General features: G+C 42.6%; 5 protein-coding genes and 2 long non-coding RNA genes across 15 annotated transcripts in view; 1 reads left to right on the top strand and 6 right to left on the bottom strand.

Moving 5' to 3' along the window:
* LOC144005795 (uncharacterized) overlaps positions 1 to 6,565 on the bottom strand; it is a 10,484-nt gene extending 3,919 nt beyond the window's left edge. Inside the window, exons 1-13 of one of the 2 annotated variants that reach the window (XM_077504136.1) lie at positions 6,090 to 6,565; positions 4,652 to 5,576; positions 4,359 to 4,550; positions 3,647 to 4,175; positions 3,474 to 3,571; positions 2,629 to 2,657; positions 2,471 to 2,511; positions 2,323 to 2,367; positions 2,011 to 2,140; positions 1,619 to 1,778; positions 1,397 to 1,520; positions 1,291 to 1,322; positions 551 to 614 (exon numbers count right to left, since the gene is read on the bottom strand). In XM_077504136.1, coding sequence (XP_077360262.1) covers positions 551 to 614; positions 1,291 to 1,322; positions 1,397 to 1,520; positions 1,619 to 1,778; positions 2,011 to 2,140; positions 2,323 to 2,367; positions 2,471 to 2,511; positions 2,629 to 2,657; positions 3,474 to 3,571; positions 3,647 to 4,175; positions 4,359 to 4,550; positions 4,652 to 5,576; positions 6,090 to 6,098 — 2,378 coding nt within the window. In that variant the 5' untranslated portion in view covers positions 6,099 to 6,565. Of the gene's footprint in view, positions 1 to 550; positions 615 to 1,290; positions 1,323 to 1,396; positions 1,521 to 1,618; positions 1,779 to 2,010; positions 2,144 to 2,322; positions 2,368 to 2,470; positions 2,512 to 2,628; positions 2,658 to 3,473; positions 3,572 to 3,646; positions 4,176 to 4,358; positions 4,551 to 4,651; positions 5,577 to 6,089 lie in introns of both variants that reach the window. The other variant, XM_077504126.1, reaches the window with a different exon arrangement.
* A 1,214-nt stretch (positions 6,566 to 7,779) lies between these two features.
* c8a (complement component 8, alpha polypeptide) lies at positions 7,780 to 17,643 on the top strand. Of its 5 annotated transcripts, none has more exons than XM_077504148.1 (11): positions 7,780 to 7,982; positions 8,083 to 8,197; positions 8,501 to 8,648; positions 8,962 to 9,109; positions 9,560 to 9,749; positions 9,828 to 10,010; positions 14,411 to 14,651; positions 14,739 to 14,870; positions 14,997 to 15,154; positions 15,372 to 15,597; positions 15,743 to 17,643. In XM_077504148.1, exons 1-11 carry the CDS (start codon positions 7,873 to 7,875, stop codon positions 15,892 to 15,894), a joined length of 1,803 nt encoding a protein of 600 aa, XP_077360274.1. In that variant the 5' UTR covers positions 7,780 to 7,872; the 3' UTR covers positions 15,895 to 17,643. The 5 variants fall into 5 exon arrangements, with proteins under 5 accessions (XP_077360274.1, XP_077360284.1, XP_077360302.1 ...); XM_077504158.1 differs by having other exon boundaries at positions 15,726 to 17,643; XM_077504176.1 differs by having other exon boundaries at positions 15,503 to 15,597; positions 15,743 to 15,971.
* An 11,039-nt stretch (positions 17,644 to 28,682) lies between these two features.
* On the bottom strand, positions 28,683 to 58,445 carry c8b (complement component 8, beta polypeptide). 2 transcript variants are annotated; one of them, XM_077504044.1, is made up of 12 exons: positions 58,317 to 58,445; positions 57,996 to 58,143; positions 57,367 to 57,514; positions 32,609 to 32,750; positions 32,389 to 32,521; positions 31,068 to 31,265; positions 30,757 to 30,997; positions 30,464 to 30,592; positions 30,225 to 30,388; positions 29,270 to 29,423; positions 28,956 to 29,027; positions 28,683 to 28,874 (listed from the first exon to the last, which is right to left on the bottom strand). In XM_077504044.1, exons 1-12 carry the CDS (start codon positions 58,385 to 58,387, stop codon positions 28,720 to 28,722), a joined length of 1,755 nt encoding a protein of 584 aa, XP_077360170.1. In that variant the 5' UTR covers positions 58,388 to 58,445; the 3' UTR covers positions 28,683 to 28,719. The 2 variants fall into 2 exon arrangements, with proteins under 2 accessions (XP_077360170.1, XP_077360179.1); XM_077504053.1 differs by lacking the exons at positions 57,367 to 57,514; positions 57,996 to 58,143 and having other exon boundaries at positions 58,317 to 58,412.
* LOC144005777 (uncharacterized) lies at positions 51,889 to 54,487 on the bottom strand. Its single transcript, XM_077504093.1, has 3 exons — positions 53,551 to 54,487; positions 53,404 to 53,491; positions 51,889 to 52,806 (listed from the first exon to the last, which is right to left on the bottom strand). Exons 1-3 carry the CDS (start codon positions 54,229 to 54,231, stop codon positions 52,646 to 52,648), a joined length of 930 nt encoding a protein of 309 aa, XP_077360219.1. The 5' UTR covers positions 54,232 to 54,487; the 3' UTR covers positions 51,889 to 52,645.
* Positions 58,446 to 60,528: 2,083 nt separating the features above from the next.
* dab1b (DAB adaptor protein 1b) lies at positions 60,529 to 138,914 on the bottom strand. 3 transcript variants are annotated; one of them, XM_077504066.1, is made up of 15 exons: positions 138,470 to 138,912; positions 106,723 to 107,315; positions 94,158 to 94,297; positions 90,974 to 91,072; positions 85,785 to 85,916; positions 83,794 to 83,913; positions 82,419 to 82,457; positions 80,961 to 81,026; positions 79,932 to 79,991; positions 77,073 to 77,120; positions 76,648 to 76,768; positions 67,898 to 68,518; positions 66,931 to 67,058; positions 62,082 to 62,186; positions 60,529 to 61,805 (listed from the first exon to the last, which is right to left on the bottom strand). In XM_077504066.1, exons 2-14 carry the CDS (start codon positions 106,790 to 106,792, stop codon positions 62,097 to 62,099), a joined length of 1,734 nt encoding a protein of 577 aa, XP_077360192.1. In that variant the 5' UTR covers positions 106,793 to 107,315; positions 138,470 to 138,912; the 3' UTR covers positions 60,529 to 61,805; positions 62,082 to 62,096. The 3 variants fall into 3 exon arrangements, with proteins under 3 accessions (XP_077360192.1, XP_077360201.1, XP_077360210.1); XM_077504075.1 differs by lacking the exon at positions 80,961 to 81,026 and having other exon boundaries at positions 138,470 to 138,914; XM_077504084.1 differs by lacking the exons at positions 79,932 to 79,991; positions 80,961 to 81,026 and having other exon boundaries at positions 138,470 to 138,913.
* On the bottom strand, positions 62,441 to 64,733 carry LOC144005782 (uncharacterized). The gene is made up of 2 exons (XR_013279652.1): positions 63,512 to 64,733; positions 62,441 to 63,416 (listed from the first exon to the last, which is right to left on the bottom strand). It is a non-coding gene; the product is annotated as an uncharacterized LOC144005782 (long non-coding RNA).
* A 46,589-nt stretch (positions 138,915 to 185,503) lies between the features above and the next one.
* On the bottom strand, positions 185,504 to 187,588 carry LOC144007640 (uncharacterized). The gene is made up of 3 exons (XR_013280302.1): positions 187,036 to 187,588; positions 186,804 to 186,887; positions 185,504 to 186,075 (listed from the first exon to the last, which is right to left on the bottom strand). It is a non-coding gene; the product is annotated as an uncharacterized LOC144007640 (long non-coding RNA).
* Positions 187,589 to 225,143: the final 37,555 nt, after the last annotated feature.

Genomic DNA, 225,143 nt, shown 5'->3' with positions numbered 1-225,143 from the left:
CGACGGAGCTGCCGGACCGCAGCTGTGCGGAGCCGGTGTGGATTGGCCAAAAAATTGACGCGTCCGGAGCACGCAGTCAAGACGCACCGCACCGCAGCCGCACCGCACACGCAACCGGTGTAAACCCGGGGTTAGCATGTCAATCCAGCTGTTACAATTTGTACAACAGAAAGTCATGTCTTCCTGCGACTACATATATCAGCTTTGAGTTCTATTAAACAGACCCTGAGCAAGTGGATTATTTTGTAAAAGTTGAGATCATCATTTCAGTCTTCATATTTTGGAGAAGTTCTTGTTCAAATGCTGTGTTGTGCTTTTCTAATGCATAATGGGTGCCTTGGCCCAATAATGGTTGGGAAACAAATTTTCATCCAATTTACCTACAGTCAAGGGGGAAGCGGAAAAATGAAGATCTTCTTGTCTGTCGTATAAATAAAAAGCTAGCATGCTCAAGACTATGTACTGTATGATGGATACTGTATGTGCAAGTGGTTAGTAGGGGTCAGTTTGTCCTGAAAGAAATAAGAGAAATGTGAGATTATCCCCTTACTGGTGATCATAGCAGGTCGAGAGTGTCTCATCTTCACAGGCCCACTCCTCACTGTCGTCGGTGACTGAGGGAAAACAAATGGCTTTGATTAATAAGCAGTCCGCTTGTTGACAGCTGAGGTTTGACTGGGTACCAATCAAAATCCCCCAGTCCAATGCTTATTAAATTCCTTCAGAATAATAAAATCCGGTTCTCGGTTATAGGACAATTTCTTTGGAGTAGTACGGTATTTAGGTCAAGTCACTTGGGCCGTTTAAGGTAACCTCTTCCAAGTGCAACTGCCTTTTGTCACTTAAGTCCATTATACACTCACAAGACACTTCTAATGCAGAAACATGAAAAAATTATGTTTGTATGGAATGAAAAACTGGAAACATGCTGCAAGGTCTGCAAAAAAAAAATTCTGAATTTGAAAAAAAATGGCCAGTTTTGATTGGCACTCTCAGAAGTATCAAGATAAGAATGTTCATTATTTTATTTTGCGGCTGTAGACAATTGCACTGCAGAAAAAAGGGCCAATACTGAAACACTATCATTTCATAAGTGCTGCTGAAAGCACAGATTAAGTTGAATTTCAAACATTTTTCTGTTCTACGATGTGATGAGTGGGAGTCGACCAATCTGAGTTCGGCAATGTAGCCACTTCATACGTTAGTAATGACCTTCACACTCTTTTAGGCTAGATATGGCATAAACCTTAAACACATTTGTTGCGGCCAGCATATATTTGTGATACTCACAACTGCTTGTGACTACAAGGTGGCTTGAGGATCTGGGAAACAAAACAAAACAAAAATATTCCAAATGTCGGCTCACGATGTGCACTGATGCTTGAGTGTTGTGCACCTGCTGCCGATGCTGATGGTGTCCCCATCCAGGTTGCCACTCCGTCCAGCTGCTTGGGCCTTTTTGCCGAGTTCCAGCATCTCCTTGATATTAAGCTCCACGTTCATCACTGAGATGTAGCCATCTGTGAAAGCCAGAACAGAGAACAGCCACTGAAAAGCTCAACAGAACAAAACTTGTTCACCACCAACCCACTGACATTTTGTGTATGTTCCAACTCACATTTGTGATTTGCATCCCGTGCCAACCATTTGCCTTTAGGGCAGTTGGTGGTACGAATTATGCTGACAGTGTCCCCACTTTGAACAGGCAGGTCATTCTTGCGGACTTTACTCGCCACCATCACCTTGGCATGGTACATGGGCTCCTCGTCGCCCGTCACCTATAGAGACAAACCGCAGCCTCCTCAGCCTTTAGTTTCAGCTAGCAACACATATTTTTCTTAATCAACAAATAATTTGATTGCAATTTTAGTGACCTGCACTCAGAAGCCAGGTCCCAACTAATTGCAGGGTACACTTTAATAAATACGTAGCAAAGCTATGAGGGAACTATGCGGACCAAAAGTATTTAAAGTGTTTCAAAATACTACAAAAAGCACTGGCCAGACCTACTTTAAACTTCTTTTTCATTTCATTTTCTTTCTTTTCTCTCTCTTTTTGCTCCTTTTTCTCCTTCTCCAGTCGCTGCTTCTCTCTCTTCTTCATTTCCTTATACTCAGCTGTGTTGGGGCTCTGGCGTTCCCTACTGGGGGAGGAGGAGACTGTTGAGCAGCAACAAAGGCTTGTTTTCCATTAAGAGTGACAAGCACGATTGGTTGAGCATGAAGAGAACCATATGCCAGTAAGACTGACATGAACTCAAATGGAAGTGGTTTGCAGTACAAAGTCTCATTTCAACGAAAGCATGAGTGATATGCATCATACCTGTGGACTTGATTATGGGATGTATGTTCTCCTGATATGCTGCCCCTGTTTGATCACCACAATGAGAAGAGATGGGAAAAACAACAACATCAAAGGCGATCCTCCATCTGGCAAAAATCAATGTCAATTATAAGAAAACGGCTCATACCACGGATTCCGCGGCCAAACGTTAAGAGACACCTCCTCTTTCTTGAAGTAAAAGGTAAATAAATATTAATATGTTATTGATTACCACAGATAGCGTAAGTAAAGTGAATAAACGTTAATTTCAGTTACATACAATAAATCAGATGTAAAATTATTTACCGCAGCAAGGTTGTTGTCAGCATATGGATCTAAAAGAAAAAAAGTTAAATTTAGTTGTGCGAGGGCTTTTTAGGGGGGGGGGGAAATATTAAAGAGTAAGTGTGTTATATGCAGCTCCACTAGTCCAAACACGATACTCTGCGTTTGTGGAATTCCCAGTTAGAGTATGAACAATTTAGTGCCATCTAGTGGTGAACTAATGCCATGCACCAACCTAAGTTTGAAGTGTGCACATTTTCAAGTATGCACACTACCTTGCCTTACCACTTTGCAAGCCTACCACCAATTACTACATTGACCAAGTTCTTCAGATATCCATAGCAGAAAGATGGCAGTGAAACATGTCAGCCTCCCGTAAGGCGTTTTGTGACCTATGATATCTAATTAACCATTATTTGACCTATGATTATTTAAAGAAAAATACAGTAAAATAAAATACATTGATGTGATAGAACATATTTTTTGCATATTATTGACATTAATAGTGGGTTATTCAAATGAATTAACATTGAAAACTCAAAAAATTCTAAATACTGTCTCTTTAAGCAGGAAAACCCCCCGCTTTTATTTCAATACTGTCGATTTAAAATGACATTGTAGTTGCTCAGGGCTCAGGTAATAATAACCAATCACAGCTCACCTTTTTTTCTGAAGCTGAGCTGTCGATTTGTTGTTAACTAAGCTCCGAGCAACTATGATGTCACTTTTCATCAACAGCAAGTGGGAAACAGGTCGCTGAATGAGATGGATGAAAATAGGTAGTTTGCTACTTAACTTATATTCCACAAGAAAGACTAGTGGCGGTGCATTCAACATAGTATTGTAAAGAAAGGAAACGTCCTTACTCTTCAGATTGCCTTTCTGCTTGTGCGAGTTCTGGCATAGGAAAAACTTGATGGTTTCCACATCTTCATATACATTGTCACACTCATAGTTTTGGTCACTGAAGCAAACAATTCAATTACATAGCCATAAAAAAAATAAAATAAAAAAAAGTTGGATTCTTTTTGACTCTCACCTTGTTCGTGTGTGAGTCTCATTAGTTGGAGCTGCTTGGAGACCGAGCTCGCTTTCATCTCGGGAAGAGTGGGACTCAGCAGCTGACAGTTCAGTATCAGCATGAGAGTTTGGAGGAGGAGCAAAGATCACATCCTCATTCTGGCTCTTTTGATCATATGTGATGGACTCTGTCCAATTTGACGATTCAGGCAAGCCGGCTGCATGAGGAGGTATTCCACTCAGACTGTCAAGTTTCAGCTGCTGGGCAACAAAGCTTTCATTGGGCCCTGCGGAAGTACACGTGTCAGATTGTGAAGTCTTGGAATCAGGGACTCCGCAGTCTGTTGGCACAGAAGGTGGAGAGCTAAGGCCTCCCAAATCTAGAACTTCTAGGTCTAAAGCAGCAATATCGACAGCTTGACTCTCTGTGGGCTCAATCTCTGGATTCTCAAAGTCTGGAAAAACAGGAGCATCCAGGACAGCACTGGAGATTGGCTTTTCTGACTCTGGACCTTTAGGTGACTCCTGTCTGAGATCTGAGAACACCTCTGCAAAGAGAAACATCAGCACTTAAAGAGATGTCCACTCTCACCACAAATATGCAAAATCCAAATAGCAGTACAAAAAAAAATTTAAAATAAAAAAATAAAAAAAATAAAATAAAAACTCATACAGGGGATGTCCAGACAAAATAAAGGATGGAGAAAAAAAAGAAGAAAAAGTTAACACACCACTAACTGAACGTTTTTGTGGCTGTCTGAGAGCTACTAATGGTGGCCTGGGAGGCTTAAATGGCTTTGGCCCCAGTGACCTCAAGTCAGGCAGAGGATTCTTCTGGGGAGCCGAATGGGAAGGGCGGTCAGCAGCAGTGACAGAAGGACGTTCAGCTTTATCTGGGTAACACTGCTTCACCAATGCAGATTCTTTGGGTGTAAAAACAAACAAACAAACAAACAAACAAAAAACATTAAAAATTACAAACATTTTTAAGTCGATTAATGTATAGTTACAGTTTGCAACACACTTCGAGCAGAGTTCACTTTGGAGAAAGGTCGGGCAGAGATGCAAGCAAGATGTGGGAGACCAACAGGTGGAGGTGGAAGTGGAGGTAGGTCAGGCTCCATATTTTCCATGTTAGGCGGCGAAAGGAATGATCTCTCGCCCGTTGCATAGTCAGGCGAACGCAGACTCTTGAATTTGCTGGAAATCAATATGTGTCGGCGGGAGAACTTTCTCTTGGCCCTCTCCAAGGTGCTCATGATGTGATTGTCAGAGTCAACACTCATCTCTCCTAATGGAGGAGTGACTGAGACATCCGGACTGGAAAGGCGGCACTCTGTGGTTAATTGGTCACTATCTTCTGAGGTCTGCTTTTCCACAGAGGGCAGCTCACCAGGAGCACTAGAAGGTCTGGTGGTCAGCTCAGCATATGTGGGTTCCTCTTCACTGTCTGTGCTCAACTTTGGCACTCTAGAAGACTTCAAAGCAAGCAGCAAATTTGTCTTCTTCGGTTTTATTTGTGGGACTTCTTTTGCCGCCTCTTGTTGTTGTTGTGACTCTTTTTTGGTGAGTGGGTCAATCTTCTGCTCTTTAGAACAAAGGACCGGAAGCACCCGAGGCATGCATCGTTCTTTGAAAGACTGCCTTTTTGTGCTGTCTCCACTAGATGGCTGAGAAGAGGGGGAAATTTGCGGAGATTTTGCTGGGAAAGAAGTTGACCGCTTTCCCCCAGAAGCTCGTAGTTCATCTCTGAAGATGACTCTAGGAACCACTGTTGTCTTGTTTTCTGTGGCAATATTAATACTGCTAACTACTGCACTACAGTGGCCTCCAGCAGGAGGAAGGTGTTTGGGTTTTTCTGCGACAGCTGGCCGAGTGGTTTTGGACTGAGCCAGAAGAGCTTCCTCTTGAAATTTAGCTCTCAAAGCTTTGAAGCTTATTTGACTTTCCTGGGGGGGAAAAAACAAACAAACAAAAAAAAACAGAATAATTATTTCATTTGCAATACAATAAATTGAATACGATAATGCTTGCTCTACTAGAACAGATCGAGTCCACCCCCAAACCTCAACACCCAAATAAGAACTTTCTACCGAGAATATTTAGGTTTTATTTTGATTTAGCATGTAATTGATTAAGATAACCTCAATTTTAGTAACATAAAAGGCGAAGAAAACTGCAGTCAAGTTACATTTACACGAACAACACTCGACTGTTTCGAATTAATAGATAATTTTGAGTGACGTGTCTAATCTACCGCAGGTGCCGCCATAGATTTGGGCATAGTTGTCATGCTAAGGTAGTAGTGGCTAGTGGGGCATATTGGTACAAAAACAAACAAACAAACAAAAAAAAGACCACTATACTGCAATTTGAATGAAGCAAGATGAAGGACGCCACCTGGGCTAGTGCAGGTAATGAAATAACGGCACAATAAGCCGACGAGACATGTATTTGCTTACCTCCTCCATTGTATCTCGTTTTGCACATCACTATTCGGGTTTGCGCATCTGAATGCTGCCTGAATGATGATGGCTGTCGTGGGTTTTCGTGTCCGTGGACTACTTTCAGGTTAAAGTATGAATGCTAACCATCGACAATAATACAAACAATTTGAAAGTGCCGGAGCTGTGTTGCGCATGCGTAATTTGTGTCACGGTGTGCGTGCGCGTTCACGATAGTGAGCGAAAAGAAACGTTCAGTAATAAAAGTAGTTTGATGACAAAAGTTGATCTCAGGCAAAGTTTTCAGCATACACCTCTTAGGCCCGTGTATTGTTTTTCCAATTTAGTTGAGTAAAAAAAAGCCATTAAAACAATCGAGTGTCTCAAAACGTAGATAGGTCAACACAAACAAACAATAATAGCCTAAATAATTTCTGTGGGAGAAGGTAAACGTCCAAAACCAAATTGTTGGCCTCTAGTTTCTTCTACTTTTTTTTTTTTTTTTTGAAGCGCTGTAATAATGTTGAACCGGAAACCTCAACACCCAAATAAGAACTTTCTACCGAGAATATTTAGGTTTTATTTTGATTTAGCATGTAATTGATTAAGATAACCTCAATTTTAGTAACATAAAAGGGGAAGAAAACTGCAGTCAAGTTACATTTACACGAACAACACTCGACTGTTTAGAATTAATAGATAATTTTGAGTGACGTGTCTAATCTACCGCAGGTGCTGCCATAGATTTGGGCATAGTTGTCACGCTAAGGTAGTAGTGGCTAGTGGGGCATATTGGTACAAAAACAAACAAACAAACAAACAAAGACCACTATACTGCAATTCGAATGAAGCAAGATGAAGGACGCCACCTGGGCTAGTGCAGGTGATGAAATAACGCCACAATAAGCCGACGAGACATGTATTTGCTTACCTCCTCCATTGTATCTCGTTTTGCACATCACTATTCGGGTTTGCGCATCTGAATGCTGCCTGAATGATGATGGCTGTCGTGGGTTTTCGTGTCCGTGGACTACATTCAGGTTAAAGTATGAATGCTAACCATCGACAATAATACAAACAATTTGAAAGTGCCGGAGCTGTGTTGCGCATGCGTAATTTGTGTCACGGTGTGCGTGCGCGTTCACGATAGTGAGCGGAAAGAAACGTTCAGTAATAAAAGTAGTTTGATGACCAAAGCTGATCTTAGGAAAAGTGTTCAGCATACACCTCTTAGGCTCGTGTATTGTTTTTCCAATTTAGTTGAGTAAAAAAAAAAAAAAAAAAAAAAGCCATTAAAACAGTCGAGTGTCTCAAAACGTAGATAGGTCAACACAAACAAACAATAATAGCCTAAATAATTTCTGTGGGAGAAGGTAAACGTCCAAAACCAAATTGTTGGCCTATAGTTTCTTCTACTTTTTTTTTTTTTTTTTTTTTTTGGGAAGCGCTGTAATAATGTTGAACCGGTTTGTAAAATGGATGGATGGATGGATGGATGGATGGATGGACGGATGGATGGACGGACGGACGGGCGGACAATCACATGATGCAAATGTCAAATGTGCCAAATGTTTAATTGCTTTAAACCCTATATTATTTTGGAACTCCATGTTCCTGTTGGGTATTGCTGATAATAAGAGATGATTAAACTTTCCCAACTGTTGTCAGAGTTTTTGTTTACTCTTTATCAATGATTCACCATGGTTGGTCTTGATTGCATTGGCAAGAAGACCCCCAGGATGACAACAGCTGTTCCGTGATGTTCCATTTTCATCTTCAGGATTAGCCTAATGCTGTAAGCATGGGGAGAGTAATTAATTTACTCATATGTTTTTGCATGCTACATCTTTCAACCAGTTTCCACATTAATGTGAACGCATACAGGAGGCAATGGATAACGGCGCATAACAGGTACTGCGTACATTCACATGATAATTTAATGAATTCTGCGCATAAGTGGTAATGGAAACGGAATTGATGTGATTATTTTTGTTTTGTTTTTTTCTTCCAGGACCAGTGATGCTACTGCTAGGAGGGTTAGAGCTGTAAACAGACCAATACCTGTTAACTGCAAACTGGGGCTCTGGTCAACATGGACACCATGTAACTCTTGCACAGACCAAAAGGTACAGAACAATATTTATTCTGAATAGATGGTGTAATACAGTCATTTACAAGTGTCATATATTTTTATTGTGGTTGTGCCGCTGTTAAGAATCATTTGTAACTTTTTTGTCTGTTTTCTTGGAAGTTATTAGCCGATTGTCTGTCTGGGTGTGGTATAAGTCAAAATGGACGAATCAGTCATGCTCTAAAAATCTCCTAGATAGAGACTTTTTTTTTCATCATTTTAAAAGTGAACACAATGAAGATTTCACATTGATCCCTGAGATGAATCGGTTTCCTTCCTCCTTGACTATTTGTGTCAGTTCCGTTTCCGCTATCTGGAGAAAGCATCACAATTTGGTGGGACGCCGTGCTTCGAGACACTGTGGGAGACGCTGGCATGTCCAGCAGCAACTGTGCAGTGTTTGGTGCCAGATTACTGTGGTGAGAGTTTCACCTGCAAAGAAACAGGCAAGTTCTAACAACAGCAAGGGCTCACATTGATGCATAAGCAATATTTGCTGCCGTAAATACAAATGTACAGTGTTAATGCACATTTGTTTACAGAAAAAAACAGGTTGAGTACTAAAGAAGTAGTAGTAGAAGATGTACAGTAATCCAACAAGATGATTTGTGGTTGCTATGGCAATTACTGACACCCTATTCTTCTCCAGCATACTGTATCTAATAATTATGAGGGTGTTATTTTAAGGTCCAATCACGACACATTTGTTCTTTATTGCAAGATAAAAGAGACATAATGGCCTTTGCTTGTATGCTGCAGGCCGCTGTATCAGCCCGTCCCTTCGCTGTAATGGAGAGGCAGACTGTGATGATTTTTCAGATGAAGAGGGTTGTGATGTGTTCAACCGGAGGAATGACAAGTGCTCCACCCTCCTCACCATCCCTGGTGCTGAGCGTGGCACTCAGGGGTAAACATGCTTACTATAACGTAAATGAAACAAAGCACTTAAAATGCTCATCAAACCATGATTTTTTACTGCCAACAAAAAAGAAAAGAAACAAAACCCCAATTGATGCCGGTCTTTCTGTCTGTTTTCTACAATTTTTTTTACAGCTCTAGGACGATAGCCAAGTTATTCCAAATTAAGATGGTAATCTTTTGAAAAACGCTGAAGTGTACACAACTTAATGATTTTTTTAAAATGTGCAGTCATTTCCCTAAACAGTTGTGTTCCACAGATCTTGGCAAGCATGACTCAGAGACTTGTATTGGCTGAGGAGGTTTCGAGACATGTACATAGATGATAGATCATTGCTTGACATACCGTCAACTGTTCGTTTTGGCCATAATGACAGAGAAATGAACAAAAACATGTTATTTTTACAAGGAACACATTTGTGTCTCTCTATTGTTTCAGCTACAATGCCTTGACTGGAGGATTTGTGGATCACGTACTGGACCCAAAGTATTTTGGAGGAAAATGTGAATATGTGTATAACGGTGAATGGAGAAAGTTCACCTATGACTCATTCTGTGAAAACCTGCATTACAATGAAGATGAGAAAAACTACAGGAAACCTTACAACTACCATGCCTACCGCTTTGTGGTACCGTGATTTATTGTTGTAAGCAGCTTACCAGATAGACTGAGCTGATACCTGGTAATGCAAGTTTATCTTTTGCAGGCAGAAGCTACATCAGAGGGCACTGAGGAATATTACAATAACGTTGTGAGCCTGTTAAACGCAAGGAAAACTATGAGTTCCTTCAATCTGGGCGTCACAGTCGGCATTTCCTATGCACGAGTGGGACTGAGTGGAAGTGAAGAGTCCGAGTTTCTAAGGAATATATCACAACATAAAAGCCAGGTACTGTAATATCATGCACAACATCAAGTACAAACAATCATAATTATTATATATCACAGGCGTCGGGTGGAAACCTTGCATCTCCAAAATCACTTTTCAGGAAACAAAAAGCCAGAAGAAAGCCAAATTCAACACGTAACAGGTCAATAATTTGCAATAAATAAATAAATACTACTACTACTACTACTACTACTACTACTACTACTAATAATAATAATATAACATACCCATGTGGGCACTGACCAATATGTATTTGTGGTAAATAAATAAATGGGGTGGCACGGTGGTCTAGTGGTTAGCACGTCTGCCTCCCAGTTCTGAGGACTTGGGTTCGAGTCCGGGCTCCGGCCTTCCTGGGTGGAGTTTGCATGTTCTCCCCGTGCCTGCGTGGGTCTTCTCCGGGTACTCCGGTCTCCTCCCACATTCCAAAGACATGCATGGCAGGTTAATTGGGTTCTCCGAATTGTCCCTAGGTGTGCTTGTGAGTGTGGATGGATGTTCGTCTCTGTGTGCCCTGTGATTGGCTGGCAACCAGTCCAGGGTGTCCCCCGCCTACTGCCCAGAGCCAGCTGAGATAGGCGCCAGCACCCCCCGTGACCCTAGATAAATAAATAAATATTGAATGAAAAAAAAAGAGAAAAAAAAAAAGAGGTTTTGGTCCCATGCCAGGATATGTACAGTTGAATCTCCAAAGTCAATGCCCAAAAATGGTCAAATTTGTAGTTCACATGAACATTTCTAGAAAAAATATGCCTCAAAAGTCAATCAAAACTTAATGTTCAAATCCCATGATCATTTTCATGTGTCCGTCAGGCATTTTCAAACACTCTGTAGTTGTATTTATTTAGCAGTGAACAACATAATTTGTATGATAATTAAGAATGTAGAAGTATTGTTCCAAAATGCTTGTACAGTTAATCAGAGTTTTAAGGTGCTGACTGGAATGTATTGTTGGAGCGTCAGCCCGGCGAGAGGTAGACGGCCGGACCGAGATTTACGGTCGCCTTCGCCCTCCCCTCGGGCCGACGCTCAGTGAAGATATCTGGGGGGGTCCAACTGTCCTCTTCAAGAGTGATCGTATATTATGCATCCCAGGTGTTGGAGGAAAAATCTTCGCTTGTATTCGCCTTAAAGTAGAAGTTTACCAACTCAGAATCTAAAAACACTAACAGTCGGGCCAGGATTCAAGCTGTAGACAAAAAGATTTATTTGACACAGAAATACAAACAAGACATATATTCTGGCCAGAAGGGATCAGAAATCCGTCGAACAAACGGATGCACTGGTTTTTATAGCCTTACTAGATCCACGCCCAAACCTTTTCTTTGGCCGTGACATCTTAAGGTAAGTAACGTTATTGGGCCACTATAAAATTTGCCCACTCCTACATATTAGCCTAATTATTCAAATGAATGTCTTTGGCCACTAGAGTGCACTGCAAGATAGGAGTTTAACTTGGTGCAGTACTATTTTGTGACCCTTGGGGGCACTGTTACTCCACGCAAATTTAGGCCCGCAACCTTTGGCCTATTTTAGAGTTGCCCTCTGTATGAACTTCATGTTTACGCAAGCTCACGTGTAACTTCCTACTCATAAATCTTGCGGACAAGACATTTTTATAGCTTGCACCTGGTCTTGGCGAGCTTACTCAGGTGGAGCACGTGGGCGAGCCCACGTGATCGGAAAACCCCTATCTCACAGAATGCCTCCAAGGTCAGCCAGACCCAGGAAGACCACGTTTATGTTTTTTTTTTTTTTTTTTTACCACAATATGGCCAACAGAATAATTCTCAACTGACAAGTATCGTGTCACAAAAACCCACATATGTCTGCTTGTGTCAGAAGAAAGGATAATGTGTCAGAGCCGGTTTGGTTCAAACCAGGGGGCCTTTTACAGGGATGGGGGCATGAATCTACATAGATAACTAAAATTAGATACATCAGCATTAATACGATTTTTATCCATTATAGAAAGTAATTTAATTTGACCATAAAAACAACTTCATCATCATGTGCTGAGGCTGGAAATTTCAATCCTGGCCCTGTCTCTTCTGTGCTAATTTTTGTATTCCCGCTTCCTCCCACATTAAAAAAAAAAACATGCACATTCATTGAAGGCTAAATTATCCTTAGGTGTGAATGTGTTTTCATAATGTGTGTTTAGCTGTAGCTTATGCTTTAATCGTGAATGTACATATAGCCTTGTGGCCAGTGGCGCTCCTGCCATTAGGCGGATTAGGCAAATGCTAGGGGCGCTCGTGAGCAAAAGGGGCGACAGGGAGAGGAGATGTTTTTTTTTTTTTTCTTTTCTTTTTTCATCCTTTGTCAGTCAAGCTAACGGCAGTATGCATGACAGTACATGGGGCTGTGAGAAACCAAATTTCAAAATAAACCTTACTTTACCAAGTAGTATATGTAGATCAATGCATGTAACACTTTTATTTTGAAGTGTTACCGGAAGCGCGTCATCGGTGCTGTAGATGTGCGCCTCTATTCAGAGTTTTTGAACAATGGCAATATCCATGTGCACCAAACTGCTGGGCCAGACGTCAGTAACACAACATAGTCCTGAAGTTACGTTCAAGCCCCAGGTAAGAGGCTAATAAGACATAATTATGCTGATGTTGTATTGTACGTCGCCTGTTGCCAGCGTTTAGCCGTGACTGCCAGCTAACAGCGAGCTAACAGCAATGTTAGCAGTCATGCGCAACCCTAAACCGGGCACTGGTTTTGCCGCCTTTTCAGCCGCGTTGGAGTTTATTAATGATGAACGAATTGAGTCATTTGAATGGCTCGTCAATGTGAAAGATGGGAACCGAGTCTTTATTGACAGCGGACAACGACCCCCTGCCCCTTTCCCACTATAGCATTCGCTTTCGGAGGGAGAATCGTCTTCGCACATTAACGTCAATCAATTTACAACAATTTAGTGGCTCGTTAAGGTCTGAAACAAGCAAAAAAAACAAAAAAAACAAAAAAAAAAAACTGCTCGCTGCGCGTCATACATGGCAGAAGTGAAGAACACAACAGGATCGGCCGGCGTACAAAAACAACTCCAGTGTGATGAGCAGGGGGATAGGAAAAGCTTGCCACCAAGTAGAAGTGAGTAAACTACAGAGTAGATTTGATAAATGACAGCTAGACAATCAAAACACGCTCGCTGGTGCAGTGTAAACACGTGCTGGACAAAGTATGTAGTGTTGTACATACACATTTATATTTTCCTGTGTTCTATAAAATTATGAAACCTTACTGAATGTTATTTTTTAAGACTATTCAATATGTCAAAATGAAACAATGATCTGCCCACTCCTACAGAAGTGTAGACTGTGGTGTGAAAGTGGACAGAGAGAGCAAAACTTTATTGTTGACGAAAATGCACCTTGACTCTCATGTACAGTGTTCCCTCGTTTTCTGCTGGGGTTAGGTTGCAGAAAATACAAAAACATCAGATTTAGGTTGATGAAGTGCCCCCCCCTGCACTTTCTTTCTGGTGACAGGTCTGGCTCTTTAGTTAAGAAAATGAAATGACAACACTAGTATGCTGTCCTGGATCAAGGCTTAAAAAATAAAATAAAATAAAATAAATAAATAAATAAATAAAGATCACGGTCAGACTCTCAGGTGGATGCGCAGGCTGATACAGCATGGACGTACTGAATAAACTAAACTGGGCTGCTCATGCTGTAGCAAAAAGTGAAGCCGGCGGCGGCCATCTTGCGTTGCCAGACTTAAAGTAAGTTGACTTTTCCGCAGCATACATTATCTTCCTCTGCAGCGAAAATATCACTGTGTGACGTATGGTTGTACCAATAAGTATAAAATAAGTGTGGGAGATGCTCTAAATGCAGTTTTCATCAGTAAGAAATTAATGTCGATATAAATTTTCGCTCATAAGGTACTGAATGCTACTCATGTTGTTCTGCATCATCAGAACCAGTTATAAGAACCATCAACAATGAAATGAAAGCAAAGCACACCAGAAAAAAAACAAGTCTTGTGAAATGTAAACCTAACTTCTGCAAGTCCCGATTCATGATACTGAGATAATACTCTGAATGGTTGATGCAAATAATTAATTTCGTTCTTTGCTAGGCTCTCATTATCCCATACAAGTGATTTATTGTTGTACAAGTACTACATTATTAATTTTGAACTGCAACTGCGGTTTTAAAATTCCAGAGACGTGAAGATACCGTGTGCCCTGTGTGAGTTTATGATAAATTATTTTGTGGTTGGTCTAAGAAGTTGTGTAGGGTCGTGTTTATGTTTGGTCTAATAAGACCCCCTCTTGGCGGTTGGGGGGGCACTACCAGAAATCCTGCCTAGGGTGCCAAGTTGCTTAGGAACGCCACTGCTTGTGGCTCCTAAAATGTCACATGATGAATTTGTGCTGTCAGGACCTTGGGTTCATCAGGCTTTGGTCGAAAGTGGAAACGGCTCACTTCAAGATAAGAAGTAATAGGCTGATGCTGCATGAGGATTTCTACCTGTCACTGATGGATCTCCCAGAGCAATATGACTTTGGCATCTATTCCCGCATCTTCAATTCGTTTGGCACCCACTATGTCACTGAGGGAGCAATGGGAGGAACACTGGAATATGTGGTGGTGGTCAACAAAACATCCATGGCTGAATCAAGTAGGGTTGGCCTTCTTGTTTATACATGTTAAGTCAACTACATCTCTGTCGATGTGAACCTTCTTATCATTATATATCCCTTTGCAGAACTTGAATGGACAGAGGCTGGTTCGTGCATAGGTGCATCTATTGGTTTGAACTTTAAATTGGGCCCCTTTGGAGGAGCAGATGTCAACGTGGGGGGCCAATTATGTGGAAAAGGTAGACCCGTATTACATGGTGAGTGAGGCATTGAACCATAGGCATACATGCAACTTTGTCATTTAATTAAACAAAAACTACCAGATGATTACATAAAAAAAAAAAAAAAAAGACCAGACTTTTCTATTTTACTTTTACCTAAAGTCACAGACAGTGGCTCCGCTATGATAATGGATGTTATCACGCTGGTGAAGGGGGGTAACACGGACACCAGTGGTGGGTTGTTGGTAATCAAGGATCCTGACACCTATCGCAAGTGGGGGGCAAGCCTTAAATACAACCCGACAGTCATTGAATATGAGGTAAGAGCCCCCAAATATGTGTGTGTTGAAAAATGCTATCGCTAAGCCATCTTGCACCACTGGATGCATAGACGTTTTTGCATCTAGGTTTACTTTTGTCCATGATATGGATCTTGTGCAAAAACAACAACAAAATAAGAATACAACTACATTTAATGTAATTGACCATCTCTGTCTCGCTGTGCATCCCCCCAACCCCCCCTCCCCACTGAGCCAGATCATGCCAATTTATGAACTTGTGCGCCTCAGCACAGCATCAGATCAAGTTGGAGCCAGACTGGCCAACCTCCAAAGGGGACTGGATGAGTATCTGCAGCAGTTCAGTTCTTGTCGTTGCGCCCCCTGCAGGCACAATGGGATCCCTGTGCTCACTGGTACATCCTGCAGCTGCATCTGTAAGCCTGGTTACCAAGGAGAGGCCTGTGAGGACACTCAACGACCTGGTGAGACAATAATAAAGCAGTGGTTTGCGTGATTTTATTACATTATTATAATGTTGTTTTTCTTGTAAAATACGATAGTTCCTTAACTGTGATCTATCAAAGTGTTGACATTTTGACTGGATGGACAGTTGCTTTCTGCCAACAGGAACTGGAATGGATGGGTCATGGTCCTGCTGGGGAGTTTGGTCTGCTTGTACATCTGGGAGGAAACAGCGTACGAGGGCCTGTAATAATCCGCCGCCTGATGGAGGCGGAGCTACGTGCCTAGGCTCCTCCTCTCAGTCTCAGCGCTGTTGAAGTTTATATGTTCAATAATTCAATAGTCTGTAAGTCATCGCTGTAAACGTTTCAAATAAAATGAATAATTCTACAGATCACAGGATATATACTTTTATTGTGAAAGAAGTTGTGCTCTCTGAACTGTGACTGACCTAGAAATGGAATGTAAATGTTGGGAAATGCAAAACTGACAGAAGAGAAAAAAAAAAACAATTGGATGTTGAATCCTGTTTGGGGTGTCAGATGATTATCTGTAAAGACTTCAGCATGTTTTGTTGAATGTTTTTGAAATTCATGAAAAATTAATATACACTTTAAATATGCAAGTATCTTACGTGGGAGATACATTTCAGTTTCAATTGAATTCTAAGTTTTTATTTCATTTTTTTTTTTTAAATAAATGAAAGTGAACACAGAGCAAGAGGTAAAACTCTGCCACTAATCAACACAAAAAGTGATTAACAGTAAATGACAGCAAACAGTTAAGGACGCTTTCAAAGAAACAATTAAGCAAAATAATTCAATAATTCATGACCTTGTGCTAAATATATTTTTACATTAATTGTGCTTTTATATATATATATTTTTTTATAAATACAAATAGACTGAGATGATTTGGTTTTATAATCCAGATTGTTCAACAAACTCACACCTTAAGTTGAAATACATCATTCTTTTTGTTTTGTTTTGTTTTGTATTTAGGTTTGGAAAAAACATCAGTTCCTCTTAATTTGTACTCACTTTCCCTTTTTTTTTTTTTTTTTTTTTAAATTGATTTGCATATGTTAATTGGTAAAATTTCATGATGGGCTTTATATATTATAAATGTTAAAGTTTTTCATTGTATGAATATTGGATTAGTGTGGTCTCTGTATCCACAACTGAAAACAACACGAATAGCAAGTTCTGTAAAAGAATAATGGGTTCAGGGGTTTGCAGCAATGAGTGATGATGAGACCAGGATGCCCGAATCTGACATTGGAATGGCCCCGCCACCTAAGAAAGCAAGGCAATCTATGTCCAGAGTCCAAAGTTATGTTGATAGCATCCTTTGAAGTGATGGCACTGTGAGTTCTTGCCACATAGTGGGTGAGAAGAGGCTCCTTCACTATGACAATGTACCTGATCACATTGCCTTGAACATCTGACAGTTCATTTTCAAAAATAATATTGCTCTGCTGAAGCTAGCTCTCAACTCACTCAGCTAGGCTCAGAGTTATTTTTTTAAACTTTCCCAAGACGTAGACAGCATCAAGACAGCCGTAATGACAGTTTGTGGATGATGCCTGAAGAATACTTTCAGGAATGCATGAAGGCGCACCAGAGAAGACTTGGAAAGTACGTTAGACTCCAGTGTGACTAATCAGACTGTTAGAGTTATTGTGTATATATTATTCTATATTTTCTCTTATTACATAGTTAATTGGCAACTATGTATTCAGTATTTCACTATGAGTTTGGAGCTGCTGCATGTGTATTCAACCTGAGGACGGACACCTGGAATGCGGGAATGAAGAATGACAGCCTTCAAGGAATAGTGGTTGTAAAAGTTTATGGTTAAAGGATGTCCTCTGTATTTTACGACTGCTGGAGTTGCTTATCACATTGCTGTTATTTCCTATTTCCCTTAGAGGCAAGTGTATGGCCTATTGTGTCTGTTAGGGAATCCCAAATAAAAGAGGAGAAGTAGGGAGTTGTGTCAGAAGGGGCTGGGAGCTTGTGATCTGCGCACAACTCTCTGTCAGCTTCTCCTCGCGAGTAATCAAATCCTTGTGTCTTCTCATTCTTTCTTCTGTGTATTTTAAATGTTGCAGGTCTTGACTTGACATTAACTTGGTCCTTTCGAGCCGGATCCCAAGACGCCTAAAGGATTCCAGTTGCAGAGTCGACCTCCAGCAAGACCGTGGCCACGGCAAATACTACCCTTTTCCGGGACTGGATTTCGTCTCTGTGACTGGGATCTGGAAGGCTGACGGGAATCCAAAGGACGAGAAGACATCTGGGTGAGAAAAAATGTACTTTCCGGGGGAAAGTGTGAGTGAAAAAGATTGCGCGAAGGTACTGACGCAATAGTGTAAAACCTTGCGAATACTAGTCAATGGCAAGTAAAGGGAACGGAGCCCAGTAATGTCCGTGTAAAGAGACGATGCCGGAGTCGTGTACGTACTTAAATTCCGTGAAACGCAGAAAATAAAAGGGCCTTGTGTGAGTGTGTGAAGTGAATGGAAGTGTAGTGTCACTTGATACTTACTTCATTTTAAACAAACAGGATTGTAAGTGACAACTCATTGTGGAAGCAAAGGCAAGAATTCTCCGCCCTGTTGGGTAGAAGCTTGAGGATTACCACAGTGAGAAATTTATTGTCACCCTGTTATTTTGAACATATCAGTCCCTAGGGAACTCTAGGTTCACGGACTGAACCAAATTCATATAAAAATGGGGAAAATAAACAGTAAAATCGAGCCAAAAGATGAACTATCCAGTAAGGATTGGATGTTCATAGAAAAATTAGATCCATCTAAAATATAGCATTTAAATACGTGGATTACAAGATATACTTTTGCTGGCCAGCTTAATTTACAATAGTAAAAATAATAACAATAATAATGGTAATCCACTATAATATGAAATAAGGAATAAAATGAAAAGGAAAGTTGGAGCTTTAACAGCCTAATATCGAGGCATACGTGTATTGTCTGTAAAAGTATATGTGTGTGGCTTCTCATTGTGTTTGTCTCTGTGAGCTCTTGTATGTGTCTGTGTGTCATATTGTCTAAAGATGACGGCTAAAAGGGTTTAAATTGTGTATAAGGGGTTGTTAGATCGTGTCTAACATAACTATGTCAAAACGGTGAAATTGAGAAATTTTGGTCTGTATCAAATATGAGGTGCATGGACCAAAAAGTGGTCCCAGAAGAGGTCATCACCCGGTCCTCAGGTGAAAATTGTGTATTTTTGTTTTTGGATGGTAAAGCTAATTGTTTGAGAGTGAGTTAAGTAGGTGATTGATGACAAGTTGTTGAACTTCTGACAGGAAAAAAATCCTTTTTGTTGGATTGATTTGAGCATGGGAAATGATAAAAGTAAGAGAGAAACACGAAAGTAGAATTGATTATGGTAGAATTAGAACAACTGGACAAAGAGAAGATGAATTAGTGGATGATTGTAAGTGGGATTTGTGAAGTGTTTAGAACAAGTTGTGGTGGTGTAGATGATGATGATAAGACAGGAAGGAAGTGTAATGTTAGAGGACACTGAGTTAAGAAATTACCCTCAAAAGTATAAAATAGATAGTTTAAAATGATTAGAGGAGTTAGAAAAGAAAAAACGGTAAAGGACTGCTGTGTTAGTCATATATATGAAATAATATGATTTTCTATGGAAAATTGACAGTGATAGGAAGCAACGTAAGTAATTGATTACACAATTATACAATTTCTATTCTAGGTTTGAATGGTGATTAAAAATTGTGATCAGATGACAGGCAAAATGTGTAGTTGTGATGATTATTTAGGTGAATGATTCTTTAAAAAAAAAATAAAAATCAATAACTTTCGGAAGAAGAAGGTGTTATAACTGAATTTAATAACTGAGAAGATTTTTGGTTATTATTGGGAAAATAACTAAGTGGTACAGATATTGAGTCGGATTTCAAATATCACTATTTTTGAAATGTAGTGGAGGAATGATTTAATGTTAAGCAATAAACACATTTTTATACCTAATATTATGCTACCTCACTACATTAGGTGGCTGTGGATCTCTGATAGTTGGTTGTACGTTTGAATGTTGATAAAATTAAATAAAATGGATAGATTTCCAGATAAGTTAAAGATTGACAGGGAGTGGTAAAATTAGGACTCAGAGATAAGAATTGACCTCTAAGGTATTTATGGACATAAAACACCTCATTTTGAGGGAGAAGCAAGGGCTATAAAAGGAAATAAAATAAAAGCTCTCCAAAAGAGAGGATAGCTAACAGGCCACAGAAAAGTCACTTTTAAACTGAAACTATACTGTGCCTATGAAAATTTACAAATAAAGGTTTACACAGAAGACAAATGACAATAAGGCTGAGTAATTAAATTAGAAACATTTGGCACAAGACATGAAGTGGGGTGGTGCAGTCTGACCCTACAGAGAGTGTGACTCTCCTCCACTTTTTGTGAACAAGGATTTAACAAGTCTCTCCTTGCTGTGAAAGATTTATGATTGAAGTGGAACATTCCTATCTGTAAAGAGGCAGAACAATTCTTGATTACAGACTTTGGTTAGAAGAGTATGTTTAAATTATGGTAATGAACCCTCTAATGAGTGTATAAAGTTAAGGCAAATGATATAGATTATTTGATAAATAATGAAAATCTAGTCTACTAAATACTAGTTTAAAGAAATTTGAAACTTTGAATTAAGTAAGTAATGATGGTTTTCAGCTATGACTATATTGTAAAGTGTGTAATGGCACCATTTGTCAAATTGCCAAATGGGGAAGGCCTTGATATCACACTGATAATAGAAGCTTCTATAGTGAAATGCAATGACTTCATGACCTTCTAACAGAGTAAGACAGGAAATAATTTAAACCTTATTGACTGAATTTGAAAATACTTACTAGGAGTTAAATGTTCTAAAAATTCATTACTGTGGTGTTTACATTTACTAATAGATTTGGTGTGACTCATGCAGATCCAGATTAGAGAACAACATAAAATTGTAAGAAAGAGCCTTTACAATGTTGTTTTGAATATAGTCCTAAAGTTTGTATAAAAGATTGGTTACACGGAGGAATGTTTTCCTAATTGAATTCTGTTTTCGCTCCTGCTGTGATTGAGTGTGAAATCTAACAAATTCTCCCTCACCAGAACCTGATACGTAAAATAGGCATTGAAGGGAAAAGATTATTAAAATGGTTTAGAAGGCAAACCTTTTATTAGTGGTGAGTTATTTAAAATAAATAAATAGCTGAGATATGTATTTGATTAAGAAGAAAAAAATGGCATTTATAATTGAATTTGAATGTTCTTAAAGGAGCACAATTATTAATAGTTGCTTTTCCACCAACAAGCCCAGGATCTTTGAGTTCTGGGTAAAGTGAGTTTTTGGTTGTAAAAGTTCAGCAGGGAATTTAGAATTGTGTTTTTACAGTGTCTTAGAGTTCTCTGTAATTAATTTAAATGAGTTTGATTGAGACGAGCTGCTGTAAAAATACTGACCCCTCAAAGTAACCACCCTAGGTTAGCGAGACCCTGCTGCCGAGATAGTACTTGGATGCCCCATGAGGAATTTTTATTACCCTGGTAATTGTTGTTGGTGCAAAAACGGCCATTTATTTGAACAAGGTGAACATAAGAAACAAAGATGAAACGAAACCAGTAAGCAGAATTATATTAAATTGGATTAGACCTAGTCTTGGTGTCTACATTAGATGGCAACATGGTAATAAAAAGATAAGTTGAGTAGAAAAAGGGATATCGCTATGTGAAAGGTGTAGGATCTTTGCATTTTTACGACGTAGTCTATATCCTAAATAAATTCTTAAATGGTAGCTGACGCCTTACTACAAAAAGCGAGGGAACTGATTGTAAAGAAGGGAGATGATAAGCTATGTCACTCTGAGCATAAATGTGAGAACGAAAACAATGCCACACCTACGAGTGTCACAGTTGACTGACTACCTGTAAACTGATGATGAGTTTGATACAGTGACACTGCATATAACAATTATGGCAGAACAAATAGAGATGACAGAACTTTTGTTTTTCTTTAAAACTAAATAGGAAGAACTGTTTAACCTGCTTCCTTATGAATTCATTCATTCATTCATTCTGATGTTGGGTTTCTTGACAACATGTAAGTAAGTGGAAATCAGAGCAAACAGATCAGATATCATCTATGCTAAAGATGATTTATTTGAGTAAAATGCTGAATTGGAGATAAATTAGACTAGTGATTAAGGACTCGCAAAGGGCAGGAGTGCTGATTGAAAATACTAAACTTACTAACTGGAAATATATTATTAGATAATTTGGATTCTTGATGAAAATTTGAGGAATGAATAAGTACTATAACAGTACACCCAAATTGTATATTCTGGTCTAAATTTGCACTGGAAGGGAAATATACATACATATATATATATATATATATGACACATATATATATATATTATTACTACAAGGATATTGTGAATGTCCCACAATACCCTCTCAAGCAATTCGAAATTGTTTGGGTACATTTGGGAAGTCAGATTTTGACTTGCATGGACAAAATTATTTTATGGCATGATAGAAAATTGAGCTGTGAAATGAAAACCAGCAACAGCTAAAAAGAAATTGGAGATTGATGTAAATAAAGGTATATTACACTTTTGTGCAACAAGGGTGTAATATTTAGATGTTGTTTAGATGTTTTGATTGTAAAGTGGTTATGATGGAGACCCAATGATAAACAAAGTTATTTTGTCGGTCCTAAGATTTGAAACAAATTACAAAAATGATATCTTAAATTCCTGAGTGAAATTGTGACCTGTTATGAACTTTTGATGTTTGTGGTTATGCTGTTTTAAAACGAAAACACCCACAGGTTGATTTGGCTGTGCAATTATACATGAATTGGGTGGATGCTTAGGCTAGCAATGTTACTACTGAAATTGAATTGAGAAACTGATAACAATGACAATGTCTGACAAATTTTAATAGATAGATGAATGTGAAAAATGCAGTTTGTGATTTAAATTGAACAATGATAGTAGTGGCTTCACGAAGATATTGGAAGGCCATTTGAACAGACAATTGATTGCTGACATGGTTATGAGTTTTGTTTAGAATGCATGAAGTAGAATTTAAGCCAGTATTTTATATTAATTGTTTACAAGATGATTGATATTCATGGTGGCTTTATTATTAACTACATATGGCTTTGGGAAAGATGTGTTACATTTAAACTTGATTATATGGTTGTAAACAATACAAGATGTAGTATGATACAATTAGTTTTGAAGAAATGCCAGACTACGACTATGCTATGGGCGGATTATAACGTTCTACCCCTCCAAGACATGTAAACTACAGTGTTCTTTCGCAAATTAGGGCCAGAGCGATGAAGGCTACAGGGTCCCAATTGTTTTTAAATTCCATAGTTGTTAAAAAAGAAAAAAAAGGTGCTGATTTTGTGGATTTTTGTACAACTGTGTAATTTTTTGGAAGAGGAAAATGACTGTATGAAGGTTAACCCACTGATATACGAGGGAACACTGTAGTGGAAAAGAAAAAAAAAAGGGAAAAATGAAAACCTTTTGTAAATATTGTGAAATTATTTTAAATTGCATGCAGCATAAGATTATATGAAGTGGCTTGGACAATGATTTTGAGTTGTGAGCCATAAAGATGTCTCAAAAGGGGGGAGTTGGTAACAATGCTGCAATACCGCATACAAATTTTATGTTTTTAATTTTTCATGTTTTTACGTTTTTGGAATTTTGTTTTAGAATTTTGTTATACATGGAATTGGTGTTTCTAATATTCTGGGATTTCTGTTAGTGGCTATGGATTTTATGGAATTGAACAAAAAGTAAGACAATGTCAATATTAACAAGTACTGATTGATGGTCTTAAAAAATTTAACAATGAGTTTAAATTGTTCCAGTAAAACAACTGGATGTTGTTATTATGGCAGAAGCATTGTGTGAACAGATCATGTCTCTATATGACGTACTAGTTATTTGGAGTAATGAATGAAAGTTACTTCATATGTTACATTGTTAAGGGAAAAGAGAAAAGAGAGAAAAATACATGATCAAAGCATGGAGATAAGATAATTGATGATTAAGTAATTTGGGAAATTGTAAAAGGAATAAGACAGTTAAGCTCGTTTGAAATTTCGTGTGGTAGACCATTTAAATTCGCCTATTGTAAGCCGTACATCCATCCATCCATTTTCTTGACCGCTTATTCCTCACAAGGGTCGCGGGGGCTGCTGGCGCCTATCTCAGCTGGCTCTGGGCAGTAGGCGGGGGACACCCTGGACTGGTTGCCAACCAATCGCAGGGCACACAGAGACGAACAACCATCCACACTCACAAGCACACCTAGGGACAATTCGGAGCGCCCAATTAACCTGCCATGCATGTCTTTGGAATGTGGGAGGAGACCGGAGTACCCGGAGAAGACCCACGCGGGCACGGGGAGAACATGCAAACTCCACCCAGGAAGGTCCGAGCCTGGACTCGAACCGGAGACCTCAGAACTGGGAAGCGGACGTGCTAACCACTCGACTACCGTGCCGCCCTGTAAGCCGTACAGATGAAAGAAATTTATTTAAGTGACTATATGAGGAGATTGTTTAAATGATAAGGAAGTGAAAATGTTTAATCAAATGCCAGATGACTCTCTATCTCAGCAGGAAGGCAAGCCTCCCATCAAGGGTAGTGACTGACTTTGATTAAAGGTCCAGCCTAAGGTGGGAAGGCCCTTGTAAGTGTTGTTGGCCCCGAAGGTTGTGAAGATCGCTGAACGACTCTCCTAGATTCACCTATCGCATGGCACAAAACAGGTACCATTGACTAACAGCTTGCCAGGTTGCGGAGCAAAGCCTGACTGAAGTGAGGTCAGAGGAGAAACAAGCAGCTTGACTCGCTGTGAAAAAGTCTGACCAAGTAAGTCAGTGAAGACTTTGGGAGCACATTGTTGGCTACCCTCAAAATTCCCCCAACCGCTGCGAAGTCCAGGACCTGTCTACTGTGCATGATGTGTCAGAAGGGACAATTCAAGGAGACGAGTCCCTTTCCTGAATCGAATGGAGAGTAAGATGCGATCAGACAGTTGGGGCTGTCTTTTTGATTTTGATGTTTGTTGTTGTGGCCATCTTGAAGAGGGAGAGAGACAGCTGGTTGAATTATTAATGCTGAGAATTACATACAGAAACATTGGACATTGCGCACACTGGATTTTAAACATTGGATAATATACATTATGATATGCTTGAGTTATTTTCAAATCCAGCCGACTATGACTAAAGATTAACATTACCTCTGAGTGTAAATGTATTTGTTTTCATAAATATGATCCTGCAGTTGAAAATCTAATTAAAGTAACTCATAGGTGATATGAGACTTTGAGCAAATATATAATAAACAGGGGGGAATGTTAGAGTTATTGTGTATATATTATTCTATATTTTCTCTTATTACATAGTTAATTGGCAACTATGTATTCAGTATTTCACTATGAGTTTGGAGCTGCTGCATGTGTATTCAACCTGAGGACGGACACCTGGAATGCGGGAATGAAGAATGACAGCCTTCAAGGAATAGTGGTTGTAAAAGTTTATGGTTAAAGGATGTCCTCTGTATTTTACGACTGCTGGAGTTGCTTATCACATTGCTGTTATTTCCTATTTCCCTTAGAGGCAAGTGTATGGCCTATTGTGTCTGTTAGGGAATCCCAAATAAAAGAGAAGTAGGGAGTTGTGTCAGAAGGGGCTGGGAGCTTGTGATCTGCGCACAACTCTCTGTCAGCTTCTCCTCGCGAGTAATCAAATCCTTGTGTCTTCTCATTCTTTCTTCTGTGTATTTTAAATGTTGCAGGTCTTGACTTGACACAGACTGTCTAATCTGCCCCCCCCCCTCCCCAAAAAAAAACCAAACAAAAAAAACAACAACATAACAACATAACGTATTTTTTTCCCCTCTTATCATTAGCCAATTTTGCATTTTTTTGCTTTTTTTTGGTTTTGTTTTGATACCATAAAAGCCTGACAACTGTTGGTTTAAAAAAAAAAAAAAAAAAGTGGCCAAAGCAAAGTGACAAGTTCTCAAAACAGCCGTGGTGAATAATTGACAGCGAAAATCGATATTTACCTTTGTACTTCAGTACATTTCAGAGGTTCTACTTACTTTTATGTAGCGCGTAGGCAGTATTGTGACCCGTTTTGGACTTTTGATGGTTCTGACCAAGCCATTTCAAAATAAGATACTGCCTACGGCTTTTAAATTAATACTAGTCAAACATGTACTTTTATTTTTACTAGTCATATTTTTTTAACACAAGTATCTGTACATCTACATCTTGCAACTGTTAGAAATCACATGGCAGAGAAACCAAAAGCCAGCTCGCTATATGAATCACTACACTACCAATGGAGAATGTGAGGGATGTTCAAGTCCACTTTTTTATTTAGACCCATACAATACTTAAATCTTCAGTACTCATTGATATCAATGTCAAGTGCTGAAACCATTAGAACTTATGATACATAAAATTTCTAAAAAAAACAAAACAATGACAGATATATGTATATATATATACATATATATATGTGTTAGTGCTGTCTCCGGTTCGATTCCAGGCTCGGACCTTCCTGGGTGGAGTTTGCATGTTCTCCCCGTGCCCGCGTGGGTCTTCTCCGGGTACTCCGGTCTCCTCCCACATTCCAAAGACATGCATGGCAGGTTAATTGGGCGCTCCGAATTGTCCCTAGGTGTGCGTGTGAGTGTGGATGGTTGTTCGTCTCTGTGTGCCCTGCGATTGGCTGGCAACCAGTCCAGGGTGTCCCCCGCCTACTGCCCAGAGCCAGCTGAGATAGGCGCCAGCAGCCCCCGCGACCCTTGTGAGGAATAAGCGGTCAAGAAAATGGATGGATGGATGTTAGTGCTGTCAAACGATTTTTAATCTGATTAATCACACTTTTTAATTTTGATTAATCACGATTAATCAGCTAAATACTTGCGTATTCGCGTAATATAAAATAAATACAAAATACCGTAATATTTTGACAACACATTTTATGATATGAATGTCATTTGCAAACAATGATTAAATGCATGTACGCAATTGTAGGTATGCGTGTATTGCTCAAAACGTAACAGCATCATATCAATTGGGTGCAATTCAGTAATTATTAATTAAACACAAATTACTTTTGTTTTATCTAAAGTCCCGTCGGGGTGTTTTTTTAAAGCGAAATTTACCACCGAGCACACCAACTGGAGTCACCCCGCTCATCTTGGAACAACAGGCGTAGGAAATTCCGTGCATTGACCTAATCACTGACCTGCGCAGCCTTCAATGTAACCATCCGCAGTTACGTTCAAGGCTCAAGTGCGGTCATAAAAAATAGTGCGATTATTCTGCCTTAATACGTGATTAATGCGACAATTTTCTGTGATTAATTAATCTATTAACGCTTTAACTTTGACAGCCCTAATGTATATATATATATATATATATATATATATATATATATATATATATATATATATATATATATATATATATATATATATATGTATATATATATATATATATATATATATATATATATATATATATATATATATATATATATATATATATATATATGTTAGTGCTGTCAAGCGATTACAATTTTTAATCTGATTAATCACACTTTTTAATTTTGATTAATCACGATTAATCAGCTAAATTACTTGTGTGTTCGCGTAATATAAAAAAAAAATACAAAATACTGTAATATTTGACATTAACACATTTTATTATCTGAATGTCATTTGCAAACATAGTAAATGCATGTACGCAATTGCATGCATGCGTGTATTGCTCAAAATGTAACAGCATCATATCAATTGGGTGCAATTCGGCAATTATTAATTAATTAAACGCAAATTACTTTTGTTTTATCTCAAGTCCCGTTTTGGAACAACAGGCGTAGGAAATGCCGTGCATTGACCTAATCACTGACCTGCGCAGCCTTCAATGTAACCATCCGCGGTTACGTTCAAGGCTCAAGTGCGGTCGAAAAAAATAGTGCGATTAATATGCGTTAATACGTGATTAATGCGACAATTTTCTGCGATTAATTAATCTATTAATGCTTTAACACTTTGACAGCCCTAATGTGTGTGTGTGTGTGTGTATATATATATATATATATATATATATATATATATATATATATATATATATATATATATATATATATATATATATTTTTTTTTTTTAAAGACCTATATATCCCAATTATAGCAAATTTACTTAAAATTGTTTGAAATTAATGGCAATTATATTTTTCAATTTGCTCATAAAAGTCATTTTGCATAGAGCACACAATAAAATGTATTAAAAAATATAGATAAATACAATGAAACCATAATTCCAGTGGCCAGGAAAAAAAAAGCGCCAATCAAAATATGTAGTTTTACAACTTCCTTTTAAGGAATACAGTGAAGTGCAAATAATTCAATTCAATACAATAGTGTTTCAAGTAATTTAGTAATATCTGCCATGTTAAGAATTCCTCAAGCTGTTTAGTATGTAATGTTTAATTGCATCTTGTTTTGAAATCCATGCTTTTAATTTGGAAGGCTGCTCTGTATTTCCGTTTCCTATTTCACATTCTCCATTCATCATTCATCTCATAGCAATGCAGTAGTCAATGACGATATAATGTGTAATATACAAAGATCTGTCTGCACTTCAGAGCTAATTAAATTGTTGAGTACAACTGAAGACTTATGTGCTCTCTTACCGGAGCCCCTTGTGGTGGTCAATAAATGCAAAAGTAAGCATTTCAGCCATTAGTTCCTGACCGAAAAACGGTCACAAATGCGGGGGCCGATACCAGTATCAATATCAGTCGTGAATAGCGATACCACGAAATGTGTCCTGGTATCGGCCCGATACGATACCTGGTATCGGTACTCACCCATCCCTAGAGGATTTACACATCAAATGATAACATTATTAAAGTCATTATTACAGTAGCCTATATTATTTTAAAATGCTAAATGTAGGGACATAAATTGTGGAAAAAGACACTCAACAACATTCTCAGATGGACATTTAATAGACCTGTTCAAAATGGGCGATTTTAAAAGCATTCAGTAGACTCCTGCTGCAAGCCTCTGCATGGCAGGCCTTCATTGCTGGGCGCCGGATTGTTACACTGGCGACTCCTCGTCTTTGTTCTACCGTTGCAGGAGGACCACGAACCCCAGCAGCTCCAGCTGCCGTCGATGGCAATATCTGTCAGATGACATCATCACATCACGTCTCACTGTGTCAACATGTCCAAGAGAAACATTACTTGTGTTGTATGAGTTTCACCTTTTTGTCTGTCCGTGACCTCACAGCCGCTGCCACTGTAGCCAAAAGGACACACACAGTCACATCTGGTGCCTGGTGAGAATTAGAAGATGTATTTTTAGCATTCTTTCCAAAATCACAGCAAAAAACTACTATGGGAATTTTGCTGTTTGTGTAGATTTGTTAGGATATGACTGAGTTGATTTGACAAAGATAACGCTTTGATTATCTTAAACTACACATTAGGATACAAATTGTCACCTGTGCCATGCCAAATGCAGCATCAATTGTTAGCTACAGCTCAGTAGATGATGACCAGTGGAAGGTACAGGTACCTATCAGTACGGCCACTCCATTATTCCGGCAGGGCGCACATCGACATGAGCTGGCCTGTTCCAAGTACTCGAACAGGGCCCGTTTCAGATTTCTCTTCAAGATGACGTCATGGCTAAAGTCTCTGGAGGTGATCAGCTCATACAGAGGTCGGGTCTAATGAGGGAACGCAGACTCTTGGAATTAGAGACAACTGGAACGACTCATTAACTGAACCTTGACTGTGTTTTCATTTGGAACACTTTCCATTTGGCGCCTTTTGCTGTTTACTCCCAAACTTGGCACTGATCAAACTTCCCTTGAGTGTCTATGCCAATTCTGTTCACAACATGAGCCACTTTTTGTCTAAATATGTCAAGTTTATTTAGTGTCTACAATCTACAGATGCTTCCTTTAACAAAATTGGAAATGAAAATTCAAAATTATAGGCTATATAATAATAAATCAACTAACAAAGTAAAAATTCGATTCACAGTCAATGTAATGCAGGAATTCAAATTAAAATCTATGTATTCCTGTTATTTCTGACAAGAAAGTAGAATAGCTACAAGTTAAGCTGCATTCCAGAAGTACTCAATTTAGCAGATTCAATGGATGAAAAATTGTGTCCAGTCCGCTCAATAACGTACCTTCGAAAATAGCTGTAAACCGAAAAATTCGCTTTACATTAATAGGTTCTAAGAAGCCCCAGCAGTCTTAACACGGTATTCTGATTAATATTGTGTTTGTGGAATTCAGCAACAAAATCCGTCTGTTTTTATCCATCTCAGGGGCAGCCATTTCACCACCTGTTGTCGACTGAAAATGACAGTTGCTCAGTGACTGACCAATCACAACTCAGCAAACACGTGAGCCACATGCATGTTATGCATTATCACCCGTATTAAGTTATTCAAAGAAGAAGAGGCAGCGTACGCAAGAGAGTTGTAAATAAATTGTGAGTAAATAGCGCTATACCGTTGTGCGAAGGAAGTCTGGGTTGAAGCGCACTCCCTCGCCCCATAATTTCATCAGTTGCGGGGAAGGCAGCTTCTGGGACACCAAAGCGGTGATGGATTCACTGGTACCCCCCCTTACCACCGCCACAATATCCTCCACCATACTACCATTTGAAGTGTCCTCTGTAAGAATACAGTTTCATAGAATGTACTGTATCTTTCTAAAAACATCTTGGATGTGTTTTCATTCAATTTTACCTCCCATCTCATTGAGGAGCCCATCACAGGATCCACCTTGAAAGCCCACAGACACGTAAACACCTTTTATTCTGGCGCCAACCTTAAGTCCTGACTGCGTGCATGATTTGTAGTCTGTCAAAGAATAATCTAGAGCAACAAAGAGTATATCAGGCAGTTTGACTTTTCTTGCCCTCGCCATATTTTGAGCAATGAATGGAGCATTCTAGTGCAATGACATAAAAGCTGGTGCTTTGGTCCAAGTTATGAAGCGTCACATGAATTCATTTATGGTGACCGTTAGCCTCCGATACCTGTCTTCTTAAGTTTTTCTTTGTCCAGGATGATGGTGAGCTCGTAGTCCCCACCGAGGGCGGCTTCTGTGATGTAATGTGTACCGTAGTCTCTGTAGATCTGCCTGTATTCGCCGTAAACATAGGACTGAGGCAGAGAGCGAAGTCGCTGCAGGAACTCCGTGCTCAGCATCAAGTTGTCTGACTTGAGCATGTACTGGGCCAACTCCAGCACAGCTTTGGCCCTGATGAAGCTGTAAGACTGATGATTGGGACTTTTATTATTTACTTGTGAGAATAATGAAGTGTTTTTGTAATGAAAGATCTCTCACTTTGCCAGAGGCCCGACGGATCTTCTGGACCGACTTGGAGTATTTGGCTTTGTTGTGGTTGAAGCCAAATTCAAAAATACCTGGAATGGCAAAGCCAAAGGAAACCGTGGTTTGGGTCATCCGCTCCTTCAGGGTGTAATCCATATAGTCAGAGTATGAATCAAAAGCCTCCAGACTGAAATCGTACGAGCCTTTTGTCTGTGAAGAAATGTTCATGTTATTGTGCTGTATTGATATTATTGGTCAGAATTGGTCAGATTTGGAAGTTGGACAAAAATGTTTACCAGTCAAACGTTTGCTTATAAGATTACAAACAAGTTTCACTAACTACTTAGATTTTCATTAAGAATGGGTGAGTACCGAGACCAGGTATCAGTATCGGCCCAATACCCAGCCTTATTTCAAGGTATCGATATTTGCGACAGCAGCCGATAGTGGTATCGGCTCCCATCTTGTGGCTGTTTTATAATCAGGAATTAGAAATGAGATATTATAAGAATATAAAATTGCTATTAATTTAATTAAATTTTAATAGTAAATGCTATATTGGAATATATAGTGCTTTCTTTAAAATTGTCTGTCATTGGTGTTTTTTTGTTTGTTTGTTTTTTTACTTTTTTTTTGTATCAAAAGTACTAGTGGTATCTGGCGACTTGTTCAGTACTCGTAATGGTATGATCTGGAAAAAGTGGCATCTAACATCCCTAATATTAAGAAAGCCTTTAATGAAGAATGACAATTGATTCTTGTGGTTAGAGTTTGCATAGAAATAGTTCATAAATTAATTCATGTTTTTTCATTATTTGGCATGTTAAATCTATGACACTCAACTGGTCTATTTTGTCAAATCTCGGATCATGCAGGCACCATTAGGCACTACCGTTTGCAACAGTCAAGCATGTATGCAAATAAGCCATTAGCTACAAGTGACAAGAAATTAACTGTGAATAGAAACACAAAATGTTTTGAAAGTTGAACAGCCTAATGAGATGTAATCCGAAAATTTGTCAAATTGCAGATCAGTCTATGCATAATTTTCTTTATTCAGCGTAAGAAACCAAACACCGTGCAAATTCAGGTACACTTACCAGTTAAATTTCTTACATGTCATCGTTCATTATTATTGCAAGGCTGCAGGTCACACCCCTTGCACTGTGTTTATTCCATTCAACATTCATATTATTGTTGTTTAATCAAGTAATTAGTTGATGAAAGAACAGGTATGATTCAAATGAATGCAAACGCTTTGGCAGCCTAGAAATGTGTTAACAAGCTAATTGATAACTAGCGTAAAGACCCTTGATTTGAATGTTTGATGTACCTGCATAGTGTACTGCTGCAAGTTGTAAGGCTTCCTGAATCGAACATCTTGGATGTAGTGAGGCAAACAACTGCCAGCATAGTATCTGTTATCAAGAATAACTCCCTCCAGGTTGCTATTCAAGATGTTGATTCTAAAGAGAAAAAAGAAAACCAAAAAAAAAACATTGACCTAGATTTTTTATGTCTGCCAAATACGATACTTGGAAATGAGTACTGACCCTTTGGCAAGGTTCTCAATGCCCCAGTACTCCTCAGCCTCAAATCTGCAGGGCTTCTGACTCATCGCACATCCTGCTTCGTCTGACATGTCATCACAGTCATCCTCCCCGTTACACTGCAGCGTTCTTGGAATACAGCGGCCTGCAGGGAGAGCATGCTGCGGCATTGAGTAAGGGTTTCGGTATTACTACAACATACCATTTCTTTTTATCTGATTGTCCAGAAACAACCCCTTGCGGCATACCGTACATACCATCAGACCATGTAGGTCTACACTAGTACTGTACGTAGTCTACTTTATATTACAACAGGACATGAACACGGACTTTCAACTTTTTAGCTGAGGAGACACTGCATGTCATGATATGTTTTTTGTTGATTTTGTTTTGATTAGATTTGGTTGTGTCATGTTTTCCCAGCGTCCCTTTTTTCATACTACGTCTCCTTGTTTGGGCCTATTCTAGCTGACTTTGTATGGAAGGCAGTGTACACCCTGGACTGGTCGCCTGCTCATTTCAGGGCACATGACAACACACACACACAAAACATAAATTTTCATCAATCTCACAATCACACCTATGGACACTTTTAGATCTTCATTGAAACTAACAATCTTTTTTTGCAGATAATACAAACTCGATCCAGGATGGCCAACCCAATATTCAAATGTTGGACATCCACTGTGAGGCAGACTTAATAACCTGTAGCCCAGTGGTTCTCAAATGGGGGTACCAATACCCCTGGGGGTATGTGAAGGCACTCCAGGGGGTATGAAATTTTAAAATATATTTAAAAAGTATATGTAAATATTTCTTAAATTAATTTAATATTCAGTAGGCAATTGAATTTCAGTGACCTAAAAACCCAGCATCCCCCCCATACCAGAATGGTTTCACCCAACCTTTCATATTCCACCTAGTACTGTCAGGGTTCCGGCTCCATGAACCCTGTTCCCCTCCTCCCTCTGTGTGTGTGTGTATGTGTGATAAGGCAGCTAATTAGGTGGACGAGAAGCAGCTGGAGCAGCAGCCAGGTGGGGATGATTACCTTGCCAGCCTACTTAAACCAGCCCCGGACCACATCTCGGCGCCAGAACGTCTTGAGTAGTACACCAGTCAGTAGTGTCCAGTTGACTTACTCACTTGTTTGGCTTGCTCCTTTAATTTGTGTCCCACCTGTCCAGGTCATCTCCACCGGCTCCCGTCTTGCTTGCTCGCCTGCCATCTCGTCTGCCATCCTGCCTGCCATCCTGCCTGCCTGCCTACCGGCCTGTTCACCCGCTCACCACCTGTCTCTCTGCTCCTGGCCGTTCTCCACCCTGCGGGCACTCTCCTGATCAAATTGGCCCGCTTGCCTGCTCCACTCACCTCTGCTCATTAAAGCTACTTGCACCAGCCCTACTTGTCTTGTCGTACCTGCATTTGGGTCCTCTCTGCGTCCCCCCATCCTAACATTACGTTCTGGCCAAAACATGGACCCCGCAGGTACTGACCCCGCCCAACGCAACCAAGCCGCTCAGGGACTACTCCTCGAACAACACGACCAAGCCCTTCATGTTCTCCTCGGAAAGGTAAAGGAATTCTCCCAAGCATTATCTTCCGTCCAAGACCAGTTGGCAATGTTGCAGACCCACGGACAATTCCCCTCGCCGCCCCCACAGCCGCCCGCTCACGCTCCACCCATACAGGCACAGGTAGCTCGGGAACCCTTTGTCCCCGCCCCGGCTCCTTATTTCGGCGACCTGGGTTCATGTCGAGCCTTTTTGGTACAATGCGCTATAGTTTTCGAGCAACAGCCCCACTCTTATGCCTCTGATCGTGCAAAGCTCGCCTACCTGATAGGTTGCCTTCGAGGGGCTGCGCTCGCCTGGGCTTCCACCGAATGGGAGTGTCAATCACCTGTGTGCGTGTCCTATCCTGCATTCACGGAGGAGATGAGGAAGATATTTGACCACCCGGTGTGCGGTAAGGAGGCAGCTAAATGCTTAATGTCTCTCCGCCAGGGCACCCGTAGTGTAGCCGAATTTTCAGTAGAGTTCCGTACGCTTGCAGCCGAGAGCAATTTTAATAATGAGGCACTCCAGGAAGTATTCATTCGCGCCCTTAACGACTCCCTAAGAGACGAATTAGCCTCCCGTGACGAACCCGCTGACCTAGACCGACTCATTGAGTTAGCTATACGGATTGACTGTCGGCTCAGAGAACGTCAGAGAGAGCGCCGTTCGGAACCACTCCCTCGCCCTGTCTCACCGCCACAAGTACAATCTATACAGCCTAACATAGCCCCAAAACTAGCCACGCTTCCCGCCGACACTTCAGAGCCAATGCAGCTAGGGGGCGCCAGATTACGTCAGGAGGAGAGGGCACGAAGACTGAGCAACTATTTGTGCTTGTATTGCGGTCAAGGAGGTCACTCCATTCAGTCTTGCCATTTAAAACCAATAAAAGGGGGGGGGCTCATCAGTAACAGGGGAGAGACTGGTGAGCCTGACAAACAGCTCCTCATCACATCGCTTAGTGCTCTCAGCTACCTTGTCGCGCCAACACCGGTCCAGGAGAGTCTCTGCGTTAGTCGATTGCGGAGCAGACGAGAACCTCATTGACCACAGTTTGGTTGAAGAACTAGGGTTAGAGACACGGCCCTTGTCAACCCCATTTAGAACCACCGCGCTTAACGGACAGTTATTGTGTCATGTCACGCAACAAACTACGCCTGTGTCCCTCTGTCTCTCCGGTAACCATTATGAGGAGAACAGCCTCTTTGTTTTTTATTGCCCTCGATCCCCCTTGGTATTAGGGTTACCGTGGCTCAAGAAACATAATCCCGAGATTGATTGGACCATCCCAAAGCTGACAGCATGGAGCGAGATCTGCCATGAGGGCTGTTTGCGTTCAGCCCAAGTTCCCGTCCAGAGTACGAAGGTACCTGAACCCCCCGATCACAGTACAGTCCCTCGCTGCTATCACGACCTCAGTCGGGTTTTTTCCAAGGACCGAGCTGCATCCCTGCCACCTCACAGGCCTTACGATTGTGCCATTGACCTGCTGCCGGGTTCCACCCTCCCTAGCAGCCGCCTCTACAACATCTCACGACCAGAAAGGGAGGCGATGGAGAGGTACATCACGGAATCTCTGGCTGTAGGCATCATCCGCCCCTCGTCCTCTCCTGTTGGTGCTGGTTTTTTCTTCGTTGGAAAGAAAGATAAGACACTACGACCCTGTATAGATTACCGGGGACTTAACGAGATCACGGTCAGGAACAAATACCCTATTCCACTCATCGAATCTGCATTCACTCCCCTCCACGGCGCGTGTGTTTTCACCAAGCTCGATCTGCGCAACGCCTACCACTTGGTCCGGATAAGAGAGGGGGATGAATGGAAGACTGCCTTCAACAGCCCCCTCGGACACTATGAATACCTGGGCATGCCCTTTGGACTAACAAACGCCCCTGCAGTATTCCAAGCTCTGCTGAACGATGTCCTCAGAGACATGATCAATAAATTTGTGTTTGTTTACTTGGATGACATCTTAATCTTCTCAGGATCCCAGTCAGAGCATGAGGAGCACGTCCGGCGAGTTCTCCAGAGGCTCCTAGAAAACAGACTCTACGTCAAAGCAGAAAAGTGTGAGTTCCATGTCTCCAAGACCACCTTTCTGGGGTACGTAATCTCCAAGGGAGAACTGTGTATGGACCCAGCCAAGTTAACGGCAGTCTCAGAATGGCCACGACCTACTAATCGCAAGCAGCTTCAACGTTTCCTAGGCTTTGCCAATTTCTACAGACGATTCATTAGGAATTACAGTCATGTTGCGGCCCCCCTCACAGCTCTTACCTCCACTTCGATTCCTTTCCGTTGGTCTCAAGAGGCAGATTCCGTCTTTGCCAACCTCAAACATCGGTTTACGGCAGCTCCTGTCCTCATCCATCCTGATCCCTCACACCAATTCATCGTGGAGGTTGACGCGTCCGTGACAGGTGTTGGAGCCGTACTGTCCCAGCGCCATGCAGAGGATGGTAAGATACATCCGTGTGCCTTCCTCTCCCGAAAGTTATCCCCGACAGAACGTAACTACAGTATTGGGGACCGAGAGCTCCTGGCAGTCAAACTTTCCTTGGAGGAGTGGCGGCATCTACTAGAGGGAGCAGAACTACCTTTTGTGGTATGGACAGACCACAAAAACCTTGAGTACCTTAAGGCAGCCAAACGACTGAACCCCAGACAAGCCAGATGGTCCCTCTTCTTTTCCCGATTTAATTTCACTTTGTCCTATGTTCCAGGAACACCAAACCAGATGCCTTGTCACGCCAGTTCACTACCACAGAGACCAAGGAGGATCAAGAATCTATCCTCCCGCCCGCCTGTTTCGTGGGATCAGTCGAACTGACTATAGAGACCCTAGTCAAGAACGCACAGAAGGAGCAGCCAGATCCTCGAGGTGGGTCCCCTAGAACCCTGTTTGTCCCAGATCATGTCCGCCCGCAGGTTCTCAAATGGGCTCATGCCTCTCGCCTCACATGCCACCCGGGAGTGAGGAGAACCCTGTCAGTACTGCATCAGCGATTCTGGTGGCACACCAAGGGGGCTGACACACGGGAGTACGTCGCAGCCTGTCCAGTATGTGCTCGCAACAAGAACTCCACCAGACCCAGTGCTGGGTACCTCCGTCCATTGCCGGTCCCCAGTCGTCCTTGGTCCCACATTGCCCTTGATTTTTGTCTCCGGACTCCCCCCATCCCATGGGTATACTGTAATACTTACAATTTTTGACAGATTCTCCAAGGCCGCCCACTTTGTCCCTCTGGTCAAGCTCCCCTCAGCCACAGAGACTGCAGACCTTTTTAGTTCAGCATGTTTTTCGTCTCCACGGCATACCACATGACAGTCTCAGACAGAGGTCCTCAGTTTACATCCCTCGTCTGGAAATCCTTCTGTTCAGCCCTGGGCATTTCAGTTAGCCTCTCATCTGGGTACCACCCCCAAACCAATGGCCAGTCTGAACGGGCAAACCAGCAACTGGAGACCTCCCTCAGATGTATGTCTCACCACAACCCGTCCACCTGGAGCACCTTTCTCCCCTGGGTCGAATACGCACACAATGCTCTGCCTAACACCTCCTTAGGTATGTCGCCTTTCCGCTGCTCCTTGGGTTATCAACCTCCCCTCTTTCATGCCCAAGAAAAGGACCTGGCAGTCCCTTCCGTTCAAGCCCACTTGAGTCGCTGTGCCAGGGTCTGGAAACTTGAGCAAGTAAAACTTGAGCCCCGCAGTCTCCTGCGCTCCCGCCCCCACAGGTAGTGGAGGGCGGTCCTGACTACAAGGTCCGCCGCCTGCTGGATGTCCGTCGCCAGGGGCGTGGATACCAGTACCTGGTGGATTGGGCTGGATACGGCCCGGAGGAACGGAGCTGGATCCCTGGTAGTTGGATCCTGGACAAGTCCCTCATCGCGGACTTCAACCGTCGGCGTGCGCCGGGTGGTGCCCGTAAGGGGGGGGTACTGTCAGGGTTCCGGCTCCATGAGCCCTGTTCCCCTCCTCCGTGTGTGTGTGTGTGGGTGTGTGGGTGTGTGTGTGGCTGTGGGTGTAGGTGTGGGTGTAGGTGTGTGTGATAAGGCAGCTAATTAGGTGGACGAGAAGCAGCTGGAGCAGCAGCCAGGTGGGGATGATTACCTTGCCAGCCTACTTAAACCAGCCCCGGACCACATCTCGGCACCAGAACGTCTTGAGTAGTACACCAGTCAGTAGTGTCCAGTTGACTTACTCACTTGTTTGGCTTGCTCCTTAACTATTTGTGTCCCACCTGTCCAGGTCATCTCCACCGGCTCCCGCCTTGCTTGCCTGCCTGCCTACCGGCCTGTTCACCCGCTCACCACCTGTCTCTCTGCTCCTGGCCGTTCTTCACTCTGCGGGCACTCTCCTCATCAAGTTGGCCCGCTTGCCTGCTCCACTTACCTCTGCTCATTAAAGCTACTTGCACCAGCCCCACTTGTCTCGTCGTACCTGCATTTGGGTCCTCTCTGCGCCCCCCCATCCTAACAAGTATCACCTGTCAATATATATTACTAAAGGACGGCAAATGTCAAAAGCTGATTTATGGCCCGCCATAAAACCATTCAGAACCCGTTATTTTGAATTAAGCCCCGCCCCCTTCCGCCTTCTTAGCCAATCAGAAGCCGTTATTTTGAATTAAGCCCCGCCCACTTCCGCCTTCTTAACCAATCAGAAGCCGAGGACAGCTCCTGTCAAAATTGATTGATGACATCCTGCACCCCCCACTCCCCACCCCCCTCATCGCCCTAGCCAATCAGAAGCCGAGGACAGCTCCTGTCAAAATTGATTGATGACATTTTGCACCCCCTCAACAAACATATGTTTTCCGGTCCCCCCTCCCTTCCCCTCACAACCCTAGCCAATCAGAAGCCGAGGACAGCAAATGTCAAAATTGATTGATGACATTCTGCACCCCCAACAAACATATGTCTTCCGGTCCCCCTACTCCCACCCCCTCGTTTGATGACATTTTGCACCCCCAACAAGCATATGTTTTCAGGACCCCCACTCCTCCCACCCCGTCTGTGAACATATGTTTCCGGTCACCCCATCACCCTCCCCATTGTATATGGGCTTCCGGTGATTCAAGATTGTGACAGGAAGGACCCCCCCCCCACCACCACCACCACCACCAGCTTTGAAGTCGGGGAGGAAGCGCTCTCCCCACTTTTTTGCAAGACCCCCCCCCACAGTTCTACCATCTGATAACATTAAATCGACATCCACTTGTTAAAAAACTTTTTTTTCATCTTGCAGGAAGGATCCTAACACAGCTTTGAAATCGCGGAGGAAGCGCGCCCCCTGTATTCATGAAATTTTTCACACGAATACTGATAAAGCTCCCCCATACCCCTTTGAAGTAGAACAGGGTACCAACCGGGGGGTCTCGTGGGAAGCGGCGACCCCCCTTATCACCACGGCCAAACTTCGCACCATGTTGGGCGGCAGGAAGCCCCCACCGCCGACGCTTCTATCCCTTATTCAAATTGTTGTGAATATTAAAAAATGTAATCTATTTGCTTCTTGTTTTTTAAAATAAATAAATAAAAGAAACTTACCGGTGTTTTAGGATATGAAGTTACGTCACCTTCGATGGGTTTTTTCTTTTTTTTAAAAATAAAATAAAAAAATAAAAGGGGCGTCTGTTTCAAACCGAAGGATTTGAAGAGATGGAGAGGGAAATACAGACGAAAAATAGATTATTCGTGCGTATAGGACGGCTATTTAACCCATTTCAGAACCACAGCCTCCCTTTTACATATACTAAAAACTTGTGTGTGACTATGAGCTAAACTGAGGATGGCGGAGAGGTGTGACTCCCTCACGCTGCGGTAAACGGCGCCATCTAAAGGTCAAAGGATGTTACTGTATATGGTCAAGGGAGGGACGCTGGGAGGAGCTACTCAAAGCCCCTTCCATAAAATCCACGTTTTCGGTATAATACGTCATCAGTTCACCCCACCTTGGATTTACTAAGAAGTTTGTCTTTTGGGTCTCTGAAAAAAAAAAAACGGCGTTCAAGATGGTGAAAGGTAATGATCTTTTTATTATTATTATTATTATTATTATTGTTTTAATTGTATAGATGATATAAAACTATATTTCTATTATATTTCGTATTTTGCAGATACTGTTACAACGACCGCGGAAGTTTATGATGCTCGTGAGTTTACTAAATTTTAATTATCCGTAATATTCTTCTTAATTTTAATATAGGAAAATGTTTTCCAAGGTCCTCAGCAATTCAACTTTAGCGATGAGGATTTTACAAAGGAGGATTATGGTAAGAATCTACGTTTAGTCTAAAACATTAGTAGTATATTTAATTTTAACGTATATTTTGTTTTTATTTCTAGATTCTATAAGAGCTACAGAAATTTCAGCACTCCCGAAACAGCTAGAATCGTTTCCTATACTCTGGAGAAATCCAACGGCAGAGGTCACTGTTTTGGCTGACGAGGACTCACGGCCGGTCGCGGGCGGAAGAGACGAAGAAGAAACGAGAGCTGTCTCCGGAGGGGAAGGAAACTTCAACGTGCAGAAGGCCGTTCCTATTTCCCTCGTTTCTGGCCGAGCCAGGATAAATATTAGCAGATACGTGACAACGAGCGGTAAGCGGTTGATATTTATTATTAAAGAGAATTATATAATAAGATAAAGCGCCTTCGTTTATTGTTAACGTAGAAATATGGTACGGCGCGACGGGTGATGTTTTGAAATACTACAATACCCATAATGCTTAACGATCAGATTGTTTTGTTTTACTTTTTTAAAGTTTTTAAGGTAAAAGTAATCTATTTATATTGATAAAATGAATATACGATTATACAGATAGTGAAGGGGTCTCCGCCGAGGACGCCGGACAAGCCGTTGACTCGACGGTGGAAGCCCCGCGGTACATCCCGAGCGTGGCCGGTGAATCCGACGCTGACACATCGGCGCGAGGAAGAAGAAGGAGACGGCGACCGAATCCAACCGGACGGAGCTGCCGAACAGGATGCAGGTTTCATGAGGAAGATTGTGTTCGCGAGCACATAGAAGCGGTTAAGCGGATTGCGTGTTTAGAAACGACTATGCGTATTTTACAATCTATTATCAATAATTCGTAGTTTGATGTTTTTTATTTTAAAACCTTACAATGGAAGGCTATCACTTGCCTGAGACGTGTAATATACCGACTGAATTGGAAGAAATTGTAAATCAGATAAATGATCCGTTTGCGTCTATAAGACAAATTGATGATTTCGAAGACTTCTTCAGCCCTCTCGATGCGGCGCTAGCAAGACTTAACCGAGCAAATTCAAACGGAGGTGAAAATCAAGAAGTACAGGCACATGTTATTTCAGATAACGATGTAGCTAGTATATCTAATGAAATATCGCTCCCAACCGTTTTGGCATTTGGTGATGGATTGGGATTAGACGATTCAAATGAAATACATCCTGCTGCTGCGCATTACATAAGCGAACCGGCTCAATCCAACCAGCAGGTGGCACATACAGACGAAACACAACAGCAACAACACATAGGTGTTTTTCTACAACCACCAAATGAAACACAACAGCATATACATGATTTGCCACATTCAAATGAAATACAGCCTGATGCGCATTACATAAGCGAACCGGCTCAATCCAACCAGCAGGTGGCACACTTAGATGAAACACAACAACAACAACACATAGGTGTTTTTCTACAACCACCAAATGAAACACAACAGCATATACATGATTTGCCGCATTCAAATGAAATACAGCCTGCTGCGCATTACATAAACGAACCGGCTCAATCCAACCAGCAGGTGGCACACACAGATGAAACACAACAACAACACATAGGTGTTTTTCTACAACCAACTGTGCCACATTCAAATGAAACACAACAGCATATACATGATTTGCCACTTTCAAATGAAACACAACAACAGCAACCACCTACGCTATGCATAGGCGATAATCAGGCAATAGATGCAGATGTACAGGAGGGTGCGGGAGGTATTATTAGAACGAGGAGACCCGTTTTTAATAATACCGAATTCCGTAAACGTATTTATACACGTGAGTCCGACGAGCCCCTCGATTTTGCGACTTTTTATACAAATATAGGAGATAATGTAAACGAGCTAATTGACGAGGTAACTAGATCAACACGTCCTGGTGATATCGTACAAGTAGAATTAATTAGCGGTGATAGGAGTGCTAACTGTTATCTACGTCTTACCGACGATCCAAATATTTTAACCGAAGAGGTTAATAATTTATTGGAACATATAGCTCAATCTAACATAGAGATTTTAGCTAGCGATGAGATTCAAATGGTAGTACAAGTTGTCCCAGATATACGTGGAGGAGGGGGTGCCAGGCGCAAGCTACAGTTAACTACAAACGAAGAAATTTTGAGAAAGAAACGAAATTGTTTGTATATGACCTACAATGAAAATAACAAGCTATGTTTTGCACTAGCATTAGCCTACTTGCTAGACGGGTCGTTAACGGCGGCTCAGGCAATGCAGAGAGCAGAGCATCTACAAAAATGCGTAGGGCTAAGCTGTCAAACACCCGTCAGTCTGAGAGACGTGCATAGATTCGAGACCTACATCAAACGAAAAATCGTAATTCTATACAGAAACAATGATTGTAGGCCCTTGTCTTTTTTTGAAACGCAATATCCCAAATCAGAGGATACTCTGTTTTTGTTATTGCTGAACGAACATTATTATGGTATAAAAAGGGTCGAACGTTTTGTCGGCCAGGGTTACTTCTGCCGACACTGCTACAAGGGGCATTCAGACTGGCGACTTCATAATTGTGAGGGACGCTGTCTTAACCCCTTATGTAAACAACAACAGCGAAAAATCGTTATTTGCCACGATTGTAACAGATTGTGTCTAAACGATGAATGCTATGCTAAACATAAAGAAAGCGATCGGGGGAACGAGAGTAATTGTGACCTCTGGAAAAAATTTCGCAAATGCGGTCTTTTGTACTACAAAACAAAACATGCGTGCGTACAACCCCGATGTGTTATGTGTAAACAGGTGCTGCCGCAAGGGGATGACACGATGTTTAATCCTCATCGTTGTTACATGCAACCCCTAAAAAATGAACAGGTATGTAAACAAATAATCTACTATGATTTTGAAACTTACGTGGAGGCGGACGGTAACCATAAAGCATATCTGGTATGCGCAAAATTAAACGACCTTGAAAAAGAATGGTTAGGGCGTGATTGTGTGCAACAATTCATCGAATACTTCAGAAATCCACGATTTAAAGGTGCAACCTTCATAGCCCATAATGCACGAGCCTTTGATTCATACATCTTAATTAACAAGATGATCTGCATGGGGGTTAAACCCGAAATTATTATGCAGGGCAGCAAAATCATCTGTTTCACAGATACCGACTATAATATGAGATATATCGATTCGATATCTTTTCTTACAATGGCTCTGAGTAAATTCCCGAAATCGTTAGGTTTCGATGATCATGTAAAGGGTTATTTTCCACACGCATTTAGCTCGTTTAAAAATCTGGACTATATAGGTCCATACCCCGAATCTAAATTTTATGGTGTGGAACGCATGACGTCCTCGCAGCGCACTGAATTTTTTAATTGGTATGAAAAAGTGCGCGGCGGGACCTTTAATTTTACAGAGCAGGCGTTGATGTATTGTAAAAACGACGTTAACATTTTAGCGACAGGGTGTGAGAAATTCAGGGAGGAATTTTTAAACAGCACAGGATTAGACCCGTTTAAAGCCGTGACGATCGCATCAGCGTGCATGAAAGTTTTTCGCAGTAAATTCTTAATTCCCAACACGCTAGCAATTACCCCGACCGATAATTATAGACGACAGTTCAAAGCATTCTCTCACGACTCCATTCAATACTTGATGTGGATAATGCACAGTCAAAATATTGATATCACACACGCGCTCAATAGAGGTGAGAAGAAGATCGGTCGATATTTTGTAGATCGGTATGCGAATGTAAACAGCGAACAATGGGTATTCGAATATCTGGGATGTTTTTATCACGGATGTATCGAATGTTTCGACCCAAACCAAATTTGTCCTATGACTAAAAGACCTTTCCAAGAAAAATTTGACGCTACTGAAAAGAGATTGCGTGAGCTAACTCTTAATCATGGCGTTAAACTTTTTGTCATGAGAGAACATGTCTGGCAGCGAATGAAACAGACTGATCCGAGAGTGAGAGAGTTTCTGCGCGAATCAAAATTCCCTGAACCTCTCAACCCTCGTAACGCTCTTTTCGGAGGTAGAACAAATGCTTTTGTTTTACGGTACACAGCTGCCCCTGATGAACGTGTATTGTACGTCAATGTCACATCTCTGTATCCTTTTGTCAACAGCACCTGTCAATACCCTCTGGGGCACCCCGTTATCATTCACAGAGACTTTGGTGACCTCAGAAAGTATTTTGGTTTCATCAAAGCCGCAGTCCTACCACCGAGAAGGTTATATTTTCCTGTACTTCCTCATAAAACAGCTAGAGGTAAACTTGTGTTTACGCTTTGCAAAACATGCGCAGAACTTAATAACCAAGATAGCGCATGTACTCATGATGATAAAGAAAGAGAGTTGGCGGGTGTATGGACGACGCCCGAGTTCATCAAAGCTCTAGATCTAGGCTACACCGTCGCACAAGTTGATGAAGTGTGGCATTTTAATGACTCGAGTAATGATGTTTTCAAAGAATACATGAATACCTTTCTCAAAGGAAAGCAGGAATCTTCGGGGTACCCCTCACACGTCGCAGATGACGCTGGGAGAGAGAAATACATCTCCGACTACTTGAAGCACCAGGGTATACAACTCGACGCCTGTAAGATAGCGCCAAACCCGGCTAAAAGACAGGTTTCAAAGCTATGCATGAATTCGACATGGGGCAAACTCGGACAGCGTGAAAATTTAAATCAAACAGAAATTGTAAAAAATCCGGATCGTTTTTTCAACCTGCTGTTCTCAGGGATGTACGAGGTGAAATTTTTTCACTTCCTTAGCGATGTTTCTCTGGTACAGTACAAATACAGCGAACGCGCTCAAACACCCTCCTCACCGACGTCTAACATCTTTATCGCTTGCCTGACGACCGCCTACGCGCGTTTAATAATGTATGGGTATTTGGAACAACTGCAGACTAGAGTGTTGTATACAGACACAGACAGTTTGATCTATAGTGTAAAACAGGGGGAAAGCACTCTCCCATTAGGCGATCTATTAGGTGATCTCACAGATGAACTAGATAATGACACCATCCAAGAATTTGTCTCCGCAGGTCCGAAAAGCTACGCTTATCAGACCAGAAGCAAGGGGAAATTGGTGATGAAGGCGAAAGGCATCACGCAGACGCATGACACCTGTCAAATCATCAATTTTGACAGCGTCAAGGAGCTGGTTGATGGATACGTCGACAGTTTGGGGGCGCGGCCAGGGATGATTCAAACCCCTCAATTCCACATTGTCCGAAATAAGAAGGGGTTTCATTTGAAAAACACTTCATTTATGAAAAAGTTTAAGGTGGTTTACGACAAGCGTCGGTTGCTTCCAGGCGGTCGTAGCGTTCCATTTGGTTTTTGATGAGCTTGTGTTTTTGTTTGTGACTGTGTTTGTGGTGTGAAAAAAAATAAAAAAAATAAAAAAAAATAAATAAAATTAATAATAATAATAATAAAAAAATAAATAAAATATGAATCCGAACCACATTGATTTCGATACTAGATTAGAAATCCCTTTTTCATGTTTGATTGCAGGCCCTAGCGGGTGCGGGAAAACTTTTTTTGTGAAAAGTGTTTTGGAAAATTGTGAGCATGTTATGAAATCATCTCCTGAGAATATCGTTTGGATTTATAATTCTTACCAGGAAATGTATGGTGAACTTGAAAAAAAACTGAATAAAAAGATAAAGTTTGTAAAAGGTCTCCCGGAATGCTTTGAGGACGAATCTCTCTTTCCAGCCCATCTTTCGCACCTGATCATCTTGGATGACGTCATCTTCGAGGCGAGTGATCACCCGGAAGTGGTAAACATCTTTACCCAATACAGACACCACCGGAAAATGAGCGTCATGTTACTCACTCAAAACATTTTCCATCAGGGGAAGTATAGCAGAACAATCAGTTTAAACAGTAATTACATTATACTGTTTAAAAACCCTCGCGATAAATTACAGGCGAGTGTTTTGGCTAATCAAATCTACCCCACACGCAAAAAGTACTTTTTGGAATGTTATGAGGACGCCACGAAAAACGCTCACGGGTGTTTATTGGTAGATCTTACGCCGGCGTCTCCAGATCAATTTAGATTGAGAACCGGTGTGTTACACGGGGAGTGGCCTGCAGTATATTTACCCAAAAGCTCGTAAGATGTCAAAACTTTAAAAAAAAAACGCCCCGCTTCTTAAATTATTGTTTCGTGCCCTCCCTCGCAAACGTAAACAAATTCTCAAACAAGCCCCCAACGACCTAGTGAAAGCGCTCTGTGAGATTGCTTTAAATCTCTTAAAAGGGCATATACCTCTAAACCCGTCTCAATATAAGAAGCTGAAGAGGAGAAAGAAGTTTATTCGGATATTAGCCGATAAAAAAAAACTTCTTAAAAAGAAGCGTGTGACTTTAGTTCAAAAAGGAGGCTTCATACTCCCTCTACTGGCCGCTTTTGCACCTGTCCTAGGCAGCCTCGTTACCGGTCTAGTAAACAAATAAAACATGAGTCTGGAAACAGCTCAGAAAATGTTTTTAGTTTCCCCGCACCAACTGGAACGTCTAAGCAAACCCACCCCCAATATCCGTGAAACAGCTGAGAATGATTTGGACATCAGGATGAGGGAGTTATTAGAAGATCGTTCTATAAATCAATATGAAAAGCTAAGGAGATATCAAACTCTAGTGCAACGGTATTTAGGACTGCTTAAACAAAGAGATCGTGAGTTGGTTCCGGTCACTTTGACTCTCCCTAATCAACGCGAAGCTTTTGAACGGGAAGGAGGGACGCAAAAGAAGACGGACGTGGGGGTAGATGAGGAGGGGGGTGTCAAGATGGATGCGGATGTAAGGGGTGATATATTACAAACTATTCCGTTACGTCATCGTAAAAACGCCGAATATGTTTTAAGTAAAATATCGTCTGGTGAAGAAAAGGTATGGAACCAACGGGGAGAGTTTATCTTTAACGGTAGAGCCGTTAGAGGGTCCCATATGACCGATTTACTCAAACATCTCATGGTAAACGGAAAGAAGATCAACGAGCGAGGGCCGTTGGGGTGGACGGAATTCTTACACCTATTGTCAGAACTTAACATACCAGAGACTATAGTTTCTAATCCCTATACTAGAGAACGGCTAAGACTGTTAAAAAAACGATTCTATTTCTAAGCAAAGTGACGATGACGTAATATCCGGCGGTAAAAAGAAGCGAAAGAGGAAGCAGAAAATCATTAAATGGGAGGATTATTAATTTTTCCCCCTAACGTCAAGAGAAGAAGAATAAACACACGCTCACATCTCTGTATCTTTTTTATGTGAATTTTATTGAATAAAATATTTGAAAAAGACATCATGAACATTGGCATTTTTTTTTTAATATATCCAAACAACATGAGATTTGTCCTCCACACATCGTCTTGGGGTACATCCTTCGTTTTTCCACGAATGTTGCTACCATAACATCATTCTTAACTACATCGTCGTAATAACGGGTTAAAACCTCACGGTAAGATTCACCGCATCCTCGGGCTGATAAATAATAAACACAGTGCTGACCGCATACCGTCGAGAATTCGTGTTGTAATTGTCGTTCGTGGTGGAATGTTTTTTTAAGAAGCAGTTTATACTCTTAGGATAATAATAAAAATCAGGTGGGAATCCGAAAGAATCGAAAAACGTAGCCTTCCCGTCGTCCTCTAACGTCAACGCCAGCCAATGCTCCCCCGGAAGGTGGCGAGGGTGTGTATTGACGATATAGTAGGAGGGGATAGGGGGCGCTAATATGTCAGTCAACTCATCTTCAGCGAAGACGCCTTGGAATCTTTCCCCCTGAATTTGTCTCATTAGACGCTCCAAATCACGGCCGTTCATCTTTTAATAATAGTCGATCAAAACTTCTCTTTTTGAATTAATTTCTATAATGCTGTCATAAGCAGCATAAACGATAAGGGTTGCGGTGTGGGGGAGAGGATTTCTAAATCTCATATCTAGTCTTACAACGCCGTTTGAAACAGGTGACAACGCCTCGGTATCGGAGGTGGGGCTTAGATTAAAAGCAAAAAGCGCGTAGCCATTTTGGAAGTCCTGCAAGTCTAAAAACAGGGGCAAATCTTTCAGATACCTCCCGGTAGCTTCAAATAAATTATGAAACTCCCGAACAGAATTCCCCGTAGTAAAAAGTGGTTGAAAAGGTTTATTTGGGATTTGAGTGCCTTCTCTCGATAGTGCTAAATATTCAATATCGTGATGGGCGAAATTAAAGGGCTTTAAATCTCTTCTCCCCACAAATGCATTATGGTTAACGAGAGCCAGGACTACGCTTTTTGGCATAGTTCCTAGAAAGAGGTTGTCTTGGTGACATAAACTTGAATTTTGAGGGATAGAATAAGTTTTTATGTTAACTCTCGTAACCGGATATAGGGCATTCCCCTTATTGAGAGCCGAGGCGTGGCCGAGCGCTATAGCGGCGGGGATTGGTCGCCGAGCGCCGAGAGGGGTAATATCTCAATGTATTGACTCTGTTCTATTGAGAGTTGCGTCATAGGAGGGGAAAATAGATCTAATTCGGACATGGTGCATTCTTGCGACTTGTGATGTAAGAGGGCCATTTTTCTTTAAGAGAAAATATCCACGCTGTATCTCCTACGCTTTCTTTTTCGAACTGATTTTCTTTTAGTACTGCGCTGACGTTTTTTTTGCGTCTTCACCCGACGCCCCGCAGGCCTAGAGGCCGGACGTCGCGCCAGTACGACTAGGCCCGAACCATCTTGGGCTTGTTTAACGTCTCTTTTCTGACTCATTCTTTCCATAACACGTCCCGCAACATCGGTGGCTATATTTTTAGCCGCCGACTGTAAGTGCGGTCTGGCCACGTTCAAACCTCTTTTGACTAAGGGAGCTACGAAACGAAATAATTTTGCAAAAATAGATCCTAATCCGCGGCCATATTGAACCGGCGCTCCTTGAAATCCAGGAATACCGCTTCCGGTCTGATTTTCATAATAATGTACGAAGCGGTAGGAGTCCGGATGTGACGTCATAATAACCATGATCTATCTAGGTCTAAAGTGTAACGTTAAAATGACCTTCCCAAACCGGAAACCAACGGGTTGATTTTGATCCGTCTTAATGTGTATCGCTATATCTTCGATGTGCTTTTTACTAACTGGATGATAATAAGCGGGGTTAAAATTTTTATAAATAATCTCTCCGTAACGACCTAAAACAGGGACTGCTCTCAATAGCGGAGCGGATGCGTCACCAACCGCCTGGTGACGAATTACATCCGTATATAGATAAAGATAATATTGTCCTGCCTTTATATCCGCCGGGTGCGGCGCATCAGTCCAGTCTAAATCAATAGTAAACCATTCCCCATCGTTCATACCGAGTATATAAGCTAATGGACCCACGAAGCGAATCTTATAGCTGCCTTCCCCCGCGAAGAAGAAAAATGTTCTTTTCATGGAGTTGAAATTTAATAAAATTAAAGGGCCTATTTTTTTTCTTATAGCGCCCTCTACCGCCTGTCGCACCTTATCGAGATTATCGTAGTCGCCGGGTTTAATGTCTAAAACGTATTGGGAGGACGTCTTTGTATTCATTAAGAAAAACGACGTGTGTTCTTCAGGGATGTTCACCCAGCTGCGTGGGTAAGAAATCTCGGTTAGAGCCACCTCCCATTCTCCCTTAACCAGATCTAAATGACGCGCTAGATTAACTCTATACTGCGCAATTGTATTATCCTTAAACATATCCATGCTTGAATTTGACGGGAGAGTTACGTAGAACCCTCCTTCGTTAATGGGATCCATATTAACGTATGATTTAGGATGTATATTTCCGTTGATTTTAAATATCCACCACCTGTGATGCGTGTACCCAGCTGTCAAACTTGGCCGGCCAGCCCTTCCAACGAATTAGATATTGAGTCCGTCCGTTAACCTTACGTCTTTTTATAATTTTTTCTATATGAAAAGCATGATCTTTAGAAATATCGACCTTTTGCAATTCTTCCTCATAAAATGACCCTCCTATTTCCTCGCCGTCGTAATCTGCTAGTTTGTAGACAGGGGGCGCTCGAGGAATACATTCGGTAATTGTGAAATATTCATCGGTGAAGCTCTGTTCATATTTCTTATCGAAAACCCCTCTTAATTTTGATATCCTTACAATATCTCCTTTTTTAAAATTCATTTTAATCTTTCCGCCTACCCGGATGTTTCCGTATAAATTAAAAAATGCTTTTCGAGTCGTTTCTGCGTTAACTTCATTCGGTTTCATTTTAATACTGGAATGAAAGCTTCCATTATAGCTCCTTAGAAGGTCTTGCAATACATCTATTTATCTGCGGGTATTTTTTGCCGTAAAATAACGCCACATTCTGGTTTTCAAAGTCCGATTGAACCTTTCCACCACCTGGGCTTTTGTATCACTGTGCGTTGCAAAGTGTGTGATTCGAAGCTTTTTCATCAATCTGCCGAAACGGTTATTAAAAAATTATTTTCCTTTATCCGTCTGTAATTTCTTAGGAACGCCGCTCTCGGCAAAAACTGATTCGAAGGCCTCCGTCACCCTCGCCGCTGATTTATCTTTCAAAACACGCGCGTACGCTCGTTTTGAAAAAATATCAATAACGGTCAATAGATATTTATTATTGTCGTTGTAGGAGGCCAAGGCCTGCATGTCACACAGGTCGGCCTGGAATTGTCTCAGAGGCCCCGTAATAAATACTCTGTTTCTAGGGAAATTAATACGGGCGGGTTTATGTAACGAATACGTATCTTGTTGAGATAAATATTCTTTCACTTTATCACGTTTTATTTTTTTATTCAAAGCCTCTTGAAGGCCTCTATGGAGGCGATCTACACCCCCGTAACTGGATGGTTGTTTGGGATCAAAGTATAGCTCTTTCAAATGTCTACCCTCCTTCATCCTCATCTCTTAATGGTTAATAGAGGTTGTGTCTATAATTTTTATACACCTTTGATTTAAAATTAACTCTTTTTAAATATTGTTATTAGGTAGTGAAATAAAAATGTCTATATGGTTTAAATTAAATTGCATCGTTATATTTCAATGCAATATTTACCGCGCGTGTGTGTGTGTGTGTGTGTGTGTGTGTGTGTGTGTGTGTGTGTGTTATAAATAAGGATTACGCTCACTTTTTTTTTTTTTAATCGATGGGTAATAAAAAACACAAGTATACATAATTCTAAAAACTAATAAAAAGTAAAAACACAAAACATACATTTTCAAAAAGTGAGTATACATGATTTTTTTTTTTTTTAAATCAGTGGGTAATAACAAAACACAAGTATACATAATTCTAAAAACTAAGAAAAAGTAAAAACACAAAATACATTTTCAAAAAGTGAGTATACATGATTTTTATTTTTATTTTTTTTAAATCAGTAGGTAATAACAAAACACAAGTATACATAATTCTAAAAACTAAGAAAAAGTAAAAACACAAAACATACATTTTCAAAAAGTGAGTATACATGATTTTTTTTTTTTTTTTAAATCAGTAGGTAATAACAAAACACAAGTATACATAATTCTAAAAACTAAGAAAAAGTAAAAACACAAAACATACATTTTCAAAAAGTGAGTATACATGATTTTTATTTTTATTTTTTTTTAAATCAGTGGGTAATAACAAAACACAAGTATACATAATTCTAAAAACTATAAAAGTAAAAACAAAACATGGTACTAAAAAAAAAAACTAAGAAAAGCAAATACATTTTTCAACCTTATGAGGGGAGAAAAAAAAACTTATGGATTAACATGGTAAAGCACTCTGAACAAGATACGGGGGTGAACTTTGCGTTCGATAAAGCTTTTAAATTGTTTCATTTCAATCACCATATTACGAGGAATGTTATTATCTTCACAGTATCGTACACAGTCTATGAATAGAGCAGTGAGGGTAATCAATTGACCGGCTTTGACGGGATCACCTCTCCACTCACATGTAGCATATTCTATAGTATCTGTAATATTGTGGTGACTTATTTCAACAACGCGTTTTACATACTCCCCCCAGGGGTGACCAAACAAGGTGGGGGCCAATGTCCTGACTTTATCAATTAATAAAATCAGGCGTTTGACACGTTTGCAATCATCATCAACATCACCATCAACAGCATCATCATCATCATCATCATCATCACGTTTCTGTATGGCTTTCTCCACAATTTCTATCCAATTATCCATTCCATAGTAATAATTCATTTGCATTTTTCTTAGAAAATTACCCATTGCGATCGTACAACCCTCGGATTATGTCAGGAATTGCAAATGGCAGAAAGCCGTCCCACGTACTGGCAAGAACGGTAGTTATTCTGTCTAAAATCAGCCGTTCATGCGCGTAGTCGTGCAGCACAGATTCGACGATGCGTCTCACGTCTGCGTCTGAGGATGGATGATTGGTAATCGTTACAACCCTGCGGATTGTCGACCTGAAATGCCCGTTACATAATTCTTTCCTTTTTTTTTGTTTTTCCTTTTATTATTTTTTTGAACATATAAACAGATGAACAGCAGAGATAAAACAAAAAACAACAACAATCAAAAGAGAAGAAAATCCCAATAACATAATCATTCAATTAATCATAACTTACATGTTCAAAAGGGAGTAGGAAGAAGTTAAAAACTTATCTAGTCCTACCCCTTTTACTAAATATATTATTATATTATTAAAAAATAATAATAAAATAATAAATGATATATATAACCCAAGTTATATATATTTAAATATATACACACAAGTGCACTTAACCTATTCACATTTACCAAAAACATATATACAAAAATTCCTCGACAATAGCATCGAAATTCTGCCCAAAATAATACGGGCGTCTGGGTGCATAAAAACAGGTGTGCTTATTTCGACATATGTATGAATAAAAACATCCGTCACACGTTTTTCTACTATATTTGAGGATAGCGATCCTCAGCATATAGCTAACAGCCTGTTTAATACATTGATAGCGTGCGTTATTCACCCACATGAAAGGAGAAAGTGTCCACTCCAGACAGGTGGCTCGTTCGTTGCGTGGTGGCGGAGGGGGCGGGGGGATGGCGTTCGCCGGTAATCCTAGGAGCAAAACATTAGGTGATGACGCCCCGTTGGAAGGTCCGTATGCAGATACTTACTTTTGAGAGTGCCCACGCAGTTACCGCCGGTGAACGAGGAGAGGGTGATTCGGTCGGAAAATTCCACACGGGTCGCTTCGGTGTCTCGATGGATGACGAAGATTCGCTCGATAGAGCCCACGCTGGAATTCGGCGTGCTTCCGGCGAACTGTTCTCATCACACCCCGTGTCATTTATGGGGGAAAGTGTCTGCGTAAACGGAAGAAGATTCTCTTTTCCAGGCGACCCGCTGACGTCATCGTTCGCCCAAACGCTGCCGCAGGCGACGGGCTCTTCCTCCTCCTCCTCCTTCATCGGTTGTAACGAAGTCAGACCTCCGTAACAATCTGCCGACGTCGACGGACGGTCATCCCCACCGCTCGGTTCGTCCTTGTGCACTACCTCCATCGTAACATGGTATGGTCCTGCTGTGCGGACGACGTGGTAAAGCCCGGTTGTGTGGAGATCCGACGACATGTCCATCGCGCCTCCTCCTCCTCGCTGTACGGGTCCTTCGAGAAAGGTGACGTCCGCCTCGTTTTCTTCGACGTCAGAGCATTCGGGGGTTGAGGAAATTAGAATCGGTGGGTCGAAGCAGGAACGCGTACCTTCGTTGTGTGGAGGGAATAGCAGCGGGGGAGTTGGCGCCGGTGCCGGCGATCTTCCTTTTCGTTCAGCAGTGGGGCGCATGGTCGGAGGCATTTCTTGCTGCGAGTCAGTCGATTGTAGATGGATGATACCCCGTTGGGGGGTACGTGCTATTTTTATGCTTGTAGGGGCGGGAAAAAGTAGGAGGGTGTGAGGAGGGGGTATGGGAGGTAGAGGGAGGGGGGTGTCGCCGGATGAAGCTTAATCAAATTTCAGGGTTTTTCTCACCCCTATGAAATTCGACCACAATCTGCTATTAGAATACAAGGTAGAAATTCTCTCAGACTCGCTCAGCATGTGGTCCCGCCATTCGCACCATGGTACACACACAATTTGGTATAAAACACCACATTCCGTGTTGAATGATTCCAACGTAAAATACATATGCATCGGCTCCCTACACCCCCCCGTGGTTTTTGGACAATCTTCTTCTCCTTTGACATGCTCGATCTTTACTCAAAAGTACCATCGTCCGTTTGGTGCTGTTCTGCTAATCCATGTAAAACATAGAATCTCACCATTCTGACAGGGCTGATCCTTTGATATCGTGGTGTACTCCTTAAAGTTTCTGGGGATGAGTTCGACGATGATTCCCCAGTCGTTTGAGTTTAGAGTTCCAAAACCAGTTGCCGGGGACGTCTTGATACCGTCGTATTCCATAAAAATGCACAGTTCACCCATCTCGTACAAAAAACGGTATCCCCAGAATGCTCCGTTCAGAGGCCACTTCTTTTCCAAAACCCCTTCAGCAGGTTTTTGAACACGGCGTAAAAACATTCTCTGTTTGCGAGGCGTCCTCAGCGGGTTCAACACCTGCATTAAAACGCTAGTCTCGGCGATTACACGATGGTTGGCCTGTGACATTTTTTGTTTCAGCTGTCTCAGCTCAAATGAAAAAGAAAATTGAATCTCCCCCCTCTCGTCAGTCTAAAACACACCCCCTGCCTTTAAATCCATCCCACCCTAATACCACGTGGTATTTAATCTAAAAAAAGAAAGAAAAAGTACAATCGTCGTCCATTTATTTGTATTTATTTTTGATGAAGAAAACCCTTGATCATATACAGTAACATCCTTTGACCTTTAGATGGCGCCGTTTACCGCAGCGTGAGGGAGTCACACCTCTCCGCCATCCTCAGTTTAGCTCATAGTCACACACAAGTTTTTAGTATATGTAAAAGGGAGGCTGTGGTTCTGAAATGGGTTAAATAGCCGTCCTATACGCACGAATAATCTATTTTTCGTCTGTATTTCCAACTCCTTCGGTTAGAAACCGATCCTCTTTATTTTTTTATTTTATTTTTTTATTTTTTTTAAAAGAAAAACCCTTTAAAGGAGACGCAACTTCGTACCCGTAAACACCGGTAAGTTTCTTTTATTTTATTTTTTTTTAAAAACAAGAAGCAAATAGATTACATTTTTTAATATTCACAACAATTTGAATAAGGGATAGAAGCGTCGGCGGTGGGGGCTTCCTACCGCCCAACATGGTGCGAAGTTTGGCCGTGGTGATAAGGGGGGTCGCCGCTTCCCACGAGACCCCCTGGTTGGTACCCTGTTCTACTTCAAAGGAGGTATGGGGGAGCTTTATCAGTATTCGTGTGAAAATTTTCATGAATACAGGGGCGCGCTTCCTGCAAGACTTCAAAAGGTGGGATCCTTCCTGCAACATGAAAAAAAAAAGTTTTTTAACATGAGGTTGACGATTTATGGGGGTCTTGCAAAAGTGGGGAGAGCGTTTCCTCCGCGACTTCAAAGCTGGTGGTGGTGGGGGGTCTTTCCTGTCACAATCTTGAATCACCGGAAGCACATATACAATGGGGAGGGTGTTGGGGTGACCGGAAACATATGTTCACAGGCGGGGTGGGAGGAGGGGTGTCTCGAGAACATATGTTTGCTGGGGGTGCAGAATGTCATCAATCAATTTTGACAGGAGCTGTCTTCCGGCTTCTGATTGGCTAGGGTTGTGAGGGGGAAAGGGAGGGGGGACCGGAAAACATATGTTTGCTGGGGGTGCTAAATGTCATCAATCAATTTTGACAGGAGCCGTCTTCCGGCTTCTGATTGGCTAGGGCTGTGAGGGGGAAGGGAGGGGGGAACCGGAAAACATATGTTTACTGGGGGGTGCGGAATGTCATCAATCAATTTTGACAGGAGCCGTCTTCCGGCTTCTGATTGGCTAGGGTTGTGGTGAGGGGGGCGGGGGTTAATTCAAAATAACGGGTTCTGATTGGTTGGGGGGCGGGGTACCTGTCAAATTTTGACAGGTGGTCCCTCCGCTTCTGATTGGTTAGGGGGAGGTGCTTAATTCAAAATAACGGCTTCTGATTGGCTAAGAAGGCGGAAGTGGGCGGGGCTTAATTCAAAATAACGGCTTCTGATTGGCGGGGGGGGGGGGTTTAATTCAAAATAATGGCCTCTGATTGGTTCTAGGGGGCCATAAATCAGTCTTTGACGTTTGCTGAATTGTAGTAATATATGTCAATCACTTGAAAACTTTTTTTTTAAATTCAGTTAATTATTTATTTTTGAGAACAGAGCTTTACTAGGATCCCAAAAGCTGACACTGACACTGTTCACAAATCTTCATTTATAATTAAATTATTTATTTATTCTTTTTTTTTTTTTTAGTTATATATTTTTATTTCAAAACAGTTAAAGAGACCTCATAAATACAAATAGAGTTTCAAAGTTTGATAATAAATCAGACAATAATGGCACAGCACTCGGTTTTCATTTTTTTTTCTTCAGTCAGAAATACTTAGGGGTACTTGGCTGAAAAAAATATCTCACAGGGCGTACTTCACTGAAAAAAGGTTGAGAACCATTACTCAAGCCCATCTCGCTACATTGTTGTTTTTTTCAGTAAGATTTTGACTTTCAAGTGAGATTAATTTACCCACACATAAGTACCCACACATACTGCCCATGCCGTTTGTTTGAAATCATATAATGCAATAATATATACTAGATGTATAATAATATTTTTTGTTTTAATTTGATTATTTATTTTGTCATTACTTTTCTTTGCTGATTGAGTGGAAGAAATCACATGATTCTACTTCCTTATGTTAAGATGTGTAAGCCAGATGTTCCCAAATATGTTTTGTTGACCAACAATGAGGTCGAACTGAAGAGCACGTATGATGGTGCTGAATGCTTCTGAGTGCGACGGTTAGTGTGACCTGCCTGTTTGGCCGCAAAGGAAACCTTCACACAGTGGAACGTTGTTACAGGTGTAACGTGCTGGAACCTCACACTCTTCCTCCTCCCTGTCATGAAAATGGCACGGCTCCCCTCCAAACTGTGATGGTTGGCTCAATTTGGCATAGCGGAACTGTGCGGGGTTGATAGAGAGTAAGAAAAACACAGAGCAAGACAGGAAAATCCTTTGCAGAGGTGGCAGAGGTGCTCTTAAAGGGGGCTCCAGGGTTCCATAACAGCTGAAATCGTATTAGTGGGCTGTTTTCATCTTGTCATGTCAAGGCTTTTAATCTGGCATCTAAAAGTAGAAAAATGGGGTTGGAGCGCTAGAAAACAATATCAAGTGATGTAAATTGGCTTTGATTATTGTTGAAGAGGCCTTTTTTTCCTGATCATTATTCTGTATTCAGGATCATTATTCATGTTATTAAAGTGAAGTCAGATCACCTCTCGTGATATGTAATGCATACTGATATTTACGTATATAGATTGATTGATGCATAACATCAGACCATTTTAATGGTTTTTCATTTTGAAAATCTGGTCACCCTGATCGTTATTAAGACATGTGATTTCAGCCCCATTATTTATCTTTGTGTTATGATCGTACTCACTCTTTTCCCCTGACAAATGTCGCAGCGTGACCATGGACTCCACTCTGATAGAGCACAGTCTACTGGCTGAACCCATGCCTGGTCACCAACTGAGCGAGCTTCACGGACTCTCAGATCTTCGTTGCTGGCTGATGTGACATCAGTTTTACTGTACATGTAAAATATGTGTTTTACAGTTCTATCTTTTGCAGATCGACTCATGGAGTAGATTCCTGAGTGTTTGTCTTTTGTATGTCAGTATGCCTGCAAGCAAAAGCTTAGGAAATCCGTATAAAAATAATGAAAATACACGTCAGCTATATCAACTTGAAAGCATCTTACCTTGAAAGCAACAATCTGAGTGTAGATGTGAGGAGACAGTAGCGTAAAGAGAGTCCACATGCAGAAAACATAATGGGATGTTGTGACAGCTAGGGAACGGTGAGATTGTAATGCTAAGCTTAAGTAAACACACTGATGGGCAACGGACACTGGTTGTTTGTTTTGTGTGTTTTTTTTTTTTTTGGTGGGGAGAGGGTGCGGGATACGTTTGTGGTTTGGGTTACGGTTAAGGGAGTTAGGGTTAAAGGACAGTGACTCTGGGTCACTCAATGTATTCGTGTTTGAGAACTGTAGTCCTATTTGGATGTTTCATTGCATGAAGAATGTGTTCATATATTTACAAATGCAAAGATTTACCAAATCTCACATTTTCAATAGGGCCAACTTGTGAACACTTTCTACCAATGCTATTTCATGAATCAGACGCAAACAAATATCTTGCGCTGTGGATTAAAAAAAAAGAAAAAAAAAAGAGTAATAATAGGGAAAAACATCACTTTTGTAATAAAGTAAATTCCTGTGACTTGTGTTGTCAAATGATTATTGATCGCACGATTGGCCTTTAAACTTTGTTTAGCCTCACTTGTTTTACAGAATGACACAATCTCATGGCTTTTCATTTACTCAGAGAATTAACACAAATGCAGCTTCTTGATAAGTCCCATACAGCTGCATCCCGCATTGTCTATTAATAATTATCATGCATGCCTTTGGCATTTTCACTTCAAAGCATTTGCAGCTTACAATCATCTCCAAAAATCTGACCCTAAAGCCTGCAAATAAAAAGACTCAAACAAACAAAACATCAAGTAACATTTAACTAACAAATAATTCAACAAAAATCTTGTATGAACATTTATATTAGTACATTATTTTATTATTATTTACTATTTCATAAATAAATAAAACAAGAAGGACTAACTGTTGTTTTTAAACTCTGCTTAACACTAAGAGCTCTATACTATCTATACCAGGGGTCTCCAAATTGGGTCCTCGAGAGCCCCTATCCAGCCTGTTTTCCATGTTTCTCTCCACTAACACACCTAATTCATGACCGGGATTGTTATCAGGCTTCTGCAAAGCTTGCTGATTAGTTCGGAGACATGGAAAAGAGGCTGGATAGGGGCTCTCGAGGACTGAACTTGGAGACCCCTGATCTATACTAACGGTTTTAATTCCTGCACAGTGCACAGTGGTGGTGGGTTAGACTAGGGATGTCACGATATCCAAACTCACAATACGATATTATCACCATATGAAGGTCACAATACAATAATATCACGATATTGTGGGGAGGTTGGCGAAACAAAAAAAGCCACAATATTGTAAAAAAAAAAAAAAAAAGAAAAAAAAAGAAGAAAGATCTCATCCTAAACAAAGACACGCACAATATTTTGTGCATTACAACAATGCTTATAAACAACCCACAAGCTTTAATAACACTTAATATTGAGGCACTTACTTGCTAATGCAATGACACATTGAGTTCTTCCACATATTGACTCAGTTCACAAGCATATTACGTGCCCCTTCATCTGACCATTAGCGTACCAAACATGCCTTGTGGAAATTAACCCCTTAAAATTCGGATGGTCTCTGGCAGGCAAACATTCTTAAAAAAATATATATAAACTATGCCGATACTCTAAATGGTTCAGGAACAGCTTCAAACTTACTTTGAATGCAACTTTTTTTTTTTTTTTTAAAGCATTTTCGGCAAAATTGCTCATATGATAAGGGGTTAAACTGCAGTTAAAAATAAAACAAAAAGCCAAGCCAACAAGCCACCAGAGGGTGCTAGAACTGCACAAATGGAAATCAACCTGACCTTTTTATTTTATTTTATTTTTTTTTTAACAGTGTGCTGCTTTTAAGATTGTGACATGACAACGACGATATAGTGTGGCAGTTTTAATATCGTGATATCACGATATTGCCGTTATCGTTACATCCCTAGGTTAGACCCCATGGAAATTTCGTAGGTGATGTACAGGACAGGGCTGCTGTGGAAGTGTTACAACCTAATCCTGGTGCATGCATTAGTTCTAATGAGTCTGTAAGAAAAATTACAAAAGTCTGAGATTAGATCAAGGCTAGCACAAGATTCTGAATGGCATCTTCACTGTAAAACGTTGTGTCTGCTTCACTGTTATCAAAAGTGAGAGAGAGAAAAAACAAAGCGTTGAGTCAGTTGGCAATCACATGATATTTTATTTGTGACTTAACAGTGGCACAGGTACAGTGTATGGGGGAATAGGCGTACAAAAGTCCCTTTGTCTCTCTCTTTCTCTTTTTCATATTTCTTAAATCCATAAATAAAATTTACAAAATATTGTGGACTATTTCATGTTTTCTTACACAAGCAGGGGGTACAGTTTTAACACTAGCAGTTTATAGTGATATTTCTATTGATTGATATAACTAAAATTCTGTCAGCAGTTTGATCCAGTGGGGTGGACATACAGTGTTCCCAAAAAGTATAAGATGAAAACAACAAAGAGATGTGCAGGAGTCAGTCATCTATTTACCAGAAAAAGGCCCGCGACCTTTTAAAGAAAGAGACCTTTTCTTCAAGTGCAGGACCCCTTTTTCTCAAAATAAGCGAGGCAGGTACAGCAGGCCTTATTTTGATTGAGCATGTAACACAGATTCACAGTTCATATCTCACCAACCAAACATAAACAAAGACATTTCCAGAAAAGAAGAAACAATGGCAGCAAAAGAGCAAAAACAAACACCCAGATGTCATCAAAGGCTGAGGTGCATCCAAGAGCGCTATTGTATGGCACATAGGCTAACAGTTGGGTGCTGGGATGATTTTTCATTTTTACAAATAAAAAAGTTTGGCAAATTTGATTTGTACATTTAATGCATTTTTTGCTGATTATGTGTCACCAGCCAAGAGTTGTATGCCATCTAAGAAGCGTATGACTAATAAAATAACACAAACGGTGTTGATGTGTTTCAGACCTAACAGAATGTTGAACAAAATGCCCCCTTTTCTCCACAGTTGAGTCTGCTAAGTCCACATGAAGAATGCTCATGCAAATGGACGAATGGACTGACGCGATGACGCCATGAAAACATCCATCAGCTCACAGTTCTTCTCACAGTCTTTGCTGGTGGTGGTCCACAGAGTGAAGGTCTAACATTAAAAGGATGCTGCTCCTCTTGAAAAAAATATTTATTAGCGAGCAACATCATCACAGCCGTTTGTGTCGTCCTCACAGACATAAGTGCACTCGCCTCCCGCTGCACTTTCGGGGCGAAGATGAAAGGTCACTTCCTGGCTGAAAGGTTACTTGATTGGATGATAGCGCCACAGGATGAGGAGTTCATTATGTGGCTGGCTAGTTTGACAACTAGCCTTAAACAATAACAAAACAAAACAAAAAAAGTCAAGTCTTTCTAGTTAATTAGAAATGTTCATAGCCAGACATATTTCTTTTCTTCAAGCTTTTGTGTTTTGACCTTCACAGCCTCCATTTCCTAGAGAAGAGCAGTATTTTCAATGCTATTACAAATGTGACCATTCGAGGGCGACATTGTGCCTTGCAAGTGAGAGGGAGAAAATGCAGGGAGGCATTATGGACTAAGCTAAGGTTTCCAAATGAGAGCAAAACAGTCATCCGTGGAAAAAAAAGAGAGAATGTAGAATATAAGGCTAATAAAGTAACTGAGAGGCTAATTAATAAGAGATGAAAAGAGTGGATAGAAAGGACACAAAGGGAAGCGCTTGGTAGATAAATCAGAATGATGAAATACCCGCTCTTATGTTCTCTAGCTGTCTTCCTGTGGACACGCCTGATTCTCAGATGGATCACTGGCTCCACTGAGCAATGGAGAGGTTGGCCTTGCGACAGCAGAGTCCTAGGAAAGAGAATGTTACATATTTATCAACTTCGAGCTGAACATTTACGTTGAAATTTGCAATAGTTTTATACTGTTGCATGTTTGCTACTATAATAAACTTTGAGCTTTGCATCCTCAACTGACATTTTGTTTACAAATAAGGTAAAATCAACACTCCTTGGCCATAATGATCACGTAATATTCTTTTTGGCGTTATTAAACATGATGCAGGCAAGAACAGTTCATCCTTCTGACAATGACAGGTACTCAACTCAACGCAACTCAACTTTATTCATAAAGCGCTTTAAGAACAGGCGTTGCTGTATACAAAGTGCTGTACATAAACATCAGTTTTGCAATAAACAAGAACAAAGCAAACATTTTGAAGTGTGAATACAGGTGTTGTTGTTGTTTTTTTTTTACAAGTAAGTACATTATACATCAGTGAACAAATAAGAAGTAGTGAATAAAGAGATAAATAAATACATAAATAAGTAGACTAAACATCAAACTCATACACACTACAAAACACCAAGAACAAGTCTCATGTTGCGCCAAAAGCCAAAGAATACAGATGTGTTTTAAGACGTCTTTTAAAAGAGGATAACGAGGGGGACTGCCTAATATTTAGTGGTAGGTGGGGCAAGACCATTGAGAGATTTGAAAACAAATAGAAGAATCTTAAAATGGATTCTAAATTTCACGGGCAGCCAGTGAAGAGAGGCCAGGATAGGGGTTATGTGTTCCCTCTTCCGGGCACCAGTAAGGAGACCAGCAGCAGCATTTTGGACAAGCTGGAGACGCTGCAGGGAGTACTGGCTGATCCCAAAATAAAGTGCATTACAATAATCCAGCCGAGATGTAACAAAAGCATGGATTACCATTTCTAAGTGCTACTGAGATAGGAGATTTTTTATCTTAGTTCAACTTGAAAAATAACATTTCATTACTTCATTTGACCCCAATTTATGACACACACACACAACACAAATATGGTTCAGCTTTTTATTTCAAACAAAAACTTACGAGTATGTGAATATTATATATTTAAAGAGACTGACAATGACAGTGACATACAAAGAACATCATGATGTGTCAAAGCACACAGGAAAAAACTGCCTTGGAGACAATTTCAGGAAGAGAAATCTTTTTTTTTTTTTTTTCGCCTCTGTCTGCCTGAAATGCCGCAGCAATAAATACCTGCTAGCTAGTTCAAGACTGCACTTTTTGCATTTCCACATTCATTTTCTAAATAGAAGAGGAAAGAAAATTAGCACAATTAAAATTAAACATATGATTATACAAATCATGAGGCAGCATTACGTCGCCATTTTATTACTTACAATCACTGAGAGGTTACCTCCACTACTTTGGTATCATTGGAAAAACTGCAAAAGATTAGAAAAATTATATTCAGTGAAAATGATGATTGATTCATTCGTGAGTGAATGAGTAAAGGTCATCATGTTTTCGTCCAAATTTGTCCGCCCCAATGACCCCACCAAGAAACTTCAATGGCTGTTGATTGTAGTCAGAGTAACCACAGCCACTTGTGATACTTTTATTCTCCCTCGTAGTTAGCTAGCTGACCTAGCTAGCTAGCTAGCTAGCTAGCACACAATGTTCAACTTCACTAATGATGAAATTCGCCTCACTTCACGGTGTTTTCACAGCAAGCTTTTTGAAATATAAAAAAATTGAGTACTTACTCACCAAGGATAAAGGATACCACATTCAGCATTGTCCAAGGAGTAGGTCTGAATATCTTCGGTGGCAGGCACCAAAGAAGCCGCCGACCATTTGTGATTTTCACATGTGTAAAAACACAAAGGTGCTCAGTTTGATTTGGATGTTTGTTGATTTTGGAATTAATAATAATAATAATAATAATAATAATAATAATAATAATAATAATAATAATAATAATAATAATCCATCCATTTTCCTGACCGCTTATTCCTCACAAGGGTCGCGGGGGGAGCTGGCGCCTATCTCAGCTGGCTTTTGGGCAGTAGGCGGGGGACACCCTGGACTGGTTGCCAGCCAATCGCAGGGCACACAGAGACGAACAACCATCCACACTCACAAGCACACCTAGGGACAATTCGGAGCACCCAATTAACCTGCCATGCATGTCTTTGGAATGTGGGAGGAGACCGGAGTACCCGGAGAAGACCCACGCGGGCACGGGGAGAACATGCAAACTCCACCCAGGAAGGCCGGAGCCTGGACTCGAACCGGAGTCCTCAGAACTGGGAGGCGGATGTGCTAACCACTCAAATACCGTGCCACCCCAATAATAATAATAATAATAATCATAATAATAATAATAATAATAATAATAATAATAATAATAATAATAATAATAATAATAATAATAACAATAATAAAAAGACTACTTGGAGAACATTTTAGCCAATACTTTGTAGAAAGAGGAAGATTTACAATGTTTTAAATAATTGTCTTAAATACATGATGTATATATCATGTCTTGAATGTTTACAGGAGGAAACCTTTTCTTCTTCTTTTTTTTAAAATTATGACTGTATTTCAACAAAAGATGCCTCTGCCAAATCTAATATCGTGGTCTTAGGAAATGAGCGATAAAAGAAAAAGGGGCTCAGTTCCTTTGACCCCAATATTAGATTTGGCAGAGGCATCTTTTGTTGAATTATGGTTATATTATTTAATTTAAAAAAAGTTTCCTCCTGTAAACACATTCAGGATATAATATATACATCATAAATTTAAAGCAAGTTGTAAAATGTCTGAAGTCCTGTTGTTCATGTTTAACACATTTAAAACATCATAAATCATCCTCTTTCTATGAAGTACTATCACAAATGTTCTCCTAATTTGATATTGAAAATGTATAGGATCGTATGGCAAGTAGTCTTGGTCTATTGGCTATCCAGTAATATATACACAAATCAGAGCTGCTGCTTAGTGACGTAGAAGAAGAAAATTTTACAGCAGAAGAAGAGTGTCATTCAAGTGAAGGCAAAAGAAGCTCAAGGGAAACAAACCAAGGTCGCATGTTGTTTTGTGACTTGTGTAAAATAAACACATAATGGAAGGTCAGATGCAGACTTGATTTCTGTTTTTCAGTGTCCAATTTTAAACGAGAAACGGCTCGTTCTCATTAATTGAGACAGCAACACTAGGTGCGTTTCCATTACTCTTTTTCGCAAAAGTAAAAGCGATATTGTACTATTTCGATAAAGTACAATTTCGAATTGTCGGTGTTTCCATTGAAGAGAGTTTCGCTTCTGAGGCGCAATTCTCGGAATGTCCCGTCTTGCGAGACCAGAGGTGTTCTGTAGGAGGTGCTCATGATGTTTAATTTAATGTGTCAAATGAAAGAAGGGCTTGGATCCGTTTTATGAGTGTAGTGGAAACACATTAAGATTATTTTTTTTTGTTTGTGGAATTTGAATTAAGCAGCAAAATCCACTTGTTTTTGTCCATCTCACACTCACAGGAATATTTCAAGCCCAACATAAGATTTATGTATTTTTTTTTTTACATGACAAATTCCCATTCACTTCTTTTTTTTAGATAATTTTAACACAAACGTATCAAATAAACCTTGTATGATACACATTTCTTAGTCTAATAAAGTCTGTTTATGCATAATCCTCAGGTTTATGTATTTAGTATTAATAAAGTATATTTAATCTAAATTAATAATAATGAGAGTATTTATTTAAAATACATAAAGTATATTGTTTGACTTACGTAATAAGCAGGTTACTTATACATGATAAATATAGAGCTATGTGAAAAACACTTATGTCCTTTTAAAAAAAAATATATATATATATATTTATGTTTTTGGGATGAAACTGAATGAAGACATCCCATCCATCCATCCATCCATCCATCCATTTTCCTGACCGCTTATTCCTCACAAGGGTCGCGGGGGGTGCTGGCGCCCATCTCAGCTGGCTCTGGGCAGTAGGCGGGGACACCCTGGACTGGTTGCCAGCCAATCGCAGGGCACACAGAGACGAACAACCATCCACACTCACAAGCACACCTAGGGACAATTCGGAGCGTCCAATTAACCTGCCATGCATGTCTTTGGTATGTGGGAGGAGACCGGAGTACCCGGAGAAGACCCACGCGGGCACGGGGAGAACATGCAAACTCTGAAGACATCCCAAAAACAAAAAAACACAACAAAAAAAGTAATGATACGTCATTGAAGTAAATAAATAATCCTGCAGCGTATGCATTTCAAATAAATAGGCATTATTAGACTAATCAATATGTATCATATAAGTTTTATTTGGTAGGTCTATGTTCTTTTTCAAAAAAAAGAAAAAAAAAAGGAAATGGGAATTTGTTGTGTAAAAAAATTACATAAATCTTAAAAGTTGGCCTGAAATATTTCTGTGAGTGCAGTTGCTCAGGGCTCTGGAAACGACCAATCACGGCTCACCTGTTTTCTGAGTTTGGCCATGTGACATTCACAAGCTGTGCTGTGATTGGTCGTTACCGGCAGCAACTGTGATGTCATTTTCAGTCGACATCAGGTGGGAAAATGGCTGGTCCCCTGAGATGGACCAAAACTGGTGGATTTTGCTGTTAAATTTATATTTCACAACCAAAATATAAAGCCATTTTTAGACTAGTGGATCTACAGTACACAGAAGAACATATCATATTGTCAAGAACATTTTTGGGTTGACTTCCCCCTTTAAATCAAGTCCCGGTGTTTTATTGACAGATGTGCACCCCACAGGATTCCTAGCTTTACCAATTGTTCCTCCTTGGCATGGTTGGAGTCGCCCTCGGGCTCGACATAGGGATGGTCTGTCGGGATGGCGCTCGCTTGGCTGGGGGGGCAGTCTGATGAAGAACTCTGTTGAGGAGCTGGGGTGGATGCTGTACAGTGAAAGTGTTTTGAAGTGAAGAAACACAAAGAAAGTGCAATGCATTTATAAACTGTCGCCATGGTTAAGCATACAGTCAACTAAATTGTTGTGTTTGCTTTTTCTCACTTATGCTTATGAATACATAGGATATTCTTTCAGGGATAACATATAACACACAAATTGGATTCCAGTAGATCTACGCCATAAAAAAAGCACCTCCAATTTATGTATTACATAATTGGAAAAAAAGATGCATTTTTCCAACCAGAACAGTTTACCTGAGGGCATCCAAGTCGACATGTAAAAGACAAAAAATGAGGATGGAGCAGGGATTTCCCAGCGATGATGTTGCTAGCATAACATTAAAAGTTGAATGGTGGTCAGGAATCAATAATAGCACATTACAATTAGTATTATATCTAATTGTTCGAATGAAGAAGAGTGAATTAAAAATTATTACGACCCGTGTGTAACTTTTTACAATACAGTAAAGTGAAACAAGGCGGTGTTTCAGTCCTTTGTTGGAATTTTGAAAGGGGGTGTGTGGTATTAAAAATTGGGAAAGGCTAGAAAAGTGCTTCATTTGAGAAAGAAGTGGATGTAAATTAGATCTGCAAGCGGACCATTAGATGGCCTTTACAACATGTCATCACCTCCTTTTTTCTCGCTGCATGCTAATGTGTAAACAAATATCTTGCTAAAGCTTTGATGGGTCTTGGGACAAACAATGCCAAAAAGGGCAGCATGTAAACAAACACAGCATATATTTTACATAATGATTTTTATATCAGCGCTTGTGGTAAAAAGGGAAAAAAAGGAAAGCTGCACCATTTTCACAAGCTCACTCACGTGATTCAGTAGACGGCGAAGTGGATGTACCCGGGCTCAAGGTCATCCGAGACAAGTCAAGGTCACTGCCTTCGTCTTCTAGTGCAGCAACAGCAGGGGGCGACAACAGCTGACTGCACACCAGGGTGTCGGTTATGGCCACCAGGCCTGGGGTCACACACCTGCTCACCGACACCCCGCCGGGCCCCACCCCTGATGTCGACGGCCCCTCCCCGGCATCTAAATCCATGCCCAGGCCGTCTTTCCCCAGGCTGAGCTGCCTCTGAAGCAGCGCGGGGTCGGCTGTGTGCTGCGGGCTGGTGATGGCGGAGGAGGGGGCGGACAGGTCGCAGGCTTGGGGGCACACGGTGGTAATGGGTACCAAGCCTTGGAGCATGGCGGCTGGGATGGCGTGCCCCCCCACTCCCACAGTCTGGGCCGGCATGTACGCCGCCATGGCAGCCCATTGCTGCTGGGTGGCTCGGAAAATGTTGGCCTGGCTCCAGATGAGGGGCTGCCCTCCGGGCAGGACTTGGGCCACCTGTAGGGGCCCCTGAACGGGGAAGGCTAGAGTCTGAGTCTGGCCAGGAAACTGCTGCTGGGCCCACTGGGATGCCTGCACGGGGCCCATGGTCATATAACCTGGTGAGGTAATGAGAGAAGGAAATGATGCACATTAAAGCTGGAAAGGAGAACATTTATGTCACGACTTGCTAAATTACCTCCGTAAATCAATTTGTGTTGCAAGGAAAGAAATGCTGTCCAGCATGTGCACTTCTGTGCAGCTTTTCTGTGATTTATTTCCAGAAGACCATTAGACCAATTCATTTAACAAAACGATAATCAGATGTGAAAACACTTAGCAAATGTCAGTTAAATCATTAACTATGCCATCATGGAACAGAAATAATAATGATGCTTCCTTCTGTATTCCGGAAAGTGCCTTCTTAAAGGGAAATTAGTGACCTCAGTATCAATGTTCCTGCTCACTATCTTCAATTCCAGCATTAATAAATCAAACAAACAAAAAAAAACAAAAAAAACCTGCTTTTCAAAGTTTGGCACACGCACCAGCTGTGTTTTAAGCATTATATGTACATTATATACATTTGATTGGTACCCCCCTACCCACTCTTGGGGACCTAAATGCTGCAAGAACCAAGACCAGGGCTGGAAAAAAAAAATACTCTCTAACCCTCCAGGTCCTGGTCACCACCTCTGTTAGCTCCTCCCCTCAGGTAGGCACTACCAAACAATGCACACTAAAAGGAGCAGACATTTAAATAGCAGAGTTGAGTCAATACTGATGGAAGGTCCGTCAATCCGTCATTGATGGATTTTGCTGATGATTGACGGGACACTTTGAAAATGGATGGTCAATGTAATCGCCAATAACTGGGTTAGTACTGAATGACGGACTCATGTTTTGTATTTATTGGTACAATCGTACACCACTGTACACCAATCGTACACCAGCAAAATACCACACTGTGGTATTTTCACTGTAGAAATAGAAAATAATGTGAAAACTCTGCGTAGAAATCAATGTATTCAAGTTAGGTAATCTTAGTGAGTGGCAACGCAGGACGACTACCAGTGGCTTCACTTGTCTTTACGGTGGCATCAGCAGTCCTTTTCATTATATACGTTCATAACTATGCGGACAATCCGTGAGGAAAAACATGGCGGACAAATGCTGTTGTAAACAATAGTGTTTTGAATTTCAGGATTCTTTGTTCTTATTTAAAGGTATGCAAATTGTTTTTGTCAATAGTTTATTGAAACAAAAACTAATGATAACATTGTTTTCTAGTTCTATTGCGGGTTATGTGTTGCTCAAACATGGTGGATGCTTTTCACTGCCTCCTATAGTCTGGGAGAATATAGACTACAGTGGGGCAAGCCACGCAGAGTATGAAAGGCTGCAATCTGCCAATAAACTAAGAGAAGTAGAAGAAGAAGGAGATGAAGAAGAAGACCTCCAGAACTGCGAAATGTCACAAAATTACATTTTTAATATTTCATTTGAGCTAGCTGTGTCACTTATTAAAGTTTGACAAAGGAAATATTTCATCACTCACCAGTTCATCAGAACAGTGAAATGTACTAATTAGAGACTATAATTTAGCAATGCTGAAAGCACAGTAAGAATAACGACGACGGTTTGCTGTCATTGGTACTGCAGCACAAATGGAACCCTTACATTATGTAAAGATTCTCCATACTTATAGTATGTCATGTCATGTTGTTGTTGTAGTAGCTTGTTACTTTAATACTAGTGTAGCTCATAGGAGACAAATTCTTTGTGTGTTTTATATACCGTATTTTCCACACTATAAGGCGCATCTAAAAGCCTTCAATTTTTTCAAAAGGTGACCATGCGCCTTATAATCCAGTGCGCCTTATATATGGATCACTATTGAGCCGCAACAGGGCTCGCTGTCAAGACGCTATCGGTGACCCTGCACGATTGGTGACGTGCATGCGCAGAAGATCCCGCCATCTTGGATCGCTAGCTAATACTAATACTTTACCTCAGAGAAAATAACAAAACAGCTGTTTATTCATTTTGGGGGTGAATTGAGTTGTCAGAAAGCTGGTTTGTAATTGACACGACGAAGTAGTAGCACCGCCCCTCCTGGCGACGTCGCTGGCGTTCGTGCTGGGTCAGTCGGGCGCGGTCAAGCTGCATGGGTTCCTCGACACTCTCGCCAGCCCTCCCCGCGGTGGACGACTGGGGAAGCGCACGTTGTGGAGACTCTCTTGCCGATGGGTGCCGGAGGAATCCAGAGCCGGCTTTCCGTTGGAGTCCGCTGGTCTGCACGAGATCTCGCCTCCGATGATCCGTGCGGATGGCCAGCGAAATCAATGAGTCCAGGTCGCCGGGTAAGTCCACGGGAAGCAAGAGTTTCTGCATTGATGTTGTGAGCCCCTTTAAAAAATGATCGTAGAGTGCGGTGGCGTTCCAGCCACTCTTGGCTGCTAAAGTTCGGAATCGGATGGCATAATCGTTGACCGATTCTCTGCCTTGTCGAAGACAACTGAGTTCTCGAGCCTTCTCTCAATTCATACTGACCGGATCAAAAACTTGGCGGAGAGCTGTGCAAAAACCGGCTGAGGTTGAACAGGTCGGGGAGTTCCGTGCCCATTCAGCGGTGGCCCAGTCTCTGGCTCGTCCGGTCAGGTGAGAGGTCATGAAGGCCACGCGGGAACGGTCTGTAGGAAAGGCCTGTGGCGAAAGTTCAAAGTGTATGTCGCATTCTGTCAGGAAGGCCTGGCAGTGTCCTGGTTCTCCCGAGTAACGCTCCGGGGGAGCCAGTCTCAGGCCTACTCCGGTAGATGCTAGAGTGGCAGATGGCGGTTCAGCTGTGGTTTCCTGTCTCGTGGCGGGTAACGTGGAGCGTTGCAGGTGGTTCACCAGGTCCTGAACTTGTCCAGCAAGTTCCCCCATCCGGGTGGCCATGGCTTGCTGGACCTCCTCCTGGTGCAACAAGCGAGTCTCTTGGGTCTGTAGCCAGATCTCCAACTTGCCTGCTGAGTCCATTCTGGCCGAAGTGTACTGACACAACGTGAAGAGGTAGGACTCAGACGCAGGTGATAAGTTGGCCTCAAAGGCTGCAGTTTTAATGACAGGGAACACAAGACGCCTCTTAAAGAGGGAAAAAACGCTGAACAAAAATAGCTCCAAACTGGAGAGACAAAAAGGGCACTCAAAAACGGGGACAACAAAAGGCGCTCCACTAGGGAGGAAAACAAGGGGCAAACTAAGGGCGCAAGACAAGGCAAGGCAAAAACAAGGACTGTGGCTCAAGGGCTGTGAGGACGCTTCCATGCACGGGTTGTGACACTTCGGCAACTGCAGGTGGTGGCTGATGGCTTTTATAGGTGGGGTGATTGGTGGCAGGTGGAAACAATCATGGGCGTGGACCGGTGATTACTGTGCAGGAGGAAGGGCAAGTGACCTGAGGTGAGAGGGTGGTTAATGACTTCAAAATAAACCGGAAACATGAGTGCAAAAATAAAAGCATGACCAGCGTGGCGGCGTGACAGTACCCCCCCCTCAACGGCCGGCTCCTGACGGCCCAGGCAGGTCAGGATGTTCCTCATGAAACTCGTCGATGAGGGAGGGTTCCACGATGAATCGGGAGGGCACCCACTGCCTCTCCTCTGGCCCGTATCCCTCCCAGTCCACCAGATACTGACGTACCCGGCCCCGCTTTCTGACATCCAACAACTTTCTGACCTTGTACACCGGTCCCCCCTCCACTATCTCCGGAGGGGGCGGTGCAGGCTCGGGCGGGACCAGGAAACTGGCTTGGACTGGCTTGACTTGGCTCACGTGGAAGGTGGGGTGGGTGCAGAGGGACCGAGGCAGGCGAAGGCGCACGGCGGCAGGACCTATGGACTTGGCAATGGGAAACGGGCCCACAAATCTTGGGGCCAACTTTGGACATGGTACCTTGAGGTGTAGGTTCTTTGTGGACAGCCAGACTCTTTGACCCGGCTGGTACTGTGGCGCGGGTCTCCTCTTCCGGTCAGCAGCTCTTTTCACTCTGTCCCCTTGACGCTGTAGTGCCAGTCGAGCTGCTGACACGAATTGAGGTCCGCGGTCTGACACAATGTGTCGAGGGAATCCATGGACCCGGAACACCTGGTCAATCATGACTTCTGCAGTTCGTTTGGCTGAGGGTAGCTTGGATAGTGGGATGAATCGGACCATTTTTGAAAAGCGGTCGACAACAGTGAGAATGGTGGTTTTACCGTGTGAAACGGGAAGTCCAGTGACAAAGTCTAAAGATATTTCGGCCCAGGGTCTTGAAGGTACAGGGAGTGGTTGAAGAAGGCCCATCCGTGGTTGTGTCGATGTTTTGTTTCTGGCACATACTGGGCAGGCCTTGACGTACTCCTGCACCGAGGTCTCCATGGAACGCCACCAGAACCTCCGGGCGACGGCAAACAGGGTCCTGCGGGTTCCTGGGTGGCAAGACAAACGAGAGGTGTGTGCCCAATGCATCACCTGAGCCCGCAGGGTTTCTGGTACATAGAGCCGTCGTGGTGGACACTCCTTGGGAGGGCTCGTGTCTTTGAGGGCTTCTTTGACCTCCTCCTCGATTTGCTAGGACATGGCTCCTATTACGCAGTCTTTGGGGAGGATGGGTTCAGGTTCAGTCACAGTGGTATCAGGATCATGGATTCGTGATAGTGCGTCAGCTTTGAGATTTCTGCTTCCTGGTCTGTAAGTCAAGGAGAAAGAAAATCTGTTAAAAAACAATGACCATCTGGCCTGTCGGGGATTCAGTCTCTTGGCCTGGCGGAGGTACTCCAAGTTGCGGTGGTCAGTCCATATGATGAAGGGGTGTTCTGCGCCCTCCAGCCAGTGCCTCCACTCTTTGAGGGCGACCTTGACCGCCAGAAGTTCTCGGTCGCCAACGCTGTAGTTGCGCTCAGCCTTGGACAGTTTCCGGGACAGAAACGCGCAGGGGTGAACCTTGCCATCCTCCTGGCAGCGTTGGGACAAGACGGCTCCGACTCCAAGATTGGAGGCATCCACCTCGACCACGAATTGGCGACTAGGATTGGGGACTCTGAGTATCGGCGCCTCTGTGAAACGTTTCTTGAGCTCTGTGAAGGCGGCGTTGGCTTCAGGGGTCCAGCTGAAACGTAGCTGAGGGGAGGTCAAGGCGTGTAGTGGGGCAGCGATGGTGCTGAAGTTACGAATGAAGCGGCGGTAGAAATTGGCGAAGCCCAGGAATTGTTGAACCTTTTTTCTTGACTCCGGCGTGGGCCAATCTCGCACCGCGCTGACCTTTTCCGACTCCATCTCGACCTTCCCAGGGGATATGACAAAGCCCAGGAAGGCAATAGTGTCCACATGAAAAAGGCTTCTCTCTGCTTTCACGTATAGTTGATGCTTGAGAAGACGTTGCAGGACTTTGGTCACATGTTTTTGATGAGTATTCAGGTCCGGTGAGTAGATCAGGATGTCGTCTAGATATACATATACGAAATGGTCTATGAAATCCTTGAGCACGTCATTGATCAGGGCTTGGAATACCGCAGGCGCGTTAGTGAGTCCAAATGGCATGACCAGGTACTCGTAGTGGCCGCGGGGGGTATTGAAGCCAGTCTTCCACTCGTCACCATCCCGAATCCTGACCAGATGATATGCATTCCGGAGATCCAATTTGGTAAAGACCTTGGCCTGTTGCAACTGGTCGAATACGGATGACATCAAGGGCAGAGGATATCGATTCTTGATAGTTATTTCATTCAGGGGACTGTAGTCAATACAAGGCCGCAAGGAGCCATCCTTCTTGCCCACGAAGAAAAACCCAGCTCCAGCTGGCGATGAGGATGGCCGGATAAGTCCGGCCTTCAAAGACGTGTCAATGTATTCGTTGAGGGCTTTGCGTTCGGGCCCCGAAACAGAGTACATTCTACCTTTGGGGACGGTAGATCCCGGGATCAGCTCAATTGAACAGTCGTAGGGTCGATGTGGAGGGAGTGACATGGCCTTGGATTTACTGAACACCTCTCGGAGATGATGATAACATGTGGGAATGGTGTTCAGGTCCGGGTAGTCATGGTCGGTCGCGAGGGTCACCTGGCGGACGGCAGCTGAGGGTGCATCTGCCGCTGGCTGCTCCAGCCCATGGTGCTCACAGTCCTTTCCCCATTCCAGGATTTGCCCAGATCGCCAGTCAATGCGGGGGTTGTGCAAGCGCAACCAGGGATGTCCCAAGACCAGTGTGTGTGACGGGGATCGACAAACATGGAAGCGAATGTGTTCTCGGTGCTGTCCAATATGGACCTCGAGAGGCCTGTGATGTGCATGATAATGAACAAGTCCTTTCCATTGAGTGCCCTGGCCCTCATATTGGTGGTAAGTGGCTCCGTGCCCGCCTGCAACTTTTCCACTCGTCCCCAATCCATGAGGCTCTCATCTGCCCCGGAGTCGATGAGGGCTGGCAAGTCCGTGGTGATCGCATGGCAAGAAATCCTGACGTGAGTGAGTTTTCGGTTCTTGAATTGCGTGGGAGAGTCGGAACTCACCGAACTCACCGGGGAGCCTCTCTTGGTGGGGCAGGCTACCACCAAATGGCCTTGTTCTCCACAGTAGTAGCACCGCCCCTCCTGGCGACGTCGCTGGCGTTCGTGCTGGGTCAGTCGGGCGCGGTCAAGCTGCATGGGTTCCTCGACACTCTCGCCAGCCCTCCCCGCGGTGGACGACTGGGGAAGCGCACGTTGTGGAGACTCTCTTGCCGATGGGTGCCGGAGGAATCCAGAGCCGGCTTTCCGTTGGAGTCCGCTGGTCTGCACGAGATCTCGCCTCCGATGATCCGTGCGGATGGCCAGCGAAATCAATGAGTCCAGGTCGCCGGGTAAGTCCACGGGAAGCAAGAGTTTCTGCATTGATGTTGTGAGCCCCTTTAAAAAATGATCGTAGAGTGCGGTGGCGTTCCAGCCACTCTTGGCTGCTAAAGTTCGGAATCGGATGGCATAATCGTTGACCGATTCTCTGCCTTGTCGAAGACAACTGAGTTCTCGAGCCTTCTCTCAATTCATACTGACCGGATCAAAAACTTGGCGGAGAGCTGTGCAAAAACCGGCTGAGGTTGAACAGGTCGGGGAGTTCCGTGCCCATTCAGCGGTGGCCCAGTCTCTGGCTCGTCCGGTCAGGTGAGAGGTCCTGAAGGCCACGCGGGAACGGTCTGTAGGAAAGGCCTGTGGCGAAAGTTCAAAGTGTATGTCGCATTCTGTCAGGAAGGCCTGGCAGTGTCCTGGTTCTCCCGAGTAACGCTCCGGGGGAGCCAGTCTCAGGCCTACTCCGGTAGATGCTGGAGTGGCAGATGGCGGTTCAGCTGTGGTTTCCTGTCTCGTGGCGGGTAACGTGGAGCGTTGCAGGTGGTTCACCAGGTCCTGAACTTGTCCAGCAAGTTCCCCCATCCGGGTGGCCATGGCTTGCTGGACCTCCTCCTGGTGCGACAAGCGAGTCTCTTGGGTCTGTAGCCAGATCTCCAACTTGCCTGCTGAGTCCATTCTGGCCGGTGTACTGACACGACGTGAAGAGGTAGGACTCAGACGCAGGTGATAAGTTGGCCTCAAAGGCTGCAGTTTTAATGACAGGGAACACAAGACGCCTCTTAAAGAGGGAAAAAACGCTGAACAAAAAGAGCTCCAAACTGGAGAGACAAAAAGGGCACTCAAAAACGGGGACAACAAAAGGCGCTCCACTAGGGAGGAAAACAAGGGGCAAACTAAGGGCGCAAGACAAGGCAAGGCAAAAACAAGGACTGTGGCTCAAGGGCTGTGAGGACGCTTCCATGCACGGGTTGTGACACTTCGGCAACTGCAGGTGGTGGCTGATGGCTTTTATAGGTGGGGTGATTGGTGGCAGGTGGAAACAATCATGGGCGTGGACCGGTGATTACTGTGCAGGAGGAAGGGCAAGTGACCTGAGGTGAGAGGGTGGTTAATGACTTCAAAATAAACCGGAAACATGAGTGCAAAAATAAAAGCATGACCAGCGTGGCGGCGTGACAGTAATCTATTAATAAAGTTTGACTGACCTATCTGACTGTTTTGTTGACATTCCTTTTAGCGCAGCACCATCTAATGGATGCATAACGTAACCCCAGCCTTATATATGGAAAACGTTTTAAAATATGTCATTCATTGAAGGTGCGTCTTATAATGCGGTGTGCCTTATAGTGTGGAAAATACGGTACTTGGCCAATAAAGATTCTGATATTTCAATCTAGGCAACTCACCTGATGGCACAGAGGTCGGGCTGAAGGGAGCATACATCTCGGCAGGATTGTGGCACTGCTGCTGCTGCTGCTGGCGGCTGCTCCTGCTCGGGTCCAGTGTGTTGGCAGGTGAAGGGGGCATCTGAGAGAGAACATGGCACGGATGATCACTTTATCAAAGTCAGTTTGTCTTTATTCAACAGTACTTGCAGAAATAAGTACTGTACAGTAGAGCATCATAGAATGTCAAATGTATGACTTTTGTACCGTTGGCATTTGGCATTCACAGCGTGGGAACATACCTGTACCTTTCTGGCCAAAAGAAAATGTATACAATAGACAATCAAGTACACAAATAGAAATACATGTATATTACACATAACATTGGAGTAAAAAATTATCGAGTACCGCTTCAGGATGTTTGCTTTTGTGTGGGCAGTACTAACCGAGGGAGGAGTGGACATGTCTCCGAAAAGATCGAAGTGGTTGATATTCTGTGAAAGGAACCAAAGGAGAGATAGCAAAAGGTACAGTGACACATCATGAAATTGAAATTCAATACTCATACATTCTTAAATTCATCTCCACATAGACTACGGTGGTGATGGTGGTGGTAGAGTCGGTGGGTGGGGTACGGGTGAGACAGCTATTCACTCAGGCATTTGCGCTGTGCATGGAAAGAAACTACTATCCCTTTGTTCCATTATCAGAAAATGGATCTTGAATGGGCCTTTCATGGTTCACTATAATTGAGTGGGTAAGGGGCTATTCAGTTCCATAAAACAGACCCTGATTAGATATTCTTGTGTCTGCCAATCAAAAGGGTCCTATGAGAGTCTGACCTGCTTTAGAATGCTGATGCTACCGTGCGAGCAGATCGACTAGAAACAGAGGAGCAGATGAGGGAAGAAGCTCCTAGAACACCTGTCTTGGACAAAGAGGCCACATTATGAGCAGATGATGGGGGTGACACGGCTATTATTGAAGCTATGGAAGAGCTACGTTGCATGAAATGTATCTGGGGCCATGCATAAGCAGACAATGAATCACCACAAAAGAACAGAAAACACAAGGATTTGCATGCTGTAAATAAAGCGCTGCATGTGGAAACATAACCATCCCAGAACAGAACGAAAGGAAGACATGGGAGACATCCCAGCAATTAGTGGCGCTGCAAACAGGTCTTTTATGTCATCTTCAACATAACCGATCTCACAGTTTGCACTTTGTGACCACCGAGGGCTCGCAGAATGGCTCTGAGTTTGGAGAGAAGTAAACAAGTGTGCACTGAGGTCTCTCCCTGCAGGCACTGACACACATCAGGGGAGCTCTTGGCTCTTGAAAAGCTCCAACTGAATGAACAGACAAGCAGTAACACTTAGAGCTATGGAGGCGCTGCTACTTATACTAGCATGGGGCTGTATGAGTGAGATAGTGAGGGGCCGGGGCAGGTTATCTGTTTGATAATGCTGAGCAACAAGCACGAGCACAGCGGTGAGAGAGAAGGACTGTGCTAGGACTTTTCTTATTTAACAAACGAGAAGAAATGCTTTTCAAAGCCATTGGATAGGTTATTGCTGCATGATGGATGAAATGGAATGTTATTTTGTTGTTTGAATGGTTGGGAGGAACGTGCCTTCAGTGACTACGTTTACATATAGTCAATAACCATTTCAAAACCAAAATATTGGCAATACTCAGGTTTTGAAAGGCCATGTAAACACTCATAAAACATTTGTTAATGTGCATAATATGTTCTTATTCGGGTTTTTAAAAATCAGTTGAGTTAGCCCTACATAAACACGTGTCGGTGTACCTTCGTGGAACGGAACATTCGTTTGTGTTCTGTGCATGTTCTATTTGCAAGTTCCCACTCGCTAAGCGTGCATGTATATAACTCAATCAAACCGCCAGTAATACACAAGTGGTAAACAAAAACGGAGAAAGTCAGTCACGGCACAACGGAAAGTTTTTGGAGCGAGGAGGAAACCGACTACTTTATTAGTGTTGTGAGTGACCTGAATATAATGTCTTTTATTGACCATAGAAAATTAAACACGGAAATGACGTCTATTTATGTAACGACAAGTCTGCATCCCAGCTTAGACTGGGATATGAATATGGGAGTAACTGTCTGCTCACGTATGTAAATGGTAAATGGACTGCTTTTTTTTTTATTTTTAGTTTAAATTGTGCTTTATCCACACGATATGGTGCCCAAAGCGCTTTACAAAGCCTCACATTCACCCATTCACAAGCACACTCATACACCAGTGATGTAAACGGGTTATCCCAAATGTTTCAGAAACCGGAGTTTTGACCTAACACCCCATATTAACTGTATGCAAATGTAGTCACTGTTTTCGTAAATGAAAGCCTTCTTATTCAACAAGTCCTCCAACACAATATGACCATATTGGTCGGTTTACAATGCACGAAAATATGACTAAATTGAGCGTATTCCATGACAGCTCCCCCGACGTCACAAGACGAACAAGACTTTGGTACGTTCTGCGCATGATGTCAATTCTTTGTCGCTTCTGAGATGGGATAATATTGGTTGGGGTTAGTATTGGGTTTTCAGTGAGGTTGTACAGTACATGTTACGTCTTCACATAGGAAACTAATGCTTGAGATTAGGAAGAGGTTGAGGTTGTAGTATGGTTGACATTACAATACATGTAGTCAACACTAAAACAATCACTGGCCTGTTAGCGCAGTCAGACCAGACGACCCAGGTTTGAGTCCTAGGAACTCCTATTATGGTTCAGTTGACTATTTTTTTATTTTATTTTTTTTGCTATTTACATGTCGCTAAACTACAGTACATAACACTTGGTCATAATTTGGCACATTTCAAAACAACGAATTGGTTGTATTGTGTTGGAAAACCGTCTCTCTCATTAAGGGGCAGCTTGATTAGTGGACTACATGAAGACTAAATGGCTCCACTGCATGCAACTCAAAGCACCAACACCCTACCGACAAACCTCACATTGTCATCCTCTGAAGGAAGATAGAGATGACTCTGCCTGTATTTATTTATCCAGTTAACTGGACCAGACAAATGACATGCTGATTTCGTCTGGACCATCTGGCCGGAACCTGCATCAGATGTTGAATAGTGCTGAATTTTGGAGCCTGCCTCACTAATGTCCTGTGAAATTGCAGGCATGTCATATGCACGGTCGACAAATCAGCTATCTGATTTTTATTTATTTATTTATTTTTTCACGAGGACCCTGTGAGAGGTTTGAGGGTGGAGGTGTATAGAAACAAATAATAAAAAATAAAAGAACACCTACAGTCATGAAATGGCGTTTGGGGACATCATAGATCCCTTCCTTCTGCTGACTGGTAGGGACCTGCATTGGATTGGAGGTCGATTCAAATGTAAATAGCATGGCAACACTGTTTTTCTTATTATTTAGCAGGCTGAGTATTTAATATCAGGGCTGACACTACTAAACTATAAAAAGCTTACTAAGTCTATTTTGGTTCAGTCTATTTCTGACGTAATTCTATCTTTTGTAGCGATGGGATTATGCAAATTCTACAGTTGTGCTGCTGAATCAATTCTAGTTAAATCAATATTGATTGCAAACAATGGCTATGGATGTTGGGTGAGCATTAAGAAAGCCTATTGTTATTCTCCAGCAGTAAAGCTTATCTGACAATAAGAAATTGCCTCAGCTAATATTTCTCTCCCAGTCACGAGAACAAGCTGTCGCTTTTAACCTCTCCACCCGTCTCTCTTCACTCCTCGTACTGGTTAACTTTTGCTTATGTTTCCCTCCCCCCTCAAGTCTATTGATCTTGCTTCACTGCCAGATCAAATGGCATGGCAAGTGATTAATCTCTCTCGCTCTCTTTCTCTGCATCTTTCATCTTCAGAGGAAGATACAGCGAGGCAAAAAGAGAAGGAGGAAGAGGAGGAGAGCAGCAGAGAGAAAGGAAAGCTGGGAGGAGGCCGTCGGATTAAACCGTACAACAGGTCCCTGAAGTCCTAGCTTCTCCTTCAAATGGTCTTAGAGGAAAAAAAAAAAAAAAAAGTCAAAGGCCTAAATCACATAGATGAAACTGACCTTGACCGCGCTTGCAGCTGGTAGATGCTACGTGAGGCTTTTTCACTTGACATCTCAAACACAAACTTCCTGCACAGCTTTCCCTTCTCATCTTTAAACAAAGAGCCTTCCACATCACATTTAAACCTGAATCTGCAGAAATGTCTCAAAGTGATGAGCTTTCGACAGGCGCTTGCTGTTAGTACTATTATCCTCTATCACAGGGTAAATATAAGGGAGAAGAAAGGGGGCGAGGCTTTGTCTTTGTACCTGATAAACGCTCTCTTCTGACTGGGGGCCACGCAGGGGTTCGTGTCCAGCCTCAAACACTATGTACTACAGAAGGTAGTAGGTGTAGAAGCGCAGAGAGGAGAGACACACGGCAGGTTCGCATGTAAAATACAGGGAAAGGATGAGGGGTTGCAACATGATGAGAGTACACGAGGGAGCGGGGTGTGGGTGGTATCATGTGGGGAGTGAAAAGGGACCACGGAAGGTGTAAAAAACAAAACAAAATGGAGCACAAGAGAAAGGAGAGGGGGCATGAGGAAGAAAGAAAAAAAAGGGTGGGAAGGGGAAAGAGCACAAGTATAATAAGTCAGGTAGCAGTTCATAGCAATGCGGAGGTTGTAACCAGAGGTCAACAGAAACATGAGGCTCTACATCTGTGACAGAAACTACGTCTAAAATTTCATGGAGTGATCTGTAAGTGTTTACATATTGTAATACTATGGACCTCAAATTAAATAATTTGCAAAACGGTTTCATTTCTGAGATTGACAGTTGATATTGGTTTATTTCTCAGCGATAGTGAAAGAAAAAAATGTTTTTGATCCGCTTGGGTGTTTCCATCAGGATCATATGAATTCAAATTCAATTTGGTGTTTCTTATATATTTGGAAAATGTCACAAAGCAATCAAGAATTATAATATAATCCAATTATATACTAATTTTAAAGTACAGTGTTTCAAATAGTGCTCTATAAAGATCTAAATTTGATACATAATTAGCATAATTTAATAGCTATTAACTGTAGAATGTGTCAGACACCATCATCAGTATCAAAGTGATTTCTAAAAATGTAGAGTGAATCCTATGATTCCCTGGCCCCGTAGCTGTAGTTTTGTCAACCAATGTCAAAATAACACTGCCAAATGAATGACTATGCAGATATTCAAAAGCAACAAACAGATGAGTCGGGAGGTGATTACACATAAGAGATCAGCTTAAGAGTTAGTGTTGTCTGTATTCAGTGTGAGCAGAAAGACAGAAACATAAAATCAAGTGCAGCCAAAAAGAGGGGTAAATCACAATTCTGGGTGGGAGCAGATCTTTGGAAGAGACTGGAACACTGACACAAATCAACATAATATATATATATATATATATATATATATATATATATATATATATATATATATATATATATATTTATATATATATATATATATATATATATATATATATATATATATATATATATGGTTTTACAACATTGCACTGGCAAATGAAAGTTGAATGGTTGAACAAAACTGTCTGCGAAGATGGTCCACTGGGCATCACTGGGTGGTTAAACTTGTTGAATCATTAATTTGTGCAGATCAGTGACCAGATCAAGTATGCAAATGAAGAATCAAATACTCTTGAATTCCCAAGGAGTAAAAAGAGAAGCTGTGGCAAAACAAGAAAGCCATGAGGATTCTTGCAATGTGTGCCTGCACACCTACCTGGTAAACGGGATCGTCTGCTTCGTCCTCCAGGATGGTCTGTGCGGCAGGAGGATAGATAGATAGATAGATAGATAGATAGATAGATAGATAGATAGATAGATAGATAGATAGATAGATAGATAGATAGATAGATAGATAGATAGATAGATAGGTAGAAGGCACACAACACATTTTACAGCAAAATAGTATGGAAATAATGGACCTTTTTGTGTGTGTTTTTGCCAGCAAGCGTGAGCGCACACATAATTTGCTATAGAGAATACAATACAGCTCCTGTTTCAGCACTAATGCACAACAAAATTATGACATCCATTTCAAGAGCTGTATTTAAAATGTCTCCTATACAAAAAAAGGGAGCCTATTGACTCTCTCAGGGAGGTATTTATGAACATGATTGTAGTTGCATTTAAGCTCATTAGACTATACAGTAGTGATGTGCTTCTCGGGTCGAATCCCTGAAGCGTGTGCCGAGTAATGTAGATGAGTGGTTCATGAACGGCGATTCAATGCGTGTGTCGATGACGTACGTGATGACGTTTGAAGCCCCGCGAAGCGGGTGTACCACGTGACTGATTCAGGAAATGATTCGCTAGGTTTGAGTGTAGTTCGAAATAAAAGCGGCAAAGAAACGCTATGGATTCCCCTTCACTTTTTGTGTTTTCGGGTCCCTTACTGCGGTACTTCTTTGCATTTTGCATTCGATTTGACCGACGACGACGAGCTTCTTTTTTTGCGATGGAGTTCAAGGAACCAGCAAGAAAGAGAAGAAAATATCCCCAGAGTTGAAAATCCCCTTCAGTACTGGGAATCACAGAAATATGCGCTTCCAAGTTTATACAAACTTGCTGTCTCATATCTATGCACCCCTGCTTCATCAGTACCATGTGAAAGAGTTTTTTCAAAAGCAGGTGAAATTCTATGCACAAAAAGAAACCGCCTGAGTCGAAAAACTTTGGAAAAAATATTGTTTTTAAATAAAAATGAATAAGCACTTTATTTTACCTCATTTTTTCACTTGTTGCATAAGCACAAACATAGACAAAGTAACACAGAACAATTCATGTTAAAACACTCTTCAAATATATATTATTTTGTATTTAGAGCATGATTTACACCCCACCATTTTATTGCATGCACCAAGCATGTTATACATTTTTCTGTCCACATGATGGCGTAGTCGAGGAAATGAATCATCTTGAAGCCCCTACGTGTGTGTGAAGCATTTCACTGCAGGGCTTCATTGCTTTACGGGGCTTCATTTTGCCATCACTACTATACAGGTGTTTGTAATAAAGTGGGTGAGTGAGTGTATAGTATATAGGCAAAGAGAATGGAATGCGAAATATAATGCAACATTCTTTTTCAGTCCTACCTGGTAGACCGCCTGTTCACAGTGTTTGTCCTTCTGGGCCTTTTTCTCCATCTCCTCTCGCTGCTTAATGTCGTAGATGAGTGTAAAGAGGTCACGCAGGTCAATGATGAGAGGCTCCGCCTGTGGAGGGGAGTGAAAATCGAAGGATGATGGTGTGCGAAATGGGGAGTAATCCACTCACTTCACTCGGGCAAGAGGAGGATTTGGAGATAACTTCAATATTTAACTCATGATTAATCACAAATTTTATCCATCCATCCATTTTCTTGACCGCTTATTCCTCACAATGGTCACGGGGATGCTGGAGCCTATCTCAGCTGGCCTTGGGCAGTAGGCGAGGTACATCCTGGACTGGTTGCCAGCCAATCGGAGGGCATACAGAGATGAACAACCACACACAAGCACACCTAGGGACAATTCGAAGCGCCCAATTAACCTGCCATGCATGTCTTTGGAATGTGAGAGGAGACCGGAGTACCCGGAGAAGACCCACGCAGGCAGGGGAGAGCATGCAAACTCTATCCAGGAAGACCGGAGCCTGGACTTGAACCCGAGTCCTCAGAACTGGGAGGCAGAAATGCTAACCAGTCGACCACCGTGTCGCCCCGTAAATTTTATAGCTGATCTAAATGTACAATAAAATGTGCAACAGAATATTTTTCTCTGTTTTCATACTCTTGTTAATATAAAAGTAGAAAAAAAGTTAAACTAATAGAAATATGGCTGCATTGTTTAGTCCTTCATACAGCAATTTCATAAAATAATTCATAAAATTGTGTTAAAATTAAAAAGATGTAGGCTACTGCCCCAAACAAAATAAACGAGTGTGACATGAATTTGTGTTGAGATCATTTTTCTGCCACTAGATTTCATAATTGCATTTGTAAGACGCTGGTGACCGTTCATAGTTCATATTTAGAACTATCTAGTAACGTGAAATTCTGCACATATTTCAAATTATAAAATACAAGTTAACCCCAGTTCGAGTCCAGGCTCGGACTTTCCTGGGTGGAGTTTGCATGTTCTCCCCGTGCCCGCGTGGGTCTTCTCCGGGTACTCCGGTCTCCTCCCACATTCCAAAGACATGCATGGCAGGTTAATTGGGCGCTCCGAATTGTCCCTAGGTGTGCTTGTGAGTGTGGATGGTTGTTCGTCTCTGTGTGCCCTGCGATTGGTTGGCAACCAGTCCAGGGTGTCCCCTGCCTACTGCCCAGAGCCAGCTGAGATAGGCACCAGCAGCCCCCGCGACCCTTGTGAGGAATAAGCGGTCAAGAAGATGGATGGATGGATGGAAGTTAACCCCAGTCTCCGTATGTATATATATATATATATATATATATATATATATATATATATATATATATATATATATATATATATATATATATAAATCATTACTAAATTTAATTCTGCTAAATTTTGAGGTGGGTGTGTCTGTTGCGTTGCGACTGGAATTCTCCCAGTACAGGCTTTCCAAGTAAGGGGTGGTAAAAAAAAATTAAATAAATAAATAAATAGTGGCATTAAAGGAATTTTAAATTAACTAAAAATTAACGCGGGCGTAACGGTGGATGACTGGTTAGCACGTCCGCCTCCTAGTTCTAAGGACTCGGGTTCGAGTCCAGGCTCCGGCCTTCCTGGGTGGAGTTTGCATGTTCTCCCCGTGCCCGCGTGGGTCTTCTCCGGGTACTCCGGTCTCCACATTCCAAAGACATGCATGGCAGGTTAATTGGGTGCTCCAAATTGTCCCTAGGTGTGCTTCTGTGTTTGGATGGTTGTCCGTCTCTGTGTGCCCTGCGCTTGGCTGGCAACCAGTTCAGGGTGTCCCCCGCCTACTGCCCAGAGCCAGATGAGATAGGCTACAGCACCTCCTGCGACCGTTGTGAGGAATAAGCGGTTAAGAAAATGGCTGGATGGATAAAAATTAACGCACTAATTGTGATATGTATTATAATAGAAGAGTTGACAAGTGCTTCCATCAAAGTACTCACCGACTGGGCAGTCTTCATGGCGACAAACTTGTGGTGGCCCTCCTTTCCACATACGTAGCCAAAGGCCCGGTGATCCCTGGTGTCCTTGGCAATATAGCTGATTTCATGGACTGAATGCTGATGCTGGAGTACCTGGACAACAGAGGTAGAGAAGAAATGTTTAAGTTCGTCAGTAGCTTTAAGGACTGCAATATTTGAATGTACAGGCGGAAAGAGTAATTGACAAGAATAACCACAAGCTGATCACAAGCTGATCAGGGCGTAGTTGGTTACGTACAGGGCCGGACTGAGACTCATTCTCAGCCCTGGAGTTTCAGGGCTCAGATCGACTCACTTTAGTTCATGTTTTAATGAACATACACAATTGCACAGTCAATGCAAAACAAATGAGCATTCCCTCCAACGATATTCATATTGTATTTGATCAAAAATGTAATTGAATGTTCTTGCAAGACCACGATCATTTTTTATTTGAACAAGTATGTGAACGTAAAATGGACAAAAACAGGGCAAGAAGAAACCAAGAAGCAAATGTACATTCAATGGGATAAGGCATTTTACACTTATGACACACCAAATAAAGTTAAACCAGCAAGATTAAGGCGGCTAACATGAAATGTCTTCATACAACTTCTGGTGCAATACTGAACTGACTAACACTAGCTTGAAGAGAGCAACGTTAATCGTAGGAGGCTTTCCCATCATGCTTTGTTGTTGTTACAAGTAGCACTTTTTTTTTTGTTGCTTTTAAGTGTTATTTTTGTACAGACAAGGTTTAATTAATATAGATACAGTATTGTTGTTTTCGTGCATGAAATTTTTACTACTTTTGGTATTATATTATTGCGACTTTGTGACAACCTTAGTAACAAAGGCGGGCAGGCAGTGTTTTATAATATAATGGCCAATGACAGGTGCATTGTTGTTAGAGTTGATTGACAATGAGACAGTCAACTAAAAATGATGTGGATGCTCTTTATTTACAAGTTGTTTTCAAAACAAATGCAAAAGTGTGTGCTGCTACCTGCTGATATTGGGCAGCTGAAAAGACACAATAATGTTTCATTCAGTAATAGTTTGCTAATGTGTGTTATTTAACAGAAGGAAAGGGAAGATTTGAATAGACAATACATACTGTGAAAAGTGAATTTCACTTTTAATGTGGGAACTTAAAATGCTTTAGTGCTTGTCCTCATTCGGATCACAAGTGAGCTGGAGCCTGTCCCAGCTGACATTGGGCAAGAGGCAGGGTAGACAATGGACTGGTCATCAGCCAATCACAGAGCACATATAGACAAACATTTCACACTCACATTCATATTGTGGGCAGTTTAGAGTCTTGTAGCGATAATTGGGTCGTCTTTTTGACGAATTAACTCTTTGACTGCGTTTCATGATGATTAGTAAAATTCCAATGAATGGAATGCGATCTTTCATTGAGTAGCCACATTGTATATGTAGTAAAGGCAAACAATATTCTTTTTGCCTTGAAAGATGAGTTAAAATGCTCAAAAGCGGCTGGCACTGTGGATTTTTTTGTTTTGTTTTTATAACGCCTGGCAGTCAAAGAGTTAATAATCTGGACGTTACAGAGGTAAATTGTAATTACCTTGATAACCTCTAGGGGCACCACGTTGGCTTTGCTTTGGGTTAACAGGAGCAAACAACGACCAAAATCCTTTCTTCATTAGTCATTTATAATCTAAAGTCGCCACACTCGATATTCAGTGGTTCGTTGTACTAAGAAAAGAATAATAATCCACTCGGAAACACAGATGATTTTGGCGGAATAGAGTTAATAAAACATGCATTTATTCACGATTGCTACACTACAGAATCAAAACACGGCCTATCTAACTATTCTACCGTCAGAAGAAAAGAAATCAAATAAAGCTAGTCAAAATAGGGAAAGAATGCGAACGAATAAGGAAACAGGAAAAAGAAAAATTTTACTTGCCAGATCTGTGATATGTTTCAAATGTAAGTTGCACACAGTGATATGCCGAATTGGGGGCATCAAACGTGCACTTACGAGTTGGATGCTGCGTAGAACAAGCAGAAACGGGAGGTCTTTGGAAAAGGGGGAAAAATAGTCAATGTTCGTTCAAAAAGGCAAGAAAAATAAAAAAAGGGGCTATTCCACGGGTGAGCAAGGGAGCCGCTCGGGGGTTGACGTAGTTGCGCGGCTCGTCCCTTGATTGGTCGGCGAGATGTTTCTCCGGCGAGGTTGGTTCTGCCGGACAGCTGTCCGACTCCAGGTGTTGGAGCTCGGTTCGCGGCGTGCCTGCATACGGGGACGGCCAACCGTTGGAGGTGCGCTTGCACCGCAGCGGGGCGCCACCGAAAAGCAGATGAGATGCGGTGCAGCGTGGGTGCACAACCTTGAGTCCGGCGGTACGTTGCGAGTGTACCCCGGGGGCCGCGGAGCTCGCTGCTGGCGGGCAGTCACCGATGGTGAAGAAAAAAAGGGGAAAACAAGGAAAAAGGGAGTAAAAGAGTCTCTTTGGGGTCAGCGTTTGCACCTGCTTTGGCATGGCGTGGAGCGAGTGTCTGCTCTCGTGGCAATGGTTGCTGCCAGGAACAAAGGGGGCCACGTGTTTGACAAGTTTCTTGGAACAAAGAGTCAGTGGGAGCAGGCTCGGAGCTTGCAGGTAGCAGGTGAGGATGGCGAGAGCGAAGAGGGGCAGCGTGGAAACGGGAGAGAGAGAGAGAGGTGAGGTCCCCTCATTGTTTTAAAGCCTATGGGCGGAGATTCGGTATGCTGTGGCAAACCCTTCTGCTCGCTCATGCAGACTTTAAAAAGTAAATTATTAAAGGGATTAATAATTTGGCATTAAATTTGGTCAGTCTGGCAAATCAGTTTTCCCCACACAACATATTTGGCACCAATCGCAATTAATGCATCAAACTAATTTGTAAGGTAGTTCCTACTTGCCTAATCTGACTGAACTGAAAGATATTGATTACCTTTCATTCCTTATGGAGTACAAATGAAATAGGACGTTCATACACACAAAGACATAACATGAATCATTCGTAGTTCAGTTATCTGTCAAGAATTATCATGGTATAAATGTATAAAATGCGGTTACTTGTATGAATTGTCACTAAGGATAGTTCCAAGTTTCACCACTTGACGGTGCTGTTGCTCCATCTAGACGTTCCAGGAGTGCCCCCTGGAGGGGCGACGCCAGAGAGTCCCCCCTGGTTGATAAGAAAGGTCATAAACATTCCTTTGATCAGTCGTTTGTATATTCTAATTCATTGAAGGTGTTTTCTCGGACCCCGGGAAGTCGGGCTTGAATAAACTCTTTCGGCAGACGCATAAATTCCTATGTCACCTGGTCAGCGGCTTCAAAAGAGCTTTGTTTGTGGTTGAGTGACCACCTGCAGAGCTAACCAAGATTAGATCCTTCCTGAGCTGTGGAATGTTTCTGCAACTGCAGAGAGTTAACTTTGAAAAAAATAGAGGGTGGCCTGGGCCATAGTTGTTACAGTCTTCTTTTAACCTAACATATTTTGGAATTATGGTAGGAAGCTTGAGTATATGGTGAAGAGAGACCCACATGCTAACCACATTTACGCCACACTGCCTAATAAATATATTTCAATGTAAGATTATTACATAGAAACTTGACTGAACTGACTTGCTGAGTGACAGTGAGTTTGAATCTACCAGGTGGTAAATTAAAAAATAAATAAATAAATAAATGCTGGAAACACACATCATCACGCTCTTTTTGGGCGCTGTCACCCATGCACACCCACCTAAGCCCCCCCACTATTAGTAGAGATAAGCTCAGGCGCAGGGGAGGAGCTTTATGTTAGACAAATTCAGCAGGGAGCATCTCAAATACAAAACTAATATGGCTCCATTCAGCAGAGAATCATGTCAGCTTTAACTAAAGTGTTTCCATCAAAATGCTTACCGCCTGCAAGGGAGCGATCCCCATTTCCTCCATAATAACTCAAGAGATATTGAGTGTGCAGTGTTATTTACCGCCAGTAATCAGTGAATTAAATGATGAGCATTAGGGGGACATGATTTCCCAAACAACAAATAGGCTTGTCAAATGTGCTGAGCTGGTTGGTGAGCTTAATGGCACACCATTAGCACATCAGTCATATACAAAATAGATGTTATCATAGAGGTGGGGAGGTAGATGGTTGAGGCATGGAGGTCGAAAGCTACGGGACAAATACTGCATAATTATAAGTTGAGCGCAGCTGAGGTGGACCTGCAGTGTAATTAGTATTAGTGGAAATGATCATTAAGGGGTGGAACAGCGTGCTAATTATCAGTTAGCTGTGATGAGCAGAGTGGGCCTTTCTAGCTGACACTCTGCCACAGGATGAGGGGAGGGGAGGCGGGTGGGGGGTTGAGTCAGGCCTCTCGGTCATCCCGTAATGGAACAGCAGGCCTGTGAGCTCGCCAAGGGGAAGAAGGCCAAGTTGGAGGTAGAAACAGACCATCTAGTAAGATTACCATAATATTGCTCATTGCACTGTGCTACATCATTAGCAGGCAGACATGCCCTGAATGATCTGAAATATTTCCCCAAGCATAATGTTGCTCTTACTGGGATATAAATTCAACCAGTTTAATTCAATTAGCTACTGCCAAAGATCTGCCACCATCACTCACAAGCCGGAAGATATTCACTGAAAAGATTTTCCGTTTGAGGGTGTTGATAGCTCCGCAGCGGATCTCTCGTCTCGCGCTCGGGAGACACTTGGTCCCTCGCCCGAGGTTGTGGTAGCTGTAAACATCTTTTCAGATGGAGTCTGTGAGCAAAAGTAATACACGAAACAGGAGACGTCTTTTGCCTTTCTCAGTCGGTCACCACACTGCCCTGCACGTTGACTCAACGAGTACAGGGAGGCCCCTCCTCTATTTTTCTTGAACAACACAATGCACGTAACCTTCCGCACAACAAAATAGTGCCAACATAACACACACTCAGTCAGTGGCAAACATCGTACTCAACAGAGGGAGCCAATGATAAAAATGATCAGAATAACCTTGTGAATGATCTCTCCTGTGTTGCAGGATGTTGTTTTATGCCAAGCTCACAAGATGGAGGACCCGGCAGCCATTGTGCAAACATCTGCCCTCTGGATGTCCCGCACAGTAACTTCCCAGTACAGCATCTGGCAGAGACCTCCTGTACCTACCCTTGCTGACTCACCCCTGATCTTTCACAGTAAATCTTGATCCCTCCAAAAGAGATGGTCAAGAAGACTCTCTGCTTGTGCTCCCCTTTGGAACGTGCCGTGGAAGCCATGCCCTGCAGGAGATAAAAGGGAGACGTGACATGATGAAAGCACATGAGTTCTGAATGAGAGACGCAAAGCTTTCGTTTAGGTGAGTGGGCAATGGAGGAAGACGTTGCAGGATAGAGTGACAGCAGTTACGTAAGGTGCGATAGGACAGCGTGTTCTTTCTGATTCCTTTTCTGAATGTATCTGCCTCACAGGAGTTCACATCACCTTGTGCAGCCAGTTCTATGTATAATTACAGACTTTTTTTTCCCCTCCCAGGCCAATTTTTTACGCCCACATCTTCTTTAAATGTTTCTACTGCACTTCAGCGTGGCACATGTGAGTGCTAGCTGACAATAAGTGGAGATTTGCTGACAAAATGCAGCGACCTGTTCGCTCGCATGTATTGCTGACTGAACAATCGAGCCAGCCTTTGAAGTCGTCTTTTTTTCCCCCAGACTCTAATTTATTTTATTTTTTTTAAAAAGGGCGGGGGCACTTAACATTTCCACTGTGTTCCTTTTGACGCTACCAGTGTGCTTGATGTGTCTTTCATAGAACAAAGGTTGCCAGAGAAGAAAATGGAGAAGAAGAAAAGACCTGCCTAATGTCTGACAAAACCGCAGTGACATTAACAAGACGTCGACCTCATTTGGAATCAGCTTCCCTTCACCTCAAAACTTTTCAGCTCAGCTCATATTTGACATGCAGGTCATTCTGATTTCTTTCATCTGGATTATGATAGACAAAGGCAACGACACAACATTTCTCAGTCCAGACCTGAGCGTGACTCTTGGCTTGACTCATCATTATTATATTTGGCAATCCATCTCTCCTCAATGGTGTTGACAGTGCTCTGGAGGAGTTCAGTGAGGCTCTAAAGAATGACTTTAGGATGACTTTGCGGAGTTCTGGTCCACTATCTGGTGGCTCAAGAGGTTAAGTGGTGCACCATCAAACACTGTGAATGGTGGGTCTTGGAGGGGAATACTATGAAAACCTCCTCAATTTCACTGCCATGCCTTCCAATGAGGAAGAATTTTGACTCCGAGGTTGGCTATTCTAGTGTATCTCTAGGGGTAATGTTGCCAAGGTGGTTAAAATGCTTCTCGGTGGCAGGGACCTAGGAATGAATGCCCTGCCAACAATTTTCATTTCCCATAACGTTCCGAGAATGCTATGTTTTCCCTGCAGTAACATTCCCCCAGAAGTTAGGTTTGGTTAGTGTTTGGTAGCGCTTTAGTTGCAATGGAAAGTTTTTGGAATGTTTAGAGAACGTTAGTAAATCTGGTTCCACATATTATTCCCTCAACGTTTAGGGAACCTTAAGCATAACTACAACACAAAGTTCTAAGAACGTTTCTCTTTGTTTTGGTTCGTCTAACCAACCTTTAGATAACTGTTTCTCAGCTCCGGTCCTCAGTACCCCCATCCAGCCTGTTTTCATGTCTCTCTCAGCCAACACACCTGAGGATTATCAGGCTTCATGCAAGCTTGCTGATTAGCTAATCGTTTGAAACACCTGTGTTGCTGTGGGAGACAGACTGGATAGGGGCACGGTACATGAGGACCGCGGTTGAGAGCCACTGCTTTAGATAACCAAATACTGACGTTCTTTAAATGTTTGGTGTTAGTAGGATGAAATCCATCCAGATTTTGTGAATTTCCTGGATATAATGGGACTGTCTTGGTTGGCATGTCTTGACATCGACAACAGTGGATTATGTCTCTGCTTGGTGCAAATAGAATAAAATGGGATAAAAATCATCACCTCCAAATCTGAGATCATGGTTCTCAGCCGGAAAAGGGTAAAGCACCCTCACAGGCACAGGAATGAGATCCAGTCCAAGTGGAGGAGTTCAAATATCTTAGTGTGTTGTTCACAACTAGTGGAAGAAAGGTGCAGGATATTGACTCTTATATCAGTGAAACATTTGCAGAGTTGTTGACTCTGCATTGGTCTGTTGTAGAGATGAAAGAGCAGATACTCTTTTTTTACCACCCTCCCATCCTTACCCAATGTATGGCCATGACCTGTGAGTCATGACTAAAAAAAACAAGATCATGGCCAAAGTGACTTTCCTTCACACGGTTTTTGGCCTCTCCCGAAAGATAGGGGGAGAAGCTCAGTCATTCTGGTGAGAGTGTCTGCAAGACAGCTGCCTGATGACATTGTCCGGGTATCTCCCATCTTAAGGAGGCCTCAGAAAGACACACTTGAGAGACTGCTAGCCTGGAATGTCAGGGGCTTCCTCTGGAAGAGTCGGAGAAAGTGGCCAGAGAGAGGAAAGTCTTGACTTCTTAATGTTACTGAATTGGAATAGAATATCTAGTAAAAGCTATAGCCACAAATTGTCTATAGTAGGCTATATCTGCTTCCACAAAGCAGCAGTGTGGGCGAGCCCAGATCAACAGCACAAGCAACGGACCAGTGGGAGAGTCGATAGCTGTGTCAATCAGCCATCGCCTTCTCCATTTGCTGGATTAGGCCTCACGGCAGTGAGAGGCAGCTCAATAGAGACCCTGTCCCCTTCTTTATCCCCAGTCCAGATATTAGCAGTTGAGTATTGACTACTTCTGGCTGTTGGCGGCTAACTGCTGGTTTCATATGCCAGAATCTCAGATCCAGGCTGCGAAAAGGTTGTTTTATTGAACTTATCTACTGGGAGTGAATATGAGTCTGGAGAGGTTTTCCCACTTCCAGTAACAGTCCTCCATGAGGAGGGGCCTTCCAACGCCCCCGTCTAAATTATTTGCAAAACTGTTGGTATTAGAGAAAAAAAAACATTTTTCTTTCTTCTATAGGTTATACCTATAGAAATACAGTAGAATAAGAGAATTGAGAAAGGAAGAAGCTTTTTTAGGAGACGAATGAAGTGAAGCACTAAGTTTGACAAAGACAACTTAATCAGGATTGCCTTTTATTTGTTCTGTCTGTTCAGTTCTTTTGGGGTGTTAAAGTGAATCATAAACTGTGAGTGAGAAGGCAGTGCCTGTTACTTATTTGACAATTCAGACACGCTCACACATCTCTTGTCCAAATCTGAGTGAGTGAGATGTGAAGAGTTCAATTACACACTCACACACACGCAAACACACGCAAGTCTGCACCTTGAGCTTCATCATGGAATCCTGGCAAAGCTTGTCCCCGCGTGCTGCTGTCACCTCATCAATCCCGATCAGCTTGGCTTTGTATCGCACGCCATCTCCACGGAAACGCTTAATAAGCCCCGCCTCGGTGCGGTCCTGACCTGCGGCGGGAAGACAAAGAGGGAAGGAGAGGACAGGGTGCATGAGTCGGCCATTCTAGCATAAATATTTATGGAACAGGAAATGCAGAGTGAATCATAAATCAGCGGCGAGCGAGGAAATAATGAAGCTAAAAATTGGTTTACTGTCTTCCCCCTAAGCTCCTTTTGAAGTCGAACCAACTTCACTGACCAGGCCCTTCTTGAGTGGAGGCAGGGTTTGAAGATGGCTGCTTGACAAGTGTCTACATAGCCTCAAGCTTTCTGTCGTCCCACCCATGCCGATGATTATTGACACATGACACTGACACTCGATTTGTTTGTGCCGTTTACAGATTTATCACTGTAAATACAATACATGAGCCTGAACCCCCGACGTTAGTGGCTAGCAGCTAGCTGTTGGCAATAGCAATGATTGCATGGCTGGTAGGCCTAACATGAGTTTGACAGACTGGTACTTGGGTAAGTTTCTTTAGTTCTTTTTCAATATTGTGGACCAAGGCTACTTTGCAATTCACTCTCCATGTTTAAAGGAAGAGAATGTGTCTTAAATTGCACTTTGAGGTCATGTTCATTATTTTACAAAAAAAAAAAAAAAAAAAGATGAATAGAACTTTATCTTCATTTATTTTATAAAAAAAAAACCAAAAACTTTTGACCATTAAAAAACATTCAACTCAAAATGTCAAATATATCCATTTATATTTTAGAAACACAACTTCAACCCATTTTGCCCCATATTGCACTTAAACTTGTTCCTAAATCATAAACCGTCACAGAAGGCATTTTGAGAAGATATATATATATATATTTTTTAATTTAATGAGCAAAAGCGTTTTTTACAAAATAAATGAAGACAAAGTACTTTTTTATTTGTATTTTTTGCTGATCCGAAAAATGATCTGATCCGTGACTTTGGTGATCCGTTGCACCATTACTGTCTACTCATGCATTTAAACTGGTTGTTGTATTCCGAATCTTTTAGAAACCAGAATTTTGAGTTCAACCCAAATATTCCGGTACTCAGAGAAGATTTTTCAAGGTTTCAAGCACCTTTGAGAATTGAATCGTTTTCAAGGCCCTTCATTGACTCAATTCTAGGTCACAGGCACATCATTTAACATCAGAGGAAAAGGACCTTTTGTACGTTACAGCATGTGTGAAAACAGAAGGTTAAATGCCAACACCAAATAAGAAGCAATTCATGCGAATGAGACTTCCATCTGTGGATCTTAATTGAACAGAATTGTTCTTTATCTTAAAAAAAAAAAAAAAAAAAGGAATTTATCTGGGTTATTCAAATGAACGCAAAGTCTTGGGTCTAATGCAAGTGCTTGTCTTGGCTATGCACACTCTCTCATTAATTCATGAGGGCACAATCCTCCAAACGTTGGTGGAGGGCTTGATGATGCTGAAGTCATTAGTCTGTAAGCAAGTGAATGTCAAATCTAGGCCTAATTTAGGCTTGTTTCACTGCCAAAGGATGATGAGTCTTAAATACAACCACAATGTACTGAACACAAATTGTCACACACGCACACATTAAAAAGGTAGAGAGAACTTCACGACATATCATATATTTACAGTACATGAATCCTTCAGGAAAGATGCAAATGAAACAAAATATCCTATGCTGTTCCCGATTCAAACAATCCTTTGTACAAGGGCTCCACAGTCTATTCATACAGTATTAAGCATTCCGTCCCAATTTTACTGACTCATACTGTAATGTGTTGTAAAATGCATGCTGCTCCAGTTGCATTTTAAATACCATCAGTCCGATTCAGTACAGCTCTCGCCTATGAGTTCTAACCAGATGTTCTGTGCCATTTGTTTCTTTACATTCAACGTGCCATTTCCCCTAATAACACTTCAGAAGAGATTTAGAGCTTTATGCAGAGATCCTCCAAGAATAAATAAATAAATAAATAAAAAAATAAAAAAATAAAAAAATAAAAATCAGGCTTTGCATACTGAATGAGAATCTTGACACAGTGGCATAACTCGTGTGCAACGTGCTCCGGGTTCAGATCAAGACAAGCGAGTGTGCTGTATTTGAAGACTAAAGGGCTGTGAGGCATGCTGTTTCATGTTGTCACACAATGCGAGGAAGAGGGACGCGGGTGTGCGCGCGCGCGCGTGTGTGTGTGAGGTGTGGTGACACATATTCCTCTGGCTTTTTTTGGATTTACAATTACCCAAGGTTGAATGGTCCTCACAACATTTCTGGCCCATGAGCCTGATGCTCATAATGCGCCTGACAGAGGCTTGCCTAGAGTATTGTCTACTGTTGGTCCGCATCTAAGTGGATCCTAACACGGCCCTGCACGCTCGCCATTGGGGAGTCCTGGTGGTCTGAAAGAGGTTAGAGCACAACAGAGACCTTTGCCACAACAGCTGGCTGGCCTTTCTAACAATGCTCAGAAATATTGTGGAACAGTTTGATATCTATAAAAAGAAATGGAAGCCAGCTGGAGAGTAAAAGCGCTCACCAAATGCTACAATAGCCAAACTGGCTGTGGAACAGGACCACAGAGAGAAGAATTACAGTTAGCCGTGCTCCTCCATACTGTTTCAGGGCTTTGTTTCAGGGCTTGTCTCCCATCACCGCACTAGAATGAGGACAGCGAGGGGACAGATGGCAGCAGATGGAGTGTCAGAAGTGTCCCTCCAGATATAAGGTCTTGGCAACTGCAAACTTTTTGTTGGGGAAACGGGCATCGAGGAAGCTTAACCTTTGACCCGCTGCGAGCATGTACCGGTGTCTGCTTGTCCCCTTGCGTTAAAATAACACCGCCCCTCTGGCTATTCATAATTGACTCGGCGAAGCCTCCTGTGCCTCGTCTTCTTACTGTGTTGACGCTACATTCGGTAGATAATCTCTGCAGAGGACTTAAATGACAACAGTCATTATGTGTCCTCTCTGACCTCATATCATTTAAGCAGGAGTAAAGATGTCTAATGGATGATGTTTGAGGAAGGCAAATCTGTCCCTGCCATCTGCCTCCCCCATACAAACAAAATAACTTTCATAAGCCTCAGCAAACACAGACACACTTTTAAAGGCAGGAGACTCCTCTAGCCAAAATTAACTGACGCTTAAATGATGGGTTCTACACACTTACAGAGTTAAAGCTACTACATGGAGGAATTTCCCCCAAAAATATCTTAAGAATGGCCTTTTTATTTGACCATTTAAGACTAAAACATTCTAATTAGTAGATCAACATCTTAGCTGTTCACAATTGGTACTCCTACAAGCCTCTGGCCAATATTTTTCAGGAAGCATCCGGTCCAATTCCTTCGAATTTCCTGCCCTCTGTCTGCGGATGTGACGTCAAGCGCATTCTCGTCCATTGTTTCCTGGAGTCGCGAAGTCGGAACTAGTACAGCTTTTCGCTGCAATGGAGTCGACTCAGAAGAGACCACCACCTGCATCTTGCTGTCGATCAAGTTAAGTCTAGTTGTGGAAGAACTGCATGTGTTTTTGGTCCCTGGTCAAGTCGTCTTCGTCTCAGTCAGGTTCACCCTCGTCTTCGTCCCGTCCGATCGGCCATGTCACCATCAAATCTTCCTCATCTTCGTCATGTTCAGTCGTCCACGCCACCAAGTCTTCCTCGTCTCAGTCCAGTTCACCCTCGTCTTCATCACGCCATCTTTGTCACTGTCCAGTCGCCTACATCACCTTCAAGTCGCTGTAAGTTGCCCACATTCTGCCAAGTTGCCCACGTTCTGGCCCTCTCACAACCCGCTACACCTCGTCCGGTCAAGTCATGGCAACCAGTCCTCTCTCGTTCAGTCAGGTCTTGGCAACCAGTTCTCTCACGTCCCGTCCCATCTCGTTTTTGTTCCCTCACCTTACTTGTTTTATGTAAATAAAGTTCCTCACATTGCCCTACCTGCCTTTCTCCCTGTCATGTGTCCCCGCATTTGGGTCCATCCCTCACATCGACGCACCTCCAACCTTGACAGCATCGAAAAAAAGGCCTCTGCTCCCTTGCACAGTACAGTACTTCCATCTCGTCCAACGTGGAGCCGTGTGATTTCGCGTCTCACACCGGGCAGGTGAGCAGTACACCCAGAGTAAACAAAGATGAGCGCTGCTTGAGGCAATTGTGTGAGTGACGTGTGTAGAATCGATGACGAAAAATCTCTGTTTATGACTGTCCACACACAAACGCGGATCTGGAGAAATCTGCAAATCTGCACGTTGGCCGGGGTTTTTAGAAAGCTTTGTTTTTAATGAAAAAACAACAAAAAAAAAAAAAAAAAAAAAAAAAAAAAAAAACGGGTACATGTGGATAAGGCAAAACGCAGAAAAAAAAATCAGTTTGCAAAAAACGTTCTCAGTTTTCCTCCGAGTCTTCCACTGCAACATCTCCCTTCTATTCTGCCCTCCCAACACTCCTGTTCGGAGCCACCATTGACATACGGCTTGGGTGAGCTGATCAAGAGAGCAGTAGTTGATTTGATTTTATTTTATTTGATTTATTGAACATATAAACAGGCAAACAACAGAGATAAAAAACAAAACAAAACAGAAATAAAAAGAAAAGAAAAGCACAATAAAATAATCAATCAATCAATCAGTCATAACTTACATGTTCAAAAGGGAGTAGGAAGAAGTTAGAAACTTATCTAGTCCGACCCCTTTTACTTTATATATTTAAACTTATTTCATTATTAACACAATACTAATTTACTATTTTTAAAATGAAATATATAAATCAGGTTATATATATACACACAAGTGCACTTAGACATATTCACATTTGCCAAAAACATATATACATGAATTTCCTAAATATATACCATAATACCTATCTAAATCATTCACACATACTCACATGTACAATTTTCATTTGCTATGGAGCCAAAGTAAATCATATCTGTCAGTGATGTGAGAGCTGCATTAGCTTTTAATGTGAGCGTATATGGCAATTAGATGTGATTATTGCAACAATATATATATATATATATATATATATATATATATATATATATATATATATATATATATATATATATATATATATATATTGCCCTGCGATTGGTTGGCAACCGGTCCAGGGTGTCCCCCGCCTACTGCCCAGAGCCAGCTGAGATAGGCGCCAGCAGCCCCCGCGACCCTTGTGAGGAATAAGCGGTCAAGAAAATGGATGGATGGATGTATATATATATATACATATATATATATATATATATATAACAGCTGGCCTAATGACTATAGTAATATGGCCAGTAACTTCTCCCACATTCGATTCTATACAACTTTTATCTCTATTCTGAAAGCTCAGATGGCATTATGATAAAGGGCCCAAGGAATATAGAGATTTTTAAAAACAAATGTTACACTAATATTCAAAATAAGCACTGTGCAATGCACTAAAAATTAAGTAATGAAAATCTAACTTTTAGTTTTATGGACAACAAATAATGAAATTAGACTGGACAAAAATGATGGTACCTTTTAACTTAATATTTTTACTTCACTTTCAATGAGACTTGTGCACCTAATGACAGGTATTTTGACCTACTTGTAAGCACACTGTTCCAACTGTCTCAGGTTTGAATAGTTCCTCTCCAGACTGAATGTTTCAGCTCCTTTCACAGTTGTTCAATTGGATTTAGATTCGGGCTTTTCAGAGCTGTTGTCCAGTGATATGTTAGTTTTTCAGCTGTGTGTTTGGCGGTCAATATCCTGTTGGCGGATGCATGACCGGAAGCCGAGACCAAGTTTTCTGACACATTTTACTCAACAATTCTTTGATGATCTCGAGATTTCATTGTGCCCTGCACAGATTCAAGACACAGCATGAAGGATGTGGAAAAGCAGCCTGAGAACGCATTTCACGTATTTCAGAACGTGTTTCACAATATATATAGCGTTCATTTCTTTGTATGATTCATTTTTTTCCATCTGTTAAACATAGAGTAGATGTGACTTGACAAAAAGCCACATTTGGCCATCCGAAGGACAAGCATTTTCCCAAATTCCTCTCAAACCGAGTTGTTTTTTTTGTTTGTTTGTTTGGGTTTGTTTTTTTGTTTTTTTTTGTTTTTACCAGAAGGGTAAAGGCACAGTTTTTTTTCTTTCATTTTTTTTTTCTGTAGCGCTTGTACAAAGAAAATAAAGTGTAGCTACCGTGGAGGAAGCACCACACTATTATGGAGCTGCACCATCTGGCAGTGTCTTGAATATGTGCAACATACAATGAATCTCAAAACTATCAAGGCATTCTTGGGTGTGTCAAACTTGATTTCAACTGCAGGATATGAACCCTGCAACAATATAAAAGAGCCAAAACGCACAGTTTCAAACAAAGCAAGCTGACAAAAAAAAAAAAAAAAAAAAAAAAAAAAAAAAAACAACCACTGGACTATTCGGAAGAGAATCTAATTGAATGTCTGTGGAAGAAGATGAAATAAGCAGTTTGTAGAAGACATTCTCCAAATCAGAAACAGGTGGAGCTGTTTGCTCATGTTGGCTAAAAGCTGTCAACAGGTGCTAGGTACACAAGGTGATGAAATGAAGTCTCATGCAACAAAATAGGCAAAATAATTTGTTAAGGTTACTGTCATTTTTGTCCAAGACCGTTTTAGCATGCATTAGTTTTGTTAGTATTATTTCAGGGACCATTGTGTGTTTTTCATTTCATTAATTCCCTTCTGCTAATGTGGATGCGCTGCAAATTTAAGCTATCTAACCTAGACTTAAAAGCTTATATCAAGCCATAAAGTCTTATTGATCTTGTTATGAGAATTATTTACTATGCAAGAGCAGAATTTCTAAAATTATTAATCTTGTTTTAAGATTGTCTTATTTCTCACTTAGTTTGTAAATCTTAAAATTGGTTAATTTTTATGCACAATAAGCTAAAATGCTGTAAGAGTCTGACAAGTTATTTTTACTTAAAATAAGATTGTCAGATATCATTCTGCTTATTTTAAGATACTTATTAGCCTTGAGTGTTAACAGTCAGTTTTAAGGACTGTGAGGCTTAAGACAAATATTTTCCACATTTTAAGATGACTAACCAACATCAAACGGCCTGAACTGGGCTTTCATAAATTTAATTTTCTTATTTTAAGATTTTGCTGAATGTACAAACAAGATAAATGGAAGATAAGAATGGTAAATATAATATATATATAAAACAAAAGTGCAATATAGTAGGGCTGCTCAATTATGAAGAAAATATTAATCACAATTATTTTGGTAATAATTGAAAACATGATTGGGAAGCTAATTTCTTTTTGGTAGAAAACAAGAGAATGTTTAAATGTAAAAAAAAAAAAATGTTCAGACAAATAAAAATCTTTGACACTATAATTATGGAAGTTCCCTTCGGATGAAACTAAATTGAATAGTTATTTTAAAATTAAAAAAGAAAGGTGCAAATGTATAAATTTAAACAACTCAAAATTAGTCTTAATCTCTCTCTCTCTCTCTCTCTCTTTTTTTTTTTAACAACTATACCGATTTTGTATATATGTTTTCCATATTCTGGAGTATATATTGTATAATAATTGCATTGTAATTGAATTATTAATTGCACAGTCCTACAACATACAGGACTGTCTCAGAAAATTAGAATATTGTGATAAAGTCCTTTATTTTCTGTAATGCAATTAAAAAAAACAAAAATGTCATACATTCATTACAAATCAACTGAAATATTGCAAGCCTTTCATTGTTTTAATGTTGCTGATTATGGCTTACAGCTTAAACAAAACTCAAATATCCTATCTCAAAATATTAGAGTATCATCAAAAGTATACTAGTAGGCTATTCAACTAATCACTTGAATCGTCTAATTAATTAACTCAAAACACCTGCAAGTGTTTCCAAGTGAATCCAGAATGTATGACATTTTTGTTTTTTTAAATGCATTAAAGAAAATAAAGGACTTTATCACAATATTATAATTTTCCGAGACAGTCATCAAATAATCAACAACAAAGCATCAACAATGCTACAGCATTTTATTGTAAGCAATTTCCTGGTTTTGTCATACTTACTAAGCTCAATTTCCTTCTTTCCTTCTTTTCAGGCTAACAGCTCAGTGGTCTAGTGGTAGAGTGTCTAGTGTCTACACTCAGAGGTTGTGGTTTCGATCCCAGGCTGAGTCAAGCCAAATGCAACTAAAAATGGTGCCTTCTCCCTGCTTGACTGTCAACTTAAAATACAAATAAAGAGCATTTCAGTAATGTTTTACGCTTTTACAAAACAAAACAAAATTATCTTACTGCACTGGCAGATAATTTCACTTGTTTCTGGTAAATTTACACTAAGAACAAGTGTATTTTATTATCATATTAAGAATGCGTGTTTTTGCAGCGTGAAAACATGAATAAGCTGCACACATTGAACTGAGTGCACATGTTCCTAATGCATGAGGCTTTTCTTCGTTCACAACAGTTGCTCTGAGCTTTATATCCAAAAATCACTGACTATTCACACACCGCTAAATTTTAAAGTAAAAGAAGTTGGCTTGTTGGAATATATCCATTCACATTTTATATTACATTATCTATTCTGTGCTTGCAGGGCTGCGTCAAAGAAATGTGACTCATTCGACCTAAAATCTCTCTTCACTCCTACTATATGTTTTGTCTAAATATGTGTCGTCATCACCATCATTCTGGTCCTTGAGTGTTCTTCACTTGTGCTCACATCTACCGCAAGCCGTGCATCCATTTATGTTGCCCCATTTCCAATTATATGGATCTAAATAGCATTTTAGTGGATTGCGACAATGCTCCCTGCAGCACATGTGATTAACATAGTAAAGTCAGGGGCAGGGAGTTCCCTATGATGAGCCGCACGGCCATGTGTATAATAGCCCCACTTCTCTGTGCGCTTTCCCCCTCCACTTAGCTTAAATCGATGGGCCTTCCTCCAGCCCGGCCATTTAACTAAGCAGTCTAACAGAGCCAATGAAAGAGCCACAGAGGACTCAGCCCTGCGGCCTTGTTACAGCCAGGCTGCAGAAGCTGGATTTACTGAACTGACTGGAGTGGTTTTTATTCACGGATGGAAAAATTAGTAAAAATGAGAGAGGCTGAAGTCAAGTGAGGGAAGCAAATGAGAAAGACTCTTCTTGTTGCTCACTTCCCCGTCCCCCTGAATCACACTCTTTTCACTGTTCTATTTCTTCCGTTTCTTGCTTCTTCTTTTTTCCCCCTTCCTGCAGTCAGTTCATTCTCATTTCAATCTCAGAGTGAACTGTTCAGAGAATGCCTCGCCCTATTACATCACATATGCCGTTCATCAAAGCGACAGGATGTGAATTACCCTGTCCGTGACACCTAAATCATGCCTCTACCCAAAGCCTGCGGCTACATGGAATAGCTGTTACTACATCTGGATCCCTGGGATGAGACAGGAAGCCTCTCGGCGAGTCTGACTGAGTGAAGTTACTTGTCGTGTAGTCCAAAATTATTTAGCACTCTTCAAACATTGCTTTTAGATTTCACTGTCTGCCAAAGAGGAGAAGGTTAACACTGTCAAGAGCGCTGTTCGTCTTAACTCAGTTTCTCCACCTGTGTGGATTGGAGATTTGTATTCACAAAAGTTCAAGGCGCAATTGACACAACACAATCCCAATGTTATCTAAAAGCAGTTCAAGTGTAACACTTTACCTCGACCAAAGAGGTTAGTTTCACCCGCTTTTATTGGTGGATGACTGGTTAGCACCTCCCAGTTCTGAGGACTTGGGTTCGAGTCCGGGCTCCGGCCTTCCTGGGTGGAGTTTGCATGTTCTCCCCGTGCCCGCGTGGGTCTTCTCCGGGTACTCCGGTCTCCTCCCACATTCCAAAGAAATGCATGGCAGGTTAATTGGCGCCCTAGGTGTGCTTGTGAGTGCGGATGGTTGTTCGTCTCTGTGTGCCCTGCGATTGGCTGGCAACCAGTCCGGGGTGTCCCCCATCTACTGCCCAGAGCCAGCTGAGATAGGTGCCAGCACCCCCCGCGACCCTTGTGAGGAATAAGCGGTCAAGAAAATGGATGGATGGATGGATGGATAGATATGTATCATCCAAGGATGCATCCATTACATTTTAGTAGCAACTCGCATTGCCTACTGTCATTTCTGATGCGCTCAAAATTACGGATATTTCATACATCTCTTCATCAGACTTAAATCAGTACGAATACGCAACTCTTGAGTAGTCACTGATACAATATCAAATACTGATACCAGTAGTATTCTTGATACATAAATTAACCCCACCCCCCAAAAAAAACCCACAATAACAGATAAATTTAAAGATAGACTTATATATATTCCAATTTAGCATTTTTACTTAGAGACAGTGTTTAGGATCTAGTGCCATCTAGTGGTGAACTAATTCATTAAATTTAAAAACGTACCGTTAATTGCAATAATATGTCAAATAATATGTTGTATCACATACAAGTATTTTTTTTTAATTTTTTTTATATATGATCATAGGCTTAGTAATCGCTAATTTCATTGCATAGGTCGTGTCACACCTTACAGGAGGCTGGATATGTTGCGCCACCATCTTAATGCTACGGATGCCTAAAGGAAAAGAACTCTGCAAATGTAGTTAGCCTCTGGTGGTGCTTGCAGCTAGTGTTGGACCTAGTGGGTCGGCCGCCGCTTACCTTTCACAGCTGGGGCCTTCAAATGGTCGCCACTGAGTCCCGTGATTTACCTCCCTCTGCTTTTCTCTCGCTAGGTTCTACTAGGTTCTCTTGTTAGCCGCTCCAGCTAGTTCTTGCAGCCTCTTCTTGTTAGCTGCTCCAGTGAGTTCATACTAGCCAGTTTGCTCCCCAATTGCTTGATGAAATTAATGGCAATTTTCTATTTTTCAAATTCCTAGTTCCTGATCCTAAAACGGCCACCATAGGGCAGCTAATATAGGCCACGTACCGTCGCAAGTACCGATACCTGGTATCAGTTCTCGCCTATTCCTGCTCAAAATAACCATTAGACTCACTTTGTGTTTTCAAAACTAAAAAGCCAAGCTTCATATGTGTAGACCAGGCCAAACTCATGTTAGCTCAGGGGCTGCATGGAGGAAAATATATTACCAAGTGGGCCGCAGCTGTAAAATAACGGTATATAACTTAAAAAGATTGTCGTCAATTTTTCACAGATTTTCGCTATTTGTGTGCCAGCCCTAAATTACGGAGCTCAGTTGTCATCATATTGTTCCAAAAGATAATACAAATGCAAATGGAACGTGGCAACACTGAGTTCTGGACGTGATAAATCCACCTGTTTTGCATAATATTGTTCCCAGAATGCAATGCGTGCCACAGTTAATGACGTTATAAGGACGCTAATCCTTGTCATATCTATTTGTGTTACCAGTTATTGAATTTGTGTCGTATTTGACACATTTGTTGGTCTATGATTAACAATAATAGTAATAATAATAATAATAATAACAACAACAACAACAACAACAACAACAACAACAACAATAATAATAATAATAATAATAATAATGATGAAGATGATGATAATAATAATAATAATAATAATAATAATAATAATAATAATAATAATAATAATAATAATAAGAAGAAGAAGAAGAAGAAGAAGAAGAAAAAGGATGATTAAACAAACCGTAACTTTAAGTTGTGTGTAAAATAATGACATCCAGGACGATTCACCCATACAAGTTGCATTGCTCATAAGAGGGCTGCTTGTGAAATTACAAATTTTATATGTCTTTGATTGATTGATTGATTGATTGATTGATTGATTGATTGATTAGTCCGACAGTACTTTTTTTAAAAATTTTTTTAACTTTACTAAATCATCGTGGGCCGGATTAAACCCCTTTGCGGACGTGATCCGGCCCGCTGGCCTTATGTTTGACACCCCTGGTGTAGACTATATGTCATAAATAGGGGTGTAACAAAAAATGGTTTGAACTGAAAAATCATTTTTTGATTTAAAAGATGTGAGTACATCTAAATGTTCCACTTTCCAAATCCAAGCATTCCACTTTGAAATATACTGAGATAAACATTGATTTTGTCATTTATTGGAGATATATCTTTGGTGGAAATGGCACTTTTATAGTACTGACAAGTTCATTCAACAGCATGTAAAATGACAACAAAAAAGTAATTGCATCATATTCCTTAGCCATAGCAATTGAACTGTAGTCCCACGTCTCCCACTGAGTCGAATCATTTCGCACCACACGTATCAAAAACCGGATTGAATCATCTTTTGTGGAGAGATGCGCACCCCTAGTAATAACATATGAAAATGTGGTGACCAGCAAAAAAAAAAACAACAACACAGTTAAAACAATCTTGTGCAAGCAGTCCCTAAGATTCTTGTTGTCATATAGATTTTGCTTATTGAACAGTGACAGTGTTGTGTTCTAGCTTGTAAATTGCCACAGTACCAGTCCACTCATTGAGTTTGGTAACCTACCTTTGACCCTCCTAGACTCCTTTCTCTGGATGGTTTTGACACCCGGCTGGAGTTCGGCCTCTGCTGACATCCTCCACTGCTGAGTCCCTTGTCCGACTCACAAGTCCACCATGGGTTCACGGCCACACTAGTTAATCCAACACCGACTCCCCGAGCTGAATTCCCCTACTTTCCGTCTTTCTTATGGGCACTTCACAGTTGGAAAAATCAATTTCATATTCATACTGTGATGCCTGGTACTCCCACGCAAATGAAGATCCAGCATTGATAAATAGCCCTCTTCACTTGGCCATGATGTGTGCGTATTAACAAACAACTCATGAAGAGCTTGATGAGCTTGGCGATCCTCTCGAGAAAAGCTTCAGATCTGATTTGACATCCTCTGGAGTAAGCCTCCTTGAAGGTCAAGTATCACATGGTCGACTGGTGCTCTTTTCTGAATGTTCACCTATTGCTCGGGAATAATTCCCCCCAAGGGAGACGGCGGCATTGATTGAATCAAAGATTGTTCTTCACAGTAGGTCAGGAGTGGCTATTATTCCCTCAGAGAGAACATCAGACATGATCCGACAGCCTCTCACAGTCACTGAACCCTGTAAGGAGATGAAAGAGGAGACAGTGTTAATGTCGGAATGGTGGTAGTTCAAATTTCAACTGACACATGCCCCCAGATTGTTGATTACAAGATTAATTTAACATGACACATGGCAGTCACTGATTTAGCAAATCAACAAAGATGTTATTATCTCTTCTGGATCATCAATCCTTAATGAAAGAGCTGCAAGTGTGCGCTTGCTCAGCGGCCACCCTTGAAGGAGAGCTGTGGTGGAACATTTTTATGTGCTACTTGTGAGTAAATACTAAACATTAAAGAATGACTGGTGCTTCTGTGCATGCAAATGACATTTTTTTTTTAAGAAGATCAGGCCACAGCACAAGAGGAAGGGAAGTAACAGAGCAGCAAACGACAGACTGTAGTGGAAATCCTTGGCAAGGTTGTCTCAAAAAGGACCCCCCACAAACACACACGTTGTGCTTTAATGCCCTTGAATCATCCACTGCTAACAAAGGCACACAGCCAAACTGGCACCACAGCTGCCACTACTTTTGTTGGCATGGTGACGGGTCTTTGTTAGAGTAGGTCGTCAACCGAACCAAGTCCAAAAAGTGCTGAACTTCATGCTGTGTGACACACATATTTCTATGAAATGTTTCCCACTGTTAATTAATTAGTAGTTTACAAAAACATAACTGTTTCTGCATTTAAACTGAAGCTGGTGACTGACATTTTGTTGTATCATGTAATAGGTTACTTTATTGATCAGAAATGTATTGTTAGTGCAAAGGTGCAGGCTTATGTTACTCTTGATTGAAACATGGCATCTTTTAGCCTTCACGTGTGTTTCAGGTGATCAGGTGCCAAATACTGAGTAGCATCCAATTTCATTTATGTGGTAAGTGGTCATTTTCATGATTCTCATGTGACTTCCAGTGTGCAAAAGTAGCAAATAACCAACTGTTATTGAAGTGAATGTGTTTAATTGGTTGATTCAGGCCCACAGATCGTACAGATCAACACCCCTGGTTCAGAGTCTTGAATGAACCTGGCATGTGTTTGGATTGTGGGAGGAAGCTGGAGTACCCAGAGAAAACCCAGACAAGCACAGATAGAACATGGAAACTCTACATGGGAAGACTAGATCTGAGATTTGAACCTCTGTGAGACAGGACATACAAACGTGAAACAAATTTACTTTTTAAAATCTTGAATATGTTTTGTCACCAGCTAACTGCTTCAGTCTTAACATAAAACCAATACACTATACTAAAGTACTGCAATTGTGTACACCATAAAGTACAGTATGCAGCAGTGGTCCCCAACCTTATTTCTGCCAGGAACCGGTTCATGGTAGTATAGATTTATCACAGACCGACAATGAAACTAATTGCCAGGGGAGGTGGGCTAGGGATTTATGCTCTGGTTCTTCAATCCACCTGTGCGACCCGATAACAAAACACCCGTGGACCGATATCAGGCCTCTGTCCAGTGATTGGGGACCATAGGTATACACAGAGGTGGGCGCTTCTGTCTCCCCATTGGCCCATCATTGAGGGATGTCCACCTTTCAGTGAGTGATGATTCAGCATGTTCAGCAAGTGCTTTATGACACAAAGCCTCGACAAAAATACACAGACTGAGAACCAGTACTGAGCTGGACAAAAATCTGCTTCAGTTGTTGCTCAGTCCATGTATTTATTGAGGCTTTGTGTCATAAAGCATTTACCGAAAATGTGGTTATCAGTCAACGACGGGGCCGACGGATCGAAGGAAGTGCCCACCTCTAAGAATACTTACCTTAACAAAGGTAACAAAATTAACATATTGTATAGGCTGTTCACCTGGAAATCAGTAACCAGAAATAGTTATTACCATCTCTCTTCAAAATAAAAATGGTCCCTTTCTCCCCAATAAATACAGCACTGCACTTACTATGTGAAATGTAAACATCAGCCCAAGTAAATATTGTAATATACCTTTGTAACTGCCATACGTCTCAGTGATGAAGTAGGTATGAGTGCAACGCCACTGGGGATGCTTATTAATGTGGCACGTTCAGCCAATCATGGAAGGAAGGCATTAAGAACTCATACACTTCCTGAAAATCTCTATTTCTTGAAATGTCACTCTGGTGTAATAATAGGCACAGAGCCGGCGTATGCAAGCACTTTATTTGCTCCTCTCCCTATTTATTACTCAGTGAACATATGCATAGCTTCACATATATGAATGCGCAAATGGAGACGCACCACCGCCTGCTTGTCTTCCTGTCTTCTCGTTTCATTTCCTTGAACAGCTCATTGTGGTTGCCTCATCAGCACCAGTTCTCATGCATTCTGAACGTGTGCCTCCGCTCATGCGCGCTCAAAAGTCAGATAATGTTAGTCGGGGTGAGGCAAACGGACCAGTCTTTAAATGGCTCTCAGACTAGGTTATTGAGTGATGGGAGAAATCTTTTACTTGTCACAAAACATCTATATCAGAAAGTGGATTCTATTACCAATGAGAAAGACACGCCTCAATGTATTCGGTGAAAGCGATTTAATGTGATGTACAGCTGCTTTTTTAAAAACCAATGCTATCTAGGTCACCCACACTCCGCCGTGTTCTGTGTGTTTTAACAGCTCCCACTGCCTTGTATGATTTGGGTCAGAGTTAACGAGCATCGCTCGTTCCTCCAGCTACTCTCGACTGTTACAGGATGTCAAAAGCCCTCGGCAAAAGCCATCTCTTATTTATAATTTTTTGCTCATTTTATTGCCATCTCTCTCTTGTGTGTGAAGGGGGAAAAACTGATGGAAGTTGATTTCTTTTCTGCTAGCATTTCATTATTTGCCTCCATCAACCTACTGCCGCCTTTATCAGTCTGCATTCAGTTCCCAAACCACCTCTGGAGATGTTTATTTCCTGCCTGCATCAGAATCTACACACCGTAACATGACTATTGAATGGTAACAGGCATGCCGGGAGGAAAACTTGGCAACCCTTATCCTTAACATTAAGCAGTCATCAGTCATGCATGTCATTGATTTGTCAGAGGAAGAAGTTGTGAACCTCCATTGAGCCAAACAGACCTGGATACATTATTTCCTTACAATGAGATATATTTGAGATATATATAATCCATATCTTATCTTATGGTGCCTCGATACAATTACTGCTATGCTCATCTCGTCAAGTGTCATCAAGTCAAGTCAAGTCATCTTTATTTATATTGTCTATTAACATTCGCTGCCAGCACTTTTTGAGCATTTTGGCTTTTTCAAGACCCGAAGGATATCATGGCCAAATTTATATATATACCGAATCTATCAAAATAAAGAATAGACTCTTTCCTTTCATCAGAGAAATACAATTTTGATTCTCCCTTTTCTGTTCTTTTACAATCAGCCGTAGACCAAAATGCACTAGTTTCTCCCAAATTGGGATGATCTCATATCTAAAATGGTGCATTGCTGCCATCTACTGGTGGCTGCGGGTCAGTAAAGTTTTTTCCAAGATTAACATTTACAATCATGAAGCAGACTCCCAACACCCCCACTGAAAAACACAATTGACAAGTATACTCGTGAGTGGAAGTGAATGTTTATGTGTTGTTTATTGAGGTACTGTAATGGGGAGGATTAAGGCAAGGCAAGGCAAGTTTATTTGTATAGCACATTTCATACATAAGGCAACTCAATGTGCTTTACACAAGGAAAGACAACACATAAGCATCAAGAAATAGTAGCTAACATTCAGAGGAAGAACAATAAATGCAAATAGGAGCATAATTAAATGGAGCTGTTGCTTTTGGGGACCGGTGGACTTCCTGTGTATAAAGGTAATTTATATTAGATTTCATCTCAAATAAAAATGGTATATAATGGAATACTACTGTATATGTCAGTTCGCAGCCAACCTGAACCATTCAAGTGTAAAAATGGATGCGCATACTGCACATGTCAACTAAATGGAGAGAAACAAGCAAAAATAAGACAACCACCATGGTAAAGAACCAATGGTCAATGCTAATCATTAGAAAAGATTTCCATGAAATTGTTTTAAATACTGTGCAGTGAATTTGTTTAAAACATTCGAGTGACAGCAGGTTAGACTCTAATGAGCGAGTTTACAAACCCTGGTAGGTGCTGCTGTTTTGGTTAGCAACAGAATCAGAAACAAACATCTGTACATCAGTGAGCTATTGTCATGTTTTGGTTCTGTGGGTTTGGGATTTTGTTTTCTTTTGGTGTTTTTGGGGAGTGTTTGTGTGTGGTTGGTGGTTTTTGTCATGTGTTCCTCGTTTCTTCCCTTGTCTCATTTGTTTAACAGTGTCCACCTGTGTGTCTTTCTTTCCCTGTGTGTGACCAATCACTGCCCTCAGCCACTTGTGTTTCCCCCAGGTGTGTCTCCTTAGCTAATTAGTGTTGGTGTATTTAGCCTGTTGTGTTTGTTCAGTCGGTGTGGGTGCATTGCTGGTGTTACGTGGGTCATGCTGGGTGTATTAGCTGTCAAGTCAAGTCAAGTCAAGTCAAGTCAAGTCAAGTCAAGTCAAGTCAAGTCAAGTCAAGTCAAGTCAAGTCAGTCTGCTCTCGTCAAGTCTAGTTTTGGTTTTCTTGCAGAGTTAATAAATTACCCTAAGTTGCCAATTCCCATCGTCTGATCTTGTCTCCTCAATTTGGGTCTACAATCTCCAACCACCGTAACAGCTATAAGACTATAATAGTTGTCACAGGTTCCCGAGAGAGGGGGGAAAAAGATGTCAATTAGTTCCAAGTGGATGACACACCATCAATTTCAGGTTGTACTGTACTTGCAAGCTAGAAAAGTCAGATTGAGATAGTGTGGACTTATGCAAAGGAGACAGGGGATATACATATTAGTAGAAAGATGCTTTGAATTCATCTTCCAGGTAGAAGGCAAAGAGAAAGCTCGAAGACGAAATTTATGGATGTTGTGAGGGAAGATTTGCAGATAGCTGGAATTAGAGAAGATAATGCAAAAGACAAGGATGAGATGGAAGAAGATGATTCACTGTGGCGACCCCAAAATTGGGTTAAACCGAAAGAACTATCAAAACAGAAGATTGTTTTATTAGACTGCACCATCTTATACTGAGGTTTTTATTTATTTATTTATTTATTTTTTGAGTGAGAGTCAAGTCTCTGTGAATCTTTTGGATGAACTATCTGCTTCTGCATATGATCAATTATGCTTCCATCCCCCACAATGCAAGGCATCTTCTGTGCGCTGAAGCTTACGTGTGAGTTGTGTGGAATGGTGAGCCGCCTGTCCGCGGGACCACCATCATAGTTGTTCCAGGCCAAGGCTTAGCATGGCCCAGGGCCGACGGAACGTTTGTTCAACAGAGCGACTTTGGCACCTTGCGCTGGTCATCTTTGTTACAAAATGGCCCCCAGCTTATAGAGCGGGACATGACTGTCACAACCAAGCTCAGCAGCTCTCCCCGCTATGTAACCTTGTGTCACCTATGACGTCAAAGACCCACTCTCGAGTGTTATATCCAGGTCATGTGTGCGTGTGCATGTGTCTGTTTTTTGGTTAGAAATTAGTCCTTATCATAGCCATATGATCAACAATCAGGTAGTCTCCTGTGGCCTTACAAGCTGCTATGAGCACTTGAATTAAAGTTGAGGTTAATTTTCTTTGTTGGGCTAATTAGATTCCTGACTTCAAGAGTGGAAGGCTGACATAAGTGTCTTTGCGTAAATGTGCAGTTTATTAACACGTGTGACCGTCTGATTCAGAGGGTTAATCAGGTTTTATGCAAGTAAAAAGATTTAGATTTAGTGGGAGAGACTGGAAACAAGTCATTTCCCCTACGTGTTAAATGACATAATTTTTTTATTTTTTTTTTGCTTTTTTTTTTTTGCTTTTTTTTTTTTTTCTCCAAATAACACAATCTGTAAGTGTGTTATGCCAGCATAACGACAACAAAACACTTGGAATCAGACAGCTGCAGATTAGAATCAGGCCTCGTGAAATGTGGATACAAATCCTATATCTGCTATTTGCAGCTACATGGTGAACAGATAGCATACAGCCTACTTTCAATGTGAGCTTGATGTCACGAGTCCACCAAGACCAACGTTTAATATGTGTGTGTTCCTTATTGTTAATTCCTGTGCTGTTCCTTGTCAAGTTTACAGGCATTGTGTTCTTTAAACATAAGCACAGTGAACTGAGAAATAAATAAATGGTCAATTAAAGTATTAAACATTAAAAGTAAAATTGCTTACTTCGTACATCCAGCCTTACTGTAAAGGTACTGTGTTAAACTAAGCCCATGTGTGTCAACTACGAATATGGATTAATGCTGAGACCCACACACTGAACTCTGGCTGTTATAAATTAAATGTAAAGGTTGAGTTCAAGACTGGTGGAAATGTTTTACTTTACAGGTTTGGCTTCAAAATGTTCCAGTTAAATGTCAACAAAATACGAAGACTTCAATTAGCATACATGCAAATGCTCATGTGTTGTGATGCTCGTTAGCTTTTTTTATTCCACCTGCACTGGTCAACCTGGTCCCTTGTGTCTTCCAATCAGCTCGGTCAGCCACTCGTATTCTCTCCAGGTGCTTCTTGTTCATACTTGCCAACTTTGGTTTTTGAACAATCAAGATTTTTTTTTTCTTTCTCATCAACGTGCCCGGCGGTGTGAAGGACATTAATTAGTTCGTCATGAAAGTCACGCAATTCCCGATGGTGTCTAGTTATTTCTTTCACTATTCATCCGGTGTAACGTGCTGCAGTCCCCTCCCCTCCAGCCTCCAACTGCTTTCCCAAATCCTCCAGCGGGAGTCTCGTAACCGGCTGTTTACCAAAATCGCCAGAAAAGTATTTATATGTGTCCACACCAATGAGTGTAAATCTGACACTTTCAAAGTGTTACTTTTTTCACACTTGACCCGTGTTACTCCAATACTATATGGTGTTAAAAATCTACACTGGTAAACACTGAGTAGTGTAGAAGGTACTCTACACTGGTAACATTTAATTATGACAATGTTTGATTAATTCTCATAACTTGTGTTGAAACACTTATGAGTGTATTGCACTAGTGTCAGTGTTAAAAATTTAGCTCAAACTACACTTTACAAATGGTACTTCATTTATATAGCGTTTTTTTCTCCTTAGAAGGCCCTCAGAGTACTTTACATTTTGACTACTGATGACACAGCATTTGGAGCAGGGTACTTATTTTGTTCAAGGATACTTTGACATATAGTCATACTGGCCTGGGATTAAACCCAGGCTCTCACGGTCAGGAGATGACCACTCTACCACTGAGCCACGCTGCTCCAACAACAACCGGATGTGTCGCTATTGAAATGTCGACAACGCGCTGGAAAATTGGAAAGTTTTGCCTTCACCGGAAATGAGGGTGTGCTCAATTTAACACTCAAGGTAGGGCTATTCAGGTTACACCCAACATCCTCCCCAACACTCAAGGAAATTTAATGTGACAGCATTAAAATGACACAGCTTACTGCATACTTGATCAAACACTGGAAATTTAACACTGACCGATTTGCTGTGCAGAGTTGCCAGATACTGTGTCAGATATTCCCCTCCCACGTGGAGATATTGTTTAAAGTATGATTGTTGCCGCGTCAGTTTGCTTGTATTTAGTTCCTTGCTTTGTTTCTGTTGTTGATTTATTTTTTACGACTCATGCCTTGTTCCCTTTGGAAATTAGTCAATGCCCAGTTTGTTATTTAGAATCTCATTTTTTGGGGGGGGGGGCTTTGTTGATTTAGTGTTTGATTTCTCTGGTATCGTTTAGCTTTTTGTTTTTATGAAATTACATTCTTTTTTGAGACTGCCTTGCCTCCTCGCTTCCCTGCATTTTGGTCCCAGTCATCCAAAATCACAACATCCAAGTTCACTATGCCTACCACATATAACCCTCACTGACACGACGAGGAGAGGTAGGACCCAGACGCAGGATAAAGGTAGGCCACAAAGGCAACAGGTTTATTGCCGGTCAGCCACTGTCTCCTCTCACACTGAGAGGAGAAAGGGGAATCAAAAAGTGGAGAACTAAAAACGCTCCACTGGGGAGGAAAAAACAGGCAAAAGGTACAGGGGACAACAAAAGGCGCTCCGCAAGGGAGGAAAAAGGCTCAAGGCAAAAGGGGTAACTAAAAGCGCTCCGCTGGGGAGGACAAGGCACAAAAACAAGGCAAGACAACAAGGCAACGGGAACAAGGACTCGAGGACTGTGGGATGCTTCCATGCACTGAGATGTGTGTGACACTTCGGCCACGGAGGGGAGAATGCAGGTGGCTTTTATTGTGGCTTGATTGGTGGCAGGTGGTGGTAATCATGGGCGGGGACCGGTAATTAGCAAGCAGCAGGAAGGGTAAGTGACCTGAGGTGAGAGGGGAATCATTATTTCACAATAAAACAGGAAACATGAACACAAAAATAAAAGCATGGGCCGTCACGCCGGTGGCGGCGTGACAGTACCCCCCCCTCAATGGCCGGCACCTGACGGCCATCCGACTCAAAGAGTCCAAAAACAAGGGCGGGCGGAAGGGGGCACGGAGGTGGGAACACGGCCCACCCCTCCGTCCCAGACCAAAGGCAGTTCAGGAGGGCGTCCACGACGCCCGACTAGAGAGTCCCAGCGGGGCCAGTCAGGTGGGCGTCCTCGACGCCCGACGAGAGGTGAAGGCAGCCGCAGGGCTTGCGCCGCCGGGACTTTGGGCGGCGCCTGGCGAGGTTCCGGGACTTTGGGCGGCGCCTGGCGAGGTTCCGGGACTTTGGGCGGCGCCTGGCGAGGTTCCGGGACCTTGGGCGGCGCCTGGCGAGGTTCCGGGACCTTGGGCGGCGCCTGGCGAGGTTCCCGGACTTTGGGCGGCGCCTGGCGAGGCTCCGGGACTTTGGGCGGCGCCTGGCGAGGCTCAGGGTCTTTGGGCGGCGCCTGGCGAGGCTCAGGGTCTTTGGGCGGCGCCTGGCGAGGCTCAGGGTCCTTGGGCGGCGCCTGGCGAGGCTCAGGGTCTTTGGGCGGCGCCTGGCGAGGCTCAGGGTCTTTGGGCGGCGCCTGGCGAGGTTCAGGGGCGAGAGGCTGCAGCAGGCGAGGTTCAGGGGCGAGAGGCTGCAGCAGACGAGGTTCAGGGGCGAGAGGCTGCAGCAGGCGAGGTTCAGGGGCGAGAGGCTGCAGCAGGCGAGGTTCAAGGGCGAGAGGCTGCAGCAGACAAGGCTCGGGAACGAGAGGCCGCAGCAGACGAGGTTCAGGGGCGAGAGGCTGCAGCAGGCGAGGTCCAGGGGCGAGAGGCTGCAGCAGACGAGGTTCAGGGGCGAGAGGCTGCAGCAGGCGAGGTTCAGGGGCGAAAGGCTGCAGCAGGCGAGGTTCAGGGGCGAGAGGCTTCAGCAGGCGAGGTTCAAGGGCGAGAGGCTGCAGCAGGCGAGGTTCAGGGGCGAGAGGCTGCAGCAGGCGAGGTTCAGGGGCGAGAGGCTGCAGCAGGCGAGGTTCAGGGGCGAGAGGCTGCAGCAGGCGAGGTTCAGGGGCGAAAGGCTGCAGCAGGCGAGGTTCAAGGGCGAGAGGCTGCAGCAGGCGAGGTTCAGGGGCGAAAGGCTGCAGCAGACAAGGCTCGGGAACGAGAGGCCGCAGCAGACGAGGTTCAGGGGCGAGAGGCTGCATGTGGCTCACCAGTTCATGGACCTGGCTTGACAGCTCCTCCAGCTGCGAAATCACGGCTTGCTGAATCTTTTCCCGGTTGGCAAGCCGGACCTCCAGGCTCTGTAGCCTAGCCTCGACCTTTCCTGCTGGGTCCATGCTGGCCGAAGTGTACTGACACGACGAGGAGAGGTAGGACCCAGACGCAGGATAAAGGTAGGCCACAAAGGCAACAGGTTTATTGCCGGTCAGCAACTGTCTCCTCTCACACTGAGAGGAGAAAGGGGAATCAAAAAGTGGAGAACTAAAAACGCTCCACTGGGGAGGAAAAAACAGGCAAAAGGTACAGGGGACAACAAAAGGCGCTCCGCAAGGGAGGAAAAAGGCTCAAGGCAAAAGGGGTAACTAAAAGCGCTCCGCTGGGGAGGACAAGGCACAAAAACAAGGCAAGACAACAAGGCAACGGGAACAAGGACTCGAGGACTGTGGGATGCTTCCATGCACTGAGATGTGTGTGACACTTCGGCCACGGAGGGGAGAATGCTGGTGGCTTTTATTGTGGCTTGATTGGTGGCAGGTGGTGGTAATCATGGGCGGGGACCGGTAATTAGCAAGCAGCAGGAAGGGTAAGTGACCTGAGGTGAGAGGGGAATCATTATTTCACAATAAAACAGGAAACATGAACACAAAAATAAAAGCATGGGCCGTCACGCCGGTGGCGGCGTGACACTCACACATTGAGACAATTAGAAACGGCATTACTGTTTGAGATGTGTACACAGAATTATGAAGCATGTGTAATATGTCATCTTTACAACAACGGTTTGTAATGATAGCATGAAAACATTTCTGCTTCATTAATATGGACTAATTACCACTCTGACGAGATGGCTATGCTGAGGGAAAAGTCAAGCTAAGTGATTAGTGTTCATACTAAAGGCATATTGTTTGCTCAATTGTACCAAATTTCATGGGAATCCATCCAAATTTGGTGATACTCCAAGTGTGGACTGAGCATTTGCTGAAAATCAAAGAATAAATGGCAGTGGAAAGAAAATAACCATGGAAAAACACAACATTTAAATACAATGGCAGCATAAAAATGGGGACATGCACAATAGCATGGAGCTAGAAACTGACATCTTGCAAAACTGACATCTTCCAAATACTGGCGCTAAAGGTAAGATGCAACCTTCCTTCCCCGTTGCCTTCCAAGGTTGGGGAACTGCCAGCATCTGAGCTCCCCCTGTTTAACCACGACTCATTGCTTTACCTCATTCTGACAAGATGGAGGGCCTCTGACTCGAGTGGCACAGTCAAGTGTCAGATTGTAAAGGGGAAGGAGGAAAACTCATCAGGAAAAAAAATCCACTTGGATGTTTGGAGCACCCTCATTTGCTTTCTGTTGGAAGAGCGATGCCCCATTGCTTCAGGGTGAGCAGCTACAGCTGGAAAGCTAAATAGGCACTGCCACACAGTTGCTTGGCTGTGCAGATTTGTGTCAGCGCAAGAGCCTTGGAGCTTTGCACAGAGTTGGGCTTGCTTAACCCATCCGGGCGCAGAAACACTGAGGCCAGCGAAGGGCTGCACTCTGTGTTGGCTACTCCATTACCCGTTTAACCAGCTTGACTGCAAAATAACTTTCAGGCAGAATGATAAACGGATGAATATATAATGAGGTACGTATCAGAATTAGATCTATAGGCGAAAATGAATCAATGAATGAATGAATCAAGCGTTTGGAGGTTTGATGAAGTTTGTAGTTATATTATCTGTAGGGCCCGTTCGATGTGAATTTTTTTTAGGCTGATGCCGATTACCATATTTGGCAAAATAAAATTCAGATAACTAATTAATCAGCCGTTTATTTAAAAAAAAAAAAAAAGAAAGAAAAGAAAAAATTATATCATGAATAAAATAACTTCTTTGGTCTCGTGTTGCAAGCAGTTGCAGAAGTAGCCGCCAGAGATCCTCCCATCTGCTGGATCAATTCCCACGTCTGGTTCTTTAAAGATACTCGGCACTGCGTTGGGCTTTAGTATGAGACGCGTGGCGAACCCCATTTCAAATTGTAAAATACTTTCGAAGTCCTCATACCTGAAATGTTCGCTGCACACACGCGCCGCTTGTCCTTGCCGGGAGGTCGACAGCACTTAGCAAGCCATTGCCTGCGCAAATAGCCTTTTTTTTTGGATAACATACCAGTGTGCAACTCGCGGGTTTTTCCTTGACGACACCTTGCAAAATTTTGCAATACAGTAAGGCATAACTGATGTTTGTGTCCTCCTCGTCGTTTTGTCTACGTGAACTACTCTTCGCCAAGCGAGTATACACACTTGTTACGTCACCACTTGGGGGTGTTCCAACACGGAAGTACTTCTATGTTGAAAATGTTTCCAAAAAAAGTGAAATAAATCAATATAGAGGTGTGTGTATTCTTCAGCTCTTATGCATTTTTCGTAGCTAAACAATTTACTGCCAATCAAGCCATACATGTAAAATTAAAGGTGTCTTCCTTTAATGCTTACAACAATAAAGATGTGAATTACAAGCAGAACATGTGACAGGTTTTATAATTGTTGTGTGTCGTTTAGTACTTGATTAATTTACAACAGAGAGAAGCAAAATTGGCCAGATTTTTCACCAATTTCTTTTTTTGCAGGTATATCGTTGACAGTTAACTTTGTCTTGGGCTGTGTGTATGTGTGTGTGTATATATACATATATATTTTTATTTATTTATTTATTTATTTATTTATTAATTTTATTTAATCTGCAAAAAAAGTTTGCTGATGTTTGTCAAATTTTAACAGCTATTATCAGCCAACTAAATTGTCCAGTTACTCGGCTTACTTATCTTAATCCTTACATAGTCTTTGGGTCAGATTTGACCCATTTTGACAACATTAAAATTGACCTTATTCACCCTGATTTTGATCACTTTTCTCAAAATGACTCAAAATACACACACACGCACACCCCCACACAAAAATGTCATTTTCTTGTACAGGTGCCACAAAGTTCAATGCTTTCCTGGAGTCAAATTTGACCCACCATTTCTACTAAAATCAAGTTTTGATTTACCATTGAGTGTTAAATCAGGAAATCATTGAAATGATTCAAACTGTGAAAGTGTGCATGATGGTGTATTGGTGTCCAGAGGATATCTTGAAACTGTCCAGGAACTGTCTGTGTTACCACCACATTCACACAGGTTCAGGTTTTGCTGCTTGACTAATATTCCACAAAGACATTATTAATGAGAATACCGTGTTTGGACTAGAACATTTTTGGGCTGACACTTGACTTTCTCGTTACTATTTTGATGCACACTGAGCATGATAGTGGCCTAAAAGAAGGTTTTGTGCAAACAACATTTTGCTCACAAAATGAGATGACCTCATTGATGCTAACATAGTTTAACATACAGATGGCAATAGAAAAGAAAAATGTTAAAGCATTTTTATTATTATTTTTTTTTAATTCCATGCAACCCTTCCAGCAGGCCTGGTAGCGCGCCCATGAGTGCAACACTACGGGACTCTTGTCATAACGGTGAAAGGTTTTATCCAATTGTCCGAAACACCTCATGTGATGTGTCTTCCCTGAGGCATCTTTAGTGCGGTGTTGATTAGGTTTGTTGTTGTGTGCTATGTGTTGAAACAAGCTATTTATCATGCTGGGAGGATGACAGCTGGATGCACTCCAGAAGGTCTCTCCAAACACGGCACTAGCCAGTGTCGACTTGCTTCCCTCTGTTTCATTATCATTGTAATCTTTTTATTTTACTCACCTGCATCTTTCATTTTTATCTTTCCTCATATTTTTGCCTACCGCCCAATCCGGTTCTCCTTCTGCCCTCATTTCCTTTGTCTGGCAAACAGAATGGCTGTTTGTGAAAAGAGGCTGTAAGCATCTTTATTTTGCTGCCACCCCCAATCGTGCGTTCTTTTATGACTTACAAAAGGCTGTGGCTACACAGCCTGGGTCATCGTTACTTCATTTACTAAAAGCAATTAATGAAGGAAGTCCTCTCTCTTTCTCTCACACTGTTCCTTTTGAGTTTAGTAATCAAAAGTTGTCCCCTTTAATTGCACACAGAGTCCAAATTAAGCGACCTCTTGATGAACTTCCGAACCCAGTTGTTTACACATGTTTTCCATTTGCTGATTTTGGTCATTCATGATGTAAAAAGACATGCTGCCAGGAAAGAAAGGTCTATTGTAGTCGAGATGTCGTGATCAAAGCTTGCGTGCTGCAAAGCATTATGTACAGTCTAGGAAACAATGTTAATGAAGCACCGGCGAAGCACCAAACAGACGCTCCAAAACACAGGACCTCCTCTGCTTTTATATTTCCTCTCTACCTGGCTTAGCAATCTTGTTGAAAAAACTGTCAAGTTTTGTGGATTTTGGTTATTTGAGTTATCATGTATTGCATGAGTCCCTTTTGTCAATGTCTGTCTCGGTAAGTTTTATTGTGTCCACCTGGGCTTATCAACCCCGGTCCCTTGTGTCAACCAATCAATTCCCTCAGCCACTTGTATCTTATTTAGGTGTTTCTCGTTCTCTTGTTAGTTTGTTTGTACAATATTTTATTTCTCTGCTTTCTTTCAGTCCTTGTCGGTTTCTTGTCCTAGTCATGTCTTGTTTCTTTTTTTTTTTTCTGTCTTGGTGCAAGTCGAGTCAAGTCTTTCTCTTCCTGGTGTTTGTTTAGTTACTTGGAACTGTGTTATTTTTGGACTTTTGTTAATATACTGTTCTAGATAATTCCAAGTACCTTCTTTACCTTCTTGTTATTTTGAAATTGTGAGAGCAAACCTGCCTCACCGACCTGCTTCCGTTCCGTGTAACTGCGTCCGCAACTAAGCCTAACTGTAACAAACACATCCAATTGTATTTATTTTTTAACTAATTTGAATTGAAAATGGGAAGTGTGATCAAGACAAAAGTTAGACACACCTAGCAGTAGGAGAATTTGTTTTTTTTTGTACCCACTCACACAAACCAACATGGTCTCCCAGGCGGGGAAGCAAACCTACGCCAACCGGCACCAAAGGCAAGCGACAGCTCCACTCCTCCACCTGGAGCACAGGAGGATATGTGTTTTGACAGGTTTGGTCTCGTGACTGATGTCAGGAGTTCGGAGTCCACCTTAAGTTGGCCTTTTTACCAAGCAGTTCATTCTCGGCATCTGCTCTATGATCCTTGAGTAGTTTAATTGTGTATTTGTCTTTGACAAAAATGTATGTATGTATGTATGTATGGATGTATGGATGGATGGATGGATGGATATACCATTCAATATACAATTCAAAGTACATAGGCACCTTGTTTTTCCACTTCACTTGTAGTGAAGTATATGAAACTCGCTCATATCTCAAATTTTGTCTCACATGTTGACTCCAAAAACTCAAGATACCACTGCATATTGGTACACAACCACCAAAGTCAAACAAAATCCATTCTGGTTAATAAAGTGAATGGAATTGTTTTGGATTCAATAAAGTAATTGTTGTATAATAAATAAAATCTACTACTTGAATACACCTGACAGAGGGAAGAGTAAGGCGTCTGCTGAAAAGAATTGACACCAAGTGGCGTGATGCAAAATATATGTATGCAATTAACATTTAATCAGTCACCCTATTTATAGTAATACAGAACCTTTCTTGTGTCACAATAAGTAACATGTCTGGTTTTGACGTTTTTTGGTGGCAGTCTCAAAAAATGAACAAGACACTAGATTGTCTCAACACCGCATTTGACATTTAATCATAGTTTGAACTCCAGAGTTTGGTTTGACTTTTGAAGCATATTTTTCGAGAACATTGTAGGACTTTTGGAGCGTTATCAGGAGAAAACAGTATTTTGTTTCCCAAGTTAAGAAGCATGCCTTATTGGATATTTTTAATGGAACTGTAAAAGAATCAAAAGAGTTCAGGCACCCTCCCTGCATCAATTATTTCCTACAGTCCCAGAGTCCCAAACATGTTTGATTGCAAGTGAAAAGTGATTATCTTCGCTGCGACTCATTTATTTATCAAGCGTCTACAGAAGTTACATCTTTCAAATCCTTCTTTTATGAAACATATTTCATAAGTGATGAAAACTCAACATTCACTTTGGTTTCCTTCCAGATTGCGGCTTTTGGCAGAAAAAGCCTGCGAGAGAAATCGGAGTGACTGACACTATACAAAAAGGAAAGTTAGCATGTCTAACAAGACTTTTCGCAAGTTATTTGCTTCATTATAAGTCAGTTTCCTATATAAGGCCAAATGTACGAAGGTTATTTAAAGTACATAATTTTTTTTTAGCAGTAATAGTCCAGCAAACAGCTCACTAAGTACTTGATCGTGATTTGCATACACTTTTGCATCTATAACGCTATCTCCAATTGTGTCCAATTGAGTGTCCTTTTTACTACAAAACCTTACATAAAAAGAACATCGACTCACACCACACGCTCATAATTCTGTGTTCATCTGACTGTGCGACAGAACGCGTGCATGTAATAAGTGAGTCTTCCAACACACCTCAACGTCTCTCATTAATCCCACTTGAGCGATTAGACTGCGGCGACGTATGGCGCCATGGGAGGCGTGAAACTGGCTGTGAAACTCTTGTCATCTCATATGTTATCACACTCTCGAGACGGGGGGGGATTAAATCATGCCCGGCACAGCCCATTGGCAGCTAATCATGCGGCTAATGATAAATTAAATATTCCACATTTTCTAGTTACAACAGAATAGTAAGGTGAAGAAGTCTCTGCAGAGCTTCTCCCAAAGTCATTTTGTTGAATAAACCCAAAAAGGAGAGCCGATGCGAGTTTGAGTGAAGTCTCGAAGTCATGACACTTGATGGCTGATTAGAGCAAAACATCAGTGTGGTTTCCCCACTGCGACGCTCCTGTGAGAAGTGATCTAAAGGGTCTTGTCAGTAGACGTCACGCTGGCCGCTGTCGCGGCGCCAGATGCTCGCTGCTCTCTGCAACGCCGCAGCAAGAAACACACAGCGTGTTCCCTGCAGGCGCCACTACAAAAGTGATTTCAACTTAATTAAGAAGGTTGCACATCAAAACTGCTCAAATTATTCAGACAGAACAGATGTTTAGTAAAACCAAATGTCATCCATCATCAAGAGCGGAAAAGGCATCAATGATTTACTTATGCCTGATTAATGTTGATCAAGGGGTTAATTACCAATTCCTGTATGGCAGGGATGTCAAACTCATTTTAATTCAGGGTCCACTTTCACCTAAATTTGATTTAGGTGGGCCGGACCAGTATGTTCGTGGCCTGATAAGCTATAATGACAGGTCAAAATATTTCCCTTTTTTTTTGGGGGGGGGGGGCTCAAATAGTTATAAGTATATTCTGAAAACATTCCCATGTATTATTATCTTATTGCATAATAATCTGAAATTTCTTGGGAAAAAAATTGAACGTATTTTTGGCGGGCATGTCATTTAAATGGTCATCAGTACGCCCTCCAGTGGACAAAATTAGCAACAACAGTTCATTTTAGCTAAAAACTACAGTTTGTGTTGTCCTCATGGGCCAGATTGGACCACCTGACAGGCCGGTTTTGGTCCGCAGGCTGTATGGTTGACACCCCTGCTGTATGGCATTTATCATTAAAGAATGAAGCAAAATGATGCCCGTGTGGCTTTTTCCAACAATCTTAAATGGTAGTTTAGTCAAGGTTAGAATTATACAGTACAGTATTGCACACACACTAAAGGCATGTAAAGCTCCAATACCAAATCTATTGGTATGCAGATTTTCTCTTTATCATGTCTGGGGTCATGTCAAGGTTAAGTTAGAATTCATGACCTGTTAAGTAGGGGACACGTCCGAGAGGTCATGTGTCTGTTTTGTACTGATGTAACAAGTGTCTGTTTGAATTGATGTAGCCATCATATAACCATCATCTAGTTTCAACTAGTTTTAGGCTATGCGATGTCAATCTTTAATCCTTTAGGTGATGTTAGATCTTTGTGATGTCGTTCTTTGGTCCTTTACTTGCCACAACCAATCAGATCGATTCACTGTCTGTAGGTGCAGTCTGAGAATTGTGTGTGGTTGCCGGATTATTACTCACTGTGCCTTTGTGCATCTCCGCAGCCCAAGGGGGCTTGGCGTCTCGTGATTCTCGATGCATTCTCGTTGTTTTCTGTTTAGTCAAGTTATGTGAATAGATAGTTAAAACCTTATTTGTGTCTGCGCTTTGGGATCCGACAATTTCAGCACACAACACTCTTCAACATTACTATAACAAGTGTCATATTGGTAGATATCAGACGTGGGAGTCAGTCATCACAAGCATGTCTCGAGTTATTGTGGGAAAAAAAATCAAGCGAGTCAAGTCGCCACCAAATTTCAAGCAAGTCGAGTCAAGTCAAGTCAGACAATCTCGTCCTGTCACAATTTATATTGGAGTGATAATTTGTTATTTATTTTTTTTAGCTGATTATAACACAAAATTAAATGAACACAGTATATTTACACCTTTAAAAATGAATGTTAATTTTTGATATGTTAATTAATGCACATTTGAATGAGTGTTTAAAGCAATAAATGTATATAACATTGTTACCGTGATGAATATTGACATGTTATACTGTATATGTGAGTAAACCAGCAGTCTCCAATTACCCACGTCACATGCGCAGCCCACCCATCCACAAGGGGAGATCTCTTTTCCTCCAGCTATAGTCCTTCCCCCATGTAGACCATACGCGTCTCTCTGCTGAATTTAAATAGATTAATGAGGGGAGCTGCTTCAATTGGCCAGGAGTTGGCTGAGTTCCCTCAAACAACGGCGTATAGCGAGACAAACATCCTCTTCTACCTGCACCGGTTGAGCAAAATACCAAAAGAAAGGAAACTAAATCATGTGCACAGTTGCATTGCATTAGGCATGAAAATAAGGTCTCATAAATGCCAAGTCAAAGTCAAGCCGAGCATTCAGAGGTTTTTGCCAAACAGGTCACATGTCATAAAATTAGTGACTCGAGTCCAAGTCATGACTTGGATCTTCAATTTCTGGCAAATATACTTTGGTTATTTTTCAGCTTTGTATTTTAGGATATTTGATGTTTATTCTGTTTTATTCATCAACTAAAGTATGTCGTATCACTACATGGCCTGTTGATGACATTATTTTGTAGAATTATAAAAAAAAAATTACTTCAAAAATTTGTCAGTTGGTTTAAAAAAAAAAAAAAAAAAAGCAACATTATGAATTTGTCCAGCCTTTATGTTTAGTTTTTAGTTTATTCATTTTTTCCTTTCGGACACATTACAGTTTACATCAATCACATCACATCATTTGCAACATTGACATCCGAAAGAAGGGCTGACGGGTAGAAGCCGAAGCTTATTCGAGACCCGTCCCCATCGACCCATTACTATAACGCATCAATCATATACATTATTTAGAATAGTCATTAATTTTTATCGTTATCCATCCCATACTATCCCAGACACTGCTCGCTCAGTTCATCTTGAATTTCCGTGTGTAGATTGTGGCTAGTCCCAGTCATTTGGAACTGGTGAGTCGGTCCCCAGACGCCACCAGCAAGCCCACCCCGCCAGGCGAGCAGCCAAGGCAAGCGCAATTCTTCTCTTTCACCAGTAGGGTCTTCGCTGACCTCGGATCAGCTTTCACACATGTTGTGCTTTCCAGAAGAGTAGATCGGCTTGCATTCGGCCCATTGCTTTCAAGCAATTTCAGCACTCGATTCTGGTCAGGTAGCACCACTGGTTGCTAGCATGTTGTGGATCTGATGACTCCTGTGCGCTGCCCAGCCTAGCTCACCCAGCAGAGCGGCCCACGCCAGCTGCATTCCAGGAACCAGACCACCAACCCCCATTTTGCGTATTGACAGCAGATTCATTGGAGCCACAATACAGCCTTATCATGTAGCCTTGACTGTTACAACAAATGTCCAAACGGAATTCGAGCCAGACAATATTTAGATTCAAACGGGAACAGCAATACATGTTATCAATGCAGGTGTATAAACAAGAGTTAGCCTTGGCAAAGTCAGCAAGTAATCATATACAACTCCAGCTTTGGGTAATTAGAGATGTTGTTGTTGTTGTAGTGATATTGTGAATTACTGTTGTCTCTCAAGCGCTGCCAATTCCTCAGCTCCTTTCACGATTCGTGTTTTTAGTTGACCAGAGTTATCTTTAGTTTGAATAAAAATTCGGCAGTCTTTTGTCCACGTGCTTTCGATAAGTCTCTTTCTTCAATTGCTGTATTTCCTGAAGAAGTGGCTCCCTCCAGTTGGAAGCGAAAAGCACATCTGAATGTGCGCAGGATCAACAGTTAATCCCAAATCTCTGAGTTGAAGTGTCACTTGCTGTTCCACAGTCTCGTTCCCTGAATATTGGTCAGAATCTTCCGTGCTCGTGCTAGCCGCAGCTCTCAAAGGTCCACGGCGCGGCTTGATCTTGATACCGGTGACTATCACATCGTTGATACGAAGATTTTGTTCCAAATCATCCACTTTTTGTTCCAAGGCAACAATGCGTCGATCTTTTTCCTGTGTCTCTTTCTTCAATTGCTGTATTTCCTGAAGAAGTGGCTCAATGCTCTTCTTCATTTCAAGTAATTCGGCAACCATTCCACTGAGTTTTTTAAGAGAAAATTTTATCTCCTCAATCTCGTCAGCTCTTTTTCCGCCAGGCATTATGCAACAATGTAGTTAAAAATCCCAATGCAAAAATCAACAAGTAGTTAGATTCACGAGCGAGTGCAGGAGCAAGTACAGATGCGTCCTTCCTCAACAGATGCGTCCTTGAATTCAGGAATTATGTGTATGTGTATGTGTTTATGTGTTATTAATGGTGTTTTAGTGTAGATTTTCTCATGGAGAGATACACAACTTATCTCCCTCATTTTCAATAAGTCAAACCTTTAAACGGTCAAATTAGAAGAGGCACACTTTGCTCAAAGAGGAAAAGAAAACATGGCAAGTAGAATCACTGGAGAATTGAGTTGGATTGCTCCTCCAGGCTAAACTAAACATCTCAATTACCTTCTGGGTGAAGATAAAAAAGTATAGCAGTAAAAAGACTCTGCAGAGCCAATATTTAAATCGCCTGTCAGCCGAAGACAAACTCCCGCTGAGCTTGGATTTGATGACGTATTTCATAAAACACACACACACACCTACACCCACACCCTCACACACACACAAAAACAAGCATGTGTCATCCGCCGGACTGCCTGCTTCCGCTGCTAGCCCGCCACACGACAATCATCAACCACATATGGAGCCGCGCTCCCGCCTGCGGGGAACAGGATTGGAGCTCGGGCCAACCAGATGCAACCGAAGGGCCTCACCACTCAAAGGTGATGGATGCTGCGCTGCTCGTGGGGCCTCGTGTAGTGCACCTGTGAGAGCAGATGAATGGGGAGGAGAGGCTGATGAATTGGGTCACACGAACCGAGCGTTTCGGGGTAATGTGGTGAAAACACTGGAGGAGTGCAGTTGGGTGGTTGCACGTGTCTACAACTGGGGCAGAGCTTCACTAACATGACTTGATTTTCTTCTTTGGCTCCCTCCGCTCTCCTCACATGTGACAGGAAAGGTATTGCATTTAGCCAGGAAGACTCTGAAAACACCCTATATAGCCTGGACGTAATTTGAATTTCTTGTATAATGATAATAATAATAATAATAATAATAATGATAATAATAATAATAATAATAATAATAATAATAATAATAATAATAATAATAATAATAATAATCCACATTGGTTGATATAAAACTTTTTTTTTAAGTTGTGAAAATCCATTTCCTTAATCGCTTACAGCAGTAAGCGGTTAAGGGGTCCTGGTCCAGGTGCACCAGGGTGGCGGGGGGTGCTGGAGCCTATCCCGGTCGGCTTCGTGCAGTAGCTGGGGGACACCCTGAACTGGTTGCCAACCAATTGAAGACTTTTATAATGAAGTAATTCAATTACTAACTCAATTACTTTTTTAAGCAAGTAGTGAGTAACTATAACTAATTACTTTTTTTTAAAGTAATGTTCCCAACACTGATGATAAGTAAAGTTCAAGAAGAAATCTGTCTCCATCCTGCCTTTTCATTTCATAAAAAGTGTTCCATTAACCACCAACAAACCCACACGTTAGCTACACTCCATAAATTTCTCACAAGTTTGAGTTGTTGTTTTTTTCTCGCAAATCTTAGAGTTTATTTCTCGTTAATTTGTGAGTTTTTTTCTCACTAATTTACCACTTTATAATGTCACAAATCTGCATTTTTTTTTCCTCTGAGTATTACCCCCCTCCCCTCTTAAACAAACAAACAAAATATATATATATATATATATATATATATATATATATATATATATATATATATATATATATATATATATATATATATATATATATATATATATATATATATATATATGTCCCCGTTGTATGTAATAACCCCACTTAAAAAACATGATTACCCTTAAGTAGCAGTTTTACCTATGTACTTGTGTAAAATACGCGCTCCTGATTTGCTGGAGTGAATAATATGATTTAAAACATACCAATAAAGTAAAATAAATTTATATTACTGAACTGGTCCGTATCATGGGGGATTTAGAAGCAGGTATACACAATTCTGACTGAAAAAGAAGTGAGTATACACCGTATACTCGCGTATACTCGTATACCCTGGACCGCTCGAGATGACCAACAAACCAGACCACACACATACTGTAATATCTCCAAGATAAACTTTTCCCACCTAAAGGCAGAGGTCTGGCATACTAGACTGACCAGTGGCATAGTGATTAATTCATTTTCATCAGAGACCAAGTATCAAGGAGAGAAGTGTGAGCAAGCTGGCATATGTGGAGTCATCCTGTAAAATGGCTGTGGTCACGCTTGTCTTCACACTTTCTTTTTAACTGCTATGCTTCCCAAAAGGTTAATTGGATAATGTGGTTGATTATCCTTTTGAAAGGCTGTGCTTAATTTGTTGCTGTTGAAAGACAGAGCACATACAAGTACATGCTAGTCAAAATTACAGTCTGTCTGTAAAAGATAATTGTCCAGCTAAATGTGACTACCTATAGTCACAAAAATATTCAATCAATACCTCCAAGTTTTAGTACCACTTTTTGGGGGCTATCAATTAAAGTAGTAAGGTAAATTGTCAGTTATGTAGGCCTATTACAGTTTTGTTTTGTTTTTTTAAACTGTTTACCCACAACTTTGAAAACAGGGGTCCTTTTTTCAAAATATTGCCACACTAAATTTGTGTAACTTATACACTGTTTGCAAAATGACACACTTCATTCACTGCGCATTTATATTAAAAGCATACACATATTTACAAAAATGCTGTTTTGTTTTCATCTCACGAACACAGTCTGAAATGATGAGACATTATATTGCACTCAGTTACACACTACTGTGACCAATATAAAACACATTTGTAATAGCATGTGCTAGACTTTTATTTACAGATATTTTTATGTCAGGGGGAATTTAGATGACAAAAGACATTGACAAACCCACAAACTGTTTTATTTTTTCGCTTCAGAATTTTTTCTTTTTTTTTCTTGCAACGTTAAAAAAATGACTTGTCACAGCACAGGACTTCGGACTTTGAGGCCCGGAATTGGTGAACCCTGTTTTAGATAAATATTGTACTTTTTATTTATTATTATTATTATTATTATTATTATTATTATTATTATTATTATTATTATTATTATTATTATTATTATTATTATTATTATTATTTCACTGTCCTGTGTAATAACCTTATTTATTGATTGATTGAATTTTTATTTTTTATTTTATTATTCTTATTCTTATTATTATTATTATTATTATTATTATTATTATTATTATTATTATTATTATTATTAATTCAATCTCTGATGTAATAACCTTATTTATTGATTGATTGAATTCTTTTTTATTTTATTATCTGTTCTTATTGCTGCTGGACATGTAAATTTCCCAGAGGGAGCCATCCCAAAGGGATCAATAAAGTGAAGTCTAAGTCTAAGTCAATGTCTGACAAAGAATGATTCGGTGTTCCATGCGTCTGAGGTTTATGTAGTAAATGTAGGGCCTTGACCCATCATTGTGAACTGGACTCTTGAGTGGGGTTGCTTCCATTGTGTACCAGGAGGTTGGCTCACCTTGTTCTACAAGGCCATTATTGGACTACTGTCCTTCTACATTTGCAACTTCATCACACAGAGAAGTATTAGTTCTTACAGTTTGCGTTCAAAGGACATTTTGTTGCTAACCGTTCCATTTACGCGCACTGAGTTTGGAGAAAAAAAATAAAAAAATTATCTTCTCTGACCCTTCTACATGGAACCTGTTGCAAAAGGACTACAAAACACACAAATTGCAGTCTGACAATATGTATTACCATACTCAGCTCCAGTAACATATCACTCAATGATAAAAAATCTGAACAAAATAGTAGTTTCTCTTACTACCATTGACTGAAGTATTTTCAATCAATTAAGCACATGAGTACATGCCACTTGGTGGATGTGATTATCCAATTGGTGTGTTTTGTAAAAAGCGTGTGTGCCTATTGTTGTGCAACTCTGGGCAAGTGTTTTGATCCTTGTGTGTAAACTTGGGCAATTATCTGAAAATTTTCATTTTAGAGTGTAAACGACTGTTAAAAACACTGTAAAGTGGAACCTAAGAATGCATTGGGAAGGGAAAACCATGGATTACGATACAGGGTGGAATTGAGGCCATTTGTTAATGGATAGTACACATCACAGCGCTGTTGTTTACCTTCTTTGTTTCATTAATGAATAAAATGACACGGCTATTGATAGCATGCATGGCTTAGCATGCGTACTGCCTATTGGCTCCTTTCTATTGAAGTGCATACTGTAGACATGTTAACTGACTTCATGTAATGCCCCGGAGGCACAAATCAGGACAACTGACATTACAACCATCTAATACTGAAGATTCCTCCAAATTCAAAATAACTGACCTTTATGTATACACATTTGGAAGGAAATGTGTTCCTGGCATGCATACTTGACATACAGCATGTTTGCTTTTCTTGTCCCACCTTCAGCATTGATCTAATTGGGAGTCATTACCGTTTGTGGAAGAGCAACTGGAAGGTGGGTGGAAGAATGTGGCGAGAAAGTCCTTTTTACCTTGGCACAGATAAGAAGACAAACGAGATTTGAAGGCAGATAGATCTTGTCGACAGCACATGCTGTGCTTAGTCGATATTGAGCGGGGTCTTTCTTCCCCCCTAATATCTGTAGCTCCCCAGCCAAATATTTCAGGAGATGGATGATTATTTCGTATGGTGCCAACTGGCACTACATGAGTTGAGCTGAAGGTCATCTTGACTCATTTCCGGCTCAGAGGAAGGGTGGCTGGAGACTGTGCTGTTTAATGTCCATTACTGATGTGTGTTAATAGAACAAAGGCGACAGGCCAGCACGAGGAAGCCGACAGGGCTGCCGCTACACGCCACTGATGCAACACTGTACAGGGCCAAGAAGAACGTAGGGTAAACATACGGAGACTGGGTACAGATTGTGGCCGCACCTTGAGGCATATGGCGGGGCGACTCATGCCTCCCGGCTAATTGAGTCCTAATGAATCACTGGTGTTGCATGTTACATATCCCTTGTGATGCCTCATGTCATTAATGTATCAGAGATGTCCTTTGGAAGTGAGGCAGGCCGTGACTCCCAAGATGCTCGACATCCGGACACCATTGGCCTTACACTGACTCCTTCACTGACACAGCAGATGCTGCAGGACAAGGCACAGGGACCACGAGCAACCTCACATGACACAATAGAGGTAATCGTGTGACAAGATGACATTTGGATCCCATGATTGATCGGTTACTCCATAGAGTCGGGATTGCCAAAACACTGACAACTCAAATTGAGAAAACTAACACTTTTCATCACAATCAATGCAACACGTTACTTCTTCCAGTCAAGTAATTAGATTACAGTTACGTCATAAAAACATTACTACAAACATGCAATATATTTACTTCCACTTGTCAATGATGTCATTTATTTCTAAGAGTAGTATCGTTCCACACCAATGGGAGTTGCAATATACTGCCTTTAGGTTGCAGCAGTGAGAAATAATTTACAAGAATTAAATAAACAGTACATACTGTACTTCTCAGCCACGGTGATCTCTAACACATGAATATACATTATGGATCACGTTACAAAGGGAACCGCTGGTATCTACAGCTTGAACATAGGGAAACATTGCGGGAGTCACAATTTCACATTCCCACCTGAGTGACGTCATGTGCGTGTACAGTGTCATGTTTTCAGCACGTGCCCATACCATACTCCACACGCTAAAAACAGTTGGGTCAAAAATAACCCAACTAGGGCTAAAAAATGGACAGATCCTATTTTAAGGCCGATTTGACTTTCTCCATTGATTAGTATAAAGAAAAGGATCATTTTGGATAAAACAACCCAGGAAATTGGGTCAAATTAACACATAAAGTCATTTTTTTTTTTTATATCAATAATTGGATTACTTTTTTTGACTGTTTTTAAGAGTGCATAAACAGCAATAGAGGAAGGACAGAGAGTCGTGTTTTTAACCTTGAAATACAGTGACCATTTTGATTTTGTGTCAGCTAAAGACAAAAAATTTAGTTTTGTTGCACACTGTGCTGTTGACAATGTTATCTATCTTCAATAACACTACTAAAAGGATCGCAGCACAGTATGCAATATGCATCCAAGCTTAAAGAGAAAGTCCCACCAGATTGTGTGACTGCAGGAGGTCCCCAAATGTAATCGTTATATTCATAAATAATCCATCCATCCATCCATTTTCTTGACCGCTTATTCCTCACAAGGGTCGCGGGGGCTGCTGGCACCTATCTCAGCTGGCTCAGGGCAGTAGGCGGGGGACACCCTGGACTGGTTTTGCCAGCCAATCGCAGGGCACACAGAGACGAACAACCATCCACACTCACACGCACACCTAGGGACAATTCGGAGCGCCCAATTAACCTGCCATGCATGTCTTTGGAATGTGGGAAGAGACCGGAGTACCCGGAGAAGACCCACGCGGGCACGGGGAGAACATGCAAACTCCACCCAGGAAGGTCCGAGCCTGGACTCGAACCGGAGACCTCAGAACTGGGAAGCGGACGTGCTAACCACTCGACTACCGTGCCGCATTCATAAATAATATACATTTTAAATGTTTTGACATTACACACATTAATAATTCAATTACGTAAGACAGCCTTCGTTTTACATTTTAATTGAAAATGTATTTGTTTGTATTTCTGTTCTGTGAAGTCTAGACGACTATTTTTCATTAATTAAAAAAAAAAAAAAAGTACCTCCCTCCTTTATTTTAAGTGAAATCCAGAAAAGACTCTTTAAAATTTAAAAGAAAGTAATTATGGTAAATAAAAAACGTTTATTTTATTTTATTTTTAATAAAAACAAACTTTATTAAGGGTTAAATGCCACTGTTAAAAATGCACTTCCAATTAACCAGGGTTGTTAGTAGTTTCTGAACTATTAAAATAGGTTGTAAACTCACTTCATTACTTATCATAAAATCAAGTAATTTGTAAAGTAATGAAGTAAATGTTTTTAAAGCAAGTAATCAGTAAAGTAACAAAGTTACACTTTAAAGTGAACTGTGGCAACACTGGGTTAACTTGCCATAAGAAGTCTGAGTACTGAGAGAAAACAAACAACCTGGGAGAGGAAAGTTACACATAAAAGGTTTTTATATTTTCCAAGGCCACTTCGGAGTGTGACTAAATAAGACACTGTCGTTTCCATCACAACATATAACCTTGCGTGATAAGCAGGTCTACTTCAGAGTGTTGTTGGTGATTTGTATTTATTTATTTATTTTTTTTGCTTAGCAATTTTCAAACCATATAGTTTTTGTCTTTTCTGTCAACTTACAAAACACCCGTCGTGTTGATTACACATCCCCCACAGCATGTGCAGCATTCAACACTCCACAATGCGCCACTATCTGAACAATCTCCTGTGGCAAGCCGATTCACCTCTGACCTACCTCTGCCAGGGGCCAGATCTTCATTAATGAATTGAATAGATGTGATAAGACCACCGGCAAAGTGACAAGTCGGGCAAAGTCTTGCAAGCTTATTAAAGCTCCTTTAATAAAAGAGTCAGGACATGTTGAAAACTGTGTCTAATATGAACATTCTATATCCACTTTGGTGTAACCTTGTTAGTCAGACGCATGATCTCAGACCTCACTTCAAGTGGCGTAATGCACAAATGCTGGTCAGAAGGCAAACGAAGAGGCAGCAGTACATGTAAAACAAAGCCAACATAATGGCAGATTGTGTCGCATCTTAATCAGTTAATTAATCAACGAGAAGCTGCACTATAGGTCATTTGTAATTTAGATGTTCTCTGTGTATTATTGTGGATATTACCAAAATAACTTGGACAATGATGCTGATTGCCCTTTTATGAGTTAGCATGTTGGTGGCACACCGCACAAAGCAATGCTGATAGAACATTGGGATGAATTACAAACGAGATTGTGGGTCAGGTCTTCTCGTTCAATGTCAGTAATGTTTGACTTACCAAATGTTCTTCTGAAATGAAGGAGAAAATTCTCAAAAATGCTCACATCTTGTATGAAAGAGTATTTTATATTCCCTGCATGTGACCATGTGTCCCAAAAGTGTGTGATGAAAAGAAAATGTTAAAACCTCTTTCGCTATTTTGTCTATAATTCTTGTGTCTAAGTGGAAAAGCCATTATGGTCTTAATCGGGTGAGCTATAGCTCCCCAAACCACTCTCAGCTTTTGCTGTCAGCAGCTAAATTAAGAGTCGTGTTTCCACTGGGAGACCCGACAAAGACCTTCTTACTGGAAAAGTGATGTTCTCTGGTGTTTTGTTCAGACCTGTCTTAAGCTTCACAAATCACATGGTGCAGGAACGAACAGCCTTGGACAACAACAGAAAAATATGTGAGTGTGTTTGTGTCTTGACGTGAGGATTGTACAAACGCCCGATTGTCCTACAATCAAGTCAGGGAGTCCAGCTTAAGATATGTTGCAAAACATCCTCTATAAGGAGATTACTTAGGGCAGTTTGGCAGCAGACTCACCAATGAACTCTGGTACCGAATTGTCAATGCTGACGCCGACCTTGTTTTATCCTTTTTTGTCTCGTATTATACCTCGCCAAGCCACAACAAGGCTACGGTGGACCACAAATCTCCAATAACAGTCTGTCAATAACAACTGTTTTATGGCCTCTATCTGTTTTCTTCCTGGATGTTCACAGTAAATGCCAAGGCCATGCTCCATTCTCTTCCATGAGCTCTCAAGCACAAACAATGCTGAGATCGACATATGGCCCAGTAATGAATTGTGCATTTCAACTGGTCATTCTGCCACTCATTGAGTTTTAGCCCTGGAGCAAAGTTAAACAACCACGAGAACACCAATCTTAGGTCAGTTTTCTTCTATTTGTGAACATTTGAACAAGGATGTTATTCTGTTTCATTTATCGATTGTTACAGAAATAATCCGTATATTGGCCTAAGCGCTGTATTATGCCATACAACATCAACAATTCTGCCTGCACAAAGATGAGAATGTTCACTTTTGATTGCCACTGTAAGGCATTGATTTAACAATGTTATTATTGTGATCTATGTACTGCTTTACCGCAGCAGACCAGTCTATTATCTGACAACATGACAAAAGACTGCAGTGTCTATAAAACAGAACAGTAATATCTTTGAAAATGCAGAATATTTCATTCATTGGCTATGACTAGACTGTGTAAACATACCTAAAAATATGACTGTAGTCCATGGGTTTATAGAAGTGCTTCTCAATTATTTATTTATTTTTGTCCCAACTCACCAGTGTGACTGTGAATATCTGTCCAAAAATGGTTGTACCGTCATTATTGTACACCTCTGCAGAGTTTCTAACACTCCTTATGCAGTCTCTGGCAATGAGAGCACCACTGCCACCTATTGTAGTGGATGTGAGATTACACTACATTCTAGTAAGGCAAAAAATATATATGCATGTTGTCACCATCTTAAAATAATTAATAATAAATAAATAAATAAATAAATAAATAAATAAATAAATAAAACATTTTTTTTTTGCCTAAATCATCTCATGATGCAAATGGTTCATTTTTTTGTGTTTCTTGAAAAATCTGGGGGGGGGGGAATGACTTAGGCGATTATTTTAAGAAGGTGTCAATGTTCTTTGAGGTCGCACGTGCCCCACTTGGCAAGACACTTGAGAAGGACGGGTCTATAGTGACTTATCCGACTTAGCCCACCTCTTATACCACACTACACAAAAGCATAATTTTGCTATGTAAACAATTGTACCACATAAATTGCCTGGAGGCTTCCAGTCTTTAAAAAATAAGAAATATAATAAAATGGATGTCATTTAGGGCCAGCTTTCTGGCCCTTTGAAGCCATTTTCAAATCTGATGGTTTAAAATAGTTTCAACGCTATACTTCAAGTGTTGATTCGGAAGACCGTGGGCAAATTACATTGACATATCATTAGACATCAGCTAAGCGCTAAAGCTACTATTTCTACATTGGCCATTTAATGTGGCCAACTTATTCATCTCCAGTCTTTAGAAGTCCAATATAGTCGCACAAGTCGTAATGGAGCACATCAACTCGATCCCGAGCAAATGTTCTGTGTCCAAATATGAGCGCCAGCTGACACTCTGACCTGATTTACACGCCCCCGTGCCTCCACGACTCGAGTGTCTATCCCGCTCACGACCCATGACCCTGAAATGCTATGCGGAGAAGAGCAGGGGCCAGACAGCTGCGCAGTTGAGTGCAGACTTGGCTCTCTGCGCACTGCTGTGTGGAACAGCACCTCGACCGCGCTGGGTTGCGCGCATCCATCCAACCATTCGGTGCACCCACAGGTCGTCAAGCACACACGGCTCTTGTCGTCGTTGTGTGCGCGTGCGTGTGTCCTCTTTACACGTCATGTTGTCACTTCTTAACATTGCACACACATTGAGAATGAGTCAGATCCAGTAACCGGTGAATGCATGTGCAATATTTGCGCACGACTTGGAACTGTACTGTAGAGCATCCTTTATTTTAATTTTTGAACAGGAGGTGATATGAGTTTATAAATGTATTTATTTACACTATAGTCTAAATGAAGTGACATATATGAGATGCATAGGGCAATATGGGATAGCGTTATAGCATAGCTATGCCTTAAAACACAACATTCAACTTGACAATTCAACATTAGTAGTGAGGAACAATAATGTCATTTCTATATGTTAAGGTTTCATTTGTATTTTTATGTCTGCCTCTCAACGGTGCATATAGAGAGGACCGGTCCGCAGTCTATTATCATTCAGCGGCTAACACGTCCTGTACATAAATCTTGAAAAGGCGCAGAGCTGCCATGCATCCTTAAGCACTGTGACAGTAACTTAACAAAAAAAAAAAAAAAAAAAAAAAAAAAAAGAGTCGCAAGTGGGAACTCACCTTTTCCCAGCGGAGTGTCCCATGCATGCGTTTTAATCCATATCTGTGTCCCCTTCATGTGAGCGCGCCAACAGAAGAAAATGCAGAGAGCGTGTTCAAGAAAATCCATTTGTTAATTCCATTTGCCGGGCACACAAGGTGGAATCACATTACCGCGCTGTTTTCAAACTAATTTACTGTCCAAATCTAAATTTCCGTTAAAGCTCAATCTTTTCCTTTCCTGCCACTCTCTCTCTTCCTCTATCTCCCTTTGCAGCTCTGAAGTTGCCTGGTTACCCCTGTTTCTCATTCAAGGAGGCTGAGGCGCTGCGTGCAGCGGCCAATCATAGCGGCAGCCGGAGAGATTAACTATTTCTTGGCTTCACTATTCTAGTTTCAGGCTAAAATGAAGGGGGTGTGGGCGGGGAATCTGAGCCCACGGTGACAGGAATAAAATTAAAATGCATAGAGAATAATGTAGAGAGAGAGGGGAGCTGTTCGAGGGAGGCTGCATTAGGGATGGGGATGCATGGGGGGGCGGGGTGGGGGTGGGGGGGATTAAACATTGTGGAAAAATAAAAATAAAAGGACTGAAGAGGGAGGGGTGGACCACTTGCCACTTGTCACACGATTCCACCCTTGCATCATGTTATGCAAACTGTGTAGAGCTCTGCTCATCTCCAATTTCTCCCTCAGTCGGTCTTTAAGGTACATTCATACATCTCATTTCTCAACTCTCCAAAAAGCAATCCATCAGGGTAATTGATCACCTCTTTTTTTTTTAAACCAGCCATCCATCAAACCAATCCACCACTCCCTCCCATCACTCCTCTGTGCTGTCCCAGGCCAGTCTTCTCATCATAGACAGTATTGATTTCAATTTCCCCCCTCGAGCAGGGGTGAAAGGAGTAGGGGAGCAAGTCAGCTTTAGCTGCTAAAAGAAAGCACGTGAGGGATTGGTGATCACCTCGCAGCTTTCCCTTCAATTCAATCCTCTAATATGTCAAGAGTAAAACCCAGCACTGTTCATGTATACACTATTGAAGTGCTGGTACAGCAGCAGGAAGTCAGAATCTATGAACATATAGAGTTGGAGTTTAATTTGGATGAAAGGGTCGGGCTTAAAATCTCGTGCTGCTGGGGTGAAGAACATGAGGACTCTGAGTTTCTCCCACACAGAACAGAACTCATCCAGTTTATGAAACGGTTTGTGTATTGTGAGTCTATACGATCAGGCTCCATAGGCCTTCAATACCTTCTCTTGAGGCCTAAACATCATCAGAAGCACTGACTTGCATTTAAAACTTTATACAAATATGTAAAATAGTATATACATTTAGTCCTCTGTCTTTTGTCTTCATTTACTAGTATGTCTTGGAGAGAGAGAGAGAGAGAAAGAGAGAGAGAGAGAGAGAGAGAGAGAGAGAGAGAGAGAGAGAGAGAGAGAGAAAGAGAGAGAGAGAGAGAGAGAGAGAAAGAGAGAGAGAGAGAGCGAGATTAAGAGATTACTTGAAAAACCTAGTAAAGTTTTTTTTCACAAAATTTACAAGGCGAGTTTTGAGTGCATTTTACCAATATATATATATATATATATATATATATATATATATATATATATATATATATATATATATATATATATATATATATATATATATATATATATATATATATATATATATATATACGTGTGTGTGTGTGTGTATAGTTGGGTGGTTAGCACATCCGCCTCCCAGTACTGAGGACCCGGGTTTGAGTCCAGGCTCCGGCCTTCCTGGGTGGAGTTTGCATGTTCTCCCCGTGCCTGCGTGGGTCTTCTCCGGGTACTCCGGTCTCTCCCACATTCCAAAGATATGCATGGCAGGTTAATTGGGCACTCTGAATTGTCCCTAGGTGTGCTTGTGAGTGTGGATGGTTGTTCGTCTCTGTGTGCCCTGCGACCAGTTCAGGTTGTACACCAGGCTCCAGCACCCCCCGCGTCATCTGGCTGCATCTGTCTTTTGCCATATCATCATGAGAGTAAATACAAAGGATTCACCACAAGGCGCAAACCGTTAATCAGCCTCAAAAATAGAAAGGCCAGAAAAAACACCTGGCGAAGTCAGTCCAGGTCTAGAACAGCATTCTTTGGACAGATGAGACTAAGATCAACCTGTACTAGAATGATGAGAAGAAGAAAGTTTGGAGAAGAACTGGAACAGCTCATGATCCAAGGCACACCACATCTTCTGTAAACATGGTGGCGTTAGTGTGATGGCATGGACATGCATGGCTTTCAATGGCACATGCTCACTTGTGTTTTTATTGCTCAATTGCTTAGTCTAGTTGTGTTATAAACATATGTTGTTTCTAACCTTTATTATTGTGGGAACGAAGTCAGCTGGGATAAACTCTAGCACCAATACCCTGAACAGGGTAAGCTATAGAGAATGGATGGATGTTATAATGGAGGTTGAGCTGTTTTCGTCACCAGGCACTGGGACTACTGGTTGCCCGGAGGTTAGTTTTCCTATTGGGGGGGTAGGATAGGTGGTTGATGATGTGGCGTTCAGTGAAGGCCTACAAGACGAGAAGAAGGATCCAGATGGACAGTTGAGGAGAGACAAACAGACAAGGCATACATGAAGCATACTTGCATCTATCTATGCACTGCATCTATAGATTCAAGAAGATGCCAGTCATTTCTGAAAGACTTTTGTCAAACAAAAACATTACAAAGAGACACAAAAGAAAATTTCTCCTTATTTTTCTGATATGTTACATCCACTTGCGTGTGATTGATGCATCGCTGGCTTCAGTCCATCCCACCAGATTACAAATGAAAACAACATTGTTGGGGTCCTCCCTTCCCCCACAGAACAGCAAAAGCTGGATGTGACACACACACAGAGACATGGGGTAAAGTACATGCACGTACACATACACTTAGTTGATGATTGACATTCAGCTCTTTGGCTTGAGCAAAGCTTTAATCCCACTGCGTTCACAGATGGACTCGGTCTTCCTCTTCCCGCTTTTGTGAAATGTCACCAGCATGTTACACATTTTAAAACACGCACACACGCGCGCACACGCACACCCCCACATAAGTACAGTACCTTTCACTTTTGTTTACGGGCGAGTGGGGGCTGCTGTGTGGGTTCTAATCCCTTCTGTAACCCTCCCTCCCTTTAGGGGCCACCCCTGCAGTCACATACACAAACGACACATACACACATACACACAGGCGCAACGCAGGCATCAACTGTAGTGATTAGAAAAAACAAAACAAAACAAAACAACGAAGGTCAGTGTCAGTAGAGGAATCAAGCAGCTGGGTCCTATGAGGCGAGCGTTAATCCTCATTTTCAAGGCCCAGAGATAAAAGGAAGCCTTGCAGATGTAATGTTTGAAGAGACAACATGACACAGTGTGACATTTTGTGGCACCTTGTTCATTCACCTCCTTGCTCTTGTCTTTCTACTCCGTATTCATTGATTGCTTCATTAGCATGAATCAGGAGGGGCAACATTAGATGACCCCCCCCCCCCCCGACACTAATCATATTCTCCTTCTGCAAAGGCTTTGATGTGTAGATAACGCTGACGCTGATAATGGCTGCAAGCTGCCCTGAAAAAAATGAGGCAGAGAGATAAGATATGGTGAGCAGATCCACAGACACACACACACAAAACAACAAAGAGGAAAGTCATCACCCCCACATGGTGGTTAATCTCCCTCCAATCCAGAGATTAGTGCAGTCAAAATTTCCATTGCTGCACCATCGCAAATGATTAGTGGTGTCCCAGAGGAGAGATGGTTAACTGGTGTCAACCAGGGACAGTAACCCCTATCTTAGTTACTAAGAAGCAGCAACATTGTCAGTACATGAGAAAACGTGCTCATGACATAGCATTTTTTTCTTTTTTCTTTTTTAGTTAATATGTTCATTTCATGTTGACTTTTATTTTACTTTATTTTATTTATTCATTTTCATGTACTGTACCTTACATTCATTGGCCAATGAAGAATTCCTTGTCATTGCAAGCATTTACAATAATTCTCCAGGCTTTTGATGTTTTACATTTCTGGTCATGTAAAATAGTGTTAGGTTAGGTGTCGAATGAACACTGCATGTTGGCGGCAAAGGAAATAGAATTTTTTAGTTATTCAAAATGTACATATTAACACACAACAACAATATACAAGTTATACAAACTACAGCAAACCAGTGTCATACATGGAGTAATTATATGCCTTTGTATTGTCCTCGAGGATCTGGGAAAGTGTCACTTATTTGCCACAAGTCCACCAAGGTACTGCAGTCTGGGATCCAGGTACAGGAACATCATGGTGGTGTTGATGTGCCAGCAATGTGTCAAAAAGTATTTCTTGGTGTCAGTCTATCAGCTGGACTTGGATATCTTCATGTTCCTCCATGGTCATTTCCTGTACGAGTCTCTGCAAGAAGGTAACAATTATATGTCAGATGAGGTACCAAACAATGAACTGAAAGTCACTGAGCCAATGAAGTACACATTACATGAGCAAGACTATTTGTGAAAGCCATGTAAATTCCTGCACATCGAAGTACAAGGAAGCTGCTGTATCTTCAATCAAAACTAATTAAGTTGCTTAGTGATATTTATTAGGTAAAATTGTTCAACATGGTGACAAATCGTTATCTGAGTAAAGGGTTTCAAATGTTTTAGTAAGCAGCACTTTTCTGAGTGGTTAGTAGCAACAAGACACAGGGGGATTTACGAGTCTAAGTTGCAGATGTGTAGTTCAGTTAACACCATTATTTTGTACGATATACTAAACTTATCAGCAAACGATGTAATCTAAATACCACATATTCCAAGCAAAGGTATGTTTTGAGCCATTCACATGCCTGCTCGAATGGATTATTCTTCCATGCTGACATAATTGTACGTTACCAGACACCGCGTTCTCTTCCTCGTCGTCTCCCTCGCCCCCTCCTCGCCCTCTTTGAGATGGTCCAAATGTCTATAAAACATATAACATAACTGTGTGTTCTCTGTTGCATGGTTTAGTTGCACTAACAAATATGAACATAGATAGCCATTAGCATTAGCTGACGTAGTATTTCCTAACAATGCCACAAAAATATTAATTCTGAAATTAAATGACTAAATCACAAATTTAGGGATCTGTTAGTATATCCAACAAATGCAATTCACTTACGTCATCACTCGAGAGAATACCAGAAGCCGTTTGCACTTCTGTTCTTGTGAAATCGGTGGTAGGCTGGCGAAGTATGGTCTCTCTGGGACACCGTAGTTCGTGTGCTTAAAATCATTGCATTCTCTTGTTTGACCGATAGATGGCGGTCGTGAGCGACACACTGGGGCTTTAATGGAGGTGATTAGTATTAGTAAGCAGGAAGACGCCTCACATCAATAAGTGACATGTGACCCTTGACCTTCACTGCTGTGGTTATTGAAAAGTTTATCGGGCGACACTGGTTACGGAAGTGAATCCTATAGTCGGCAATCAAGGATCTGTTGGGGCAGAGGCAGAGTGGGGGGTACTCCTATGGTCCCAAGCTGAAGTCGAGTTGTTGAAATTGTCTAGCGCCACCTTGGTAAGTGTAGCAACAGTCAGTTGAATAAGGCTCACTGTACAAAACATGTTGGGACCTATTTTTGTGCCCAGCGCAAGTCCAGCGCAAAGCGCAGTACAACTGGGATGGATGGAGTTTTCTTTCTACTTGTATTTATTTATTTATTTATTTATTTATTTATTTTTGGTATTATACTTGACTAGCGCAGATAGAATAAGGCAATTTGTGCTGTCACTGCGCACACATGGCTTGACATTGCGATAGCAGAAATGGACTCACTGGGGTACGTGCAAGAGATTGGCGCACGCACAGTGCATATCTACAGGTAAGATCTCCCCTTGCGGATGATGAAGTCGTGGGCACATGTGACGTAGACAACTAGAGACCACCTTACACTCATGATCGTGCATCTATGTGTGAAAAGTTGTGATGTTTGGTCATGGGGTGCTAATAATATATTTCTAAGGTGATAATAATGATAGTTATTTCAATGAATTGATCTCTACAAGAGGGAGTGTCTCATGCAGTTGTCATATTTATGAATGAAATACGATGACATCCACCATACACGTCCACAGAGCACACGGCCGCATATACAGAAGACTTGACTTGTGCATGTACCAAAATGAAGTGAGGCCCATTTTTACACTGCGCATGGTGCTGGTTTACCAAGATAAGGCCCGTTTTGTTTTTGCGCGCAGTAGCTGCTGAAATCTGCAAAAATAAATAAATAAAAAGTCCAATCTTTTAAGGGTGGTGTCGCGGTATACTTGCCTGACTGTGCAGATCCTGAACAAGGCAAGTGGTTGTGGAAAATAATGGATGATATCATTTTGGTATTAATAATATAAGCAGCTTTCCACTTTGAAGGAAATGTTAGCCACAGTTAATATTTATGCACTCATTTTGCCAGTGTTTTATCTTCACAAATAGAGAACTCAAAAAGCGAACAGGTGGTGAACAAGTTATGGAAAAAGTCAAACTGCTGAACGACCGAAAAGTGGACTATATTTTTCCTTTCTTCTTTCTATTGTTGTGACTTGTGTGAAAGCCAAATAACCACTCATTCATCTCAAGCAGTCACAGCAGATGTGTTGTCAAGGTCACAGATGTTTGGAGAAAATCATACACATTAAATTTCCTGGCAGCATGGTGGAGAAGCAGTTAACATGTCTAGTCGTCTACCTATTTGTCAATTGATTCTGGGTGCGAATCTCTGCCCTGACTTCATCCACCATTCCATATACACGCATGTAAGGTTTATTGAAGAATTGCCGAGAGATAGTTGGTGACCAGCCAGGTGTACACCTCCTTTCAACCAAGCTTATCTGTGATATACTCCAGCTCACCTTTCATGAGTATTACGATGACAGAAATAAGAAAGGGATGGATGGATGGATGGATGGATGGATGGATAGATGGATGGATAAAACTTCCTGACAGACTTCATCAAAACAGTCAACATGTAAAATTTGGGGTAGGCTGCACTTTTACGTCAGGATTGATTAGCTTCAATGACATTATGGCAGGTGTCAGTGTGCATTTTGGGAGGGATGCATGTAAACTATATATATGCTGAATTTGCACTTGAATTACTAGAAGCAACACATACCATGCTCATAACTTTTTGAGTAGTGGATATAAGAATCTGAATCATCTGAATCACAAAAGCATGTCTGCTAGCAAACAAAATCACAACAGCATGTCTTGCCACAATTATTTGTTAAATCATATTATACAGGTATCATATTATATATTTTATGCTTAGCTTTTCTTATTGTTCCTCACCGTAGTACAAAATGTATTCTGCCAACTATTTTTGTGCAACCCAACTGTATTAACCCTTCATTCATAACATTCATGTTCTACAATGTTCCACTATAAATTGTCCACTGTGAAAGTGTTATTGCAGAATTTTAGTCTTCACTTCAGTTCTATTATGCTACCATGGAAACTAAACGCATCTCGCTGGTGTCCGGTTTGACAAACAGGCTGTTCATTTTGGTAAGTGCACTGAGTAGTTTGAAATCCCAAGTCACACACATACACAGACAATGCACACTGATTCCACCCACACGCCACTGTGATAAATTTGTCACAAGGACCTGATGACATAGATAATGTGACAGGATGTGATTTATGGTGTCATAAAGGAAGGAAAGCGAGGGTAATTGAAGGGTTAGCAGAGGAGACAAAGTTTGCAAGTGTCAGCGTAACTTTTGCTGCTATCAAAAGACGATGATGAATATATTCACGGGTGGGCGATGCTGCCAAGTCAAGGACAACCGGCATGTAATTACCCAATAAACTTGGGAAGTGATTAATTCTAAATTCAAGCTATTTAATTAAAATATGCAAATATTCAGCCATAACATGTGACTAATAATGTAGCTGGGAGAGACAAAGTTTGAGGGACATTTTGCCACTCAACATGAACTTTTGACAGAGTCGCATCAGACCACACATTTGTGTTAGCATCTGTGTGGGGACTTTAACAAAACCTTTCATATGTTTCACCCCAACTAAAACTTCTTAACTCCCAAAGAAACCCCCCAAAATTGGCCGTAGCCCACAGAACCTTTTAGAATCTGTTGACGAAGAATTAAATCGCTGATGACAGAAATAATAGATGTTATAAACAGGCACATCTTGAGACTGTAAAGAAAGGCCCTAAAACAACATACAGAGAGCAGGAATATCCCAATCTACTAATCACAGAACAAATATTTTCCTGTAGGAAGACATACGGTCTGATGAGACAAATATTACTTTAAGTGATGGGAAAAGATCAGATTTCTCAAGCTGAGAAACAGGTAATGTCATGGCTTGTGCTTGTACAGTTTGTTTGTTTTTTTAAGTTATGGCCTTATTATTCTACACCTACTTGATGATGTAATACATGATGACAGCAGCAAAATGAACTCATAGGTCTACAAAAACATTTTGTATGCCACTTAAAAGGATGCAAACACTGACTGGGAGCTCATTCATCATGCTCTTGTCTCATGTTCATCTTTTGATGACAAAGTCAAGTCTTTTGGTCTAGAGGGGAAAACAGTAATTCCCCTCATTGTTCTGATACTTTTGGAGGGGGCTTTCAATGGCAGCATTTGGACTTCATCAAGCATGTCAACCCTAAAGCAGGCTTCCTGTATTTAAGACCACACAGCCGCAGTAAAACAGATACACACACAGAGATACACACAAAAGCAGACACACACTACATCTGTCTCCATTGCACATCACTGATTTACTGAGCACATTTGGGTACGGCAGTGGTGACTCAAGCAAGCTGATTCCTTCAGAGCAGCAGAAGAGGAGTTGGAGAGCCATTACACATATAATTGGATTTCATTTCAACCATGTAAGGGGGGGGCTTGTCACCACTCTGTAGGAATTGGATTGTCAAAATGCCATCATTGTATTTACTGCACTGCATAGTTTGTTTGTGTGTGTGTGTGTGCGTGGGGGGGGCCTGCACAGTTTTCCTTGGTGTATGCCAGTATGTTTTTCAATGTGTCGCGTGGGAGCGTATTGCGCATTTCTAAGCATGAAATCCCAAGACACATACACACGTGTCAAATGAATCCAGAGAGAGAGAGAGAGACGTGTCAAATGAATCCAGAGAGAGAGAGAGAGAGAGAGAGAGAGAGAGAGAGAGAGAGAGAGAGAGAGAGAGAGAGAGAAATGGGTTTCCCTGACGCACTTGAGAGCGGCCACCACAGAAGGACAAAGGGATTGTTACAGGACAACAAGAAAGGAAGTCTGCACATTATCAGAAATGTGTTTTTGGGATTGAGTGTAATGTCTGTCATGTATGCTCTGCAAAAATGTCAATCACCAGAGCAGCCCCATCTGACGCTATGCTGAGAGACGATTGGAAACTTTTCCAGTCACTAAATGTGTTAGTGCACAGACTAAATGTGTGCTGCGTTGAGGTTATTGCCAGATGGAGAGAGTCATTTTATTTATTCTCCATACATTATCTCTTGCTCTTACATGGTGATTATCCAGCGAGTGACCTTTGTCTCCTCCCTAGCCAGGGCTCACAGACTGCTCACGGAACCCCAAATTTCTGCCATTTGATTACAAAACAAGCCACTGCAGTCTTGGGAAAATTATGTACTACCGTAGCCTTTCCCAAATATCTGTGCTTTTTTCCCTTATGTTTTTCAAAGCATTTTTAAAATCATTCAGGCATTGTGTTCTTTTAGTAATTTTAGTAAGCTACTTTTTATGTCTTTTCTTTGTCCACAATGTACATTTAAAAAAAAATCAAAAACCATTTTGTATAAAACAACCCTCAAAATTGGGCAATTTGTATACAAAAAAAAACACCTAGAAAATCCGGCCATTTTGTAGACAGCAACTCATAGATTTGGGTCATTTTGTATAAAACATCAACCCATAAAATTGAGTCATTTTGTACAAAACAACCCAGACAGTTGGGTCAAACTGAGACATCACTTGACAGGACACAACTTGAACAGAAGTGGCTTGGCTTGGCTTAGCTTGACTCTTATTGTCATGTTTTGGTTCTGTTTGGGGTAGGTTTTGCTTTGTTTTTGTTGGGTTTTGAGTTTGTCATGTTTATGTTCTGCTTTTCTTGTCTTCCCTAGTCTCGTTAAGCCTTGCCATGTCCACCTGTGTTTGCCTGCCCTTCCTCATGTGTCAACCAATCAGCTCCCCCTTCCCCTTGTGTCTTGCCCAGCTGTGTCTCGTCGTGTGTAATTAGTGTGTGTACTTAGTCATCGGTTTTCGTTTCTGTTCTTGTCGGTTCATTTTTCCTGTTTCCCTACGTTCTTGCTTGCCATAGTTAAGTCTACTCTTGTATAGTTTTTCCTGTCGGTATTTTGTTATTCTTTGTCACCAAGCCTGTTTGCCACTTTAGTTTTTTGTTTGATTAAATTGACTCCTTTTGAGCACCTCTGCCTCCCTGACTCGTTCCACCTCCTGCACTTGGGTCCACCACCACGCTTCCGAGTCTTGACAGAATGAACCGACCACGAAAGGACCCAGCAGGGAGCCGGTGCCGACCGGCACGACGTCGGCCAGCTCCCAGACGCCATCAGCCTGTTGACCAACCCCGTTCCCTCTATGTGGGTTCAGCTTTCTCTTCTGGTACTTGTGTCTCCGTGTTCCCCTCACCTGTTAAAACCTATTTATCCAGTTCACCACCTTATGATTCCCATTACAGTTATTTAAGTGATTCTGATTTGGAACTCACAGACACAGAGTTAAACATTTCTGATTTTGACACCAGTTTTTGTTCACCTAGTGAGTCTCCCCGGGCACTTCCTTATGACACGATTTTGTCACCCCACGTTTTTGTTGACCACGATCCCGAGTTTGATTTTGATTCAGAGTTAGAGGATGATTGTGAAGTGAGTGAGCACACCAAGTTTGGTTTGAGTGCGAGTGAAAGCTTTTATAGTTTTTTGTTTGCACGTTCCCCGTCACGTCAAGTAGCACCTGTTTCCGCATCACCTGGTTCCCCGTTGTCTCGATTTCCCCGGTCCCTTGGTCAACAGGCTGGTGTGACGACAGCCCCAGCTCCCCGAAAACCTAGGAGGAGGCAGAGGCGATCCAAGCCGCAGCCTGCGCCGCTGCCGCCGCAGCCCCTGGCCGCTACGCCTGCGCCGCTGCCGCCGCAGCCCCTGGCCGCTGCGCCTGCGGCGCTGCCGCCGCAGCCCCTGGCCAATGCGCCTGCGCCGCTGCCGCCGCAGCCCCTGGCCAATGCGCCTGCGCCGCTGCCGCCGCAGCCCCGGGCCGCTTCGCCTGCGCCGCTGCCGCCGCAGCCCCTGGCCGCTTTGCCTGGGCCGCAACCTCCTGCTCCTCGACCAGCGGCGCCCGGCCAGCGGCCGCCTTCGCCAGCATCAGTTCCGGCGGCGCCCGGTCAGCGGCCGCCTTCGCCAGCATCAGTTCCGGCGGCGCCCGGCCAGCGGCCGCCTTCGCCAGCAACAGTTCCGGCGGCGCCCGGTCAGCGGCCACCTTCGCATGCACCAGTTCCGGCGGCGCCCGGCCAGCGGCCGCCTTCGCCTGCACCAGTTCTGGCGGCGCCCGGCCAGCGGCCGCCATCTCCATCTCCTGTTCCTCGTCAGGCGGCGCATGGATTGCGGCCGCCACCTCTTGTTCCTCGTCCGGCGGCGCAGGGAATGCGGCCGCCACCTCCTGTTCCTCGTCAGGCGGCGCAGGGAATGCGGCCGCCACCTCCTGTTCGTCGTCAGGCGGCGCATGGATTGCGGCCGCCACCTCTTGTTCCTCGTCAGGCGGCGCATGGATTGCGGCCGCCACCTCTTGTTCCTCGTCAGGCGGCGCATGGATTGCGGCCGCCACCTCCTGTTCCTCGTCAGGCGGCGCATGGATTGCGGCCGCCACCTCCTGTTCCTCGTCGGGCGGCGCATGGATTGCGGCCGCCACCTCCTGTTCCTCGTCAGGCGGCGCATGGATTGCGGCCGCCACCTCTTGTTCCTCGTCAGGCGGCGCATGGATTGCGGCCGCCACCTCTTGTTCCTCGTCAGGCGGCGCATGGATTGCGGCCGCCACCTCCTGTTCCTCGTCGGGCGGCGCATGGATTTCGGCCGCCGCCTCCTGTTCCTCGTCAGGCGGCGCATGGAATGCGGCCGCCACCTCCTGTTCCTCGTCCGGCGGCGCATGGATTGCGGCCGCCGCCTCCTGTTCCTCGTCCGGCGGCGCATGGATTGCGGCCGCCGCCTCCTGTTCCTCGTCCGGCGGCGCATGGATTGCGGCCGCCGCCTCCTGTTCCTCGTCCGGCGGCGCATGGATTGCGGCCGCCGCCTCCTGTTCCTTGTCCGGCGGCGCATGGATTGCGGCCGCCGCCTCCTGCTCCTCGACCGGTGGCGCCTGGCCAGCGGCCGCCTTCGCTTGCACCAGTTCCGGCGGCGCCCGGCCAGCGGCCGCCTTCGCCTGCACCAGTTCTGGCGGCGCCCGGCCAGCGGCCGCCTTCGCCTGCACCAGTTCCGGCGGCGCCCGGCCAGCGGCCGCCATCGCCTGCACCAGTTCCGGCGGCGCCCGGTCAGCGGCCGCCTTCTCCACCAGTTCCGGCGGCGCCCGGCCAGCGGCCGCCTTCGCCAGCATCAGTTCCGGCGGCGCCCGGGCAGCGGCCGCCATCGCCTGCACCAGTTCCGGCGGCGCCCGGCCAGCGGCCGCCATCGCCTGCACCAGTTCCGGCGGCGCCCGGCCAGCGGTCGTCATCGCCTGCACCAGTTCCGGCGGCGCCCGGCCAGCGGCCGCCATCGCCTGCACCAGTTCCGGCGGCGCCCGGTCAGCGGCCGCCTTCTCCACCAGTTCCGGCGGCGCCCGGCCAGCGGCCGCCTTCGCCAGCATCAGTTCCGGCGGCGCCCGGGCAGCGGCCGCCATCGCCTGCACCAGTTCCGGCGGCGCCCGGCCAGCGGCCGCCATCGCCTGCACCAGTTCCGGCGGCGCCCGGCCAGCGGTCGTCATCGCCTGCACCAGTTCCGGCGGCGCCCGGCCAGCGGCCGCCATCGCCTGCACCAGTTCCGGCGGCGTCCGGCCAGCGGCCGCCTCCAGCTCCTCGTCTGGCGGCGACCATCCCGCCGCCCCCTCTGCTACTCGTCGGGCGTCGAGGACGCCCTCCTGACCGGCCCCGCCGGGTCCTCCTCGTCGGGCGTCGAGGACGCCCTCCTGACCGGCCCCGCCGGGTCCTCCTCGTCGGGCGTCGAGGACGCCCTCCTGACCGGCCCCGCCGGGCCCTCCTCGTCGGGTGTCGAGGACGCCCTCCTGACCGGCCCCGCCGGGCCCTCCTCGTCGGGCGTCGAGGACGCCCTCCTGACCGGCCCCGCCGGGCCCTCCTCGTCGGGCGTCAGGGACGCCCTCCTGACCGGCCCCGCCGGGCCCTCCTCGTCGGGCGTCAGGGACGCCCTCCTGACCGGCCCCGCCGGGTCCTTCTCGTCTGGCGTCCGGGACGCCCACCAGACTGGCCCCTCTGGGCACTCTTCGTTTGGCGTCCGGGACGTCCACCAGACTGGCCCCGCTGGGCACTCTTCGTTTGGCGTCCGGGACGTCCACCAGACTGGCCCCGCTGGGCACTCCTCGTTTGGCGTCCGGGACGCCCACCTGACTGGCCCCGCTGGGCACTCCTCGTTTGGCGTCCGGGACGTCCACCAGACTGGCCCCGCTGGGCACTCCTCGTCTGGCGTCCGGGACGCCCACCTGACTGGCCCTCTGGGCACTCCTCGTCTGGCCACCTCTAGGCTTTTGGCATTTTGTTTGGTTTTTTTTGGACTGCCCTCGATAGTGGGCCACGCACCCTCCCGCCTGTTTTTGTTGTTTATGGACCTTATGGGACATCTGGGAGCTGTCCCTTGAAGGGGGGGTACTGTCATGTTTTGGTTCTGTTTGGGGTAGGTTTTGCTTTGTTTTTGTTGGGTTTTGAGTTTGTCATGTTTATGTTCTGCTTTTCTTGTCTTCCCTAGTCTCGTTAAGCCTTGCCATGTCCACCTGTGTTTGCCTGCCCTTCCTCATGTGTCAACCAATCAGCTCCCCCTTCCCCTTGTGTCTTGCCCAGCTGTGTCTCGTCGTGTGTAATTAGTGTGTGTACTTAGTCATCGGTTTTCGTTTCTGTTCTTGTCGGTTCATTTTTCCTGTTTCCCTACGTTCTTGCTTGCCATAGTTAAGTCTACTCTTGTATAGTTTTTCCTGTCGGTATTTTGTTATTCTTTGTCACCAAGCCTGTTTGCCACTTTAGTTTTTTGTTTGATTAAATTGACTCCTTTTGAGCACCTCTGCCTCCCTGACTCGTTCCACCTCCTGCACTTGGGTCCACCACCACGCTTCCGAGTCTTGACACTTATCTTATCTTATCTTATCTTATCTTATACAACACATAACGCAAACAACAATGCAACCACACGGAATGAACAATGACAGCCGACTCAATACACCAACACAAATTGACATAAGACACACCTGAGCAAGACACAAGTGGCTGAGGGCACTGATTGGTTGACACACAGGGGAAGCATGTCAATAAATAAGGCTTACTAAAGCTAGGTGGGTCTACGCTGGGGGCATATTTGGTTTTTGCTGCCATTTCATTGAAATGACCGAGGGCAGGCACACCTCCATGCACATCTCTACCACTTCACACTCATGTGCACACGCAAACAGATGTGTGCAGCTGCCACACACCTCTCAGCGTCTCACTGACATATATATTTTAACCACCCACACGTACTTTACACGACACGCAGGGCGTGCAAGTGCCACGCTACGGCAAGCGGCCATGCGGGCAAGCTTTCCATCTCGCAGACCCACGCATGACAAGCTGTCTCCAGACACTCCAGTCATATGACATGGGCTGCTGAGGTGATGCACAACCTAGATTAGAGGCCTTGATCCAAATTTGGGTGTTGGAAAAGCTAGAGGCATGTGTGGACACACTTACACCTAGAAAAGCTGCTGCACTGACATCTGGAGACGACTCGTCATTCTCCTCCCACTAAACGCTCAACCCATCCTAATTCTGCCAACGTATTGTTGAGAGAGTTAAATTCTGGCAGAATATGAAGCTCTACATTACACAAATAAGACAAGACTCTGCTCTTTTTATATTTTGAGGCTCTGACCCAGTTTTGATATGCGCCACCTGGGGCATTACTGTGATACACGGCTTCATAGAAGAAGCGTAAATCCTAATAATTACACCAGAAGCAAGATGCTGGTGTTTCCCGCTGGATGGCTGTGTTCCATTTGCAACCTGTTTGGTGCAGCAAAAACAAGATTGAGAGAGACCCGACATGTGTATTTAAAAGAGGGGTTGGAATATTCCGCTAGGTGACATTCGTCGTCATGTAATGCAGCGTGACGAGAGGCGCCACCATAACCCGGCTGGTCGAAGAATGAGGCAGATGTGCGATGGCGTGAAAAAAAAAATAAAAAATCAAATGTCAGTCGGTAAGAGTGGCGTGTTGTATTAATCACAGTCAAGGGGCCTCCTTAAGACGCCAGCATGCTTCAGGGGGGAGTGTCATAAAAAATAATGCAGCAGAGAGAAGCGCGTTGCAATGCAGCATGAAAAATGCCCTCCATCTGCAGTGACTCAGACGGTGAATTCAAGGTAAAGAGGAATATGTTTACCCTCTCTCATCTCTGTGCCTTGGTTCCGTTTGTCTCCCCGTCTCATATTCCTGCTACAGTTTTCGTGGACTCATCTGCTTATATATGTGTACGTTGGGGGGGGTGTCAAGGAAGATAGCAAGGGAGCCACTTGCTTCAGCACATTCTGAAGACCCTTTTGCATTCATCAGGTCCTGTGAGCATACTGTTCTGCTCATTATCCATCCATGCAGTTGATACATGCAGCACCATGTTCTACGTCAAACAACAAATGCAAGCCCCTCCCACCCAACGGCTTGGCTAATCTGTTAATTCCACGTTCCCTGGGTGAGACAAACAATGAGGACGGTGGGCATCAACGTTGAACGCTCCCCCCATGTGATCAGTTCCACATTGTGAGGCGCGCTATTGTACAGGGCTTTCTAATGTAAATATACACAGTTAACAATCGCTACACTGTTTTGTCCTACATAGCTTCTAGAGTGCAGTTCAGAACAACTGAACTCAAAAACATATTCATGCATGAGGGAGCATGCACACATTCATATTTAGTGGGCCATAGAGCGGATGAGGGAAGTATGGAAGTGTCAAACTGCTAATGTGGAGCAAACATTATTGAGTAGCAAATCCAATTAAATGTATTTGCAAATACATTTAAACATAATTGTTATGATTTATTATTTCTGCAGTGCATGATTTCGGTATTTTATTGTGAAAGGCAATACCATGTGGCATTATGGGGGAAAATGCTACATTCTCAGCATTTAGCCTATAAGTATATTTGAACGTATTTCCAAATATGGTTAAATATTTTTGTGAATATATTGGAACGTTTTTATGTATGTTCAGACGTATTTGCAAATATGTTCAAACGCATTCACGTTTAAACGTACTTGCAAATACGTTATATATAAAAACTAAGTTAGCTAATTTGCATTTAACCTACAATTACATTGTAATATGTTCAAACGTATTTGCTTGTGATGGGGAAATGAAACTTCACGAACCACTTGCGATATTCATTTACTCCTCTAGATGGTGCTCTTGGTTCAGAGGCTGGTGCAATGGAAATTGATTAAATGTGTACTACATCTTCATCTATAGCAAGCTTCATTTTCCCCATCACCTCTATATGCAAATACATTTAAACGTAACGTAAATACAACTACGGTAATTAAACATGTTTGCAAATATGTTCAAATGTATTTGTGAATACATTTGAACGTATTTGTACTTGGAAGTGTACTTGCAAATACGTTTAAACATATTTGCAAATACATTTGAACATATTTGTAGGCTAAATACTAAAAATGTAGCATTTTTCCCCCATAATGGCACAAGGTATTGACTTGTGCAAAAAGAAAAAAAAATATGTAGAACGGAAATCATGCACCACTGCAAACATAATAATAAATCATAAAAATTCCATATAGACAATGTTTACTTACTTAATTTTTTTTATACGTGATGGATGGTATAATGTAAGCCAAATGCCAAAATAAAAAAATAAAAATAAAAATCCCGCCAATTTTTTTTTTTTTTTTTTTTTGGTGCAAAAAAAAAAAAGTCTTTATTTGGGGAAAAAAAGGTTTTAGCATTTAGCCTAGAGTACGTCTGAACATACTTGCAAATGCAACAAAGCATTTTTGAAATATGTTTAAATGTATCTGTATGTATTTGCAAGGACATTCAAACGTACTTGCAAAATACATTTCAAGCTGTTTAAATACATTTAAATGTATTTGCTAGTGAAAAACGTTTGCTCCATATTCACATTTCCACACTTCCTTAGGGAAGCACATGAATGTGAACTCTCATTTATAGGAAAATGACTACAGCTTGATTTCCACCAGTAATGTTCATTTGTTATGCAGTTGCACTTTAGGAGATGCTAAAAATGATTTTGGGTTGCAATTTTCATTTTGCATTTGCAGTTTCCGCTTCTGAGATCACTGATTTGGAGGGAATTAATGTGATACGGTTGGGGAAAAAATGATGATGATGCATAATGCCACAAAATGGCACCCATGCCATGATGTTGAACGACTGTTGATCGTTGTTTATAAATGTTCCATGGATTGACACAATGACCTATTCATCTCCTTCTCCTGCTGACCAAAACAAAAATCTCAGAACATATTACTCCAGTACTTAAGGATTTACACTGGGTTCCAGTCAGCTGTAGAATCGATTTTAAAGTTCTGCTATAAATCACTAAATGGTTTGGGTCCTGAATATATCCAAGAAATGCTGATTGAGTACAAACCCAGCAGGGCTCTGAAATCTACAGACTTGGGCCAACTAGTGGAAGCCAGAGTTCGAAGCAAACATGGTGAAGCTGCATTTAGCTATTATGCTGCACACAGATGGAATAGGCTACCAACAGAAGTGAAGTCAGCCCCGAGTGTAAATGCTTTTAAATCCAGGTTAAAAACTTTGCTTTTTTCTTATACCTTTGATTAGGGACTTTTAAAAAGCTTTAATTAAGTGTTTTTATTTATTTATTTATTTATTATTTTAAACTTCCTTATGTTAAATGTTTTAAAGTTTGTTGAATAATGTTTTAAGATTGTTATTGTATGTTCTTTTTAGTAAATTTTGGAACCTATTCTCATTTATTTTTCTTTCTCTAAACTTGCCTTGCCTTGCCTTGCCTTGCCTTCTGAAATTAGAACCTAACCCACCAACTGGTTAACCAAAAGTATCAGTTTTATCAGTTTTTAATTTCAATCTCACCTCCATTAAGAGTATTGTTTTCACATATAAATGCACTGTATAGCTGTTCGATGCTGTCCCATGCACTCATATAGCACAAAGCACATCCTCCACCCAACTGCTCAGCTTTTGTCAAAGCTCCCAAAACTCTTCCAGCATGTCCTCTCCTTTTGAAATCAACCCATTCTTCTGTCAAATTATGCTTGGGGGTGTCGTTGCCAGTCAATGACTACTCATCTTGATTCAATTGTTTAAAAATCGGCATGTTGACACGTTCACACATTCCATTTTGAACACTAATAATCATCATAATCACAGTAATCATAATCATTATGTTACACTTAAGAAACTAACACTGACCCTCCATTGACCCTTGTACACTTTTTGCAGACACAGAAAACCCACAGACATAAACCACTGACACATAAAAACAGTTTCTGCTTAGGCTTTCCTCAACTTTGGCCCACTCTGATTCAGATGAGTGCTCCCCCCCCTGTTCAACTCAACCAATGGGACACAGCTGTGCGGCTGACATGCCACTGGCACCAAGGCAGCGCATTTTCACATGCTTGGACACATGTAAGCTGGGAACAAGTGCAGTAAGCAGTTGGACACATCTGCATACACACAAACACAGTATCATGTGTGCGCAAGTTCCAACCCCCTTAAGAGCAGCAGGCCACAATCTTTTTTTCAACGGTTTCATGCAAAAAAATCAAGAGCGACAATGACATCCAAGTGGGCTATATTTCTCTCTAGTATACGCCGTAATTTAGTTTTGGTCACCAAAATTGAGTTGAGCTATTTAGTGATTTGTTTGTTGCTTTTAAAAGTTTCAATGCCACATTTGCAGGCCTGTTGTCACCGATTGCAGAGAGACGAACCCTCACAGGGGTTAGCTTAGCACTAGCTAGCTGCTACGACAGAAACGATACGGATGCATTTAAAACTTCACCAAATGGGGAAAAAAATGCTGGGTTCTACTGTTGGCCACTGTATGGCAAGGGATCCTGGACTTATTTTAAACTAAAAATGACAAACATTTTCCATAGGTTGACGCGGCTGTGTTACCGCGTCGGCTGCATAGTGTGTGCTGTACACTCCAAGAAAGTGAAGGCTTGGTAAAGCATTTTGGACAACATATGGTAGATAAAGCTCCATTTAAGTGAACTCCATTTACAATTATGATCAAATTGGATTATTTTTCCTTATTTTTTATTTTTTATTTTTTTTTGGGCTATGACAGTTTTTGGCAAAAATACAATTGGTATCACATTCGAAAGGATTCAGGATTCAGTGCTTCAATGGTAAACAAATATGTCAACGTGCATTTGGTGTATGAGTCCAGTCCACGGGTCGCTGGTTAAGGACTTTTAGAGTGTGTGTGACTGAGTGTGTACAGATCACATGCCACCACTGTGCTGAAGGCCGTGAAAATTCAGGTAATTGAATGAAAGTGGCAAGTTGTTTGAGGACATTCAATTACATTCTGTGAGGAGGTGGTGCAGACATATATTGCTATAATGCTCACAGCAGCACTACAGACTTCAAATTTTGAGTCACCATAGCAACTACTTGGGACTACTAGGGCGGCTTTGAGGGGAGGCAGGTCAAGGGGTTGAGTGCTGTTCGGCGGAGAAATCAAATCTGCTCTTTGCGTAGACAGCAGCTTTGAAGATTGATGTCCAGCAGGAGGGGAACGTGCGCAGCTATTTCCTTTAGAGGTTTGGCCTGCTCTGACCCAGGCAAAAAAAAAAATCTGCTGGCCGTGCCCACTGTGACAGAGTTTTTATCTGTATCTTCAAACATCAGAACGTCTTGTTGAAAGGTTGGATTTATTCCAGCCTACGTTCTTTCAATCAGTTTGCAGTCGGGTGATTTGTCTCTTTTGCTGAAGCAAGCCCACAGGTGGTCGCTTATTTTGCCGTAGCCATGGCAACTGCCCACAGAAAGCCGACAGCGTTTAAAAGACAAGGGAAAAAAAGTCCTTTACTTACCTTTAGAGGGGCTGCTCCTTGGATGATGCTTGGCGTGGGTGTTTTCTCGCTTGCTAAGCGTGTCTGGGCTGTGACTCATTAAAAACATCCAGAACAAAATGGATACTGTACCGGGGTCTGTCAGCCAGCCCAGGTGGGCCACACTTGCCCCTCAAGGCAAGTCCACAGATGGGCTAAACCACGAAGGGGTTAGTTGGAGGGAACTAGGCATAATCTTGGCACGGGGAGGGATGAGCCATCTGCCTGTCCGAGCCGTTCTGTTTCAGACCTCTGCTCTGGCTCCCGAGTGTTCCCGCCACAGATGGACAGCCTTCAGAAAGGTGTTAGTCATGACGGGGCTGCCACGCAGTAACACATCACTGGCACTACTGTACGTAATCATTATGGTTGAAGCAAAGATAGAGTGAGAGCAGTGAATAAATCCACTGGATGTTTGCACAGGTTGAAAGGGGTTAAGAAGGATCTGCCAGCGACTGATATTTGCACATTAAATAAACGCTGATCAAATGTTTCAGCCTCCAAACCTTCATTCTACAAACACTCACAGGAACGGCACTACTCTATGCACTCTTACACCTCCCTGTACCATTTTCCACTTCACTTCTCCCTGTTTTCCCTCATAAACATGCACAAATGTTTGAACACATAACACCCACTTTCATTTTTTCACCTATTCTCTGGCTACCTTTGCTTGACCACATGCACTCCTTGTCCACCCACCTTCACTCGTCAGCGGTTGCCACGTCACTAATCTGTTGGGATGCAGCGGAGCATCTCTGCTGGGGGTTTCTGGAAGTGGATTTGTAAGAGAAACACCAGTAAGCCTAACTCCCTGCCGTCTTAATGGCAGATTAGAGCATTAAGTCGACAAACACAGAGCTGCTGTGGAGGAAGGAACAGCAGTGAGGTGGAGCACCACACTGCACACAGACCTGACATCCATCAAAAAAATGGTCACCAATGAAACAAGCCCTACTTAATGGCCCACCTGTTGATTCAATGGGGGGGTCCGGGGGGGGGGGGTCGAAGAAACACATCAACATGATTTCTACCACACACTGAGGCCATTCAGGGGGAATGACCTTTTCCAAACGCCAGGATTGACTGCAGCTCCTTGAAGCATTTATGCCCTTTTCAATTAAAGGTTTCATAATTATGCTTTCAGTTAAGGTCACAACATGTCTTAAACATCTAAAAATGGAACTCACATCACATCAACGCTCAAAAGCATTGTTGACTGCTAATGTGTCCCAACATGGTTTGGATATATTCCTAAAAATTATTAACCAAAGAATAATTAATTAATAAATAATTGTTATGTTTAAAGATGAATAGCATGTTGACTTAGAAAAACAAGTGCTTGACATAGTTAAAAGGGATCACTGAAACTATGTTCATATCTTAAACCTTATTTTCAATTAGTGGAGTACTATGACAAACAAAATACCAAATACAAAAGGGTTTTTCTTGTTCTTCTCATCAATGCACTGGCTGTCGATTGCATACACCCAGCCACTTGCTGCCTATGTTGGCCATTTCCGTGGTCAACTAAGAACTTGGAGCACCTTTCTAAATTTTTGTAAAAAACACTGTAAAGTGGATTCAGTGATTTGTTTGTGTGCAACACATTACACACGTTTGAAGATAATTCCTGAAAATATGTGCAAAGAAGTATGTAGCATTCAATATTGGAGATACAGTATAGCATTTAACTAGAGTGACCATGCAGGCATCCAGGTTTAACCGGGACAGTTCCGTTTTAAATCTTGTGTCCGAGTTCAGGCAGATTTCACCAGCCCGTTTGTCTCACTATTACGCAGGTCACAGCCCGTTTTCTCTTTCTTTCTTTCTTTCTTTCTTTCTTTCTTTCTTTCTTTCTTTCTTTCTTTCTTTCTTTCTTTCTTTCTTTCTATAGCACAGTCAGCAAGCCAATTGTTTGGACCATGTGTGTGTCAGTCAAACAGTTGTCATAGCGATTCATACGATAAAACAATAACAGTAAAAAGAAATCGCTAGCAAGCATTTTTTATACCAAACCCATAGATATCAACAAGAACACTAGATGGTTTAATTGTGCGTACTGCGAGCCAAACGGTAGCTGAGTGCTTAGCACGTCTGCCTCCCAGTTCTGAGGACTCGGGTTTGAGTCCAGGCTCCGGCCTTCCTGCGTGGAGTTTGCATGTTCTCCAATAAGGATAATAAGGATAATAACAATAAGGACCGTAATAAACCAATTTGTTTGTAAATCTGTCAAGAATTCAGCAAGTTACGAGTATTTAAGTGGATCAATCATCCATCTTACCACCGACTACAGCGCAGGGCACCAATTCTAAGATGGCCAACCAGTGATGACACTGCCGACTACACCTCGAGCCTTCTCGTGTTCTGAGAGATATTTATGACCAGAACTAGAACTACTTCCTTCTTCCTTGTCTACGAATCATGGGAAATGTAATCCTACCACTGGCGATTGCTCTAAAACTGCAAGGAAAGCTCAGCTTCCCCTAAATACCCCTCCCCCAGGAAAAACTAAAGTGAGGAAATCTGCACTGCTGTGTGTACAATTTAAGCACCATAATACATTCATATTTTGTTCAGAATCACCTCTTTATCATAACTGACACATCCTTCTAACTCATCCCTGTGGTTCTACGGCACTTTTATGTATTTATTTATCCATCCATCCATCCATCCATCCATCCATCCATCCATCTTCTACCGCTTATCCGACGTCGGGTCGTGGGGGGAGCAGCTTTAGGAGGGAACCCCAGACTTCCCTCTCCCCAGCCACTTCAACCAGCTCCACCGGCGGGATCCCAAGGCGTTCCCAGGCCAGACGAGAAAATAGTCTCTCCAGCATATCCTGGGTCGTCCCCGGGGCCTTCCGACGGTGAGACATGCCCGGAACACCTCTCCAGGTAGGTGTCCAGGACGCATCCTAACCAGATGCCTGAGCCACCTTAGCTGGCTCCTCTCAACGCGGAGGAGCAGTGGCTCGACTCTGAGTCCCTCCCAAATGACCGAGGCTTCTCACTCTATCTGTAAGGGAGAGCCCGGACACCCTGCGAAGGAAACTCATTTCGGCCGCTTGTATCCGGGATCTTGTTCTTTCGGTCACGACCCACAGCTCGTGACCATAGGTGAGGGTTTGAACGTAGATCGACCGGTAAATCGAGAGCTTCGCAGCCCAAGCTGTGTGTGGAGGTGAGTCCAACTACTGTTGTCTAGTCGGAACTTATAGGCCTCACACACCAGCTCGGGCTCCTTCCCTGCCAGAGAGGTGATGTGTATTTATCCATCCATCCATCCATTTTCTTGACCGCTTATTCCTCACAAGGGTCGCGGGGGGTGCTGGCGCCTATCTCAGCTGGCTCTGGGCAGTAGGCGGGGGACAACCTGGACTGGTTGCCAACCAATCGCAGGGCACACAGAGACGAACAACCATCCACACTCACAAGCACACCTAGGGACAATTCGGAGCGCCCAATTAACCTGCCATGCATGTCTTTGGAATGTGGGAGGAGACCGGAGTACCCGGAGAAGACCCACGCGGGCAGGGGGAGAACATGCAAACTCCACTCAGGAAGGTCCGAGCCTGGACTCGAACCGGAGACCTCAGAACTGGGAAGCGGACGTGCTAACCACTCGACTACCGTGCCGCATTCATAAATAATATACATTTTAAATGTTTTGACATTACACACATTAATAATTCAATTACGTAAGACAGCCTTCGTTTTACATTTTAATTGAAAATGTATTTGTTTGTATTTCTGTTCTGTGAAGTCTAGACGACTATTTTTAATTAATAAAAAAAAAAAAAAAGTACCTCCCTCCTTTATTTTAAGTGAAATCCAGAAAAGACTCTTTAAAATTTAAAAGAAAGTAATTATGGTAAATCAAAAACGTTTATTTTATTTTATTTTTAATAAAAACAAACTTTATTAAGGGTTAAATGCCACTGTTAAAAATGCACTTCCAATTAACCAAGGTTGTTAGTAGTTTCTGAACTACTTTATTTATTTATTTATTTATTTATTTATTTATTTATTTATTTACACAGTCGGACATTGCTTCGTAGAGTAGGTTGTTCCACTGGGCAAAACCGGACGGTCAGTGGATAAATGCATTTTCCCGCCCATCGGACGCTCAGTGTCTCTGTGGGGGTTTATGGAACAGTGGGCCCATGAGACACTCAGCTTCTGCGTAATGATTGGATGATCTGTCTGAGGCGTAAAAAAAAGAAAAAAAGAAAAAAAAGAGCTTCCCCTAATTGGAATGACCAACAGCCGCCACTGAAGCCAACTAGCCTGATACTGTACAGTAGTCGCTTGTCAGATCCACTGCAAGCTTAGCTTTTCTGACAGTATATTTCCAATGTTAAAATTCGGCACTAGTGCAAGAGAAACGGCACAGCCAGCGTCCATCAAGCAAAATACGTTGAATAATGATGAGTGCAATGACTTATTTACAGCTGTTTAACTGTCAGCAAAGATGGATTTAGCATTAGCTAAAGTGATAACACAACCAGATTGGCTGGAGATTACATTTGTTATAAATAGTTCTGGGTGAGAATTCATCATATATTTGATTTTGAGTGAAATCGTAGTGTAGTAGCTCGCTACGCTGACACCCTAAATATACAGCTTATGGCTCCTCATTGGCAGAAATATGTATTTACTGTATGTGTAGGCATTGGAAAGGTGCTAAACCAAGCAACATCCATTTTTCATGGTAGTACTGGTACAGGTTTTTGATTGACATTTGACAGTTGAGCGGGGTGTGTGTTCAGTGCATTCAGTGGGTATGACCACAGCGTCGAGAGCAGAGAGAATTATCCATCCATCCATTTTCTGAACCACTTGTTCCTTACAAGGATCGCGGGGGGTGCTGGAGCCTATCTCAGCTGGCTTTGGGCAGTAGGCGGGGTACACCCTGAACTGGTTGCCAGCCAATCGCAGGGCACACAGAGACGAACAACCATCCACACTCACAAGCATACCAAAGGACAATTCGGAGCGCCCAATTAACCTGCCATGCATGTCTTTGGAATGTGGGAGGAGACCACCATCTACCATGCCACCCCAGAGAGAATTACAACTTCATTAATTATACGTATATACATATATATATTTATATGTATGGTGGATGACTGGTTAGCACGTCCACCTCCCAGTTCTGAGGACTCGGGTTCAAGTCCAGGCTCCGGCCTTCCTGGGTGGAGTTTGCATGTTCTCCCCGTGCCTGCGTGGGTCTTCTCCGGATACTCCGGTCTCCTCCCACATTCCAAAGACATTCATGGCAGGTTAATTGGGCGCTCAGCTATAAGACAGAGGGACTAACCTGAGTGAGTGTCACATATTCTGTAAAAGGTGCACTTCATGCCGCTGTATGGCACAGACAGCTTGTTATTGGGTAAGTGCTGCTAATGGGTATTACAGCTCAAATGTGACCTACTTCATGCTGCCTTGATGAGCTGCTCTACAGTATATGCCATCGTCTCTAGACAGACTTTAAAATAACATCAGTTTAACCAGCACATTGCTATACTTAGTTCACAATGTAACCCTTGATAGCTGAAAACTACTTTAACCCCTTCAGAATCACATTTTTTCTGCTGGGCTTTTTTTGTTGTAAACTTACCAAGCTCATCCATCCATCTATCCATCCATCCATCCATCCATCCATCCATCCATCCATCCATCCATCCATTTTCTGAACCACTTGCTCTTCACAAGGGTCGCCGAGGGTGCTGGAGCCTATCCCAGCTGGTTATGGCTAGTAGGCGGGGTACACCCTGAACTGGTTGCCAGCCAATCGCAGGGCATACCAAGCTTATATGTATAATTTTTAACAAGAACATCATGTGAATCAACTTGCAATTGTGATTGGTTAGCCAGGATCCATTCATGAACCAGAAGTATTGACATCATCTAAATTATGAGTTTTTATTAGTTTAGACACGCAAATATGTCCTGTCCATTGCAACCATCTATGGGTCCGAAGGGGATAAAACTTGAAATTAATCAAAACCAACCATATTCAGATACATTAAATAGCACTGATAAGCTGTTTTCTGTTTTTTCAAGTTTACCTAACATCACAAATATGTATAATATATTTTACATACATGTTACAACTTATTTTCATTGCAATACATTTGAAGTGAATGGCAATTTTGAGAAGAATGCTGCAGCAGTTTTCTCTTTTGTCATAATTAGTTTCACATTCTCCACAGTCGACATTTTTTATATATATTTTTTTTTTATCCTCGATGGGAATCCAGTTAGGGGCACTCTTTTGTTTTGGCTTGTTAAGCACACTAGGGTAAATACTAGCTGAAGTCTTGTGGCATTTAGTGCTGTCTTTCAGTATGTCATTTTAAACCACAGTCAACATCTGCCTGCATGATTACATAACACCTGCCCAGCACTAAACTAGTGACAGGGGTTTTGGCAGCACAAAAGCAGACTTTATTTATTTATTTTTAAGACAAGTTTCCAATTTGAGTTAGATATTGTGACATTCAGTACATATCAACAAACATGACGTTTTGACACCCTATTTAGAAAAAAAACCCATCTATTGCTAGCTAAACCAATAACTTGTTCATGAAGTGTTTTTTTTTTTTTTTTTTTTGCTAAAGCTATCCCTAATTGCAGCAAACTACAGTTGAGCTACAGCTGATAAAGCGAAACAAGGGAAAACTCAGGAATGTGGAACAGAAGGACAGAAACATACAAAATTACTGGCGGTAAAACAAACATGGTCAGCAACAACAAAATTAGAACAGGAAATTCCTGTAATTCGTAATGGCCAGTCCGCACCGATCCTATATGATATGAGTGCCAGTCTGCACTTTATCATCACAAGGTAAAGCCTGAGGTTTGCGACTAGTATACGGCTTCCACTTGCTGGACAGACCCCGCCAAAAAGAAAAAAGAAAAAGCAAAAGCCCGTAAAGAAAGAAAGAAAGAAAGAAAGAAATTCCTCTTATGACGACCTGCTTACCGGAAGCTTACTCCATTAACTAATGCAAAATCTCGTAATTAAACAAAAGCTCTGCTTACCTTTTGGCTTTGACGTAATAGTGTTTCAGATAATGTAGTCACATGATTGGATGGTTGTTGCGGCTCGGGATTTTCCCCAGGTAAGCTTCCGAGTCATGGGTGGAGAAGGGTGGACTGGACGTAATTATTGTGTAAATTTAGAGCACCTTGTTCCGAGACACATTTTCTGATATAGCCAGATAACACGATTTACTTATATGTTTAATTGATGGGTGGGCAGGTACTCGGGAGACCCAACTACAGTATTTGTCAAATGAAATAAAAAAATATATATAGAATGTGTTTTTATATCTAGTGCATCAGTTTTCATATGTTCTCTTCAAATACTGTGAAATGTTGCTCAATTACAACTAAATGCGCTGATAGTGTTGAACATGTGCACGTGTGTGGGTGCATGTTTCACCCACCAGTGGTTGTCTGCCTCCACCGCTATCTGACTCCTGTTCCACATGAGTAGCTATGTGTTTTGATGTGTGGGTCCCTGCTGTCTAATCCATGCGCATCTCGACCGCGGGAGAATCGGCACGTGGGAGCGCACATTTAGAACGTTCCACTGGCGCGCACACGCCACGCACACCATTTTATGGTGTGTTGAAAACCCACGAGTGGGACAAAAGCATAATTTCAGTCGAAAGAGATGAGTGTATTTGCACAAAGGCAACCCAATTTAGAAATCTCTGACAAAGTGTGCCTTCCTTTTCCTCTGTGTCTCTGTGGCGTCGTGCAGCAGTTCTCATGGAAAAGCTGTGAGAAAAGGGGATTTGGGAGGCTAGTGAGAATGGTCCCCTGAAGAAGCTTAAGTCTGTCCTTTTTTAAATGCTTTGATCTCGCGCTGAGGCCGCACACCCATGAGTTAACGCTGTAGCTCGAGTAAGGACCTTCTCTGCTCTTCTCTCAGCCCTGTTTTTTCTTTCTTTTTTTTGTATTTTGAGTTCCGATTAGCAATTCAAATGGAGACTATTTGGATACGCTCACATAGTTTTCTCCCCTCGGCCTCTCAGCCAGTTTGACAATATTTTTGTCGAACCCATTTTCCTCTAACACAACTGTAGGGGGTTGTGAGATGGAACTAGAGTGTGAGGATTTCAGTAGGTGAAATAAGGGGGAGGGGGGGTCTAACCATCTAGTGAGGGTTTGTAAATGACTAAATGGATACAAAACCAAACTGACTGTCATCAGCAAAGGATTTCCCGGACATAACACTTTCCGGGTTCTGAAAATGTTACGAATTGCAACTGGACTAATGCTAAAGCGCTCCCTCAGTATTACTTTTATATACTTTTGTATCACTTGGGGTAGTTTTGCAAAACAAAATAAATGATTTCTATGTGTTATTGTTATGTGTTATTGTTATGCTATGTGTTATGATGTCTATGTGTTATGTGTTATCCTTGATGATCAACATTACAGTATATTTCTGCATCGATGGGTTTTATGAAGTGCATACAATTTTTAATGACCACACAATTTCTGTATCAACTTTTCATTCACTTCTCTTCGTTTAAGTCACATCTCTCTGGTCAGTCTCAGAAACCAGAATTTTCACTCTCTGGTCAAAACAGGTGTTCCACAAGACTCAGTTCTGAGCCATTTCCTCTTCATCAATTACGTTCTCTCACTCAGTCAAACCTTTAGGAATTTGTGATTCAGTTTCATGGTTACAAGAATAACCCGGTTGTACAGATTGCAGGTGTCAAAACCCGTTTGTTTCAAACTTACCACTTACTTACTTTACTTCAAAAAATTTGGTGGGAATGAAAACTTTATATATTTACCACTTGCATTTGAATACAGGTAGCTGTCTAGCTACGCCTTACTTTGTCAAAATTGGATCATGTCTTGCTGGGTGACGCAACTTAAGAAAATTACACACCTAAAGGGAGCAGATGAGATATTCATGAGTTAAAAACAGAGACAGCAGCAAGATGTAGGAATATGACTATACATGTATATTAGTGGATGTAATATTTCTTTTTGATCCACTCACTTTAATATCACTTCAATATAGTTACGCTATATTTGCACTAGACTTAAGAGATAAATAACTTTTGGCTGAAGTTGAAGTCATAGTTACGGAGCCCCTAAGGTGACATGGTAGAAAAAAAAAAACACTGCGTTCCCTCGCAAAACATTTTGCGTGCCCTCGCAAAGATTGCGAGGGAACGCAAAGTTTTTTGCGAGGGCACGCAATCTTTGCGAGGGAACGCAAAATGTTTTGCGAGGGAACGCAAAGTTGTTGTTTTTTTCTACCATGTCACCTTAGGGCTCCGTACATAGTCATGCTGCACATTCCGGTTATTTTATCTTGCAGGGCATTCACCGTTTTTATAATATGGATTTTTGTACACTGAGCAAAAAAATAAAAAATACAAATAAAGGAAAAATGTGCTTTTTGCACATGTGTATTTCTGTTTAAAATGATGACAGATTTTTGTACTAACAGTCTGTGTTTATAAAAATCTATTTCCTGGCTTCTCTTAAAGTAGGTCACAAGCTAATGACAAATTTGGGTGCCAAGATGAAACCACTTGAGAATCCCTGCTGTAACATACCACAACCATGTATGCAATCCTCTTTCAAAAAACACAGGGAGGGGATTTACCATCACTTCCTGCTCAATATCCATGCGAGATGTGGTCAGGCAACAACAGCTAATTAGTGAATGATATCACTTCCAAGAGTGGGTCTCCACCAGCAGCCGGAGATGAGCCTCTGCTGGCATTGCCTGTGCAATTTCAGCTCATCAGATTGCATGTTTGCACACTATTATGCAACAAAAATACAGGCTGGCAACAGAAAGTGACAGTGAACAGCAACAGCCAGTTCGAGATGTCACCGGCCTGTCAATCAGGTCCAAGTGATTAACCTGGCTTGTTCATCTAAATCAGGGGTGGCAAACTGCGGTCCTCGAGGGCCGGAGTCCTGCAGGTTTGATAGATTTCCCTACTCGTAGTGCAGCTGATTCCAATTAACAGGCTCGTTATCAGGCTTCTGCAGAGCTTGCTGATGAGCTGATCATGAATCAGCTGTGTTGATGAAGGGAAATATCCAAAACCTGCAGGACTGCGGCCCTCGAGGACCGGATCTCGCCACCCCTGATCTAAATGTATTGCATCACCCCCTTGCCAAAACACAAAGCGATGCTTTCATGTGTGGTGGGCCGGGGGGCTGCGGCGCAGTGCAGAAGTGCAGAAGTCAGCGTTCTAGTTAATAAGTCCTTTTCATTAAACAAGCGTTCATTAAACATTCATTCATTCACTCACCCACATTTGCATTTCTCATCATAAAAGCTTCCATGAAACATTCAGTTGTTCTCATCAAAATGCATTCAATCTTCAACAAATGAATGGAGCTGAAATGGGCAGCGGGCGAGTGGAGCATAGCGAGAAGACGAACAGAAGTTGTCCTGTAAATGAAAGGAAAATTAGATTACGTTTCATCTCATCATGATGTAGAGGCTCGCGAAAAAAGAAAAATGCCTGTTGCACATCCTTGGGCCGCACAATGAAAACAAACCAATTCTGTTATGAAAGCATGCCGATGCCATCTCAATGTGCAGATGACATTACATTGTGGAAATGAATCTTCTCTGTGTGATTTAAATATATATATTCCGCCAATCCTGCTTGTTATAGAGTAACTTTAACAACAGGTACAGATTGTATGACCGTGAATATATTGAATTCAAAACGTATTACGCAGAAATGAGAAGTGGCCTTCATATGTCTCCCTCGCCTGCAAGCATGATCCATCCTCGACCCTTCCTTCATGAGCTCCTCCCCTCCCCTTCCTCCTTTTAACCAGCGCCGTCAGGGGAGACAGAGACGACGGCTGAGTGACAGCTTGTGTGATCCTCCTCGCAGGCTGGATGCGAGAAGGAGCACTGTCAACATGAATATGTTCTCCGGATTTGCCGCGGTCACGGAGCAGCCACGGCCACCAGGACGCTTCTTCCATGATCAGAGGAGGAGAAACAGCAGCTACAATGTTACACTGCACAGCCCCCACCCCACACACCTGCAAAGAGAATGATCAATATGCTCGGTTTAGTGCTTGGTCTGGTTTGTATGCTTGCTGTTATCTTCATATTGATGTACACAATGCAGGGAGCTACCATTTTTGATCCACTAAATAGTTTGCATTTTGGGGGCAAAATGTGTACTTTAAAAAAATGAAACGGGATATTTTTACAACTTCCCATAGATGATTGTTCATTTTCCTTGTCAAAGAGTGATGAACGCTGAATTGAACTCGTATCTCAAAGGCACCACTGTAGAGGCATCAGTCTATTTGGTGCACTTGTCAATTATTAAGCCGATGCCTGTCCATATTTGAACATATACAAGTATCAGCCACCCTTGTGGGGCCAATTTATGATCAGGAACTAGAAATTATAAATCAGAGGCATAAAAAATTGCCATTGATTTAATGCAATTTTAAGGAAAAATGCTGTATTGAAATAAATCAGTCAATTATCTGTCATTGTTTTTGCAGGGAAATCTTATGTAGCAAAAGTTCTAGTGATATCGTATCCTGGTATCGATATAGGTGACTTCTCAAGAGTTGAATATTTGTACTGGTATCGGTCTGAAAAATGTGGTATCGAACATCCCTCATTATTAGCAATATAACTGCTTGCTAATTGTAAAAAACAAATGTTACTTCATTGTGTTCCATTGAATATTTAATTTAAAAGATGCAGATAATGAAAAATATTTTCCTCTTTTACTACCAGTAAAAGAGTTAACTCTACTAGGAGTAATAATTCAAGGTAACCCATGTGAAGCATGCAAAAGTTCCGCTATGTGATGATGTTGTCGCTTTGGAATTCTAAATTTTATGAAGACATTTTTCAATTATACACTTTGATGAGCACAATGACATTCATTTAATGGTGCGGCTCAGTGAGGGGTGAAACCCCCTGAGGACTTGATAAAGAAACTTAAGTTGAAAATATGCTCATGCAACCAAAGTCACCAAGTTAATGAAGTTCTGATCTTCAAGCAATTTCAAATTTCAATAATTGTATACACTGCTGCAGTTTCACCTCTACATTTAATCGCAAATCTCTTCATTGAATGTTTAGTAGTTGAGGAATATGAAATGAGATGAACGAATAAATGTGTAAAATATAGGACCTTGATTATTATTTTTTTAATCATTTCACAAGGTAAAAAAAAAAAAAAAAAGAGGAAGAAAAAGGGACAGTGTGCACAGTCACTGTAAAAAGGATTGCAATCAGCATTTCATTGAAAGTAATAATATCCATTCAAAACAGGATAAATGTATTGATTTTATTGTTAAAATTATTTATTTTGCATTGACAGACATCAATTTTGATTTCGATGTAACTAAAAATACGTCCAAAAGACCCAAGATAAAGTACTTGATTTCCTTCCAATTAAATTTCTTGTCTTCATGCCCTCTGGGTAATATATTTAGTTTGAGTCAAATGGACTTGCACATGCGCATTGAAAACAATAGCACATCAGTACCACCATGGCACTATTGTACATGGGCTCTGGGTGGCGGAGTGGTTACTGCCGCTTGACTCCAATGCAGGCGGCGTGGGTTTGCTTCCCCACCTGAGAGATCATGTTTCTATATGTGAGTGAATGCACTTTTAAAACAAATGCCATTGTACTGTATCTGTAGCCATTAAAGGCTGTACTATATTGTTGGGCTTTGAGTGAGTGTTTAGAATTTGGTAGTTTGAAGGTCAACACTGCTTTCAGAAAGCAGTCTTTGATATGATATTGATTAATTACAGCTTTAGATTGTAGGCATGTTACCACGTGTGTTTGTCCGGCTCATTTGTTTTTTGTTGTTGTCTGACATCTTTTGAAAGACTGAGCATATTATAAATGGGATATTCTGCCCTCTCCATCATCTTCTTTCTTTTCTTCGCTCTCCATCCTCACCTCATCTCTACTCATATGTTGCATATGGATCATGTTTTAAAGTGTATGGGACACGAAAAAAAGTCACCCTAAAAGTTTTTTTTTTTTTTTAAAGAGTACAAGTACAAATAATGTGATTTCAATGATTACTGTTAAAAACGCAATGACAAGTTGTGGTGTTGTCTTGCCTATTTCAGTACTCCACTAGGTGGCAGTACTATACACTTGATTTGTATGTACGCAGGCCGAGGGAGACGAGAGAAAATAAGAATAAAGCAGAAGCTAGCTACGTGAAAAGTGCCTCCTTCTTATCTGCACCTACAACGCTACACAACATATTGGCGACGATGGGATAATGGCTCTGCTTGCTATTTCGCCACCTCCGGCATTTTTACACAGCCCGGGTGTGCCTACTGTCCATTTTGATACATGGATGAGGATGTTTGACAACTACGTGTTAGCCCTAGCTGACGACATTGAGGAGAAGAAGAAGCGCGCGCTGCTCATTCATTCAATTGGCGCGGAGGCTCAACGTATTTTCTATACGCTGCCAGTGGCTAGTGATTCATATACGGATGCTGTAAGTGCACTCAAAGCGTACTTTGTGCCGAAGTTGAACGTCGTGGCGGAGAGGAATAAATTTCGTCAGAGAGCGCAAAAGGCTGGTGAGTCTGCTGCGGAGTTTGCTGCTGCTCTGCGTGAACTCGTTGCTACATGTGAGTTTGGCGCCCTGGCTGAAGACATGATGAGAGATCAGATTGTTGAGAAGACGTGCAATTCCAGAATAAGAGAACGTCTGCTCCTGGAGGACAATTTGACTCTTGATAAAGCCATAGCAATTGCGGGCCAGATCGAACAGGCAGTTGCTGGAGCTAAAGCTATGACTACACACCATGCGGCTGCAGAAATTGGCATGGTGCATCGATCTACGTCCAGATGTGCAAAACACAAACGTCACACAAATACCTCATCCTCCATTTCCCGCCCTACTGCTGGTAAGACTTGCTACCGGTGTGGCTCTTCAAACCACATGGCTAACGATATCAAGTGCCCAGCTAAATCAGCTGTTTGTAGACATTGCAACAAGAATGGACATTATGCCAGAGTCTGTAAAAGCAAGACCGTGTCACGAGAGGTGGGAGAGGTGTCCACTGCTGCCACTGAGAGTGTTGACACTGTTACAGTACTACAAATTGATGAAGTGACACCATGTGAGAAGTTGATGTGCTGTGTCTCCCTGGAGGCGTCTGACGACTCCAAAATTACTGCTGATCTGATAGTGGATACTGGTTCCGGTGCTTCCATCCTTCCTTTGCAAATATACAGAAATCACTTCAGTCATGTGACTCTCTCCAAGCCAAAAAAGAAACTGGTTACTTACACACGGAAACCTATACGAGTGCTTGGTTGCATGGAGCTGAAGGTGACCTTCCAGACAAGCAGTGCGTCGATACACATTCATGTGGTGCCAGCAGGAACACCCATATTAGGCATGGACCTCTTTAAGGCGTTACGGCTACAGATTTTGGATGGAAAAGTGTCTGTGAGTGAAACTCCACCTGTTTCAAATACTATTTTGCCGGTGCACTACACTTCTGTCAAGATGGAGTCAACTGCCAATGTAGAGTGTACAGTGACAGTTAAAGGCTTTGTCCACAAAGTTAAGGTGAGGCCCGATGTGCAGCCTGTGCAGATGAAGTTACGCCGTCTCCCCTTCGCTGTACGTCACCAAGTCTCTGAGGAGCTGCAGAGATTGGAGAAGGAAGGAGTGATTGAGCGCATTGACTCATCACCATGGGTTTCGCCCATAGTGGTGGTGAAACGCAAGTCCGGCCGGCTCAGAATATGTCCAGATCTTCGTGAGCCCAACAAGTCGGTGATCATCGATAGCCACCCCTTGCCCCACATTGAGGAGATGTTCCATGAATTGAGAGGGGCACAGATGTTTTCATCTATCGACCTGCAGAATGCATATTACCAGGTACCACTTCACCCTGACAGCAGAGACCTGACCAGTTTTATTACACACGATGGACTTTTTCGCTTCACAAAGGTTCCATTCGGTCTCGCCTCAGCTCCGAGTGCGTTTCAGCGCATGATGTCACAAATCCTGTCAGGCCTGGATGGCGTGCAATGTTACTTGGACGACATTGTGGTGTTTGCCGACACCCCATCACTACATGAAAGTAGGCTACAGGCCGTCCTGCACCGCTTAAACAACAGTGGCCTGAAGCTGAATATGGACAAGTGTCTTTTCAGGCAGACTGAGCTGTTCTACTTGGGGCATGTTGTTTCTGCCTCAGGTATCCGCCCCAACCCAGACCAAGTTGCTGCTATCGAGAAGGCTCCTGCCCCTGAGGATGCTACAGCCCTCCGGTCCTTCCTGGGCCTCACGGGATGGTATTCTAAGTTCATCCCTGGCTACGCGTCTGTGGTGGAGCCCCTTCGTGCTCTCCTGAGAGGGGACGCACAGTTTCGATGGTCTGATGATGCACAACATGCTTTCACCCTTCTGAAAGAACTAATTGCTACAAGCCCAGCGCTCGCGCTGTTCGACTCTACTCTTCCAACGGTAGTCACTACGGATGCCTGTGACTATGGCATAGGTGCCGTGCTCACCCAAATGCACGGGGACACTGAACTGACTGTTGCCTTTGCGTCCAGAGCCCTCACCTCCAGTGAGCGAAACTACTCCATCATCGAAAAAGAGGCTCTCGCCTGTGTCTGGGCAGCTGAAAAGTGGCGCACGTACCTGTGGGGAAGACATTTTACCCTGCGCACCGATCACAGCCCGCTTACATCTCTCCTGTCTACTAAAGGTTTCGGGAGGGCAGGAATGAGGATCGCGAGGTGGTCTGCCCGCCTCATGTGGTTCAACTACAGCGTGGAATACAAGCCTGGCCGTGAAAATGTGGTAGCGGACTGTCTCTCGCGCTTACCCCTGCCTGTTCTGGACCAGATGGAGCTGGAGGAGGATTCAATAGCATTAGTGACTGTTGATGATCTTACCTCTCTCACAGATGACCAGTTGCGCACTGCTTATACAGAGAGCTCTGTTTTGCAGCAGATCATCAAACATGTTAGCCAGCGGTGGCCTCGCACTCCAAAGGGCATGGACTCGACCCTGTTACCTTATTATCGTGTGCGAACTGAGTTGGCTGAACTGGATGGTTACTTGATACGAGGCACTCACCGCGTTGTGATTCCAGCACCTCTTCAGTCACGCCTCATACACTTGGCTCACCATTCCCACCAAGGCATTGTCAAAACCAAACAGAGGCTGCGAGAATTGTGTTGGTGGCCTGGTATGGACTCTGATGTCGAAGTGGCCGTTAAGTCATGTGTTACCTGCTCCCAGCATGACAAAACAGCCAGAACACGAGCTGCTCCTTTGCAACCTGTTGCTTTTCCAAATGCTGCTTGGGAAAAACTCGCTATGGATGTAGTGGGCCCATTCCACTCTGCTCCACCTGACTGTCGTTTTGCTATCACACTAGTGGACTATTTCAGCAAATGGCCTGAAGTGGCCTTCACATCAGATGTGACGTCTGCCACTGTCATTGCCTTCCTGTCCACTGTCTTCAGCCGTGAAGGTAACCCCCTCGAGCTAGTTACGGACAATGGCTCTTCCTTTGTGTCTGCTGAGTTTGAAGACTACTTGACAGCCCAGGGCATTACACACTGCCGCAGTTCCCTTTATTATCCTTGTAGCAATGGAGAAGTTGAGAGGTGGAATAGAGTCCTGAAAGACTGTCTCCAAACGGCTGACATCGAGGGCAGGCCCTGGAAGCCTTTTGTCACAGATTTCCTCCTGTCTTACCGTACTACTCCCCATGCAATGACCCAAATCTCTCCCGCTGAACTGCTGCATGGTCGTCCTTTTCGAACCAGCTTGAACATCAAAGGTCTTCCTCCTACCTCTTCTCAGCGCAACTCTTTGAGACATGCTGTGGAGCTGAAGCAAGCCAGGATGAAGAAATACACCGACGTGCGGCGTGGTGCAAGATCTCCTATGTTTCCGCTTGGTTCGTTTGTCCGGGTTAGGAAGCCTGGCATCACAAAGAAAGGACACTTCAAGTTCACCCAGCCACTCCAGGTGATGGCGCAGAAGGGCCCTGCAACGTACAAACTGTCTGACGGCAGAGTTTGGAATGCTGTACACCTGTCACCTGCATCTGCCCCAGCCCCTGCTGCATGCTCACAGGATGTGGCCCAGCCAGAGGACGGTTATGTGCCCCCTCCTGCTGTCCCACCCCCTCGTGTATCTCCTGTTCCCCAGCGAGGCCGTAGGCAGGTTCGCCCTCCTGCTTGGTTGGAGGACTACGTTCCCTGATTTTTTTAAGGGGGACGGGTTCAGAGGTTTGGACTGTTTACATGTTATGGTTTTGGTTATATTTCACAGTGTTTGGACTGTTGCAGTCTTATAAGTTTGTTTTAGCAACATGTGAAGTTAGTCATTTCATAGCAAAGTCATTGACATTCTCATTTGTTTTCATTGTAGATGTAACGGTAATTTCAGTTGAGAATTTCTAAAGTATTTCTGACACATTTCTGACTTACGTGATATGCTATCAGATTGTTGGTTGATTGAATTTTGTTTATTTGGTGTTCATTTAAAAAAATATATATATATTGCTGGGAGGTTGTTCCTAAAAGAGAGGGATATGTGGTGTTGTCTTGCCTATTTCAGTACTCCACTAGGTGGCAGTACTATACACTTGATTTGTATGTACGCAGGCCGAGGGGACGAGAGAAAATAAGAATAAAGCAGAAGCTAGCTACGTGAAAAGTGCCTCCTTCTTATCTGCACCTACAACGCTACACAACACAAGTGCTTGTAAAAATGAGATATTTTCGTGAATTTCCAAAACATTGCAGCTCACTGGCGACGCCCCCTTTTTCCGAGCCTGGACACTCGTGACGTCAGCGGGAGTATGGAAGTTGGTGAAAACAATACGAGGATATGGAGAACTACATGGATAGTAAGGGGCTTTCTGACTCGCTATCAATTGTAGATTTGGAATTTGACGTTCCTGACAACAAGCAGTCTTCAGACGAAGATATTTCAGCCCAGGAATGTATCCAGCTGTATCGGTTTTGAGCCTTTTCTTGATGAAGGTGCTGGTGCAACTATGTCCAGTCGTCTGCATACAATGAAGGTGGCTGTGACCAGTTTCAAACTGCCGAGGCAGAGGACGACATCGGCAGGCTCCAGAACACAAAATGGTAAATCTTACTCTCTATTTTAAAATGGAAATTATGGACTAATAATGCTGTTTATATTTTTGTATGGGCGAAATATCAAACGCTTTGTGGCCAAAATGTAGCTTGGTTTAGTCCAATACACTCAAATTATTATGCTTTACTTGTTATAGTAAAAAGCTAATTTATATTGGTAGAAGCAAAATGAACTTATCCATCTTAAAATGCAAACCATAAACTAAATGCTGCTTACTCGCTGTCGTAAGAAGTGAAGCCACCACTGCCCCTTTTAAATTGCCACATGCCATCCTCTGTGAGACTCAATTCACAATGGAAAAAGTTTACAACATGCATTTTGGAAATTAAATTGACCTCATACCAGTCAGATGCATGACACTTTTTTTTTTCTCCTGAAGTGCTTGAAATAGATAATCCAAGTATTTCCTCAAATAATGAACACATTATTTGTAAATGTTATAAATGGCTAAAAAAAAAAAAAAAAAGAAAGTTGCTTGTGCTTTGCAGGTGTTCCTGTGGTAACTGTGTATCAATGGCAACAGTGAAGGGGAGCGTTTGCTGTCAGAGTCCGGAGCGCAGCAGAACCAGTGCATCACCCATCACTGGACGTTCAAAGCCGTGTGCCTCAGTGTGGAAGTCTTACCGACCGCTTACCGATTCCTTCTTGCGTAGTGTCAGGAAAAAGGAGAACGTTTCCATCAAATGACTACAAAGGATACCACGAAATATGATATAAATAAATGCAATTATACAAAAGAAATACATGCCTTTTTATTTTCATCCAAAAGTATAAATGAACAAATAGAGAACAATCAGCTATTCCTATACATTTACAATTTAATTTTACAAATGTACAAATTGCATCTTGCGAGTCATCAGTCAAACTATTCAGTGATTCATCTCCCACAAAAATAACAAATAAATAAAAAATCTAAATTGGTCACAAAATCCAATATCCGAGTCTGAAATTGTCATGTCTAAAACTCAGCTACTACTCCACTGAAAAAGTTAACGGTAAGTAAAGTCCGAATTCTATGACGGCACAGCCTCTGCCTTGTCTGGCTTCTGAATGTCTGCACACAGTGGTCAGCGTTCTGCACTTCCTGGTCCAGCGCCCGCCAGCTCTTCAAGGAGTGTGTCCTCATCCAGATTGCCCCCCTGACAGATGGTCTCCACAATCTTCTTATGATCCTCCACATATTCTGTATTCTGTACATAATAATATACCCATTGAATTATTTTATCGTGTTGTACCTATATGCAAAATAATTAGAATTAACTTTCATTTCTATTCCTACTTTTTCCCACTATGTTGTGATTTGATTGTTGAATTCTAATTGTGGATGTAGATATTTCAAATAAAAAATACATATGAAATGTTGGCTGCCCCAGGACTTTGCGCACAATACAGGACTGTCTCAGAAAATTAGAATATTATGGCTTTTTTTTTTTTTTTACTTGGTCTGAGGAAATATTCTAATATTTTTAGATAGGATATTTGAGTTTTCTTAAGCTGTAAACCATAATCAGCAATATTAAAATAATAAAAGGCTTGCAATATTTCAGTTGATTTGTAATGAATCCAGAATGTATGGCATTTTGCTTATTTAATTGCATTACAGAAAATAATGGAATTTAGAACAATATTCTAATTTTCTGAGACAGTCCTGTAAATGCTCCTTTTCTGTACTGTACTTGGGATAGCACACAGTGTATTTAGCATCCCCATCCTTTGTAACATCCTGAATCTGGTGTGCATTTTCTGCATGGTGGCTGAGTTTCCACGGTCACCAAAAGAGCTCTGCCTAGACCAAACTGTCTGCACTCCTGAAAATATGATTCCATAAACATATGTACCATGCAAAGTATGTTGTTTGAGATTATCAAAACCAATTATTACAATAACTATCCTTATCCTTTTTATGTCCTTTAGCTCAGATTGAGACTGCTACGGTTCTGTTTGAGGGCAAGGCTTGACATGAAGCTTCTTTTCCCCTTAACAGATGGAATAGGCTACCAACAGAAGTGAAGTCAGCCCCAAGTGTAAATGCTTTTAAATCCAGGTTAAAAACGTTGCTTTTTTCCTTATACCTTTGATTAGGGACTTTTAAACAACTTTAATTGTTTTTTATTATTTTAAAAATCCTTATGTTAAATGTTTTAAAGTTTGTTGAATAATGTTTTAAGATCGTTATTGTATGTTCTTTTTAGTAAATTTTGTAACCTATTTTCATTTATTTTTCTTCCTCTGAATGTTAACTACTGTTTCTTGTTGCTTATGTGTTGTCTTTCCTTGTGTAAAGCACATTGAGTTGCCTTGTGTATGAAATGTGCTATACAAATAAACTTTCCTTGCCTTGCCTTGCCTTAAAAAAACAAAAAAACAAAAAACTTTTAAATAAGAAACTATGTTGAAATGCAGGTAATATTTACACCTATACATCCATTTTATTCTTTTAAAAATGCACAATACATTTGTAAATTACATGTACATGACAAAATTGAAAACTAGGTGGGGTGAGCAATTTGTTTTTCCATAAATTGGTGTGTTATCAATCATGTATATTGTACAGTACATTTACTCACATTTTGGATGAAAACACATCACCCAAATCATCTTCCAAACATGTCGCCTGTGTAGCAGTTTCCTTTGACTTATACTCACTCCATAAGCATCTCATCCACCATCTGAAACAAAGTTTGAACTGTTGTTAACTTGGGCATGATGATGCCTTCAACACAGATGCACAGCACAATACATAATACAAAATAAAATAGACAACAAATGGAAAGTTAGCAGTTCCTCATTAGAAATTGGTACATTTTCATTGACTGTATATTAATTTGGCAGTGGTTATTTTTGCCATGAGCTGCTAAAATAAGTGCTGTTAATTTTCTAGATTGTAGTTCTTACCACACATTATAGCCAAGTGACAGCTTCAGGGCCGGGAGCGGGTCAAACGAGTCTTCCTTGAAATGTGCGCTGTACAACACTGACGTTGGAGTCAGGTGTCCATTTATCTCTCGTCTTTTGTACTTGCTTTGTCCATTTTTCGCCAAGAACTGCATCTTGGGGGAACCGAAAAAGGTTCACGCCACCCTCCCTTCGATTACAACAAAATCCGGCCACGCAACGAGACGGCATTGTAGAAATTCAGTTGATGATAAAACACACAGCAGTCATAAGCTTGCAGCGGCAAAGCGAAGACGCTGACTTCTGTTCTTCCACTGATGTCATATCCGATTCGGCCGCTGGAGCGCGAAATGGCCAGATTTTGCGCGGGTAATTTAAAAATGAGGAAATACTATTTTAATACGTTTTAGCTCGACGAAACGCTCATTTTGTCGTGTATATTATATCGTTCCAAACAACATATTAAAAAATGTCCTGAGCTGTCCCATACACTTTAAGATTAAACTCATTCACTGCCAGTCATTTTAGAAAATTTTACAATTGTCAATACTCACGAGATATTACATTCAATAATTATATATAAACCGAATCTACCAAATAACAGTATAGACTCCCAACTTTTTGCCCTGTCCCGTTCTTTTATAATTGACAGTAGAAAAATGAAGGTTTGCCAAAATACAGCCATTTCTCCCATGGACTCTGAAACTGTGTTTATTTCGTATAAAATGGGGCAATGATGTCATCTACCGGTGGTTGGGCATCAGTAAAGTTGTTTCCAAGTTTGATATTTACAGTGGAGCATGCTCAGATTCGCTCCCATTTAGCACCGCTCTAAAAAAATGCAATTGACATATATCCATCCATCCATTTTCTTGACCGCTTATTCCTCACAAGGGTCGCGGGGGCTGCTGGCGCCTATCTCAGCTGGCTTTGGGCAGTAGGCGGGGGACACCCTGGACTGGTTGCCAACCAATCGCAGGGCACACAGAGACGAACAACCATCCACACTCACACGCACACCTAGGGACAATTCGGAGCGCCCAATTAACCTGCCATGCATGTCTTTGGAATGTGGGAGGAGACCGGAGTACCCGGAGAAGACCCACGCGGGCACGGGGAGAACATGCAAACTCCACCCAGGAAGGTCCGAGCCTGGACTCGAACCGGAGACCTCAGAACTGGGAAGCGGACGTGCTAACCACTCGACTACCGTGCCGCCGCAATTGACATATATATATATATATATATATATATATATATATATATATATATATATATATATATATATATATATATATATATATATATATATATATATATATATATATATATATGTATATATATATATATATATATATATATATATATATATATATATATATATACAGTGGAACCTCTACTTACGAACGTCTCTTCATACGAAATTTTCGAGTTACGAAACGCCTCAACAGGAAAATAAAATACATTACCGAACGCAAAATACTTTCGGCTATGGCTATTTCCTACCATAGGTACCTATGAGCGTAAATACTAGATCGGTGTTTGTGCATTTTTCTGGCATCCCATAGGTATCTATGAGCCTAGATACTAGATCGGTGTCTATACAGCGTCCTCATCATTCATCCCGCGGCCCATGAAGTGTTCCGTAAGTGGTTTTCGTAAATGTATGAATTAACGGCCAACGAATTTGTGCAAAAATTCAAACAATTGGTGATTGATGAAGGCACAGTAAGTTTTTAATTACGACGAGACGGGCCTTTTTTTTGGGGGAGATGCCTCGCCATACCGGAACTTTCCATGACGTTTCAGAATTTGTTTAAAAGAATCGGCCAGAAAAAGTGTTCACCAGTCGGGTGTTAGCTCACTAAGATGATGTTTGCCTTGGACATTTACGAAGCATTGTTTAAAAAAAAAAAAAAAAACATCCTTGGATCAGTTCTTTGCAAAACACCAGGCAGAAAAAACACCTCTGAGAGAGAACATGAACCAAAGAGGGCAAAAAACGATGAGGACAGCAGTTAAAAAGGTAAACGACCATCATTTTTATTCTTTACTCTATTCTTTGTTTTTTACATTACGCAGAACTCTCATTTATTGTGCAATAATCTAATTGTAACATGTATTTGTTACATGTTTTGATGCATTTTTATGCTTTATAAAACATTTATGTCTGAATTTTGGGAGGCTCGGAACGGATTAGGGCATTTACATGGAAAATGCGTCTCTACTTACAAAATTTTCTACTTAAGAACTTTCTTTCGGAACCAATTAATTTCGTAAGTAGAGGTACCACTGTATATATATTATTAGGGGTGCAACAAAAATCGATTCGAACCGGAAATCCGATTTTGTGTTCAACGATGCGAGTGCGCCGGCACACGGACTACTGTATCGGTCGAAAAATAGCTTGTGCCGGTCGATGGCCCGATCAAGACGTCATAAATCGGCCCTCCCTCCTGCTCTGCAGCCTCCCTTTCGCCTTCTTGTCGTGTCCTCCCCGCTTCCCCCTTCCCTGTCCGCCCCCCGCCCCCTCCCTGGGCCTGGGGCTCCCTCGTGTCGGGCTCCGGGGGCCGGGAGGGGGTTTGCGGCCTGCCCCACTCCGGTAGAACTCCTGGCGCCCCGGGCGGGCTCCGGTGGCCGGTGGGCTGTCCGGTAGCCCTGCTGCGCTGGCCCTGTCCGCCTGTCCGGGTGCCAGATGGGTTGGGGGGGGGGGGCGCCACCTACACCCGCCGGGTTGGGGGAGGCCCCGCTGGTCGCTCCTCTTACTCACTTCACTAGTTTTGCACTATACACTTTGTAAATATACTCATAGGGCACACAACACATTTCTTGGTGGGGTGGGGAAGGGTGTAAACACCATCTTCACCCTTCAACTCCCCTCCAATTTTAATGCACTTCACGTCCAAAGGGGAGGGGTGAGTTGGGGTGGGGAGCCATCAGGGGGGTTAGAGTGCAGTGCCTGGCAGCGCTGTGGTCCCCCCCATCTGTGTCCCTGCCCCACCACTTTGTCCCTCCATTTCCTTTTTTAATGCACCACACATATACATATTCATTTTTTTTGGGATGCGGGTGGATTGGAGTAGGGGAAAAAACTTTTCCCTCTGCTCTAACTCACCTGCTCCCAATTTTAATGCACCACACGCACACACTTGTATATACACTGGGTGGGGCCACATTCACGGTGTAAAGGCCTTAGTATGCTTCTGCGAGAGGCTCGCGTGGAGGCGTCACATCGGAGCTCCGCTCGTGCGTTTGCCTTCCGACTTGTGCGCAATACACATCTGTGTCTGCTGGAGTTTCACACCAAGTCCCGCTGTCGCTATGGTTGGGACGCCAAGGAGTGGCGATTCCTCTGCATTTTATGACGGATTCAGGAAGTTAAATTTAATTCAGAAACACGAAACAAAGCCGGGGGGAGAGTAAGTTCATCACCGTGGCAATTAATTATTGCCAATTTGCACTGGTGTCGGCCGTAAAGTCGCCAAAACACAACAGCCATGCGCTTAGCGAACACAGTTTTTTTTTAAATTATTATTAAGTTATTGTTGTTTTCCGCCTCTCGTCCCAGGCACATAGCCACATGCACAGCCGTGGTCTCCGAGCAGGAAGTCGATTTGCGCCGCCAGTTGCCTTCACGGAAACTATTTGGGCGGGGGGCGGGAAGAGAGAAAAAAAAAAGAAAAGAAAAAACTCCATCGAACGGACCAATCAGAAGCGAGCTACGCCCCGCCATCTACGGCGTTCAAGGATTGGCGACGTGTGCACCGCAGCCGGCCACGAGCGACGCGGCACTTAAAATTCATGACCGCCGTAGATCAGTCATCAACGCGAGAGCAAACGTGGAGGCATAAATTAGGCTTAAGGGTAGAGCTCGCCAGTCGGCGAGCTGGCGGACTCAGTAACAGGTGTCGGCTCTCGGGCCAGGCCGGAGCCGGAAGGCTGGCCGCAGCGTCACCTGTTCAACACCTGTTGGCAGGCTGATGCACCAGGTCCACCTTTGGCGTTGAGAGTTGGAGGAAAGAGCAGGCCAGAACAAAAAACAGGCAGGAGTCCAAAGTCAAGCTGAACAAAAAAGCGGCTTTATTGGCAAAAGCACAATGCGGCCGCAAATCCAATGACACGACTACAAAGTCGATCATCGAACTGCGGCCTAGGGTGTCCTGGTGCCAAGTGCACATATGGACACCCTTATGTTTGAACATGGTGTTCGTTATGGACAATCCGTGACGAGCACAGAAGTCCAATAACAGAGCACCGCTTGGGTTCCGATCGGGGGGGCCGTTCCTCCCAATCACGCCACTCCAGGTCTCACTGTCATTGCCCACGTGAGCGTTGAAGTCCCCCAGCAGGACGAGGGAGTCCCCAGGGGGAGCGGTGGGGCGCTGTGGGGGCCCGCCGGGCCTCGTTCTGCGGCCTTGGGCTCGGGGGTGTTCCGGGCGTCTGGGTCGGCTTGCCGACCGGTGTCCGCTCGGGTGGCGTTGGGGTGGCCTTGGTGCTGCCGCGGCCTGGGGGACGGTGCTCTCTTTGCTGGGCCGCGGTTGACGGCTTCTTTCTTTGGTGGTGGTCCTCATACATGCCAGATCCATCGCACCAGCATCTATTGGAACTCAAACAGAATTCGCCTCTCCCTCCCGCAGCTCATTGAATCAGTGGGTGCTGGTGTCTGTGGATCTCACTTTGCTTTATCTATCCTTCCCTCCTTCCTCTCTTTAGTTTTTCCTCTGGTCACTTGAGATCTCCTCAATTTATTGGAAGTTTGAGGTTTCTGGGGTTGGCATAAGACTCTGGTTTTGTAACCACGCAGGAGGTGTTTGGTTGGTGCTGGATTTCACTTTGATGGACTGGATGTACTGGTTTCTATGGATCTCACTCTGCCTCATCGATCCTTCCCTCCTTCCTCTCTTTAGTTTTTCCTCTGGTCTATTGAGATCTCGTTAATTTGTTGGAATTTAGAGGCTTCTGGGGTTGGCGTGAGACCTTGTTTTTGTAACCATGGGGAAGGCAGGAAGTGTTTTCTTTTTATCTTTTCTGACCTTTTCTCTGGTCTCCTGACCATTTGAACCTCACAACTCTGGCGAGACTCTGAAGTACCTGATTGGGGTGAAGGGTAATGGGATTTTTATAAAGTTTTAGGTGAATTAATGAGTATAAATTTATACATATTTGTACGCACACGCACGCACGCAAACGCACGCACGCAAACACACGCACACAAACGCACGAAAGCACGCGCACGCAAACATACACAGAAAAAAAAAGAAAAAAACGAGCAGCTATAAAGGGCCCTCGCAACCCGGGCCACGTTGGGGTATATGCAAGTCGGGGGACTTGCACGTTGGGGTACTGTTAAATAGACAAGGACCATGGAAAATAGAAATGCATTTGCCGTGCCTTGTGTGTAAAAAGGTGCAGTAAAAGGCCAAAAATGATGCACAATTCCCAAAATAAATTCAAAAGTGTGGACTTTCTGATGTGTGTGCAAAGTTTCATGAAAAGTCGCTCGTTTGATATTCAAAACCAGCATCTGTTTATTTGAAAACATTGCATGGCACAGAGATGGTGTGTGATCAAATAAAAAGCTTTTTGATGACTCTTAATGTGGTGTCGCTGTGCAACACATATGTATTCATGACATAGTGAAGTATTGTGACAGTTTTGTAGGGTCCAGCAAACAGTAAATGTGTGACAGTTATTCAAGAAAAAATGTAGCTTTGAAGCAGGCTAACCAATGACATCATCTAAAGGGGAAAAAAGCACATGAGCAAGCATAGGTATAAGTCGAGGAGAAAAAGAGATGAAAGAAGTGCGAGAGATGGAACAGGAGAGGAATGCAGCTGTTTATGTATAGCTGTTGTAACAGGACAGATTAAATAACACTTTAACCTGGGGTTAACAGCGCCCTAGGACAGATAAACTCTTTAGTGTAAAAGTTTTCTGGGACAGATGAATCCCTTGGGGTCAAAGAGTTTGGGTTAGCACATAGTCTGTCTTAGGATAATGTAACCTCCATGGATGAATTAGTCCTAGGACGCTTTGATCTGCGGGCTAAAACTTCAGGGGGGTTAACCTGTCCTGTTATATTGTGATCATCGTCTTCGTGCATGTCCTCAGTGGCTTCTTCTGTCTGTGTGGCAGCATTTGATACATCTGTAGAACAAAAAAGAATGAAGAATCATGTTAGATCTGTGAAGTTTGGTTGTCTTAGGTGTAGTTTACAGAACAGTCGTGTGCATATTTTTAGCATGGTAGTGTCTTAATACAAATGCATATTATGTAATGCACTGTATATGGATATTACAGACGTAATATTTGACGGTGATCTTATATTCATAGTTTTTGCCCGTTAATAAATAATATAGCTAGTAATAAGACACGCAAAAATGGTATAGTTGAATCCTCTGGGTCAAAAAGCAATGTTTTAGGATTGTGTGATGAAATGATGAATAAAAGTAAGGATACGACAGGTACATAAATGGTTATATATACACACGGACATATATATTTATACAGTATAACAGTGCCGCATGTATTGGTTTTAAGGAAAGAGTTGAAAAGCAGTGTTCAGAAAAAAGCATAAGACGCACAAAGTACCATTTCACTACATGTAATAAGTTGTCAAGTAGACATGTGAATTAAGTGGTTAAGATAGTGGCTACTGTGCAAGTAAGCTTCAATTGTCTCTAAAAGGTTAGCATATGTGTTCTACATGATATCAATGGCTAGACGTGCTCGTGGAGAAACATTACAAACAGAAAAACACACTAAAGGTGCCTTTAACAAACCTGTTAATAAATGAGAACTTAATACATATATGTATGGCATACTGTATATGATTGAGAAAGTTGTCCTGTTTAGTTTATGTATTGTATACTTACGGGAAAAAGTTGGCAATCTTTGCGTATGGAGATGATTAGAGGGTCTTTATCAAAAGAGAATTTGCTTGTTGATTTGTTCATGTTCTGTAGAAAAGCAAAGGAGTAGAAATAAATACAGTATCATACTTCATAAACATACAAGAAATTTGTAGCTGTATTAACCATTGTTGGTATTTGAAGTGATAATTTAGGAATAGAAGTGTAGTGATTGCAGAATTTATAGAGTGCTTACCTTGTATGACTTTGTAGATGGAAATGTCTTTTGTTGAAAGAGCTCTTTGTTGTCTACTATATATGCAAGGACAAGCATAAGTAGGTGTGGTTATGAAGTACTTGACCATTGAAATAAAGCAGTGGTATCAAATGTATGGACCGTGGTTTGGCTCAGGCCTGCAAAGGGGTTTAATGTGGCACAAGAGATAATCTTGTAAGGTACAAAAAATAATAATAATATAATAGGTATGCCTCTGAGTTTTCACAAATCTAGGTCAAGTCAAGTCATCTTTAGTTATTTTGCGCTTGAATCATCCAATCGGAAATGCTCCATAAAAAATGTATAGAGGGTGCGATTTATTGCAAATTGCACAAGAAATCTCTAAAAATTCATGTTAATGACAAGTCTGATGTGTGTGCAAAGTTTCACGAGTTTTCACACATGTATAGATAAAAAAAAACAAAGCAGCACTTTACTTGGCAACCAATGCATCGCTATAGCAGCAGCGTGCGACAAAATAAAAAACTTTCGATAAATTTGCATCTTAAACATCTTAAGATGAAACACACCAAGTTTGAACACGGTCGGATGAATTTTGTAGGAGGAGTTAAAATATGACCCCTAAAAAAGGCCACAAAAAAAGTCTACAAATCCCATCATAAATCAAAATGGCGGACTTCCTGTTTGGTTTAGCACATGGTTCCAAGAGACTTTTTTGTACATCGTGGGCTCTTATGTATGCCTCTAAATTATCATAGCGCTAGGTGAAACGTACAACCGGGAATGCTTCGTTAAAGAGGAGTTTTTTAGCTCAAAATGTGATGCCCGGCCCCTACGGGACTTCCTGTTGGGTTTAGCACATGGCACCAAGAGACTTTTTTGTACATCGTGGGCTGTTACATTTGTCTCCAAATTTTCGTAGCTCTAGCTGCTTCGTACAACTGGGAATGCTTCATTAAGAAGTAATTTTTTCCTTTGCAAACTGTGCATGCCACGGCAACAGCGTGCGACAAAATAAAAAGCTTTCAATAACTTTTCATCTTCAACATCTTAAGATGAATCACACCAAGTTTGGAGATGATCGGATAAACTCTGTAGGAGGAGTTCGTTAAAATAAGACCCCTATGAAATGGCCCAAAAAATGGCAACACGTTCCAAAGTAAATCAAAATGGCGGACTTCCTGTTCGGTTTAGCATATGGTTCAAAAAGAGTTTTTTGTACCTTGAGGGCTGTTACATATGTCTTCAAATATTGGTAACTCTAGGTGAAATGTACAGCCGGGAATGCTTCATTAAGTTAGAATTTTGAAACACAAAATTTGATGCCTCGCCTCTGGCGGACTTCCTGTTAGGTTTAGCATATGGCACCAACAGGCTTTTTTGTAGATCATAGTCTGTTACATATGTGTACCAATTTTCGTAGCTCTAGATTAAACGTACCACCAGCAATGCTTCGTTAAGTAAGAATTTTGAAACTGTAAATTTGATGCCCCGCCACCGTCATATAGTATGTCAAAAACTTTAGATTTTTTACCATGATGTTGTCCCAGGTGTTGAGATGGTACAGCCCAAGTTTGAAGTCAATCGGGTTAACCGTGTAGGAGAAGCGGGCAAAAGTATGACCCCTGTAAATGTGCAAAAATGGGCCAAAATTGGACATTCAAATACTCATACCTCACTTCCTGTCTATTTTAGGGTACACATATCAAAGAGGTTTTTGTTCATCTGGATGTGCTACAGGTGCCACACAATTTTCGTAGCCATAGGACAATCGTAGCGGGACAGGGATCCGTTAAACCTATGTAGGTGGCGCTACAGAGCCATTTTTCTGTTATCATGTATGGCGACTTTAAAATATCAAATTTTTCGCCAGACCCGATCTGCGTGTAAAGTTTGGTGAGTTTTCGTTCATGTTTAGTGCCTCAAAAATGTGGTTGTTTGCGGAAAAGAATAATAACAAAGAAGAAGAAGAAGAACTAGAGCTGCGAGCAGCTATAAAGGGCCCTCGCAACCCGGGCCACGTTGGGGTATTTGCACGTCGGGGTACTGGCATGTTGGGGTACTGTCAAATAGGAAACCATCTAAATTGTAAACGTTTTTGCCATGCTTTGTGTTTTTAAAGTTTCATGGAAAGGCCAAAAACGATGCACAATTAACAAAATAAAATCTAAATGGATTGGCACATGGCTATATAGAATACTTTTTGAATATATTCGGCATGCCTGCCAATATTCACACATCTAGCTGAATCATATAATCGGAAAGACTTCATAAAAATGTCTAGAGGGCGCTATTGAGCCATTTATTACAAATAGCACAACAAATCTCTAAATAAAATATTCATGTTCTAGACAGGTCTGGTGCGTGTGCAAAGTTTTGTGAGTTTTCACCCATATTTAGACTCTCAAAAAAGCATTTTTCTTCACAAACAATGCATGGCTACAGCAAAGGCGTGTGACAAAATAAAAAAATTCAATAACTTTTCATCTTAAATATCTTAAGATGAAACACGCCAAAGAATGAAGACGATCTGATAAGTTCTGTTGAAAATATGACCCCTATAAAAGGCCCCAAAAAATGGCTACAAATACCAAAGTAAATCAAAATGGCAGACTTCCTTTTTGATTCAGCATATGGCTTTAGAAACCTTTTTGTAAGTCTTAGGCTGATAGGTATCCCAATTTTTACAAATCTAGCTGAATCATAAAACACAAAACATTTGCAAAAGCTTCATAAAAATGTCTAGAGGGCGCTATTGAACCATTTATTGCAAATTGAATAAGAAATCTCTAAAATATTCATGCTGATGACAAGCCTGATGTGTGTGTAAAGTTTCATGAGTTTTTGCACATGTTTAGACCAAAAAAAAAAAGTAACATTTTACTTGGCAAACAATGCATCGCCATGACAACGGCGTGCGACAAAATAAATAACTTTCGATAACTTTGCATCTTAAACATCTTAAGATGAAGCACACCAAGTTTAAAGACAGTCGGATAAATTTTGTAGGAGGAGTTCGTTAAAATATGACCCCTAAAAAAGGCCACAAAAAATGGCTACAAATCCCAACGTAAATCAAAATGGTGGACTTCCTGATTGGTTTAGCATATTGCTCCAAGAGACTTTTTTTGTACATCCTGAGCTCTTATGTTTGCCTGCAAATTATCATAGCTTTAGGTATTTAATCAAAACGCAAAATATGGTGTGCAATTCCCATGCATTGCTATGGCAACAGCGTGTGACAAAATAAAAAACTTTCGATTACTTTGCATCTTAAACATCTTAAGATGAAACATACCAAGTTTGAAGACAGTCGGATAAATTTTGTAGGAGGGGTTCGTTAAAATATGACCCCTGAAAAAGGCCACAAAAAATGGCAACAAATCCCATCATAAATCAAAATGGCGGACTTCCTGTTTGGTTTAGCCCATGGTTCCAAGAGACTTTTTTGTACATCGTGGGCTCTTATGTATGCCTGCAAATTATCATAGCGCTAGGTGAAACGTACAACCGGGAATGCTTAGTTAAAGAGGAGTTTTTTAGCTCAAAATGTGATGCCCGGCCCCTGGGGGACTTCCTGTTGCGTTTAGCACATGGCACCAAGAGACATTTTTGTAGATCCTGGGCTGTTACATATGTCTACAATTTTTCGTCACTCTAGCTGCTTCGTACAACTGGGAATGCTTCATTAAGAAGGATTTTTTTCCTTTGCAAAAAGTGCATGCCACGATAACAGCATGTGACGAAATAAATTTTTTTTAATAACTTTTCATTTTCAACATCTTAAGATGAATCACACCAAGTTTGAAGATGATCGGATAAACTCTGTAGGAGGAGTTTGTTAAAATATGACCCCTATGAAATGGCCAAAAAAAATGGCAACACATTCCAAAGTAAATCAAAATGGCGGACGTCCTGTTAGGTTTAGCATATGGTTCAAAAAGAGTTTTTTGTAAATCGAGGGCTGTTATATACCTCTACAAATTTTGGTAACTCTAGGTGAAACGTACAGCCGGGTATGCTTTGTTAAAGAGGAGTTTTTTTTAGCTCAAAATGTGATGCCCGGCCCCTGGGGGACTTCCTGTTGGGTTTAGCACAGGGCACCAGGAGACTTTTTTGTACATCTTGGGCTGTTACATATGTCTACAAATTTTCGTAGCTCTAGCTGCTTCGTACAACTGGCAATGCTTCTTTAAGGATATTTTTTTTCCTTTGCAAACAGTGCATGCCATGACAACAGCGTGCGACGAAATACAAAGCTTTCAATAACTTTTCATCTTCAACATCTTAAGATGAATCACACCAAGTTTGAAGATGATCGGATAAACACTGTAGGAGGAGTTCGTTAAAATAAGACTCCAATGAAATGGCCAAAAAAATGGCAACACGTTCCAAAATAAATCAAAATGGTGGACTTCCTGTTAGGTTTAGCATATGGTTCAAAAAGAGTTTTTTGTAGGTCATAGCCTGTTACATATGTGTACCAATTTTCGTAGCTCTAGATTAAACGTACAACCGGCAATGCCTCGTGAAGTAAGAATTTTTAAACTCTAAATTTGATGCGCCGCCGCCGTCATATAGTATATCAAAAACTTTTCATTTTTCACAATGATGTTGTCCCAGGTGTTGAGATGGTACATCCCAAGTTTGAAGTCAATCGGGTTAACCGTGTAGGAGAAGCGGGCAAAAGTATGACCCCTGTAAATGTGCAAAAATTGGCAAAAATTGGACATTTAAATACTCATACCTCACTTTCTGTCTATTTTAGGGTACACACTTCAAAGAGGTTTTTGTTCGTTGGGATGTGCTACAGGTGCCACACAATTTTCATAGCCGTCGGACAATCGTAGCGGGACAGGGATCCGTTTAACCTATGTAGGGGGCGCTAAGGAGCCATTTTTCTGTTATCATGTATGGCGACTTTAAAATATCAAATTTTTCGCCAGGCCTGATGTGCGTGTAAAGTTTGGTGAGTTTTCGGTCACGTTTAGTGTCTCAAAAATGCGATTGTTTGCGGAGAAGAATAATAATAAGAATAATAATAATAAGAAGAATTCCTACAAAAACAATAGGGCCTCGCAGCGGCACCGCCGCCGCCGCTGCTCGGGCCCTAATAATAATAAGAATTCCTTCAGGAACAATAGGGACCTCGCAGCGGTCGCTGCTCGGGCCCTAAAAAGAGCAATGATGATAAGACGTTGAATCGGTAAGACTACCGAATGAACAATTCTGAGCTCTTGAAAAAAAAAAAAGTGGGTGGAAAAAAAAAGTCACGCAAGACTTGTCGCCGTAGTGGACAACTACAGTAAGGTAGCACTTTTGCTTTCGGTTTTGGGAGGAAAGTGTTGAAGACGCGGACACAACGTGCTCCGGCAAGTTTCATGTCCAAAGTATGGAAGAGATGTTAATTTTATACGAACAATGGAATGCTGGTAAAAGTGTCGCCATGTTCAAAGACTGTCAACTGCGAGTACGGCAGATGTACAGGAACCGCGGTGTTTAACCCCACGGAGAGAGACAGGACTTCTTCGTGCCTTGATCACTTTAAATTAAACAAGATATTCAAACCGTTAATGGAGTAACGAAATAATTGTAAATTAATTTGACAATTAAGTAATCGTTGAGTAATTAATCGGTGCACCGCTACACCGAATCGAACCGAATCGAATAGTAATCCTACTGAATCGAACCGAACCGAATCGTTTCATTTTAAAATCAAACCATCCTTGTATCGGCTCGCACCCCATGTATCGAGATGCGTATCGAACCGTCTTGATTGGAGAGATTTACACCCTTAATATATATATATATATATATATATATATATATATATATATATATATATATATATATACAGTAAAACCTCCGCTGACGAACGCTTAAGCTCACGAACTTTTCGCCTCAAGAACATTAAATTCGCGAGCATATAGTCTCTGCTGACAAACTAGTTTTCGGCGGATGAACCAAACCACGCGGTCGAACAGCGCCACGGATTATTCTCATTTTAATGGTTTCTTATGGGAAATAAATGTTCGGAAGACAAACTTTTCGCCTTACACACACTTTCTGGGAACCAATTATGTTCGTGAGCTGAGGTATCACTGTATATATATATATATATATATATATATATATATATATATATATATATATATATATATATATATATATATATACATAGTAAAATGAGAATAATCCGTTCCCAGGTCCCTATAAAACATAATTTTCTACTAAATAAGCCTACACAAAAATATACCTTATTTTATGTATAATAAATGTGCTATTGTATTGTAATTAAAGAAATAAACTGTACTGTATAATAAAGTCGTTTTATTTACCTTTGTGATGGTAGTTCTTAAGGATGGTAGCAATGGTAGACTTACTTCATTCGCGAGCGTTTCACCGCGTAGAGTGTTTATGGAACGGTTGCCACTCATTCGCGCTTTCGTGCTCACCAGAGCGGAGGAGGTGTGTCCCTTGGTGAACAAGGAAGTGGAGTACTTTAGCGAGTCAACAAAAAGTGAGCACCGCCAACTACTTTCACCTCTTTCCTGGGACTAAACTGCCGTGGCACTATTTTCTCCTTTTTTGAGGTACGTGATAGCACTTTCGCTTTTTTTAGTGGCGCGAACTCCATTGACTACAATGCAAACGCGCCGCCGTCCCTCGCTTTTGGTGAGAACGTAGCATTAGGCTTAACACTAGCCTGTGGTGGGGTCTTTTTCGGTCCCATAATTGCAAAAGTACACTCAATATGGTCCAAAATGTCTATCAAACACAAACCGCGTCCGCACTAAAAGAAAGGGGGTGACGAACTGGGACGCCGTGAGCGTGCGTCAGCTTCTCGTTGCCGCCACCGTGGTGCTGTTCGACCGCGTGGTTTGGTTCGTCCGCCGAAAACTAGTTCGTCAGCAGAGACTATATGCTCGCGAATTGAATGTTCGTGAGGCGAAAAGTACGTGAGCTTAAGCGTTCGTCAGCCGAGGTATCACTGTATATATATATATATATATATATATATATATATATATATATATATATATATATATATATATATATATATATATGTATATATGTATATACATATATATCAGGCCTGGAACGGTTCACTAAATCCTAGGTTCGGTTCGGTTTTCGGTTTTGTGCTGACGGTTTTCGGTTCAGTTCGGTATGCAGTGACTTAAAAAAAAAAATCTAATATATCATGGAGTTAATAAAGTGTATATTATTCACAGCTAATTAATTAATTACTTTATTTATTTATTTATTTATTTATTTATTTATTTATTATTACTATTATTATTACTATTATTATTACTATTATTATTATTATTATTATTATTGTATTATCATTTAAATTATTCAATTTATGACAGTCCCCTCCGTGAGCCGGCACCTTACCGTGGTGGAGGGGTTTGCGTGTCCCAATGATCCTCGGAGCTATGTTGTCTGGGGCTTTATGCCCCTGGCAGGGTCACCCATGGCAAACAGGTCCTAGGTGAGGGGCCAGACTAAGCACGGCTCAAAAACCCCTTATGATGTATAAAATTATTGGAAACACGTTTCCCCTTGCCCGGACGCGGGTCACCGGGGCCCCCCTCTGGAGCCAGGCCTGGAGGCGGGGCTCGTTCGCGAGTGCCTGGTGGCCGGGCCTGCACCCATGGGGCCCGGCCGGGCACAGCCCAAAAAGGCAACGTGGGTCCCCCTTCCCACGGGCTCACCACCGGTGGGAGGGGCCAAAGGGGTCGGGTGTTGAGCAGGCTGGGCGGCAGCCAGGGGGGAGACCTTGACGGACCGATCCCCGGCTACAGAAGCTGGCTCTCGGGACATGGAATGTCACCTCTCTGGCAGGGAAGGAGCCCGAGCTGGTGTGTGAGGCCGAGAAGTTCCGACTAGATATAGTCGGACTCGCCTCCAGACACAGCTTGGGCTCTGGTACCAGCCCTCTCGAGAGGGGTTGGACTCTCTTCCACTCTGGAGTTGCCCATGGTGAGAGGCGCAGAGCAGGTGTGGGCATACTTATAGCCCCCCGGCTCGGCGCCTGTACGTTGGGGTTCACCCCGGTAGACGAGAGGGTAGCCTCCCTCAGCCTTTTACCAGCTGAAAAACATATCCAGACTGAAGGACTGCATCCTTCAAGCAGACCAAGAAAAGCTTTATCCATGCTCCAGCAGAATAGATTACTGTAGAATAGATTACTGTAACGGTCTTCTGACTGGACTCTCTCAAAAGAACATGAGACAATTGCAGCTCATTCAGAACGCTGCAGCTCGAGTTCTGACCAAAACAAAAAGATCAGAACATATTACTCCAGTACTTAAGGATTTACACTGGCTCCCGGTCAGCTGTAGAATCGATTTTAAAGTTCTGCTACTCGTCTATAAATCACTAAATGGTTTGGGTCCTGAATATATCCAAGAAATGCTGATTGAGTACAAACCCAGCAGGGCTCTGAGATCGACTGACTTGGGCCAACTAGTGGAACCCAGAGTTCGAAGCAAACATGGTGAAGCTGCATTTAGCTATTATGCTGCACACAGATGGAATAGGCTACCAACAGAAGTGAAGTCAGCCCCGAGTGTAAATGCTTCCAGGTTAAAAACTTTGCTTTTCTCTTATACCTTTGATTAGGGACTTTTAAACAGCTTTAATTAAGTGTTTTTTTATTTTTTTTATTTTAAACTTCCTTATGTTAAATGTTTTAAAGTTTGTTGAATAATTTTTTAAGATTGTTATTGTTCTTTTTAGTAAATTTTGGAACCTATTCTCATTTATTTTTCTTCCTCTGAATGTTAACTACTGTTTCTTGATGCTTATGTGTTGTCTTTCCTTGTGTAAAGCACATTCAGTTGCCTTGTGTATGAAATGTGCTATACAAATAAACTTGCCTTGCCTTGCCTTGCCTTCAGGTGGGGGGACGGGTCCTGACTCTTGTTTGTGCATATGCACCAAACAGCAGTTCAGAGTACCCACCCTTTTTGGAGTCCTTGGAGGGTGTGCTGGAGAGCGCTCCCCCTGGGGACTCCCTCGTCATGCTGGGGGACTTCAACGCTCACGTGGGCAATGACAGTGAGACCTGGAGTGGCGTGATTGGGAGGAACGGCCCCCCCGATCGGAACCCAAGCGGTGCTCTGTTATTGGACTTCTGTGCTCGTCACGGATTGTCCATAACGAACACCATGTTCAAACATAAGGGTGTCCATATGTGCACTTGGCACCAGGACACCCTAGGCCGCAGTTCGATGATCGACTTTGTAGTCGTGTCATTGGATTTGCGGCCGCATGTTTTGGACACTCGGGTGAAGAGAGGGGCGGAGCTGTCAACTGATCACCACCTGGTGGTGTGTTGGCTCTGATGGTGGGGGAAGATGCCGGTCCGACCTGGCAGACCCAAACGTATTGTGAGGGTTTGCTGGGAACGTCTGGCGGAATCCCCTGTCAGAAAGAGTTTCAATGCCCACCTCCGGCAGAGCTTCTCCCTTGTCTCGGGGGAGGCGGGGGACATTGAGCCCGAATGGGCCATGTTCCGCGCCTCCATTGTTGAGGCGGCTGACCGGAGCTGTGGCCGTAAGGTGGTCGGTGCCTGTCGCGGCGGCAATCCTCGAACCCGCTGGCGGTAAGGGATGCCGTCAAGCTGAAGAAGGAGTCCTATCGGGCCTTTGTGGCCTGTGGGATATATATATATATATATATATATATATATATATATATATATTTTTTTTTTTTAAAATTTTTTTTTTTTTTTTGTCGTCGAGTGAACAAAACCAGCTCAGTGGACTAGTGGTAGAGTGTCCACCTGTGGCTGGGAGATTGTGGGTTCAATCCCTGCCTGGGTCATACCGAAAGACTTTGAAAACGGAACCCATTTGCCTTCCTGCTTGACACTCAGTGTTATGGGTTGGAATTGGAGGGTTAGATCACCAAATATTCCCTGAGTACCTGCTGTTGCTCACTGACAATCAGTGGTTCTTTATAAAAATGCGGGATGTCAAATTGAATGTTAATTCAGTTAAAACTCATCCATCCATCCATTTACTACCGCTTATCCGAGGTCGGGTCGCGGGGACAGCAGCTTTAGGAGGGAAACCCAGACCTCCCTCTCCCCAGCCACTTCAACCAGCTCCTGCGGCGGGATCCCAAGGCGTTCCCAGGCCAGCCGAGAGACATAGTCTCTCCAGCATGTCCTGGGTCGACCCCGGGGCCTCCCGCCGGTGGGACCTGCCCGGAACACCTCCCCAGGGAAGCGTCCAGGAGGCATCCGAACCAGAGGCCCGAGCCACCTCAGCTAGCTCCCCTCAACGCGGAGGAGAAGCGGCTCGACTCTGAGTCCCTCTCGGATGACTGAGCTTCTCACCCTATCTCTAAGGGAGAGCCTGGACACCCTGCGAAGCAAACTCATTTCGGCCACTTGTATCCGGGATCTTGTTCGACCACAGCTCGTGACCAAAGGTGAGGGTTGGAACGTAGATCGACCGGTAAATCGAGAGCTTCGCCTTTTGGCTCAGCTCTTTCTTCACCACGACGGATTGATACAGAGTCCGCATCAATGCAGATGCTGCACCGATCCGCCTGTCGAACTCCCGCTCCATCCTGCCCTCACTCGTGAACAAGACCCCAAGATACTTGAACTCCTCCACTTGGGGCAGGATCTCATCCCCGGAGAGGACACGCCACCCTTTTCCGACTGAGGACCATGGTCTCGGATTTGGAGGTGCTGATCTTCATCCCAAGCGCTTCACGCTCGGCTGCGAACTGATCCAGTGAGAGTTGGAGATCCCGGCTTGATGAAGCCAACAGCACCACATCATCTGCAAAAAGCAGAGATGCAATGCTGAGGCCACCAAACCGGAACCCCTCAACGCCTCGGCTGCACCTAGAAATTCTGTCCATAAAAACTATGAACAGAATCGTTGACAAAGGGCAACCTTGGCGGAGTCCAACCCTCACTGGAAATGAATCCGACTTACTGCCGGCAATGCGGACCAGACTCTGGCAATGGTCGTACAGGGACCGAACAGCCCGTATCAGGGGGCCCGGTACCCCGTACTTCCGAAGCACCCCCCACAGGACTCCCCGAGGGACACGGTCGAACGCCTTCTCCAAATCCACAAAACACATGTGGACTGGTTGAGCGAACTCCCATGCGCCCTCGAGGATCCTGCTGAGGGTGTAGAGCTGGTCCACTGTGCCACGGCCAGGACAAAAACCACACTGCTCCTCTTGAATCCGAGATTCGACTTCCCGACAGTTAAAACTAAATTAATTAATTTGGTTCAGTACCTAAAATGTTAAGAAAATATTTTGGATCTGACACGTTATCTAGACATACCGGTTCTGGAGTTAAACTAGCTGGCACCGATGTTGTCCCTCCTGCCGACTTCAGACAGTGGGCATGGCAGAAGGGACTCCAGTTCTCTAAAGCCGTCTTCTCCCAATCTATATCCGGATTATGCGTTCTTAGCCATGGAAGGCCCAACACTAGGGGCGCAGAACGGGACGGCATAATAAAAAACCTCCTTCTCTCCTCATGATTTCCCGAGAGTTTCAAGTTCAGAGGACCGGTAGACAGTCGTACCTCCGCCAGTAGGTGCCCGTTGAGGTCGAAAACCTTTTTGACCTTTTCTAAGGTCTCTACCGGGCTTCCTAACGCTTCTACCACACACGGGTCTATAAAGCAATCATCTGCCCCGGAATCGATCAACGCACTCACCCTAACACTCAACCCGTATCCAGACAGCTCCCCCGACAACTCTAGCCGTTTTTCACTGAGAGAAGACCCCGACGGCGGGCATGGTTCGGTTCCCCCCGGTTCATGCTTACCCGGATTTGCCTCCTTCTCTGACTTCAGGGGCACATCGGCACGGCCCCCCAGTCGAGCGGCCGGCCGCGTCTTGCGTGGAGGTCGCGTTGGGCACGACGCCACTCGATGTCCCGGTTGACCGCAGTACAGGCAGGCACCAGCGAGCCATCGGCGACGACGCTCCTCAGGGTGCAGGCGTCCACCACCCAGTTGCATGGGCTCCCCTCCGTTGTCCGGAGGTCCGGGAAGGGTGCGTGCTTCAGTGACGTCGAGAGAGAGTCTGGACGTGTCGTTGTTTTCGGCTGCTCCACGCCGCTCAACAGCACGCTCTCGGCCACGTTCCCGTCCCCGATTGTCCAAACGGATCGTTAGTTCAATGAGTCCCTCTAAAGAGCTCCGCAACGCACAGTCTCCAAACCCACTCTCAGCGGCCAGAATACGAAATTCGATTGAATAATCAGCGACCGATCTCTTCCCCTGTACTAAATCTAGCAACCGACCCCCGGCCTCTCTCCCCCTAACCGGATGATCGAACACGCGTTCAAATTCACTAACAAAATTGGGAAAAGAGGACCGAAGGTCTGGTCGCGCGTTGCTCACCACCATCGCCCAGGTAGCGGCTTGACCAGTCAGGAGGCTCATAACGAACGCTACTTTGGACTGATCTCGAGCGTAAGTAAATGGTTGCTGGTCAAAAATGAGTGAACACTGATGTAAAAACTGACCGCAACCTCCAGGATGTCCATCGTAGCGTGACGGGTGGGGCAAAACGGGTTCTCTATGCGTAACCGGGAGCGCCGAAATGGCAGTGTCCGAACGCGGAAGTTCCGGGTTCTGCACTCCGCCGGAACTGAGGTGCTCGAGCCTCCCGAACATCTCCTCACAACGATGAGCAAGCCTGCCCACCACCTCTTGAAGATTGGCCAAGGTGGTCTCGGTTTGCCCAACCCGTTGTCCCTGACTGGCCAACGCCCGTCTCACCCTTTCTGAGTCTGCGGGATCCATGGTCGGATTATTCTGACACGACTCGGCTGAGTCGAAGAAAAACGGATCCCAGAAAGGCAGGCTCAGAGAAGGAAAACAATCACGGTTTATTCCTTTGATCAACCGAAGAAGCAAATCTTGCTCGCAGGCAAGATAACGCGGATCACAATAATCACTTGCACACAGCAAGGAACCCGAAGGAAACAGAAAACACTTGCAAAAGGCAAGGAACACGAATTTAACAAAAAACACTTGCAAAAGGCAAGGAGCACGAATGTAATACACAACACTTGCAACCGGCAAGGAACGCGAATGTAACATAAAACACTTGCAACGGCAAGGAACACGAATGTAACAAAAAACACTTGCAAAAGGCAAGGACAGAATAACAAACACAAAACACTTGCACCCGGCAAGGACTACTCGAAATGGAATGCGGAAACAATCAAAAAGGCGGAATAAACAACAGAAAGCGACGTGGATATACACACGTGAATACAGAGTAAATCGAGGACGAAAACAGATTCTATGACTTTACCAAAACTTGAAAACGCGGAGAACACTTGGACACACTGGTGAGCAAATAATAATCCGACGGCTTGCTGTGCTGCTCGGAGTCCTTTTAAAGTCTTGATTGTCAATGCGCTGCAGGTGCGGAGCTGGGGAACGCCCCCCTCGTTGCAGGCACTGAAAGCAAAAGCACAACAGGCTGAGAACCGAACCATGACAGGATCAAGGCAAAAAATTAAGGTTGGTTCAAGTGAAGAATTATTGTTTACATCAACATGAAATAATCAGGTCAAACGAAGTCACTTGTATGTAGTTTCTGTGAAGTCAAATATTTAAATATCTTTTTTTTTTTCCCCCACTCACTCACTCACTCACTCACTCACTCACTCACTCACTCACTCACTCACAGAAGCTTACGTGTGTGAATGAGTGAGTGAAGAAAAAAAAAATCCGTGCGTGCTTTCAAATTGCCGCGAGAGTGACGTCACGCAGCTGACACGTTCGCCCGGCTCCGTTTGCGACACGCCACCCCCCACTCTGTGATTGGCTGGATGGTTGTAAACACTGTCTTTCCACTGAAACGTCCCGCTGTTTACAAAACAAACACAAAATGGCAAAATACAGGCTGGGGAGTTGGGGGTTTAGGACGAAATTACCACAAAAGACAAACAAAAACACAGATGTGTAGATGGAGGTTAAGTTAAAGTGTGTACATCCTGTATTTAAAAAGTGCATTTTCCTGAGTTAATCCGGCAGACAGCCCCTTTAAGCGGGGTGAAACCTTTAACAGTGTAACCCACTTTTGTAACATGCCTTTTGTACAAACGACACCCTGTTTAGTGAGCAACAACACTTCACAATTTTCAAGTTAGCATCTCTACAACGAAAGCAACATCACAGAGGAAAACAGTGAGCTTGTATCTATCAATCTGCAGCTTATCAGCGGGGAATATCAGTCTCAGAGTCACAAGCACGGACACCTGCTCTGGACACTTGCACACAGAGGAGAGGAGGCCACCTGAATACCAATCAGATTGCGATGCCCAACCTTCCGAGGAGGGACAGGGAGGAATGCAAGACCGGTTAGCAACATTAATTACAGAGGATGCTGGTAATACCCAGCCCCGAGGATGCAGGTGTTATATGAAAAGAGCGTAGCTGACTCATAAACAAATTATTATGTTGTACAGCGCTTGCAGCAAGGTCATCATGGGAAAAGTGCAGATCTCATCATGATCGTAGGTGTTGTTTTCCATGTGATTAAGGAGCACATACAAGAACATCAAACTGGAATAAATTGAATAAAACTTTCCCTAATTAAAACATTTTTTGATCACGATGATTTAAGCATGTTTAGTTGTACAGTATTTTGGATTTTTTGATCAAATACAATGTGAATATCGATGTTGGAGAGAATGCTAAGCTATTTTAGCTTGAAACCTAATAACGCTAAAATGATACGTCTTTATTAAAACTAAAGTAGGCCGATCTGAGCCGTATGAAACTCCAGGCCGGAAAATGAGTTCTACCATCTCTGGTGCATGGCGGGTGTTGCAAATGATCTCGTACAATAAACAGAGTTGCATTAAATAGCTGTGTTATGCTTGTTTAAGCTCAGTGTATGTGCCCCTAGCCAATAAACTTTAACTAGATGCAAATATAATACATTTGAATTTGAATTCATAAAGCAGCGGCTTAAAACCAAGAGTATTAGACTAGACGTGCTTTAGAGCTTCAACTGATACATCTTGCTTCTATTTACTTCAACATGAAATACAACACAGATTGCAATCTCTCACCAGCTATTCAAAGAAATGAGTGGAAATTTGATGACTTTATTTAACTGGTCATTAAATATGATGAATATGATTTCCTCATGATTTATGAGAGTTGCACTTAAATGTTGATTTGTTGCTGTCACGCCGCCACCAGGCGTGGCGGCTCATGCTTTTATTTTTGTGTCTCTGTTTCCCGTTTTACTCTGAAATCCTAACTCTCCTCTCACCCCAGGTCACTTGCCCTTCCTGCCGCTCACTCATTACCGGTCCCCGCCCATGATTATCACCACCTGCCACCAATCAACCCACACAATAAAAGCCACCTGCATTCTCCCCTCCGTTGCCGAAGTGTCACCGTCAGTGCATGGAAGCGTCCCACAGTCCTTATGTCCTTGTTCATGTTGCCTAGCGTTGTTGCCTTGTTTTTGTGCCTTTTCCTCCCTTTTGGAGCGCCTTTAGTTACCCCTTTTGCCTTGTGCCCTTTTTCCTCCCTAGCGGAGCGCTTTCTGTTGTCCCCAGTACCTTTTGCCTGTTTTTTCCTCCCTAGTGGAGCGTTTTTTGTTCTCCACTTTTTCCCCTCCCTGTTCTCCTCTCAGTTTGAGAGGAGACCTCTGTTGGCCGGAAATAAACCTGCTGCCTTGGTGGCCTACCTTACGCCTGCGTCTGAGTCCTACTTGACCCCGCCTTGTCAGTACACTTCGGCCAGCATGGACCCAGCAGGCACGGTCGAGGCCGCACTGCAGAGCCAGGAGGCCCGGCTCAACAACCAGGACCGGATCCAACAGACCATGCTGTCCCGGATGGAGGAATTGACCAGCCAGGTCCACGAGCTGGTAAGCCTTTCACGGCGTCGAGCGCCAGCTCCCACTGGACAGATTCCTCACCCTGAGTTCTCTGTATCGACCACGCCATTCACCGGGGTAGGATTGAGACTGGCCTCCCCAGAACGATACTCCGGTGAACCCGGACGCTGTCAGACTTTCCTCACGGAATGCGACATTCATTATGAACAGTTACCACAGGCATTTCCCACAGCCCGATCCCGAGTGGCCTTCATGGTGTCTCACCTGACGGGTCGGGCCAAAACCTGGGCGACCGCGGAATGGGCCAGGGGTTCCTCGGTCTGCCAAAGCGTACAGGACTTTCAAATCGCTTTGCGCCAAGTTTTTGATCCAGAAAACAATGACCGAGAGAAGGCACGAGCACTGAGCCGACTTCAGCAAGGCAAAGAATCTGTCAGCGACTATGCAGTTCGCTTTCGAACGTTGGCAACAAACAGTGGCTGGAACGACATCGCACTTCACGACCATTTTTTGAAAGGACTCTCACCTGCCATTCAAGAGCTTCTGGTTCCCGTAGATCTCCCCGCGGACTTGGACGCCTTGATTTCCCTCGCCATCCGGACCGATCATCGTCGTCAGGAGCTGGCCAAGATCGGCGGACCGCGAAGGAGGGAGGAACCCACCCCCTGGACGCGGCCACCGGAGGCCAGAAGGCTGCGACCCATCTTTCCTTCCCGACCGGAACCAGGAGAGGTGGACCTCGCCAGCGACGAACCCATGCAACTGGGAAGGGCTCGGCTTTCGCCGGAGGAGAGACAGCGCCGACGCCGAGAGGGCCGTTGCTATTATTGTGGTGGTCTTGGACACTTGGTGGAAGCCTGCACCACGAAGGGCAACCCTCCGGTGAGTTCTCCGTCACCCCGACCAGCCAAGAACCACAGACTCACGCAAATTCAGATAACTCACCACAATGTCACCACAGTTCTGTCAGCCCTTATCCACTCCGGATCCGACGAAAGTCTCATGGACTGGGAGCTCGTAAGGCAAATACGATGCTCCACCGAACCCCTTTCCGCGACCATCCTGGCTAAAGCGCTGAATGGCAAGGAGCTCTTCAAAATCACCCATATTACTGAACCTCTGGAAGTCCGAATCGGACCTCACTTCGAGACTCTCCGTTTCCACGTTTTCCACGCTGCTTCCCCCACTTTGGTGCTGGGACACCCTTGGCTGTGTATACATAGCCCCAGAATCGACTGGAACACTGGAGTTGTTCTGGAGTGGGGAAAGGACTGCAGCCCTCACGGGTCGGAACAACCCGCACTCCGAAACTCCACAGCCCAGGTTCACCAGGTGACTCTCGTCCCACCGGCTCAAGAAGAGTACCCGAACTTGCACACTGTTCCCTCCTGCTACCACCATCTGCGGGAGGTCTTCAGCAAGACCAAAGCCATGACTCTCCCTCCACACCGCCCATATGACTGCCCGATCGATCTGATTCCCGGTTCAACCATTCCCAAGGGGAGACTGTACTCAGTCTCAGGACCCGAACGCCAGGCCATGAACAACTACATTGATGACTCCTTGAAAGCCGGCCTCATCCGGCCGTCTTCCTCGCCTGCAGGAGCAGGCTTTTTCTTTGTGAGTAAAAAGGATGGATCCCTACGCCCCTGCATTGATTACAGTCCTTTGAACGACATCACTGTCAAGAACCGGTACCCATTGCCCTTGATGTCCTCTGTGTTCGATCAGCTGCAACAAGCCAAGATCTTCACGAAGCTCGATCTGCGGAACGCCTATCACCTCATTCGGATCCGTGAGGGAGACGAATGGAAGACAGGCTTCAACACTCCTCGGGGACATTATGAATACCTGGTCATGCCATTTGGCCTCACGAATGCTCCCGCCGTCTTCCAGGCAATGATAAATGAGGTACTCAAGGACTTCATAGATCACTTCGTGTACGTTTACTTGGATGACATTCTGATCTACTCACCTGACCTAATGAGCCATCGAGACCACGTAAACCGAGTACTCCAACGTCTTTTGGATCACCATCTGTACGTGAAAGCTGAGAAGAGCCTATTTCATGTTAACACCATCTCCTTCCTGGGATTCATCGTGTCACCAGGGAAGGTGAAAATGGACGTGGACAAGGTCAGCGCCGTACGAGAGTGGCCCACGCCAGACTCCCGGAAGAAAGTGCAACAGTTCCTCGGATTCGCCAACTTCTACCGCAGATTCATAAGAAGCTTCAGCACCATTGCCGCCCCCCTACACGCCTTGACCTCCCCACAAGTCCGTTTTTCATGGAACCCGGAAGCCGAAAAGGCATTCAAAGACTTAAAAGCACGCTTCACCAATGCCCCAATTCTCAGAGTCCCAGACCCCAAACGCCAGTTCGTGGTGGAAGTAGACGCCTCCAGTGTTGGAATTGGGGCGGTGCTGTCCCAGCGTTGTCAAGAGGACGGCAAGACACATCCCTGCGCATTTCTTTCACGAAAATTATCCAAGGCTGAGTGCAATTACTCAGTCGGAGATCGGGAGCTTCTCGCTGTAAAAGTGGCCCTAGAAGAATGGAGACACTGGCTGGAAGGCGCTGAAATGCCTTTTGTGATCTGGACCGATCACCGAAATTTGGAGTACCTACGCCAGGCCAAAAGACTCAATCCCCGACAGGCCAGGTGGTCCTTGTTTTTTAACCGCTTTGTATTCTCGTTAACTTACAGACCAGGCAGCAAAAACGTCAAGGCGGACGCATTGTCAAGAATCCACGAATCCGAGCTATTGGAGGCCGAGCCTGAGACCATCCTGCCCCGGGATTGCATTGTTGGAGCCATGAGATGGCAAATTGAGGACGATGTCAAGGAGGCATTGCGCAACGTCACTCCCCCCACGTCTTGTCCACCACGTCGACTCTTCGTGCCTGAGGAACTACGATCTCAGGTGATACACTGGGCTCACACTTCACAGCTGTTTTGTCATCCTGGAGTCCGCAGGACCGTGTATGCTGTTGCCAGGAGATTCTGGTGGCCGGCAATGGAAACCACCGTAAAAGAGTACGTCGCTGCCTGTCCAACTTGTGCCCGCAACAAGTCCTCAACTCAGTCCCGGATGGGCCTTCTTCAACCACTGCCGATCCCATCCAGACCATGGGCAGAAATCTCATTGGACTTCGTAACCGGACTACCCTCATCCCATGGTAAAACCACAATTCTCACAGTTGTCGACAGATTCTCCAAGATGGTTCACTTCATTCCACTATCCAAGCTCCCATCCGCCAAAACTACAGCCGACATCATGATCCACCACATATTCAGATTTTATGGTTTTCCCTTGCACATCGTCTCCGACCGTGGACCACAGTTCGTCTCCCGATTCTGGACACAGTTCTGCAAAGCCCTAGGAGCCAAAGCCAATCTTACTTCTGGATACCACCCTGAGGCCAATGGACAGGCAGAACGACTGAACCAACAGCTTGAAACCGGTCTCCGATGCCTTGTCTCCCAGAACCCGACCACCTGGAGCAAGTATCTGGTATGGGTCGAACTTGCGCACAACTCATTGCCCACATCTGCCACAGGTCTCACCCCGTTTAAATGCGTCCACGGCTACGATCCACCATTTTTCGCTGAACTGGAGGAGGAGGCGGCAACGGTCCCCTCGGTCCAGGCCATGATCCGTCGGTGCCACAAAGTCTGGTCGGCGGCCCGGACGGCGCTTCAACGCCAGGGAGACCGGGTGAAGAGGGCCGCCAACCGAAAGAGGAGACCGGCACCCGAATACCGCCCAGGCCAGCGGGTGTGGCTATCGGCCAAACACCTCCGACTCAAGGTACCGTGTCCAAAGCTGGCCCCGCGATTTGTGGGGCCTTTCCCAGTAACCAAGTCCATAGGACCTGCCGCCGTTCGACTCCGTCTGCCACGATGCCTCAGAGTTCATCCTACATTCCACGTCAGCCAAGTCAAGCCTGTTCATGAAAGCACACTGGTGCCCTCCGAACCCGACCCACCCCCCCCGGAGATGATTGAAGGCGGCCCCGTTTACAAGGTTAGAAAACTTTTGGATGTTCGTAATCGGGGCCGCGGAAGACAATACCTGGTGGACTGGGAGGGATACGGCCCGGAGGAAAGGCAATGGGTCCCCTCCCGGTTCATCGTGGATCCCTCGTTAATTGATGAATTTTATGAAGATCACCCTGACATTCCTGGGCCGTCAAGAGCCGGCCGTTGAGGGGGGGGTACTGTCACGCCGCCACCAGGCGTGGCGGCTCATGCTTTTATTTTTGTGTCTCTGTTTCCCGTTTTACTCTGAAATCCTAACTCTCCTCTCACCCCAGGTCACTTGCCCTTCCTGCCGCTCACTCATTACCGGTCCCCGCCCATGATTATCACCACCTGCCACCAATCAACCCACACAATAAAAGCCACCTGCATTCTCCCCTCCGTTGCCGAAGTGTCACCGTCAGTGCATGGAAGCGTCCCACAGTCCTTATGTCCTTGTTCATGTTGCCTAGCGTTGTTGCCTTGTTTTTGTGCCTTTTCCTCCCTTTTGGAGCGCCTTTAGTTACCCCTTTTGCCTTGTGCCCTTTTTCCTCCCTAGCGGAGCGCTTTCTGTTGTCCCCAGTACCTTTTGCCTGTTTTTTCCTCCCTAGTGGAGCGTTTTTTGTTCTCCACTTTTTCCCCTCCCTGTTCTCCTCTCAGTTTGAGAGGAGACCTCTGTTGGCCGGAAATAAACCTGCTGCCTTGGTGGCCTACCTTACGCCTGCGTCTGAGTCCTACTTGACCCCGCTTTGTCAGTTGCAGTTGGGAAGCACAGTTTTGCACTTAAAAATCAGCGGGAGGGAGGCTAATTTTTAATGGGCAACAATGGACAATTTGTTAGATATATTTTACCGTACAGCATTTGTTTCATTTGAATTCTTAAAATGTTGCAGCAACTTCCGATGTGATACAAAAAATGTCACTTGTAAAAAAAATAATTAATAATAATAATAATAATAATAATAATATAATTATTGTTATCACCATCATTATAACTACTACTACTACTACTACTACTACTACTACTACTAATAATAATAATAATAATAATGCCATTTAAGTGTACAATTCCTTTGCCCAAGTTCAACATAGATGAAAAGATTCATTTTTACGTATTCAAGAAGCACTGCTGTAGCTGAACTTTTGTTTTTTGTTATTACAGTTGTTTACTAAAAAGTATCCACCTTGACCATGAGCCTTCATCTCACCCAATTTTGTAGAACAAACACAATGTCACCTCTCGCACATGCAAATCCTCCGATCATCGTCGTCATCTGAAAAATTCATTAAACCCCTTGGCCCTTCCTCTACCTATCTCCACTAATGGCATGTTGCATGAATAATGCAGAAGAGTAATATTTTTCATATTTTTTTATTTTTTTATTTTTTTTGTATTACAAAACACAGAAAGCTACTGTGATCTCCAGGATGCGTTTCTGCGTTTCAGTTTCAAAGCGTGTACACTCGCAGTCACCTGATCAAACGTGTCAAACCTGAGTGTTGATCAGTTGCAGTGAAGCTGTGCCAGCCTCATGGGGTGAGATGGGCTCCCATTCCCGTCGTGTTGTCCCCATTAATGGTCTCATGTGAATTCAAATCATCTGTCCTGCATTAAGTGGACATATGCTGCGAAGACATTTTTTTTTTCTGAAAACAGTTCAAAGTACTACAAGTCATTCAAAATCATTTTATGTCACCAAAAAGAAAGAAACACAATTTTGATGACTAATCAAAATGCCATACAGTTCAGAGGTTGGGGGTTTGAATCTCAGCTCGAGCCTTTCTTGGTGGAGTTCTCCCCATGTTTACGTTGGTTTTCTATCGGTACTGCGGCTTACTCCCACATTCCACAAATATTGTTGTTAAAATGTCCTCAGGTGTGAATGTGAATGGCTAATTTTCTATCCCACCTTATTCCTGAGGGCTCTCATGTAAAAATGATAATGTGCCTTCTGCTCAAAATGTACTATTTGTTATTTTAAGATTGATTGCAGTTTATGGCATTAAGTGACATGAAGCTTGTTTCCATCAGCGTTAGCCACCACTGGCCGGTCATGTATGCAATGGGAAGTAGTGCGTTTGGCTAGCTCCTACGTCTGCTTTAAGCTAAAGAAGACTGACTAACACGACCAACATTATTATTGTGTACGTGACACGCCTCAGAGTTTTTGTGATTGCTTATATTGCCTCCCATCTGAAGCGACAGTTTGGAAATTAAACATGCGACTGTACATTGTTGCTGGTCTTATTTTATTTCATCCTACGGCCCTCCTACATAATAGGAAGTTAGATCAGTAACAACAACTGGCTCAAACAACTTAATGAGGACCAGGTAGAAGATGGATGGATGGATGGATGGATAGATATAGTTGGATTGTAGTCCACAGATGGAAGATAAAATATTCAGAAGTCATTTCATAAAGTACACTTAAATCACATGCGATCCAACAAGAGATATGGATGAATTTATTTTGTATTGGAGTATAAAATGTTGCCAAGTGTTCATATATACTTGAACAAGGGCCCAGCCTTTACAAAACAAAAAACACTCAATGTTTGTTGACTGTCTCCTCATGCAACCCACAGATTTGTAGTCCATTTGAAATGCTGCAGCAGAGCAGAGTTTGAACTTTATGAATAATAATAAGTGGCTAAGGGGGAGGTTTAGTCAAAGTGCATTCACCTCGCTGCCTCTGCTGTGGGTGACATCGCTTTCCCCTCTCATGCTTTTGGTCTCTTCTCCTCCACTGGGACAAGTACTCATTGAAAACAGGAGGGTTGTCCCTTCTGTATTACATGGTCGAGATGAGGGGAGCACATTGGGCAACAGTGAGGAGTGGACAATTTGATGTCTGAATGGCGATAATCCCCCAGAGATGAAGGGACAGAGATAGAAAAGGCAAGAGACTAAAAAGCATGAGAATAATTTGAAGGGAGCATGGTAAAAGAGAGGAAAGGGGCGCAACAGTGCTCAAATAACAAAGAAAAGATGAAAGGGAGACACTATGATCTTTTGTCAGAAAAAAAACCCAAAGCAGCAGTGATGGAGCAGAGGAGTTAGAAACAGAGAACAGCCATCTCCCCTTCCTGACAGGTGTCATGTAGAGTTGCACAATGCGGGATGTCAGCTTTCTGACCGTGTATATGTAGCCATTAGTGGAAGAGAAGATTCTTCACAGTTGTGCTTCACGGCAGGATTCAGAGTTTGGATGGTATGCTGCAGTTTCGCTGTCAAGGGAAAATAAGGATAATGAAGTTAAGCTAAACAATATTCTTTTCAAGTAAGGCTACTACCTCGTAATAATATCTGACATTCGTTTCATTTTAATGTTATTAAGACTGGAAAAAATATATTGAAATTAGAAAACAAGACGGAAGTCACACAATGCACATTTACTGTACATGCATCTAAAAATGGACATCACAAAAGAGGTTATCATTCCATATTTGCATCTATAAATTCATGTATGTCTGACACTGCACACAACACAACATACTGAAAGGATGCAAGATACGCAAACAATTAGCTGTGAACTTCAGAAATGATGTGCACACGTGAATGGGGGTTGGGGGACAGCCGCATTATCGATCCCTTATGTAACCAACGGTTGTATTACGTAACGCGTTGCTCTCTCAAGGTGCTAACTACTCGTGTGTGCCCCACAACAACACACATATCCTCTCTCCCCTGCTCGCACACATTTGATTTTCCTTCCTTTGCTTCAGTAACCTCATTTGGACCACTGAGCTAATTAAAGGCCCCACAAACTCTAGAAAAAGAGAACCATATGCTGTAGGCAACAGAAAAAGTGCAAAGTGACACAAGCTGGATTCATTGGATGTACTGTCTTCTTCAGAGCAAAACTAAAACACACTGATGACTTCTGCTCCTTTATTTTGCAAATCATAAACGTTTTCATTATTGAGTATTCTGACACTAAATCAATTTAATGAGGGCACACGGCACACTATATAGTTTTATGAAGCATTGGGAGAAGTGTGATGAACACTTAAGTAAAACCCTACTCGCAATCTACTTAATCTTATAAACACTGGGAAATTGAGCATGAAAATGATCTTTTTTTGGGGTCAATGTTTGTCAAGATCTCACTTGTCAGACACTAATAGTACCAATGAATTTGCTAAAGATTCCTTAATAAACGTATCAGGATGAATGGAAAACTGTTTCACGTTTTCGGAAAGGCTTCTCAGTTCAAACAGCAGGTCTGACTTCATATCTCGGAAAGAAGCTCAGCTGATGTTAACCCATCAAGTCTTGCGCCACTTCTTGCTGTAGGGCTTTCATCCCGTTATAGGTTGCTCTACACTGCCAACTGTGTGGTAATTATTCAACCTCAGTGGGTAATCGCACATGACCTCCAAACCTGCACACAAGCTATTTAAGATCCTGGCAGGATGGAGCATGACCCTGTCAGCTCAGCTAAGGTAGTCATTGTCCAGCGGACTTGAGGAGAAAATAGAAAACCGGGACATGGACAAATAAAGACGATTTTCTCTTGTATGTATGACTCATGTAATGAGGGTTGAAGTGCCCTCGGCGATTCAGCGGAACAGGCAGGAGAAATAATTTCATTCTCGTCGAAGGCAGGAATGAGAACAAGCTTTCCATTTTCAAAAGAGGGCGACTGGACAAGCATTTTGTTTGAGAGGCACGTTGCAAACTCCACAAATACTAGATGAAAAGATATATGGTGTTCATACTTCAAGCCACACTCGCTTGTTTTAAACAAGACCAAACATGTTAAAGCAGGGATGTCATATTAGTTTTCTTCCGAGGACATGGCATATAGCTATTGACGTGACGGTGCTGCGGTACGCCAAACATCCACCGCCTTGCAGGAAAGCATTTTGGACTTTTGATGATGTAGAGGTTGGATATATGCGACCTGGCCATTTAGACTGAGGTTGCATTGCAAAAAATCGGATATGTATCTGTACCACATATGAGTGACCCAGGTCGGATATGAAAAAGTCTGATTTGAGCTGTTCAGGAAAAAAAAAAAAAAAAAAAAAGGTCAGACACAGGTAACATTTGGGTAAAAAGAAATCCAATCTGTGTTGCATTTGCCAGCAGTATGAACGTAGCCTTATGACCCAGTGTAAGAACAACTAAGTCATGTCTGCTATCTTGTGGTGAACTTAAAATTACAGACAATTTCACCATTCGGCAATTTGCATATTCACAGATTTTATTTTAGCCCTAGCTTTTGGGAACGTATATTGAATGATTATCAGAATAATTTTGGGGGTTTGTTCAAAACAAACAAACAGAAAGGGGCCTATTCACTAAAGGTTTGCATCACCTTTGCACCGCGCTAACCTGTAAAAATGGAGCAATCCGGGAACTCACTAATTCACTAAACACGCGCAGATGGGGAAATCCGTCACTAAGTGCACAGCCAAACAGATTGCGTAACGGTGCGGCGGTGTTATTTGTGCGCATGTAAATGAGGTAATTTGCATACATTTGACGCAAAATATGCCCACCCCAATGTAAATGAGACTCATTGATATACAGCGTCTAATTCACTAACGGCAGCGCAAATAGCCACACCAAGTTTGCGTGACGCAAATAACGCTTTTGGAAAGCATGTATTAACCTGACGCAACCTCGATCCCGGGAAGATGACAGCAGTCCATGCCATTTGTGGCACAACATGATCACGCAGAGAGAGAGAGAGAGAGAGAGAGAGAGAGAGAGAGAGAGAGAGAGAGAGAGAGAGAGAGAGAGAGAGAGAGAAAGAGAGAGAAAGAGGGAGGGGGAGTTTTCTATGTTCGTTTAGGACACATAAACTAACCCTGATCGGCAATGGCGGGGAGGCATGTTACGATCATTTTTTCCGTGCCAGATGCATACTGTACGCCCACGCCAACTTGTACTTTATGAATGAATGACGCCGTTGTCGTCCTCTCTGCTCTGTACAGCTTAATGGTGCTATAAACGCTTACTCTCGGTCCAACCTCGCATTCTGATCATGTCATCTTTCTCGCAACTGTTACTATATCAACCATGTTCTTGGCGCAAATCCATTGCCATGTGTGGTAAATCAGGTGCAAATTTGCTCCAAGCTGTCAGTTTTGTGGGCGTGTTTGCGCCGGTATATGATTAGAGCAATATCCTTAGTGAATAGGTGGGTAACTGGGCGCAGATGTGGTGCAATATTCCGCGCTATTACCGGACGCAGCGCACTTAGTGAATATGCCCCAAAGTGTTTTAATTTGCCCATTCAGTTGCCCATGGCTGGCTTGAATTGAACAGTAAAATAGTAAGTAGATTTAGGACATTTAAAATGTCAAAAATGTTGAATGTTTTTCTTTTTAGGAAGATGCATGATAAAGTGTCTTTTTAAAAAATAAACAATGCAGATGAATTCAACATTAACAGTGTTAATTATTATTTATTATTGGGATTATTTTAACCTATGGTTTGTGATTAAGGTCAACTTGACTAGAAGAAGCTGAGCTGCACAGTGTTTTTTTTTATGGACAAAAGGGTGAGGCAGCTTTACTTGTCCTGTGTTGGAACCACAATACGAATCACCCCATCATATTACATACAGTAATTGCTGTTGTATTTTGGTAATTAGCATGTTTATGGACAGGAGAAAAATTTTATCCATTTTTTTGTCTGAAAAACCTAAAATAACATGGAGGATCAGCTCTGTCCCCCGGGCCTTTAATTTGACACCTGTATTTTACAACACCAATATTGATCTATTGTGAATTGAGGTTTCTGCAAAGGCAACATTTTTCAAACAGAAAATCTGCTGTTTGCTCTACTGTAGTAGTGACAGACGGAAGGGCTCAGATCTAACAAAATTTCCACTCACCGGAGCAAATGCCTATCAGATCAGACACATTAAGAGGCTAATTGTCTCCCTTGGGTTGGACTGTTGATTATGTGAGCCACTGCACAATCCAGTGAAGCAGCACTGGAAATAAAGGCCAAGCCACGTTGACACACTTAGACAACAGCATTCCTGATTGGATAGAAAATGAGACATAGCGGACATACCTTATTCACCTTCCCTTGTGCCCATACACAAAGTACACTGCAAGAAAATTATTTTTCAATTATTATAACATTATGATTATATATCATTCATAATGTGTTATAATAGCTATTATATTTAATTATTACAATTATTAAATTCTTTATTCGGGAGAAGGGTTGGTGAATTTCAAATGAGATTTGTAAGATGCGTAGGTAGTTGTCTCTACTCGCTGGTGATATTTCATACCAGTCCTACATCTACTAAATGATGTTCTTTTCATGGAAACCAAACATGTCTGTTATTGTCATTTAGGAGTAACAGCCGTTTTAAATGTATTGTATTGACAGGTCAACATGAAATACCACTCACCCTCCCCCCCTGTGAGTACAAAAAAATAAAAAAAAGATTCTCCTCTTTGTAGCCAATGTGTGTCTTTATTTCCCAACACAATCATGCCATGATGGGATTATGCATTGTGTGTACAGCTGCAGTCAGGATTAGAGATGACGAGGGATGATGGCAGAAGAGCAAACCGTTGTAAGCAACTGCACAGCACCAGCACTCGCATCACAAACAAAGGCTTGGACTGCTGTTTGGCAATTACATGATGACTTTTATCCACGCCGAAATACAAATCTATCAAAGGAAGAGGTATAGAATAATAACAGAGAAAGAAATGTCAACAACATGGCTGTGATTAAGGCAGATCCCAAATCCCTGAATAGCATGTGCTTCATGTATTGTGTGGAAACAAAACAGTTGTCAGCTTCCCTTCTCTTGCTCATATTATTATTTGATTTTTGTGACTGCAGGTATGTGTAGGCAGGCAGGCAACAAGCACTGACTGTCAGAAGCGGCACGTGCTGACTGGATTTGCGGGACACGCCATTATCACGACTCTCACACCTCAGGCAAGCGTGCCCAAATGAGAGCAGAGCGCCGTGATAACAGGGAGCGCGGTGGGTTCACGTGCGCCGAGGATAAAGCTGTAGATGAGGCTCAGATGGAGAGGAGCGTCATGGGAACGATGACTGGCGGGCCGACTGTTGCTACAACTCTTTTCGAGCTACTAATTTAGGGTCATCCAAATCAGTAACAAAACAGTCCAGATGTGAAGTTAAGGTGCTATTTTTACGCACCCTAACGTATAGTGTGGACAGTAAATACAGCATGAACTGGCTTCGAAACCTCAAAATTAGCTTGTATGAGGACTCGAGACATTTGTAAACCGAGGACCTCACTTTGGTTAGCATTAGTGTTGCCAACATTCTCATCCCTCTGGGCAGTAGGCGGGGGACAACCCGGACTGGTTACCAGCCAATCGCAGGGCACACAGAGACGAACAACCATCCAGACGCACAAGTAGTATTATTATTATTATTATTATTATTATTATTATTATTATTATTATTATTATTATTATTTTCTAGCCACTTACGCAGTATAAGCCGCTACAACAAATGTACGTGACGATGCCTGATGCCTGTGATTGGCTGACAGGTGCCGTGCATCGTGACATTGCCGTTTTAGCTGATCTAGGACCTGTAGGTTTCCAGTGTTAAGCGTTGATTGCGAAACTTGCCAGCAAGCTAAATTCTCACAGTATTTGTTCATAAATAGTACGAGAATACATCGTATTGCTCCCACTGATACGTTCGCAGCCGACGTATGCTGTCGCCTACAAAAAAAAAAACTCTCTCTCTCTCTCTCTCTCTCGTTGCGAGCAACTTTGATGTGCTGACTTGATTGTTAAGTAGTCATTTGTGTTTTATGTTTTTATTCTTCTGCTTATATCTTATGAGTCAACTCTAACAGTAAAATTACAAAAGGAAACCGCAGCCATTGATCAGTTAGGAGAGTGTCCAGCCAGGAAGTGGCAGAGGAAAACTCATTGTGTGTGTTTTCTCATTGGCGAGCAAAACAGTGCCAAGGGAGAAACACTGAGTCACAATGATAGGAAAGGGATCAAGGGAGAGAGTCACTCATTAACACACCACGCCAATGTCATCCCTCTCTCATTCCAACCAAAACCACCCACGAGCAAAGAAGTAACCTCCATCAGAGTGTCCGGTCCCGTCGCCATGGGCGGGCCTTGGGGGTCCGTGCCCGCCCTGTCAGTCAGCCGTGCCCGCCCTAGCAAGATGGCTCACCAACTGTTCGTCCTATCAATCACGTAAACTTGTGCCTTCTGGTTCAAGTAAAGCATGGCGTGCCAGCCAACCACATACCTCCTTTCAAGTTTGGCTTTGATTGACAACTAAGGCTAGCCAATTACAATCCGGATCACGAGGTCTGGGGTGGGGTGGGGGGGATGACGCGCGCTCTGCAGACGTGCCTTAGCCAAATCTACTTCCGGGTAGATAGTGCGCATTTGCCGGCTGGCGCTGGCATAAAGACTGAGCAGTGAGCACGTCGTGCGGCTTTAATGGAAGCCACCAAATGCCAAACCTCGATCCAGGATGACACAGTTGACATCATTGGGAATCCTGAGTCCACTGGTTACGTTTACAAGTGAGTGGCAAACTTTTATTTTAATTTGTCAAGCCACACAGCACGGAAGAATTGTAGCAATACACAGTATGCTGTTAACAGACCCAAGCAGTCACACATACACAACAACAACTAAGGAGCATAAAATTATTTATCACTCAAGCAGTTACAGTACAATGTGAGTTGAATTCTCTTTTTTTATTGCCAAGTTTGTTCATGTTGATGACTGTCACTAATTCTAATAAAAAAAAAACAGCACTTTACACATCCTTTTGGATTGATATTCTGCTTAGTTTTTTACTGAACCCATATGTTGTTTCTGTATATCATTGACATAACTCAACCTTATTTCTAAATCACTTTAAAACATCAATTGCTGCATACAAAGTGCTGTGCATGGAATAGAAATTAGTCTTTTAGTAGACACAAGTGAAATAAAATAACACAAAATAAAATTAATTAGAGTAAATATAAGTAAATAAGTATACACGCAAATAAAATTAATACTAAAAAAAGAAATCTGTATAAGTATAGAAATAAAATAACACAAAATACAGAAGGCACCATAAAAAAAGTAAAATGATGTGAAGTCTCATGCTGAGTCAAAGATCAATAGAGATGTGATATCCATATCATACAGCCCTATTCCAACATGCAAATGAAGGCAACTGCTAGCCAATTCCAGATAGAAGGGGCTAGGTCACAGAGTCATTCATTCGGATATAGTTGTTTACAGAAGTGAAGAGTGGATTTGTTTCAAATGAACTTTTGAGTTGAATAAATGCAAAATGAACTACACATTTTTTTCAGTTTGTCTTTTAGATTTCAGATTTCCGCTTTAAAGTGACAGAAAATATTTCTGAGCACTTTTGCAGTTGTCACAATGCCGCTGTTCAACCTGATGAACATTAGATTTAGGTTGATGAAGTGTGCCCCCCCCAAAAAAGGTAATGCCCCCCCCCACACACAATTTCTTTCTGGTGACGGGTCTGAGAGTGTCAGAGGGGTTTATCCATAATAGGCAAAGCAGGCTATGGCAGTGAATCAAGCACTTATTCACAGCAGTCACCGTGTGTTATGCAGAGCAGCTAGTCAGAGAAAAGTGCTTAAAAGCTTCTGCAAATGACCGCCTTTCACAAGCCACGTCTTCATGCAGTCTGTTCATGTGTCATTTGTTTTTCACACACTGAATAGAAAATAATTTCCCCCTCAGGTCAGTCGGCTGCTACAGAAGTAGTGATGACAAAACTACAGCAATAACCTTGTGTGTGTGTGTGTGTGTGTGTGTGTGTGTGTGTGTGTGTGGGTGTGTGCGCGCGTGTGTGTGTGTGTGTGTGTGTGTGTGTGTGTGTGTGTGAATTGATCATCATCTAACCTGCATACCATGTTGAGGCTGAATGATGTAGCCTGGCCCCACACAGGCAAAAAGCTTTGCATGCAATTACTAAATTAACCGAGGAATTAATTTCAACCCAATGAACTGACACAGAAACGCACTGAAGAGCTAATCGAGGAAAGCAAAGCGGGATGGCTGAAAGTCCTCTGGAATTCAAACTTCAATGGATTAATCATGTCAAGTCCCTCAAGTGGTTTGCATGGAAATAACTCCAGGAAAAAAAACAAAAAACAAAACAAAACAAAAAAACAGTTGTTCATAGTCGGTCTACTAGCGCTGATTTGTTTGTATACAGTTTGTATGCAGAATTCATCATTAGATATTGGCTAAGATGCAGTCTAGTGAAGTGTACTGATGACTCACATGACGTACAGTGGTCACACAGCATAACCGTAAAAAATGGATCGGGAAATGATCCAGTCTGCAGTCGTGTGTTCACAGAATAGCATCACAAATATGTCAATTGACATTCAAAAAACACAGACACATACCCTGTGGAATTACCTGTAAATCAATCATATTTCGTCATGATGACGCACGAACATGAGGAGAAATCAGGCAAACTCAGTTTAGGCTGGTAATTATGCAAAGCAAAGCAAATTACCAGAACTGTGTTCAGCTTGATTGTAGTGAAAAAAATTGCAACATTAAAAGTAATCTACAACCTGACTCATTACCCAGGGCGCCTGCATCATGTTGATATGTGCTTCTCCAATCAGCATTTGCTGAGGAGGGAACCTGGCAGCTGCATCAAGTGGAAGGCAGAAAAAAAATGAGGTCAATCAAAATTTCAATTTCCTAGTTAATGTTAATATGGGAAAGCGGGAAAACAAAACAAAGAACAACAACGAACTTGCAAATTACAAATCAATGTTAGTAAAAACTGAAGGTGGGGGACGTGGTGAGCAGCACGGTGACGTTCTGTGCTTGGAGCTCAGTTTGTGGAGTTTGCATGCTCTCCTCAATGCTTGTTTGTTTTTTGCCGAGTTCCTTGACTTTTGACCATGGCCATCTGAATGCTCTGGGCCTGGAAAGTACTTGGAATTTGGTGGATGAATAGATGTTAGCAATTTTTAACTTTACGGTTGGTCCTATCTTAAAAAAAAATAAATAAATAAATAAATAAAAAAAATGGACCAGTCAGCAACCTTTAAATGTGGTTTGGCTCAAAGCGACTGCGAGATTGTAAACAATGGCACAGGTGAAGCTGAAGAGAGGCGAACAATCACTCTTTTGGCTCTCGAGCACAGGTGACCAACTCAAGGCCCGGGGGCCAGATCCAGCCCACCACATCAGTTTATGTGGCCCACACAGGCAAATCATACATCAACATCATATTTCTGCTTAAATATAAAAACTTGTCCCCATTTTTAAAATAAATATTTTGGGATTTTTCACTACAGTTAGTTTTTATTTAGTTTTAATTATTTTTAGAGCAGGATGTTTTTTTTAAGGATTTTCCCCCCCCTTTCGAATATGCTTTGTTTTACTTTAATTTCATTATATATATATATATATATATATATATATATATATATATATATATATATATATATATATATATATCCATCCATCCATCCATTTTCTTGACCGCTTATTCCTCACAAGGGTCGCGGGGGCTGCTGGTGCCTATCTCAGCTGGCTCTGGGCAGTAGGCGGGGGACACCCTGGACTGGTTGCCAACCAATCGCAGGGCACACAGAGACGAACAACCATCCACACTCACACGCACACCTAGGGACAATTCGGAGCGCCCAATTAACCTGCCATGCATGTCTTTGGAATGTGGGAGGAGACCGGAGTACCCGGAGAAGACCCACGCGGGCACGGGGAGAACATGATATATATATATATATATATATATATATATATAGTATTTGTGAAAGATGAAGGAAAGGACACTAATAGTTACACAATAAAGTAATTCCAAAGAACAGTCCTTATAGCAAATTTTTACATATTTTCATTTCCCTGTATAATGAACACTGCCCAGTACAAAAAATTGTACTAAGAATGAATATAAAAGAAAACCTTGGCTCACAAAAGGAATAATTAATGCTTGTAAAAAGAAAAATAATCTCTACAGTTTATTAAGCTAAAAACATATGAAGCAGAACAAAGATATAAGACTTATAGAAATAAATTAACTGATATTATAAGAACTAGCAAGCAATTATATTACAGAAAAGCTTTATATGAAAACAAAACTAATGTAAAAGAAACACCCGGATGTTTACTGTCTAGGTTAGGGACCTTTCACAATTATTTCGTTTCGTTTTTCTATAGTAACCTTGGTTCACAACTCACATTCATCGCACCCCTCCAAAAGAAACCGTAATTACGATGTGGCCCATGACAAAAATGAGTTTGACACTCCTGCTTCAAACATTCCACTGTATAATAGTTTGCTTACTGTTGATACAATGGGACTTCTGTATGGAATACAGTAGTAGCATGGTAGAGTAGTGTGGTAGTATTTTGAGTTGAGGCAAACAATAAAAATAAAATCTCATTATACCAACTCCCCATTTCATGCTGGATCACCTCATTCCCAGAAAATGTTTTCTTAGTTGAGAAAATAACTGCCCTGAATGCATATAATGAGTAAAAACAACCTTGCTCAGGGGAACGAACGCAGTGCCGGTGTGTTCCTCCCAAGTCCTGTTGCGTGCAATCCTCACCTGCTATGCGAATCCCCGGGCAAGGTGGCAGAGGTGCATGGTGCATGGTGGACCTGACGCGGAAGCAAAGGGCCACAGGGAAAACTAGGACGAACAACAACACCATCATCATAATCAGCACATCTTTATCTGCAGGACTTCCATTTTGTGTAACCATAGAGACAATTGTGGGGAGGGAACTTGCCCCTAAAGGCTTGTGGAGTGTTGGGGGTCAGTGCAGTGGCCTTCAACAACTTTGAAATTATTTCAAATATGACACTTGTTGAACACATTAAAAATACATTGAGCCTCTATGGCAGGAAGTACATAATCCTAATAACGTTCTAAATAGCTGACTTTCAAGTTGAAAATTTTCTTAACAATGTTTAATGTGCCCCAACTAATCTAAACAAGCATGGTATAACACAGACCGTGAATGGGAAAACACAATTTATTCAAGTATAAAACTAGATAGCTTTCTTCATTCATAAATATCCAACATAACTCCACGTAACACAACATACTCGACAGTATGCCGCTATCTCCCTGCATGAAATTATGCGGTGAAATATTGAACTGTATGAAAAGCTTATAAAATAAGATAAAAGCAATAAATCAAGCAAAATTGCAAGAAGGTAAGTTTACTGGAGGTCAAAATGAGTTTAGAGGACCAAAATAACAAACAGTTTGTCACTATCCGCCATTTTGGTTGTTTACTTTCGCCTCAAATGCTTTCAGGTCGGAAATGGAAAAAAACAACTTGGATAAATCCGACTTCTGACCATCCTCGAATGCAGCCTATAGGCCTCTCACAGCTGAAGCCAGAGGGAAGCCATCTTACGTTACCACTTTTACTGACAGTGCCTGTTTTACGATAGAATCTCCAAATGGAGTAATGAGAGCCTTGCAAACCGCCGACTTCACTGTTTGCATCAGCCATTCAGAGTATATACCGGTAATCTCATTATTGTGAATTGTGCCTGACAAATCTTGGGTTTATATTTAGCAGAAAAGTTTGTCCCGGTGGGCCTTTCTGTCATTTCATTGTTGATGGTTCTGACACGCTGAGGAGAAATCAACGTATTAAAGTTAGCTGGGCTTAGCGAGTGGCAACGTAAGATGGACGCCAGTGGCTTCACTATTCCCGATGGCAAGTAAGCGACATTTACTCCAAACTGTACTGTAAGTCCATGCCTGAGATGGAAAAGTGGGCAAGTGGGGGTGGTGGCAACTGCCACAAAATAGTTTTCATTACAATTCAAAACGTTTTGAGAAAGGCTTGACTGGGGTCAGGCGCAAACTGTGGCAGGCTACCTTTGGCATCTGGTCTATGAGTCATGCATTGGCAGGGAAAAGGTTCGACTCCATGCTTCTGCGACAGCGCATATCATGCATGATCATTCGCCACTCGGAGGCGAATGGTGCGCATCCTATTGCGTATTTAGTCAACATGTCACATCTCATCCGCGCGCGTCTTTCAGCTGCGTCTCACTCATGTGGGCCTTGCGTGACATTACTTTGACCTAGTAAACATAATCTCAATATTGCATGTCCATGTGTGCATGAGTGTTGCAGTACAAGTGAATGTACAAGTGTATCTCACAGACACCTCAGGTTTTTGTGCCAGACAAGCCCTGATCACAAGGAACACCTCATTTCTGTCATGACTGGGTCATGCCACGGTTATGTTTGTGTCATGCAAGGGCATGACGGGGATATGTTTGGGTCATGCAAGGGAATGCCAGGGTTATGTTTGGGTCATTCAGGGTTATGTTTGGGTCATGCAGGGTTATGTTTGGGTCATGCAAGGGTTATGTTTGGGTCATGACCAGGTGGTTCAAGCGTTTGTTTTGAACTGATGTAACCAGCATCTAGTTTCAACTGGTTATGTGATGGCTGTGTGATGTCAGGAGCTATGTGATATCGAGAATCTTTATCTCTTTATCTGGTCAACAGCCAATCAGATAATTCCATGTCAGTCCTGTTACCCACATGTCTAGCCACAACCAATCAGAGTGATTCGCTGTCTATATAAGCCTGTCTGAGAAGTGTGTGTTTTTGTCGGATTATTACCTCTGTTCCTCTGTGCAACTCCACCGCCCAAGTTAGTTTAGCGCTCGTGATTCTTGATACATTCTCGTTGTTTCTCGTGCAGTCAGTTTGTTCTACACCTCTCGATGTTATGCAAATAAAGAGCTAAAATCTTATTTGTGTCTGCGTTTTTGGGATCCAAATCCAGAACTTAATTTCAGTTCTCTGTGTCACATTAGACGGCAGCAAATGACACGCGGGCACCGAGGAATTAAGAAACGTGAAGCCGTAGTTTCCCTGGAGGAGGCTCTTATTCATATACACACATCTCCCTGCACCAAAAGATGATCAAATGTGGCACGTCTGCTCCGGATTTTTCAAATGGCTACTTGAGTTGTGCGCCGCAGGCCTAATCACAGACGCATGACAATAGGACCCCAGTCAGAGCAAAGCGTAGCCGATTTGATTTCAAGTGGCTGCCAACTGTCTTATCTGCCTCCCCACTAAAAAGCCCCTGTCAAAGACAGCTCACGCTAGATTTGAGAAAGTCTATCTGTTTCTATTATGTCGTCTGACCATGGAACAGCAGGTTGTGGATTCAATACAAGTGCTACAGTTTAACCAAAAAGAAGGAAATGAGCAAAGACTCTCATTAGGCAAGGCAAGGGATGAAGTTGTCTTTCATGCTCCAGTCTCGAACGGTATCCGCGGAAACATCAAAGACCCCCCTCCCAACTGCTCGAGGCACCAAAATCGAAGAAAGCAAGGCACTCAAAGGATTATTCTCCTCCAGTCGCATGTGGTCACACTCTCCCATCGGTGAGAGACTGCTGTGCGTGCGTGTGGGTGTGTGGGCGCTCATGCCTGAGGACAGCGGCATAAGGAAGGACAAGTTGACAAGCAAAATTTAATCAAAGATTTGATCAATATTGAAGAAACTGCTGAACTTGTCTATAAATGAATCCAAGTCATACAAGTAAAAAACCCCAAAACAAAACAAAAAAAAACAGGTAAGCACTAGTTAATATTATTATGCGAAAACGGAAAAGAAAAGAAAAAAATATGACAATAATATGTTCTAAGCACCCCCACATGGTATTCTGTGAAGTATGAATGAAGCAGCAAAATCCACCGATTTACATCCATCTCAGGAGGGGGCGGCCATTTTGTCACTTGCCGTCGACTGAAAATTACATCACAGTTGCTCAGGGCACAACTTGCGAACGTCACAAGACTAAACCCAGAAAACTGGTGAGCTGTGATGTTTGTTACTGAGTCCTTAAGCACTGTGATGTCATTTTCAGTCGACGGCAAGTGATAAAATGGCCGCCCCTGAGATGGATAAAGACAGGAACATTTTTTACTGATTGCCCCTTTAAATATTAAAGTCTTATTTGTGTTGAAGATGAACCTCCTGTATCACACCTGGATAAGCTTTCTTGATTATGTTAAAAAAAAGTTAATCACTGTTAAAAAATAGATGGCAAAAATACTCACACTATAATTAAGTAGAAGCACAAATACCTGAATAAAAATATTTGATAATAGTAAGTACTGACTCCATTACTTGTGTTAAAGTTTGCACACAAAGTAGTTCCCCTCTTTTATGAACTTGCATAATGATCCTGCTGAGAAGGAGGGAAAAACATCCCTGGACACACTTTTGCTGCAAGCTAAGTTTTGACAGGAAAACAGGACTGAACTAACAAGCACTGTAAGGCATGAACAAAACAACAAAATGCAAAATTAGCTATATTTTTGGCAGAGTTTTTTTTTTTTTTTTTTTTTTTTTTTTAACATCAGAAGCTCATGTTTTTTTTGTTTTTTGTTTTTTTAGGATAGCAAAACACTTGGAGCTGACAAGATTGAACAATTACCTTAAATAAGGTCATGGATGGGAAACACTTTCAAATCTGCTATGTCATCATTAATTGTTCATGTTCCCGCCATGATACTGCTTTCCCTATTTTGTCGCCTCTTCTGCCCCCAAAATCCTAATTCATCAATCAGTCAATCAAGCTCCCAACTGCAGTTGCCTTTTCGTTTTCTTTTTTTTAAATTTTTTGTTAAATTGTTTTTTTTTTTAAGAGCTCATAATTGTTCATTCCGTAGTCTTACCGATTCAACGTCTTATCATCATTGCTTTTTTTTTTTTTTGGTGTGTGTGTGTGTGTGTGCGTTTGCTTGCGTGCGTGCGCGTGCAAATACGTATAAATTTATACTCATTAATTCACCTAAAACCTTATAACCTTAAAAAAAAAAAAAAAAAAAAAAAAAAAAAAAAAAGAGCAAAAATAAGAGCACAAGCAAAGCAATCCCTCGAAATGCCAGTAACATTCCTAACAATATGATCTTAATGGCATTTCAGAGTTAGTGCGCTGATTTCAGAAAATATGAACCACCATATGACACACAGCTGCTGAATTCATATTCCACATATGTTTTATGTATATGAGGCCTAATACATAGTGACATATAGGGTCAGAAAATGTCAAGGTAATGATGCCCTTTTTTAGACAGAACTAGAACGAGAAAGAACTGGCCAACAATAGCATACACCTGTCCTGCTAAATAAATAAATAAAATCATACTCACACAAAAGCGCACAGAAAAATATTGAGTTCATAACCTCGGAT

The sequence above is a fragment of the Festucalex cinctus genome, chromosome 1 (genome assembly GCF_051991245.1).
Source record: "Festucalex cinctus isolate MCC-2025b chromosome 1, RoL_Fcin_1.0, whole genome shotgun sequence".
NCBI classification, from domain to species: Eukaryota; Metazoa; Chordata; class Actinopteri; order Syngnathiformes; family Syngnathidae; genus Festucalex; species Festucalex cinctus.
Note: the sequence above shows the minus strand (reverse complement) of the source record. Positions and strands in the feature narration are given on the sequence as shown.

What these genes read in the sequence shown, in the direction of transcription:
- c8a (XM_077504148.1), top strand. Translation starts at nt 7,873, where the DNA reads ATGGGGAGAGTAATTAATTTACTCATATGTTTTTGCATGCTACATCTT. An exon ending in TTTCACCTGCAAAGAAACAG is followed by an intron (nt 8,649 to 8,961) that starts GCAAGTTCTAAC and finishes TGTATGCTGCAG; the next exon opens with GCCGCTGTATCAGCCCGTCC. An exon ending in TATCACAACATAAAAGCCAG is followed by an intron (nt 10,011 to 14,410) that starts GTACTGTAATAT and finishes TTGTGCTGTCAG; the next exon opens with GACCTTGGGTTCATCAGGCT.
- LOC144005777 (XM_077504093.1), bottom strand. Translation starts at nt 54,231, where the DNA reads ATGCCTCCGACCATGCGCCCCACTGCTGAACGAAAAGGAAGATCGCCG. An exon ending in CTGCGTGGGCACTCTCAAAA is followed by an intron (nt 53,492 to 53,550) that starts GTAAGTATCTGC and finishes TTTTGCTCCTAG; the next exon opens with GATTACCGGCGAACGCCATC. An exon ending in TGGACACTTTCTCCTTTCAT is followed by an intron (nt 52,807 to 53,403) that starts GTGGGTGAATAA and finishes ATCCATCCTCAG; the next exon opens with ACGCAGACGTGAGACGCATC.
- c8b (XM_077504044.1), bottom strand. Translation starts at nt 58,387, where the DNA reads ATGTTTTCTGCATGTGGACTCTCTTTACGCTACTGTCTCCTCACATCT. An exon ending in AGAAAAACTTAAGAAGACAG is followed by an intron (nt 30,593 to 30,756) that starts GTATCGGAGGCT and finishes TTGTTGCTCTAG; the next exon opens with ATTATTCTTTGACAGACTAC. An exon ending in GGTCACGGACAGACAAAAAG is followed by an intron (nt 28,875 to 28,955) that starts GTGAAACTCATA and finishes GTCATCTGACAG; the next exon opens with ATATTGCCATCGACGGCAGC.
- dab1b (XM_077504066.1), bottom strand. Translation starts at nt 106,792, where the DNA reads ATGTCAGCAGAGGCCGAACTCCAGCCGGGTGTCAAAACCATCCAGAGA. An exon ending in CAGACGATCCCGTTTACCAG is followed by an intron (nt 81,027 to 82,418) that starts GTAGGTGTGCAG and finishes TACCTTCTGTAG; the next exon opens with TACATAGTGTTTGAGGCTGG. An exon ending in ATGCCAAGGAGGAACAATTG is followed by an intron (nt 62,187 to 66,930) that starts GTAAAGCTAGGA and finishes TCTCTTTCCTAG; the next exon opens with GACTCTGCTGTCGCAAGGCC.